At 40.0% G+C, this 284942-nt stretch overlaps 1 protein-coding gene and 1 long non-coding RNA gene across 2 annotated transcripts; both read left to right on the top strand.

Moving 5' to 3' along the window:
• The first annotated feature begins 23917 nt into the window (after positions 1 to 23917).
• On the top strand, positions 23918 to 26967 carry LOC119257407 (uncharacterized). Its single transcript, XR_005128088.2, has 3 exons — positions 23918 to 24087; positions 25047 to 25157; positions 26590 to 26967. It is a non-coding gene; the product is annotated as an uncharacterized LOC119257407 (long non-coding RNA).
• A 14949-nt stretch (positions 26968 to 41916) lies between these two features.
• Positions 41917 to 235004, top strand: SAMD12 (sterile alpha motif domain containing 12). Its single transcript, XM_054692800.1, has 5 exons — positions 41917 to 42037; positions 74763 to 74941; positions 186601 to 186730; positions 234225 to 234453; positions 234947 to 235004. Exons 1-5 carry the CDS (start codon positions 42025 to 42027, stop codon positions 235002 to 235004), a joined length of 609 nt encoding a protein of 202 aa, XP_054548775.1. The 5' UTR covers positions 41917 to 42024.
• The last annotated feature ends 49938 nt before the right edge of the window (positions 235005 to 284942 follow it).

Genomic DNA, 284942 nt, shown 5'->3' on the forward strand with positions numbered 1-284942 from the left:
GGAGGTGTGCTATAGGCATCTAGTGAGCAAAGCCGTTGAAGTGTACAGGACGGCTCAACCCAGGACTGTCCAGAGGCTGAGAAGCCCAGATTAATTCTAAGCAGATGTGCTCTTTGGCTTCTGGATTTCATGATCTAAGCAACCAGGAATAAAACAATGTTATGTAAATTCTATGAGAAACAAAGAAGCAAGCTATGGAAAGAAAAGAGCAAATAAGAAGCTGCAAAGAAACATTGAGAGTCACTTCAAACATGGAGTCATTCTCTAGAGGCAACTTTTGTACCAAATACAAAGACTCTTCCCTCTTGAGATCAGCTGAACTAACTTAACTTCTTATTGCATCCTAAACATGGCGACCGTCATCAATGGAGAATACAAAGTCCTTTTTATTTTCCTTTGATCACACTTATAACCATCCATTTAGACTATCAACACTTAGAAATGCTTGATGAATAGGATTTTTTTTTGTCCTGGGCATGTCTTCCATTTGATAATTTGCCTTCAGATATTTTAGCATTTTATTAATAGTAGTGGCGGAGGAAGAGCCTATATTTATGAAATACTGACAATGTTGAAACCAATTATACTTAATCTTAAAAGAAGCCTCTTCTTTGTGACAACACCTGGACCTTTTCCATGAATGTCTACAGACAGAGACAGCGTCCCACAATGACCGTGCTGTTAGATACACTGATCTAGGTTATGCTGGAATTTTTTTCATGAAAACCCCATTGCAATGGAATCCTCTCAACAAATTATTATGCTGAGTTTCAGAGAAGGTTCACATTCAAAGGGTGCCCCTGGGATGCTGTCATTACTCTTTGAAAGACACTTGACTTTCACTGAACTCTCTGCCTTGCTTTATGTACCCCTGCTGAATGTGGGCACCTGAACTAATATGTTTGCTGACAGGAGCAACTAACAAGAGGCCATCTTGAGAACTCCAGGACCTTTGCCAGTAGGCTAAAAGGCAACTTAGATACTCAAAAGCGTTCCTCTAAAGTCAGTTTTTGGGGGTGCCCTTTAATTGAATATTAATTTAATATTTTCTGAATGGTTACATTCAGTGAAAAGCAACAAAAATTAATGGAAAAACAAAGATTACATATTTATATAACAATGTGAACATTAGTCGTACTAGACTAATGTTCTTACGTGAAACATTCTTATGTGAAACAATACATGGGTGGGCAATGATGGATGATGATGTTTAGGATTTATAAGTATGTTAGGATAACTAACAATAGTATAAAATGTTAATACAGACAGATTTCACTGAATAGATTCTGGTTAACCTACAACATATAATATTAATAAGTCATTAAAAATTAAATTTTCAGGAAAACATTTAAGACACTAATTCAAGATATGATGTATCACTAGACCTTAAAAGTGTCTTGTATATGATATTAAACCCTCTAAATATTTGTCAAATGAAAGAATATAACATTGAATGAAAGAGGGTACAAAATAATTTTTTCAGTATGATTGAAATTATCTTTCAAGTATAATTTAGATAGAGGAGAGAAAATAGCCCACCACCTATGTAAATATCAAAAAGAAATATTCAGAATTATTTACAATGGTTATCTCTGAATGGTGGGGTTGTGCATTATTTTTACATTCTTAATTTCTCCCCTTATTTACAAAGTCTTCTACAATAGTCATCAGTTCTATAATTCCAAAACAGTGACAATTTTAAGTGACAAAAGACATGCCTGCGTTAGAAATGCAAGTCACTGATCCTTTAGGTGGTGTTTCTTGCTGGTCTTTACTCCATTTCCCTGTTGGAGTTCTGAGTGTCTATAGAATCAGTCAATTAAGTTAACAAACATTTGTTGATGACCTGTTAAGTATCTGCCTTGATCAGAGCAAATATAAATGAACAACAATACACTTCCTACTCTGAAAGCTATTATATTAAAATGCACCATATTCATGTTTAATATGAAGGTAACACAGTCAAAGTAAAGAAACCTTGTCATTACCTGCAGCCAGTCTCATAATGGAAGTAAGTGGGCAGAGGCCCCCCTGGGAGCAAAGAACAAGAATGTCTTCACCCACTGGGATAGCACAGAAGGAGAATAGGAGCCAGGAAAGAAAATGAGTAGAGGAGAAGGCCAAGTTGGCCTCCTGCAGAGACAGCAAATAAGACACACCTGGGATGTGAGGGAGCATGGGTAGTTTGGATTTGGGGTTTATGTTCTAGAATACATCTTCATTTTTCCAAAGGAGAAATGATAAATGACACATCTACTGCTTTCTACTACTTTTTCCAGCCTCACGGCCAATGTGCCGTGCCCCTATCTGACTCTTATTTGTGCGTATCTGCAAGCATCTATTTCCTATTCCTCCCACATCCCATATCTTCCAACTCTCCTGCCATCCCATACATTCCTACCACTCCAGAGATACATTCCATCATGCTATCAAAATGTTAAAACTTTTTAAGACAGGGAGAAGCATTTTAAGGCAGTGAATTGATTTAAGCTTCTGAGAGGACCAGTTCCAATGAGAAATAGGTAACTGGCAAGATTGTAACTTTCAAACAAGACCCGTGGTCCTTCCATGCTTGCTGTGGTGTTGGGCACTAACAGTGTTGGTTGGCTTTAATACCAGGCCCTTAGCATTGTAAACACTAGGCCCAAAGGCAATAGCTCCAGAGAAGAGGTAACTCCAGTGAGGGTTCTACAAACATGCACTTTACTCAACAACCACACAAAAATAATAATTGAGTGTGTGCATTGAGATGAAGGGATCTCATCTAATGTGAGTGTGTGCCTTTTGTGATGTAATGTATAGATAAGCAACTAACATGGGTATATCCTTTTTTAAACACAACATTCAGAAACATAGTAACCAAATATTAAGAAGCATACTAATCAATTGTGCTCTAAATGAGGATCCCAGATTAAAACTCTGAGAACTCTAGATTAGACAAGTTTCTTTACCAGTGTCTTTAACCTGCCAAGGTGAAGTGAATATCTTCAAGAATGATAAGAAATGGAAGGCTTCCCAAGTTTATTTCACCACCAACTCTTTTTTGTAGATAATTCTGGAGGTCAAGGCTTTCTTAAGGAAAATAGCTTTAAACTCACAGAACTAGATTCAATTTTTAAATTATAGAATCACATTATGAGAGCTCTTCATCTCAGAAATTATTTCTGGACTTCAGATTATGTCTGCACTTTAAAATCACTTGAGAAACATTTTCAATTCCCAACATCCATACCTTACCCTAAATCAACCTCAGCAGAATTCCCGGGCCAACAACCCAGGTATCAGGATTCTGAAAAGCTCCTAAGGGGGTCCCAATAGGTAGCCAAGTGGCAGGCTCCGGCACTGGTTCTCTACCAATGTAGCAGCTCTTCTTCAGCATCCTCATATCTGTGCTGGTTCTTCAATAATGGGGAACCTCCATGTCCCCATGAGACAGTGAAACATTCCTCTGCTACGTTAAACAAAAGATGAAGCACGTTGTGTCTAAGATAACATTTATCTCAGTAATATCTCATATTGCTAAAACTGTAGGTACATGCTGCATTCCTATCTCCCATCAATAAATGAATGGCCGCGTTTGTTTTTCCCTTTAACAGCTTGAACATAGTGTTCCAGATAAAATGCACACACAGGGAAAAACAAGCTTCAAATTTATTAATAAAGTTCTAACAGCAAATATTGAAGAGCAGGTATCTAGACAGAGAGAGCAGAATATTAACTGTGACATGTAATATTTAAGGGCAGAAATGTTTTATTAATATTTATATGCCTAATATGTACAATCTAGAAATCTAAATACCAGGGATGCTTTCTGCATGATGCAGATATAGTCCCCGTCAATCTAACCAGTCTCCCAGGTGCAGAGTAAGACTGTCTTGGCAGTACACTAACATTGGCCCCTTCACCAATCTTTGCCTTAGGAAGAACTTTAATCTTTTAAATTACTAGTTCTCCCAAGTACCGCTTTGTTCCCTCTCAATGAATCACTTGGACCCAAGTACAGTTGCAAAGCACTGCTTTCAGGTAAAGAGTTAAAATGAAAATAACTGAACTCCAGCAACAGAGCCACACACACTGCCATTCAAAATATGGGACTTGGGCCTCCCCGGTGGCGCAGCGGTTGAGCGCTGGGTTACGAAGCTGCCCGCAGCCTCTGCAGCGCCGGTTCGATCCCCGCTGCTCCTGGCCAATAATGGCGTGCAGACCTCTCCTGCCGCCCGCTGCCCCCTCAGCAGTGTACTCCTTCTGCCTGCTCTGCTCCCCACTCTGGCTCTGGTGAACTCTCACTCCCGCGCTTCTGACTGTACCAGTGCTGTATAAATAAATAATAAATATTTTAAAAAACAAAATATGGGACCTAAAAAGAAATGGTTTTGATTGAATCCACCAAAAACCAGCTTCACAAATGACATCCAAAAAGTTTTGTCACTGATATGGGATGAATGAATATGTTTTAGATCATTCTGTTAAAATGTATAATGTATTTAGATGTATAAATGTATTTAGATCATTCTGTTAAAATGTATATTTAATCCTTTGCTATCCATGAATTTTGTGCAAAATTTGTGTCAAAGGAAACAAAAATACTGTGTTTTATCCTTAAAAATGAAAAGGTTTATGACAAGGTAGTTGCATTATTTATTTGAATAATAAAAAAAGAGTCCTACTTCAACCTGACTTACTAACACTAGTTATCTGATTTTTAGAGTCATAATCTGTATTTCCTTAGTTATCTAATTTCATTTATTATTTGTATTGCTAATGGCTGTTTTGATTAAGGAATTAGGGATAGAAATGATAATGCTGTATAATTAAGCATGTAGATTTAGAGCATTTTGCTTTTAAATAGAGTGTATTCAAAGAGCAGATAATTTGTGAAATCATACATTGCATTAGTAATGTGTTGGAATAGTTAAGGAGTTAAGAATTTCAGGATTATCCCACATCCAATGGCTGGTGGTCCATAAATACATTAAATGAATCTAAGCAGATCTTTAAAAATATATATAATTTATGGAATTAAGTGTAAGTTTTAATAGCCCAATAAAACATCAGTGAAAGATAAATATTGCCAATTATATTGCCTAATTTCAACATCGCAATTCATTGAATTTTCTCTCTCTAGGAAAAAAACAAAAATTAATTATTTTTCAATACAAATTTGTATCTAATTTAAATGATAGTCCTTCATGAATCTTTAAGTTTCTATAATAATGGAGTAAAATTACCTGCTGTTTCCAAAACAGTGTATTAGGTATTCTGAAATTGAAGTATAACGGACCTAAAAGAATATGTAGTACTTATGTTAAAAAAAGAAACAAAGAGGGCTTCCCCGGTGGCGCAGCGGTTGAGCGCTGGGTTGAGAAGCTGCCCGCGGCCTCTGCAGCGCTGGTTCGATCCCCGGCTGCTCCCCAGCCACCGGAGGAGGGTCCCACATGGCGCGCAGACCTCTCCTGCCGCCCGCTGCTCCCCTCAGCAGTGTACTTCGGTCCTTCTGCCTGCTCTGCTCCCTGCTCTGGCTCTGGTGAATTCTCTCACCCTCCCGCGATTCTGACTGTACCCAGTGCTTGTATAAATAAATAAAAATAAATCTTTCAAAAAAAAAAAAAAAGAAACAAAGAAACACAGGGTAACAAGCTAAGAGAATTTACTGCTGTGTTTAATTTTGTGGTTGAGTTACTGTCAACAGAAGAATTAAAAACTTTCTATGATGCTTCTGGGGGCAAGAGACCACACAGAGATGAGGAAATATTTTCAAGCAGTCAACATTATTACAAGAGGGAAAATTCATCCCCCAAAGGAATGGGGGTCTTATTATGAAAGGCTTGATAAATGCAAGCAGAAATAGTGAAGAGGTCAGGTTCAGGAGTAGGAGCCAACTGGATTATTTTAAACTCTGTTCTGACTAAGATCCTAGAATTTTCTGAAGTTAGTTATAGTCAATTGGGGAGAGAATGAAAAATCAAGAAATTAAGTTCAAATTAAGCATTTGAAATATCAGAAATCAGAACCCATCTAAAAATAAAATCCAAGGTATGCATGGTTCTATTTTCTGAAATTCTGTACAAGAATGATCTTTTAAATATATTTCACATGAAAAGCATAGAGCATTCTATATATGTGTGTATATATACATGTACACGTATATATACACACATATATACATGTATATACATATAATATAGTTCTTCCCTCCAGATTGAGAGGTTGAGTGCTATTTGTTTATTGATTGACTGATTGATTAGGTAAATGTATTCATTTTCTTAAAAAGCACATGCTTACTTGGGAAATAAAACATTTTAGTAAAAAGTTACAAGTATGTTTGACCATATATCTATATTCAAAAATAAATATATTGAGTAATTCTTCATGAAAGCCTTCCTTTGATCTCAATTGTATTAATATTGTTTTAAAATGTAAGTACTTAAGTTAAAATTATCTAAATTCACCCTTTAATTGTTCAATGCAGAAACAGCCAATGTATTCCATTATCTGTAAATTCATACAAATTAATAAAATCAGCATTCAGGAAATATTTTACTAAAAGTGAGAGCATTGTCTTAGAATCTGTCATAATAAGACTGTGTGCTAAGGAATATTTCAAATTTTATATTTTACTTAAAAATTAAATCACTATTGATAATTATATGGGGCTATGATCTCAACTATTCCAATTAGGTGGGCAGGAAAAAGTAGCAAGATTTAATTCTGGTAAAATTAAGCATTTTAAACTATTATAAACTATAGTATTATAGTCAAAATGAAGGCAACAACCACATGTCACAAATTCTGGGGAAAATATGTCACTTATTCTACTGCTCCCTGCTAATATTATGCAATAGAACTTATGAAAAAATCTATAATGTTTGCTGTGTATCTACCATCTAGGCACACAATTTAAGCAAGACCCAGGTTTCATATTTTCAAGATTATTTGAAACTTCTGAAAATCATATGTTCCCATTGACAATCACTATGACATCGTTTCTTCATGTACACGAATTACACTGATGTTGGCATGGAACCAACATTCACTTTCATAACTGCAACTTACTCTGTACCCCTGACTTGCCTTCCCTAATGGGTGCCCCTAGCATGGGTAATGGGTATTAATGGGTGCCCCTAGCATGGGTAGCCTCTTTGCAAATCTCTGCTTTCCTAAATACACATTCAGGATGAAATCACATACTAAACAGTAAAATGGCCTTAAGATCTTGACCAGTAGCTACCATTACCATTGAAAAGGATCTATGATAGAAACACACACTCTAACGACACTGGTAGACATTTTAGAGGAATGGACAATCTCAATATACCACCATGTGGTTGGTCCACTCTGGTTCATTTCATAACAGGGAGAACAGGAACAGAACTCAGAATTATTGTTAGTCATCTGTTTTGCTATTTTCTATTAAGTATCTTAGCACTTCAGCAAAAAAAAAAAAAAAATGGAGTTAGCATAAGTAGTGCTTATCTTTACTTTTTAAATTCTTTTTTTTTAAAGATTTATTTATTTATGCATACAAGAACTGGGGTACATACCAGAGGTGCGGGGGCAGAGGTGAGAGGATTCACCCAAGACAGAGTGGGGAACAGAACAGGCAGATTGACTGAAATACACTGCTGAGGGGAGCAGTGGACAAGTCAGGAGAGGTCTGCTGCACCATGTGGGTAGCTCCCTGGCTGGGGATCAAACCCATGCTGCAGAGGCTGCGGGTAGCTTCTTAGTGTTGTGCTTAATACCTTGTGCCACCAGGGAGGTCCACACGTATCTTTAAGTCACTTTTGCAAAAGCATGGGGGCACTGTGCCCTCTGGGGGTGGATGAAAGCAAAACATTTAGGAGATGTCATACCAAGTTGATTAACTGAACCCCTTGAAGAGACCAATTACAAACTTACTTTGCTGCCAACACTTACCAAGACGATTTTACCTACTCTCATGGACTAACTATAGGTTCAGGACCTCTAAATTTAAATCTTCAGCCCACAAGCCCACACTTGCTCTCTGATCTCTAGACTCACTAGCAAATGCTTCCTCCTCTACAGCGTCACATGTGTGGACCGAGCATCTCCCACTGAACATGGCCAAAACACAGGTTATGCTCTTTTTTCTCAGTCTGCTTCTCCTAAAATCTTTCCTATCTCTATAAAATAACACCACCATTCTTCTAGGTATGGAGCTATAAAAATCTTGATTCATCTCTTTCTCACATTTAACCTATTCGCAAATTCTGGCAATGCTTCCTTGTTAACCTGCAGAATCTGATCCTCACTTGCTATCTCCACCAAGATAACCCTAATCATAGCAGCCTCAGCTCTTGCCCAGACTAATGCAGCCTCCTACGTATGATTTCCCTCTTACTTTTTTCCCCTATAGGAATGCCACACAGAGAAGGCAGAAGGAGACTTTGGAGAGGAAGTCAGACCATGTCATTCTTCTACTCAAACCCTTGCAACGGTTTCTCAATCCACAGAGCACAGTATCTAGATTCTTTGCCAAGGCTCATTATAGGAGGCTTGACAGTCTGTACCTCAGCCTTCCTCTTCCCCTTACCTGCATCTTCTTGATGATATCTCCTATCACTCTCTCTGTTTCAGCCACGAGAGCATCTTCTGCTACACGTTAAATACACTCCTATTCTGAGAACTTTGACACGATTGCCTAAACTACTCTTCTGACACTGGCAAGTCGTATTCAATCACTCCCTTAATGTCTCTGCTTAATGCAACCTTGGTCGAGGTGGTGGTGGGGGATGGGGTTTCCAACTCGTTCTATATAAAACAGCCTGTCTTACCCATATTATTCTTTATTTCCTTCTCCTGCTTTACTTTTCCTAATAGAATGCTATTTATTTGTTTGTTTGTTTGTTTATTGCCTGTCTCCTCCCAGAGCTGCAAACACCTGGAGGGTAGTGACTGTGTATTCTCAGCACCTTGAACAGTGCCTGGGACAGAGCAGGCACCCACTGTATATTTTAGTGGTTGATTAACTGAATGAATAATGTACTCATTTGTTCCCAGTCTCCCTTGTAATGGAAGCCTGCATGTTTGTACATCTTTGTGCATTATCTGGAACACATCAGACCTTGATCCAGACATTCACAATGTCCCAAGGATGGGAAATCTGGAGTTAATCACCCTTCTCAAATTGGCACTGCCCCATGGGCATTTTATCATCTTACACCAAGACTGCTGGAAAATCCAGATTGAACGATTACAATGTTCTCCTAAGGAGCCATTAGCTGTTCATAAAACTCTAAAAAATAGCATCTATGGAACAAAGAGGCTGATGCAGTGTAGAGATACATTATCCCGAACAGCTTAAGATGGCTTTCAGGAATAGGATGTGCCATGTAATGGCATAATAACCTGTCCATTTCTCATTAAAAAGAGGCTGAGTGTGCAACAGGCACCACACATTTATTTCTAAAGCTCTCTTGTGAAGTTGTTCTCAAAGACGCGAACTGTGACTGGAAAAATAATACCAGATTCTCAAAGAGAGTTTCTAATAACTGGAAAAATCATCAAAACATCCCGTCCCTTCTAAATGTGAGATTAGAAAATGAGGTAGAAGAAAACGAGGAAGAAACTTCTGCAGAGAATACAGAAAATGAATTTTAGACAAATCTTTTACTCTTTCAGAATTAATGAACTAAGAGTTTAGACTGAGTAAATATCTTGTCCCATTTGTTATGCACTATCTATATAAAGTGCTTGGCTCTGAGGAGGCACTGAGGACTTTGTAGTTATTATTTCTTTTAATCTCTGTGATATTGGTTGAGATCATAGATGTTGATGTGAGATGCACAAGGTTAATTCTCTGCTGCTACTTTAGTTATAGTGCTGGAGTGTCACTTAGCCTCTCTGATCTCCCATTTTCTTATCTAGAAAGTGGAGGCAATAATACCCTTTATAGTGGAAGGGTTAAAGAGAATAACAAATAAAAGAATGCATGTAGTATAGTGCCTAGCATAGAAATGATAACGAGTATATTACAGACAATAGATAAAATAAAAGGCACGGCAAGAAGAGAGAGAGAAGAAACAGGAGTGTGCACATTGTGATTCCTCTTCCAATCTTTCAAGTTTCCACTTGACTGTCTATCACATATGATTTGAAGAATTACAAGCAAAGGAAAAGCTTAGAAGTCTTGTTTCCCATGCAGTATGAAGCAGTTATTTCCCTCTATTTGCCAACTGACTTCCTACCTGACTTCACACTAACTTAACTTCCCTTTCAAGAACATTCCTTCCTTAGGACCTCATATTCAACCTCATACAATTAAGGAAGGGGGGCTCTCTGGTGGCACAGCGGTTGAGTGCCGGGTTGCGAAGCTGCCCGCAGCCTCTGAAGTGCTGGTTCCATCCCCGGCTGCTCCCTGGCCACCAGAGGAGGGTCCCACATGGCGCGCAGACCTCTCCTGCCACCTGCTGCTCCACTCAACAGTGTGCTTCGGTTCTTCTGCCTGCTCTGCTCCCCGCTCTGGCTCTGGTGAATTCTCTCACCCTCCTGCGCTTCTGACTGTAAACAGTGCTTGTATGTCTAAATCAATCAATCAATCAATCTTTAAAAAAAATAAAATAAAATTAAGGAAGGTATATTCTTTTGTACTAAATAAGAGACCAGAGGACTTCCCAGAAATAAGGAGCCAAACAAAAGACCTCATCTTAATAAACTGATAACCAACAAATATCAAAAATTACTGCTTTAAAAAGTTAGATATTAATGATTGCTCCAATCCTAAGAGACTCAGTGCAATTTGAACCATCAAAGTCAAAACTAAAACTGGATCAAATCCACTTATCCATCCCTGATTTAGAGCTTATGAATTTTATTCTTCTAAGGATCTGTAATCCAAATATCTCATTTGGGGGCTCATGGGGGAAGATGCAATAAAGTGTAAATAATGCTAGGAATTCAAATGGGGAAATTCCTAACTCCTTAATTAAAGTTGCAGGGATAATGCTTTCTGCATGATTCAGATTTATAAAAGTATAATAACAACCATAGATTTATAGCTGGACAACGGATATATGTCATGCTCTGAGTTACAGCTCAGAACAGAGTTTGTTAAAGCTGAATTATGGCAAAAGCCTTCAACTGAAAAAAATGCATGCATAAAATATTAGCCATGATACACACTTAGAATACCCTGCAGCATAATAAAGACACTTTCTTTTAAAGGCCATAAATTAAGAATGCTTCCTTTCAAATGAATTACAATTAGCACTTAAAGCAGTTGAGCATGTATCTTCTGCCCACCTCCTATTTAAAGGATATGTCCATAACCTTAATATTTTCCTATGTAACTTTCTCTTGGGCCCTTGGATTAGAGGCACAAAGGTACCGTAAAAATGAAAAAGAAATAGACCTCAGCCATTAAGATCAGTAATTATTATGTTCACTTTGGAGCTACTTCTACAAGTTCTTTGATGCAGTGGGCAGGTTTACAAGTGTTCAGAGAACCTTTTTTTTTCTAGGCAGGCATTGCCTCGGCAGTAAATAATCCTTGGACACCCACCATGAAGACATACTTCTTCCTCCAAGCCAAGAAATGAGAGGAGAAAAATTTTCAAAGCATTTCAAGGTACATTTTCATTAAGAAACTTGGGGAATTGAGCTTATAATTCATACCTGTAGAAAAAGGGTAGAATAAGGGACCCCAGCACTGCATGGGGATTCTGTCACTTAGCTGGCAGATAATGGAGTGAGTTTTAGTATCTTCAGATGTCAGATTTGCAATAATATTTAACCTTTGCAAACTGCTTTACCAACTCCCAAGATCATCAGCCTGTAGCAGTTGTTTTTTTCTCCCTTGAAACTTGGCTTGGTTCCTACTCATCTGCTGACTTGAGTTATTGCTGAGTTTATCCAAAACTCATCACTATTTGCTTCACCACCTTCTGGCCATGGAGTGATTCACCACTTAAGCTTCTCCATTTAAAGAGGGATAGGGAACACACAGAAATAGATATAATTATATAGATATGGATATATAAAATGTTTATTGAAAGGATACTCTCTAGTTAATTAAACCTTAAAATTGCTTCTTGCTTTTAAAGTTGCCATTCCTTGAAGACATTTGAGATTCCCATTCTGTGTGCTTATCTAGCTGCTCAGAAGACAAAATTATGAAATTTAACATTTCAACCACAGCTTTTCCTTTTTATGTGCGTCTTTTTAAATGTGTTTTTCCTGCTTTTTTTCTAAGGATAAAAATAAGTACACACTTGTGGAAATTTTTAAAGCTTTAGAAAAGAGGGGTTGAAATTGTATGGGGAATATAAAAATAAAATTTATTATAAAAAAAAAGAAAAGATAAGAGTTAAGAAAGAAAATCATTAAAACTTTCAGTACCCTGAGACAACCACCTTTGATAATAGCTTGATATTTCTTTCTGGGATTTTTCCTATTTCTTCTAATAGCATTAGGATTATAATGAATATAGACAACACTACATACTGCTTCTAAAGTGTAACATTATATCGAGAAGTCCTCCATTACAGAATTCTTGGAAAATCTAATTTTAATGTTAGTAGAATATTTTTTAATAAAGATATATCTTAGTGAATTTAGCCATTTCCATCTTGTTTTACACTTCAGGACTTAAGGTGTATTTCATTTTTCACATTTATTTATTATTTTTTAAAGATTTATTTATTTATTTATACAAGTACTGGGCACAGTCAGAAGCGCGGAAAGGTGAGAGAATTCACCAGAGCCAGAGCGGGGAACAGAACAGGGAGACTGACGAAGTACACTGCTGAGGGGAGCAGCAGGCGTGGCAGGAGAGGTCTGCGCGCCAAATGGGACCCTCGCCCGGCAGCCGGGGATCAAACCGGTGCTGCAGAGGCTGCGGGCAGCTTTGCAGCCCAGAGCCCAAACACTGCGCCACTGGGGAGGCCCCCATTTCTCACATTTAGACCAGATATCACTTTCATCTCAGATTAGTTCTTAAAAATTTCTGTAAGTACAAATATTATGCCAAAAAGACATTTTAAAAGTCTAGATAGCATCCTTTTTTCCAGGCATTCTTAACTTTAGTAATATTGGCTTATTTTAGCCTTATAAGGAATATGTATTATTGTTATCTTTATTATATAGTTGGGAAAGGTGAGGCACCATGACTTACTAACTTCCCAAAGTCACACTGAGTTCTGTGCAGGAACTAGGATTTGAACCTAAACAAATGATCCTAACCAAAGTTCCATGCTTCATATTGGGAAAAGTTTCAAAGCTTTTAAGTATTGTGAATTTTTACAAAGAAACATATAATATGCAATTACATGTGAGAGTACATAGTACTTCTTAAATCACCAGTCCTCAAGACAGAATTTTCTTTTTCATGGCTTCTGGATTTTTTTAAGCTTATTATTGAGAGGTAACACTGGTTTCCGCACACATTGTGTATGATTTAAAGGTATAGGAGCACAAACTTCAGGTATAGGTATATTACAACACCACACCCACCACCAAGGTACCCATAATCTCACTGTGTCCTCCCCCTATCTTACAGCCTCAATTCCAGAGTCATATTTTCAGAGTTTGTTATTTTTTTTTCTGATGCTTTGTTTTGTTTCTCTGTATTCCATATATAAGCAACATACTCTGGTATTTGCTTTTTCCTTTTGACTTATTTAAATTAGCATAATCTCTTCCTTTTCCATTCATATTGAAGATGGCAAGGGTTTATTTTTTTATATAACTGAGTAGTATTCCATTGCATATATATATGCAATGTATACACCACATTCTTCTTAATCTGTCTGACTGGAATCTGTCTTTGAGAATTTATTTTGTTTTCAAAACTTGGCTATTGTAACTTGTGCTACAAGAAACATAGGAGTGCATATATCCCTTTGAATTAGTGATTTGTATTCTTTGGGTAGATACTTAGGAGTGGAATTGTTGGATCGTATGGTATATCAATTTTTTCATAGTTTGTGAAAACTTGATACTATTCTACAAGGGATGGACCAGTCTACATTCCCACCAAGAGTTCTGTTTTCTTCACATTCTCACCAACAATGTTATTTCTGGTCTTTTCTGTATGGGCCATTATTACAGGTATGAGATGGTATGTCCTTGTGGTTCTAATTTGGATTTATCTGATGATAAGTGATGATGAACATTTTTTCATGTGCTTATTAACCATCTGTATGTCTTCTTTGGACAAATGTCTATTTAACTCTTCTGCCCATTTTTTTGATTGGGTTATTTGTTTTATTTTTGCTAAGTCATATGAGTTCTTTGTATATTTTGGATATCAGCCCCTTGTCAGATAGATGATATACAAATATTTTTGGCCATTCAGTTGGGTGTCTTTATGTTTTAGTGATAATTTCTTTTGCCATGCAGAAGATTTTTAGGTTGATATAGTGCCAACTGTTCTTTTGTTTCTCTTGCTGTTGGAGATGAATCTGCAGATATCACTGAAGTTTCTGTCACAGAATGTTTTTCTATGTTTACTTCTATGCATTTTATGGTTTCATGTCTAACCCAAACTTTTATTCATTTTGAGTTAATTTTTGTGTATGGTGTGAGAAAGTGGTCTAGTTTCATTCTTTTACATGTGGCTGTCCAATTTTCCTAACAGTAGTTGCTAAAGATACTTTCCTTTCTCCAATCTATATGCTTGACTCCTATATTAATGGTGCACATACATGTGGGTTTATTTCTGGGCTCAGTTATATTCCATTGATCTGTGTGTCTGTTTTTGTTTCAGTACCATAGAGTTTTGATTAATATAGCTTTACAATATAGTTTGACGTTTGGGCATGTGATACCATCATTCTTCCTCTCTTTTGTCAGCATTGGTTTGACTATTCAAAGTCTTTGTAGTTATATATGAATGTCAATAATATTTGTTCTACTTCATTGAAGAATGGCATTAAAACTTTGATAGGTATTTCATTGAAGCTATTTTTCCTTTATATAAGATGGCCATTTTTACAATGTTAATTCTTCCAATCCATTAGCAGGGTATATTTTTCTATTTCTTTGTGTCTTCCATTTCTTTTAAAAGCATCTTATAAGTTTGTCATACATGGCCTTTATTATGTTGAAGTATGTCCTATTTATCCCTATTTTTGAGGATTTTTTAAAATCATAAATAGATGTTGAATCTTATCAAAATTTTTCTCTGCATCTATTCATACAGTCATATTTTTCTCTCCTTTTATTGATATGGTGAATAATGTTGACTGGTTTTTGGATGTTGAACCATCACTGAGTCCCAGGAAAAAAATCTCATTTTGTCATGAACACAGATATTTTTGTTTTAATGGCTGTTCCTAAATTTTAGATTTTAAATTTGTATTTATTTATCTCAGTCCCTTTATTTTTAATTATATAGTTAATTTTGCTATATGCAAAAGTAGTATTTTTAATTGGATTTAAACCACTATTTTTTGACTGACTGATTAATGGATGGATTGAGAAGAGAGAAAACTTAATTCAAGACACATCAATAAGAAACAAAAAAAATCAAATATTTGGGAATAAATCTAACAAAAGAGGTAAAGGACCTATACAAAGAAAACTATAAAACACTGTTAAAAGAAATAGAAGAAGACACAAAGAAATGGAGAGACATCCCCTGCTCATGGATTGGAAGAATAAACATTATTAAAATGGCCATCCTACCAAAAGCAATATACAGATTCAATGCTATTCCAATCAAAATTTCAATGTCATTCTTCAAAGAAATAGAACAATTATTGATGAAATTCATATGGAATCACCAAAAACCCCGAATAGCCAAAGCTCTCCTGAAAAAAAAAGAAGGGAATGGAGGCATCAGACTCCCAGACTTCAAACTATACTACAAAGCCATAATCATCAAAACTGCATGGTATTGGAACAAGAACAGACATACAGACCAATGGAATCGAATAGAAAATCCAGAAATAAACCCACAGATTTATGGTCAACTAATCTTTGACAAAGGAGCAAAGAATATGCATTGGAGCAAAGAAAGTTTGTTCAATAAATGGTCCTGGGAAAACTGGGTCGCTACATGCAAAAGAATGAAGCTTGACCACCACCTCACACCATACACAAAAATCAACTCAAAATGGATTAAAGAACTAGACATAAGACCTGAAACCATAAAATATATAGAAGGAAATATAGGCGAAACACTACGTGATTTGCATATCAAAGACATCTTTACAGACACATCACCCAAAGCAGTGATAGTGAAGGCAAAGATAAACAGCTGGGACTACATCAAATTAAAGAGCTTTTGCACAGCAAAAGAGACAATAACAAAAACAAAGAGAAACCCCACCAACTGGGAGAACATTTTTGCACCCAACACTAATGATAAAGGACTGATCACAAAAATATGCAAAGAGCTGATGAGACTCAGCAACAACAAAGAAAATAATCCAGTCAAAAAATGGGCAGAAGAGCTTAAAAGAAACTTCTCTGAAGAGGAAATGCAAATGGCCAACAGGCATATGAAAAAATGTTCAACATCACTTGTCATCAGGGAAATGCAAATCAAAACTACCATGAGATACCATCTTACACCAGTGAGAATGGCACATATTAAAAAAACTAGCAACAACAAATGTTGGCGAGGGTGTGGAGAAAAAGGAACTCTTCTGCACTGTTGGTGGGAGTGCAAACTGGTCCAACCACTGTGGAAAGCTGTATGGAGATTTCTGGACCTACTAAACATAGAGCTTCCATATGATCCAGCAATTCCACTCCTAGGTATTTACCCAAAGGACACAGAAACATCAATTCCAAAGAACACCTGCACCCCTATGTTTATAGCAGCACTGTTTACAATAGCTAAGCTTTGGAAACAACCCAAATGCCCAAAAATAGATGACTGGATCAAGAAGATGTGGTACATATATACCATGGAATATTACTCAGCATTCAAAAAAGATAAACACATGCAATTTGCAGCAACATGGATGGCGCTGGAAGGGATCATGCTCAGCGAAATAAGCCAAAAAGAAAAAGAAAAATACCGGATGGTCTCACTCATAGCAGGAATCTAGAAAACTTAAATAAGGGACCAGGAAAATGAATAACTATAAGAAAGTGAAAATCAAAATCAACAAAAAACTATGAACCAGAGACACTTTTAGGGGGGCGGGGGTGGGAGGGGAGGGATTGGGGTCAGAATGGGGGGGCTGCAATTGTATGGGGAATATAACAATAAAATTTATTAAAAAAAAAAAAGACACATCAATAAGCTCTGATTCAGCCTACATGAATATAGACTAGCAGGTTTGAACTAATAGTATGACCACCCGAGCTATTAAAGACAAGGCAAATGTCTGATAGTGTTTGCAAGAAAACATATGGCATCCATGTTTCTGCTCAGTGGGGTTCCTGTCACAAATCAGACACAGCTGATAGAAGCTCCTTCAAGTTTACTATTCCTATAGGACCAGACAGAAAGCAGTCGGAAAATGATAGAAGATGGTATCCAATCATGAGTTAAGTGAAACATAGATGTTATGGTAGGTATAACGGGACACTGAGCTGAATCCTGAAAGATGTTACAAAAGACATGTCTTTTGTAATTTTAATAATGAATTGATTAACTATGGCCTAAGTAATGGTGAACCACTGGAATTCAGGGAAAATAGAAATATTTCCAAATGGCAATATTTGTAATAATTGCAAACAATTGCCTTTTATTTTTAAGCAGGAACTGTAACGTCTACAATTGTATTCAGTCATTTCCTTCCTATTTCACTATCTTGGAAGTAGCTCATTTTTTGGTTTATGTCAAAAATCTAGATACCACTAAAGGAGGCTGTTTGTACATTGACTTCTAAACACATTTTGAGTTTGAATAAGATATACTGATGCCCACGTAAGTCAGGTAATCGTGAAATGTGGCTTTCCTAGCTGCACATTCTAATAAAACTTTCTCAAAACCGAGAGATCATTTTTTGTTACAGAGGCTATTAACAGTAGTTTTTCAAATATAAAACTACTCATGTTTGTGGAGACATGGGCTTGTGTCTAGATACTTTTCTTTTCTTTTTTTTTAAAAAAGATTTATTTATTTATTTATTTATTTATTTATTTATTTATTTATTTATTTGTACAAGCACTGGGTACAGTCAGAAGCACGGGAGGGTAAGAGAATTCACCAGAGACAGAGCAGAAAGCAGAACAGGCAGACTGACGACGTACACGGCTGAGGGGAGCAGGAGGCGGCAGGAGAGGTCTACATGCCATGTGGGCCCCTCGCTCAGCGGCCAGGGATTGAACCGGTGCTGCAGAAGCTGCAGGCAGCTTCGTAACCCACCGCTCAACTGCTGCGCCACCAGGGAGACCCTAGATACTTTTCTTGAGAGCAAATACTGCAGCAGTTTAAAAACTACTCTACTTCTTAATTATGTTTTGCAATTGTTTAGGAAAAATGGAATTAGAGAATGATTAATTTTTTAAATGATTTGATATAAACACATTCATTTCTTCCACTAGGCATCAAAAAAAGCACAATGCTAAGTCCTATAAAATTTCAAAACCCACAAAAATAATGAAGCAAAAATGTACTGATTCTAAATAAAAGACAGGAATTAATAATAAATGCTACTGTTATATCCATTAAGTGCATCATTTTGTTAACTGATAACAATTAAATCTTGACAGTTACATGAAAAGTTAAAATATACCAATTTCCTTATTAAAATATATTTGAGGGGCCTCCCTGGTAGCGCAAGAGGTTAAGCACTGCACTATGAAGCAATCCACAGCCTCTGCGGTACGAGTTCGATCCCCAACTAGCTAGGGAGAAACCCACATGGCGAAGCAGACCTCTCCTGTCTCGCCTGCTGCTCCCCTCAGCAGTGTATTTCAGTCAATGCATCTGTTCTGTTCCCCACTCTGTCTCTGGTGAATCCTCTCACCCCCCACATCTCTGGCTTGTACTTCAGTTCTTGTATGCATAAATAAATAAATCTTTAAAAAAAAGAAAAAAAAGATAAAATATATTTGATATAATGTGGGTCACCAAAAGTTAGAGAATAAAGACTTGTAAAGATCTTAAATTGTCCCTGAAATTAAGAAGTTACTTCTGTCTGATCCAGCAGTTTTCAAGCACCACTCTATTAAAAGTGGCTTTCATTTCTCCATTAAGTAACACCCTCTACATAATGTACCTAAGATACACTTAAGATATCTACTGGTATTATAAAATGTCTAATTCTGTCTACAGCTTCACAAAATAATGGTCAGACATTTGTTTCTGCTAATTATATTAGAGATGATGCAGTAGGTTTCCTCTATTTTTAGCTGCTGTTTATTCTTCATTAAATATACAGTTTCAACCTACTTTTTTGATCAGACCCTGGAACAAATATGCTCTGCTCCTCCCCAGAGGCAACCCGTTTGTGGTGCCTAATATCTCTAATATTAGGCATCACTGTGAAGTAAGCATGATAATCACATCCCATCGTGGACTGTTGTTGAAATCAATGAGATAATATATGCACAGAAACCAGCAGTACCTCAAAATGGATTAACACACCCCTCCTTTGCTTCATCCCTTATGCCAATGGCTTTTCTGGAACATTCTGCCCTGTTTACCCCTTTAAAAGCCAGCACAGGGATTCAGACTGGCGTAGATGCCATTTACCCAGCAGCCTGTCCCAGGGCCAGGCTCTGATGAAAATTCCTATTATAATGCATAACCATGAGGAGTCCAGAACGAAATTGCTTTGGGAGCCTTTGTGTGATTAACATTTCGGCTGTTTATGGAGTCTGTGCCCTATCATTTCCTGTTTTAAAAAATTAATGTGCCAGTTTCTTTATTATTAAAATCCAAGAAGGGGAAGTTCAGCCTGAGCACAAAGGAATAGTTCTATAAGATCCAAATAAAAGTTTCTGAGTCAGGAGAATATTGGGAAGACCCATTTTTATTCAGTTTTTCTTTTAGTCCCTACAACCTTTTCTTTTGATGTCACTCCTCCCCAGCCCCAGTTCCCTGCCCATCCCCATCCCACCACTGAATTTCTGTGGGATCAAAGGCATTTGAGAGTGAACAGTATATGAGTTTTTATTAATGCCCCTGGGATTGTTTCTGATGGTATTGTGATACCCATTGAATCAAGAGTTTTATTTTTTATATGTATTTTCCATCATTCTCACTCTTTGTACAGTGTATGTTTTAAATGCAAAAGGGACTTTGGAGGCTGTGTACCATGGCTCTCTCAATTTACAGAGGAGAAAACTGAGATTTGTAGGTTTAGTTAACCATGGAGACACAATTAATTCATGATTCAGTTCTTTCTGAATGAAACCAGATCTGACACATATCCCTCAAATTATCTAAATTTATTGCTTTTGTTTAACATGTATAGAAGTTTAAATCCTGCCCCTCCATTTGGGATTATCCATTCTCTTCTCCATGACACAACTCAGTACAGACATTGTGATGGAACCTGCCACTACCCACTGAGCTTCCACAGGGAGGGAGCACAGACTTTCTCAGGCCAGAGAGAAAGCCCTATTCAAAAGAAGGAGAGATTTAGATTAGAATTAAGGGGGAGAAATATCTGAGTCACAAGAACTAACTCTCACGTGGAATTCTGTGATTCTAGAATCAGGAGAAGTTTTGCTGTGCTAACAAATGAACCTCCAAATTGCAATGGCTTAAACCAAAGGTTTACTACTGTATACAATTCATGATCACTAACTGCTTCAAATGTTGGTCCCCTTCCAGACTCAGGCTGATGCAACATCCTCTAATTCAGATATATCTAGTGGTCATCACAACAGAGAGAAGAGATATGGAAATCTGAAAGATTCATTTTGGAAATGATGTGTATTACTTCATCCATATTCCCTTAAGTAAAGCAAGTCCACGCAACTCCTGAGTTCAACAGGACGAAGAGGTTCTTCATGGAAGGAAGTGAAATATTTGATAAAAAGTAATATACAGTAGTTTGCTCCCACTTATGTGCAGTCACTTCCTGCAATTTCAGTTACCCATGGTCAATGCAGTCTCAACCACTCCATACAGTTGGATATTTTGAAAGAAATCACTTTTATACAAATGTTATTACAGTATAATTAAAATTACTCTATTTTATTATTAGCTATTGCTATCAATCTCTTTCTGTTTCTCATTTATAAACTAAACCTCCTCATAGGTATGTATGCAGAGCAAAAGCATGGTCTACAGATACAGGGTTCGGTGCTATCTGCGGTTTCAGGCAGCCATCTGGAGGGACTTGGGACACACCAGCTGTGGAAGAACAGGGACTACTATAATCCACCACACCTGGATTGGCAGGTTGTGAGTCTCTTTTCCGAAATTTTGAATTTCCCTTTTCAGCTGTCAGCAAATTTTACAATACTGCTCTGGAGCTGGGGTAAAGAATACAAAGTAAGTTTGCAGAAGAATGAGAATCAGAATGCTTGGGTTGGAAAGGCCCATAGACACAGCACTATATTTTATGAATGAGAAAACAAGCTCAGAGGAGCTGTGATCTTGGCTAAGGCAACCCTGTACCATGCGAGTGTTAAGATCAAATCCCAAACCACAGGTTTCAGCTCATCCCTCCCTTGTCTACATGAGATAACCCAACTTAAGGTCCACGAATCACACTCAAGGCTTTGCACAGCATGGCTATAGTCCCTGCCCTTCAACTTGATTTATGATCCTGTAGGGAGACCCTCACAGCAATGAGTTACAATGGGCTTTTCTCAAACCTATTCTCCTTGCTCTGTTGAGAAGAGCTGTAATTATGCCCAGTTCTTTGCTTGTTTTACAGCTTGGCACTGACATCGTGAGAACATCTACAATAAAAATGTCTATGGGACTTTGTTTCCTTTTGTATAAATTCATTGTCTGGAATCTAGCAGCCTCATGTCCTGGTGATTTATCAGAATTAGTTCATTTAGGAAGAAGTGCCTTGCTCAATTGAAATCTGCTCTCTTTGTTTTACCCAAACACTGGTATTGTCATGTAGCTTAAACTAAGTTCCAATATCTATTGTAGAGTAAAACAAAAAACAACACAAAATACCTCTCACTAGTTCTCAGTCAATTCTTCTCTTAAAGCCTATCTAGTCTCATCTTTTACATGCTTGGTGATTGTGTAACAAACACTATTTCTCTATCATCATTTTCTTCCCTACTGATTTTACATGAAATTTTTTACATAATCTGGTGGCTACTATCACTTATGAGTTGGTCAAATCGAAGAGATGGCAGAAAATATGACACAAAGAGCTCTTTGTGAAGACTAAAGTGTGGTTTATTTACAATTTTGTCCTCAGCTTTTAATATGTCGTGGATTTTATGTCCTTTAAAATTTCCACGCAAATATAAGGGGTACATACTCCCATAATCTCAAGTTCTTCATAGAACTGAGTAAACAGACATGAAGTTGAAAGATAGAGAGATGGCTATTCTAAGAAATGAAATAAATGCTCATTGCCTGCAGACAGGTTCAAATCTAGATTTTTTTAAAAAGGGTTCCTGACACTTTCAGGATTGGAAATGTAAAAAGTTGTTGTGGGGTCCCTGACCTGCCAATTTAATTTTGACCACCCTCTCCTCATTTTCTGACCCTGGCAAAAGAGGCACAAGAGTACGTCATGTGGTTTACCTTTGAACAGCTCCAAGGCATAGGAATTTGATAAGTGAAAGCACCTTCTAATGATTTGTTGTTCTACAATTTATATCCACACGCACACATATATAACACAGGTAGAGTATTTCCTGGAGGGTTCTCCAACATAAATCAATGAAATGATGTCATGTCAGACAAGGGAAATTCTTCAAAGAAAGACAACTTGGCATACAGAGCTCAGACACTGAAGACACATTTGAACAAACAGGCAGCCTGTGTGCCCAAACTGCCTTGTCTACAATGGGAGAGTTAGGAAAAGCTGAAAAGTTTGGTTGTTTGACAGGACTCCTCTTAGAAAAGATTATCAGTTAATGGACAGATGACCTGGCTAGGATGAGGAAGCCATAATTATGCCCTAGAGGTCTAGGAATTTAATCCATTCTATCACTTCATTTAGTATGATTACCATCTTGGCCATTATAATTATAACTATAATATGTCTCTTTCTTTGCTTACAAATAGCTAATATAACAATAAATCTACTGCTAAACATCACAATGCTAAACCATAAGATCTTTCACATTTTAATTATTCTTTGCATATTAAAGTAACACATGCTTACTGTAGAAATACTGTAAAATGAGAAAAGTATAATGAAGAAAAACTACTTGTAATCCTATTGCTCAGAGATAAACTTCTAAAATACTTGATATAATTTCTTCTAGTCTTTTTGCTAAGATGTTCCCATCTATATTTCCCTATCTCCATTCCTACACCCCCCCAACACACAAACATGCAAACAGGGGGTCGCATCCCCCATCACTTACTAGAAAAAGGCTTACCCTTTTGACCCCTTAATTTTCTTATCATAAAATGCAGATAAGAAGATGTCTGCTTCACTTGACTAGTGTTCAGATTACATGCATTAGTATATGCAATGTCTTCCAATCCCCCAGCCCATATCAGATACTCAGTAAGTATTGGCTGCTATTGTCTCACTGTATATATAGTTCAGTTTTCTTTTTTTAACTTTGTAAAATGCATTCATATTCTGTCCAGCAGTCTCCATTTTCTCTGCTATGACCTTAGTCTAAGAGAGCTCACGAACGGCTGAAATGATCATCTACTCAATGTCCCCTCTATGACTAACAGTCTAGTCTCTATATAGTAGAGAGGGTCAACCTGTTATAAACGTAAATTAGACCATATCACTCTCCTCCTTCAATCCCTCAATGATATACAACTACACATGAGACAGAACAAATTTCTACATATCACTTAGGGACTGGATTCCAATTCACATCATAGAACCCTGGATGGAGGTAGACAAACCAAAGAAGAATTTGAAGGCGGTATTCCAGAATGAATGTCACAAGTGCCTGATACCATCAAGGTCCTACATACCTTTTTATCTTTCCGCTCCAGAATCCTTAACCTCAAGCTCTCAATCTCATGGTTGCAAGGCAGTGCTCCATCTCCAAGACCTTTCCCATGGTCTAGAGAAAAAGAGAAGAGAGGAATTCAAGGTATAAGTCAAAAATTCAAGGAGATAAACTACAGATTCTTTCTCCTTTGCAAGAGTCCTGGAGAAGGCTCCGACACTAATTTCATCATACATCTTTATTAGCATAGACTGTATCACAATCCCCAAACTACTACGGTTATAGCAGACACCAGGAAATCAATATTGTAATTATACATGTTGGTATTCCACACTCCACTGTGGGTGTCTCTGTAAGAAAAGGATGGGGTGATAGAGTGAGCTCCCAGGGCTTAACTGTCCCCTCTCTCTTTGCTCACTGTGCCCAATGTTGGTCTTAGTTCTAAAATGCAAATTTCCTATCCAACTCAAGAAAAGTCATTGCCATTGCTTTCCCTTTTTCATGGAAGTTTCTGCACTCTGGTTCTCACATGGTCAGCTCTTCATTTTCTGTCAGTGGAAATTCCCTCCCTGGGTTCCCTATGTGAGGTCACCCTCATTCTACCCGTTCATTTACTTCATAGCACGTAGCACTACCTTCATTACCCTTCCTATTAATTTGTTAAAATGTTTATTGTCTATCTCTTGCCTGGGACAAAAGATGCCAGAGGGCTAACCCTTCACTCTGGTCTTTTCTCTGGTGCTCAAAATAGGACCTAGACGATAGGTCGTGTTAGACTTAGTGAACAAATCTTCATGCATTATGATAGCTTTGTGTTTTCATTAAATGTTATTCAGTAGATTTAATAAATGCATAATATTTCACTGACTAAATATAACACAATTAACCATTTGCACTGGTTTGACATTCTGGTAAACGAAATAATGTTCCCCCAAATATGTCCACATCCTAATACCTAGAACATGTGCATATCACTTTACATGGTGACACTGCAGATGTGATTGAGCTAAGAATATTAATTTTAAGATTTTAGAATGGAGATATTATCCAGGATTATCTACATGAGCTGATGTATTCACAAAAATCCTATTTAAATTATGCAGAAGTAGTCAAAATGGAGGAGGCAATATGATAACAGAGCAGAGATGGATAGGATGTGCTTTGAAGATGAAGGAAGAGCACCACAAGCCAAAGAAGATGGGCAGTCAACAAAGGTAAAAAATGCAAAGGGTAGAGGGGACCTAATGGGCAGTGGTAGAGGACTATGGGTGCTTTGGTGGTAGGTGTGGTGATGTACCTCTGAAGAGGGGTGAACCTATATCCCTAAATGATATATAGTGTTGTAAAACAGTGTTACCTCAATATAAATAATACAATTTTAAAAAATAAGGTCACTGAAAATGAAGCAAGTTGTTACAGCAGCAACAGGAAACTAATACAGATACTTAGGCATTTTTTTCCCCTAAGTATTGACTATTAGAACAATGTTGAATGCACTTCCTTTTGCAAATGACTACCTTAGAATGGATTTTTAGAAGCAGAATTCTTATAAGCTGGCACCACCTTCCTGCTTCCCTGTGGTGACAGGTAAAATGCCTCAGCAAGTTGGCTGCATAGAAGTGTCTGCTGTCTTGAACAACAGCACAAGACCTGCATAGAATTAAGTCACTTTGTACAACAGTCACACAAACACAAAAGAGATTGCTTCCCACGCAGGGGAAACAAGGCATATAAAACATAAGCAGATCACAAGGATGGTTTATTTTTTCCCATAGCTCTCATTAACACTATAACCTAGAAGTGGTGAGCAGGAAAGAGTTAAACTATAAGGCCAGAAAAAGATCAAGGTCAGCTCCAAGATCTACATACACCTTGAGACCTGCCAGATGGGCCTATGAAGTGCAAAAATAGCATTGATCCTTAAGGGAATTCTGACACACAAGTCCTGACCTGTGAGAGACTCAGAGAAGCCACTGGGTAAGACCCTACAGTGCCAGTATAAGAGGGTGTGATCTGTGTTTGCTGCTGGACCAGGGGTGTCCATGGTCAGAGAGAAAATATTGACTCAAGGGCCAAGTGATAAATATGGGGTCCCTCAGGGCAGAACATGTCAATGACCCTGCCACAGGACATAGGAGAATTGCTGCAAATAATTCAGTATGGAACATTGTGAATGATTAATTTCTGAGTTTTCCAAAATTGTCCCCTCCAACCTAGAACTTTGAAACTCAATGTGTTGTATACCAGCAGCACTGCATGGCAAAGGAACTTGTTAGAAATGCATATCTCAAGCAGCATCCAAACCTGAGAGCATCATTATCTGCATTTTAACAACATCTTCATGTGATTCTTGTGCACATGAAAGTACGAAAGTATAAGCCCTAGAGTCTAAGCTGCACGAAGCAGTCTTTGTTGGTTTTGTTCAGTGTTGGATTTCCAGTACTGCAAAGAGTTCCTGGAGTTACTTGAAGGGGCTCAATAAATATTTGTTTTATGAATGATTAAGTGAATGCAGTGAGGCTTGCATGCTGAGGACAAATTTGAAAAGAGCGCCTTTCGTATTATTCTCTGTATTTTACTCACACACACACATACACACTCTCACTCACACACACATATTTAAATCAGATAATATATTTTTTGCAGCCATTCCAGAGATAAATTAACACAACTTAGATAAGTGGATGCAAGATGAACTCCTTTCCTGGCCACTCTGAAAGCCTAAATAGATGAAGACATTAAGATAAAATATCTAAAAGGATACCAGAGCACTTACTACCAGGACTGAGAAGAGCATGTGGATGTGGGAGTAACCCCAGTGTCATGTGCAATACCAGCTGGCAAGGTGTGGAGAAAAGGAACCACTTGTGCACCATTGGTAGGGATTCTCCATCACTGCTCATCATCATCCAGCCTGAAGAGTTATCAATATATTGCCAAATTGGTTTCATCTATACCTCCCAGCCTCCATTCTCTAATGCTCAATAGCATTACTGAGGAACAAAATACATAAATTTCACCCATCATGAGACTACAAATAAATGATTTTTCAGTAAATTTATACAGATGTGCAAACATCACCACAATCCAGTTTTAAAACTGGATTTATCAACCCAACAAGTTTCTCACCCCATGACCCTCCAGGGCTTCTCCCCACACTTCTGTTCTTGTTCTGTTTACAGTCAATTTCTGTTCCTAGTCTCCGGTAGCTACTGGTCTGCTTTATGCCTCTACATTTGCCTCTTGTGGACATTTCATAAATAGAGAATTACACAATGTGTAAGCTTTTGATTCTGAAGTCCTTCATTTAGCTTGTTGAGGTTCATCCTTGTTGTAGTGCATTTAAGTAGTTCAAATCCTTCTGACAACTGATGAGTATTCCAAAATATAAATATACCATGTTTTGTTTTTGCAATCACAAGTTGATAGACATTTGGATCTAGTTTGGGATCTTTGCATTATAATAGTGCTGGAACATTTAAAAGTCTTGTATAGATATGTTTAGTTTGGATAAATAAATAGGTGTGGAATTGCTTGGTTACCAGGTAGCTTTTTAAGAAACTTAAGTAGTTGCACTATTTTATTATATTTTATTGTTTTTATATTTAGGTAATACTGGTTTACAATACTGAATGTGATTGAGAGGCCCAAGACCACACCTCCTCAAGTGCATGTCACCACACCGCACTCACCACCCAAGGCACCCACCATCCTCCAGCTTAGTCCATTGTGCATTCCTCACTTTATTTTTCTCTTCCCCATCCCCTTTCCCATCAATTTCACAGTCATATTTCTAAGGTTTGCTATTGGTCTAGTTTTGTCTGGCCATTCGTTTTGTTTCTCTATATTCCACATATAAGTAAAATCATCCAGTATTTGTCTTTCCTTTTAAATTCTTTCACTTAGCATTACCCTCTCTAGTTCTTTCCATGTTATCATAAATGACAAGATTTGATCTTGTTTTTACAGTTGAGTATTATTCGATTGTGTATATAAACCAACCGCATTTCTCTAATCCATTCATATGTCCTTGAGTACTCAGATTGTTTCCATAACTTGGTGATGGTAAATGTTGCTGCAATGAACATAGGAGTGCGTATATTCCTTTGAATTAGTGTTGACGCATTTCTCAGGTAGATGCCAAGGAGTGGAATTTCTGGGTCTTACAATAGATCCATTTTTTGAGAAATCTCCATATTGATTTTCATAGGAGCTGGACCAGTTTACTTTCTTCCAAGAGTGTATAAGTTTCCTTTAATTCAATATCCTCACTGACATTTGTGGTTTCTGGTCTTTTCGATAAGAGCAGTCCTCACAGGTGTGAAATGGTATCTCATTTTGGTTACATTAAGTAATGATAAGTGATAATGATAAGCAATGATGACCTTTTTTTTTCATGCACCTGTTGGCCATCTCTATGTCTTCTTAGGCAAGTGTCTTTAAATCTTCTACCCAATTTTTGACTGGGTTATTTGTTTTCTTTATGCAGAGTTGTAGGGATTCTTTATATATCTTGGATGTCAGCCCCTTGTCAGATGTGTGGCGTGCAACAATTTTCTGCCATTCAGTAGAGAGTCCTTTTGCTTTACTGTGCTTCTTTGTGGTTGTACTATTTTCCATCATCACACTTCTCACATGGTGGTGACTATAGTTAATAATGTCGCATTCTATACTCAAAAGCTGCTAAGCTTTTAAATGCTCTCACTACAAAAAAAAAAAAATGGTAATTACCTGATGTGATGGAGGTGTTAGTTAAGCCATGGTGGTAATCATTTTGCAATATAAATATATCAAATCAACACATTGTACACCTCAAAGTTACACAATGTTATATGTCAATTATATCTCAATATAGCTGGGGGGGAAAATCACAAGGTACTTGTGAAGAGACTAATAAATAAACCTGAAAAGTGAGCATCAGTCTACGTGTGTGTTTATATTCACAAAATCTATTTCAAGCTATTCCTTAATCACTGTTAATTACTTCTCTTATTTCTAACCTTCCAGGTAAAGAAACAAGCTCCCTTCTCTTTGTATTTGAAGACCTTACACTGCAAGTACCTATCAAATAAGTATCTATCAAATCCTGTGTGGCCCAGGGCTGCAGCCTGAGGGCAGACATTCACAAAAACCCCTTCCTTGTCCTCATCTTCCCTCCTTAACCCTCCTCTTGTTAAGGGCAGAGTCCTCTGACTCTGGAGGTCACAAAATCTCCCATTTAGGGAGAGGGCTCACTTGGCTACATTTAGTTTACTTGGCTACAAACATGCAATTCAGCTGGTTAGAGGTTTTCAGAGCCTGTAAGTCACAGGAATCTAAATCTGAAGAAACCATGTCCGTCTGGTTCAGTTCCAAGTAACCCAAAGCTTGTCTGATGAGATGAACCATGGTTGTTCCCCAGACTGGCCTGAATGTGGTAAAGCAGCAGGAAAGCTCAGGGGGTAGCACCTTCAGGGGTGATTAGGAGTGTTAGGACTCCCTTGTAACAAGGGACTGGCTACTCCTCTCAGTTTTCCTGCTTCTAAGCAGGTACACAGCCCTACCTCTGCTACAGCCTGCAGAGAAACAGGCCCAGGTTGTTCAAGGAATGAGCATACTGACTTCCTCTCTGTGATGCCTGGCAAAATGCTGGCTGCAGCCTCCAGAAAGAGTACACTGAATGGAAGGAATATTCCAGACTCAGCCACTGGGGAAGTGAAGCCATTTCACTTCCTGAGCCTTCATTTCTGCTTCTGTAGATTAACCACATCATCATCTCTACCTGTAGTGGTATCAATGTGATAAAAAAAAAAAAAAGTTCTAGAATGTCCTTGGTGAGAGTCAAAGCACCACACAAACAGAAACCAAAAAATGGCAGGCTCCATCCATGTTGCTATGTGCAGCTTTGGACTTGATATTTAAGTGGCCAAAAGTATGAGCAACTTTCTCACTGACATTCTTCTAACAAAGGTAATTCAGATTGCAAGAACATACGCACAATAGTCATATAATTACATGTTTTCATTTGAATTTAAAAAAAGCATGTTCATAAACCTTTTTCCCTGAATATGTCCCTGTACAAACATATGTTGTTTATCATGCCTCTAATTGGCTCCCTCGTTCTAGTCTGACTCTCCCAGATCCATCCTTCATACCACTGCCAGTCTGCTCTGGCTCAAAGACAAATCTGAGGTTGACTCCTCTTTTTCCCTAAAGAACCATATCCAATCAGTCAAGTCTTATGGATTCTGTCTCCTTAATAGTTCTCAAATCCATCCATTTTTCTCCATCTCACCTGACATGCCTCCATTTTAAGTCACTATCATTTCTCAAGGAAAGTAATGAACCAGCAGCCTACACAGTCACTCATAGGAGGGCCTGGCTCGCTCTTTTTATCTTGATTCCTTTCTCCATCCTGCAGCCAGAATCATCTTCCAGAAATGTAAATTTTATCACATAACTTCCCATGGAAACCACAATCGGCAGGATAATTGGGATAAAATCCCCCAACTGCTGGATCCAGGTTCAACTTTCAAGACTTTGCTCAGCTCCTGTGCCTCACTTTGCACACGTCTTTTATTGCAGGTTCCCTTCCAGCCATTCCTAACGGTGTAGGGTTCCCCCATCCCACTTTTCACCTTGTCTGCCCTTTGCACATGCTGTTTCCTTCACCAAGAACTCCAGCCATTTCCACACCCATTGCTTCATGTATCTACTTCCTTGATGCAGTCTCATCACTGTCATCACCTCCTTTGGGACTTCTCAGGACCTCTAAGACCAGGCTAGATGGCTTTGCTATGTGTTTTTACAGCACATATCACACTATGGTACTTATCAATTTGTTGCTATGGTTCATTTCATGAATTGCACTATCAATTCCCCAAGAGCATAAATGAATCCTGCCCCTGTTATTTCTCCACAGTGGAGTTGCTGTGTTTTCACACAGATTTCTTCCCATTTGCAACTGTTGATAGTAGTTGCCAGGTACTGCCCTAGGTTGCAAAAGCTGCTACACCCACAATGGGCCCCTCTTGGGGTCACTGGGCCACCAATGACTTGGGCATACAAGTCCTGACTTGGGCATACAAAGGCCTTGCTTCCTTGCCTCTTTGGGAAAACTCTAAAGGGTTAACTCAGCTCAGCACTTCTGGAAGGCCTGGACTGGCCCTCAGCTGCAACCTCATTACACCGCATCCAATTCTCTTCCCATCCAATTGCATTGCCCTCTTTTTCTTTCAGATGTGTCTCCCAATAACATTCTCCAATAAGCCTTCTGCATACAATTGATGATTCTCATTCTCAGAGTCTATTTCCTAGGAACCCAGTCCAAAACAATAGTTCTCAAATCCATTCATTTTTTTTTACCACCAAGCATAGTATCTTGCACATTGTAGGTGCTCAAAATATATTTCATACATGAATGAGTGAATGGGTAAATGCCTTTAAGGACCAATTCTGAGAGCAGGAAACTTATATCATTCATATTTCCATGTCTAGAACCCAGCACAGTGCCTGATGACTTGCTTACTTGAATTGTCCTTTGAATGTTCTCATTATTGTGTGAGCAAGGGAGCAGAAACCACCTTCTGGAGGCCTGTGGTTACCTTCTCTATCCATCAGGTTAAGAGGGAGACAGCTAGACGCATAGGGTCATGGAAGTCATATTACTCAGCATAATAATAACCTTTACTGCTTCAATGGAGGAAAAAGTTATGTAGCAAATTATAAAGCAGTTAGAAAATACTTTGCATTTTGGTAGGGTTTCAAAGGAATTGCTCTCCCTGAGAATTAACTTTAGGGTGAGCTATATGTTATTCTAATATATCTGATAGGATCTTTTTTAAAGTTTATCTCTAAGAAAACCTCAAAAGAGATCTGCCTGAAAGGTTACTGTAAGACTTAAAACATAAGACCCCTCTTCCTGTACGATTTTGAAGCTATTTGGGTTATGATAAGAAATTACTCCCTGTCCAGATAAAAACCCCAGATGTTCCTCTGGACATAATTACCTGGACTAGGGGGATGTCTTAACGAGAGGAATCACAAGGGATGCGGAAATAAGATGCAGCCGGTAGGAATTGCATTTGTTCTAGAACATGAATACAATTTCAATAGGGAAGTCTATAAACTAAGAATCTCTTTGATAAAGGACACAATCCAGGGAGAGCCAAGTCAGATTAGAAACTGGATGTGCTCAAAGCACCCACCTAAATGAAGAGTTGATTTCTTAGTCCTCTCTCTCTCTTTCTCTCTCTCTCTCTCTCTCTTCCAGACACCTAGGAAGTTATATTTAGATTTGGATTTAATATTTTTCTTTTCTTTTTAAAAAAATTTTAACTTTAGAGCAATTTTAGGTTCATAGCAAAATTGAGCCAAAGACTCAGACAATTCCTATGTACCTCCTGCCTCCACACACATAGACTCTCTCATCACCAACATCCCCCACTAGAGCAATACATTTGTTCTAACTGATAATTCATATTAACAGATCATTATCACCCAAGTCCATCATTTATATTAAGGGTCACCACTGGAGTACATTCTCTGGTTTTGGACAAACATATAGTGACATGTATCTACCATTATAGTATCATACATACTACTTTCTATAGCTAACAATCCTCTGTGAGGTAACTGCCTTTTAAAATTACCCTGTCCTTCAGTAGAGGAAATTATTTACATACATATACATGCATGAAAGCTTGTTATTTTGGAGTGGACTCTGGGGAGACTGAGGCTCAGGTATCCCTCTAGCTCAGAAGAGATAGATCGATGGACTGATGAGAGATGCATTCTGGGCTTTGATGTGTTAAGGAGCAGAAACTGGCTCATCACCAGCTGGGCAGTGTCAAGGAAAACACACACACACACACACACACACACACACACACACAGTGTCATGGAAAGCAAAGGGATAAGAAACAGCATTCAAGTAGGGAGCCCAACAGTTTCACCACCTGAAACCTGTGCTTGTCCACTACAAGCCAGGAGAGAAAACCTCCTGGGTTCCTTCTTTCTTTCTCTGGACGATTCACAATGCATATGAGCCTCTCAAAGTCTTCAGGAAAACCATAAATGTACCACCTTAAATGTACCAATATATCACTAATGATAGCTAATCTATTAGCACTTAAAACTGTAAGGCAAAAATTACTTGATAATTTCCCCCCAGCCCCGTGAGATTCACATTTGCAGCTTTCAGGATGCTTGAACAAAACCAGGCCTCACAGAAATATCTTTTAAACGCCAACTTTTTCTCTCACAGTTAGCAAGGGCTGGAAAAGGCGAGTGGGACGTAAAACCTGGGGCTGCTCTATGCTAATGTGCGCTTTATCTCACAAGGCATATCTTGGGTGAGCTGCTTTCTTCCTTCCTTAATTTTTTAAGACTGTTCTTCAAATCTATTGATATGTACTAACAATACCTGCAGCACTCCACATGAAGACTGGATGGCTTCATTTTAATAGCTCATCATCAGGCTAACCTTGGAGATTTACAGTCCACAGGGCAAAAATGGGTTGGAGTAAATAATGAGATGTAGAGCCTGTCAAGACTACTACAATTTTCCACTGCAGGCCTTACCAGGTGTGGAATGAGGACTCTGGCTAAGAGAAGGTTAAGAGAGTAATTGCTAATGGTGAATTGACAGACTTCATCAAAAAATTTCTATAAGGACGGGGAAGGGCGAAGGAGAACTCATGTAATCATGAAAATTTAGGGCAGGACCTGACCTTTAAGATCATCTGGTTTGGTGGTTTTCAAACTTTTATTTAGATTTGAAGGCCTTAGGAGCACCAAAGCTCAGTGTTTCAAGGAGAAGCCTAAAGGGCAGGACAGAAGAAAGTGAAAGGTTGTAGAGTATTTTATCAAATAGTGGAGAAAGCAAGAGTGTGAGGGAGGAATTCCTGTCCTTCACTCTGTGTGATTTTGGCTGAGAATTTTTAGGGCATTCTAGATTGGAGAAATTATATGATTATAAATCTTTATTAACACTTATCTTAAGCCATTAAGTCTTGGGTTACCTTATTAGATAGACAACTTATCCTCATTGCGCTCCTGAGAGGGCTATATTGTTATCCACTTTATGGATGAGAAAACCAAGGCATGCAATGTTAATTATTTTTGTTCACTCAACTGCTAATTAGCGAGAGGCTGATTTCGAGGACATTCTACTTTATCACTGTGCCTCCAAGACATAGTCAACAATGCATACAGCATATTTAATGTTCTATAACATTAAGGAGGCTTTGTGGTTGGGATTGTTTTTTCTTGAGACCAGTTCAGAGGATAAGGATGATATGTCCATAATGGTTCACAGAAGGGCCAGATGAGGCAGGCAGAGATCACCTTAAATGTACCAATATATCACTAATGATAGCTAATCTATTAGCACTTAAAACAGTAAGGCAAAAATTACTTGATAATTTCCCCCAGCCCCGTGAGATTCACATTTGCAGCTTTTAGGGTGCTTGAACAAAACCAGACCTCACAGAAATATCTTTTAAACGCCAACTTTTTCTCTCACAGTTAGCATGGGCTGGAAAAGGCAAGTGGAAGGCATAACCTGGGGCTGCTCTATGCTAATATGCGCCTTATCTCACAAGGCACATCTTGGGTGAGCTGCATTCTTCTTCTCCCAGGTGCCCTCTAAATCATCACCTCTGTCCCATTTTTCTTTAACTTCTTTGAGTTTGGCAGACATTAGGACTGAGCCCTAGATCATGCCTTCAGGTTTATAAGGACAGTAATCTGTCATCAGCACCTGCAGTGCCTTTTATTGGCCCCTGACTGCATGAATCCCACCCCCACCCATATTTTCTGACAACTGATGGACTTTTCTCATCTCTAACCACAAAGGCTCGGCCACTTTCTTTCTTTTTGTAAGAACATAAGATGTTGTTTTATCTGTCTTTGGGAAAATAGAAAGTACATAATTTCCTAAAAAAGAAAAAAAAAAGCCTGCCAGGTTTTAATCCATTTACTTAGCTTTCAAGAAAAGAGGCACAAGGTGGGGATCCTTTGCTCCTTTGCAGTTGGATGTCTCCCGCCATGTTTAGACTTTGCTACCCTCCAAAACTGCATATGACAGAAACACAATATGTAAAAAATTAAAAAGGCAGCATAGCACGGTGGGTAACCACATAGTGTACAAAATCACAATGGCTGGGCATCTGTACAGCATTGAGAAGACCTTCTGACAAATCATCACCACTCCATCAGTGTTTGAGTCATATGGTAGGTTAAATCCATTGCATAAACTCCCATTTCTTTTTTTTTTTTTTTAAGATTTATTTATGCCTACAAGAACTGGCCAGAGGTGTGGGGGGTGAGAGGATTCACCAGAGGCAGAGAGGGGAGCAGAATAGGTGTATTGACTGAAATACACTGCTGAGGGGAGCAGCTGGCGAGATAGGAGAGGTCTGCTGTGCCTTGTGGGTCAGCTCCCTCGCCTGTGGGGGAATTGAACTTGTGCTGCAGCGGCTTCATAGGGCTGTGCTTAACCCCTTGCGCCACCAGGGAGGTCCACAAACTCCCATTTCTTTAGAGACCAACCTCTACTCTAAGGTGGACCTTTCAGTTTTCCCATTTAGTGTACCAAGATATCAGAATTGAGAATTATCTATTCATCCTCCTACCCATAAGACTTTGATCATTATTTTTATTTATTTACTTTTTAAAGATTTATTTATTTATACAATGTAGGGGCCAGGAATGGTCACTGAGCAGGTTTTCTATGATCCAGCAGACTGGGTAAAGGAGGAGTCAGAGTCCTCAGTGGTTTTTGCAGGTCTTTTATTTAGATTTACCATATGGCAGGCAAGGGTGCTGGGGGGCCGGGAGGCTGATACTCCTCACTCTGTCTGGGCTCTCTCTGTCATTCTCTCTGCTTCTCTGCTCTCGGCTTCTGCTGCTGCTGGCATACCCATGACGCTGCCCTTAAAAGGCCAGTCTCTCAACCCAGGTGTACCCACTTCAGGTGCCCGCCATCTGGCATGCATTCAGGACCCCAGGGTTCCCTCATCTATCCTAATGGCAGGAGGGCAGAAAAACCTGATACCTTTTACCTGCCGTACATACAAGAACTGGGGTACAGGTCAGAGGTGCAGGAGGGTGAGAGGATTCACCAGAGACAGAACAGGGAGCAGAACAGGCAGACAGACTGAAGACACTGCTGAGGGGAGCAGTGGGTGAGACAGGAGAGGTCTGCTGCGCCATGTGGTTTGCTCCCTGGCAGGCCTGGAATTGAACCTGTGCTGCAGAGGCTGTGGGTAGATTCACAGCATGGCGCTCAACGCACTGCGCCACCGGGGAGGCCCTGATAATTATTTTTAAAGACTATTTTGAATATATAGACATTTGCATTAAGACCTTCCTGCTTCACTGGGAAAAGCAGAGATTCAATCATGATGAGGCAGTTTCATTCTATACTGCTTCAGTCATTCATAAACAAATTATGTATACATTAAATATTATGAGCCAGATTCAGTAACAGTCACTGCAACGTCAAAAGTGAGCAAAACCCATCTCTGTGCCTGTGGAACCAGAGAGGGCACTGATCATATTTAAATGAAGCCCAGCTTGGACTTTTCCTGCAAGGAAGCAGGGAGTGGAAAGGAAGCCCACATTCGAGAGGTATGTTGCCAGAAGACGAGACAGGACTAGGTGACAGGTTGACAGAGCAGGTAACAAGGCATGTTGAACATGTCTCCTCATCTTACTCAGGCATTTTGGTTTCTATCCCTTTAACAAGATTGTTCAATCGAAGCTATAGATTAGAATTCTAAAATGCTGGGGGTGGGATCCTGCCTCCAGAGCTTCCGATTTACTTTGTCAGCATTGTGTAATTAATATAATTTTTTAACTGTCTCCATCCCCACAAATGTAGGGCCAGGATAGGGATCAACTTTGTACAGGATGTATCCTGTATTTGTTTCTATTGCTTCATAATAAGCTAAAGAGATAAAATATAAATTTAGCAGCTGAAAAACAATACTGTATATTAGTTTGTCGTTCTGTATCTCAGATGTCAAGTGGGATCATCCGGGCTCATCAGAGCTTTAGGACTCAGGTCCCTCTTTTCTTGCTGTCTGCCAGGTGTCACTTCTATCCCTATTCATGTGGTCCCTCTTCATGTGGTCTCTCCATCTTCAGAGGACAAGGGGTACACTGAGTCTTTTTCATACCTAGAATCAGCCTTCCTATATGCTACTATCTGGAGAAATCTTCTTTCTTGTTGTTGGATTAAATTATCCAATTAGCCCTACCTGGATAATCTTGCCTTTTTTTTTTTTTTTTTAAGGTCAACTGTGCATTATAACAGCATAATCACAGAAGGAATGTCTTACTACACTTACAGATTCAAGAGATTATGGTATGAATTTCTAGAAATCCAGTTTACCATATATCACAGAAGTTTAGACAATTGCCTGCACACAGTAAGTCCTCAAAAAAAGACTTGTCAGGACCTCCCCGGTGGCGCAGCGTTTGAGCGCTGGGTTGCGAAGCTGCCCGCAGCCTCTGCAGCGCCAGTTTGATCCCTGGCTGCTCCCCAGCCACCAGAGGAGGGTCCCACATGGCGCGCAGACCTCTTCTGCCGCCCTCTGCTCCCCTCAGCAGGGTACTTCGGTCCTTCTGCCTGGTCTGCTCCCCGCTCTGGCTCTGGTGAATTCTCTCACCCTCCCGCACTTCTGACTGTACCCAGTGCTTGTATAAATAAATAAATAAATCTTAAAAAAAAAAAGACTTGTCAAATGGAATAGGACTGTCACAGTGTCATGGCAAAGACAAAGAGAAGGTAGAGGTAATCAGGCATGGCAAATAAATAGATCATTTATCAGATCAAATTGAATTTAAGCAAATTATCTCTTTAAAACTCTTCAATGACATGTAACATGCACACACAATTTCTACAAATCATGCATATGCAGCTCAAGACATTTCCTAAACCTTATACATATGTGTAAACAGCACGCAGATACTCAGAATAGCTCCAGCACTCCAAGATGCCTTCTGGTAACTAATATTATTCCTCATTCCCCCCACACCACATGCACTAAGGGGGACCACTAATCTGTCAATGCCCTAGATTGGATTTGTCTGTATTTTTTTTTTTAAGATTTATTTATACAAGAACTGGGGTATAGTCAGAGGTGTGGGAGGGTGAGAGAATTCAACAGAGACAGAGCACGGAGCAGAACAGGCAGATGGACGGAAGACACTGCAGAGGGGATCAGCGGGCAAGGCAGGAGAGATCAACTTCTCCATGTGGGTTGCTCTCTGGTCAGCCGGGGATCGAATCCGCACTGCAGAGGCTGTGGACAGCTTCACAGTGCGGCACTTAACCCACTGCACCACCGGGGAGGCCTCTTGTCTGTTTTTTTTTTTAAACTTTATGTAAATGGAAGTACACAGGTATACTTCTTTTTGTCTGGCTGTTTTTTATTCCACATTCTACTTGTGTGTTTTGCTAGGTAGCCTCTAAGATGACCCCATTGATCCCTGCCTCTGGATATTCATGGCCTTGTCTAATCCTTTTCCCTTGAGTAACTTGCATTAACTTATAGAATATGGCATTTCCATGATTAAGTTATAAAAGGTTGTGTCTTCTGTCTTGCTACCAAACTCTTTGCCTTAGTGACTGCATGCTTTGATGGAGCTGGCTGCCATGTTGGAGAGGCCCTTATGACCAAGTATTGAAGAGGGGTTTCCAGCCAACAGCCAGCAAGGGACTGAGGTCCTCTGTCTCAGAGTATATGTGGAACTGAATTCTGTATCAACCACAGATACAGTGGCCAAGGATCCTTCCCTAGCTAAGCCTTCAGGTGACATTCTGGGGTACAGTCAGAGGCGTGGGTGGTACCAATTTGTACAACACCTGCAATTTGTAATCCAGCCAACACCATGATTAACGCCTATAAAAGACGCCGAAAACAGAGGTCCCAGCTAAGTTTTGTCCAAATTTTGTACCCAGAGAAAATGAGATAATGATAATTTTAATCTACTAAGTTTTAGGGAAATATATTACCAAAAATAGGTAACTAAAGCATATGGCTCAATTGTATTGCTATAGGCAGTTGTCCTTTATTCTGTACAGAGACAGATAGCAAATTTCTTAGGTTGTGCAGGCCAAAAACAAAAACTGAAGATCTTACACAATAATTTTCGTATGCTACAAAATATTTAAACCACATAAACATATAAAACCCAACTTAAAATGGCAAAACTACTTTAAAATGACCCCTTATGCTATACAAAGATATAGGCAGGACTCTCATTTGGCCCAGGGATCATAGTTCATTGACACTTGATATATAGGACAGCTTGGTGATACCCACAATTTATTTATCCAATCTATTATTAATGAACATTTGGATTGTTTCCAGTTTGGAAATATTACAAATAATGCAGCTATGAACATTCCTTTATATTTCTTTTGAAGAAGATGTGTATGGCTCTCTGATATATACCTAGTAAGTCTCCTGGTCACAGAATAAGCCTATATTCAGTTTAATATGGTAAATAGTTTTCCAAAGTGGTGGTATCAATTTGTACAACACCTGCAGTAAATGTGAGTCCATACTACTACACAATCTTCCCAAGATTTGGTATTTTCTTCCTTTTTATTTTGGCTATCAGCAGCAACTTTTTTTTTTTTTTTCCAGAGCTTCCGAGATCATTCTAACAATCAGTCAGAACTGAAAATCTCTGTTTAACTGCTGTCATTTTTCCTGTGTTAGGTCAAAATACATGAAACTGCTCTCTATATAAAATTTTAAAAAGAGAAATACTGACTTTTTCACTTGGTTTAAACTACTATTTCCTTCACGCCTTACATCTATACTAAAAATGAAAATCAAACTGGAATGCACATCAGTTAGGAAAGATCTTAAAGATTTGAGCTAAAAAAAAGCTTTCAAATTAAAAATGGGTTTCACTGACTTTTACATTTTAAATATCACCCAGATCTTTAGAAGTTTGAAAATAGACCAATGGTTTCACCTTTGCTGTAGTTCAAATCACCCGTGAGCTTTTAAAATGTTTTTGCCTCAACTCAAGCCTCAGAAATCCTGATTCTGTGAGTCTAAGGTGGGGCTTAGGAATGTATGTCTATAAAAGGCTGATGAACAGTGAATGCTGAGAACAGTTGATATTTCCTGTCCTGTGGTTTTCTTGAACATTCATTCATCTAAGGACTTAACACTTGATTTTATATACTTGATGGAGCAGGAAAGTACCTGGCTTTCAGACCCAGAGTTTAGTATGCTTGGTGGCATACTAGGTTGGAAATATTTTTTTTTTTTAAGATTTATTTATTTATACAAGAACCGAGGTACAGTCAGAGGCACAGGAGGGTGAGAGAATTCACCACAGACAGAGTGGGGAGCAGAACTGGCAGACAGACCCAAGCAGGCGAGGCAGGAGAGGTCTGTCTTGCCATGTGGGTTTCTCCCTGGCCTGCCTGGGATGGAATCGCGCTGCAGAGGCTGTGGACAGCTTCACAGCTCTGCCCTCTACCTGCTGCGCCACCAGGGAGGCCCAAGGTCAGAAATATTCTACCCAGGTCAAATGAGCAGCTCTCCCTCTACTGTACTAAGGAAAGAAGCATTGGGTTTTATTTGCCCATAATTCTATGGACTCATTTAGTGGTTACACACAGGTATTTTTTAAAAGTACCCAAAAACATTCATAATAATGGAAGGACTAGGCACATAGTGACCAGAAAAGCAAGTGTACACATATACACTCAAAATCATTTTTTAAGAAATAAAATGTAGGACATAGAAAATCGTAGTCATTGTGATGGGGAAGAATCAAGTCTCTGCATTTCCTTAGAGTTGTTTTACAGAGTGGTGCTTAAAAAAAAATACAAACGGGGGATGGGCAGAAGTGGCATCATTATACATTTCAGAGTTCAAGGCTTTTAAAAGTCTATATCCTGTTCTGAGCCAGAATTGTTCCAAAGGCCATTTATTGCCTTTCTTCTACCAGCCATAATACATAACTACAAGGTATTTTCACATTTCGGGGTGGGGGGTGGGGAATAAGTTTCTGAACTTAGTGTTTATCAATATTTATCAGCTCTGGAATTCTATTGCTCTCTCTCTTTCTGCTTAGAGCACGCAGGGTAGGTGAAATTAGGACACAGGTCTAGAAGCTGAAAGAACACCAACTCTTGGGTATTGCTCATTACTAGGTCCTATCGCACTCACCACAGGCCTCCCGGGCCAGGCACGCTCCAAGTCTCCTTCTTTGCAAGCCAGACAAGCTTCCAGCACCTGATGTGCCCGGGTGGAGGAATCCAAGTCCCTAGATATTGCTCCTAATAGCCCCTTGGGGAAGATGAATGCTTGAGATTTCTAAGCTACCTCCACCTCTACCCCTATGCTCTGTGCCCAGGCACCAGAACCACCCTAGAGGATCAGAAGACTGAGCAGTATCCCCTGGCAGGATAACCAACCACCACACATCCCAGGGCGCAAAGAAACAAGTTTCCACCGCACCCTGCGCAGCGGCTCTCTGGCCAGGCAGAGCCCCAAAGAGGTCTGGTGGCTCTGCTCCCCTCACTAAATAGGCGGCTCAGGAAGCCAGTGGACAAGCCCAAAAGGTCACAGCCCAAACCGAAAAGCCTCCCGCCTCCCATGACACCCCCACCAGGTGCTTACCCACTTCTAATAGACCGGCAAGGTCTCAATCACGAGTACACTCCTAGCGCCAAAGGCAACCCGGCGCACGGCATCTCGGGAAATGTAGTCCCCGCCGTCTTCCGGGGGGCTCCGGACTGCTCAAGAGACACCCCCGGGAGAGATGGTGCCACCTGGGACAGCTGAAGCCGGGGAAGCTGTCTGACCATCAGGACTGGGCGCGCCCCGCGGAGCCAGGGAGCTCGCTCCCTTGTTGGAGCGAAGGGCGAGAACTACATTTCCCAGGCCGCCCTGCGCCGAGCTGGGAGCCGGCTGGCTGGCTTTGCGTGAACGCGGCAGGTTGGTCCTGGAGCAGATGAGCGCAGACTATTAAGGCGAAAGCGCAAGGAGGGGGGAGCGCGGGGCTGGAGGAGTACCTCGGCCAAGAAAATTATGCATGCGTTAGGGAAGCTCTGAGAGAATGGCTGTGGAAGGTAAGGGACGCTTGGGCATTTTAAGCTCCCTCTAAATCCGCGCACCCCAATACACACATCCCTGAGGAAGCTCGGGCAACGTGGGGAGGAGAGGAAAGGGGTGGTGGCGAGCGGGCCCTTTGCGCCTCCACCTCTTGGCACACACCTGAGCCGCGGATGATCACTAGGCGCTTTATTCACTTGCCTTGAAAAGACAAGTGGGCGGCCTGGACTTAAGACTTGGAGGCACAGTGTCCCCAATGCGAAACGAGGTGCTGGAAATGGGGGGAAAGCCGGGGAGACCGGCCTGAGGTCACAGCCCAGGGGTGCCCCTTTCGCTGCCTCCTCCCACCAGCATGGGCTGGGTGCCAGAAGGCTGGGGGTGCTTGCTTTGCCCCCTACACGTGAGCGAGGACCCTGGACAGGTGCGTCATGGGGGCGCTTGGACTGCGATTGGGTCAAGGGCCCCTGGAGGAGCGCGCGGCTGGTGTACCCAGAGGGCTGGAGGTTCCCGTACACCTGCCTCTGTTTATACAACCCTCCTGGGGTTTGCAAAGTTTGCAGAAACAAAATGGACTCAGCCAGGGAAGAAAGGACAACCGCCTCTTCGATTTGGGAGAATCCTTTCCTTTGAAGACCAGCTTCCTCTCGCCTGCTATAATTTTGGCCTTTGGTTTTGCAGTTTTGACCCTAAAACCCTGCTTCCTTTAAACTTCCTGGAAGAAAGCAGGAACTGGTGGCTTGTGAGGGATTCCCTAGTTTTCCTTCCCTTACCTGGGAGCACAGGCTTTCTCACTGAGGGCATTTGGGGTGGGGGTGGTGAGAGAGGGAGAGGGTGGGTATGTGGACCAGGCGTATTTGTGATAGCCAGTTAGTGGTCAAACTGCCTGAGTGATGAAATGAAATGAAATTTGGTCGTGGGTTTATGTCCATATACAAAATTATGGCTCCTGAGTATGGCTCAAGTCAGAGGGGCACTGGGATAGGAAAAAGAGGGCATGCCTCCCCACTGCCTCAGGCTTCTTGCCAAGGGGAAATGAGCTATTCCTTGTAGGCTAGAAGCAAGAAGGAACTCCAGGAGCTTGCTTGCTTCCCTTTCCACCCCAGGAGAGAGAAACTGAATTAATCTGACTCTTGCTTTCTTTATAATTACTTAACCTGAAGTAGCAACAACCCGACTCCTATTCTCAGCACCCATGAACTCAGCAAACTATTACTGCCTTTGGACTATCTCAGATTCAGGGATTCCCAACTGGCCACTTCTAGTTTCTTTCCTTATTATGTTTATTATATTTTTAATGTCATATCTATGTGAAATCTGCAGATAGCCTTGAAAGAACAAGTAGCCACAGAATTTAAAGTTTTATATGCAAATGTAATAATAGTGTGAGAATCTGACTTTTTGTGCTGAGATAGTTCATCGTTAGTGAGAGTTCAAATTAAAAAAAAAAGATAAGGGTCATTCTGAGCTTGAGGCCAAAGGTATGCGACCTAGTACACCTTCTACTCCCCCTTCAGTGACATTGGTTATCATCCCTTCATCTTCTGAGTCACCAACTGAGGGAAACTCCCCCTGGGATATCAGTCTACAGTGTGCTGTGATACACAATTTCCTGCTCCCTGTAAGAACTATAGTCATATTCCTTGTCTGACGGGCTGTTATACCAGCTAAGTCAGACCTTACAAAAACAAGGGCTTTTTTAGTGACTTGTTTGGTTAAAGTGTGTAGCAAACAAGAGTTCCTGAGTTGCATCATAGTGTCTCAACTTGAAAAATGAGGGAAGTTGTATAACTCAGGAATCATGCAAATAAGATTCCTGTCTGTCTTTGCAAAGGCAGTTTTTTGATCCTGGACTGGATCCTTCCAGTCTCAGTTCTTATTTCAAAGCTGAAGGAAAACTTCACCTCCTTGGGAATTTGCCCTACATCCTCCTCCCTTTTCAAATTCTGCCTTCCCAGTGCTCTCCCATTGTCCATGGGAAGTGCCTTCTGCGCTTAGCAGCCCTGGCACCTGTGCTGACAGTTACCCTAACACTTAGCACAATGAATCTCTCACTAGACCATAGGGCTGTAACTCTGGGGGTTGGGACCATGCCCTCTTCGACTTTATATTCCAGTCAATAGCACAGTACCTGGCTCACGAAAGGTATTTAACAAATTCTCGTGGAATATGTAGGAAACAAATTCAAGGAGATTTTGCAACTGATTCCATAATGATGTATAGGGAGTCCAAATGCCATCAAAGAAGGGACTTTTGAGAGATTTGAAGGTGAGGGAGATGTTTAAGGGCAGTACCCCTCTCTTCAAAGCCTTTTGTCCTGATGGTCAAAGAATCTTCTAGAGCAGTGATCCTCATCTGGGAAGAACATTGTCCTCTTCAGACATGCTTGGAATATGTAGGAACTGCTGCTACTGGGACTGCTGTTGGCACTTTGTGCAGTGATGCTGAATGCTTCTCAGTGCGTGGCCATCCCTGTCTAAGACCAGGTCATGAGCCGCGCTCCCCAGGCCCGTTGAGAAACACTGGTTCAGAGGATTTACACTCTTTGTGGAGAAACTGGAATAAGAAATAGAATACACATTACTTCATGTCTGAACTTTTTTTCATATCTGGAAATAAAATGGGCACACTTTTTAAAAAAAGACAATGGATGGTCCCCGGTATTATCACTTGTACCCCTTCCATCCTTTTCCTTAAAAGAGCTTGACTGGCATGTGTTCTATACCCTGAATGCTCACTTTTTTATGCCAATAGTCTAGTTAGTAACACATTAGGAAGTTTTTACGATGTGCAACCTGTTTCCTTAAATTAGCTTGAACTTGTAAAAGAGGTAAGAGCAAGTAGGAGCTCATTCATTCTGCTGAACCTTTAGCCCTGAGTTGAAGGTGAAAAAGAAGTGCCTTTTGTTTCTTTTTTGGCTACTCCAGGTTATGTTTTCTTCCCTAATCTAATCGCAACATCCTATTTATATTCCCTAACCTAGTGATGACCGATGCTCTGCATTCATGGGCTGCTGAGCAGCTGAGAAGTGTGCTTTCCAACATAGAACAAAGGGCCGCCTTTATGGTCTGCACTCAGATTGGGATTATATTGCCATCCATTGTCTTTTTGTTGTTGTTAAAGTGTGTTGTAATAAACAACTCCCAATAGTTAGAGGACAAGACCGTGTCGCGAGGAGGTAGCAAGCAGAAACTATGTGAATCCATCCTGCAGGGAGAGAGTGTGTAGAGTTGCCTATTGAGGTGTGGCTTCCCACTGGAAACAGGGTGCAGCATTACAGAGGGTGAGAGAAACAGTTTCCCCAGGTCTCTGTATTCCAAGAAGGGTCCCTGGCATTTAGGGGGATTGCTGTAATTGTTTCTTAAGTGAAGTATGATGTCTCAGAGCAAAAGATGAATTTTCTATTCTTTGTACCAATTGCTCTTTTCCATTCTCAGAGTTGTACAAGACAAATGGATTGGATGATCATTATACATCGTGTTTTTATTCCAGATCTAGTAGAATAGCCCCTTTTACATGGCAGGAAAATGATTTCCAAAATTCAGCACCCATTCTCCCACCCCTCCAAGAAAAAGATTTCAAATGGAAGGATGTGTACTCTGAATGTCCTCTGTTGGGGACTCTGAAGTTTCCACCCTAAGTGAGCAAAGTGGCTTCTCATATGCCCTCTGATAAGTCATTCAGTGCTCAGGTTTTTGGCTTTTTCCTGTGAACGAGTAGAAAAGTGCCCCTCACCAAATATTTTGGGACTCAGTAATAATAATAGTGACTGAGAAAAGGGAAAATGCAATAGTCAGAATGCTTGTAGCAAAGAGAAGCAGTTCTAGGAAAACTGCGCTTTGGGGGCCCAGTCCATGATGCTTCTGCACTCTGCTAGACTTCAGAACTGGGTCACAGAAAGGCACAGTGTGAGAGTAAAGTGTCCTTTTTGTTATGAAGTAACTTGGATTATTTTGTCTGACTGTGGGTTGGATGGTGACGCGGAGTTGCCGGAGCCGCTCCCCAGCGGTGACCTTGGCCCTCATTGCAGTGCCTGCCTGTCACCAGGGAGCAGAGAATCTGGGTGGGTGGCGCCCTGAGGGAGAGAGACCTGAGCCAGCTGTGCTGTCCTCCTGTTCACAGACTGGCGTGTCACTGGCTGTCATCCTCTCTGAAGTGAGACGGTGGGGAGAGAGCACACGTGCCATTCTCATGTGTAATGGTGGGAAGGGACAGGGCAGGATCTCTATGATTTGAGCAGACGGGTGAAGGCGAGTCCTGGAGCCCTTGGTGGCTTTTCAGGCTTTTATTGGGATTTTACTAGGTACACAGCAGGCCGGGGTGCTGGGGGGTCAGGAGGCTGACAGGCCTCCCAGCCCCCAGCAAGTCTTCAGTCTTTCTGGGCTCTCTGGTGTTCTCTGGTGACCCCTGCTTCTCTGCTCCCTGCTGTCCCGTTTATTCTGCTGGCGTCCTCGTGATGCCGCCCTTATAAGCCCAGTCTCTCAGCACAGGTGTACCCACCTACGCATGCCCTCACCCTACTCCAGGTGCCCGCCATCAGGCATGCATTCAGGACCGCAGGGATCCATCATCAATCCTGATGGCGGGAGGGCAGAAAAGCCTGATACTTTACTTACCCTACATCATGGGTCTGCTCATAGGAGGTAAGAAGCAGGGTGGAAGATGGCACTCTTGGTGCACGCCCACTGCCCTTTTTCTGACCATATCTCCTGTTGAGAATGCATGTGCGCCTGTGTTTGGTGGACCTCTGAGGGTGGGCACTGTCTCTTAGGCCTGGCCCGTGGTAGACCTTGCATGAGCTTGCTGAACAAATGAATGAGTGAATGAGAAGGTGAAGAAATGAATGGGTAGGGTTACAGGGACTGCTGGTTTCCATAGTCACTCCCTGTGATCCTGAAGGGAAACTTCCCACTGTGTCATCAGTAGAGTATTGTGAAGGCTGCGGGACTGTGAACAGGTTTCCCTGACAGGTGCCTACCTGAGCAGCACCATGGTGTGATTGCTCACTAAGCTGCCCTTGATCCTCTTCCCTGTCATTTATCATCAAGGGCCCTTTTTCTCCCTGATACTTATTTTGTTCTCTAATCCATGAGATCTGCCTTTCCTGTACCAGCTCCTTCTACTAATCACTCTTATATTTCTGGACCTGAGAGTGGCAAATAGCAGCCCATCCTGAAAATTCCTGTCCAGTGACTGTGAGAGAGAAGTGGGCCTCAAACCCTCCTAAACTTGCTGTTCCTGCCACTCCTGTCTCGACTGCAAGTCCTCAGCCAGCTCACACAGGGCTTCAGTCTAACCCTGCTGTTGCCTTGCCTGGCCCAGCCCTTACTAATTCCTTTTGACCCACCTTTTTTTTCTCTGCTGTTTTGCCATGCTCTTTTGCCAAAGGAAATGGGCTGGTATTAATATGGAAAGACCATGCAAAGCCCCTGCCAGTGTAACTGTGTTCTGTAATGCTGAATCACAGCAGGTGCCGTGGTGACATGTCACAGGAGGGGCAGCCAGGAAGCTGAGGACTGTGCCTGAACTCCAGAAGTGAGTGTCCAATGCTGTGCATTCAGCTAGTGGAAGGCAAATGACGAACTCTCTGGCATTTAGGCAGGTTTTGCTACTTCTATTGATAAGCAGCAGAGTGCTTCCCATGTGTAAGAGCTCTACTTAATTTGATGGAGAGCCTGGTACAGAAGAGTTCTTAACCCACTCTGCCCCTTGCCTCCACCTTGAAAGAGAGAAACAGATTAGAGCAAATGACACAAGTGCTAAATAAAAGTACAGGGGACTTAACGTGGGAGGCCCGAGAACTGCAGGGTACTTAGTTGTTGGCACGGGGTGGGGCTAGCCTAACCAGGGAATGGCATTTGATGAGATTTGGAGTAGGATATTGATGGTGCAGAGTGGAGGAAAGGCCTAAAACAGAGTGAGGTATGTTGAATATGTGCTACCTGATGGATACCCGCCTTCCCCCCAAGTCCTGGTTGTGTGGTTGCTTTGCCCTTTATGGGTCAGAAAGGGAACGAGGCTGCTCCTCAGCCATGTCTGCTAAGTTCCTTTTCCTAAGGGCTGTATTATCTGCTTGGCCAAACCTTAGCACTCCCCACAGCCCAGCTGGATCTCACATATGGTCCTTTGGAAACCACAGCAGCAAGCAAGGAGAGTTGCTGTCCTGTAAACCAAGCAGATCCCTCCCCAGTTTCTAAAGTGGAATGTAGCAGCACTACTAGCTCTGAGCTGGTGCATGAGAGCTAACTTGGCTATATTTAGTGTGGTTTTTTAAAGTGTGGGTGCAAGAAGCTGCTGGTACAGCTTGCCTCCCCGAGAGGAGCATGAAGAGGCGGCAGCTGTCGGGTGACAGGGCTGCCACCTCAGTGCCTTCAGCAGCCTTTTCCAAGGGCACCAGGGCTGGGAGGAGATGGCTGGCAAGGTCAGTCCCTTTGCTCCTTGGCTGCCCTTGCCACAAGGAGGTGCTGGGTGCTGTCCTGTCTAGCCAGTCCCAGGTCTTCAAGTGTTTTAACAGGTATTCGTAGAATGGCTATGAGGTATGAACAACAGAGCTGCGACTGATAACCTGGAGACCTGGGTCACAGAATGGGCTCAGGTCTGCTCAGGTCTCACTGTGGAGGCCACAGCGCTCAGGGCTGTTGATAACTGTGCAAGCACTGCGGCCAGAGTGGGTGTGAATCCAGCAGTGCTGTGTAGGACTGGGCAGTGCACACAACAGACCCTGAGGCCCCTCTGTGCATGTGTCCACTGGGAGTATTAATGGTAATGACCTCCTAAGCATATTGAGAGGGTTAATTTGCATGAGTAAAGCCCTTAGGACCCATTTTGGTAATGACTCAATAAACATTCACTAAATGTTAGACTAGATGATGGGGGGTGGGGGTGCTGTCTGTCTGTCCTTGTCTTCCTGCCATGTTTAAGAAAGCATCTCAGGGCCTCCCCTGATGGTGCAGGCAGTTGAGCACCACTCTGTGAAGCTGTCCTCAGTCTCTACAGCACTGGTTCAATCCCGACCAGCGGGCGAGGGTCCCACATGTCGCTGCAGACCTGTACTGTCTTGCCCGCTGCTCCCCTCAGCAGTGTATTTCGCCAGTCTGCCTGCTCTGTTCCCTGCTCTGTCTCTGGTGAATCCTCTCACCCTGCTGTGGATCTGGCCTGTACCGTGGTTCTTGTATAAATAAATAAATAACTTAAAAAAAAAAAGCAAGCATCTCAACCATTGTTATGGCCTCATGGTGATATAGTGATATGTGTACATATAATAGTGGGTGCAGTGGAGAAATAACAGTTCTCAGAGTTAGGATAAGATTAACAACATTGGTAAAATATAAGGTGTCTTTACTCTGATGTATTACTCAATTTAGTCATTATTCAATTCCCTGCAGTTGTGAGTCAAAGGAGGAAAGTAAAAGTTATAACATTCATTGAAGACTCATCACCTAAATAATTTCCTCCCTACCCAAAATTTAGTTGCCACTTAGCACCAGCAATCTTGTAGGATTTAGTCATCTGATAATCACCCAGGTATACAATAGGTATGTAAAATAAATTTATTGCAAAGAAATTTCAGAATCTTCAGAATCTTTATGGACTCTGAAAGTAACATTAGAAAATGGATGGAATCATACCATTGTGACCCAGTTATGTGGCTTAGTTAGGCCACATAATCATTTTTTTTAATTAAAAAAATTTTATTTTTAACATTTATCATTTTTTACATTTTTTAGACAATATTTGCTTCCCTCACCCCCTCAGATTGAGTCCCCATAGAATCTCCTTCCCCAAGGCACCTGTGCACCATCACCTCAGTCCCCTGTGCTGCTCCCTCCCTCCCTCTGATCTCTCACCCTCCTCCTGCCCTGCAGGATGTCTCTGGTTTATAATTGTCTGTTTATGCTTTGTTGTGGTTTGTACTGTTATTTTTTTTTTTACACTGATGTCTTATTGGGTTCTCCTATATTCCTGTTATAAGTAAAACCATCCAATATTTTTCTTTTTCCTTCTGGCTTATTTCACTGAGCATAATTCCTTCTAGCTCCATCCACGTTGCTGTGAATGGCATGAGTTGATCTTTTTTGATTGCTGAATAATATTCCACTGTGTATGTATACCACATCTTCTTGATCCAGTCATCTGTTTTTGGGCATTTGGGTTATTTCCAGGTTTTACCTATTGTAAATACTGCTGCAATAAACATAGGGGTACAGGTGCTCTTTTGAATCACTGTTTTTGTGTCCTTTGGGTAGATCCCTTTGGGAATTGCCGGGTCATATGGTAGCTCCATTTTTAGTAGACTGAGGAACCTCCAGACAGCTTGCCACAGTGGTTGGACCAGTTTGCACTCCCACCAGCAATGTAGGAGAGTTCCTTTTTCACTGCATCCTCTAGGCCAGATAACCATTAAAGAAAAAATTCACCTAAGACACCAAGGAAATGCCTACACAGCCAGCAAAGTATTAGGACTTAATAGTAATGTAATTTGAAAAGTGATGCTTTGCAATATTTTAGGAAAAAATGATCTCCTTTATGAATGGGCCATGAAAAGCCAAGCATAAAATGAAAAATGGTTTGTCCTGCTGATAAAAGGGGATTTTTTTTCTAAGAATTAAAATATTTACAGTTATAATTAAATATGGTTAAATAGGAGAGAAACTCAGTTTCTCTTTACAAGATAAAATATTCAAACAAACTTACTATCAATTTTGAAACTTGAGTCCCTATTTCAGGTCTTTGTCCTCCCTCCCTCCTTCTTTCTTGCATTAATATTTAAGAAACTTTTAAATTGGAGTTATTTAGATATGTGTTGCATGTAGTAATGCTTTCCTTTTGTAGTTCTTTGAGTTTTGCCGAGCATATACTATGTAACCAGGCTTGTAACCACCACCACAATCAAAATATAAACCAATTTTAATGCCTCCCCGCCAGCCCAAATTTCTTTGTGCCCTTTTCTGGTCCCCCCTGACAACCACTGCTCTGAGTCCTTTCCCTACCTTTTTTGCCTTTTGCGGAAGTCACATAGTGATATCATATACAGTATTGCAACTTCAGCCTGGTATCTTAGTGTAATGCATTTGAGATTCCTCTGTGTCGGGGCTTGTATCAATAAGGTGAGTCTGTTTAATTGCTCAGTACCATGCCTTTGAGTGGATATATTGCAGTTTATTCATTCATCAATTGAAGTACATTTGGATTGTTTACAGTTCTTGGTGATTAAGTGGATACAAACAGGTTTTTGTGGCAACATAAATACATTTCTTTTACATAATAGCTGGGTTGGGGTTTTTGAGTCATGTAGCAAGCTGATTCAACTTTATAAGAAACTACCTGTTTCTAGAGTTACTGTATCTCATACATATACACCTGAGTTCTGAGTTTTTAACCTTGTATCAATCATCTGTTGATAGAGAGGACCTTGTAAGAATAAAAATTGCATTAATGGGGACTATGGAGGCAGTTGGGTGGGATTAGAAGGAAGCAGCTGTCCAGAGGTGGCCTCTCCAAATTGCATCACATAAGCACATGCAGTAGAGCTGGGGCAAATATTCACCCCTGGTTTTCAGCTTAGTGCAGACTTCAGGAGTGGCTATAGCTTAGAAACACTGCTGGTTGTGCATGCAAAGAAAAGCTGAATTCCCTTTTATTATAAGAAGTAACACAAGAATTTATCATGTTCTGGATATTGATTTTTAGTTGTTTTGTGGAAAAACAGATAAGGAAAGCAGCTTAGAAGAGGGGGGGCTTACCTCTAGGGGAAACTAGGCAAGAACATGAAGGCAAGCAAGGGAAGACCATATTTGAGACTACAGAAGGTAAGTTTAGCTGGAACAGGGGAAAATGTACCTGTCCCTGAAAGATATTGACCTCCCTGCCAAGGGGAGTTTTGTGAAGCAGAAAAGAGTGCAGAGTCCCTGCTTTTTCTCTGTACTGGGCTACTTTCTGGTTTTGTCCCAATTTGGTATTTTGGTTCTGGTTAACTAGCTGGTTTCATAAACATTGGTCATTGAATAAAAACAACACAATGAAAGCAAAACATTGCTTGTTTGGGCTTACAATAGGGAAAATTCAGGATTTTGAATCAAATTTCTCATGAAGTGTTTTATCTTGATAAGAGCTCTCTGCAATATTGTTTCTCTTTGTAAGGAGGTCCTGATCTTTGGGTTTTTGTTTTTGCTGTTTTCCTATGCAGCCTTCACTCACATGTGTCCCCAGCACAAATTGGTGTAAATTCATATTTTATTTGGATAAGTATTCACTGTGCATCTGCAGTGTAAACAGCCCTGGATGATTTAAAAGAATCTGAGGCCCTAAACCTTCCCCACACAAGGCTGAGTTTCAAGACTCAGCCTTGAATGTATCCCAGTGGACAAGGTGTGGTTGGGGACCCCCAGGGGAGCTACTGTGCCCATGGCAGCCCCTTTCTCTTCCCTTTTCCCCTCCCCCCACCACCCTGGACTTCCATGAGAAGTCATTGTAGATTTTTGGGTTTTTTTTTTTTTTAAGATTTATTTATTTATACAAGCACTGGGTACAGTCAGAAGTTCAGGAGGGTGAGAGAATTCACCAGAGCCAGAGCAGGGAGCAGAGCAGGCAGAAGGACCGAAGTACACTGCTCAGGGGAGCAGTGGGCGCAGCAGGAGAGGTCTGCCACGCCTTGTGGGACCCTAGTCGGTGGCTGGGGATCAAACAGGCATTGCAGAGGCTGTAGGCAGCTTCATAGCCCAGCGCTCAACTGCTGCACCACCAGGGGAGGCCTGATTTTTGGGGTTTTGTAAAGCTTAAATTAAGTGGTGTGGGAAGTTAGGTCATTATTGGAGAGACTGAAAAAACAAGGAAGCTAAAGTAAATCAAGAACAGGAAAAAAGAAAGGACTGGGGAAGCAGCCGTGAAAAAATATTCAGAGGGAGAGAAAATGATGTTTGATTTTTCACTTATAGAACATGGCAGATACATAATTGCCCCAAATTTTTCAGGAACTCTCCACTGATAAAAAATCAAGTTCAAACTCCTTAGCATTCTAGACACTTCCAGAATGTCACTGTCTTCCTGCTCCAGGCTGATTTCCTGCCCTTATCCCTTAGGAATCTTCCCTGATATCCAGGGAACTGTTCTGTAAGCTTACCTTGTACCTTCTTGTTTTTATTTTTGCTCTTCTGCCCACCTTGAAGACCTTTTTTTCCCACATGTTCACACATCGTAGCTTTCGCTTCTGTGTACACATCTGTGGCAAAAGAACAGGTGGGCAAGGGAGGGAGACCTCCTGTGTGAGAAGAACATGACAACAGGGAGTGCAGTGTGTCAGGGACAAGCTGAAGGAGACCGGATGCAGCAGAAGGGCAACCGCTTCAGAATGAGTGTGAGCGTGGCCTGATGCCCAGAGGCAGCTAGCAAGGTGTGTTCTGGGACATCCCCATGGTGTCGGCCAGTGGTCAAATTTATTTTGATGAAATAGGAGGGAAAATCCATATCATAATAGATCAATGATTAAATTGGTGATGAGAAAGCTGTACATTTTTGGTTCAAAGGTATAGAAGCAGAAAGAAGGAGAAATTTTGAAGTAGAAGGAAGGCAGAAATACGGCAAAAGATAAAGGATAAAGGAGCTGGATATGTGATGAGAAGTTGATAGAAGCTCGACAGAGCCTTAGCTAGATGGGAAACAAGTTCTCTTGTTTGTTTTGTTTTTTAAGCCAGAAAATATTTGAATGGTTATAGGCTATGTCGGTCCATTGACTCCGTGGCAAAGGAAATTTTGAAAATACAGAGGATAGAACTATTAAAGCAAAAGCCATCAGGAATTTGGATGTATTATCTTTTGGAGAAGGCATTCTTCTTTCTGAAAGGAATAGGCAGTAGCTAGGGTAGATGCAGAGTTTTGGAACAGTAAAATAAAGACATAGTATTATACCTGGACTATGTGATAGGGCTTGTTTGAATTGCCTATCATATGCTAACTCATTAACCTTCACATCGACCCTGTGAGGTAGGTACCATTATCATCTCTACTTACAAATAGCAAAGGAGGCTTCGAGAGGTGCAGTAATTAGAGCTGGAATTCAATAAAAACAAAAGATTCCCATCCAATTTTCCAGCTGGGATGTTCAGGGGAACACTGAATTAAGACATAATCTTCAGAATTTTCTTCAACTATGTGCATGATCTATTGACAATTTCTTGTGAATGAGTTTGATTTGTAATAACTCCTGTTAGGACAGGGATGGATTGGGAGGACGTCTAATGTTGAAATGTTAGCATCTGGGAGTGGGGTGGGGGGGTGCTTTGCAGAGTAAGAGTGGTTTTGGGAGATTAGCTCGTGGTGTGTGCTCACCTCTGTGGCAGGGGTTGGGTACACAGTCAGCCAGCAGGTACCACAAGGTCACTCTGATCTATAGCTTGGGTTTGGGGTTTCAGGAAAACAAGTAGGGGTAATTTCAGAAAGGAAAGGTGAAAAGGGTGCTGAAAATAAACTCAGCCACCTTCATGATTTTGCCAAGGTAACAACATAGTTTCCATTTCCTACCAACTCTTCACCCCTTCCTGACATAAGGCCTTGAGAGTTAGGTTTCCCGAGCTCTGAGGCCATTGTCCCTGGTCCTAATTCTTTTTTTTTTAGTTTTATTTTTTTTTAATAAATTTTATTTTTCTATTCCCCATACAATTGCAACCCCCTTATTTTGACCCCAATCCCTCCCCTCCCCGCCCCCCCACCCCCCATAGAGTGTCTCTGGTTCATAGTTTTTTGTTGATTTTGATTTTCACTTTCGTTAAGGGAGAATTCATTTGCCCTGGCCAAGGCTCACTCATTGCTTGCCAATGTGCCTCTATACAACCCCATGAAACTCCTGCCACCCCCGACCTGCTTTGCCTGCCTGGGGGTCTTTTTTTTTTAAATAATAAATTGGGGGTCTTAATTGGAACACAATAGCTGGAGGCTTTGGTAGCCTCACCCCAAGGCCATTATCACTGAAGTTTTGTCCCCTGATTTGACACAGCATTCTCTGCTTTCCAAAGTAGTTTCTTATCTGAGTCATGGCTGATCGTTGGATGCTGGAACAGGTGCTGTTGTTCCCATTTCATAAATAAGGATGTAAGGACTCCTTGCCCAAGGTCATGTAACTCATTAGTGGCAGGACTTGACTTTAGAACTTGGTACCTCAAGTCTCTTTATTCTGGCTCCTAGCATTGCTGCTACAGTAGGAAGGGATGGCACAGTGCCGACTGTGAAGGGGTTTGAAAATGGAATGTTCTAAAAAGGATCAAGTATTTTTCTTAAATTATGGATTAAGGCAGCAAGGGTGGGGTCTGAGGTCTCATAGTTCTCAGGAGACACTTCATCCTTGACTCAAATAATGAGGGCTAGAGCTAGATTTGCTTTTTTTTTCCCTCTCCCAGTATTTTTTTTTAAATTCTCCATCACTATCTCTTCTAAACAGTGACACTAAAGTAAAAAAAAAAAAATTTAAAGATTTATTTATTCATCCATACAAGCACTGGGTACAGTCAGAAGTGCGGGAGGGTGAGAGAATTCACCAGAGCCAGGAACAGAACAGGCAGACTGACAAAGAAATACACTGCTGAGGGGAACAGCGGGCAGCAGGAGAGGTCTGCGCACATGTGGGACCCTTGCCCGGTGGCCAGGGATCAAACCAATGCTGCAGAGGCTGCGGGCAGCTTCGCAGCCCAGTGCTCAACTGCTGCGCCACCAGGGGAGGCCCTAAAGTAAAATTTTAAAACATTTTTCTGGGTATGAAAATCCTTCATATTCACCATAGGAAAAAAGTCCTAAGAGCACAAAAGAAACTAAACATAACATATAGCATATGTTAGCATTAGCAGTATGTTATCTATTCTCAATGATTTATCAGCTAGGGTTGCTCCTTGGTCTCTTACTGGTTATTGACAGCCAATGACTATGTCGAAAATGAAAGCTATATCGGTTTTTATCTTGGATACCCTACCTGTTTACCATAACCCTATAAGATGGTTATTAACAGTGACTCCATTTTCTACATGAAAAAAATAATTACAGTCCAGAGATTAAATAATTTCCCCAATGTTACCCACTGGTAATTGATGGAGTAAGAATTCAAGCCCAAGTTCAGATGATGCTGATGCCCACTCTTGTTGCTAAACAAGTAGGTTACAATGATTCTGGACTTTATGTAAGTAACTTGCTGCACCCAGAGTATATAAATCCTTCTAGCAAATCTTAATGGTTGTTTTGATCTTGATAAAATGTTGATATATATATTTTTTTTTTAATTTTTTTTTAATTTTTTTTTAAGAGGCATGTATTTATTTATTTGTTTGTTTGTTTGTTTGTTCTGGGTACAGTCAGAAGCGCGGGAGGGTGAGAGAATTCACCAGAGCCAGAGCGGGGAGCAGAGCAGGCAGAAGGACCGAAGTACACGGCTGAGGGGAGCAGCGGGCGGCAGGAGAGGTCTGCGCGCCATGTGGGACCCTCCTCCGGTGGCCGGGGAGCAGCCGGGGATCGAACCGGCGCCACAGAGGCCGCGGGCAGCCTAGAAACCCAGCGCTCAACCGCTGCACCACTAGGGAGGCCCTATATATATATATTTTTAAGTGCGTGTAAGCACAATGAGCAATCTGATTCTCCTTGTCTGCAGCACTCAGTGTAGAAAAGATGGGAAATCAAGATGGCAACAATTACCTCTAAGTATTAGAAGTATCACCCCGTTCTGTCAGTCCTGCTCCTATAATTTGTTGATGGTCTCTGTTGCCATTAGAATCATTAAAAAAACACCATTTCTGTGCAAGATGAGAGGGTAGAGGCAAGTTAACTGGAGAACTCAAACCTTGTAGCACATTTCTTAAGTTATACACATCAGCCTTTATTACTGCTTATTGGTTTTTCCCATGAACTGCTTTTAATTTCATTATTGCCATGATGTTTTTTATTCTAGTTTTTAATACAGTCTTTTAATAAGGTTTTCTAGTTTTTCTTCTGTAGTTTTGTTTTGGTGTCCTGATCTATCTAGTTATTCCCTAACAGTTCATGGATCTTTTCTTTTTCTTGTCACACTGTGGAGGCTGTTCAGCCACTTTTATTCTTAGTGTTTAAAATTTTTCAAAACCATTCAGAAACACTGCAGTTCTTATATCAGCTGAGTGTCAATGTTTCCTAATTAGGATTTCATTTGTCAGGGGATAAAACATGATCAAATGTTTCTCACACAAGTAGAAACAGGTAAATACTCTTACTATTTGTTTCTTTTATACCAAGGATTGTAACTTATACACATTTTCTCTAGTGCCTGAAACTATGCTTATTACCCTTTTACATATGAAGAAACAGGCTTTTGATAGGTAATGGGTTTGAGGCCACTGGGTAAAAGAATTTGGGATTGAAGCCTTTGTACATTTGGTAGAGTTGAAATAATGGTTATAATAGTGACTAAATGCATTGATTGCTTTATACCAGCAAGTATAGGTACTTTATAAACTTATCTAGATTTTACTTTTAATAAAGTTGTAGGCAAGCATAATTTTAAAAATTGGTCATTTTATATATATATATATATATATATATATATATATATATATATATATATTGCTATCCTGTACACATTTTTTTTTTGAACTGAGGTTATATTAGTTTACAACACTATGTCATTCAGGGCAAAGTATCACATCTCCCCACATGCACGACCTCACTCCACACCCGCCACCAAGGCTCCAATAGTCCTCTGTGCCGCCTTCCCACTGCTTTCTCCCCACCTCCTCTGGCAGCCTCGATTCCATAGTCAGATTTCCAAGGTTTATTATCGGCTTGGTTTTGTTTGACCCTTTGTTTTGTTTCTCTATATTCCACATGTAAATGACACCATCTGGTATTTGTCTTTTTCCTTCTGACATTCCATTTGGCATAATCCCCTCTAGTTCCATCCATGTTCATCAAAATGACAAGAGTTCATCTTTTTTATAGCTGAGTGTTATCCCATTGTGTGTGTGTGTGTGTGTATGTGTGTGTATACACTATGTTTGTTATTCTAATTTACCCCTCTATCCTTGGGCATTTCATTCATTTCCATAGCTTGGCAATTGTAAACATTGTCATCTTTAAGAAATTGTTCAAAAAATTTTGTTGTTTACTTCAAATCTTATAAAGAGCATGAATTCAAACTAAAAGTTTATTAAATCTCCTCCCAGTACATTTATATACAACACTAGGTCTTTTGCCAGTTTCTTCTAATTAAAAACATTTCCCGGGCCTCCCTGGTGGTGCAAGGGGTTAAGACACAACCTATGAAGCTGTCCACAGCCTCTGCAGCATGAGTTTGATCCCCAGCTAGGGAGCTACCCACATGGCACAGCAGACCTCTCCTGACTCATCCACTGCTCCCCTCAGCAGTATACTTCATTCAGTCTGCCTGTTCTGCTCCCTACTCTGTCTTTGGTGAATCCTCTCACTCCCTACACCTCTGGCCTATACCCCAGCTCTTGTATGCATAAATAAATAAATCTTGAAAAAAATAAAATAAATAAAACATTTTCCCCCAAAGAAATCCACTTGTTTCTAACTGTGCTCTGGACTTGATTCAGAGCTGTTTGGATTTTCTCTCACGTTGATCCTTGAGACGCCTTTCTGGGCAACTCTGGGTTAGATTCCCTCTTCCTGGCTCCTGTGTCCTCCTGCTTGGTTTGACATGTCACATCCTTCAGGGATCTTCTGAGAAAAGGAACATGGCAAGCATGCTGTTGAGAATCTCCACATCTCATCAAGTATGTATTCTGCCTTTGTACTTAGTTGAGAACTTGATTCAATTTTTGAAAGCTGATAATCATCTTCCCTCACAATTTTGGAACCTCTAAGAATCTTCTGGTTTCCATTATTGTTTTCGAGGAGACAGAAGTCATTCTGAGTCTTGATCATTAGTATAAAATATCCTTTTTTCTTAAAATTATGGAATCTATCCCCTAGTGTTGAGAAATTGCATAATAATATGCTTTGTTGTGAGTCTATTTTTATATATTGTATTGTGTGGATTTTGTGGATTTTTCTAAAATAGAAACTCATGTCATTCATTTCTGGGTATTACTTTGAATTATTTATTTGATTTCCTTTTATCCCATTTGTTCCACATTTCTCTGGCTGCTATTTTTGAGATGATAAATTTCCTTCACTAGTTCTTATTTTTGTAATCTATTTTTCATTCTTTTCATTCTTTCTTCTAGTACATTAATTTTCTCTTTCAAGCTTTTATAGCACTCATGATTGCTACTACCAATTCAAAGTATTTTCTGAAATTTTTATAGTAACCTAACTTATTTTTTGGATATAATGTCTTTGTATATGTTTTATTGAGGATATTAATGATAATTTTATTTCTCATCTTCCTCTTCATATTTATTTCTTCCAAATTTCCTTTTGTTTGTTCATTCTGGTCTCCTTTTGTGTTAGGTATTTTTTCAAATATCTAGATTTTAGGCTCTTTGCTTATATTTGAGTGATTGGCTTAAGCCAATATGAAAACTCTTCATATATGAATTAGGCCTGTCAATTACGTTTTTTATTATAAGATGTACTAGTTAGAGGTCTTAAGAACCAGGAGGAAAGTCTTGTGTCAGAATAGCCGGTCTTTTTTTTTTTTTTTCCTCAGCCTAGGTAATTACTCAGAAGACACAATATTCAAACTCTAACATCTGATTCCGAAGTCTCTTCCTTATCCACTCATGAACTTCCAGATAAGATTCAATGTTTGGATATATTTTATTATATTATCTCTAACAAAGCTAGAATTCTAACTGTAGATTTTTCTAGGAATTCTCATTTCTGAACGTAATTCTTCTAACCAGAAATTACCTCTCCCCTCGAGTTATAGTCTTGTTTGTTTTTATTTTTGATTTTTTTTCAACAGATGTATTAGAGCATCTGAAAGAATACCTGGTGTCTTGTAGCTGCTCTCAAAATAATTGTGAAATGATCTAATATTCAGCATATCAGGCTTTCTGCACATATATAGTAGAATGGGAAGCCCCCCAAGTTCCCAGCCCTTCAGTAGGGCTGTGATGGATGTAGACTTACTTGTTTATGGAAGGCAGTCATGCAAACCAAAAGTCAAATGAGGTTTCCTGTTTCTGGAACATCTTAGGACAAGAGTGTATTTCCTTATATTCCCACCAGTAGTTATTATTGATGTGGCACCGGCCATAAATTGGCCTGAAAATGGCAAGTGGAAAGAGCTGGCAGCATGCAGAACTGGTTCTCTTAGGAGCTCACATCTACTTGAGCGTTCAGATGGCAGCATTTGAGATCTGGATTTAAACCTATATCCTTCTGACTGCTTCCCAGAGACAGTCCCATCTGCATCTTTCTCTTGACTGGTCTTTTTGAACTTAGAATGGAAAGATGTCCCCAAGGGCCAGCCATTGTTGCCTCCTTCCCTCCTGACTGGCTTTTTCTCCTCTTTTTCTCTGTGTCTACCTACTGGTCTCCTTCATTGGAGGGGGGATGATGGGGAGAGCTTGACAATGCTGAGCCGACCTTTCAGGAAGAATCAACTCTCAAACCAGAGGAATCCACTATTGGCATAACCAGTGCCCTGTGGTGGGGTCTTTGTCCTCCATTTTGACATCTGGTCTCCTGTTCTCAGGGAGGGCTCAGTAGGGTCAAAATTCCCTGAAAGAAGCATGAAGAGAGCAAGAGCACAGCACTAAGAATTCTCCCCAGAATCCAATGAGGCAGACTTGCTTAAAGATAATGATCCAGAAAAAAAACTTATGATACACTTTTAGCCAACAATGTTGAGTTTGTCAGGAGAGGAAATAAAAAGGGAATTGTACAAGAAAACAGGATAGCTGTGAAGAGAGCATGTGTCTGGAAATATTTAAATGAATGCTTCATTTTCTAGGCACAAATAATAAAAATAATTTTCTAGTTATAAAACTATCAGCTACTTAGAACTGAAAGCATAGTGTTGTTTTCTTATAAATCTGAAGTTTTAAAAAATTTTGCACATAATTTAATATGTTCTAGTGTTATCCTAGTGAAAGATACTATTAGAAATTTAGGAATTTAAAAAATGCAACCTCATTTCATTTCCTTTATTTGAAATTTAAATTTTTGTTTTTGTAGAAGAACTGGGGTGTATAGCAGAGGTACGGGGCATGAGAGGATTCAACAGAGACAGAGTGGGAAGCAGAAAAGGTGGATTTACTGAAATATACTGATGAGGGGAGCAGCAGGTGAGACGGGAGAGGTCTGTTGCGCCATGTGGGTCAGCTCCCTGGCCGGGGATCGAACTCAAGTTGTAGTGATAGCACTGAGAATTAACCCCTAGGCTACAAGGGAGGCCCCCTCTTACTTTCAAAACAATTTTACTTATATACTTGGTATGTGTGTGTGTGTGTATATATATATATATATATATATATATATATATATATATGTATGTATGTATGTATTTGGAAAGTAGAAAGAAAAACAATTACTGGTAGACCCACCTTTGAAAGGCAAACCACTGTTAGTATTTGGCTATTTTCTTCTAGTCTTTTTCTCTTTGTGTGGTTGTTGGTTCTGCAAAGTAGTCATGAGGCATTTTGCTTGCCTTTTATTAGGGCTTTTTGGCTTTCAGTTGGAGTTCACTGCGGTTGTGTTCTGATAATGCATGTCTGTGATTTACTCTTTTCTTGTCATGAGGCTGAATAAGCAGTGCTTTAGCTCTTGACTTAAATAAATTCTCTATATGCTTTTAACATAAAACATTGTTCAGATTAGAAAGTGAATAATCCTTAGAGCAAAGAAGTATGATGTTTGTTTTACAACCACTTAAAAAAATCAGATGTAAAAAAAATCAGAAGCAAAAAAATGGCTTGGGGGAAATGTGTATAACAAAGATATGATGGTGAAATTCCTGAGATGGGAGACAGTTTCCCAGTGGTCCTGGAACACATTAAAGATGTCTAGTAATATTTATTAAATATACAATAATTATTATTTGATGTAACAAGGTGGTCTCAAGCCAAAGAGAGAATCTTTTTATATACAGACATGAAAGAACTGATTATAGTGCAGCATGTTGCATTAGAGGCACTCCTGAAATGAGAATTTACTCTGCTCCTGCCCGCCCCAACTGGTCACCACCAGAGGGACCTTCTCTAATATCACCAGTATAACTAGGCAGCCGGACTGTATCATTTGAATGAGTTTCTAACCTCCACTGACTCAATGAATTTATGATTCTCGGATCAAATGCTAAGAATATAAGGATCCAAAAACCTAGAAGTTACCTTGATTCTTTATTTCCCTCCTGGCTCACCACTAGATAACTACCAGGTTTGATACATCTTGTCTTAATCATGGATTGATAACCACCTGTGCTGATAAATCATTTATTGAAATATAGTTATTTTCATTAGTTTATATACTGTCTATGGCTCCTGCTTTACTAAATTGCAAAGTTGGGTACTTGTGAGCAACTGTATGGCCTATGGAAACTGTGTGTGAGTGTTTGTGTGTGTGACTTTATTCCATGGAAATTTTCTTCTTGAGAGTTCAGAACTATTATAGCAGCTCCTCCCTTGGACCCTTCTGGCAGGAAAGAGAAAAAGTCCTCTTGGTAATTCTCATACAATTGCAGAATTTTGATTGGACAGCAAAGGTCACATGATGGGACTAATGTAATGTGCTGATTGGCTGAGGGCCAGGTCACATGCTTAAGCCCTGAATTAGGAGTGAGATCCCACCTCTGCACTGTAAGGGCCGGGAAGGGGGCTATTGCAGAAGCAACGTGAATGGAGGTGGACATGCATGAAACAACCAGATCTACTGAGCGCACGGTGAACCTTGACCACCCGCAACAGCAGGTGCAGTCAGTATGGGGAGGCCAGCAATCAGTACCACAAGGTTGGGGGGGGGGTCCTGGTTACCTTACTCAGTTCTTAATTCCTACTAGTCATTAGAATAATTTCCTGCAGCCTGGACTCTTTGAGGATCAATTAATTTGGGATGATCCCTGGTTGGCCAGATATGCATGATTTTAAAAGTTCTAATGTGCAGCCAAAATGAGCTATTGACTAGGTCTAGGTCCTGACTTCATTTACTAATACAGTGACCTTGGGTAAATAATTTAATCCCTAGGCTTCAACTTCCTCATTTGTGTAATAGGAACAGTGCTCTTCACCCAGCAAGATTGTTGGGAGGACTAAATTAGGTGATATATGTAGGGAATAGTGCTGAGTGCTAGAATAAATATTAGTTTTTTACAGTGCCACAATCAAATACCACAGACTGGGTAACTTAAACAACAGATAGTTATTTTCTCCAAGTTCTGGAGGCTGGAAGTCCAAAATCAAGATCTTAGCAAGTTTGGTTTCTCTTGAGACCTTTCTCCTTGGCTTGTGGGTGGCTTTTTCTCCATGTGTAAACATCCCTGCTGTCTGTTCTTATGTGGAGCACTGGTTATGTTGGATTAGAATCCCTCTTATGACTCTATTTCATCTAAGTACTGCTTCAAAGTCCCCATCTTCAAATATAGCTACTTTGGCATGAAGATTTCAACGTAAAAATCTTAGTCCAAATAGATCTAGAACCTTTGATTCTTTGTTGAGAATTCAGCATTCCATTACCCATAAAAAAACTGACACATACACATTGAACCTTGCATACATTTATAGGATGTCCAAGATACCGGTTAAACATCTGAAGCAGCCTTGCAAAGGAAGACAGATGCCACAAAGCTAGGTAAGGAAGGTGTATGTAAAAGGAGAGGGGCATCCCATGCCTGTTCATGCATTCAACAGTCATTTGCCTTTGTGCCAGGCACTGGCTATAAAAATGAATGTCACGGGCAAAGCCCCTTCTCACATGCCATTAACATCACCCTTCAATATCAGAGTACCGAGTGCCCTATAGTTAAAATAACGGGATGTTGTTTGCCTGGGAAGCTACTTGGGTTATGTGGTCAAGATGAGGAGATGATGTTTAAGTGGAGGCTTGAATAACAGGAGTCAGTCCTGCAAATGGGGGCTGAGGGATTATGGCTGATGAAATGCCTGCTAGTTTGGTTTATTTTAGTATCAGCTGACAGAGCTGCCTCCCCTCATACCAGCTGCTTCTCAGATTTGGTTCTGCTGCCTGCAGAACATGAATTCAGTCCGCTCTGAGATAGGCATGGCTATTGTGGATTGTTTCCCTAGCTTTGGGTGTTTTTCCCTTACCCTCCCGGTTGAATTGTCTCAGTCATGTGTTCAAAGGGGTAAGAGCCATCACTTCAAACATCACCTCTACATTCTTATTAATATTATCATCACTTCAGTCTTTAGCCTGAATTAGAGTAACCATATGGCAGGGGGATCAGCTTTGGTGGTAGAGCAAATGCATGAACAATAATTGTATTATAATACATGCTTCCATAGCAGTATACTGGGTCTCTGAAGATCTAGAAATGTCCCAATGACCTGGATGGGAGAAGACTTCCCCTAGATGCTGTGTCCTAAAGGTCTTTACTTAAGATAAAATGCATAATCCTACTGTGGCTTGCAGGCTCATGCCACCTTCTCTAACTCTACCAGGAGAGGCTGTGTAGTTCTAGAATTTAGGTTGGGTTCAATTCATTCTTGTGTCTTATTCTGGGGTCCAGGTTGAAGGAGTAAAGCCCCTGGGGCCTGCTCTTTTTTGGTTTTCACAAGTACATGAGAGGCCAAACCAAATTATATAAATGTTTAATTCTGATGCTCAAGTCTTAGCTACTCAAAGCATTAACCAAATTAACTCACAAGACCAACACCAACATCATTTTCTAGGAGCACTGTTCTCCTCCAGGGAAAGGGAATGAATACTTACCAAGTAGTAATTTGATTTATCCTAGCGTGTAAAGAACTTAGAATGTGCCCATATTGGTCTGCCAAAAACAATAATGTAATTTTAACAGTCTTACTATAGGGAAGGGGAGAGAAGGAAGTAGGTTAGGTGAGCAACCGAGTTAGGGGAAAACTGTTACAGAGGGCAAGAATTGAGCATATTGTGGGGAGCAAGTGGCTAGTTGAAAATGGGGAGACAGGGAAAAGCTTAAGGATTCATTTCAAATGTGAAACATGAAGTTAGGGTGGCGCCATGTTCCTCGTGTCTTTTGATACCAGCAGCCAAGGAGACAAATGGTTGGATTGATAGGCTTTCTCTGATTTGAACTTTATGTACTTGATTTCTCCTCATCCTTCCTAATCTTAAGGAGACATTCAGCTCTTAACAGTTGGTGTTTACTATGTTTTAATGGCTGTCATATTGAGAACTGACTGGAAGCATCTTTAGAAATAATTTACACCACTATAAAATGAATTGCTAATCTTCCAGAGTGTGTTCTTTAGAATTGTTTTTGTTTTTGTATACCAGCCAAGAAGATCTAGACCAATAAGGAAACTGGTAAAATATTTTAGAAGCATCGTCTGATTTGAAAAGCTAAGTTGGAATATAAATCCTTTCTCAAATATGCAATCACACTGTCTCTGCCATTTGCTTCTAGTTGTGTTTCTTTAGCTGTCTTTTAAGTCAGTATGCATGTGTGTGATTAAGATGTCCACAGGATGCTCGCCCACCGGGGCTCAGCTGTGGGACTCATGTGAGGAACCCAAGGACTGGATATATGTTAGCCTCTACCAGTTTTTATTTAGCCTGTAAATTATGGGCTAAGTATTTAAAGGGACACAGGTAATGATGTGATAATTAACAGCAACAACATGATTTATCAGATGCCTAACTTTGTGATGGCGACTTGGAGAATTAGCATACTGCTCTGGGTGGTACAAATGAAAGCTTTGGAATTTCAGGTTCAGAAATAGAGGAATGGCGTAGAATAGGTCAGTTTTTCATAGGACTTACACTGCATCTTTTGTTTTTTGAAAGATTTATTTATTTATTTATTTATTTATGCATACAAGAGCTGGGGTACAGGCCAGAGATGCGGGAGGTGAGAGGATCCACCAGAGACAGACTGACTGAAATACACTGCTGAGGGAGCAGCTGATGAGAAAGGAAAGGTCTGCCTCGCCATGTGGGTTTCTCCCTGGCCAGCCGGGGATCGAACTCATGCTGCAGAGGCTGTGGATTTCTTTATAGGTTGCATCTTAACCCCTTGCGCCACCAGGGAGGCCCCTATTTTCTTACTTTTTGAAGACCTCTCATCATTACTTTCTCTGCAGCTCTTTACTCCTACACTGTTACCCCCATTTCACCTACAAATAATGATTAGTCTGGTTATTTTAAGTCAGTGGCATAGGAGTACTTAAAATATTAGTTTTCATAGACACACAGGTAAAAGAAACAAGACACTCCAAGTTTCTACAAATTTTTTTCTTTTGCTAACATAGAAACACGTGTGCAGATACACATATACTATTTCTTATCTAACTTCATAGACCGTTGGCATTAGCACTCAAAAATGCAGGGAAGACAATATTAAGATAAAGGGTAGGCCTTTACACTGCGAACATTTGGTCAATGAAAACTCAAGAGGCTCTCTGTTTCTTTCATGTCACTGAGGACCAAGCACATTTTAATCACCTCTCTCTCCTCTCTGGGTGGATGGGTGGAAGCAACTATTTCAGTGGACCGTGAGCTTTGTTGGAGCTGATTTATTTCGGAATCCCAATATATCTCCATCTCCCTCAGAGATAATCGTGGGTCTCTAAAAGCTTATAACAAAAAATAACTGTGATTTGTGACACAGAAGCAACCTGGTGAGGGGAGAGATTATTCAAAGATCTGACAGTTATCTAAAATAACTAAACAGAAGGTGACTTTGGTAAAAGCATATCTAAAATGTATATGGAAGCCAGAGGCTATAAGAACTGTTCTTTCGGAGAGTAAACATTTGATAAAATCCCTAACTATGGAATTATATTTAACTGTTTCTTTAAAATGTAGATAGCTAGAGCACTAAAAACAAGTACAGAAAATAAAATTTCTGGCATCAAATTTGTGGTTCCTTTTCAAGTGACATTTTAACATTGGGAAGAAAGACACTTTTTCAAATTCATGCTGTTATTGTGGACATTTTCAACTACCTGCACTGTCCACTTTGTAATCACTGTCATGTGTGGCTAGTGAGCATTTGAAATGTGGCTAGTGTAAGCGAGGAAATTTCAAGTTGTATTTATAAATTATAATTGTATAATATATACCTTATATATAAAATATATAACACATTAAATATATTTAATATAAATTATATAAATATATAATTAAATATTAAATATATAACATTAAATATATGATATATATTTTTATGTATAACTTATAATTATAAATTATAATTAAAATAAACACAGGTGGGTATTGGTTCCCCTACTGAACTGTGTGGCTTCAAATGATTAAACCAGTTGCTTTGGGGTATTGATCTGAAACTTATGGTGCCAACTTTGATGATACCGTATCAATTTTCTTAGTAAATCTGAGAAATGTGGAACTATTTCTGAAGGGGTCTTTATATAACTGTCAATGACTTCACCGACACTTGCTTGAGCTTTATTTATTCTCACATCACCACAGTGTTAAAATTGCTGATCCTCAATCCACAGATCTGTCCATTTCCTTTGTTACAGCTCTTCTTTAGATAGGAATTGTGAGACACACACACACACATACATACATATTTAGTATAATATGTCTCTATCAGATATGCGTTGTGACAATCAAATGAAACAAGGGGTACAGCCAGTAATATGTTTGTTTGCTGAAATCACATTGGGTTTATTTAATAATTAACAACTTAAATGACAATTATAAAAATTTTTGATCTCTTGACTCATGGTTGCAACCCTACAGTCACAAAATATAAGCAGCTCTAGAGATCACATCTCCATTCAAGACAGTTCATTTAAGAACTGTCTTTTACTCATTAAACTTCTGCTTAGGTCCCTCACCCATCTGTGCACAACCATTTGTAGCTGCAAGTGAGGCTGGGATATTGATTATTGGCTTTGTGACTGTATTGCAGCAGGTGGCAAGTAGGAGAGCATGGAGTGTTTAGAGGACCAGACATGTATGCCACAAAAAGTTAGAAGCCCATGTGATGTGCAGATTACTTCCAGAGAGTACACTTTGCTGAATTTGAATCCAGAATATAATGATTAAGACACCTCTATTAATCAAAGCACTATTTGGAGAGTGTCTGCTACATGTATATTATACATGAGAGAGGTGTGAAACAAGAACAGTGTCCTACAGGAGCACCTCTAGCTAGAAGTAAGCCATATTCAGGAAATTGTGAACAATCCATCTCTATTTTAATAGCTGATAATGGCACTTTGAGTATATTTGCTCTAAGGTTATGCGTTCATTTAACAATACTTATTAGGTGCCAAGTGTGTGTAATTATTTAGTCTTTGCAGGCACACAGATGAATAAGACAACCTCTATTCTGCAGAAGACAACCAAGTAAATCACAAATTTCAGAACAGCTCTATGATCCTATGATTTAACATGCTTTTGGAAAATGTTACAGTTAGGTTGCAAGCAACTTATGTTTACTCTTCTGAAAAACAAAGATGTAAGTTACTCATGAGAAGGGCATGGCAGCAAATAGGATTGAATCAGGATCTTTTCATTACCCTCTATTCATTCCTTGAACAATGATTGAGCACTTGCTGTAGAGTAGTCGCTTGGCTAGGCGCTAAGTTTGTAAAGCTTAATAATACGTAGTTTCCTTCGGAGATCATAATGTAGTATATACAGGTGTTGAAGTAGAATATTGGGCACCCGAAACCTATGCAATGTTATAAGCCACTGTTAATTCAGTTTAAAATGTTGTCACTTACTTCAGAGAACCCCTAGTCATAGATTAGGCAGACATGTTCATAAATATTTGCATGAGAGAGAGAGAGAGAAAGAGAGAGAGAGAGAGAGAGAGAACTTATCATTTAGTAGGAGATGAATTGCCAATACTGCTTAGGAGAATATAATGGGTGTAAAATCAGTTAAAGCTTCATAGTGGAAAGGAGAGCATTTAATATTTCCTGAAGGGTTATTCATGCAAATAAGAGAAGGAGAGCATATTATGTAAAAAGATCAATTCTGACAAAGTGAAGAAAAAAAGTGTCTGAGTAGCTGCAAGCATTTTCTCCTGGATGTTGGGGAGGTACCCTCAGTGAAGGAACCACAGCCACCCAGCAGGCTGTGTGATGTTTACACAGCATCTGTGTTCACAGCAAAGCTCAGCAAAAAAGGAATATTCATCTTGAACGAGGCACCGTCCCTTGTTTCACTGCAGGGAGAGAGAGGTGTGGATGAGAATTGAAAGGACTGGGAAGCAAGCTAGTGACTTCTTTTCAAATAAGATCCATGTGCTCTTGCAAATGAATGTGGCGATGCCAGTGTGTTCCTTGTCTCTTCTTGCGTCGTCTGGAGACACAATGAGGCCTGGCACTTCTAGATAGTCTGTCACTGGGACCTAAGTCACATCATTCCCGGGGTCAAGTGCAGGAGGGCCCAGGCAATTTCCGGCAATTGAAGTACTTCTTCTGTAGGTCAGATGGGGGCCTTTCTGGAGAGCATACCCTTTCCAGGAAATTTCTAAAGTCATCTGATACTCTTGCTATCATGATCTATTTTTTAAAACACATTATAGCTGAAAATCACAATGAAATTATTGAAAAACTCTTGAACCTTTGAATAAAGAAAATATCTTTGGAATATCTCCTTCCACTTACTGGAAGTAGTAGGGGATTGAAGTGAGATGGAGGGGGATTTTGCTTGTATTTAAATGTTATTTTATTGTAAAATATGCATCTTTTACAAAATGTATCACTATTTTTTTTTAGCCTTATTACTCAGGGACATTAAACGTTTCCCCATTGTTGTACCACTGTTGCCCCATCCATCTCCAGAACTACTTCATGCACCCAGCTGCAGCTCTGTAGCAAGCAATAGCGCCACATCGCTTGCCCCCAGCCCCACATAACCACTGTTCTCCTTCTTGTCTGTACGAATCTGACTGCGTGTCTCAGGGAAGTAGGCTCATGTAGGCTTCTTATTTCATTCACCATAGTGTCTTCAAGATTTAGCCCTGACATCTTATGTGTCAGAACTTCATTCCTTTTTAAGACCGGAATAAATATCCCATTATATATGGGTACCACGTTTTCTTCATCCATTATGGCACATTTGGGTTGTTTCCACCTTTTGGTTATCATAAATGATACAGTTCTCAACATGGATGTTCGAATAAGCCCCTGCTTTCAATTGTTTAAGTTGAATTGCTGGATGAATGGCAATGCTGTGTTTAAATTTTTGAGCAGTCACTACGTAGCTGTCCACCATAGCTACCCCCCTCTGCAGTCCCACTAATCATGCACAAGGGTTTCAATTTCCAAGGGAGTGGATTTTTGCAAATGACAAAAAGATGGTGCCTTCAAAATGGCATCTGAAAACAGTGCTAAAATGGGTACATTTGCAGGGAAAAATTTCCCTATTAAAATTTTTAAAACAATATTTATGGAATTTGTTTGGCTTTTAACTCCTCATTTTGAAGAATTTCAGTATTAGCAGCTTTACATGAAAGCGACAGTGACAGCATCAGGTACAGACCACAGGCAGCCTGAGGTGTCAATTCAATAACCAGAAATCTCTAAGGCCTGGGAGCGGCCAGAAAGATGAAGAGGGTCTCAGAGCTGACCTGTGAGCTGCTGAGCCTATTAAATTGAGTAAATAACTTTAGTGAAAATAGGAAAGGGTTGTGATGAGGACAGAAAAGGGAAAGCAAACGGGGGCACCTTTTACATGATAAGCAAAGAAATGGAGGTCACAGCTTGTAACAGGCCATTTGAAAGTTGCTTGATTTGTAAATATTAGAGACATGAAAGAAATTTCAGGAAAAACAAAGCAAAACCTGTCAGAAATGGTTTTAAATAAACACAAGTGCAAAACACAAGCACAAAAACCTAAATCAAACACAGGGCTTGCAGGCGAGGAGGGAACAGCTAGGGAGGATTAAAATATTTGTGTGAAGAAGGAGGCTACGTGGGTGGAAAGTCAAAAAACCCTATTCCACCTCATGTTTATAGATATCTTACACTTTGAATACTAGGTAGTTACTAGCAGAGCAAAGTCTCCTTCTGATTTAAGGCCTGATGCTATAAGGAGAAGAGGTTGCCACTTGACTCAGCAGCTGCAGTCTTTCTTAAATGCTGGTTCTAGGCTGGGAAGTGAAGATCACAGACCAAGAAAAGCAAGGAATGCAGCTGCCCCCAGTAGCTTGCAGAGGTGGTTCGTGAGGCAGACACATCCATTAGGTGGATACTTTTCTACAGGGAGGAAATGAAGCACCAGGTATTGGGAGCAATGAAGTGTAGTCTAGGCTTTCCTGTGTAGCCAGACTCCTGGGAGACTTTCTAGAGGAGAGGGGTGAGCTAACACAAGGGTTTATAGGAGTTTATAAGGGAATGTATATCTGAAGAAATGTTTCCTAAACCAAGACCTGAGGGATAATTAAAGGAGATTGCCTCCCAGAGAAGGAAGTAAGATTGGGAAGAGGGAGAACATATTTCTAGGATGGAACAAAGGTGAAGCCTTTGTGATGTCTACCTTGGGAGGAATAGCAGGTCCTCAAATTATATTGTTTCATTATGTCCATGAGAAAGGAAAGCTTCCAGGCAGACACTGAATGAAACAATGTTATTTGAAGATCTGTTTTCATTATCCTTGAAGTCTCAGATTCCAAGAACCTTTGGGCACCTTAAGTGAGGAAATACTGGTCTGGAAGCTACCCGCAGTTGAGTAGTATTCCTGGGCTATGAGTTCTGGGGCCAGAGGCTTCCAGGGTCTTGCTGGGAAGTATGCATTTTTTTTTCTTTTAATGTGTAGACCTGTTTGTATTATGCCAGCCCCCATTCCACCTCCTTATACCAGCACACCTTGTTTTAACAATCAAATTTCCGATATATTTAATTGAATAATCATTGTAAACAGGCTATTTGGAGATGGCGTTAGCAGTAGTTAGCCTCATGCTCTCTCGGGCTTTGTTCTTTCTGCTACTTCAACTGGACATTGTCTTTGATTCTCCAGCATCTGCTCTGTCCCTGCCTTGTTGAGTAGCAGCAGTGTGGTTTGAGATATTGACCTTAGTAACTGCAGGTCTACGAGTTGAAGGAGAATCTTCTCTTCACTGCCAGGGTTTTAGTTTAGTAATGGGGTGTAGTTTACTTTGGGTCAATGAAAAAAAATGGAGGATTAAGAGAAAGAAAAGCTTTGTCATCGAAGGTCTCTGTTATGAGAACCAGCAGCTTGTAACTCTAAGTACAACAACTGGGCCTAAGAAATGGACATCGGAATAGAGATGAAAAAAATCCAGGGTCCTTGATCACATGACCTGGGAAATCAGCTAATACTAAACTTCCACTATTACTGGGCTTCCTGCTCTGGAGGTTAATGATTTCCCTCGTTCACTCCTATTTGGGTGTGTTCATCTGAGGCTTGAAATCCTGTGCATCTTATATAAGTGACATCTCTGCCCTTCAGCAGACACCTGCATGACCTTTGTGACTATAACCCTTTAAGCCTAATTTCTTTTATCTGTGAAATGAATATTATTAGATTTATTCATGAGGTTATTTAAGATCCAGCAAAAATCCTGAGGGAAGAGGTGTGAATTAATTAATACACGTTGAGTGCCTCCTATGCATTGTGAAATAGGTTGGTTCTTGGTTTCAGGAAGTTTAGAGACTAGAAGAAAAATTCAGATAATTTCCATGGAACGTGGTATAAATAAGGTCACCACATGCATATGGGTCTTTGTATAATCAGTATTTTAGGCTCATTCATTCAACATTTGATCTAACATGAAGTATAGGCAGAGATGGGAATGAGAAAGGAGATAAAGGAATGTGTATCTGAAGAAGTGTTTCCTAAGCCAAAACCTAAAGGATAATTAGAGTTATTTGATGCCTGAGGAAGGATGTTTCAGGCAAAGGGAAAAGGTATGAAATGGTGTGTGTTGGAGGAAGTGAAAAGGAGGTGTGTGGTCAGAGCAGAGTGAACAATGAATAACTTCATGAGATGTGAAGTTGGAAAAAGGCAGTGTTAAAGATTTTTGGATGACCTAAATGTAAAATGAAGCCACTAGAAAGTTTTCAGCAGGAGAATCTCATGATCCATGTACACACGTTTTAATGGGCTTTCAGGCCCAACTGAGGAAGAGCAGTTGTGGATGGATGTGAGGGCCTGGACCCCGTGATGGCAGCAGAGATGAGACCCTGTGATGTGGATGAGATTGCCGCAACATTTTGAGCATAGAACTTACCAGATCTGATGGAAAAAGAGATTGGCAACTTGTAGATGGTGTCGGGATGACTCCTCAGTGTCTGTCAGTCACTGGAAAAGGGATATTTTTGCTGCAAAATCCAAAGTTCAGTTTTGAACCTATTAAATTTGATGCATCACTGATCCATTGAAATTTAGATGCTTATTCTATCTGCAGCTCACTAGAGATCTAGGCTGGAGTTAAATTGTATGTCATTGGCATGTTGATTGTATTAAAAGTCATAGGAATGGGACAAGGGAGTGTGACGAGGACACCTTACCTCACTTCTGAGAAACTGCCCTTTGTCCTTCCAAGGTAGTACATTCCTTCAGAAGCATGGTCAAGATGAGAAAACCCTGGCCTGGAAGGGATGCTGAGTAAAGGGAAGAACTTTAAGAAATTGCAGAAATCAGCTGATACGAAGAATGTTGACAAAGCGGGAAAGTGATGATGCTAAGTAAAAGGACATTATCAGTGGAATCTGAGTGAAATGGATTGGGGTGGGTGGACGGAATTTAAGTTCTGGTCTTCTCTGAGATAAAAGGGAGAAAGGTATAGGAGTTTAAATTTGAAAGGTTGGGTCATAGGGAGATGAGATAATTTATTGCCAGACACCTCAAAATACAGGTGGCTGTGCATGTGCACACACCTGGGCTTCATGGAGTCATCTGAGGAGAATGTCTGGCTTCCCTGTAATCCCTGCTATTTCTGTGATAATACTGTGTACATAGGAGGGGCTTGGTAAATATTTGTTGAATTAATAAAATAACCCTAGAATGTAGCCTTTATATTTTATCTGTTGGGGGTATCCATGAGAGGATATGAGCAGAGTAACAGCTGAAAAATCAGAAAGTGCAGGCTCAACTCTCTTGAATCCTTCACTCTTATCTGCCCTTCTCCATGTAGCAGTAATAACTTTTTTCAAATCACTAGTTCTTTCATCTGCCTCTTCTATCTGATTGTAAGTTCTTTGAAGGTAACATCTTTTATCTCCTGGATCCATGTCTCCAGGTTCTAACCCAGGATGGCACATAGTACATGCTCAATAAATACTTAATGAACAAGTGCAGGAGGGTGCGCTTGAATGGATGCTTGAACACTAGAGAAGATTAGAAAGGGGGAGTGAGTGAGCAAGTTTCTGGATGGAGGCAGAGATACAAGGTAAATCACAGAGATTGAAATAACTGCGTGTTGGGGAGGCTGTAACGAAGCTGCCTAATTTGGTATTCTCATCGTAGTGTGGGAATTAGTAACTTGCTCAAGGTCACACAACTTGGAACTTAAGATTTCTAGATTTGCAGTTAAGTCTTTCTGACTTCAAAGCTCAAGATTTCCCAGGCTAACACCTCACCAAGGTATTTTCCACCTTATGACACCACCTCTCAACTTGAAGATGCCTTATTTCTCCCCCAACCTCCTTAAGCCAGATGAGATATATCACATAGCACCTTCTTTATGTCATTTATTTTCTGAGTAAATATATTTGCTTCTTTTCCTAGCTCTCCATTGTGGTTTGAATCCACGGGGTATTGATCACCCTCCCCATGCCGAAGGTATTAAACTGCAGATTGAAGGTGAAGGTGTTGATACTCAGTCCATTAAAAACAAACATTTCCAGAAGGTGCTTGACCAAAAAGGAACTCCCAAACGACTCCAGGCAGAAGCTGAGACGACTAAGGTATGTGGTGATCCAATAAATTAAAGCGATTCTGATGCAGTGGCTTTGACTATTTTGTAGTCCAGCCACAGAGAAGACTTGATGGTGCTCTCACTAATTACTCTTATATGTTCAGCTAAATGAACACTGCTTCTTGATTACAGATGGTAAATGAAAATACTGAATGTATCTCCTTTGGAATGAAGTTGAAATGTGTGGCCAGTGCTATGTCATGAGGCCCTGAGTGTGCTGTAGTATGAGCTCTAGAGAAGAACTTGGAGTTAATGCTGAAAGATTGCTTTATGTGGCCCAGATTTACCATTGTATGATGTTGGTCAAATCAGGTGACTTTCTGAGCCTCAGAGTCTTCATCCATACAATGGGTACATAGACATTACCTTCCACATTAGGGTGAGCAGGTGAGATAATACCATGCATGTCCAAGTATTTCGTAAAAGATCCAGTGTTGTGGATCCAGTGAAGGACTTTTGTTGACAAAGACTGTTAATAATAATTGAGACTTTATTAAATCTATACGTCTGTCCAGGTGCTGGTTGAAGGACTCTTGCTGTATTTAATGGCTGTTCATGATCCCCTTAATAATTCTATGGCGTAGACTCTAGTAAATAGGACCCTAATTGATATAATTGCTTTTATTTGTTTTGTTTTGTTTTGCTGTAGAAACCTAGTACTTTTTACTCTTTAGCCCAGATGTAGACACAAAATACATGGGTAAACTTAGAGTCTCAAGGCAAGTGATTATTTAATAAGGACAACCTGTTTTAAAGGCTGTCCACAATGGAACTGGCACTCTGGATTTTTTGTCTGAAATCAGTGAAGATGTTTATGTTGGGGGAAGAGTTTTGAAGATGTTCATATTAACTTGGTTTTTGGAAATTGAGAGAACTGGTTTTCATTTGGCATTTGGTTTCCCCCCGTGTGCATTCTCTGTGAGAGAATTTTCTTTCAGATGTTTGTAGAGTGAGAATGAATATATGCATGCCTCAGAGAGCAAATGTTGTAGTCATCCTAGAGAAACCTTAAGTAGAAAGGTAGAAATGTCACTTTGCTGTCATACAATAACCACCTCCCTTCACTAAAAAAAAAAATGCCTTCCAAAATATTTTTTTTTATTTTATATATTTTTACATCATTTTTCATTTTTGCACAATGTATGCATTTTCATCTTGGATGTAGTCCCCATACACTTCCCACACACCTTGTTTTGATCCTACTCCTCGCCTCCCCATAGTGTGTCTCTGGTTTATAGTTGCTTGTTGATTTTGATTTTTACTTTATTATAATTAGTCTTTTTCCTGGTCCCTTATTGAGGTTTTCTAAATTCCTGCTATGAGTGAGACCATCTGGTATTATTCTTTTTCTTTCTGGCTTATTTCACTGAGCATGATCTCTTCCAGCTCCATTCATGTTACTGCAAATTGCATGAGTTTATCTTTTTTGATTGCTGAATAATATTCCATTGTGTATATGTACCACATCTTCTTGATCTAATATAAACTGATACAAAATAAATTTTTTTAATTCATAGAGTTTTGAATAATTACCCTGTGTTACATCTCTTCTTTAATGTAGATAATTAAAAACTGACAGTTTGTATGTAAGTGGGAATGATTCCCAAGGAAAATATAACAGGTACTTTGTACTAGACACTTTAGGTCAGGAATGGTACCTCACAGAAGCTGGATGATGACTTAAGTTTATGGTTGGTGAGCAGAGTTGAAAATAAGTGCCATGTCATAACATCTAGCTCTCCTCAATCTCTGCTGCCACTCTGCATCTTGAGCAAGCAAACTAATGTCTAAGGGTCTTCTTTCTCACAGAAGATAGTTTGTGTCTTATCTTTTCAAGAGAAATATTTAAAAAAAATGAGAAAAAGAAAATTAAAATTATGGATATTTGTCTGATTTTAATTCAACTTGAATTAAGCATTCCAGATGATCTCTTATTTGTAAAACAGACTGATAACTAAAACAAAAAGATTCAATTCTGATATGTGTTTGATTACTTCTGAATTATATGGACTATGTCATATTGTAGTAAATCTGGATTTTTCATGTGGGACCACATGCCTTTGCCTCTAAGATCATTTCGCACATGCTGACAATATACTTCACTGGGAATGAGTAGTCTATAATGAACTTTTCCTCAGGACTAGACTACATATTAACAACCAGATTCACTGAGTTTATTTAGATCATCTACAATGAAATCCCCAAACAAATATTTTGAAAGGGGATTCTTCGCGATTTCACATTGACATCTTATTTAGGACTAGAAAGTTTTGTGAAGTTTGGGTTAATTCATGTTTTCATGAAGGACTTGATAGCGGTGAGCACTGGGGGCACAGAATTTAAAGAAGTAGCACTGTGTGCTCACTGCAGACCCACAGGGTCACCTCCCCTGGAGTTTCTGTGGCACACACAGTATGCGCTTGTTTTGTGCATGTGTATTTAGAGGGTCATTGGAGTTATGAGTTATCTGCTTTCTTGAGCAAATAATTGAATCTCTAGTAACTTGACTTACTTTAAACTTACCTTAAAAAAAAAAAAAAACCTTCTGGCTAGAAATGCATGCATGTAAACTCACTCAGTAATGTAAATTAGTATAGCTTTTCTGGAAGGCCAATCTGATAGTTATCAAAATTTTAATTGTGTGAAATTTTTGTGCCAATAATTTCCCCCGGAATCTTGTCCTAAGGACATAATCTCCAGATGTACAAAGCTGGTTGTTGGAGAATGATCACTGCCACTCTATAATGTTAAAACATTAGAAACAGCCTAAATCTGTCCATTCATAGGACCCTGGGTAAAGAACTGTCATGCATACAATGAAATATAACCTCTCTTTATAGAGGAAGAGAAACCTTGGTACATTTCCTAGTCTGTTCAGGCTGCTATAACAAAATACCATAGACTAGGTGACTTATAAACAACAGAAAATTTTTTTCCTCACAAATCTGGAGGTTGGGAATTCCGAGATCGAGATGCCATGCGATTCATTTTCTGCTGAGGGAATTTTTCCTGGCTCATAGAAGGCTGTATCCTCCCTGGCAGAAAGGGACAAGAGAGCTCATGATCATCTTTAGAAAGACACTAATCTCATTCGTAAGGATTCCCTCCATCCCAAAAGCCCTGCCTCCAAAAATCATCACATCAGGCATTAGGTTTTAAGTTACGAATTTTTGAAAGACCCAGAAGTTCATTCTACATTAGTCTCTATGTGGGATAATGAGGGTGATCATTCAAAGTGTAGAGGGGGTGGGCCTCTGCAGCGCCGGTTCTATCCCCGGCTGCTCCCCGGCCACCGGAGGAGGGTCCCACATGGCGCGCAGACCTCTCCTGCCGCCCGCTGCTCCCCTCAGCAGTGCACTTCGGTCCTTCTGCCTGCTCTGCTCCCCGCTCTGGCTCTGGTGAATTCTCTCACCCTCCCGCGCTTCTGACTGTACCCAGTGCTTGTATAAATAAATAAAAATAAATCTTAAAAAAATAAATAAAGTGTAGAGGGGGAGGGCAGGTTACTGTACAGTGTTTATAACATCCTGTTTATTTAAAAATGTCTTTCTTTGTATAAAGGCATCATGGAGTCTAGAAGATTTTACTCCGTAATTTGAGCAGTAGTTTATGTCTAGAGTTGAGATTTGGGGGGAATCTTTCTTTCTCCACCTATTTATTTTAAAACCCTTTTAGATTGCTCTGTTAACCTCAGTATCTCAACAGTGACTTCTATTAAGCTGGTGTCTTGCCTACTAGGTTGCTGCACTTCCTCCTTTCCAAGACTTTCTAAGTCTTGCTATGTTATATTTGCCAAGGGAGCAAGTGAACTTGGGCACTTTGTTCTTGCATGTGCCTTGGATTGCAGAGGCCATATTAGGAGGTGTTTTGTGTGCTTGTCTCTCTTCCTGAACTTTTTGGCATCTAACAGCTCTGACCGGGTGTTACATTATGTTTCAATTTGACAGTCTATCTCTTTGCTACTGACTGATTACACAAATCAAGTTCCCCATATGTGAGGTCCTGTTTACAGGCCTCCCACAAGAAACCTGGCTGCAGCTCGCTCTCTTGCCTGTGGGCTCTGTCATTTTGAGTCTGGCCACATGGGAAATTGAGACCAGTGCCTCGGCCTGTCACCAGTTCAGATCTCCAAAGGCATGGTGAGCCTCATGCCCCTTCCCTGTGGTGACTTACTGACACCAGGAGAGATGTTCTGTCTTGATTTCCAGCTTGTCCTTAATTATATTTTAAAATGCTTTAAAATTTATATTCTAGTATCTTTGAGTTTCTAGAGACTGGGTTGAGGAATTATAGCATAAGCTTAATGTACCATCTTGCCCCTGAAATTTGTAGGGCTTTTATATTGCTTTTATACTTTAATGAATCAATCTCCCCGTGTCTCTATCTCTATATCTCTTGTACATCTCTACATATTATCCATTCTGGAAAAAGCCATCCTTTTTGCATTTCTTATTATGTGTTTCTTGGAATCCTTGGCCCTAATTCCCCAAAAGACTGGAACCCTAATTCCAGTAGGAGGTTGTCTGTACCATGAATTGCCTATGGTTCTTATAGACAAAGGCTTACTTTTAAACCTTACTGTTGGACAGCATTTAATCTAGTTGAAAAGAAAATAAAAGGATCCAATTTTTTGGTGTATGGATCTCAAAAGATAGTTACCAGTGTATAAGCCAGAAAGAAAAAGGAAAATATCAGATGGTTTCACTTATAGAAGGAATGTAGGAGAACCAAATAAGGGATCAGGAAAAAAAAATAAATATGATAAATTAAAAAAAAAAATTAACAGGCAGCTATGAATCAGAGACACTCTGCAGGGGAGGTGGAGGGAGAAGGATCAAAACAGGGGAGAGACAAGCACATGGGACTATGGTGATGGTGCACAGGTGAATGGGTGGTGGGAATTCTATGGGGACTATACTTGAGAGCAAATATTGTAAAAAAAAAAAAAAGGATGAATGATGTAAAAAAAAATTCTATGTATAAGATATTTACCAATGTAAATAATTACCAATGTCCTAAATGCCCTTGAGCACTTAGGAATCCAGAGAGAAAGCACACACGCTGCACCACAACTGCTGTTGTGAGTTCAAGACAAAAATGATGTTAACTTATCTTTACAGGCAAGATGGCAGGGACAGCATTTTCATTTCATTGGGAGGCCCAGAAGTTAGGGTTTTTTTGCCCTAACAAAAATCCCCTAACAGGGATTTTTGCCTCCTCGCCCACACAGGAGCTGCCACAGGTGAGGGCCAACGTGGGATGAGTCTCCTTGACACCGAGCACACAGCTTGTTTCTTACCTGTCTTTTTTTCTTTACCCTCCCAGTTATGTTGGCCCAAGTAGGGAAACTCACAGCTCCTGGAGGCCAGGTGTAATTCTGCATGGAATTTTCCAAGATAAACAGCTCTGTGAGAAATTGAGGTCTTCCCCAGACAGGCCCAGACCTCATTAATTGACCCATTCCTCACAAAGTAGTAGCGATGGGACTGCCAGAGCAAATATTCCAGAAGAGGCAGAACTTGACCTGTGTGTCAAGTAGGAGTAAAACTCTAACATGTAGCAGTTAGAATAGAAGGAGCCCTTAGTGATGAGGTCTGCCACCCTGAGCCCAGGTGTGGCAGCAGGTGCACAGGTATGCACACAGCAGGCTCTGGATAGTCAGGGTTTCTGCTATAGAAACTGACATTGGAGCAGTAGGTTGGGGCCAAGTTGTATGAGATAGGAATGTTACGGTGAGGAGTGTGGATTTATTTTCTGCATGCGCTATCCAGTATCATAACCCCTAACCATGGGTGTCTATGCAAATTTATTCAAATGGACTAAAATGAACATTTTTTTCTTTGGTCATACCAACCAAATTTCAAGTTGACATGCTCCATTAACACATGTGTCTAGAGGCTACTGTTTTAGATGTCACCAGAACATCATGGGAAGTTCTATTGGATGATGTTGCTCTGATCCGACGAAGTTTTCTGGGTACAGGAAAAAGATGAAAATTGAAAATTAATATTGTCTTTGACCCCTGTCCTTGGCCTGGGGTGGGTGGGGGTGCATATGCATTGGTTACAAGAAAAGTGTGAAATAAGGGTCTGTTTTGAAAGTGATAGCCCTAAGTGTTCTGAAGTTTGGAATTTGTGTTTCCATGGCAACTCTGGCTATGGGGCAAGATCAGCCTATCAGCAGGCAGTGTCTGGGCTCTTCTTGGAATTAGTGGATGTGTCCTCACAAGTGGCCTAAACAATACATTGAGAAATGGGAAACCTTCATTTCTACACTGGATTCTCTAGCTGCTCACAGGGAGCCTTCCTCTTTCCATAGTTTTGATTCTTGCAAAATAGGGTTTTCTCAGGTCCTTATCTTTCCTTGCTAGCTGTACTGATTTGGAGGAGCCTGTAGAGGATCAAGTTGCTTGGTGGTTTCTTGAATGTCCCTGGCATAGGTGTGACTGCTCCATGTCGTTTATAAGTAAGATTTGCCTCTCCATTTTGCAGTTAAGAAAACATAACATTTAAATGACTTGCCAAAACTTAGCTTCTGGCTAACAACCAGAGAAAGACAGAATGCAAATCGAAATCTAATGACTCCAAATCCAGGGTTTTTAATTCCCATAACATTAGATGTACAAATGGTTTATTTATTTGAAAAGAAAATATAATCTGTTAAACTGAGAGTCTGGCCAACTGGGCAAAAGAAGAGGTTAAAATACTGCATGTATTTATTCCTCAGAGAGAAGCACAGCAAATCTTGATTGCTGTATTATGTAAGGGAGATCAATGCCAGCATCTAAAACAGTGAATAATTGCCTGCATTTGGCTTTGGGATGCATTATGTGAATCGTTGGCAGCAGCTAGCCTTTTCTCATTAGGCTAATATTAGATTTAGTTTGTATTTCTTTGGCACAGAATTAAAGGAGCTGGCCTGGAACTTGGTGCATGCTGGAGGCAGGAGGAGGAGGAATTCTGGTGCTTTGGATAAGCCACAGGCAGATAAATGCAAGTTGACTGGAGGGCATCTGATGCACATTTGTATTAGTGAGCAGGAAGCATTAATCTGGTATTAAAACAGAAAGCTAAAAGAAATTTAGTTGGGCTAAAAGATGAAGGGTGGATTGTACTTCACCTTGATCAAATTACATTGCTCAGCTGCCTCTGAGAAGGTCTGTGGCAATTTGGGGATTGAATGATCTAATTCTTGGCTATCTGTATTGCTTGGCTCAAGGAGCAAGAGTGTTTCCAAAAGAAGCTGCCAACCCACTATAATGTCACCAGCAGTATGAAAGGACATAATGCATGGCAAGCATAACGAGCACATATTTAGTTAAGAATTGTCAGAAGGGTCAGCACACAAGAGACAAGCCAGAATGACTTCATGCTAAGTGAGCCCCAGCCCAAGTGCTTATTACATCGGGTACTTGGAAAGATCTCAGAAAAAACTACAGTAAACCTGTATTTGAAAAGGTAAGCATTTATTACTAAAGTGTTGAGCTTTAAAAAGTATGAGAGTAGATAGTGTATTTGTGTCTCCAAAGACATCCCTGCACTGGTGTCTTGGAGTGTTTGGTCCATGTGATGGTTTTGGTGTTAAAACCAAACACGTTGTTGGGGAGGGTGTGAGAGAGTGCCTCTCCAGTTTTTCCAGTACCTTTTGTTGAAAGACAGTACCTCAGAGCATATCTGACCACCTCATTTATTTTAAAGGTAAGGGAACTGAGACTTTCATGAGCTTCCCTAACTTCTCCAAGATTTTAAGACTAACATGGTCCAGTTTGCCTGAAACATTCTTCTACCCCATGGCCTGTGCATCCTACTCTGATGTGCTGACAAATCTGTACAGAATGAATCCTCAGAGCCACTGGTGTTACTTGTCTGGTTGCTGAGACGTCAGTGTGTGCCTTTTGAAGATGCAAAGTGGAAGGTGACCTTCAGGGATGTCACCTAACAGTAGACAGATCAGAAAGTCACAACTGCTTCATTGACCACTTTAATGGGGCTAAGATCACCTTCTGGAAGAGGAGGCATTTGAATGCCAGGGATGCCTTGTCTGGTAGCACTCTGCTCAAATGCTTTTCTTTCCCAGTCCAAAACTCTGACAATCAGTCTGTAAGTTTTCTAACTACTGCAACAGTCAGTCATAACAGAACTGATCAAGATCTCTCACAATTACAGCCATCTCTAAAAAAAGCAAACATACAACTTGTACCTGAGTGGTGAGCTCATTCTGCACTTATGATGAAGACTTCTCATCCTTGTTATTGACATTGGAAAACCCTAATAAGTATCTAAGAACTCTGGCCAAGCCAGCCAAGGGAAGAACTCAAGCATAAAAAGCAGGACCACAATGAGACATGAGGCAGAGGAAGATGGATACCAGAGGTTGGAGGAAGAAAGCAGGGTCCAGATTTGCCTAACCCTGTAGCCAGAGGTGGATGGCATTCTGAATAGGGTGCTGATGCTGACCACATGCTCAAAGCATGTGCCGATTGGCTCCACATGCATACATACTAAAAAATCTGTATAAAGTGCATGTGTTTGTAAACACTATCAAGGTTTTTGAAACATAAATTCTTGGATTCCATTAAACATATAAACAGGCTTTTACTATAAAGGGCCAGAGGGCCCCAACCATACCGCGTCATTTACTAGCCCCATATGAGAAGAGGGTCCATTTCATTGAGATAGTTAAGTGGTGAATCTATGGTTTAGACACTCCTGTGCTGCTCCTTATCACCTGGCTGTGCCCAGTATGCTGTGGGAAGTGCTGACTGTTGAGCTCGGGGGGCTGCACCCCCAGTGTTATGGGAACTCTAGGGCAAGGAGTGGGAGGCAGAAGGTACTTCAAATGATGGTAAACAAACACCATATTCTCTCTCCTTTTCTTTTTAAGTAGGCAAATGGGTATAGCTTATCTTCTATTTGGATGTAAGCTGCCAAAATTTTATAGTTGTAAAGGAAGAAATGCATTGTAACAAATCATTTTCAAGTGCCCTGATATCACTAATCCATGGAGAAAAATTTTGTAATAATGATTGAGTTGGGAAAAATGTTGAGTATTCCATTATGTTAAAAATATAATCAAATGACAGAGGCCGTCCTGTTCAGAGATGGATTACTCATCCCCTGGTCGTGTTCCTTCATCCTCTCCCCACGACATGCTGTGAAATCCAGGCCTGTTCCACCTCCACTGCTATCACGTGGGTCTGCCTCACTATTTCTTTTACCAGGGGCCACATCAGTAACTTTTAACTGGCCTCCACTTCACTCTTGCCCTCCTGTGTGCCCTTCTCCACACAGCAGTCTTGAGTCAGAGGATGCCACTCACCTGCTTGGCATCCTTTCTCTTTTTGTCAAGACACTTAAAATGAAAGAAAATCCAGACTTGCTGATGAGAGAGAAGCCACTAAGACACTTGAAACCTCCTTGCATCCCCAGTGTGCCTCATACCCAGTCTCTTCTGGTTGTCTGAGCTCTGGACTTACTTGCTTACTTGCAATTATTTTGTACTTGCATTCCTTCTGTCTGTAATGTTTTTGCCCTTAATCATTGCATGCCTGGGTGTTTGTCATGTTGTCCTGGCTCAAATGTGCCTCTCCAGAGATATCTGACCACCCTAGCTTAATTAGTCCCCCAGGCACATTTTCTGACATCTTCTGTTTGATGTCCTTCATAGAACTTCTTCTGGTCTGAAGTCCTGTTTATATTCTGTCTCTCCACTAGAACTTAAGGGCGGGGATCCTGGCCGTCTTGCTCAGGCCTGCTACAGTGTGCAACATATAGTGAAGAACACACTTCTGATGATGAACCAATCCATGTTTCACCGAAATTCCTTACCACTTAATCTTTCTTTTTCCTCATATTTCATTGTCTTTAGCCTACAAGCGAGCAGAGGGAAATATTGCTGCGTCCTAAAATGGTTTCCATGTCGGGGACAGGAGGGATGCTTTTCTGGCCTGGTGGAAGCAAGTGTGAGCATTGTCCTAGGGGCCAGCACAGGATGTTTCCATACCCTTCCATTACCCTTCACTCTCAAAGGCTAGGTGGTCCCTAAGAAAAGACAAATATCTGTTTGAAATCTCTGGCAGGCATTCCAAACTTAAAAATGGTCTCCAATTTCCAGATCCAGAGCCCTGTCATTTCTCTGCTACCTCGAGTTGACCAAGATTTCAGATGGCAAGATTCCTCACATACCCATCTCCTCCCTCCTGGTTCCTCAGTGTAAGCATCACCTGTGATTTTTACCCCATCTCCGTGAAGTCAAAAACTTGAAGGAAATGGAAAGCAGCTGTTTTTTTCCTAAATGATTAAGAATTCCAGGCTTGCACCAAACAACACTAGCGACAATGTTTCCATAGCTGTATCAATTAGGAACAGTTTTTAAATGTTACTTTCACAGTAATCTTAAATATATACTGTCATAGTCAGTTTGGGCTACTGTAACAAAATGCTGGAGACTGGGTGGCTAAAACAATAGGCATGTATTGCTCTGGGTTCTGAAGCCTGGGCCATTTTGGTTTCTGGCAAGCGCCCTCTTCTGGCTTCCAGATGGGCGCCTTCTGTTAGTGTCCTCAAGTAGTGGAGAGGGATTGAGCTCTGTCTGGTCTCTAGTTCCCTTCTAAAAAGGACACTAATCCCATCATGGACTCTGTCCTCATGATAGCATCTAAACGTAATCATCTCCCAAAGGTCCCACTTGCAAATATCATCAGATTGGGGAGTTGGACTTCATCATATTTATTTGGGTGTAATCCACTCCGGACATAATGTGTATACCAAATACGTGTTTTAGCCTAATGTCAAATGACTGCATGTTAAACTATTATTTGGGTGAAATTGAGTATCACCTTTATAGAATGAATGTGTGGCATGTGGGCATAAACCTGATAGAAGAATGCCAGTGTATTATAAAAGTCACATTATAGTGCCATGGTGAGAATTTCTCAGTGTTGTCAACTCCTGTGGTTTTCATATTGCTCATTTATGATACTGAAAATATACTCTTTAACCTGAGGTCTGGGAAAGAGTAACACAGGTAGTCGCCAAACTCTGCCACCAGAGGGTCATCATATCCTCTGAATCATTAAGTGATTCATAGTAACTGACAAAAATACTTAAAATCTTAGACTTGCCATCTTTGCTGAAAGTTATAAGGAATTCCAATGAAACAGTCTCATAAACTAATAAAAGCTTTGAGCGATATTCTAAATTTGTTTTTAATTTCTCAAAATTAAGTTTCAGTTTGTTATTCCTTGTGGGTCTTTTTTTTAAGCAATGTTTTCACAATTTTCATTGAAAATCATGGTTCTCAATTCAGAATGATCTTAGTAATATGTGAGGCAGATCAAGTTGTTGTTCTGCTCAAACTCCTTCAATCTCACCCCATTTTCCTCAAATTAAAGTCAAGTCCTCTCAGTGCCCTGCCAGGACCTGTGTGATCTGTTCCTTGGCAACAGATATTGCCAGTAGCGTGTCCTCTACTATGTTTTTTCATGCTGGCGCTGCTCCTGGGTAAAGCCAGGTTTCTACCCACCTCAGAGCCTTTGTACTGGCTGTTTCCTCTGCTGCCTTCCCCCTTCCTCAGTGCACCCCATCACCTTCATATCTTTGCTCCATCATCATTTCAGTGAGGTTGGGCCATTCCATTTCAATAATGACCTCCTTCCCAGTTCCCCTGGTCCTGTGGCTTCTTTCTGTTACTCACACCACCCTAGCATACTCATCATTTTCTAGTAGGTTATCATGTGCTTATTATTACATTATTTTATACCATCATCCTCTGTAGGGGAACCTTTGTCAGGGCAGGGACCTAGGATGTGCAGTGATAAATCCCTACAAGTTCTCAACCATGCCTGGTATGCCATCTGGGCACAACTACTTGTTTAAATTAATTCTCGTAATAATCACTATACATTTATCTTCATCAGGATGATAGATTTTTAGTAAAACAATGTACTCTCTAAGTTGTATCTGGAGTGCCTACTTTTATTAGAGAATTTTCACATAGCACACTAAGCCCAAAGAACATCCCTAATTTGTGTTGCTACAGTTCTTCGATGATCACCTTGGAAAATAACTTATATGGCCACATAATCACTACTTGGAGACAAGCTCAAGATTGCCAAAATACATATAGCTGAAATGGTATTTGGCTGCTTGGCCAGCCATGAAGCAAAGCTGAAGACAAACCCTACCAATAGATTTTTGGCAAAATGCCACAATCAAAGCTGAACATCAGCACCTCCTTATTCTTTATATAATTAAGCCATTTAGCTTTTAAGTGGTCACATGTCTAACTTGCACATTGGGTGATCTGGTATTTGTATATCAGATCTGAATCTAATATAGGATGTTTCTGATATTCTACTAAATAAGGCTTAACCCTACAACAGTCCTGGAGAGGTATCTAGTAACAGGCTAAAACTATAACAGAAGAGAGAAAGGCAACAAAAATTGAATTTGTTATGCAGAATATTTATAGAGGAGATGTGATTTCCTATTTCCTATTTTATCTTCAAATCACAGTAAAGAGCGCAGGGCTGGGGTCTGATCCCTGCCCTGTCCTGCCACTTGCTTGCTGTATCACTTGGGGCCAATTTCTTGACTTCTGCATCCGTGTCTTCATCTTTCCAGTAGGATAATTATAGCGCAGTTAGCCCTCATGTAACATAGTCAATAGGTTCTTAGAAACCGCAACTTTAAGCGAAACATAATGAAAGCAGATCCAAGAATAAAGTCATTTTGTTCCTTAGCTGGGATTGTTTTTTTCTTATCAGTGTTGTAATGAAATGACTTTATTCAAGGACTTAATGTATCTAATTCATTGGGTGGTTGTTCAGATCATAGAGATTTTTAGATAGTATTTCAAGTCTGGCAGATCCAAAGTATCATGTAAGATCACTACTATTGTTTTTAATATCATTATCCTCCCAGAAGATTTTGGCAAGGATTGGAGAATATTCTTTTTTAGCAGAGGTGGTAATTTTGAGCCCATGAACATTTTTTGTTTGCCCCCACAAACTTAAAATTTTAACTTAATTTTCATCCTTGGTAAAGCCTGAAATTCTTTATCTAAAAAAATCTAGATTTCCAAATTCCCTTGAAAAATAAAAAATCTGGAAATGAGAAGCCTGAATTTGTACCAACTTGAGTTGCCAGCATCAAGCCCTTAACAGTACATGGTTTCCTAGTTTGGTTCTGCCAGTGCCTGACTCTGTTCACTCATTACCTTTCCTGCTGGGCAATCTAGTGTTTGACCTCTTGCAGACATTGGCATAGCATGAAATGTATAGTTAACCTTTCATTTAGTGAGACTAGCTCTTATCTCCTTTAAACTATGCATATCATTCTGCATTCAAGGCATATGTTTTAGACCTCTTGTGACACTATATTGAGCAAGACAGAATTGGTAACTGGATCTCAAACATACTGTGATTAAAATTCTGATGTATATTTGGAAGGAAATCAACTGAGGACTGAGAAAATAAGATATAAAATAAAAATGGAGTACATGATAGGGGAGGGAAGGAAAAGTATTTTCTGAAATGAAGTCTAAATGTTTAAAGCACTGCCCTGCCAAAAGATGGGAGCAAGTGCATGCTTGCATCTGAGTCAGCTTGTTCTGGGACCCAGAAGTAGGGAGAATAAACCCTGCTTAGAAACAGAGACTAATGGGGCAGGCTAAAGTGATTCCAGATGATATGGGAGAGGTCATGTGGTTTTGCCTGAATTTTACACATAGTGCAATGGAAAAGTCAAGGAAGGATCTTTTTTTTTAAGACTTTATTTATTTATTTGTTTGTTTATTTATTTGTTTGTTTATTTATTTATACAACAACTGGGGTAAAGACCCAATGCACGGGAGGGTGAGAGGATTCACCAGAGACAGAGCAGGGAACAGAACAGGCCGACTGACGAAATACACTGCTGAAGGGAGCAGCGGGCAAGACAGGAGAGGTCTGCAGTGCCATGTGGGACCCTCACCAGCCAGCTGGGATTGAACCAGCACTGCAGAGGCTTGGACAGCTTCACAGCGCTGTGCTCAACTGCCTGAGCCACCAGGGGAGGTCCAAGGAAGGGTCTTAATAGGGGAGAGGTTCCTAAAGAGAATACTAGATGCTGCACCTTGGTGAGCTGATTAGAAATAAGCAAGAGTAGAGACAGGGAGACTCAGAAGTGACCATTATAGTTTATATAGTTAAGAGATGGTGGTATTCTGGGCTAGAGTGGTGTCGATAGAAATGGAGAGAAGCTATTGAAAGTTATTTTACAGGGCCTCCCCTGATGCTGCAGTGGTTAGCACTGGGCTATGAAGCTGCCTGCAGCCTCTGCAGCACCGGTTTGATCCCTGGCCACAGGCAAGGGTCCTACATGGCGCCCAGACCTCTCCTGCCGCCCGCTGCTCCCCTCAGCAGTGTACTTCATCAGTCTGCCTGTTCTGTTCTCCGCCCTGGCTCTGGTGAATTCTCTCACCCTCCTGTGCTTCTGACTGTACCCAGTGCTTGTATAAATAAATAAATAAATCTTTTTTAAAAAAAGTTATTTTACAGACAGATGGAATTGGTAGACACGAGTAGTTATGAGCTGCAAGCCAAGGATGACCCCTGTGTTTCTGGTTTGAGCATCTCACTGGACAATTGATGTTACTTAGTGAGCTGGGACAAATTGCTAACTGAGGCTGCTACAGGGGAAACTTTGGTGTGGAATCAGAAGATTGATTTTGGCCATGTTAATTTTATGATGTTTGAGAAACATCCAAGAGAAGATGTCAAGTAGGGCATTAAACTTGTGAATCCAAATTTCCAGGGAGGTCTTGGCTACAGATACAGGTCCAAGGTCACATCTGTCACACAGGTGAGGGAGAAGGGGGGAAGGAGTGAAACTAAGGTATTTTGAATTGATTCTTAGCTCTAGGAGCTTGTATCCCTTAGGTTTCTCTGCCTCTGCTGTTTCTGATGCTTTGAATTTTGTTATCTTTGCTCTATCCTCATTGAACTTTGAGCCTAAGGGTTAGAGTGTTCGGTTTGGAGGGTAATGGCACAGCATGAAAGCCTTTGGGTGGGCCACTTAGACTAACCTTTTTCTCTTTAGCCTACTTTCTCCTGTACCTCCTCCCACCATGCGTGTCTTCTGTTAACTGTTGTACAAGGTAAAGAGGCCAGTGCATCTCACAGGCAATCAGAAAAGAAGAGAGCAGAAAATCAGAAAAGTTGAGAGAGCACATAGTTTTTAGTCTTTAAGGCTGATGCATTTCCTGCAGGGATGGGATGTGAGGATGTACTGGTGTTGTCATGGTAGATATCATTTGTGTTCACCAACTTCAACTTCTCCACTCCTGCTGGGCTCACAAATCACTGCCCTTCTGGTTTAAGACAGGGGCTGTGAGAGTCAGGGCTCTGCTACACTCACAGGCTAGGTGAGCAAAACCCTGGGGGGAAAGTTCAACTCATTTTCTCTTGGGGGGTCTGGGGACTCTCATGTTGTGGTGTAGGCCACAGTTAGAGGGACTTGGATGACTGAATCATCACGTGCTGCCAGAAGAACTGGCTTATCTCAGGCTTGTTACAAACAAGATGCACATTTTTACTGGTTTTGAAAGCTTTTTTCATTGATTTTGATTTTCTGTTAAGGTTTTAAGGAATGCTTGTTATTGTAGCATAAACATAGCTACCACATTGCTGGGAGCAGGGGTTTTGCTGCACCTCAGGCCAAGTGCAACACACATCAAAGGTGGGTGTGTTTGGCTCTGCCGGTGAAGCCTGTCTTCATCATGAATTTCCTTTAAAAAAAAAGATTTATTTATGTATATAATAACTGGAACATGGATCAGAGGTGTGGGGTAGGGGTGTGGGGGGGGGGTGAGAGGATTCCCCAGAGACAGAGTGGGAAGTAGAACAGGTGGATCTACTAAAATATACTGCTGAGGGGAGCAGTGGGGGAGACAGGAGAGGCCTGCTATGCCACATGGGTCAGCTCCCTGGCCTGGGACCCAATGTACTGCAGTGGCTGTCAATAGCCTGATAGTGCTGAGACTTTAACCCCTGCACCACCAGGGAGGCCCCCAATTTCCTTTTTACATGTGGAGACTGTGTTCTTTTTACTTTGAGCTACTGAAAACTAAAATTAAATTGCTGGTTGAAGATTTTTTAGGTTTTTCTCCTGAGTTCCTGCAATTGTTACCAATGTCAGGACATTCTGGTTTGTGCATCTCTCTGGTGCCCCATTTTGTGTTTGTCTGTAATTGGCAGCAATTAGCCGCTGTTTCCAACTAATTTTGATGCTGTAATTTCCTTTGCTGTGACTCGTGCTTGTTCGTTGCATGTAGCACTAAGCTTGCCGCCTCTGTAACTGGTCTAAATTGTTGGGCTGAAAAGTTAGAGATGGTTTTCCTCTGTGTGTATGTGTGTGTGTGTGTGTGTGTGTGTGTGTCTCTGTGTGTGTGTATATATGTGGTGTTTAATCTGCTTAAGCCATTATTTTGTTTTGAAGAAGCTGACCTATTTTCCCTCCTGAATGCAAATCGGAGCTGCATCTCTTACCATTTACACAAGGACTTTCTGAGGCACAAGTGCTTCTCCTTGAATGACCTTTTTTCCTCTTGGGCTTACTAGGCTGATATTTATCGGCAACATCTGGGCTTCAGCGCAAGGAAGTTATTTACAGCAGTGCTTATTAGTGCACTTCTGTGAGTCAGGCAGTTGTACCAGGCCCGCATGGTGTTGAGGGTGGCCCCCATGGAGCCTGAGATTTGCAGTTATTTCTCTGGAAGCAGAAGGCTCATGTGCCCTGATGAAAAATCATGGAGAACATAGCGGGAAGGAATGGACATTACAACTGGAACAGATATTAGGAATCATCTGATCCAACCTTCTCATTTACTGGTGAGAAAACTGATGGGCAAAGAAATGAAATGACTTGCAGAAACCTGCAAGAAAAACTTAGAGATACTCAGGGGTTAGCTCTTCTGGTCTCAGTATATTTAACACTCCATCTTGGCCATTGTTGTGTATGGGGAGCTTTATTCCACACTTAATCCCAGATGTTATGGGAAGAAGTTTTCTTTGTTCTTAGACTCATACCTAAGATTTTCTTTCATTCATGGAAGGAAAAATATGAGGAAATTTAAGTGGTTTGCATTGGTTACTTTCAGGATTTAGGGGTTTCTCCTTCCTCCTGAAATTCTTACAGCCATCCTGGGTTAGAGCAGAGCAGGTGGTTGCCTTTAGCTTTGTGCTCTGGGTGTGGATGGTGGTGGCTACAGGTAAGCAGGAATGAAAAGTTACAAGTGATTCCTGGGCTTATGCATGTATTTCTACTCTCTTTAAAGAAAAGTATGTGATATTTTATATATATGCAGTAGCATATAAGTATATGACTAATGCTCAAATTAACACCATTGATCCCACCGCCAAACTTAGGGCATCTGCTCCCTTTTAAACTTAGCCATCCTCTCCTGCATGCTCTGGATGTGGCATATCCTTTTGTATTTCCCTTTCTAGAAAATGTTACTGAATAAGTAGCAAGTGCCCTTTTAGGATAATCACAATTGTAACAATCTTTCTGTTTTGTTTTTTAACTTCATTCCTCAGAAGTGTCTGTGCTCATGGCCCCCAGATCCTTATCAAGGGGCAGCCTTCATTTCCAGCTTCCCTTGGACCTGCTGCTACTAGGCCAAAGGACAACATCAAAAGGAACAGAACAAAGAACAGGCTGTGTCCCTTCTTTAGCAAAACATTTAAGGCAGCCATTGACACAAATAACAAGAAGGAAAATCTAGCATTTATATTATTAGGTAGTCAAGCCCATTTCTTATCCATCATGTAATTCTCAAGGAAGGTATTTCTTTTTAGAAATGCTGCACACCTAAATTACCAGATTCATATTACTTTTGTAAATCATTTTCTTTCATACTTGATTACTGGGTAACAGTTTTTATATTTGTAGTCAGTAGGATTTATTCATGATATCTTATAGCTTTCTGAACAGAATTTATTAATCACATAGTCCCATGAACCATAAACTTTAATACACTAATTTCTTTTACTTCAAGTCAGGTTGAGAGTTGCAATTTAACATTTGGCTTCTTAAGGCAGTTTTAAGATAATGAGGATAACCCCTGAGTTATAAAGTTTATGATAGTTATAAATGGTCTTAATTCCTGTTTTAAATTAACCCTACAGAGGAACAATGTACATACAACTGAAAATATAGAATTTTTTTTAAAAATATGTCCTTGGCAAGTAGATAAAAGGATTTATTTGCTATGCATTATGAAAAAGTTAAATTTTCCTAATATTGGCTCCCTCAAAGTCATTATTTTGTTAAATGAGTTCTTAAATTTTCACATTTACTCTAGTTATTTGTCTTCGGTTTTTTTCTGTAGAGTAGAGCCAGGTATTGTGGGGTCTGAAGCTTAGGTAGCCTTGAAACATTCACTATAAGCTCAAAAATTAGAGCATTGGGCCTCCCCAGTGGCGCAGCGGTTGAGCGCTGGGTTGCGAAGCTGCCCGCGGCCTCTGCGGCCCTGGTTCGATCCCCGGCTGCTCCCCGGCCACTGGAGGAGGGTCCCACATGGCGCGCAGACCTCTCCTGCCGCCCGCTGCTCCCCTCAGCAGTGTACTTCGGTCCTTCTGCCTGCTCTGCTCCCTGCTCTGGCTCTGGTGAATTCTCTCACCCTCCCGCGCTTCTGACTGTACCCAGTTCATGTATAAACAAAACAAACAAACAAATAAATAAATAACATGCCTCTATTTAAAAAAAATTAAAAAAAAATTAGAGCATTATTTTAAAATAAGAGATCATAGAAAATACAAACTTGAAAGAAAAGACAAATATCACATCACAAAATCCAGGAAAAAATTCACTACCTAATGTATTTGATTTTGTGATATTTTTTCTATACCCAAATTAGAAAGATGATTCAATCTTTTCTCTAGTGTGTTTGAACATAATTTCTTGGTGGTACTGCTACCAGGGCTGATATCACGTAATCTCTCATGCAGGCTTACTGGTTGTGGTAATGTTACAGGTTTGAGCCCTAAAACAGGAAGTATGGTAAATTCTATCTTGTAGAATGTCTATAAAAAGAAAAATAATAACATGTTTTATAATTGTTATTCCACATTGTCAAGTCTGTTCGTAGTTCTCTTTGACTTCACTGAGAGCTAGATTTTTTTTTTTTTTTTAATTTATATGAGAGCTGGGGCACAGGCCAGAGGCACAGGAGGGTGAGAGGATTCACCAGAGAGAGAGTGGGGAACAGAACAGGCAGACTGATGAAATAACACTGCTGAGGAAGGCAGCGGGTGAGACAGGATTGGTTTGCTGTGCCATGTGGGTTGCTCCGAGGCCAGCGGGGATCGAACTGGCACTGCAGAGGCTATGGACAGCTTCACAGCACTGCGCTCAACCACCTGTGCCACCAGGGAGGCCCAAGAACTAGATTCTTGACTTTCATCCTCCATGTCTAAAAATTAGCAGAATTTTCCAGAGACTAGCTCTCTACTTTCTTTAATTTTCAAGTGTGCTTCCTCCACTCCACAGGTACTTCCAGTGCCAAATGCTTCTGCCTCATGACTCTGAATAAGTCTACGTAGGTAGAGAAGTGGAGGGTATTTCTACACTCGTAAGCTCACGCTCTAATATCACATGGGCTATAGAAATACAAACCCAAACTAAATGTGGTCCCACCACAACTTCTTAGCTGCATCCCCAAAGTATCTGTGGATATGTAAATGCTACCCATCATTAAGGGGAGGTGTGAGAGAGAGGAGTGAAAGGAGAGAGAATTATCTTAAATGACTGTGGATGAAATACCTTTCCTTTGAATTTCACTTATTTAACCAAACAGATTCTTGGCATGATCCACTGGCTAGGCAACTTTGGCCCTAACAAACGGCAGGGCCTTAAATTTGAGTCATAGTATATTTGCTCCTATTTAGCCTTAAATGTATTTGATGATCCCTAAAAGACACTAGTCTTCTAGACCATTGCAACTTGGGCTCTCAGTTGATGACACGAAATCATTTTTACATCATTTTTTTGACATTTTATTTTTAAATTTGTTTTAAAATAAAAATGTATTTTATTTATTGGCGCCACCCTCACAACAAAGAGCATGCAGTGAATGTAAAATTGAATTTAAAAAGCACTATGTGCTTCCAGAATTTCATTTTAAAAAACGTGGTTTTGTGTAATTGTTCCATAAGTACAACACACTAAAGTGACCATGGTTGTGTAATTTTTACACAAAGAAGGTGAGAGAAGAATGTTTTAATCACAGCCAGCACTTGCATAGCAGTTACCACTGCCAAGTGTGCTCCAAGTGCATTTCTTATGTCACAATTTAGTTCTGGCAGAATCACACTATGGATAAACTGAAAGCTCCTTCCCTCCCCATCTCAAGAAATGCTAGATAAAGTGTAACAAATATCATAATAATGCATGGCAGAGCCTGTAAGGAAGTAAAGAAATCAGCTGCTAGAAACAAGATAGGGACTGAAAATCGGAGGTGAGAGTATGGGGAGGGTGGCACTGCGGTGTTCTTGATAGAACTCCTGTCAGTTAGAAGTGGGGGAATTGCAGTTGCCATCCCTGCATAAAATTCAAACTCTCAAAAGGCAGTACTCTTGGGGATGCAGTGATCTATAGAGTCTCCCCACTAGTGCAGAAGACCAAAAGGAAATTTGTCTTCATCTGGATTCTGAGGGGGAAAACAAGGTCTTAGGAAAACTTAAGTTTGTATCTGGCTTCCTCTAAGTGTGAGATTTATATTTATAATTCCCATGTTTTCCAGGAGCCACAGCTGAGAAATTAATTCCCAAATAAGTTTTGTACGAATAATAGTGTTGGGACAAGTCCCAGAGCCCAAAATCTATTTGGGAGGGAGTCTTATTGAGATATTAGAGAATCAATCAATAAATAAAACTTCTCTTTCTTCTTATGAATGGGGGCTCTACTAAATTATAATCCAGCAGATGTCAGTTGGGACTTCACCTTTATTCTTAACGATTCTAGTTGGACAGTGTGCAGCTACTTCTTCATAGAGTCTTAACTTAGGTTCACAGTTAGAGGTCACCCCCAGGGGACAGACCAGTCAGAACAACCCAGAAAAGAGTGTGCATGATTCAGCAGCAGTCACTGTGTAGTGATAGAAGGAACAATTCACTGTTAGATGTAGCAATTTTGAAGTCATAGGTAGCTAACAAGATAGTTTCAAGATGTATAAAATTGAATGGAGAAATTAACAAATTCACAATCATAGATTTAACTTCATTTTCTTAGTAATTTAGTGAATCATTGTTCAAAAGAGTGTACAGAAATTTTAATTCTAGGATTTTTTATATGAAAAATAAGAATCTGAATATCCATGACTGGAAAACCACATAGATAATTTGTGTTGTGTTCATACAAGAAAAACAAACTTTAGCTAAAGTGACTGCACTAGAGTTAATCTGACTCAAAACAGGTGAGTAACAAGTTTATAATAACATGTGCAACATGACATTTATGTTAAGTTGAAAGTGTATAAATGTAGTAATTGTTGATGAGTCATAGAATAAGTAGACATTTTAAGAACATGCTAGAGTTTATAAGTTATAATTTTATTATTTATAAGGTACAGGGTAAACCTAGAGGAAGCAAGGGAGTAGAGCAGATTTTCCTCTGTTAAGTCACTGTTGTCATAGTTACTGTGTCTATTTCTGTCATTAGATAATGAGTTTGAGGGTGAACTCATCTTTAGCTATTTGATCATCTTTAGCTATTTGATCCCTCTATATTTGTTAGAGTATGAAAAAAAGTTAATGAATTATTTTGACAGTTGTAAGTCAAACCGTCTAAGACCCTAAATTAGTCTTGGTAATAGCCGAAGAGACTTATGTAGACATGTTTTTCACCAGTTGGCAAATAGGTCACTGGAATGCCTAAATATAGGGAATCATGAATGATATTTGCCTAGAAGTCATGGTCATTTCTTCCACATCAGACCTGAAAATGCCACATAGAATTCTGAAAGTTCCCCCCACGTCCTGAGGTTATCAGCAATTCTAGAAGGCCAACTTTAGGGGTATGTGAGTGACATTATCAGCTCTCAAATGTAAAGGAATGAATGTTGGATTTTCAGGAATATTAAAAAAATCATACTTTAAATTGAATTGTTTTCCATTTAAATCTTCTGCATTTTCCCTGTCAGTTGATTAGTAACTAGATTTCTGGTCCTCCCATTTTAAGATGAGAATACAGATGGGACAAAGAATAAGACTCCAAATCTATGTTTTGGTACTTTCATCTCAGTGCTCTGTCCATGCGTATTTTACCCTGACATTTTCTATTTCCCCTCTTTCAGGAGAGGATGTCTTCTTCCTCTTCTTTTCTCTACACTAGCTGTGTAGAATGTTATTAATGACTAGATTACTTACTGTAAAATCATTAAATATCACAGATTGGGAATTGTGTCCAAAACATCATTTAAAAAATATGCGAAATAAGCCAGAAAGAAAAAGAAAAATACCGGATGGTCTCACTCATAGCAGGAATCTAGAAAACTTAAATAAGGGACCAGGAAAATGAATAACTGTAAGAAAGTGAACATCAAAATCAACAAAAAACTATGAACCAGAGACATTCTATGGGGGGCGGGGGGCGGGGAGGGGAGGGATTGGGGTCAAAATAAGGGAGTTGCAATTGTATGGGGAATATAAAAATAAAATTTATTCAAAAAAATTAAATTTTAAAAAGGATATTAAAAAAAAGTTAAAAGGTTAGAATTCTTGTAGGCCTTTTATGATTGATGTAGTCAAGTTTATAAGTCTCCAGATTTTTTTGGAGTTCCTTCAAAATTTTGCTGTGTACAAGTATTACCAAGATTATATAAATAAAATGTTCAATAATTTTATTAAAAATAAATAAATAAATAAATAAATAAAAAGTAACTGTGAGTGAGCTGCCACAATACTCATAGATCCGGTTATACCCATCACCCAATTTCATGTTGTAGTAATAAAGGAGTTTTATTGCTATGTTGGGAGAGTCTGATGTAATAAACTGTGTCTTATGGTTCTTTCTGTGTCTATGAATTGTAATGATAACCACATGAGCAGCCAGGAGCTGGCCTGCACCTCATTGACTCTGTATGTTATGTAGTAGAACATACACTGTGCTGGTTCACAGAGTAGAGGAGACTTCTGACATAAATTTTATGATATTAACATTTTGGAATATTGGTTTGGTTGTCAACACGGACTATAGGATTCATTCAGTTGTTTGATCTATTAGCAAACACCATAACATCTAATGTGTCCCTATGATAGTGCAGAGGAAAACAAGCTTGTTTTGTGTCAATAATGCAGTGATACACTGGAAGAAATATGGCCGGTTTCGTGGGGTGGGTGGGCACATGAATAGGAGGAATGCCGTTTTAGGGAAATGAATTAAGTATATTTTTAGTATAAACAAATTTAGTATATTTTTTTCTGGCATCCCAAAAAAAAAAAAATACCACAAGCCTCCTGTGAAACTTGAGAAAGAGTGTCTTAGTTGTTTTTATTAGTAATTTAAACAAAACAAAGAATGGAAATCAAGTGTGAAGATAAACAACATCAGGAAAGGAAATCTTCAGTATGTGCCTTCCGAAAGTTGTAATGAAAGCTAATTTACAGTTATTTGATTTGTGGAGGTATACTCTGTGGGTTGCTTGTTTTGCTTTATTCTCACATTTTCTGTGTTAACAAACAACAGATGAATGTTAACTTTTGGTTATTGTTGAGTTAATGATTATTTTTTCCCAAATCCCACATCAGCCATCTTTAGGATGAAGCCCTCCCTTCCAGAGAAATATGGGAAAATATGGTGTATAAAATTTCCAAAGAGGGCCTCCCCGGTGGCGCAGTGGTTGAATGCTGGGTTGTGAAGCTGCCCGCAGCCTGTGTGGTGCCGGTTCGATCCCCGGCTGCTCCCCGGCCACCAAAGGAGGGTCCCACATGGTGCGCAGACCTCTCCTGCCGCCCGCTGCTCCCCTCAGCAGTGTATTTCATCAGTATGCCTGTTCTGTTCTCCCCTCTGGCTCTGGTGAATTCTCTCACCCTCCCGTGCTTCAGACTATACCCAGTGCTTGTACAAATAAATAAATCTTTAAAAAAATAAAAAGATTTCCAAAGAAACAGAGCTAATGGGATACGTAAGGAGAAGGAAGTGGCATCTGACTTGAATATGTGTGCCTGGTGTCCTGTTTGCGTCCTTGGGCACCCATGGGTGTGGGAGTAGGTAAGGTGTGTGCATCAAGTGCCTGGTTAAACAATTGGCTCAGGTGATTGTGGGGCCTGGCAAGTCCAAATTGCACAGGGCAGACTAGCAGGCTGGAAACTCAGGCAGGGTTTTTATGTTGCCGTTTTGAGGTACATTTCCTCCCTTTCCAGGAAACCTCAATCTTTACTCATAGAGCCTTCAACTGGTTGGATGAGGCCCACCTACATTATGGCAGGTGTATCAGTCAGGATTCTCAAAGGAACAGAACCACTGTCTCACACAATGAAGAAAGCTGAGAAGTCCCAGGATATCTGCAGTTGGCAGATGAAAGTTGGTCTCTGGAGACCCAGAGAGCTGAACATGTGGGTTCAGTCCAAAAGCCAACAGGTTGCTCAGCTAAAAGGAGTCATTGTTTCAGTTGTCCCATCTCAAAGCATTCATGTGGGAAAAGTTTCCTTGTACACAGAGGGTCAGCTTTTTAATTCTATGGAGTCCTTCCTCTGAATTAGATGAAGCAATGGATTGCCTGCATTCGGGAGGGCTCTCTGCTTCATGCATTCTACTGATTCAGATATTAATCTCATGGAGAAACACCTGGAACAATGTTTGACCAAGTATCTGGACACCCCTGGCTTTGTCAAGTTGACAAATAAAATTAAACATCACAGAGGATAATCAGTTTTACCTAATGTCAGCTGATTGAATATTAAAACTTACCCTCACAAAAGCATCTAGAAGTATATAAGCAGACAACTGGCTGCCATTGCCTAGCCAAAGTGACTCCTAAAACTAGCCATTACAGGGCCTCCCTGGTGGCGCAAGAGGTTAAGCACTACACTGTGAAGCAGTCTGCAGCCTCTGCAGCACAAGTTCTATCCCCAGCTGGCCAGGGAGCAACCTATATGGCGCAGCAGACCTCTCCTGACTTACCCGCTGCTCCCCTCAGCAGTGTAATTCAGTCAATCCGCCTGTTCTGTTCCCCCCTCTGTCTCTGGTGAATTCTCTCACCCCCCACATCTCTGGCCTATGCCCCAGCTCTTGTATGCATAAATAAATAAATCTTAAAAAAAATACTAGCCATTACATATTGATGTTTTTTTTAAAATTATTTTTCATTACAAAAGTGCTATCACACTGTATTACAATTTATAAGGCAAATCAAGAGAAAACAATAATATATTTATTCCTGACAGAGGTGGTTTCTTTAATAAAAGGGTATATTTTAATATACCTTGGAAATGTTTCTCAACTTTGAAAGCTTTCATGCCTTACATTTTTCCCAGCTGTCAAAATAGAAACACCAAAATTCCAAAACACCAAAATTCTGGAGTTTTGGTGGAGGAGTGACCGTGTGCACTTGTTGAAGCGTAAAGTTGTGCTTCCAAAATTATATAATTATGTAAACACCTGGCGAATTACTAAAAAAAAAATTTAAACAGAAACATGAAAAAAAAGTAAATCAAATGGAACCCTGGGTGTGCCCAACCTCTGCCACTCAATAATTTTGTCATTTGAGAAAAATAGATTCCTACTGGGCCTCGTTTTTCATACCTGTTTATGAATAGGCTGGGCTTGCCATTGTCTACCAACCTTTTCAGTTTTAATATTTTATTAACCCAGGATCTCTTTCTCAACTAAAGTGGGGCACGTGTCTCATTCCGTTACCACACACTGGAGAATTGGAGATGATATGCTTATGAACAGTGTCTAGTTTAATAATTCAGTATTTCATTGTATATCTGAACAACCTATAATTAGCACACAAAATCATGGCTTCTTGGCTATTGTTACTGGGGGCAAGGTGAAGACTAGCAAAGGGAATCATTTAAAAGAAAAATATTTAGAAAATACATGTTGTAGACTGATATGGAAAAACTCTAAGACTGGACAGAGCTTAGGAAATATGCTGTGTTAATCCATGGATTTAACTTGATGTGTTCTCGTGGTGTTTTTCAAGGACTCATGAAAAGCACAGTTGTCTGAACAAAGAATAGTGTCGATATTTAGTTATTAACATTTTGCTCAACTTGCATTGAGTACATCCTGCCAAATACTGTGCCAGGTGCAAGGATCCTTGGGTGAATGGGATGGGACTTTGGCCCTTGGAAGTGTGCAGTCCACTGGGGCATCAGAAGTGTAAATGGTTCATTATAATCCAGTTTTATATCTGCAGTAATGGATATATGTAATAGGGACCAGGTTTGGGGTAATGCAGAAGAGAGAGACTAACTCTGCCTCTGGAACACCAGGAGAAACCTTACCACAGTCATTTTTCACCTGGCTGGCAAATTTGAGATGTGCTTTCCAGGAACAGGACCAGGATATCCAGGGCTTTCCACAGACTCTTAGGTGTTTTCAAATACCTATCTTTACATAGAAAGTGCCTGTAGTAGATATTTTCCGGCTCTTTTCCAGTTCCAGGTGGCAAGCCTCAGTTAATCGTGCAGTTTTCATGGATTAAATTCTGGAATATTTGCCATCTCTCTGCTTGCCTGTACCTGGCTTGAGGCTTCTATTTCCTTACTCTGGAACAAGTTTTTTAGCAAAAGTCTGCCTATCCTATAAACATTCTTTTACAATATGGCTTCTGTCATTTAAAAAAATGGGAAAGAGAAGAAAAATGATTTTCAGTGATCTTCAGAGGGAAAACTTTGAATCCCTAATTAAATGCCTGAGTTTGCTTTTGTGTTTGCTGAGTACCTACTGTAAAGCCAACCAATGTGGCCTTCTGTTCTGTTCCAGACTCCAAGAGCTTGTTGGGCTGGTTTCCCACTGAGTCTGTGTCATACATTCCTTCTGTCCCACCCGTATTGCAGGTCTGCTGAGGCTGACATCCTCACCATGGAGAGTAAAGCTTTTCCCAAATGTGTTGCAAGTTGAGCTGCCTGCATGGAGGGACAGAGAGCGGGTGCAGAGGGACTTGGCAATTATTTCAACGCTGTAATTTCATCAGCCTTTTAAAAAGCCCTCTGTATAAATAAGAGATTACACATTTAACATTGAAATATTTTATGGGGCTAATTTATTGCTTCATTGCTGTCTGCCCTGCACACAAATCTGTGCATCTGTTCCCCTGACAGCCCCCTGATTGAAGTTTGCTTTCCCTCCCAGTGGGCCTCATCTGGGCCCTTGGGAGCTGATGGGAATCATGCAAAGTGTGTATGTAGGCGCCCAGAAGAATTGTTTGACTCAGTGTTCTGATCAGAGAAGAAGAATTTGAGGCCCTATCAGGGCTGCGGTTTGTAGAAACCTCCCCCAATCACAACCGTGGCTTTGATGGCTAAATGCTGCCTCACACTGTTCAAGTCTCCTTCTAAACATGACTTAGTCCAGGAGCCTTCCTGACCACGGGGTCGTCCCCGTGCTGGAGTCTGAGGGCAGCCTGTGCTTTCTACCATCACACTTGGTAGCAGCTGCTACTGCGGTCCCTCGCTGCACTGCAGGCTGTGGAGAGGCAGGGATGATGGCTTTTGTCGAAACCTTGCTCTGTGCCAAGTGCCTTTCTTTTTATTTTATTTTATTTTATTTTAGATTATTTATTTATTTATTTATACAAGCACTGGGTACAGTCAGAAGCACGGGAGGGTGAGAGAATTCACCAGAGCCAGAGCGGGGAGCAAAGCAGGCAGAATGACGAAGTACACTGCTGAGGGGAGCAGCGGGCGGCAGGAGAGGTCTGCGCGCCATGTGGGACCCTCCTCCGGTGGCCAGGGAGCAGCTGGGGATCGAACCGGCGCTGCAGAGGCTGCGGGCAGCTTCGCAACACAGCGCTCAACCGCTGCGCCACCGGGGAGGCCCTGTGCCAAGTGCCTTTCTAAACATGTCCCGTGCTTTCCATGGATAGGTAAATAGGAGGTTGAGCTTCAGTTCTGGAGTTGACCATTCATGTAAATTCTGTTGGGTGGTCCTGGGGCTGAGATTGGACTTTGGAGCTAGCAATGATCTTAGTTTGGTCTCTTACCAGCAGTGTAATTTAGAAGACTCAGACAGGTGGCTAGGCATATAACCCAAAGTTAATCCTGGCTTTGTGGGTGCTTGGCACATGTTTACTGTATTTGGTCAATTCTGTGATGCACATTAAAAAAAAATATTCTGAAATTCTGAAAAAAGTTCTGAAATCGGGAGGCATCTTTTAATTGCTTGCATGTCATGGTTTAATCGGCAGTGTTTTTCTTAATGATAAGTAAAATAATAGTGTATCATGGGTACATCAAAATTCATAGAATTATGATATATCTACCCTCTGTAGGACTGAGAGAATAGAATCTTGAGGAAAGGGAAAATATCCTAATTCGGGGGGTGCACAATAAATTGCATGGGATTTAGAACCAAAAATATGTGTGTATGTGTATGTACACGCATGTGGATATTTATGTTTTCTTGGGTCTCATCCTTGGCTTATTGATTTATATAACTACAGCCTAGGCATCTGCATTTTATCATGTGTCCTACGGGACTTTCATAGCTAGCAGGAAACTATGCAAAAAAAAAAAAAGTGTACTCAGTTTGGTTTGGATTGTGGCAATCCCACAGGTAGAGTGATATAAGGTGGACTTGAAATTCGTGAGTGCCTAAGATTTTGAGAGTTGTAAAGAAAGGAAAGGATACAAAAATAGGTTATGAAGGAAGAGTCTTTCTGGTGGAGGGGTGAGCAGTCAAGATCCTGAGGTTTCCATTGATGCACGGAGCAGGGCTTTGGGAAAGGGAACTGGCGGGGGGGTTTTCTTGAATGATATTTGGGTTTGAGATCAAGTAGCTCTTCTCAAGGGAATTATCTGGCTGACAATTACAAACTTGGTGTGAGAGACCAGGAGATGGATCGATGAGATAGAGATTTGGAAGTTGTACATATAGCAGTGCAGTTGGTGGCGTTGTCAGTAAGGAAAGTTGAGCTTAGGACTAAGTGCTTCCACTCCTGGGATGCTCCGGGTGAAAGCTGGGGCTCAGCAGCAAATCCACAGTCCGAGCATAGCCTGTCCAAGGGTCCCTGTTGTTTTGGCATTTTTTTAAACTATATCTACAAGGTTAGCCCTTTTTTCCTTCATTCTTAAGCTAGCTAATTCTTTTCCTTTTTTTCTGTTTACCCTTCTTTTATCTGCCTTCTCTTTTTTTTTTTCCCCAGAAGAATTTCTTACATTTTTTCAGATTTGTTGATAAATGACAGCGTGTAAGTTTAAGGTGTACACATCATGATGATTTGATGTGTGTTTATTGCAAAATGATTACCACTCTCAGGTTGTTTAATATCTCTCTTATCTCACCTTTTCTTGGACAATTAAGATATGTTCTCTTAGCAACTACACCACACATATTTTGTCCCCACCCCTCCATTTTTTCAGCTATAATTGACAGTATAATATTATATAAGTTTAAGGTGTACAGTGTGTTGATTTAATACATTTATATTTTACAGAATGATTACAAGCTTTAGGTTGGCTAACACCTCCTCACACCACATAATTACCATTTATATTTTTGTGGTGAGAACATTTAAGAGCTGTTCTCTGCACAACTTTCAAGTGCCTAAATCAGCACCAGTTCCTGTGATCTCCGAGCCGTGTGCTGGACCCCAGGACTCACTCCCAGCTCTAGTTACTGATCCTTACATTCCCCTTCTCTCTCCTTTTGCCCCTCTCTCATTTCTTCCATTACTTTGTTATTTTCTGTCTTATTTTGGCTTCCATTTCCCTAATTTAGTGCAGAGATGCCTGGGTATTTGGGTATGAGCTAGCGACAGTCTTGGACACAAGAGAGGCGTACAGGCAGAAAGCAAATTGCAGACAATCTCGGGAAATCCACGGTCCTGTCTCATGTTTTACACACAAGACTACCCAGCCTCTCAAGGGAAAATTCTTCCTCAAAATACAAATGAAATGCTTTTTGTTTAATGGTATTTACAGGCAACGTATCATTACCTCAATGTGTGTTGACTTGGAATTTAGAATTCACTTGGATCTTGTTTTAAGTAACCTTATAAAAGTGACTGTCATAAACTTGCCTTTCCTGTTCTCTGCTTCCCTAATTCTGGAAGACTTGAGACACTCTTATTCTTATTTACTGATGCTGGAAGTTGAAAGCTGAGCGTGTCCTCCTCCAAATATCCTTAAACTATATTCCCTTAAAATCAGACTTTTAAAGGTATTTCTAAGATTATATGCTTTCACATGTACAATATTTTTAGCACTAATTCTTATTTGTGTTAAATTCCCTTATGTCATGAATACTGATATGTATATAAAATGCATTTTATTCATGAAGCAATTATTTTTAAGGACAAATACTGTTTAGAAAATTAATGGACTAGATGTTCCTTTTCTCCCACTGAGAATGAGACGATCTATCATCTTTACACTTCTCAAACAAAGAGAGTATCTTTTTGGTATTTCTTACCTTGTTATAGTCGGGAAGCCCCTAACTTACTGTTCATGCAGCCAAAGTTTTCTGTTTTCCATTGGCTTAATAATTCCTTCATCATGCGTGGGATAAAGCTGACTGCTCCTCTTCAAAGGACATATGTGCACCCTCCAGCATTGCCTGCACACCTTGACTCTCTCTGGTTTATTGCCAGTAAAATATTTGGCACACTCATATCCAGAATCAAATGCTCAAAATCATCATGAGTTAACACATTTGCCAGCTTGCTCCATTAGTATTGTTGTATTTTGTGTGTGTGTATCTGGTGGTCAGTTACTGAAATAAGTGTGTCTATATTTACTCATGGATAGATTATAAAGCAATACAAAATACTTAACATATGGATTCTGTTTATATGAAATTTATAATGTTGTTGCAAAGTGAGTGATGACTTAGGACAGCAAACTATTACTTGCTTTCCAAATATTGCACTACATCAAGGCACTAAATTGCCTTTATCTTTGTTGGATCACGCAATTTCACTTGATCCAACCTTTGCATGAATTGCAGGTTGAGAAGAACTTTTAGGGTAAAGCCTCAAGCTCATGTGGCCATTTACTGTACAGTAAATTGCAGTGGCTCCAAATTAAGGAGCAGAAAGGAGCACTTTCTGCAGCATCAGGAGCAGCAACAACAGCATTTTAATGAGCTCTTGAGATGGGTTAAAAATTCTGTGAAAGACAATCTCTGTAATTCTTAATTTTCTACCTTAACAAACAGTTGGACTGATTTTCACATACTGACATAACCCTGTGTACACACCCAGGGTTATGCACAATTCCCTTCATGGTGGCTCTGCCATATTCCTCTTCTAAGAAAGCAAATGGGAATGCAAGTAAGACTGACATGACTACAGCTGACCTTGAATCTGCTGGGGGGGTGGTCAGTGGGGAGGAACAGTCATAAAGTGCTAGCCAACTTTAGCACTTCATTATAATTTAAAAATTACTAATGACGTACCTCGTTACTGATCACAACACACTGGGGACCTGTGTCATGGTAGTTGAGAACAATTACCCTGGAAGAACTTGCAGTCACCTTAAGGTGATGGAAGAGGCTATATAATGAGTCGTGACACAGGGTAGGTAGGTGGCATATGTAATGAATGGAGCTGGCATTGGCAACAGCTGAGAGTGTAAAATACCCCTCACCTAGAAGATTCTTGCATGTGTGGACTTGTATCAGTTATAGGTCTTTGTTTACCAAAAATAGCAACCCCTGCTATTAACTTAAGCAAAATGAATTTATTTAACATTGCAGTATAGCTTCTACTCCTTAGTCATGTATAGTGATATGCATAACATATTATGTGCTCAGTAAATATTTGTTAAGTGAATCATTCCAACTATAAAGTCACTGAAAATCCAGACAGTATTCTGGCTATAGCTCGCTCTGTTTCTCCGTGCATAACACCCCATTTGCCTCCACTTCCCTGCATCTTTTTTCTCTGCTTCCCAGTTCATGTGGCAACCACACATGGCCACCCATAGCTCCCAAGTGTGTGCCATCCAGCTTGAGCCTTGTGATGAGACTGGCTTGATTTCCTTGTTCCTGATTATGAATTTTGGTGGAGGGAATCTGAACAGCTCAGTGTGAGAGGCCAGTACAGGTAAATCACCTGTGACACAGACACGGTGGCTAGCAGCACCTTCCTCAGGATTCTTTGGCTTTGGGTTGGCCTATATTGAGTACTGTCCTAGACACAAAGTCATTATAAACTAGGAAAGCAATCCCTGGGGTGTCTGCTCTGGGTCCCATTGCATGGATGAATTAACTCTCCACAGTTGTAGCAGGACAGGTTTTGCAAAGGATTCGTAGCTGGAGTCATAATGGTTCGGCCTCCTGGTCTGGGGTGGAATGTCAACCCTACCCCTCTACTGGGGTTATTACCACTTGGTTCCATGTCAGCCAAGAGAACACAGAATTGTCTTTTTTTTTTTTAAGATTGATTTGTTTATGCACACAAGAGCTGGGGTACAGGCCAGAGAGGGGGGTGAGAGGATTCAACAGAGACGGTGGGAGCAGAACAGGCAGATCGACCAAAGTACACTGCTGAGGGGAGCAGCAGGCAGAGAGGAGAAGTCTGCCTCGCCATGTGGGTCTCTCTCTGGCTGTCCGGGGGATCAAACTCATGCTGCAGAGCCTGCAGATTGCTTCATGGTGTGGCGCTTAACCCCTTGTGCCACCAGGGAGGCCCAGGATTGTCTTTTGAGAAAATGTCAATTTGAGGCCTCCTCATTTTTGTGATAGCAGCTAGTTGTGCTGAATAATAATGGAATTCTATTCCTGGACTTCGTGATTCCATCTCTGAGCAAATGCAAAGCAGATCTTGGCAGGTATAGCTATCTACGATCAGCCATGCCAAGGCACCCACACTGCCAAAGCAGCACAGCAGACATGAGTGACATTTGGGGACTGTTTGTACTGAATGTAATAATGTTTTAGTGTGGAATGTGCCCTGCATTACTCTTGGGAGATGGCTTGACTTGGCAAAAGGGCCAAATAGGTGTCTTTGCAGGTAGAGCACTTGCTACCTCTGAAGTATCAGGCAAGTTCTTGAACCTTTCTGAGTTTTAGTTTTGTCATTTGCAAAATGGAGATTATGACACTTCAGGAGAAAGAAAGAAAACAGAAAAATAAATTCTAGATGGGTTAAATAGCTAAGATGATAAAACAAAACTTTAAAAGATTCAGAAGGCGGGCCTCCCTGTGGCGCAGGGGTTAAGTCTCAGAGCTATCAATCTATTGCCAACCACTACTGTCTGAGTTTGATCCCTGACCAGGGAGCTAACCCACATGGCACAGCAGACCTCCCCTGTCTCATCCGCTGCTCCCCTCAGCAGTGTATTTCATAGCTCTTCCTGTTATGCTCCCCACACTCTCTCTAGTGAATCCTCTCACCCCCTGCACTTCTGGCCTACACCCCAGTTCTTGTATGCATAAATAAATAAAAATTAAAAAAATCTTTAAATACATATATATAAAAGATTCAGAGGGCAATAAAATCAAATATTTCTAAATACAGTCATTGTAAACACAGTTAAATTTAGGTGCAGCGAGAAGATAATTGTGATATGTAGAACAGACTTTGAATTAATATCCATGGCATGTTCAGTAAAACAAATATCCACAAAAAATCAGTAAAAGGGGCTATCAAAATACAATGAACAGACTAGAGGAATAAATAGGCAATTCAAAGAAGAAATCTTTATATGACAATGAACTTACAGATTCAACTTCATTATTAATCAAAAAATCATCTTGTAAATATGACATTCCCTTGCATAGAATTAGCAAAATGGTAAAAGCAAGTCATATAGAACATACGTTATGGAAGTATTATATTCCATATAAGTATCCCAACATAGATGTTATTATTACATTCTTTTTATTTGCAGTGACATTGGTATGCAGCGCTGTATATGGTTTAGGGTTATAGGTGCACACCTCTCCAAATGTGTGTTACAGCATCTTGCCTGCCACCAAAGCCCTCATCATCCTCCACCATAGACCACTAGCCCTCCTCTCCCCTTTGCATTCCACCCTCTAGTATCATCAGTTCTGCAGTCAGATTTCTAGAGTTTGTTTTGCTTTAGCTTTGTCTGTTCCTTTGCTTTGTTTATTTTCCACAGATGAATGAAATGATCTTGTATTTGTCTTCCTACTTCTGTCTTTCTTCACTTGTATAATACCCAGTGGAAGTATTCTTTAGTAAGGCTGCTGTTTAAGTTATCTTGGCATTATTTACAAGATATAAAGTGGGTATATCCTTTTTAAAAGATTCAGAAGGTGGGCCTCCCTGGTGGTGCAGGGGTTAAGTCTCAGAGCTATCAATCTATTGCCAACCACTGCTGTCTGAGTTTGATCCCTGGCCAGGGAGCTAACCCACATGGCACAGCAGACCTTTGACTCAACAATTTTACTTCCATGAATCCATCAAGAGTTCTTCAATTGTGCACAATAATGTATACGCAATTCTTATTTCAGAATATTTTGCTGTAGAGGAAAAATTAGACATAACCATTTTAATAGACTAGTTAAATTTTGATTTATCAGAGTGAATTTTGGAAACAAACTAATGTTCATCCATAAGGGGTATGCCAAATCATTAACGGCATGTGTTCTGTGGAATGTTAGGCAGAGATTTAGAAGAAGCAGGTGAACCACAAATACTATGGTAATATCTTGCTAAGTTTTAAACTCTCAATAAGTGAAAAACATCATAGAATAACAAATATAGTAGGATCCAATCTATTTGAAAGATATTCATGTACGTATTTGAAAATATATGAAAGTAACTTAAAAAGTACAGAAAGGATCTCACTAAATTTGGCACGAGTAGCCTTTGTGGAATGTTTAGATATAGAGCTGAAGGGTGACAGTCACACTTAAACTTTGTAGGTGAAGTTTTTGTTACTCTATTTTTTCTGAAACATGAAGTAATTACTTCTTAAATGGTAATGCTAAGCATTAAATGCATTAAATGCAAAAGATTAATGCTTGGCATACAGTAGTCCTTGGTAAGTATTAGTGTTTTTTTTTTCCTTGTAATTTTATGCTGAAAATAGATAAGAACTGTTTACATTAAGAAACATTAAATTAGCACCTACTCTGTGTCCTAGGGAAAACTTAAAAGTATGGCCTTTCCAGTCTACCTATGAAGATGAGCCAGATTTACTTGAAATGTGGATTTGCAAAAGGAAACTATAAGCTGTTAAGTGACTATTATACAAATTTAAAAAATGATAGTGTGGACAGTTGACAGGACTGCTCTGTATAGTGGGGATGTGCTGGCATGGGATGTGAACCTTTTAGAATTGTTCTGTTCAATACTTGTCTTTTCAACTCTTCCTTTTCAAAGGAAAACTCATGAGAAAGTGGGAACTTAGATTGATTGGGAAATCAGAAGTGACAAAGAGATAAAGCAGTATGATGTTATTCATCATGGTGGTCGTGGAGACAGGGATTCCGAGGGAGGCTGTGCTCAGTGCTGTGCTCAGCCCTGCCAGCGCAGCCTGGCTTTTATCAGCTGTTTCCATGTGTCTTTGCTTTTGCTCACATCATTCATGCCTTCATTAGTTAATTAATTAGTTAATTAAAATAGTGAAGGCATAATCTTGTCTCAACAAGATTTTGGAAACCTCATATTCTTGGTTCAGGTTCTGGGTTGTTGGTATTTAGTAATCAAGCGTACAAGAAAGTGGTCATGGACCAGAATGCAAAATCATTCATTTACCATAATAGATACTACTGGAACAAGACTGAGTGCCAGATACTGGCCCTGCGAATTGGCGACTGATTAGAAGATGGCCTGGTGAGGACAGTCATAGTGGGAGAGGAATTGGCAATTTTATGAGGTATTTCCAACGGTGATTTGGATTGGTTTAGCTCCTCCAGGAATAAATGGTATATCATACCATCAGACTTGCTTTGTTACTCTATCCTTACACCTTACCCAGGGATTTCTGGTTCCATTAATCCCTTCTGTATGTCCACCCCCTTCTGTGAGTCAGGTCTTATATTTTTACCCCTATTTTATTAAGTTTTCTTTATTGAGGCACCATTGGTTTCTAACACTGTATATGATTTGGGGAGTAGGTTTACACCACCTCAGATATATGTTACCATCCCATCCCCACCATCAAAGCACCCATAGTTACTATACATTATTGCTTTGTTTTCACCCCCTCCCTCAACCTTTAGTACCCTCAATTAGTTCCTCATAGTCCTGGGGTTTGTTTTGGTTTAGTATCATCTGTTCCTTTTTACCCCTCTATATTCCACTCACATATGCATGAAACCATCCAGCATTTGTCTTTCTCTTTCTGACTTATTTCACTGAACATAATCCCCTCCACTTCCATCCGTGGAAGAGTTCATCTTTTTTTATGCTGAGTCGTATTCTATTGTGTAGATAAACAACCTCTTCCTAATCCACACACCTGTCTTGGGCACTGAGGCTGCTTCCATAACTTGGCTGTTGTAAACAGTGCTGCAGTGAACAAAGGGGTGCATTTAACCCTTTGAATTAGTGACTTTTGTATTCTTCTCTTTCACAACTATTTTTAAATTTTTGTGCCTTTTGCTTAAAACTGCCTTGATTCCTTTTTGTTGTTGTTGTTATATAAGCATACAATAAGCGTATTATTGAGTTACCACAAACTTCTATCATTACTACTTAGATTCTGGTTGAACAAGTTGCTATTTTTTTAAAAGATTTATTGATTTATGCATACAAGAATGAGGTTACAGGCCAGAGGTGTGGCAAGGGGAGGGTGAGAGGATTTACCAGAGACAGAGTGGGGGGCAGAACAGGCAGACCTACTGGAATACCCTGCTGAGGGGAGCAGCAGGAGAGTCAGAAGAGGTCTGCTGTGCCATGTGGGTAGTTCCCTGGCTGGGGATCGAACTTGTGCTGCAGTGGCTGCGGTTAGCTTTATAGGTTGTGTCTTAATCCCTTGCACCACCAGGGAGGCCCACAAGTTGCATTTTTTTTTAATTAGGTTGCTACCATTCTGATTCTTCTTATTTTGTGTGTGTGTGGGACCCTCGCCGGAGGCCAGGGAATGAACCGGTGCTGCAGAGACTGCGGGCAGCCCAACAGCCCAGCGCTCAACCACTGCACCACCAGGGGAGGCCCCATTCTCATTATTTTTTTATTCCTCCCCTCCCCAAGCCAAAAGTCCATCCTTTTATAAATGTACTTTCTTTCTTCCAGAATATTTTTTATCATGTCTATTTTACCTGCATAGTTATGATTAGATTCAAAGTTCCAAAGAGATCACGAACCGTGTAGGCTCTTCCATGGGCTAAACACCATGTGAAGGTCCAGGGCTATAAGCTAAATGGTGATTTCACTTATCAAAGGCAGACAGTGCTTAGGACAGACAGGCAGCTGAGAGGAAAGCTGATGGAGTGTGGGAGGGAGCACTGGCGAGGAGAAGTTACAGAGAATAAGAAGACAGTGTTGCTGTGGGAAAACTGAGACCCCATATTCACTTGATGTCAAAAGCCCAAAATGAAATGCATGGAAGGCGAGAGAGATGATGCTGAGATGCAGATAGGAGCCCGATTAGAATGACTTTGTAAACTTTACGTTGGAATTTTCCCGGGGAAATGGTGGCACAGGATCAGGTCCCTGCTGCCCTCCTTCCTAGTTCCAGTCTGATTGTTTTCCATCTGTTCTGAGTGGAGCAATTATGGGTCAGGCGGGAGCACCTGGGGAGTTGAGACTCAAAAAGCCGAGCTTAGGGTGCAGGAATGGAGAGCCCTGGGGGACTAGCAGGACTCCTTGCTTCCTGGAGAGAGCTTCATCTGCTGAGTGCTGTGAACCTTGGGGTCGGCAATCCAAGTACCTCCTGACCCCCAAACAGCTATAACAAGGAATGAGAACACGTAGGTTAAGTCTGTTCTTCCCATGTGAGCAGGAGAATGCCAGCTCTTTCACCTGAGGGATCCAAGGAGAAAATGTTCCTCTTGTCATAGTACATTAGTCCTGGTAGACTTGGTTTAATCTGTGGAAACAAATCTCCCAAACCTCAGTGATAAAAATGCAGCAAACATTTCTTTTCATATTTTATGTCAAATGCCTATCGTTCGGGGTCTGCATTAGGAACTGGGATGATTGAGGCTCCACAATCTAGAAATCAATAGTCAGTGTAGAGGGCAGAGAAAGGGTGAGCAATTGCACACTGATCCTTAAATGTTTTTACCCAGAAGTAAGCTTTATTTCTCATTTTCATTGGATGGAACAAGTATCATGGGTACGTGGAACTTTGGGGGTTGGCAGAGTGGAATCCTTTTTCTGCCTGAGATAGAAGGAAATGTGTCTTGGTGAAGAGTGGAAATCTCTACTACATTTGACAATGGAAAATGGCAGATATAACTGATCCATGGAGGCATTGTGTCTCCTAGCTTTTACCAGATTACTGCTAATTCCTTCTTTCAGGGTCTCAGCTGCTAGGCCTAAAACCCAGGAGTGAATAGGATGGGCAATGAAAAGGACTGAGTGAATGGGGCTAAGGAGGCTGACCTAAAGGGTTGAGAAGGCAGAGAAGAAAACAATAGCACAGCGCCCAGAATGGCAGCCTCCTGCAGGAGGGGAAAGATACAGTGCGGACCAAATCTGGCCCCTGCTTGTGTTGTATGGCCCATAGCTAGGAATGATCTTATAGTTTTAAATGGCCAGGAAGAAATTAAAAGAAAAATAACATGTAACAAATGCTTACAAGGTACCATGAATTCTCTTTGCACTTGTCAGCTCAATTAATCTTTAGGACAATCTTGTCAAAGTACTAGAAGTCATTTCGTAAAAGAGGCAACTGAAGCTTCTAGGGAGGTTAAGTAAATAGGCAGAACTATGAGCCATTCAACAAAATTCAAATCCAGAAAGACTTATACTACAGCCTGTACTCTTAATCTGCTTCTCTAAATGAAAGTCCTTCAACATTATGCGTATAGAACTTAAGGATAAAGGATATAGGCAACACATTCTGGTGAGTTCCCAGGAGGAAGTTCCCTGCATTTCAGAAAAGCTCTGTGGGAAATGAGGCCACATTTCTACCATGATAGGGAACACTGCTTTTGAGCACAAATTGAATAAAATGTTAATTATTCAAAAAAATCATTCTCATTAAACTTAAAAGTTATACTCTATTACTATTGTATGTTGACTTTAGCCAATGAAGAATTCATGGAGATTGACTTATCTCTCTTACTCTATAGGTACCTACATAAATTCTCAATTTTACCTCTTGACCCACAAAGTCTGAAATATTTACTTACCTGGTCTTTTACCAAAAAAAACAAACAAATGAAAAAAACAATGTTGATTCCTGAATTAGTGCTGTGGAAGCTGAGGGGGGAGATTACCTGTCCTGATAGGTGCATGGCAACCAACACATTAGGAGGTGCAGAGACAACATAAGCCTTTGTGTGATTAAAAAAAAAGTAGGGTTTTCCCTTCACTTTTTTAAAATGAAAATTTCAAATATACACAAATCATGTGGAAAGTGGTAAAATGGACTCCCAGATATCCAACACCCAATTTCAAGAAAGATCTGATTTTATATAGTGCCCCAACTCTTTCCCCACAAGACCCTGGGTATCATAAAGTCTACAAGGACATTTTGTCTTTTCATTGTAGAATATCCTGGTACATATCTGTAATACATCAATTTTTTTTTCTAAAAAAATGCAGCACAATACCATTATCATACCTAACAAAATTAATAGCAATACCTTTAGGCTCTCTAATACTAAGTCCATTTCAGTTTTTCTAATTGTCTCAAGAAATGCAGAACTTAGAAATAAACTGGGATGCAGGTAAGGGCTGCAGTGAACCATGATTTGATCAAGCCAAGCAGAACAAGGAAAAGAAATAAAAGGAAATAGTACAGTAAAATAAATGGAAAACAATGGAAGATACAAAGAATAAAATTAAGTATACTTATTGCATACTATTATGAACATAGCACATTCCCTTATTTTATACAGATTCACTTAAAATCTAGCAATATGGTACACTTAAGACAAAGAGATAAAACAAATGGTTAAAATGTAGTAAAATGTAGGAATGTGTAAAAAGAGACCAGGAAAAATAGAGATTATACTTTTAATATTGAACTTAGGAGAACTTAAGGTGAAAAGTACTGAACAGAATAAGTTAATGCACTAATTATAATATGCACAATATAAAAGTAGTCATAAACAACTGTATCAAAGCAAATCAAAAATATAAATCAAAACTCATTAAAATGCAAAAGAAACTTGGTATTGGTAAAATTTTATTTTATTCTATTTTAAGATTATTTATTTTATACAAGAACTGGGGTACCAGAGACAGGGCGGGGAACAGAACAGGCAGACTGAGGAAATACACTGCTGAGGGGAGCAGTGGGCGAGACAGGAGAGGTCTGCCACGCCATGTGGGACCCTCGCCGGCCAGCCGGCTGGGATCGAACCGGCACTGTAGAGGCTGCAGACAGCTTCACAGCACTATGCTCAACCGCCTGCACCACCAGGGGAGGCCCTTAGTAAAATATTAGTATGTAATCTTGCTATGTATTTCTCAGGGTTACTCAGACTTAGGAAAATATGAGTTATAATAAACAACTGAATATATTTAACTTTGAATTTTGGAGGGGGTATGTATATTTTTGTACATCTGTGGTAAAACTCCAATAATTATGTTTTTAGCTCCTGATTTTCATAGATCATGTTCTCTAACCCTAACTTAAAAATTTTTTTAAAAGTACTAATAAGTACTAAAGTCTTAAATATTTGTTAATAAAATTCTTCTAAATTATCCTTGGATCAAAATAGAAGTCAGAATTTGAATTACAAAATATCTAAAAAGCAATTAAAAGAAGAAATTTTTATACCAAAATTTGTGGATCATATCAAAAGCTGAACTCAGGAAAATAGATTGTCTTCACCATTGATATTTAAAAAGACAATAAATTTTAAAATGTATCTTAAGAATTAAGGGTAAAAAACATAAATTTAAAACATAGAAAAGGATAATTAAAAGACTGAAATTGTTGAAGTAGAAAATAATGACTTCTAGAATAGTTCAGTGAGTTCAAAATCTTTCTTTGAAGAGACCAATAAAATTGATAACCTTTTCATGATCGCAGTTGAGAAAAAGAGAGGACAGCAAAAATTTATATAATTAAGAACAAGAAAAGAGATAAAAACCACATACAGAGAACAAATTAAAAGACTTAGAAAGGAATACAACATAAACCTTTGTGACAATAAATTTGAAAGCCCAAAGGAAATGTTTAAGATGCAAATTTAAGTCATTTGTGGTGCTGGTCAAGCCAGAGCCCCAAGCCTCTTTCTCCCACTGACTACAATGAGAGTTCTGGATGGAATGCCAAAAGCAGCAACCCCAGACCTCTGACAGGCAGGCAGTGTTGTAAGATGGGGAGAGAAGCCTGTACTGTGGCTACAGGGGAGAAGGTCCTTGATTTTCCTCTTTCCCTCCTGGTTGGCACCTGAGGGCACCCTAGTCACTGATCTGTGCACTGGACTTGGCAACAAGAGAGAAACCTCCAATTTCTCACCAAAGGCCCATGAAAGGGGATCACCTTGTAAGCTAGAGCGTATGGAAAGAATCCTACTCCCTTTTTTCAGTTTCACCCCAAGGATGGGCCCCCAAGTATTGCCATATGGTGGTCCAAGCAGAGATTGCAGGTTCCCTAAAAACCTGGAGAGGTTTAAAAAGTTTCAAGACATATCCTAAATTAATGGGTATTAATTAAACAAAGTCAGGCTGAAATAGGAGCAGGTAGGGATTTCAAAAACATAATAAAGGCTATTAAAAAACACAAAAGTAAAACAAAAACAAAACTGCAAAGAAGTAAAAAAAAGCAAGTAATACTGTGACTGTTGTCTTAAATAGCAAAACATTCTAATCACCACTTTGTTTTGGAGACTCTAATTAACAAGGAAAGGAAATGTAAAAATTGGTACCAATAAAGGATGTAAGAATATCATCTTTGCTTATTATAAAATTTATGCCAAGGAAACCCAAGATAGGCTGATAAAATACAAGAATTAACAAAGATTTGCTTAGTCTAAGGAATATACAAAAATCATTATTTTCCCCTCTCCGTTAGCAAAAAATGATTTAGAAGCAAATAAGGGAACATTGCTTTCATAGTTGGTGCCTGCAGTTGTGTATGACATGCAGCCTACTGTAAGATGCTCAGCTTGGTAGAAATATGATGGGATTTGCATTAAAAAGGCTTTGGAAACTCTGAATGAGACTTGTCTGAAGCAGGGAGAACAATTTTGAGGCTCCTGGGATGATCCAAGCAGAGATGACATGACCTCAAGGAATGGCCATGGCACTGAGAAAGGAAGGGGGAGGTTCTGAGATATCAATTAGGAAGAATAGAGGATTTATAATCAACTGTTTGGAACAGATGTAGAGGGAAGGGTTAAGATGAATCCCTAGATTCTTGCAGGAGTCTGGGTGGAAGAGGGCGCTGTCATTCTGTAGGAAAGCAGGAGAATGGGCAGGTTCCATGAGTTAGGTTTGGGGAAATGTGTTAAGTGTGGACATGGGATGTCTGTGGGACATACGAGTGTTTAGCAGGTAGAAGATTGTGAGTTTGGAGCTGAGATTGAACTCCAAGTATTCAAGGAAGACACTTGGGTGTTACTAGCAGGTTATTGTGCGATGCAATTACTGGACTCATGTTTCCACTGGAAACTGATTCTCAAATACTGGTATAAAGATGTTTGATCTTCCAGATCAGCATATTTCTCCTTTCTCCACTTTGCTCACACCTCAGAAGGCTTATCTGTGTGGACTGAAGCAAGGCTTTCTTGCCCTCCAGTTTCTGATTGTCTTTGCATTGACTGAAAGTTCAAGCTCCTCCAGGTTGTCTTCTCTTGCAACTGAAGCAACTCCGAAACATTCTGGTAACTTCTCCCTCACCATGTTCTCAATGGCTGAGAGATATTAACTCACATCCAGGAATCTCATCTCCCTTAGGTAGCAGCCCCCTACCTAATCCTATCCTCTTTGTAAGTAGTCCTTTCATTAAATTCAACCTAATTACCCAATGCAATGTGTTCTTTCCTTCTCTCTATACCTGGTCCGTGAATTGGCTATATCAAAATCACCTGGGTATTTATTATACAGACTGATCTTCAAAAATCCATCCAAAACCAGAATTTCTAGGCATGTAACCAAAGACTGCAATTTATCAAGCATCTCATATGACTTTATAGCTAAATTGGGGAATCTTTTCTAGTTGTCTTGGTGACCCATCTGAGACAACTTAATATCATGAACCAGATAGTTCAGATGAAAAGTTCAGTCCCGGGCTCTGCTCATTGCCACTATGGTATGTGACCTTGGGGAAAGTTGTTTTACCTGTCTAATCCTTAGGAGCTCATGGTTCCTACTACATATTGTTGTTTAGAAGTTTAAATGAGGTCATCCATGCAAAACAACAGAATGCTAATAAGCTGCCAATAAGTGTTCTTTGTTGCATGCTGAACAACTATTGGATACATGAGGAAGTCGAATAAGAAATTAAAAAAATACCTGGAGATGAACAAAAATGAAGGCATAACTATCAGAACCCATGGGACACAGAGGAAAGTATGTAGCTATACAGGTCCACATCAAGAAACAAGGGCCAGCACAAATAAACAACCTTACCACTTGCCTCAAGATTCTAGAAAAAGAAGAATAAACAATGCACAACAAAATGAGGTGTGTCTATAAGGTGAAATGGTGATGATTTTTAGTCCACTGAAAGCATTAAAAAGCAAGACAAAGGGGAAAGGATGTCTCATGACCTGGACGACATCTCTGACAAGCTGTCCTGCAGGAAATGCAGGAGCTACCCAGTGCGTGTCTGGGGGAAGGCACTTTTAAAGAGGGACACAGTACAGAGACCTTGATAAGGAGCATGCTTGTTGTGCCAGAGAAACGGCAAAGAACTGGTGTGGCTTGAACAGAAAGATGAGAGGAATGACAGGAGACGAGAACCAAGGACTAGTGCAAACTGGAGCTCTTGTGGAGCCAAGAGGCTATTGTGACCACTTTTTGCTTTTGCCTTGAGTGAGATAGTAATGCCTCATTGGTTTTTATATCCTCTGAATTTTTTTTAAAGAATCATGCTGGCAGCTGTGTTGCAACAGACTGGATGGGAGCAATAGGAAAGTGGGGTATCCCTTAGGAAGATTTTTTAATAATCCAGGGAAGAAAGGGTGCAGACCAGCATGGGGGCCATGGCATTGGAAGAATGGTCATATAATTGTCATGTTTTGAAGGTAGAGTCAGTGTATTTAAACAATGATCATACCAATGTATGTAAGAGATAAGGAACAGTAAAGAATGATTCAGGGTTTTATTGGGTTTTTTTTTTTTTTAGTGCTTTTTTTTAAAGATTTATTTTATTTATACAAGAGCTGGGGTACAAGCCAGATGTGCGGGAGGGTGAGAGGATTCACCAGAGACAGAGTGGGGAACAGAACAGGCAGACTGAAGAAATACACTGCTGAGGGGAGCAGCAGGACAGACAGAAGAGGTCTGCACGCCATGTGGGTTGCTCCGAGGCCGGCAGGGATTGAACCATCGCTGCAGAGGCTGTGGACAGCTCCATAGCACTGCGCTCAACTGCCTGCGGCAGCAGGGAGGCCCCAAGAATGACTCAGTTTTAACCCAAGCAACAGGATGGTTGCAGCTCTTATTAAATACTGGCTCAGAGAACTGCGAGCAGAGCAGGCTGCCTTTGTGAGAATGGAAATCAGGAATTCTCGTAGATACTTTTGTTTGGAGATGTTGAGCAGGCAGCTTAGGTGGATGAGACTGAAGAATAGGGAGAATTCTAGGCTATTGGTATAAATTTGGGAGGCATTAGTAGATAAATGGTATTAAAGCCCTTGGGTAAATACCCTTAATAAGAGAGACTAGCTGGAGAAGATGGACTGAATTCTGGGCATTCTGGATTTAGAAATCAGAGAGGCTTAAGAAGAAACAGAACAGTCAGAAGGAGCTACCAGTGAGATGGGAAGGATGAAGGTGAGTCATGTCCTGGATGCTAAAATAAAGTGTTTCTAGGCAGGGGCAGTAAAATCAAATGGCCCTGACAGATCAGAGCATGCTGATTATGAATTGGCCAAAGGATTTGGCAAGGTAGAGCAATCATACGCCAGAAAGTCATCTGAGTGGAATGTTGTGGTGAAGATCTCTGTTATGAGCAGACTTGGGAGAGAATGGCCCTGAGAATTTGGAGAAAAGAGCAAGGACAACACGTGCAGGCTTTTTATATTAAAGGAGGGGAAGAGAAATGATGTAAGAGCTGGCGGAGGATGTGGAGTGGAGATATAAAAAGATGCTCATATGCTGATGGGAATGATCTAGTGGAGAGTGGGAGGCTGATGAAGTGGGAGGAGAGTGGACATAAGCTGGCATGGCATCCAGAACTATGCAGGGGATGTGAGAGCTGAAGTACAAGTGGATGATTTGACTTCAAGGAGGAACTTCAGAGTTAAAAGAGAAAATAAATGGATCCAGAGACAAGACAGTGGGTAGTAGGATGATAGGGGGAGCATTGGGGAACTCTGTTCTGCTGGCTCCTCCTTTTCCCAGAAATAAGAATTAAGATTTCTTTCAACAGCAAGGATGGAGAGTGGATGTTGGAGGGGAATTGTGTGTGACTGGATTAGGGACACATAATGGGGACACTCGTGGCACTGAGGTCCACATGACTTAAGAGAGACGAGTCACCATATTTACTCATTCTTCTGTATCCTGTTTAATGGGGCACCTTCATATTGAGTAGATAGAGTTGACTTTAAGGTCTGACTTTAACAGGCAGGTGCAACAACCAAATAAGAGGCAAAATATGCCATGCAAGCAGCCTAGCTTTATTCTCCAAGCACCGGGAGTAATCTATGATTACATGCACATTTTATGAAGATGAATCTGATGACAATGAAAAGGGGGGACCCTGCGTACCGGTCTAATAGGTGATGTGAGCTGATTCCTACATTTGAGGCTCCCTAACATGGGTGTCTGCTTTCAATTTGGTGGACCACTTGAAGTCCAGACCTATCCCTAGACATGTCTTTTTGTGCGTAGGCAAATAAGAGCCTGCCTATCCACAGGAGCGGGGGAGCACCCCCTTCCTGCAGCCTTCAGCAGCCATGTGCTGAGTCGGCAAGCTCTGAAAGGTCTGTGGCCCCCAGAGCTGATTTTAAAACTTTTGTACTTCCCAACGCACATATGTTGAGTCTCCCTTTTACTCAACTGGCTGCCTATTTTCAAGTACAAACTACATTTTAGGATATATATATATATATATATATATATATATATATATATCTGAAGAGTACATTTTGTAAAGCTAGATAAAATTGCATTTTCAGCAAGAGAAATATCAAATATCAGAATGACCTCCAAGGACCAAAACAGGCAGGGACACTGTGTGTTTTATTAAATAGAGAGATCTAAGCACAATGTGTATAAAATGTGTTTATCCCAAAATAATTTGTCTCAGGATAGCCCTCTCCCGGCTGCTGGCGCATGCTCTCAGGAGCAATGTGGTGCCCTGATTCTCTCCAATTTGTGTAAGTAAAGAACCTTTAAATACTGTTTATTCCATTAAACCATGCTGGTTTTGTTCAGATTCATTTCATTTCTGAAGATACATTTGTTTCTCTGTATAAGAAAAAAGGAATACCCTGCTGAAGGATTACAATTAAACTGGATATTAAATTTTTGAATTTGGAATTATCACAAGTAGCTTGAGTTCACAGCAACTTTGTGAGAAGTGGCTCTTGAAATGTTCTTGTGATTTTCTCTAATGGAAACTTCATGAAACTTTGCTGACAGAAGGTAATGATTTAGTTCTGACCTTTGCATCTGTCTTTCCCCACGGGCATTCATTTGTGACTTAATTTGGTTACAAAGTTTTTAAGTTACTGTGAACCTGGCAGTGAGCAATAGACCTGGGTTCTGCCTAGCTTTTGCTCTCGTTGCTTTTTCTCTTGTCACCTGCCTTTGGGAGTGTGTGGGCATGGGGGGTAGAGGAGGTTACTAACGTCTCAGGAGCTCATAATTTGGGGACTGCTGAACAAATTTTGGTATGTTGATTATCATATAGGCTATAGGCCTTGTTAGTTAGCCTGTACTTCCTTGGGGAAATGAATTTATACTATGTATATCTATATATTTATATCTATAATATATATAATAGATGGATAGACAGACACACACAAAGAGAGAGAGTGAGTCATTGTAAGATTCCTATTGAGTAATACAAATTGAGTTTGAGAAACTAGGTGAAAATTACACCTACACACACACACACACACACACACAATTAAGGGGGCAAAGCTTCTCTTTTGCATTTGCTCTATAGTTTGAGTCTGGCTGCATGCCACAAAAATGAGATGATGACATTTAATTACCTTGGAAGAAAGAAACCTAATAAATTCTTGGCCTTATCACTTAGCATTATTATTGCCATTAAGGAAAATAAGGGCCTGCAGAGAGACCATCAGCACAGCCCAAAGAGTCTTGGATGAGGCCTAAAGCTGTACATTCAGCATCGAAAATGCTGAAGGTCACGCATCAGTCACTTCAGCCATACGTGTGCATATCTGGTCACATAACACTATCAGCAATAACATTGTCAAATATGCAGGCAGCTGGAGGATAAATATGGAAATAGTGTGAAAGGTAAAAGTGAGAATGGAAGAATAAATGACAGTGAACACTTATCTCTCAATAAGAAATGATTTCAAATGTGCCCTCCTTCAGGCCAGCTCTGACAGCTCTCTAACACAAAATCCCTCACCAAACACAGCTAGCATCTGAGAGTTAGAGACCCTGAGCTCAGCCACCTCTGCTCAGCAAAGGAATGAAGGAAATAGACATGGCAGCTGGTGTTAAAGGAGCTTAGCTTAAAGGGAGGATCAAGGGGAATGTGACAGTGAGTGTTGGGGAGAGATAACAGCTGTGTGATGGATGTTTAGAAATGTGTGAGAAATTGGACAATGCAACAAATAAAATAGAGAGGGGGGACACTACAATTTTTAGATCAGCCTACACAATGATGCTAGTTTACACTAAAAAGAGTCAGTCATCTCATAGAAATGGACTCGAGGACAGGAAGGAAGAGAAATTTATACATACATACTTAATGTAAATTTTAATTATCCATATAGACAGAGTCCCACAAATCTTTAGTGCCTGAGCAAATACAGATTGACGAGACTGATGGTGAATCTGTGCTACCTAATAGATTTACCCTCTTCCTAATTATTTTTTATGGATCACTACCCAGAATGGATATAAAAAAGAATGGCTTTAACCTTTCTCTCAGGCTGATTGGAGTTTTACTATCTTTTTGCTCTTCTCCTTTCTAAATCAATGAAAAAAAGTTTATGTAAGAAACAGTAAATTGAGCCACTCTGACCTTTTGATATTTGGATAAAGCAAAAATGTAAGTGATTGTCTTTAGACATCTTATTGATGAGGATTCCAGAAGTGAAACAAAAGCTACCAGGCTCTCTTACGTCTTTTCCTGGGGATCTAGTCTTTTATCTCTTAATATTTTGTCGTGTGAGCCCATGTCTTCACAAATGGGTTATTTATTTTCAGAAATAGTTCATATACATTTACTGCACCAAATGTGCCAGTGTTTAGAGTCTACTGAGCATTTATATTTTAAAATTACTTTTTTTTGCACCCTCCATCCACATCTTAATAGCGGGGAGTGAAATTGGCTTGTGTTGTGTTCAGATGCTTTTTTTTCCTGGGCAGCACAGCAGTCGTGGTATGTTTTGAAGGGTCTTACCCCTGTGCATCCTGATCTCTTCCCACACCTGCCAGTTCCGGCATTTCAGATGGAAAGCTGTTCAGGTAGGTTTCCAAATGATTTAAATTGACTACTTTTTCTGAAAAGTCAGGAATTTGAAGATGGAAGGATATTTTTCCATCTGACTTTTCTTCTTTGCTAAAAGCTGGTATTGTGTGTCAGCATATGGTTGTCATAGGAGGTAATTAAATCACTAGATTTTAGCAATATATTTATCATAGAGAGTAAATTGAGCAAATTATAGTAAGAAAATTCACCCTCCCTTTCCTTGACTCCCCTCTCAAAGCTGAGGGAGTCTTCCCTAGAGTAATATTTCATGTGGGGCCACAAAAAGCTCTTTCATATTGCTGACAATTACCTGAAATTATCAGTAATCATACAAGAGGCAATTAGAACTCATGGAAGCACCAACATAATTACTGCATCCTTTTCAACACTCTGAACTTAAATGTACTCTAATAGCTTGAGCATGAACGATGTTACTATGGCTTTATTAGTCACTTTACCTAGAATGCACGGACTGGAAGTTACATCACTTCACTTAGTTGTAATCAGTGAAAGCAAGTCCTTACCTTATTTTTATTTATTTTGTTAATTTTTTTATCAAAGTACCATTTGTTTGTATCTGTGTAGTGTTTTGACAGTATGGGATTTCCCCCTCTCCAGTGTAGTCTCTACAGCACTCCAAAATATGCAATGGAATACTACTCAGCAATCAAAAATGATAAACTCATGCCATTAATGTCAACATAGATGGAGTTGGAATGGATTATGCTAAGTGAATTAAGCCAAAACAAGGAAGATAAATACCAGTTGGCACTATATGTGGAATATGGAGAAAGGGTCACACAAAGACAAACATTAAAACCACTCCTTGAAAGCTGACCGTAGATCTAAGGTATCCAAAGCAGGAGGGAGAGGGATAAGAGGTCACAGGACAAAGCAGATCATTTTTAGGCAGAATCGTATTACAAGGGATTCATACCTTATTTTTATCAGCATCCCTCAACTCAGATACAATCACCAAGTATTGTATGACAGTTGAAAGCAATGGTACTGCCACTATACGTCTATAAATCATCAAAAGGAATAAAACTCTGCTTCATATACTTTACAATGGACATAAATATATTACACTACATTGATTAAGAAAATAGCCCTGGAGGACTTTAAATTTCTATGCAGGGAAAAGAACAGAACACTATTCAGCCTTGCATTGAAATTCTTATATAACTTTGGCTCCTGCTTAAACTTTAACCATTTAGATTCTTCTTTATTAATGTTAATATACTTAAGGATGTCAAATGCCTGGTATAGAGTACTTGCTCTGTGCATGATATCTTGTGTTATGTGTAGAGCATTACTGGAGAAGTTACCTAGAATTTGGTGGTGGGGAGATATAATTTAGGGGTGTGTAGAAAAACCACAGATCTGCTATGGTTCAGGTAGCAGGACTCTGGAAAGGTGATTATTATCCAAGAGTCTAATCAAGCAGAAAACATACCAGTGCCATTCTCTCAATCCCACATGATGGAATTGCTTGTCCTTTAATATGGACCAGGCTGGACCTCAATCCCAGAACCTGTTGACTTTTATCCTCTCGGCTGATAACTTCTGCGCCCCCACATCACTGCCTGTTAAATATAGCTCTTTGTGCAAAGCTGCCATCTTAAGCCTCTAGTAGGTACTAAAGTTGTGATTGACCCCAGAGCCCTGACACACCCAGTGTGCAATGACATCTGCCTATCCAAAGGGATTTTGGTTTATACTTCTTTGGACACAATTTAAACAGTCTCTTCCTTTTCTTCCAAGCTACTTTATTCACTCTCGTGATGAGTATACCTAGCACTCTCTTGAGAGGAAGAACCATTCAGAAGTAAGTTGGTTTCTTCCCCACTGATGTTTTGTGGGGAGAGTTATTTGCTCTTAGAAGGAAAAGAAAAGTCCGCTAAAAAGAAGGTTCAAGATTTTCTTAGGAACTGTTTTAAGAATATCAAACTTGGTAAAATATGACTTCTGCACAAACCCTGTTAAAATATCAAGAATTTTGTCTGAAACAAAGAAAAAATGTCAAGAATAGCAAAGAGCCATGCGTTAGCTTTAAGGAGAGATGAGTCAACAGAAAAAAGGTAATTGGAACTAGAATATTTATGGTCCCTTAAAGGAGAAGCAGAAACTTCTGGGCTCTGAAGAATCTGGCTGATATTCCAAGCCAGCATTTAGATATGTTCCTAGAATGCCTAGGGTTGCCAGAACTGAGCAACTGTACATGTTTAATGTGAGAAACACATTGTAAACAGTATAAAACTTGCATCCAAAACATTTATATGAAATTGAGATGTCATTAGAACAGCCAAGACCAACATAAATGAAACAGCTGAAAGCAATTGTGAATTGGTATTTAAACCAGCACATATTACTAGGATATAAACTGTGTAATTAATGTCTACAAAATAGAAGACAAGAACCAATAACTGGCTGGTAGAGATAAGGGAAGAACAGGGAAATCAGTATCCATATAGTGGAGCATGATTCTACCTTACAGAAGGAGATCCTGCTGTATCCAGCAATAGGGATGTGTCTGGAGGATCATTGTATATGTGAAATAAGCCAGCCAGAAAGACAAAATCTGCAAGCTCTCACTTCTATGTGGAATCTTAAAAAGAAAAATCATAGTAACAGTGTAGAATGGTGGTTACCAGAGATTCATATAATTCACAGTTTTGTGTTTAATTATCTTACATTGACTAAATGAGTATTTCATGTAAAAGCACAATGGCTCACGAATAGTCTACAGGCTGAACAATTTGAGTCACTTTAAATACATCATGGACAATGGAGAATGAATATGTCTTTGACAATGTGTTAGTTTTCTTCATCTTATAGCCTTGAAGTGATGGAATGAGAAAGTCTGGTTCATAGATGGCACTTAATAAATGAATGGCAGTAAGGAAGCACCATCTCCAGAACCTGCTGCATCTTTGGTCTGAAAATGGGAATAATACCTTTTTCCATGGTTGGTCTGAGGATGATATATGATATATGATTTTGAAGCTCAGCTTGTACTCCATAAGCCTGCTGACCATTTGCAATCTCTGTATTCTTTCTTTCATCCACTTCTAATAGTTAGTAGATATATTCAAAATTTCTTTTTTTTTTAAGTTTTAGGTCTATTCATCTTTCCTGGATAATTTATTTATCTTATATGTAAAATATCATTTAAATCTCCCTCTCCTTGGTCTAACTGCATATGGGATTGGCAGATTGTTTAAGTTTTATGAGATCTGATTTTGCAATAGACAATCAAATGACTTGTACGTGTCTGAAATGCATGAATACTACTTATTTAGTATTTATTGTGCCAAGACAGTGCTGACTGCCATGCTTGGCACTGTGAAATGAAAAACTCAGTGTTTCTGATAACAGTCTGGTGATTTTATCTCTTTGTTGTGGTCTCATAGTAGATATTGTTTATTGAATATCTGGTTTGGCCCTATTTCAATGAAAGCTTGTTCAAATTCTCTAGGCTTTGTTCATTTGTAAGTGACAGAAAAGTAACTCAAACTATTTGACGCAATCAATCAAATGATGGATCAATATTTATTGACTCATAACTCTGAACAAGATAATCATAGTTCAAGTATGGAGAATCCAGGACTCACACAGAGCCATGAATCTCATCTTTTAGTTCTATTTTATCATTTTTGCTCTGCTTCCCAACAAGATCTCTGCATGTGTCATCCCTAGCTTCAATCCAATAGATAAATGTCTCTTTCCTGCAAATTTCTGCCAGGGTCTTTGAAGCAAAGGAACCAGTCTGATTGTATGGTCAGTCAGAATTGTGCACTTCATTTGACATGTGGGTTTGGGAATAGTAGAGAGGTTAGGGTACCCCAAGGAAATTGTAGATCCTATTCCTAGTTGTAGAGTTAGAAAGAACTGCCCACTGCAGTGCTCCATTCTACTCTCAGAAAAGTCCACATATTGTGTAATTTATGCATTTACTTACTTATTTAGGATCATACGTTCAGATTTCATTGATAAACAGGGAAAATTTGATTTGTCTGTCTCTCATTATAAAAGGAGAAACACTATGCCAAAGGTCAGTGCTTTATTTGGTACCTATATGGATGCACCCTTGTGTGCTTTCACAGAATAATTGGAGACCATGAAAGTCATCACAATGGGGAATGACTTAACTACAACCACATCTTGTCTGTTTAATTTCCTACTATCTGATCTACATGACATTGTAAGCCCAGTGCAAATCTTCATTTTATTATGGATTTGTGTCGCATTGCATTGAGAAATATTTTAAATTGTCTATTTTTCCCCTTTAGTTGAAAGTGTCCTATAGAGCTTGAATGTAGGGTTTTAAGGGAAAAAAAATGCCCCTTTAACCAGAACCATAGAGTTGCTGGGCCCGCCATGATAATTGATGCAGCAGCAGAGCTTCAGCAAACACTGCTCTGAAGTTTGCATTATCAAATCTACCCACAAAACTTCTCTTCAAGCACATTTTTAAACATCGAGAGATATCTAAATTTGTCAATTGACCTGCTAGACACTGCATATTATGTTGCCTAAAATAACACCGTAAACTGGGGGAGAAAAGTGGAATTGTCAAATCACCTGCAGATTTTAATGGTTTTCTCTTTCTTATGAACATTTCAATTTCAATTGCTGTCAGTTCCTCTAAATAAGAATCGATCTTTTTCCCTTTTCCCATTCCCATCACTCTGAGTGCTTTTCAGGGAAGTAACCAAATTAAATTAATCTCTGAAACTTTGAGTTTTTGTATTTATTTATTCTTTCCTAATTTGGTGAATCTATTGCACTAAGTCATCCCTTTTGTTAACAATTCAATTTCCTTTTGCCATTCTAGATGAGTTGTCAATGATAAGCAAAGTAATATTTGAATTCCAGGAGGTTCTTTGTGAAGAAAAATGTAATATTCCAGAGTGTCATAGTCAGTTTACTTTTTAAATGACAGCAGTGTTGTTAATGCCTTTTAACTTGAATTTCCTGAAGAACTCCAAGTTTTAAGAGTTTAAAATAAGTAGAAAAGTAACTACATTCATACTCAGTTTGCTTGAACAACACATATTTTATTTACTGAAAAGTGTGATTAGCCATTGATAATGGCTAAGAACTCTATGAGTATTGCTAAATAAAAAAAATAGTGCTCTCTGGGGGCCTCCCTGGGGTTAAAGACAGCTCTATCAAGCTATTGCCAGCCACTGCAGCGTGAGTTCGATTTTCCAGCCAGGGAGGTGACCCACATTGTACAGCAGATCCCTCCTGCCTCGCCCGCTGCTCCCTTCAGCAGTGTATTTCAGTAGCTCTGCCTGTTCTGCTCCCTACTCTCTCTGGTGAATCCTTTCATACAAACCCCCCCACACACACACACACCCCTCTGGCTTACATCCCAGTTCTTGTATGCACAAATAAATAAAACTAAAAAAAAAATAGTGTTCTCTGCCCAGCTTTGTTGGTGGTGTGATCAGAGATTTGGGCAGTTAGTGCAATAAAGGAGAGGGTACTTTCATTTAATTAATCATATAAACAATTCTTCCTGGAATTGCATTGTCCAATCTCTTACTCAAAGTTCAAGATGGGGTCATACAAATTAATCACCCTGTGGCATAGGTGATAGGGAATATTAGAAACAAAAAAAAACTGCATAAATATGTGTAGGTCCCTTTATTGTTTTTAAAAGCAGTTGTGATGCTCAACAATTCAGTGAAATCCCCCCTTTTTCAGTATGATCTGTGTCTGGGTAATATGGCATGTCTGTCAGTGAAGTTTCCTCCCTCAGTCTACCAGAGCAGAATACTGTGTGTGTGTAGGCAAAGTAGTGATAACCAAGCTTGCCAGAGGATCTTTTGCAAAATCTTGTGGTGGCCTTACACACATCTAGGAGAATGACTTTCCCACTATGTAAAAAGGAAAGAATTATTCTATATTCTCATATGTACATATGTGTGCATTTGTATGTATATGTGTGTATCTATATAGTATGTATATATGTATGTGTCTTTCAGCTCCTATAGCTTTCACAGGCAACTCTCAGCCTCAATGTCATCTTTAGATATCAGCAGCAATAGTATTCATTATTGAAATAATGTGCTACACATTAACACATATAATGTTACCCTTGAGGCTACAATAATGGGCTATTTGCAGCTAGCACCTTTCCATCAAGATTTTTAATCTGAGATTGACAACAGTCACTGTTGTAAGTTTCAGACATATATTAATGACAGAAATAAAGTACACTAAATATTTAAAATACATATGAATTTAAAGTTTTTCCTTATGTTAAATTTTAATTAAAAATTAATAAACAATCTGACAAGGGATTATTGTCCAAAACTTATAAAGAACTCATCAGCACAACAAGAAAACAGATAACCCAATCAAAAAATAGGCAGAAGTCCTCAGCAAACACTTCTCCAAAGAAGACATACAGATGGCACATGGGAAAAAATGCTCATCATCATTTATCAGGAAATGAATATTAAAACCACTATGAGATGCAACTCACACCTGTGAGATTGCCCCATATTAGAACAGTCAGCAACAGGTGTTGGCAAGAATGTGCAGATAAAGAGCTCTCATGCCCTGCTGGTGGGAATGTAGACTGGTCCAACCCATATGGAAAATAATACAGATATTTCTCAAAATATTAAAAATAGATCTGCTATACAATCTAGCAATACCAGTGCTGGCTACCTACCAGAAAAATACAAAATAACTAATCTGAAGGTATATATGCATTCTTCTGTTTATTGCAGTACTATTTATAATAGCCAAGTTATGGCCACAACCTTAGTATCCAATGAGAAAGTCAATGAGTGTGGTGCATATGCACAATGGAATACTACTCAGCTATAAAAAGATGAAACCTCACCACTGTCCACAACATGGATGGGCCTGGAGGAAATTGTGCTAAGTGAAATAAGTCAGAAGGAGAAAGATAAATACTAGATGATTTCACTGATATGCAGAATATAAAGAAACAAAACAAAGAAATAGACAAAAGTAACTTTAGAAAACTGAATTCAGAATTGGAGCTACCAGACAGGGAAGGTGAGAAATGGACAGCAAAAAGGGGCAGGACTCAGTGGATTGTGGTGCAGGACTGTGGGTGCTCTGATTAATAGTAGGCATGGCATGTAACATACACCCAAAGAACTACAAACCTCTACACATAAAACATAAATAGTGCACAAAACATAGTGTTGTAAACCAACACTACTCAATTTAAAAATACAATTTGAAATAAAAATGCTCAGGTTTTAAGTACAAAATGAACTAGCCAAAATCTTCTCTTTATGATACAAAAAATGTCAGCTCTGTGTGTGTGTGTGTGTATGTGTGTGTGTGTATTTGTGTATGTGTGTGTGTGTGAGACATATTCAGTTTTGAGTGTGGGAGGAGTTGAGTCTAGGATGTTTACCAAATAATATCTTCTATATTTCAGAACTAGAGGGAACAGAGTGTACAGATGAGTCCATCCCTGCCCTCAAAGAGTCAAAGACAATTTAGTGAAGGCAAGATGAAATTCCTGTTTTTTGGAGAAGTCATTTCTCAAACCCTCAGGTTACTCTTCTGCAGCTCAGGTCTCATCCTCACTTCTTTCCACAGGCCACTGCTTGGTCTGGCCTGTGGGTTTAATCAGAATAGACAAATTGACTGTTTTGGCTGTGAGTCAATCCTTGGGGGTTAAACATTATTAAACTTTAGCTAGTTGGCCAAATCCATTCACATAAGAATTTAAAAATTTTAACCTAATTACTTGGCAGGTAAAGGATACAGGCTCATAGACTGATATTTCACTAGATTTGTGATCTTTTTTGTACCTTCATTGACGGTCAATTCAAAATCACCCACAAAAGAAACTTTTTCTTTACCAGACAAAATTATTGAACCTTAAGGGAAGAAGGCTAATATTCTTGGTATATATTTTTTGTCATTCTCTTGCCTCCCAAGTGGCAACTCACTGTTAATATTTAGACCAGAGCATTATTAAGAATATGAAATGTTATTACAGAGGAGATTTCATAAGAAATTTGATCCATCACTTCAGTATGATACCAGACTTTCAATCATGTTGTAACATTAAAGTTTCGTTTTTAATGTTGTCTAGATTCAGAATTATGTTCAAAGTTGAAGAATAAAATGAGTTTGGAGAAAATGCATTCATCCTTTTCCTATCTCCACTTCTGTCACGCTCTGCCTACCTCTTTGACTGCTCACAGGAATTCGGTGGAAAATAAGATGGTGTGTATCGATTGAGCCCTCGCTGTGTGCCCAGACTGTCCCCATATTTAACAAGAGGAAAAATAAGCAACCGCCTGCCCCAAATAAGAAAAACTAATACAAATAGGCAGCATTTGTGCAAGTGATGTTGCAGCGAGAACATAAAGTGACATGGAAATATCTTCGGTATCTTTTGCAGGAATCATAGATGACTTGAAATGAATGGCATTGACAAGTCAAAGTTTATTAGTAGTTGTGAAAATGGTGGCTTTTGCACACAGATGGCCAAAAAAAGCACCTTTAGGAGAGGATTGTTTCAGTCTATGATTCATTATTTCTTAAGAAAAGGAAAGAGTTGGTATTGTCTGGGAGTTCAACTACGCAGGCTCCACCTTCCTTTTGAGAGAAAATAAGATCTGGCCGTTGAGAGTACCAGTTTCATCAATTCCAGAGACATTAATTTCCATTTGTTTCTGGGTCTAGGTCTGTATTCCATACAATAGCTAATATATAATTTACTATTGATACTGTAGTACAGAAATCAAATGCCAGTTAGCTCTGGGACTGTGGGCAAATTCTTTAGCTATCTAAGTACAGTTTCTTGATTTACAAATCAGGAATAATAGGAACTAAATGAGGTGATGATCACACCATGCTTGGCATCAGGCTTGCCAAGCCAATTTAAAAATATAATTTGAAATAAAAATGCTCAGGTTTTAAGTACAAAATGAACTAGCCAAAATCTTGTCTTTATGATACCAAAATGTCAGCTGTGTATGTGTGTATTTGTGTATGTGTGTGTGTGTGTGTGTGTGTGTGTGTGAGACATATTCAGTTTTGAGTGTGGGAGGAGTTGAGTCTAGGATGTTTACCAAATAATATCTTCTATATTTCAGAACTAGAGGGAACAGAGTGGGTGTTTTGTGGTAGATGTTGACTTTCAAGGAGTTTATAGTCTAGTAATTAATACGGGGCATGTCTTCATGTTATAATTTAATACAAGGTAGAGTTCAGAGGAGAGAGAGATCAACCCTAATCTTGAAGGCTTAGAGTAGAATGTATCCTTTGACCTGACCCTATAATAAAATGAGTAATATTTGAACAGGTACAGAAGCCTTTCTCTGAGGAGAGAAGCATAAAAGCAGAGCTGGAGAGGTGAGAACATCAAGGTGTCAATGAGGTGTCCCTCTAACTGGGTTGTGGAACTCTGACATGCAGCAGTGTAAGGAAAGACTGGGGGAAATGAAGTTGGCTGTAGCTAGACTGATTACATGGAACCTAGAATGTTATGTGTTCAAAGGTTCCCTAACACAAATGGAAAATGGATTCTCATATTCATCATTTGCACAGGGGTATAACCAAGTCGTTGTAACCACCATCCCCTACCCACAACTATGACAGCCCCACCCAGACAGCTGCCAGCAGGTGGTGTGTGTGTAGCAACAGTTTAGTGGCTGGGGCTTCCTCAGCAGCTCTGGACTTCTGTATGATCCAGTTGAACACACTATCTACCACACCAATATCATCATCAAGGAGTAGAAGTCTTTATTATTTTTTCTTGAATTGGCTATGTTAAAAGTCTCACATTTTCAAAATAGGCCATGTGATTTTTTTGTAAATGGCATCAGCTGGTAAACCATCAGAGGAATGTGGCTCTGATGCCTGTTAAGCCCACGTTGGCGACAATCTCGATTACACATAACTCTTCACACAAATCTTCACCAAGTGCTTTCTTTTCATCCCCTTATTGTTTAAGCAACCCAGATGAAGAGATTGTGAAGCTTTTTTAGTCCATGTAAACATTGTAGACAAAGTGGCAGGGTTGTTTGATCCTAGGTCCCTCTTCCCCCTGGAAAATCGGCAAGTAATGCTGATACCAGGAAGACCTGGGAGGCCGGACATCACAGTGCATGGAGGCCATGGGCCTCCACATGTTCTGTGGGTCTTACCTGAATTTAGTTCAAGGGGTCTGTACTCACTAAAGACCAAAATGAAAGTAGGATCTCAAAGCTCTAAAGTACTGGAGACCAGGGAAATGATTAGGTTATTAGGTTTCATGAATTATCAAGATATTTAAAAAAAATCTGAAGATCAAATAAAGCTATTAACTAGTGGATATATATGTACGTACATATATATGTGTGTGTGTGTATATATGTATGCATGTATAATCAGGAATAGATACAGAGTTAGGAGTTTCGGAATCTCACGGAAAAGCAAAGCATCAACCTTGAAAACTGGGCCTTGGTCTGTTCATTCTTGCAGTACATGAGCCCAGGAAATCTTTCCATTTCTTTGTGTCTAACTTAACCGAGTCTTGTACTTCCAATATGTAGGTCCTTTGCCTCCTTCGTTGTTGATTCCCAGGTATCTCCTGCTTTGGGGCATGATTGTAAATGGGGTTAGTTTTCTTTATTTCTCTTTCTCCTGCTACAGTGTTTGTGTGTAGAAATGCAATGGATCCTTGCGTGTTGCTTTTGTATACTGCCAATTTCCTGTTTTCATTTATTAGTTTTAGTTGTTTCTTTGACAGTGTACACTGACAAATTACAGCAAAAACAAACTTGGTCTTAGTTAAGTTTATTTATTACCAGTGGGGAGGTCATGGGGGAGGTAGGACAAGGGGGGACGGGAAGTAGGTTGGGTATTGGCACAGGTGTGATTTGGTGGAGGGGGAGTGTGCATATGTAACTCCAAAATTATAGTAATTAAAAAGGGAAAATATAAAAATAAAAAATTTGGTCTTTCTCATGTTGGTGCCTCCTCTGAATCCACCCTGCTTCATAGGAACCCATGACCTGTTATCAGGGGAGACCGTAGCTGGGACCATGGTACTGGCATTGTTTTTTTTTTTTAATCTTTTATTTTATATAATTATTACATCATTTTTCATCTTTGCATAATGTATGCATTTTCATTATGGTTATATTCCCCATACAATTGCACCCCCCTTATTTTGACTCTAGTCCTTCCTCTCCCTGCCCCTCCCTCTCCCACCCCCCTAGTGTGTCTCTGGTTTATAGTTGCTTGTTGATTTTTATTTTTACTTTGTATTAATTAGTCTTTTTCCTGGTCTCTTATTTAAGTTTTCTGAATTCTTGCTATGAGTGAGCCCATCCAGTATTTTTCTTTTTCTTTCTGACTTATTTCGCTGAGCATGATCCCTTCTAGCTCCATCCATGTTGCTGCAAGCTGCATGTGTTTATCTTTTTTGATTGCAGAGTAATATTCCATTGTGTATATGTACCATATCTTCTTGATCCGGTCATCTGTTTTTGGGTATTTGGGTTGTTTCCATAGCTTAGCTATTGTAAACAGTGCTGCTATAAACATAGGGATGCAGGTGCCCTTTGGAATTACTGTTTCTGAGTCATTTGGGTAAATACCTAGGAGTGGAATTGCTGGATCATATGGGAGCTCTATGTTTCGAAGGTCAAGAAATCTCCACACAGCTCTCCATAGTGGTTGGACCAGTTTGCACTCCCACCAACAGTGCAGGAGAGTTCCTTTTTCTCCACACCCAACATTTGTTGTTGCTAGTTTTTTTAATATGTGCCATTCTCACTGGTGTAAGATGGTATCTCATGGTAGTTTTGATTTGCATTTCCCTGATTACAAGTGATGTTGAACATTTTTTCATATGGCATTGGGTTTTGTTAGTGACTGGGACATTAAGCAAAAGAGCTAATTTTTACTGAAAGACCCTATTGAGGTATGCCAATGATATTGGAGTGCTGCTGAATCATGCTATGGCCAAAGCTCCAAGGAATGCACAAGTCCTATTCAGGAGTCAAAGGAAGAAGGAAGTCAGTGCCTCTCACTGACTGTAAAATGAGAGGCAAAGAAATGCCTCATTCCGACTGTGACTTCCTCTTACATCCCAGTGTAGAGAGCTCTAGTAATGGAAGGTGTTCACAGAGAACGTTGGTTTTCTGAGTTGGCAGACACATTAGGATTACATCTGGATGGGAGTTATAGAAAGTCCAATTTAACAGTGGCTCACATATATGGTTGACTTCACTTACATGACACAAAGTTCAGGTAGGCAGTGGGGCCTCGCTCACACATGTACAGCGGTTCCTTTCTGCCTTTCTCCTTTGCTTTCTTTAGCCTGGGAATTATTTTCATTTCAGTTCACCTCATCGTAATTTCATGCCAAATAGGAAAGTGGTAAAACCCAAGGGCCAAGTATGAGTGCCAAGAGAGACTGCCCACTTTAAAAATATTTTTTTATGGAGGTTAACCTAACCATTTCCACTTAGCTCTTTAGATTAAAACTCACTCACAGGGCTAGTTGCAAGGGAACCTGGAAAGTATAGTTTGCATATTGCTGTCCTGAAAACATTAGTGTATCTTTACAAGAAAGGAGAGAGCACCTATTGGAGGAGCCAGCGATACCTGTAGTCATGGTGAGTTAAGGCTGAATAACCAAATCAGAGTGTGCCCTGGGACTTGTTCAGCCTGTCACTGCTCATCCATACCCAATCTCGATTTTATCTCTGTGCCATCCTATTTCAAATAGTACCAGATAGGGCAGGAGTTGGAACTGGAAAAAGTCATTCAGAAAGCAAAGCTTTTGTGTACTTTCTGTATTCCTTTTCTGTGCCTACAGTAACAAATGCCTACACATTGGCTACCTGAAGACAGCAGGAATTTATCCTCAAAATTCTCTCCTCTATAGTCTTACATCTCCCTGCACCTTTTTCCTGTAGGGACATTTGCCCTTGAATTTAGAGCCCATCTAGATAATTCAGTCATGTTTAATCTCTAGATCCTTCATGTGATTTGATCTACAAAGATACTTTTTTTCCAAGTAAGGTCATCACAGATTCCAGGGATTAAGTAAGACATGGACATAGCTCTTTAGGGCCACCATTCAGTGTATCCTGCCCTCTGCTAAGCACTCAGTTTTCCCATGTCAACCTAAATCTTTTTAAAAATAGCAAATGAAAGCCACATCCACCATATGGTCTCAGCAGCTGTGTATATGTGGAGGGAATAGAGAGAATGATAAACAGCCAGGTCACCTTTTACTGTGGCTGGACCTTGTTGGGTTGTTTTGAGGATTAGGTGGATTTGACACTAAGTATGTACTTTATAAAGAGAATATGTGTTATTACTGTTGCTACTCCCTGAGCTTTGTCTGCTCTAGGAGAGACAGATCATAGAAAGGAGAGGGTTAAAAGCAGGTTAAAGAGGCTAGTGCAGAACTGCTTGGTAGACACTGTCCTTTCTTTTGCACTCTGCTATGACCTCAGGATATAAGTGAGGGCCCAGTGAATGCAAATATCATAATATGATGACAGGAAATGGTGGGAGAGTAAGGGGCTATGGAATGGCTGGTTTATGTGGGAGCCAAGGGTGGGGGTACTCCAAGGACACTGTGTGCCTCATGACTATGTCTAGGGGATGGTTCACCTAAGAAACTTTTTGAGGACTTGGACTTTGGGATATCCCAAGAGACAGTTAAATAGGAAGGGGTATGATCTCTACCCAGGGTGGCCAGCTTGCAAAAATAGTGTTATTACACCTGCTAGCCTCAATAAAATCACCATTTTGTAATAAAATTAATTTTTCTTTTAGTTCTTGTTTACTCAACCAATTGTTTTTATATTTTTTATTTTTTTAAAGATTTATTTATTTATACAAGCACTGGGTACAGTCTGGGTACAGTCCAAAGTGCGGGAGGGTAAGAGAATTCACCAGCACCAGAGCAGAGAGCAGAACAGGCAGACAGATGAAGTACACTGCTGAGGGGAGCAGCGGGCGCGGCAGGAGGGGTCTGCGCACCAGGTGGGACCCTAGCCCGGTGGCCAGGGATCGAACTGGTGCTGCAGAGGATGTGCACAGCTTCGTAACTCAGTGCTCAACCGCTGCGCCACCAGGGGAGGCCCCTCAACCAATTGTTTTTAATTGTGCTTTACCTGGGGCAGAAAAAAATGTGATTGTGGAGGGGGATGAACTTGAGATTGAAAGGTGGAGGGGGAGAAGGCAGTGTTGTCATTCCTCCTCCGACCACCAGGTGGCGCTTGGCTTCTGACTTAATGTTTTGCTTTAGCTCATTATTCTCTGTTTCCTTAAAAATGGTGAAAGGGAACATCATCTTGAAACAAATAGCCAACTCCCCATGAACTCTTTATATCTTGAGGAGGGCTTGGAGGGATGAACCTCTGAAGTGCTGTCAGCTGGTGGGAAAAGAGGCCAAAGATCAGTTATCCTCATCATAAATGTATGCTAAATGAATAGAGAGCTATAATACCTTTCCATGGAAGAACTCTCCATTAAAGACGCAGTTCCAGTCACAGAAATAATCACTTAAGTTTCTTAATTTCCCTTCATAATGCACTACTAGTAGGAGAGCTTATTTTCTAGTATTAAACCAAACTGCATTGCATGATACATTTCCTTTTACTTGCAAGAAATCCCCACAGACAGCATTAATGGATTTATTTTAAATTGTTGTTTGTAAAATGAAAGCAAACTCCAAATAATTATATAAAATTGTTTTTTAATGTTTGCATAATTTTTTCATCATTAAAAGCCACGGAGCTCTTTAATATTGAGGCAGAACCATCCATTGAACATAAAAAATTGTTACCTTGATGCTTTTAATATCTGTGCCTCACACACACACACACACACACACACAGAGGCATTCTGTGCTCTGCATGGTTATTTATAGGGTTTGTCACATTAGTGGCTTATTCTGGCAAATGTGTTGTTTTGGCATTAACTTCAATAAGGAGAAAAAAAGTCCTTATCCTGGAACTTCCTGGAAACCAAGCCTGTATACTCAGCTAGCAGTGGAAAATTGGACAAAGGTGCTACTCTTACTTTATCATTTGACAGATCCTTAAGTGATGCTATTCTCAGCCTTTTCTCTGTTTTCAACATGTTCCTCTGCGTAGGCCAGTGCTCGATGCTGGTAAAGCCTATAGCGTCTGCTCATTAGGATCAAAATGTGTGGTTTTTAAGATGTCTTCCTCAAAATTGCAGAGCTGCTGAGAAGCACAACAGATAATTGCTTTGAATATAATTTTACATACAATTTTACTTACTGAAAACTGTAATGAAAATGTGCCCTTAAATGTATTCCAGATTCCTATTCCAGATTTGGTGGCCATTAGTGCTTTAACTCACCCTGATGTTTACACAGGTACTAGAGAATAGATTTTCCTGTCATTTCTGTTTCATTGTAAGGCAAACTATTAAATAATCATAAATGAATATTTTGTGTGTGTCTTTGAATCAGGGTGTTCATCAGTAAGACATGCAAAAAACAGACCAAGTATTAATGCTAATCAATGAATCTGTCTTACGTCTCCTATGATTTCAAATTTTGTATTTATCAAGAGAGCCTTGCTGGCCTTTTAAATTGACTTTATAATATGTAGATGTCACAAATTTGAACTTATATGTATATATTCAAGCTAATAATGTTTTTGTCTGTTCAAATGGGGTCCCCCTAAGATACTGTTCTAAAATAATCTCCTAATAAGTATGCTAACAAAAGTATAAGCTTAACTACTCTGGGTGGTCTGCACACCTAGACCTGGGGGATTGTTAGAAGTGCATAAACTTGGATCCCACCCCAGATGTACTGAATTGAATCTGAATTTTAAGATCCCCAGATGTTAGTTTTAGAGGCACTGCACTGGACTAAACAGCAAAAGTGTCTGATAATAAACTTGTAGTCTGGAAGCATTGCCCCTTATCACCCAGGAATATATATTGTAAAGGTGCTTTCCAGTATCACTCAGAGAGCTGATGTCCAAGCTGGATGCATTCCCTGGCCACATCCACAAAATGATGCTTTAATAAGTTCCATGGGAGTGAGAAATCTGTATATATATTTTAAAAGCTTCCCAGGAAATTTTATATAAAACTGGCAGGTTTTTTTTTTTTTTAAGTTTGGATGAAGAGAGAATGGGTAAAGGTAAGACTTGCGCTTAGGAAAAGAGTTCATGCCGGTTGGCTAGATGGTACCAAATTCTAATCAGTTGGGCCATTTGAGAAGGACAGGAAAGGATGAAAATGACAGAAAAGAATTGGCTTAGAGAGGTACTCCATCCATCTATCCATCCCCATCGCTGGGGTCTGTTCTGTACAGGCCATTGTACTGCACACTGATGGACAGTGAGATGAGTGGTCAGACTCTGCTCTGCACCTCTCTCCAACCTAGTGGGGGAGACAAGGATGTCAGTAATTCTAATCCAAATGAGAAGGAAATAAATAAGAAAACAAGGTAAATCATCATATTTTTACCTTAAAGGGAGGTGCAATTGATTTTAGCTGAAAGAATCTGGAATGGATTTGCAGAAAGGAACCCACACACATGTATTGCAGGCATTGTCCTGATCACATTTGAAAAGGTTGTTATGGAAGGAAAAGCCAGAGGAGAGGGGTCCAGGACAAGAACAAAACTTAAGGGCAGGAAAGATGTCTTGGATCCAGATCAGCACCCTCTCTGATGAGGCTCGGGAGAGCATGTGCTAAGAGGTGGCAGCAAGGAGGACCATGCAGTCATATTAAAAATTCTGCTCTAGATGCAGGCTACACCTGAAACCTTGTTTCTCTAGAGGACTCTCAGAGGTCAAGGAGGTCAGCACCCTTAGTTTTATTCATTACCTAAGGGAGACACTGCTTGAAGCTCATGATTCATAAACTATTTGTACTGGTCTCCACACTGGAAGTCCAACTGTTGGACTTCAGCTCTTTCTCTGGCCCTGACCAACTGTCCTCAAATGCATGTAACTTACATTCAACACTATGTAACAATGCCCTCCAAGCATTTCCAAGCATCTGCTTCAGGGAAGTTGCACACACATGAGGGGTAATCAGGAGACGCTTGACTGCTCATAACTTTGACTTCGGAAGGTTAAATACTTTGTGGCTAATAAATGTGGCATGTGACCAATAAGTCTTAGAGTTGGGAATAGTTCCTGTCAATTGTCTTATGATAAGCCTCTCTGGTCTTCATTAGTTCTAGTTAGCTGATGGTCCTCTTCTCTGGACACAGGGAAGACTGAGCTTTCTGGTCTCCACCCTGTTTTGTTTGTTTTTTCCCTGGCTAAGGAGATGTTAGTGGGAATGGTGAATATTACTTTCAGGCTGGAGACCAAGTGGTTCCTTCCTCTGTGTTCATTATGGAACCCACACACAACCTGGGTCCCTGAGTAACTGATGAGTTGAGCCCCTTTACTGGACATGTAGTGTGGGCAGGAAATAACCTTTTGTCATTAAGTCATTCAGATTTAGGAATTGCTACTATAGCATGACCTAGCCTATACTGACTGTTACAGCCTCATTCACGTTCTTATGCATGTCAGCCATGTAGTCACTGGGAAAAGAGGGTGTAAAATGAACTTGGCAGGGCGATAATGCATATACTTAAAACACCTCATTGTACAAGACTGTACTTTCTGAGGTGCAGTGTCTACCTCTCCCCTAATTACATTGACGGTTTCTACCATGTCCCTCATACCTCTTAGGGTCTCTATTTGTCGATTGAATGACTAAACCTATACTTCTATTTGATGCACTCTCAGTACGTTTTTTTCCTATCAAGACATGTTTTAGCAATATCGTTTCTATTTCTGTTTTCCTATTTTCCATATTAATACCATAAGTCGTGGAACTTCTAGACATAAACACTGACCTTTTCCCAGGAATTTAGAATATCTGTATTTCCACTAAACAGATAGCATAATAGGTTTTTGAGGAAGAAGAGTATGAGATAGCAATGTTACTAGAAATTCAGAGCAGAGATTCCCCAGATTGATTGGGTGAGTGTCGGGGGCCACATGTTCCTCTGTGTGTGTGGTGAGGTGTGTGACAGCTATAACATGCCGATCAGCAGATCTTACATTAAACACTTTAGCAGTAAGGTTCTTATTTTATATTTCACTGAACACACTCTCTTACTCTCCATCTTTCTGTACCACACAAATGAGTCGATCATCAAGGGAACAGTACGTAGCTATGTAAACAGGGTTCTTCGCCAGAGTTACGGTGCTGGCTCATCATTGAGTCATTCAGCGAATCGTGAAACACCTTTCTTTAAAGGCGAAGGCCTCCATGTGTCTCTGGAGAATAGGCCCACACGCACTCTGCTGTGGCCATTCCCCACTTTCTGTCAGTTTGTTGATAATTTGCTTCTCGTTCTTATTTAGTCTTATATTGTTTCACTCTTCCTCTTCCTGACTTTCTTCTGTCTTTCATATTGTCCATCTGTTTCTGTCTTCAAGAGCTTCATTTTTGCCTTTCTGTTTAATTTCTCTGTCTTCTAACAGTGCCTACTTCATTAGCATTTCTTACCAGATTTCTTACATTCAACTTAGTTTATTTTTTACATGTCTAAAGGCTGTTAAACTCTTGATTAAATATATAAACCCTTAAAAAAGTATTCTCCTTTTAAATACATGTTTCCAAATGCTTGTGAGGCTGCAGCATTTTTATTTCCTTTTACGTCCCAAGTAGATGGTCTATAGAAAATGTTAGTAAGAGCTCACCTCTATGAACTCCTAGTGCCAGGCACTTTCCAAGTGCTTCATAAGTACTAGCTCATGCAATCCTTCTAACTCCCTACAAGGTAAGAGAACTATTGTTATCCCCCTTTACAGATGAGGACACTGATGCACAAAGTATCAGCAATTGCGGTCACCCAGGCAGCTGGGACCAAGTCCCATTCTTTTAACCATTGTAATGCGACAGAGGTGAGATCAATTACTTCTTAGAAACACATGTCTTTGTGGTTTAAACAGCTTCTTAGGGATGTCAAAAGTTATTAGTTATTCAACTGATCATTACATATTAGTTGAAGTGATCACGTAAAAATCACACCCTGCTGAAGTTGGGAGAAGTGTTTCTGAGTCAGCCTTTTGGGGGCATGCTATAGACTGCAAGGAGAACATAAATGTCTTGATAATCATTTGCTGAAAGCTCTGGAATTTGGGCTGCTGAGACTCATGTACTGTGACCTGCTTTCTACCCAAGAAGCAAGTCTACCCTATATCAATAAGGGCACACACACACCATGACGATCTGATAATCCCACTTGACACACTGGGTTCTCTTCCCATGTCATTCAGTGTTGCCCTAAGCTCACCCCATATTTCTTAGCATCTTCTGATGACAGTAGTGACGATGACTGACATTTACTTTTAGCTTACTGTGCTTCAGGCATTTGTGCTGTGTGCTTTCTGGGCATTTTCTCGTGTTTTTTGTAATAACCCCTTCATGTACGGTCTAACTCCATATTGTACGTGCTGTCACATCCCTGGTCCATAGCTAGGGTAACTGAGCTGCAGGAAGTTCATGTAAATTGCTTATTGATGTTGAAGATGGGAGATGAAAGAACCTTGGTCTCACCATACATCATTTCGGGTATACAGAGGGCATTCATCAGTCACTGATGACACTGTGCTTTGTAAGAGGCATGTGCCTGAGCTCTCACAGGAAGGAGATGGGTTTGCCCTCACAAACATGTACTTGGATGTGCACACAAATAATTACGAAAGAGATGAATGGTACCAGAAAAATGCTATAGAAAGAACAGCCAGTTCCTTGGAGACAACTCAGAGCAGAGTCAATACATTTGATGACAATAGGAGTTGCCCAGGTGAATATAGAAAGAGAAAGGCAGGTACGACCTAGCAAGATCATGTACAGAGGCCTGAAGTCCTTCATTGATCCATTGAACAAATACTTTTTATCACATACATGCAGTGCAGGCACTGGGAACCCCCTCCTGAACCTTATTCTGCAAACATGCCACACCATTGAAGGCAATTCATGAGAGTATGTGACACACCTAACATATGGTTGAGGCTGGGGTTTATGTGAAGGCAGACAGAGTTATTACTGTATTAAGTTCTTGCTGCTGTGGTAACTAATTACCACAAATATAGTGACTTATCTAAAGTATAAATTACATGGTATGGGCTAAAATCCAGATCATTCCTGGACTTTGAGTATAGATCAAAAAATAAAGTAAAATAGAAAATAAAATCACTGTCTCTAAAGGACATCCTCTCTCTTGTTCACTGCAGCATTATTCACAGTAGCCAAGATGAGAACAACCTAAGTGTCTTATCAACTAATGAATGGATAAAGAAAATGTGTGTGTGTATGTACATAGACACAACTATGTACACACATGTCTTGGAATATTATTCAACCTTTTAAAAGGAAACCCTGCCATTTGTGACATGAATGAACCTGGAGTCTATTGTGCTATGTGAAAGCAACCAGGTGGCTAAGTTCTGGCCAAGGGAGTTCAAGAGGACATGTTCTTTGGCAGTGTTTGGAGGCTTTCCCTAGGACAGAGCTTCAGTGTGGTCACTTTCTTCACCTGCTGTACCTTCCTGCTTCCAGGAACTTGGTCTTCCCAAGGATAGGAGCCACACCTGTGGGTAAGATCCTGAGAACTTCATTGGGAAGAGCCTATACAGCAGTCCTGAGTTGCAAATCTTCATAACTGTGGGAAAGCAAATTAAAAAGAGACAGAAAGAAGGAAGAATAAGTGCCTGGAATTTTTTGTTTCTGCAGGTGAACCAAGTCTTAACCAGCACAGTCAGGTTTACGGTTTCCAAAGGTCATCTGGCTACATTGTGATCCCTGCACGTACAGTTTCATTGACTTCCATCTGATACTTTGTTTTCTCTTTGTTTCCTTGTCCCTTAGGGATGAAGATGATGAAGTGGAGCAATCCTTTAACACAAAGAACATTTTGTGGTTCTTTCTTTCAATTTCTGCCAGGTTAAGGTATAGGAAAATGATAGACACGATCCACAATTACAAACTAATTCCCAAGGACATGAGAACCAAAACTCAATGAACCAAAACTCAATGAATTCTCTCCTTCCAGTACATATCAGGCAAAGCTGATTAGCATCTTAAATAGGAAAGTTACATGACTCTCATAACTGAGTAGCTACAAAATGTTAACATATGATAATGATTTGCTACATTAACAATATAATATCTCTGAAATTTTCCAGTTACTAAGAACTTAACACATTTTACACAATAAAGACTTCCTATCAGCACAAAAGAAAACAGACCATTCTTTGCCCTCCATTTTGATCTGAGAACTGTCCCCTTTCCTTCACAGCCCCTTAGTCCATTGTCCACTGAAACCTCAGTATCCTAATAATAATCTATGAATTGCTTAGTTGTTTTGAACAATTAAATTATGTTACTTCCTTTCAGTGTATCAAACAAAAGGAAAAGCTAACGTAAAACATACACACACACACACATACATACACACAAAACAAAAGCTATTACAACTGCAAAACTGCAAATAGAACAGAAGGACATTATGAGCTAAAAATGTTTTAAATTACTTTTTAATGTGAAAACTAAAGGCATTGTAAAGTCATCACATGAACAGGATTGTAATTTCCAGTCAATATAAAGACGAAAACTTTCTCGTTGGAAGGGCATTAAAGCACCAGAACAGATTACTGAAGGAGACTTGTCAGGGTGGTTTCTCTAGAGATCTTTCAAGGGGAAGAAGCTGATCTGTCTTTGTGGGTTTAGACAAAACTTGGTAGGTGACAGGAGGCTGAAATGATGGCATTTGAAGGTCTCTTCTGAAGTGCTTTAAAAATCCTATGCAAAAGGAGTGTCTTCAGGACCTTGGCACAAATATTTGATGAACAGCACTAAAAACTATTAGAAAAAATGATAAACTGATGTCATCAAATTAAAAACTTCTGATCAAAAGTCATGGCAGGATGAAAAGGTAAGCCACAGATTAGGTAAAGGTTTTTGTAATACATAAATCCAGCCAAAGACTTATATCCAAATTCTGTTAAAAATACTGTTCTATATATTAGGGCCTCCCTGGTGGCACAAGGGGTTAAGATGCAGCACTGTGACACTATCCACAGCCACTGCAGCATGAGTTCGATCCCTGGCCAGGGAGTGATCCACATGGCGCAGCAGACCTCTCCTGTCTCACCCACTGCTCCCCTCAGCAGTGTATTTCAGCCAATCCACCTGTTCTGTTCCCCACTCTGTCTCTGATGAATCCTCTTAACTGCCCCCCCCCCCCCACGCACACACACACCTCTGGCCTGTGTCCCAGTTCTTGTATGCATAAATAAATCTTAAAAAAAAAAAATAGTGTTCTATAAATTAGTAAAAAAAAAAAAAAAAAGACGAAGATCCAATGAAAATGGTCAAGATTTGAACAGACATTTCACAAAAGGGATATTGAAATGGCAATAAACACACGAAAAACTTCATCATTATTAACCAGCAATGCAAATTTAAAACAGCCTGAGACACTGTGACAGAGCTGAGCAGGGCGCTGAACCACTGGGACTGCAGGAATTGGTGCTAAAGTGTAAGGCCAACCGCTTCACAAAACTGTTCAACGGTTTCAAAACAGTTTTTGTTTTAAGTTAAACAACTTCCCTGTAACTCTGTAATTTCACTCCTAGGAATTTGCCCAAGAGAAATTTAGGTATGTCCAAACAAAGACTGGTCCAAGAATGACATTCCAAATTTATTAAAAAAATGCTACAAACTATAAGCAACCTAGGTGTCCACCAATAGGAGAAGGGGGAAAAAAACTAAAACCAACAATGGTACAATTTGTAAACTTTAGTAAAGAAGATTGTAACCGTGTGGGTAATTCTCACTGCCTTTGTGCAGAGCCACAGAAACGAGGCACAAAAGAACAGACTGCATCTTATTTGTGTGTCCTGCAAGACAAGGCAGAACTGAGAGATGGAGCTGGACAACAGAGTAGCAGTTATCCAGGGCTGGGGGTGGGGTGGAGCGTGGAAGGAATTGTATGGCAGGTTGGGGGCTGTATAAGGGACATGAGAAGAAATCTTTTGGGGCTGGTGGAAATTTCCAGGGTCTTGATCGAGCATGTGATTATGTGATGTGTACCTATGTGCAAAAATCATTGCAGTGTACACTTAAGATCGCTGTCTTGTGCTGTTTGGATCGCTCAATAAAACAGCTTAAAAATAATGAATTCCAGGGCCTCCCCAGTGGCGCAGCAGTTGAGCGCTGGGTTGCGAAGCTGCCCGTGGCCTCTGCGGAGCCAGTTCAATCCCCGGCTGCTCCCCGGCCACCGGAGGAGGGTCCCACATGGCGCGCAGACCTCTCCTGCCGCCCGCTGCTCCCCTCAGCAGTGTACTTCGCTCCTTCTGCCTGCTCTGCTCCCCGCTCTGGCCCTGGTGAATTCTCTCACCCTCCTGCACTTCTGACTGTACCCAGTGCTTGTATAAATAAATAAAAATCTTAAAAAAAAAGTTGAACAAGTGAATAGAGCATGCATACAATACATACCTTATATTAGAATAAAGAACAAAATGGAACATGGAAAGTGTACATGGAGCAAAGTGTATTTGAGCCTCGGGTTATGATTGACAGTTGTAAACCCACATTTGATAAGTCGTCCTGATATTTTTTATTTCTGTGCTGATGAGGTCTTTGATGAGATAGCCACTCTCACTTATGGAAATAAGCATGTTTCCCTTTTAGTTCACCAGCATCACTGCACTTCATACTGGATTTCTTGGTGTGGAAGGGTAGCAATGGATTGTATAAAGTATTGTCCATAGGTAAAGCTATACAGATTGCAAGAATAAAAGCCCTTCTATATTTAGTGGATCTGTCTCTCAAGTCACGATGCCATGATTTGGACCCATGCTGGACCATCCTGGAATGGGGAGAAAACTGGATTTTGGATAGGAAAGACGGTCCAATCCCAGTTTTGTCAGCCACTCCTTCTGACCAAGTTATTTTTCATCTCTGAGTTTTATTTTCCTCTTTTTGAAAGGGACACCAATAACACCTACCCAGAAAGGTCATTTGGGAAACTAGAATAAAATGTGTGTGAAAAGCTTAGCCTAATGCATAAGATATGAGGTTAAAGCCCAATAAAACTGCAGTCCTCCTAGGAACCACACAAGCTCCTAGATGTGTAGATTTTCCTTTTACTAAGCCACCGGGCTCTTGGCCACTCTCAGTCTGAGTAGTTGGAACCCCGCTGCCTGAAGCCTCACATATCTCAGGGAGCTCTGCATGCGGGGCTGTGACATGGATTGTCATTCATCCACTCCTTGCCCTGGTCTCTGCTTATTCATTAACCTTACTATGTCTTCCCCTAGACATTTCACAAAGCTTGTAGTCTTTCCCATGGTACACATTCCCCAAAGCATATTAGCTGCCGAGTTTTGTAATCTGTGCTGCAACAAGGTTGTGTAAGCAGTGGACAACATCAAAAAGCCCCAAGGTGGTGAAATGGGCAGTATAGGTGGGAAAACCCCTATGTACAGTCCACCTGGTTATTCTGTTTGTGCCTCCTGACCCCTCTGGCTCAAGGCAAAATTATTTGGTTTACAGCACATATATATCAAGTACACATGCATGTTTGTACATTGCTGGTGGACTTCCGTGACACAAAGATCATACATGCCCCAGAATAAAGTATTAAAAAAAAAAAAAGAGAAAAGAAAACTTGTATCATGGAATAAGGTAAACTTTGTTCTGGTTCCTTTGTTCTCTCTGATTCCTTCCTCGTCCAATCAGTAAACTGAGTTTCTTCTTCCTTCTCCATGCGACCCCCCCCACACACACACACACTCACACACACAGACCTCTGTTATTTGCAAATGAAAAGTGCAATTAATAAGTCATTGCAGTGTAGATGCGAATTGGTTTTATGTGCTCTCTCTCTCCAGAGTATGTGTGTGGTGAAAGAGGAGACTCTGGGGCAAGGAGGTATTTCCAAACCAGGCTACCTCGTTTAGTTAATGTTAGCAAATGTCGTGGGTCTGGGGATCTTTCAGTCCTAACTGATAAGGAGCCACTTCATCCATCTACTCACTGCTGAGCCTGTGTGTTAGTTTAGCCAATGGGATGTGGAACTCATGACGGAAAACAGCACAGTCCATGCAAGAAGCCAGGACTCAGGTCTACAGACCCTGGTGGGGCAAATACAGACCAGGAGCAAGTTCCAGCGAGGGAAACCAGAACCCCACAAACATCGTTGACTAGATCCATTTATGAATATCATATAGGAATAGGGATCATTGTCTGGATTCCTTGATATCCAAATCACCCATGCCTAGAGAAGAGTCCTATGAGCATGTGTTAATGTAGGACTCGGAGAAAGAGGGAAAGAAATGTGGCATTTTATGGTTTGTAACTACCTCTCCTAAGACAAGGACTGACAGTTTTCCTCTAGCCATTCTTTATGCACCTGAGAATAAAACCCTCTGGACTGACAAACATATCTTGAGATGAAAATCACCTCAAGAAATATTAGTTGTCAATTTTGCCAGGAACCTCAACTAATGTATTTAGTTGCTTTATAATGGAACAGTATTATTGAACCATAAAGCTGTATCAGTAATACATAAAAAATTATTTACAGTAGAATATCATAGATCAAGATATAAATGAATCAGATCAACATACTGTATACCTTAAACTTATACCATGTTATATGTCAATTATATCTTTGTCAAAAAAAAAAAAAACACCAAAAATATTTAGCAAGTCCACTATGCTATTTAAAACAGCAAACAGAATGTGAAAGCTCCTGGCACACCATCTGACTCTCAGTAGTTTCTCAAATATGTGAGGAATTTAAAATATCTATTTTAATTGTGTATGTCCTTCAGGAATATATGTTTTCTTTGACTGACAAATAGGTAGGTAGGTAGATATTATAGGCATTTAGGAGACTTGTTAATATTAATGATCTATATATGAGTTGTAGTAATCAAATTTCTTTTTTGAGACAGAAAATCAAAGTTTGCCACTGACCATTAAATAAAATATAATGAAATTCACTAGATGGCAATCTTGGTCTCAGTATGGCAAGAGTTGAGTGATTGACAGAAGTTCTTACTCGTTAAAGCAAATTGTAAATGACCACATTAGATGACACAAGCAGAGCAATAAATGTAGAAAGTGATTTAAGACTAGGTTCTTATAATGTCAGTCTTTTTCGATTTACAAATCTAAGTGGTATGTTTCCCCATAAAAAGTACATGTTAATGCAAAATAGTGTCTCCTTAAAATGTCAAGTGCAGTGAATTACTAAGATGTTGCTGATGGTTTGTGTTTTAACCTCAAACACTCCCAGTTATTGTCTTGATTATTACAAATAGCAGATATGCTTCTGACATGATTATTACTTTATTAAATAATTTTGTTTAATGCCCTTATACCTCTTTCATGTCTCTCTAATAATTTATTCATGAGGCTCATCGTATTCTGCATAAAGCTAGCATGATTATATTTGCACCTGAAAAATTTTTAGATTGAGATGGATGGCAAAGATCAGATACTTTAAAAATACTTTGCTGCACTGCCCTCTAATTGCCAATTTTACTGAATGTGAAATGTATTTACTTTCTCTTCATTGTGGCTTCCCTGGGAATAATACTCAAAAGGCTAATGAAAATACTCCTGTTCACTACAGAGTAGATTTTCAAGTATGTCTTTCTTGGCTCCTTTCTGGAAGAGTTTTGCTGCAAAAATGTCAGAATGTACTCAGTAGAGGGTGAGGTGACCTCTGTGCATGTCCTGAATTACTGATCCTTGGACAGCTTTAAAGGAAGCAATAAAACATTTATCTGTTTTCCTTATCTTTCATTTGGTAGCCATTCAATAAAAGTAGGAGTTAAAATATATGAAGTGAAGTGAGTTGTAACAAGTTGAAATGATCTTTCCCTCAAAACGTCTCCATCATACTAGGGAGAAGGTTGAAGTGAATGACAATGCTTGTGGGGGTGAGTCTCTCTTGTATATCACGGGTCTGACTTGCTGCATTAAATGCTCCTTTCAAACCTTTGCACCTGTGGTATTCTGCACCTATGGAATTAAGAAGATGCTCTACTCATTATCATTTTGGGGGAATGACATTAACTGACATTTAACATATGTTATTAGGTTTCCTTCTTTGAGGGCACTGGGGTGAAATCTCAGGGATAGAGGGGGATGGTCACACAAACCTGAACTTAAAACTTCTTCTCTTCAGTAATTACCATGTGATCGTGCCTCGTTTGCAAAGTAGAGATAACTTGTTATCTTCCTCATAGGGTCTCTGGGGGGAATTAAATAAGTTTATATGTAGAAGGTTGACTGGGGCATTGCCTTCAAAGTTTCCTCTGTGGAACCTTCTCTGTCTGTCCTCCTTCTGGCTGCCGATGTGATATATTGTCTGGGCCATCTATTTTGTACTTCTGTTATGTTTAATGTGCCCCTGTATTGTGTCTAAATCATGTAGTTAAGGAATGCTGCTCTGAGGAAGTGATCGTTAAACTAAGATTGAAAAGGTGTGAAGATATTGCAGTGCCTGGATTGATGGGGAAGAAAGGAGGCAAGCAAGGCGATGACAGGTAGAGGAAACTATTTATCCTCACAGCACTCTCACAGCAGGACATTATATTACGCAATAACATTTGTTTGTCAGCTTGTCCCCACCAGAATGGACTTCCCAGCAGTTAGGCCCTCTGTTGAGTTGCCTGTTAGGTGTCCAGTATTGAGAACAGAACATGACGCAGTAGACATCAGGGAGCTATGAAGATGAGGGAGTCATACAGATTCCTTCATGGACCTGAAGCAGGCAAGTGTAATTGCAGCTCGGTGAGCTTGCAGGGGGATATTGGGAGTGAGACATAAGTGATAGGTGGAAGCAATCACAGGGAGACTGACAGGCCATGCCAAAGGTATAGACCAACGAGTAATGGAAGTTGGAGGGTTACCTTTTCTGACTTCAATTTTTAAATCATTCTTGTTGCTTCTGTGGCTATTGCTTCTGAGGGGTCCAAGCCAACATGGGGGGACCCGGAGGCCATTGCAACAGTTTATTTCTCTGTTATCATATTTATCACTTTGGTTTATTTTCATGAGTAGTTAAACTGACTCCTCATGTATGCATCGCTGGGCCCTAGCTTACTGCTTGATGTGCGAGATGTCTGGAGTGTAGAGAGCATGAAGGCCTGAATTAAAGACTGTCCGTAGTGTAGTCCAGGGGTTTTGCTTTCAATTTGCTCACAGTGCTGTGGTCATCACTGATGCCTGTGTCATGCAGGCTGCTGAGCCCCGCAGACTTTGGCATTCAAATACAACATCCCTCCTACTAATGAGTGCCAGTGTGAGAAAACGACTGCTTCTCCTTGCTAGAGAACTTGCATCAAATTCCTTGACACTGAAGTTTTCAAAAGTATAACCTAATTTTTTCTTTAAGTTTTCATTTGTGTGTGTGTGTTTGGGTGTACATGTATGTTATTCATGTTCTTCAAAGACCTTGCCTGTTGAGTGTAAATGTGATTCTGGTATTTGGTCTATACCTCCTTTATACTACCTTCTATTTTATACTTTTTTCAAGAGATAAATTGTGCAACTACATAGTAAGAGGTGTTGTGGTAATGTGTGAAGATTCGGCAGTGAATATAAATGAAAATAGAGCTTCCCTTGCAGAGCTTACTCTCTAGGAGCGATTATATAAGAAAATGGCACTTATTTAGGGGGGAATCAATAAAGGGAGTATCGCTAATAGGTGGGCTCATGGCAGAGAAGGCTTCACTGAACAAGCAACTATCATGTGAGCAAACATATGAATAGTGAGCCATTAGGCTTTTGGGGAAGAGTGTACCTGCTGAGAAGTGTGGCAGGTACAAAGGTCCTGAGGTACAAAGTGGCTGGCAAGTTAGAGGAAGGGCAGGGAGGTCAGTGTGGTAGAGCGGAGTGAGCCAGGCAATTGGTAAGTGTGATCAATGAGATTATAAAGGAAAGCACATGTCAAAAGAACTGTGATCCACTGTTGAGGACTTTACTTTTACTTTGAGGCAAGTGGGGGACCAGTACACAGTATTGACCAAAGGAATTTTAGGTGTATTGTTAACTGCTCACAAAGTTATGATAGACTGAAAACAGTCTACCAAAGCCATTTGTCTTTAACTACTGTGCCACATGGGGCTGGTGTCAGGATTTCTAACACTGGCCTTTAGTAAGTAGGACATGTTGTCATTGCTTGGGCAGCTTAATATTAAATAATGGAGTGTTGCTTTTCTCTAATGAGGTCCTGGAGCTCCTACTCACTGCTGGGAGAGACAGTCATGATCAGGAGAAGTGGGTTCATGCAGCGGAGAGGGGTGATGACAGACACTGCCCGTGCAGCTGGTCATTAGGAAGAGCCACACATATCACCCACATGGAGGCAGCTCAGGGCCCTGGTTTGCACCAGGGCTTCGTGGCCCAGGCCACAGGGGTCAGAATCTAGTTCTACCCTTTGCCAGCATATGATGTTAGGTAAGTCAGCTGCTTTTTGCCTCCGTTGCCACAACTATGAATTGGAAATAATTGCGTCACCTCGTAGAGCTGGCCATGAAGATTAGTCGGTACTTACGAAGTATTTTACAAATGCTTTTCTAAACTTGCAAGGTGACCATAGATCTGGGGTATACAGCGGTGAGGGTAAGGGAAAGGGGTCAAAACAGGGGGAGAGAAGACCCCAAGGGGCTGTGGTGGTGGGACAACACCTGAGGGGAGAAACCTGAGGGGAGAAACCAAATACTGACCAATAATTAACAATGATGCAAGAAAATAAATAAATAAATTTAATTTAAAAAGTGCTTTTTAAAAAAATCCACAAAGTTCTCATTTTTTGCATAAACAAACTGGGGTGGAGGCCAAAGGTTTTGCGGGATGAGAAGATTCAAAGCGGGGAGCTGGGGCTCCAACTCAGGCCATAGTGGTGACCATGCTGAGACTGACCCCCTAGGCCACCATATGGATGTCATCTCTTTTGTTGTGATTGACATCTACAAAGCCCTGTGGACCTTCCCCTGGGTCCCGTGCTCTTCTCTGACTTTGGATGGTTGACGGCTGTGCGGGGAAGCCTGGCGGTTCGGGCTGTTCTCCAGTTCTGACTGAGAAGGGAACCAGAGCTTTCCTTTCCAGGAACCTGCTACTGGGAGAAAATATGTTGCCCAGGTCATCTTGCTAATTATCTAAAGCTCAAAGGAATTAATTTTCTGGTAGTCATTGAGCTTACTGATTTAAAAAGAAAAATATCTTGTTAAATTAATGTAATATAAAGGGATTTATACCTAAGTAATGGGATGGTGACTGGAATAAGAATAAAAACATATTAAGACCTGCAGTGGAAGGTTAGGCAGGCAGTATTATTGAACATATATTAATTCTTCATTTTTTTTTTTTTTTTTTCATTTTGAGGAATTGGTGTGCTGTACTTAAAAAACAAGGTCTAGTTCTTTCTTCTCTAGAATTGGATAATTATTGAAAGGAGTCTGACCAAGTGCTGAGTGTTATCCTAGTCCAGGTTTGTTTTTTTTTTTTTTTGAAAAAAAAAAATAACTTTTATTTTAGTCTCACAATTGGAGCAAACTGCAGTTAAGAGGCCATATAGCTGCAAGCAGTGGAGCAAGTGTTCGAACTTTCCATGTCTGCTCCCCACAACACATTCTTTCCTCTGTAGTCTCCACCTCTCTTAGTGGGTCACTGCTGAGCATTATGATCAAAGGTCTGGACCTCTTCTATCCTAGTAGGTGACAGTCATGCGTCCCTGTCAAAGTTTTAGATCCTTGGAGCCAATTATAAACTTATTATAGAATCGGCCTGGGAATGAGTCTCTCTGTGCACCCTGTTGATTATAGGCATTCAACTGGTATTCAAAGCGTGGGATCATATTAGTCTTTCCAACAGAGGCAGAAGAATAGGAAAAATGAAAAAGACACTATCTCAAAATAGGGAAATCGGAGTTATATAATCCGGGTTGTGTCACAGCAAAGAATCTTTTCATCAGAGGCTAACTGGAAAGAGCCATGTCTCAGAGAAAAGGCAGGAGTTGCTGCTTGAGAATTACGAAGATGAAGCAGCTGTCATGCACTGGGGCTCAAACACCTGCAGCATCCGTCATTGCGCCACCTCAGGACTGTCACTCCTCCCTGATGACTGTCACTCCTCCCTGCTGACTGCAGGGACTGGAAGGGACATGCCTGGGGAGGAGCTCTTGGGGACCGGTTCACAAGCCCTGCCTTGGCACGGTTGCCAGCAGTTGGGAAGAAGCACTGAGCATCGCTCTAGACCTGGCGGAGAAACCCAAGAGCTAGAAGAACAAACGCTGTTTTCTAAGGACTAGGGTTTCTTGGCAGAAATCTTTGATATTTGAAGCTGGCAGGATGTGAATAAGGGCATGAAATAAATTTAGCATTTATTTTTAGTAACTTTAAGAACAATAAGTGTTGTCTTGTTCGATACTAGTTATCTTTAGTCTCTTTTCCTGACACGTGGAAGCCTCTCCACTGGATGCATTCTGGAAACTCTGTCTCTGTTGGCAGATCTGGTAGAATAAAAGATGCCCAGCCTTTCTGGGCTCCACTCTCCTCAGATTCTTTATCACTGTAGGATGAATATTTCAAGCACCAAGAATCAGAAAACATCCAAAATGTATTTATTCTCCTCTATTCCCTAAAAAGGCCCGGCGAAACCTAGAAATTACCCTTACTGCCCCTGCCCTTTGCATGCAGGTGAGAATCTTCCCTTATCTGCCTAGTCCAGGTGTGGAAACTGGGCAGTTCATCTGGACCCTGAGGCGAACAGCAGCATGCAGACTGCATCCCACACTAGGGTCGTAGCAGTGTGGGGAGGTGTTCGGACACCTCACACGCCTGAGGCCAGGACAGTGGACCCGTGATGATTAGTCAGGGAAGTAGGTGTAATCACAACACCCTGAAACAGGCTAAGGTGATGCTGTGGAAGCAGGTTTAATTTTGATATCAGGTATGCCTTTGCATGCTATTTTGGATATCAAGGTCCTATAAGTTTTATACTTATAGGAAAGATTTCTATGAAGGGAAAGTACTTTTTACAGGAAATCTGCAAACATTGCATTGCCCCTGCCACCTTGTTGCTACTCAGTTCATCCACTGGGAAGGGACTGCTAGGAAGGGAAGATTCTAGCAATGCTTTGCTAGAGCACATTGAATAATTTGTTGATTTGCAATTCCATCTGCTCCTCATGTGAAGGGGAAGAAATCACATGGTGATGTTAATGGATCTTAAGCTTAAATGGGATTTTCCCAAAAGTCTTATATGTAACCACACTTGGTCACATTCTTTCTTTTTTGCTCCCTTACTAGGTGACATCTAGGAAGCCCACTAGCATTTATTAATAATCCAACAAATTTTAATTAAGTGCCCCTGAGAGGTAGTAGAGCAAGTAGGGTCAGGGTAGAGATTCCTGATCACAGCTGCCTGGATTTCAGTCCTGGCTCTGCAACTTACTAGTTTTATGATCCAATCAGTTAATCATCCTGTGCCTCAGTTTCCACATCTGTGAGGTAGGGGTGAAATTAGCATCTGTATCATAAGATTGATGGCCCAATAGGTGAAATACTGTATCAGAAGCACTAAGCAATGTCTAGCACACAGTAAGTGTGGTTTAGAAGTTTGCTGGATGTTGAGGATGACTAAGATCATGACACCAATGTTGTTGAAGATTTTTGTTAGGTTAAGAATAGAAACACAGTTTTCCTATCAAGTGGCCAGTAACCTTAGGTGGAGACAGAGCCGTGGCAGTCAACATTTCCTTCACAAATGAGTGTTGTGCTGGATAGAAATGTGCAGTAGTGTGTGTGTTATGGAGGAGCCTTCATGGAAGGCTTCAGGTACAAGAACCGGCATGCATGAAGGTTTGTGTGTAAAAGTAGGTGACAAATTTAAGAGGCACAGTGAATGGCATGGCTAGTTAGCAGGTAGGGTGCAGGTGAGGTAGGAGGAAGGGGTGCAGTTGGAGAAACGAGTCAGACCCCGATCCCAAAGCGTCTCATATGCCTTGATCAAGATCTTGAAGTTTATTGGGAAGGTCTGAAGGGAATGACAGAGCTGGGGAGGTAGCAAATTTGAGAAGTGAAGACATCAGTGACCCTTAAAACATCTTGAGTTCTCCATGTATAAAGTCAGGAGTTGTGAGACTATAGTGGGTCGTGTGCCCACTGAGCTTGTAAGTACAGAATGAATGGACAGAACGTTCTCGGATTCTCAGTTAACAAGGGAGAAAACAGATGGTGCCCTTGAGAAGGATGTTTGTAAAATTAATATTAAGGAAGGGACCACTCAGAGGAATGAGATGAGGTGGGGGGTTTAGGAAACCAACAGGATGTGGTGAGGGACTGAAAGGATACCTATAGAAGGGAACATGAGGGCTCACGAGCAGGACATGGAGTGACAGGCTCATAGAAGGCAGAGGGGAGGGCGGGGATCTGCTTAGAAGCAGGGGCAGGGGGAGCAGCCTGTCTGTCCCCTTTCTCCAGCCTGATCTCCAGCCTCTCCTCTGCATCACTGACACCTGCTGGAAGCAAGGTAGCAATATGCAAAGGTGGGGGAAATAGGAAATAACCAAAAATCCTCTCAAGAACAGGCCATTTTGAGACTTTTTAAGACCTTTTTTTTTTCTCGGTCTGTTAAAATCCACAGTAAGACAAGAGCTGTGGATAAGATGGGCATTCGTGAAATTTTTCAAATCATCCTATTCTGAGTCAGAAAGTTAGGCCAGACTTTTATTTATTTATTTATTTACTTTTACGCTAATCAGCTACTTTCTTCTACTAGGGCTTTCTCATGTAAGATAACAGAATAAATACAATTAATTCTCCTCTTTCCAACTGTTGAAAAGCACCTGAGCGGCAAGCTGTTGAGATTGATCGCCAACCCTTATAACAGTCTGCGAGGTGCTTTGTATTATTCACATATTATGGGTGATGACATTGAGGCAGTGGTTTTCTAATGATACTACAGCTGTCAGCAATGAAATTGGGATTCAGACTATTTTGGTGGTTTGTCTAAACCTCACTGCCGTTCCTTGAGGTCACCCTGGTTTGGGAAATATGCCAAAGAACTTGGAGCTCCACTGTGGCTACCACCATTGTCTGCACTGTCACTATCACTGCCATTGCCATCACCATCCACAAAGCATCAAATAGATATGCTGGACACTATCCCTGAACTTGTTAAGGAGGGATTATTTTTGCTTACCTCTAGTTTTACTTTTTAACGACAAGCTTCAATTTAGGCTTTGTAAGGAGATTTTTATCAGTTTTATTTTTGCACATTTTTCAGCAGTGACATGTTGGCTGTAATTTGGTGCTTGAAGCATTTTACTGGAATTATTGGTTGGCCACTGCTTTGGCACTATTTTGAGGCAACTAAAATTTCTGCAACATGGTACATGATGAAATGGCTTCATGCTCAGGTCTGTCTTGCTCTTACCCAGAGTGGTGACTGCTACAAGTCCTTATAACAGCAGATGAGGTGATTGAACAATTTGTATATCAAATTAAGTTCCAAATGGTGCTTTTAATAGCATAATTACTCATAATAAAGAAAAGGTCAGCATTCACTAGTAATTATCTATTCTCTATAATTTTTAAAACATGAAAAAAGTATGCTGTGACCAGTACCTCCAAAGGGGAACAGGCATTATAAAACAACACTGATATGAGAGAACTATGCCTCTTTTTTTATTATTAAATTACTAATTTCATTTGAGAGACACAATGTATAATTGATCAGCTAATTCGCTTGAGGCTTTTTATTTAAATACTGTATTTTGTAGATCCTTAAATGTACATTTTCTTCTACATTTTCACATTTCCAAAATCAGGCAGCATGTGACATAGTTTATTTAGTATCTTTCTTTTTTTTTTTTTGTCTCAGTGGCACATACAATAAATGCATGTCTTAAAATCAGTGACTTCTTAGATTAAGTAGGGATTCAGGTCTTTTTATTTTTCCCAGTGAGATATCCCTGAAAGAGTAAAAGAACATGTTAGAAGGAGCAAATACTGAAGACTCAATTCATGTATTTTAATACAGTCATTCATTTTTCTAATTTATATTATGTGCTTTGTTATGTGTGAGACACTGTGCTAGTACTTCATGGGAGCAGTAATCACAATGATAAATAGTATGTGGAAAGTTCTTTATTGTTTTGAAGGAGTTATTATATGCATCATCTTATTTATTCCAAGAATCACCTTGGAAGATAGCCACTATTCCTAGATGGTTGCTAACGAAACAGCGCATACCTTCTGAAGGTTGGGTGACTCAGCTAAGTTGCCTAAGACAATATTGACAGAAGCAGAGCCAGAACCTTCCCAACTCCACATCCACTCTTTCCATTACAAAAAGAAGGAAACACCTAAGAGAGAAAGGAGGAGCTTTCAAAGACCTGGACCTTCTATCCAGCTCCTACTTTGCAACAACATGTAGACAGCATATTTTGTCCCACAATAATTTTTTTAATTGTATAAGTAATACTTGAACATAAAGCCTTGGTAAAGTGGTAGAATATGTAGTAAAAACTAATTCACACACCACTACCCCTTTTTTAGTATCTACTGTATGTATATGTGAATTGCTTTTTAGCATAAATGGAGTCATATATAATGTTTTATTTTCCTCAGGGATATATTCATTTTTAAACAAATATTTACTGGTCTCAGCAATGAAAAATCCTCATCAGTATAATAGGTAGTTTTATTTCTTTTTAACCATAGAGTATTCCATTCTATGTATATTCCACAATTTATTAAAATATTTTCCTGGCATTGGACAATGGCTTGTGTCCAGTGAAATTGCAATTACAACTAACACTACAATAAACCTATAAAAATCACAACATATGCCTGAAAGTGTCGGCTAGTTCCCTGCATGGGGAGTTAAAGAATGGCCATACTTTTTTAGTTGCTTTTGCCTAAATGTCCACAAAGGAAGCTAAACCAATGAGTGTCAGAGCAAGCAAACTGAATCTCCATGAATTTTTTTCCATTTTATTAAAAGGAGGAAAAACACATATACCGTGTAGAGCCCTATTGAAAATTCTGCAGCCTCAGAGTTGGAACAAAGCCATGGCAGCTCCCTGCAGGATTGCACCCCCTCGCATTGATCCATAACAAGGCAGTAAACGCCTGGGGATATTGCATGGCACCCTCAGTTTTAAAAGGTGACAGGAAGACAAGTGGACTTGTGGCTGCTATGTGCTGGGAGGACAGAAGAGTGAGTCTTGGCCTGCCTAGTAGGTGGGCAAAAAAGTCCTGAGCTGTGACATCCAGGCAGAAAGAATAGTGTGGACACAGGCAGATGGAGATGAGTGTGATGGAAAACTCCTGAAATCCAGCATGATCCTGTATAGTGTAACAGAACCAGCCTCCCACCATTTAGACTTAAACTCGCACTGTGCGGCTCCTCAGGCATGCAGCAAGAATAGACACGTGACTCCTTTTTCTCCTCAGAATGGCCATTGCTTTTTTTTTTTTCCCTTGGTACCTCACTTCTCTGCCCAGTGACAGGAATTATATTCCCAAAGATAGAGCTACTAGACATCCTCATAGTCATATAGGTGCACAGTCACAATAGCATATATGCAAAGTTTGGTACAGAGATGGAACTGGACTAAAAACCTCTTCTGACCTGCCACTGCTGAGTGCCCAGGATTCCGTCAGGCACTTTGAGAGGTGTAAAGGGGACACAAAAGTCATGAAACCAGTTCTCAACCCCATAATGTTCTATTGGAAGTGGAGTATTGTTTCTTAACAATTAAGCCTTCTGAAATGGCGTTTCCTTCCATCTCCCTTGGCAGCATTTTGTTGTTGTTGTTGTTGTTCTAAAGACATTTCTGAACCAATGAGAATAACAAACAGTAGCTGAAAGACATTCAGGTGTGTTTAAGGAGGATGCTACTACCAACGCAGGGGGGCCTTGTGAAGAGGAATTGATTATCATGGCAGTTGGCAGCCACCCATCCTTCCTTGCTCATTCATGTCGCTGCCTGGTGACACTGCCCAAGGTCGGATGCACACGCTGTGGCCTGTTGGCTTCAGCTGTTCCCACACCATCCTCTCCCATTTCCTACTGTTAGGCGCCAGGGCCAGGGGGTGTGTATGTGTGGGTTTACAATCCCTGGACCAGACTATTCTGTGCACATTGTTCACTGATTTCCACACTGGTGCTGTTAACACTGTCTTGTTACCTGTGACAAATTAAGACTTGTGGTTTAAAGGGCGAGAACAAAGTAGTAGACTGTAGCAGGCCTCTAGCTCCCACTTTATGGAGCTAGAAGTCTAGAGCAAGGTGTCACACTGGCCTCCATGCTTAGCCCCAGGGGGTTTAGACAGGCTGGGGTCTTGGGACCCCCTCATTGTCTTTTGGGCCCTTGAGTTGGAATGGTGTCTTGGTGATTTGAATGTTGCAACCCTGAGCCATAAATAGATCAACAAAAACAATAATAAACCTTCATATGACAGACGCTACTCCAAACATTGTATATGGGTTTTTTTTTACATTTAATTCTTGCATTTAATTCTTTACATTTAATTCTTCCTTCAAGGACTATAGTTATTTCCACTTTACAGATGATGAGGCAGAGGCATACAAAGATGATTTGCCCTGTGTCATGTAGTTATTGAGTGGTGGTTTGAGCCCAGCCAGCAATCTGAGTTGAGAGTTCCCAGACTACGTAATTGGTTCCTGGGGTTCAAAGGGGCCAGTAGAAGTCATCTGGACAAGGATAGATGAACAGGGAATGGAAGCCGTTGAGAATTGTTCTACCGCTTCTGACTAGATGACTGAAGAAAATGCAGTCCTGTCATTTTCTGGTCCCTGCAGCCTGGTATCTTCTTTTGTGATTCCTACTAGGAATCATTGATTACCGAAAATGACTTGTGAAGCAATCCAATTAAGTGAACCAAGAATTACATGTCAAGTGTTACCATCTTTATTTGCTTATGTCAAGTGGAGTCAGAGACCTTCTGTGATCAGCAAAACAAGTATAAAGTGATTGATTAATTTCCTTTAAGTTTTGTCAAAATTTGTGGGCAGGGAGTCTAATTTTCAGTTTAATTTTCCTTCCTAACTGCCCCCTGCCCCGCATTACTGCTAGCCAAAACACATCATTTGTAGTTTTACTTTACTTAAGTGTTGGATTGGTAATATTAATCTGAATCTTTCTCTTTAATGTGTAAAGGATGATCAATTATAGAACTTCTTAAATAGATGCTAGCCATTTTGCAAAACACCTGAAGAAGCAAAAGATGTTTATTAAATTTACTTTTAAAATACTTCCCACACTGAAACTCTTTTGTAGTTAGTATTTTTGTAATAGCATTTTTCTGTGGTGTATCAGGTGCCTACTATTGGCCAGACATGGAAGAAATTCAAGAGAGAATAAAATCCTTACCTATAGCTTAACTTCAGTTTCCTTATACATATTTAACAGCTATGATAAAATTATATAATCCTTGCAAATATCATTTTTAATTTTTTTAATTTACTTTTTACATCATTGTTCATTTTTTTCCTCTTTTTAAAGATTTATTTTTATTTATTTATTTATACAAGCACTGGGTACAGTCAGAAGCGCAGGAGGGTGAGAGAATTCACCTGAGCCAGAGCAGGGAGCAGAGCAGGCAGAAGGACAGAAGTACACTGCTGGGGGGAGCAGCGGGCGGCAGGAGAGGTCTGCACACCATGTGGGACCCTCCTCGGGTGGCGGGGAGCAGCCGGGGATGGAACCGGTGCTGGAGAGGCTGCGGGCAGCTTTGCAACCCGGCGCTCAACCGCTGCGCCACCGGGGAGGCCCATCATTGTTCATTTTTAAACAATGTTCACCCCCCCCGACTCTGGTGAGGTCCCCATAGAATTTCCTTCACCAGTGTACCCCTGCACCATCTCCACAGTCCCCTGTGCTCCTCCATCCCTCCTTCCCTCTGATCACTGATCCCTCTCCCTCCTCCTCCTCCCCTGCAGGATGTCTCTGATTGATAATCGTCTGTTTTTGCTTTGTTGTGTTTTGTATTGTTATTTTTTTTTTACACTGATGTCTTATTTGGTTCTCCTGTATTCCTGCTATAAGTGAAATCATCTGATATTTTCCTTTTTCCTTCTGACTTATTTTACTGAGCATAACTCCTTCTCGCTCCCTCCACATTGCTGCAAATGGCATGAGTTTATCTTTTTTGATTTAATCCTTGCAAATATCTTCCTCTAAATACTCAACAAATATTAGCTACAGCTAACAAGGTTACCCATGTGGCCATGTGGCGTCAAGGTTGTCTGGACTGCTGATCCTGTGACCTGGAATGAGCTAAGCACCCTGGATGTGAGATCCCCCTGGCTCCCCACCCCGTAGATCTGAGTTGAGGCTCCTGTTTACTATTTTCTCATTGCCAGCGCCTGAATTGTGACTATTTTCAAGTCTGTACTGAGATTCCACCCATAGAAAGACTGTGCTAGGTGTTAACTCTAGACTGCAATAGAGTGCTGCTTTTTCAGTCTTAGTGTTGAGAATTGAGAAATGAGATTGAGACTATCTCATTTTTTAATTGTATCTTTTATTGAAACAATGTTGGTTTATAACAGTGTATGTGATTTAGGGGTATAGGGTCACACGCACCACTTAAAATCCAATAATCTTCCACCACAGTCTATTGTGCCCTCTCTCCCATCCCTAGTCCTGAATCCCCCTCCCCATAATTCCCCTCTGATAGCTTCAGTTCTGCAGTCTGACTTCTAGGGTCTATTTTGGTTTAATTTGCCTGTTCATTTATTTTGTTTCTCTATATTCCACATATGAGTGAAATGATGTGGTACTTATTTTTCTCCTTCTGTCTTATTTTGCTTAATACAACCCCTCTGGTTCCATTCATGTTGTTGCAAATGGCAAGATTTCATTTTTTAAAGGTGAATAGTATTCCATTATGTATCTATACCACATTTTCTTTATCCATTCATCTGTCATTGGGCACTTATGCCACCTCTAATATGCTTGTTTCCATTTACCTGCCACCAGGTGATTCACACCTGGTGATTCACAGAACCTCTTTTATACTGTGGATCCCTCTAGGAAACTGGAGGTGAGCATGGGCATGGGATAACCAACTCATCTCAGATGAAGCATTGAAAGTCTTGAGTCCCAGGCACCTTCTATGGCATGGGTTCTGCTGGATTGTCTGAATTTTAAAACTGAAAATCGCATGTTCCAGGAACTTCCTTGGTCCCAGGCCAAGAGGGATATTGGTCACTTAAATGTAGGGACCAAGGTAGTCAAGGATGTACCTCATGTCTTGTTTGTGTGTAACAATTTTACAATTATTGTTGTAAATAATAAATTTGCAATACAGGAAAATAAAAATTATTCCCTCTGAAATATACTAACTGCCTTAAAATTCTACTAAACAAATGAAACCACTGGCTGTCCTGTGGACAGCACCTGAGCGTCTTGAGAGACCCAGGTCTTATCCTTAGCTTTTGATGCATCTGAAGCCTTGCATATCTCTTCTCTCAGTGAAACAGATTCTAAAGTAAAAATTTTCAGAATAATGAAAATACAATTGGAAAATGATAAGTACCTTTTATTAATTTCAAATTTGAACTGTACCTGGCAAGCAGGCAAATGCTTTGGGTCAGCTGACCACCTGTTAGGAACTAAGGAAGGAGTCATCTAGAAAATCAAATAACCTCAAGAACATTGCTCTTTAGTCATGGCACCAGAGCAAAGGCGATTGAGTAATAACATTAGAAAGCCATCAAGTTCTATGATTTGCACACACCCTTCTGAGGATGTATACTAGTTCTCAACCCTGACTGGGAAGTATAATCCTTGCTTCCGAGGTCTGCCTTCCCCCGAGAATCAATTTAATTTAATCTGGAGCAGACCTCAAACATGGTTCTTTTTTTTAACTCTTTTTTTTTTAACTCTCCAGGTTATCCCAATTTTCATATGGGGTTGCAACTATGATGTAAGGAAACCTCTTTCCTGCTGGCATCGGGAGCCCTTTCAAATTGTACCACACACTCTGAAAACCATGCACTTGGCTTCTACTTTGACTTCATAAGACCAAACCATTCTGTTTAAGTCAACACAGCAAATCATAATATTCATTACTTTCCATTTATAATTTTTTTGGGAATACCCCCAAATTATCTCAATAAGATTTGGAGTGTTTCCAAGCTGTTTCTTATGTTGGGATGAATCTTTTAAGTGACTTCTACCCACCATTTATAATGAATTCTTATTGGCTTTGGTTTAAGGTCAGGACATTTGCAAATCTTGACCCAAAGTGTGTATGAGCGACCCACAAGGAGACTTTAACAGGCACTGCATTAGCTCAAAACAAAGGAGCCAAATAATACCAGATAGAATTGTTTCTGTGTATCCTTTGCCCTACTTTCAAAAGACCTACTTTATATCTTCTTGACTTGCCTTTGGAAAATTGTAGGAAAAGCCTTTATTATTAGCTAAACAGTCATTGTTCCACAGTTAGATTCCAAATTAATACCATTTTCCCAAATATAAACATCTCTCTTTACTTAATCTGATCCTTCCTTGGTTTTAACTATGGTCAACCTTGAATACCCTTTTTCTGGAGGCCTGCTTTCTCTGAAGTGTTCACTGCAGTGGTTTCTGACCCAACTTTCATGGGCCAGTGAAAATACAAAGTCGCTTTGACCCTGCTATTTCTTGTTTGCTGGTTTCTTTCAGGTTAACGGCTCAGTCATATTATACCATTTTACAACACAACCAATTTAGGTTCAGTGAAGTTAATTCCATCACCTATTAGAAAGCACAAGTGCTTTTCTTTGCAATGGTTGAGGGGAGTTTTTCTTGCTCTCCTTTATTTTTTGCAAAGCCAGAGGGTAAAGGGCAATATATAATTTAAAGATCAGCTGAAATACTAATCCTTTTAGCAACACTGTTACTGTTTAGGGCTTCTCCTGTAAACTGCCTTTGAAATATTATTTTCATTTTTTCAGACATGAAAACTCAGACATACTCTCCCATAGAGATTAAACGACTTCCCCAAGGACATTCATTTTGCTAGTCAGTGGTTGATCCAGTAATCTACTTAAGGCTAAGTTATAATTCCAATGTGTTGCTCAAAACATACATTTCTCTCCTCCTCCTGCCAACCCCAGTAATTGAGTATGATGACTTGCCTGGGCCCCTGCCCCGGAAACCCCTCTGATGCCCACAGTTGAAGCCATTTGCCCTCTTGAGGGTTGTACCCAAGGCCAATAGGTGTGGGGTGGTTTATGGTCTTTAGTCAGAGGGAATTTGAGGAACCCTCCTCAGAAGTCAGCTCTTGTGACTGGGACTCCTTTGGGCTTGACCTTTGTGGCCCTGACACTGACCCACATTGTAACCTAGTACTAGTAATGAATGGAATTGCTACCAGTTCCCCTTTGTCAGATTCTTCATTTGCCCTCCAGTTCCTACAAAAACTGGGGTGCCCTGTCTTCCCAGAGTCCATGTTGTTTTCTGAGATAGTGCCAGACATGGGAAGCTGCTTCTCCTCCTAACCACCACATGCTCATCTTCCCAAGGGTTACTGCCTTTCCTATATTGCATTGCTCCCTGTGAACCCCGATAAACTCTTACCTTTATTCTCAGTCTCCTGATCCATTAATGCCTGCCTGAGCTACTACTTCTCACATCTAGCAGATGCAGAGCCCCTGCCTGCCCGGGCTTCTTGTCATCATCTATAGCTGGGTCTGCCTTGCTTCTGAGAGTCTGTCTAGGCTCAAGGTTCTATGCAGTCCCAACACATGTGAAGCTCCAGTTTCTTGGTCTGGAAAGGAGCCATCCATTCCTCTACTCACTGAAGATTCTATTGGGACTCAGCACTTTCCTCCATTTTCATTTATTTCTCATAGAACTTAACCATTTATCCTGACATCTGGGGCTAACCAGCAATTGGTTTTTGTCTTTTCAAGTGATGTTTCACCTCTATTCTCTTTTGATCTTGTAAATTGCCCCCATTTCTCATTGTCCTTATATTCGGCCATGTTGTCTGGTTTGGTGCTCCCTCCATCCCTCCTTCCCTCATACCCAACTACCTGCTTACCTGCCTACCTACTGTCTTTGATTTTGTAGAATGTTCTGTTTGATCCCTCTTTCATGGCATCGGTCTAGCCAGTGGACAGATGGGTAGTGGATGAACGAACAAACATACATATAAACATTCTGCTTATTTCCTTTTTAATGATCTATGGTTGCCATGGTGTGTATGCCATCTGGTGTGTATGAAACTAAGTGGTGTATCTGTTTTTTATCACTGTCCCTTCTGCAGTCCCTTAAATGTGGTTAATACCCACCACATGCCTGTTAATAATAAAGCAAAAACAGTTGTCAAATTCAGGTTTGAAGCTGGATTGAAGGAAAGGCTTATACACATTTATCACAATAACTATATTTTTCACTTTGTATAGGAAGAGAAAGAAGACAAGGTTTAGAAGCCAAGTAATGTGTCTAAAGGAGTCCCATTATCATATGTACACATAGTCCTGAATTGCATTATTTGAAAATATTAAAAACAATAGAGGAATGTCCACTCTCACTACTACTGTTAAACATACCATTGGAAGTCCTCGATAGAGCAATTAGATAAGAAAAAGATATTAAAGGAATCCAAATGGGAAAAGAAGTAACACTATCACTATTTGCAGAATACATGATAATATATGTAGGAAATCCTAAAGATTACACTAAAAAAACTATAACAAAAAATTAGTATATTAATGTGGCAGGCTACAATGTCAATATCCAGAAGTTTGTTTCCTACATGCAAATAATGAACTAGAAGAGACAGGAACCAAGAAAATAATCCCATTTATGGTAGCATCAAAAAATATTAAATACTTAAGAATAAGCAGAACAAAGAAGATAAAAGATCTATTCAATGAAAAGTATGACATTGCTAAAAGAGATAGAAGCAAGCACAAAGAAATGGAAGGATATTCCATGCTCATGGTTTGGAAGAATTAACATTGTTAAAATGTCAATCTTTCCCAAAACAATCCTTATTAAAGTTTTCATGGAATTCTTCAAAGAAACAGAATATTAGTAAAATTTATGTGGAATCACAAAAGACTGCAAATCCCCAAAACAATCTTAACCCAAAAAAAAAAAAAAAAGGAAGAAAAATAGAGGTATCACACTGTCATGCTTAAAACTATACTACAAGGCTTTAGTAATCAAAACAGTGTGATATTATAATAAAAATAGGCACACAGTCCAAATGAAACAGAATTGAGAGCTCAGAAATAAACTCACTTTTATATGGATAAGCAAGCCAAGATATACAATGGAGAAAGGAAAGTTTCTTCATAATGGTGCTGGGAAAACTGGATAGCCACATGCAGAAAAATGAAATTAGACCACTACCTTATACAATATACACAAATTAACTAAAATTGGAATAAAATGCATAGTGAAAAAATAGGCACAAAAGAAAACAAATAACGCAGTCAAAAATAAAATAGGCAAAAGAGCTATATAGACACTTCTCCAAAGAAGACATACAAATGGCCAACAGACACATGAAAAAATGTTCAGCATCACTTATTGTCAGGGAAATGCAAGTCAATATCACAATGAGATACCACCATACTCCCTTGCAAATGGCGCATATATAGTTTTAAAAAATGTTGGCAAGGATATAGAGGACAAAGATCCCATGTACACTGTTAGAGGGAATGTATACTGGTTCAGCCATGATGGAAAACAGTATCAATCTTCCTCAAAATATTAAAAATACATATACCATAATATCCAGCAATTCCTCTCATAGGTATCTATCCAAAGTATGCCAAAACACTGATTAAAAGGGATATATGCACTCCTATGTTCATTGCAGCACCGATTACAATTGCCAAGTTACAGAAATAACCTAAGAACACAACAGAGGAATAGATTAAGAAGATGTGGTACATATTCATAATGGAATACTACTCAGCTACAAAAGATAAACTCTTGCCATTTGTGACAATGTCGATGGACATGGAGGAGATTATGCTAAGTAAAATAAATCAGGAGAAAGGCAAATACCAGATGATGTCACTCATATATGGAATATGGAGAAACAAAACAAAGGAACTACAAAAACAAAAACAAAACTGCAGAATTGAGGCTACCAGTGGCTGGAGGGGCAGTAGGGATGGTAACAAAGGGGGAGACCCAGTGGTCCATAATAGTGGACTGCAGGTACTTTGATGATGGGTGTGGTATTGTGACATACATCTGAGAAAGTGGGAACCTATTCCTCTAAATCATACACGGTGTTGTAAACCAGTGTTACCTTAACCAAAAAAAATTAAGAGAAATTTAGCTCATACTATACCCATAAAAATGAATAAAAATGGGAGACATTTCAAGTCAATTTTAGAAATAAAAGAAGACATAGGGTTGGCATAAAGTTAGATTCATTTAATACCACATACCAAAGACTGACTATTGGCTTATTTAGCGTCTATCACTTTCTCCTGAGTTAAACCATAGCCAAGTATGAACAGGTGTCTTTTCATCATTTCTTACTAGGGTGTCCCAAAGTGGCTTGCATGTAGTAAATACTTGATTAAATATTTCACAAATGAATGAATTGTCTAATTATTCTACTGAAAAAATATAACTTTTCCCTCATTAAAAATTCATCATATTTAATTTTCTCTTTGGAAACTTTCTTGCCTGGATTGTTTATTTTGTTGATCCAGGTGAGTTCTTTGTATATCTTGTGTTCAGTCCCTTATCAGTTGAACGGAGTGCAAAGATTTTTTTCCCAATCAGTGGGGTGTCTCTCTGTTTTAGTTAATGTCTCTTTTATTGCACAGAAGCTTTTCAGTTTGATGTAATCCCAGGTGTTTAACTTTGCCTTCACTATCACTGCTTTGGGTGATGAGTCTTTAGAGATGTTTCTGAGATGTATGTCTTGTAGGGTTTTACCTATATTTTCTTCTATATATTTTATGGTTTCAGGTCTTATGTCCAGTTCTTTTATCCATTTTGAGTTGATTTTTGTGCATGGTGAGAGGTAGAGGAAATGAAAATGGCCAACAGCATATGAAAAAATGTTCAGCATCCCTTATAATCAGGGAAATGCAAATCAAAACCACACTGAGATACCACCTTACACCAGTCAGAATGGCACATATCAAGAAAACAAGCAACAACAAATGTTGGCGAGGATGTGGTGAAAAAAGGTACTCTCCTACATTTCTGGTGTGCAAACTGGTCCAACCACTAGGAAAAGCTGTCTGGAGGTTCCTCAGTCTACTAAAAATGGAGCTACCATAAAACCCAGCAATTCCACTCCTAGGGATCTACCCAAAGGACCCAAAAACATTGATTCAAAAGAACAGCTGTACACCTATGTTTATTGCAGCTCTACTTACAATAGGTAAAACCTGGAAACAATGCAAATGCCCCAAAATAGATGACTGGATCAAAAAAATGTGGCATATATACACAATGGAATATTATTCAGCAATCAAAAGATAAACTCATGCCATTCGCAGCAACGTGGATGGAGCTAGAAAGATTTATGCTCAGTGAAGTAAGCCAGAAGGAAAAGGAAAAATATCGGTTGGTTTCACTTATAACAGGAATATAGGGGAACCAAATAAGACATCAGTGTAAAAAAAATAACAACAGTACAAAACACAACAAAGACAATTATAAATCAGAGACATCCTGCAGGGGAGGAGGAGGGAGAGGGATCAGAGGGAGGGAGGGAGGAGCACAGGAGACTGTGGTGATGGTGCACAGGTGCTTTGGGGAAGGAAATTCTATGGGGATTACACCTACAGGGGTGGGGGGAAGGAAATATTGTTTACAAAATTAAAAAATAAAATTAAAGGGCCTCCCCGGTGGCGCAGCGGTTGAGCGCTGAGTTGCGAAGCTGCCCGCAGCCTCTGCGGCGCCGGTTCGATTCCCAGCTGCTCCCCGGCCACCAGAGGAGGGTCCCACATGGCGCGCAGACCTCTCCTGCCACCCGCTGCTCCCCTCAGCAGTGTACTTCAGTCCTTCTGCCTGTTCTGCTCCCTGCTCTGGCTCTGGTGAATTCTCTCACCCTCCCGCACTTCTGACTGTACCCAGTGCGTGTATAAATTAATTAATTAATTAATTAAAAAAAAAAGTTTCACTTTAAAAAAATTAAAAAATTTAAAAAATTTAAAAAGTGGACAAAAAATTCATCATATTTAAGTTTTCTCCTTTTAAACTTCTAGAGTTAGTAGAGGCTACTTATTTTGTACACTTAAAAACCTTGACATGCACCTGACATAAAATAGTCATCCATAGTGAGTAATAATTGTCTGCTTATTTTAAGTGACTTTGATATAATTTGAATTATAATATAGAGGGGCATTTTCCTGCTTTTAGTACTGCCCTGTACTATCCTTTGTCATCTGGATGTGCAGTTGACTTGTTTAAAGTAGAAAATAAAAACATAGAAGTGCTACTGAATATGTTAACCAAAGAAATCAGGACACTTTGCAAATAGGACTGCAAAGCTAATGTGATAGATTATAAATTATTATTTGACACATTTTTTGTGTAGCAGATTTTTTTAAAAGCAATATATTAATATTGTAAAAACAGGAGTCATGAACTGAATACACACACACACCACACAAAACTGGAGACTTAACTAGTATTTGCGTTGAATCTTGGGGCAAACAGAGCATGAAATTAAGTGTTGGGCATATTAAATCTACAGATTTAAAACTTTTTATATGGTCACTTTTCAATGAGTAGTAGTAACTTGAAAGCTAGTTTGACTCTAAGGAGAATGATGGAATAAAATACATTTGATGGGTAGAAATAATGTGATTGAAAGGGTAGCTAGGAGAGAGGCTACCATCACCCTGCTTGCAGTATGAAAGATTTTGCTGCTTCATAATCAATAATCCCAAATGATTCTGAAAGGCTCCACTGATGTATAAAAGGTACAGAAAAATAATGTAATGGAGGAACAGAGAATCAATGGAAAATTAGTTTGGAATCCTTTCGTGAGCTTTTCTTTAAAGGATCAGAAAAATGTCCTGCACTCAATTCTCTCTGGTCTGTATAGCAAATGTGTAGCCCAGATATTTTAATATTAAGGTAACGTGTTCTCAAATCAAAGGGGTCAGGAAATGCAGAAGATACCTTTGAACCTCCAGCTTCTTTTTGCACCTGCTCAGAATGCCAAGCGGCTAAAAAAATCTGAATTAGGCTCCAGAATGGAAATGAAAAATAATGTGCATGCAAAGGTAGAAGAGGAAGATATTTTTAATTTAACAACCTGTGTAAATTCAAGGAAAAAATGAAAATGGAATAAAAAATGAAAAAGGGGAGCTTATTAAAAAGAAAAGACAGGAGATGGAAAAAAAATGAAAGCATGAAAAGAGTTTTGATGATGATTTGTGGAGAAATGCAATTTTAGCAAAGTCAGGAAAGCATTTGTGGGTCTCTTTTAGTGACTTTAAGCATTCCCAAAAATCCTGGATAATGTTTGTTGAGTGGGAGAGTTGTTTTGGATTTTTCAGCAATTCCCTAGAACCCCAGATTTCATTACCACAAAGAACATTCATAACTGAGTTAGCATTGTTCAGTGAGATTCCAGACTTCTATTTATGGTCCCTGGATCCTCCCTAGAGATGGTCAGATGACCATACAGACCAGAAAGACAAGGAGTGTTGGAAGAAAATCTATGCAAATAAAGAGGCTTCTTGCTGAAGGACTGCATATGCTGACTGGGAGCTGGGAGTCATGTTAGACTCTATATTCCTGACCAATCAGAAAGAATGCTGAAGTTTCTCTTGTGGATAATTAGTGGCAAGTCATACATGGATCTAAGAAATGGCCAGGACATAATGGCATATTTCTTATCTTTTCATATTTCCTGAAGAGAGCTATAAAATGGCAACCTTTAAAGGCCTTATGTATTTGTCCTCCTGTGGTTCTGGATAAATCATGCTTCTGGGAAATAATGAATCTGGCTAATTACATAGTTGTCAATGAATGTTTCAAAAAACATGCTTTAACCCTGATTTCCATCTGACTTACACTTTTTTGATAACTGTTAGTAGCAGTGGTAGCAGCATAATGATAAAATAAAAATGGCAGAGACTACCATTTATTAATTACCATTAGTACTAGGGAGTAAATGACATGTTTTGAGTTTATTAACAAATCAAACTCTGAGATAAATATCTATCACCCTTTGTAGTGAAGCAGCAGCATGATGAAATTAAATCACCTGCTTATAGTTAACTAGCTAATAAAAGGAAAACCCAAGTTGCAAACCAGGTGCCTGGAATTCCATTTGACAGTCAGGGCCGGTGTCCAATCACAATGTCATGATCTCCCTTCTTTAGCTCTCTTGGTCTGTTGAACTCATACTTGTGAATGAAAAGCATATAATGCAGAAAAGAACATGTCTGTATCACTCAGTGATGAATACCACGCATCTAATATACTATTAGCTATTGAATCCAGTGAATATGTTTGAATGAATGAATGAATGAATGAATGAATGAATGAGACAGGGAAAACTCATTGTTTTCAAAATTAAATATATAGGACTACTCTTGGGTTTTGCATTATTGCTTCTTGTTGGCTTAACACTAAAACCTTGCTCTATTGTAAAAATTGGAACAGGTAAAGACAGATGGAGGACTTCTGGTTTCTGGTCCAACATATAAGAAGTTAGAAGTCACCCTTTTTCCTTAGCAAGTAAAAAACTGAAATATCAATAACTTCTTCTTGGATCTAAAAGCGAAGTGCAGTTACTGCTGCCCCCCGCCCCCATACCACCCCATCCACCCACACCAGACTGGAGAGATCCATGTGAATGTGGACATATATTCTTTTGTATGAATAAAATATACCACTATAGCAATTTAAAAAAATAAATAAATGTGGAGATTGTGCATGCAAAATGGCAAACCAAGCACAGATGTCTACTTCCTCCTCCCGCTGAATAGCATCTGAAAATAATAGCAAAGGAATATAAACATCAGATGGCAATAACAGTGGAGGGTAGGGGAGGACCCCAGTGGGTTTGACTGTAAATCTCAAAGAGGCTGTAGATTTGGGGAAGTGAGAAATAGGACATCAAATCAGGAATAAGTAATGTTTACCAAACAGTTTTTTTTTTTTCTTACCCACTTCTGCTGTACAAAGGAAGCCTGGTGTCAGATGATTATGCCTGAACCAAAATGAAACAGTATTCTGTATCTTAAAAGTTGGGGTTTTTAAGTGTCTGGGATAAATTGGAGCATATTGGGTATGTGTGAGCACACCAGAGTGATGCCCCCTTCATGGTGACATTTGGAAAGCCCACTCAGGCAACAAGCCCTGTGCAAACTCACATAAATCCAATCTGGTCTCCACTGATTCACTTTTTTTAATTAAAAAATAGAGATATAAATCATATATTTCCAAGAAATGTACATATACAGTTAATTTTGCTCAAAAATAACTCTTGAAAAATACCAACGTTCCCTTCAAAATCTTGAATTAATAACCTGAAAGAAATTCCAGAAAAGTAGTGCATCCATTTAAAAATGTAGCCATTAAAAGTAAGTCCTAAATGCCTTGAAAAAGGAACTCATCAGAGAATAACAAATTGGAAATTAAAATGCAAGTTTCAAAATAAATTTGAAGATTTAGTAGATGATTTGGCAGGTGCAGCTGAGAAAGATCTCCCGTCATGTAGAAGAGGGGTTGGCAAACTTTTTCTGTAAAGATCCAAATCGTAAATTTTTTTGGCTTTCCAAGCCTTATGGTCTCTGTCACAATTATTCATTCTGGTTTTGTAGCATGAAGCAAATGATCGTGAATGTGTTCCAATAAAACTTTATGAAAACTGAAATGTTTTAAAAATCATAAATTTGGGGCTCCCTGGTGGTGCAGCAGGTTGAGCGCAGCACAGTGAAACTGTCCATAGCCTCTGCAGCACGGGTTCAAATCCCGGCCGGGCAGGGGGATACCCACATGGCGTGGCAGACCTCTGCTGTCTTGCCCACTGCTCCTCTCAGCAGTGTTTTCAATTGTCTACCTGTTCTGCTCCCTGCCCTGTCTCTGGTGAATTCTCTTACTCTCCCATGCCTCAGGCCTATACCTCAGTTGTTGTATAAATAAATAAACCTTTTAAAAAAATCATAAATTTATTTTCCTATCACTTAAAATATAAGAATCATTACGAGTATGTTTGTGGGTAGGTAAAGCAGGCAGGGGTCAGAGTTGGCCTTACAGCCAAAATTCACTGACCCCTAAAGTAGAAAAAAGGTAATGTGATGGTAGAATAGTAAACTACACTATAACATGAATTTAAGCAACTTCTGGCTTATAGAAAAAAAAAATCTGATTTTCTTGTTGGGAAACTTCTTTGAGATTCTCTGCAGATATGACATTGTAATGTTCAGAAAAAATAATCCAAACCACTTAATTGACACAGCACTGGAACAGTATTTACACAGCTTATTGATTTGGTTACTTTGAATCAAGCCACAGGCTAACATAGCAGATCAGATAGAGGATAGAGGACTGAGAACAAATGTCGTTAACCTTGACAACATTAAAAGAATAATACTGTAGAGACATGGGAGGAGATGAACAAATATAGAAAATATTAAAGATGAGGAAATGAACAAGTTCAAAAAAAAACAAAGACTCTTTACTTGGAAAATCATATAGATTTAAAATATTATCTAAGGCTACAAAAAATATTTAAGAACTAAAATTCATATTATTAAATGCAAACTATGGTGAGGGGAGAATGAAGCTAGCATAGTTGTGCTCATTCCAGATTATTCTTCTTGGGGTAGGCACAGAAATTCTCTTGGTAAGGAGATTGAGGAGAGATACCAGTAAGAGGTGGCCCTGGAAGTTGCACTGGGGTTGGAGGGACACATTTTCACTGGGCTGTATTCAAAAAAATAAGAGTTTCCCTTGAGAGAAGATGGGACAGAAGACTGGTATTTTTCACTGTATGCCCTTGTTTATATATTTATCCTTTAAAATTATGTGCTTGCTTGCTTTGATAGCAGCAAGAAGATTAAAAACAAACAGGATGATATCAGAAGCATAAAAATCTCTTAATTTGTTAAATAAAACAAGGGTACATATTATTTTGTTCAGAGGGGTGTGGCCTTAATTATATATATGTATGAACATAGGTTCTAGAAAAATAGTTCATGAAATAATGATAATGATGCTAATGTGATAAATCTGGGTAAGATTGTCTCTAATTACATAAAAGTCAGCATTTAAAGAGTAAATTTTCTGAGGAAAGTATGTTGCTTTCTGTTGTCATCTCCCCTCCATTTTATTCTCTTCCCCATTACATATACACAGTGAGATTTTCAAAACTCTGTGAATCTAAGATTGCAGACTGTTTTGCCTGAATAAAACAGCCTATCTGAGTTAGAGTTTGCCCCTGTGTTAGCCAGTTGAGGATGCCATAATAAAATACTCTAAATTGAGTGGCTTACACAGGATACATTTATTTTCCCATAGCTCTGGGGGCTGCATGTTAAGAGACAAGGTATGCCTGGTCAGATGCTGGTGAGTGCTGTCCTCCTGGCCAGCTGACATCTGCTTTCTTGCTGGCGTCCCATATGGTAGGGAGAGACAAGGTGTCTTCTTATATAACTACATTAATTCTATTGGATCAAGATCTCATCTCATGACCTCATTTAACCATAGTTACTTCCACAGAAACCCTGTCTCCCAATATAGATAGCCACACTGGGCATTAGGGCTTAAACATGTATTTGGAAAGGAAGTGAAAATTCAGTCCATTGCAGTCCCCACTGAATTAAGTTGTCATTTGACTGAATTGAACATATGGACATATTGTTTTGCCATTAAGAAGTCTTGTAACTCGGGAGTGGCTATGCTTGGTGTAGACTTAACTTTTAAAGCAGAAGCACACTAACTATGAGAAGCTTTGCACAGACTGGCCCCTGTCCCAACAGATTCTAGAGTTTTTTAAGCTCTCAAGCCCCAGAGTCCCCACCCTCCCTTGCCAAATGCAATTGCAGAATTTTCTTAGTGCCTTTGTTTCCTCCCAAGTAACAGCAGCGGAATGGACACGTCAGTCCTCTCTTTTCTATAAATCATCCAGGTTAAACACAGCCTTTTATTATTTCATTTGTTCATAACAGCTTTATAAGATGGCCAGAAAAGTATTTTCATTCTTTTTATTGGTGTTATAATTGAGAGGCAGAGATTAGCACTGCCCAATACTACAGTGTAGAAAAATATTTCTTCCACAGAATGGAAAGTGGAAAGAGTCCTGGACTCAGGCACAATGAAGCTGGTCCTAGCTGTACCCTTGCATACTCAAGTTAGCACAAAAGCCGGGCTGTTTTTGATCATTTCTGTTCATAGAGTCAAACAAGGAATCTAGCCTTAGAAACCTCTGTTAAGACAGCTCACGTCTTTTCTCCTCCTGTCTATCAAGCGAGAGTGCTGTCATAAAGTATGCATGGAGTTTGGAATCATTATGGGCCTGGATTGAATGCATTTCTGATACTCACTAGCATTGTGACCTTGGATGAATTACTTTACTAAGCGAAGCCTTGTTCTCTGTGAACTGCAAGACATAGCTACTTTGCAGGGTGTTGGGGAGATTAAAGCTGATTTATCTGAAATACTTAGGGCAATTCTTTCTATAGGCTCTGTTACCAAATTCTATCTGATATGTCTGGAATAGCATTAATATCCTCTTCTTCCACATTCCCAAACCTGATTTAGTCACTTGTTCAGGCATCTTCTCATTATTTTAGAGAAGGAAGAGAACCCAGTTCAGACCAGCTACCATCCCCTCTGCCTTGCTCTTTGCTCAGTGAAGCCACAAGAGACCCCTTCCCTCTACCTCACCCGCCAGACTGCAGATGGAGAAATAGACCCCACATTGTGATCCAAGAACCCTAGTCACATTGCAGTGCAAACTTGCATTTTTGTTAGCAGTCTACCATATTGTTATTCCAAAGGGATTGTTGTAGAACTATGAAATGATGATAATCAATAACGATTTTTATGGTTCTTATTTGTTTTCATTTTTTGCTTTTGTTGTGCTTTCATTCATCCCACATGCACACGGGCTTGCCCCCAGGTACATGCTCAGAATCTGTGTGCCTTTGTGCCTTGCAGGCCAGCGTCTTCCGCATCATGTGCTCATCTGGGCACATGAGTGATGGGTTTTCCTGCTGCAGTGAGACAGACCAGACACAAAGTACAGTGTGATTCTCTCTCTCCATATTTCTCTTGACAGGCACAACAATCTGGGTTGATAGCAAGAGCAGGCTGTGATAACCAGCGCCATCCTGGATGCCAGAGACATCTTGTTTCCTGTTGACTGCCTGTGCATATCTGTTATTTCCTCTGTACTGTTTTATTGTTAGAAACCCTGATGCCCAGCAGGATGCTCCGGAAGGCAGCAGATCTCCCCAGCACTGCATGCAAGCATCCACTTCACAGCCAGTGAGCAGTAGCGCCTGCACATCTGGATGATGTGCCTTTATAAACAGCTCCATCAGGTGCCTGGGGACTCCAGGCTGTCTTTGGCCTGGGATTAGGACATTTTGCGCATGACTGTCCCTGGAGAGAAGGAAGCGCTGACTCTGAGTCTGAGAGAAACCACTTAAAACCAACCCAAAGAAAAAAGATGTTAATTTTGTAGTTGTAGCAAAGCTGTCCAGAATTAGAAGGACTGTCTATTTGCTTCTCCTAATTTGGTAACTTTATCCTTTTTTCTATACTTTTTCAATTTCTTGTTGTTCACATGCCCACCTTTTAATCCTCCTCCTTTATTATCAACTGTTTTTGTTTGGGCCTTTGCTCTCCATACTAGCACACCTCCCAAGGCCTACAAGTCAACTCGAGTTGGCTAGACACAGAAGATGGCCTGTGTCTGCGGTGCTGCCCCAGTGCTTCCGCAAATCAGGCTTCAGAATCAAACAGGGGAACATCTTTTGCCATTCAAGAGAGATGACCATGTGCTCTCCTGACATGTGACATGTGGCAGGCACCTTCAAAGTGTTTTTAATAAACCATTGCTAGCATATCCACAGACAAGCTCCATATAATTCCCGTGGACTGAGAGTCAGGTGTAGCAAGGTTCAGCAGTCAGCCCCAGGTCACAGTGCTGTGAATGCCAGAGCTGACCTTAGTTCAGGTCTGTACAACTCTAAGGCCATGCTGGTTGCATTACATCTCTGTGTGTCAAAAGAAAAATAAGAAACCAAGGATCAGAAATGAGAGGTAACTGGCAAAGAATTGTAGCCCTAGAATGTCTCTGCATTTCTGGATGAATGTAAGAGAAATCTAATCAAAGGAAAGACTGTTTTAGTCCCAGTCTGGAAATGTCAAGAGCATAACTGGAACCTGAACCAGTTGTGTGATGCTCAAGGACATAGGAACTATGATACGTGATGACAGACCAGGTAGTTCTCGCATTTATTCCATAGATAATTAGTGAGTGCCTGCTGTGTGCCAGGTACTGTTCCAAAGTGTTGCCAGCTACTGTTCCAAAGTGTGGACTTCTTCATGAAGTAAAGACCCCTACTCTGTGCAGACTGCAAGCCAGTGGGAAGAGGCAGATAATTGACAGCAGGCAACATAAGTGAACCATGTAACATGCTCCATAACACTTGCTTGGAAGAAAGAAACAGTGAGCAAGGTGGTGGATTGGCAGCACGAGATGGAGGAGTGCTACATTTTTAAGTGGGGAAGTCTGTCGTATGGAGGAGGCAGTAGCTGAGCACAGGCTTAGAGGAAGTGAGGGAATTAGCCACATAGGCACCTGAAAAAAGTGTTGTAGGAAAATGTATGAGCACATATAGGTGGCATTTGTGACCAACAGCAAGGAGGCTGGTCTATTGTGGCAGCAGGGTGTATTATGGAAAGAACAGTAAAAAGACATCAGATATATTAGGAGCCAGGTGCTTGAGGCTTGACAGGTCATTTTAAAGATTTAAAACAAGGACAAGGGAGGAAGAGGATGAAGTGTTGGTCATAGTAGGTACCTAGATGAAGCCATCTAGGTGGCTTGGGAGTTTCTCATAGATTGTAGCAATGTTGGTGATGCAAAGAGGCTGGAGTGTGCACATATTTGCAGAGAGAGCCCTCAGATTTTCCCAATGGACTAGATGTGGGATACAGGACAAAGGCAGGAATCTATGATGAATCCCCAGATTTGGGGCTTCAGCAACAGGCAGTAGAGAGTTACTCTCAGATAAGAAGTAGGAGGCAGTTTTGAAGAGAGGAACAGGTGATCATTTTTGGACATGTTAACATGAAATGGAGCTGTGAAGTCATCAGTCATAATTATGATTCTGTAATTTGGGGAGAAGACTGTGCTAGAGATATAATTCAAAATGTATTATATATACACCATGGTTTCTATAAAAAAGAAAAAGGCATGCTACGCACTGTGGTGTGCGAAATGGAAACCAGTGCAGTGGGTGGTGAGATTTGTCTTGTGTTGCTCCAAAGGCAGGACTTACCAGCAAGAGGAGAGATGGAAATCTCACTGTGGCTTTAATGCAAAAGACCATTTTAAACCTCAAATGTTTATTAGCAATGGAGTAGCCTGTCTCACAGGATGCTTTTTGTGATGTTGATAAATTTTCAGGGAGAGTCTTGAAACTAAATCAGCAGTTTTCCCAAATTTTGTGTAGCTCCCGTTCTCAGAGAGAGAGAGAGAGAGAGAGAGAGAGAGAGAAGAAAGAAAATAAATAATTAGCATTTATCTTGAACTAGGAGGTGGATATTTGGCCTTTATCCAAGAAGAGGTGTTTACACACTGTCCATACTTCAATATATTTATCAAATATATAGTCCAGGTTTTTTTTTTACGCCCCCCCACACACCATTCTTACCTTCCCCTGTTCTCCACTTCTCTTTGTCCTTCTAGTCCTCTGCACAACCTGCCCTTCCTCTTTATCCAGTCTCAGTCACACTAATGGAAGCTGGTGAAAGAAGTGGGAACTAAGGAAGACACTGCAGGGTGGTAAGGGAAGAGAAAGGCAATTCTCAGAACTTGCATATACTTATTTTGTAAGGAGATGCTGCAGACATGTTTACCATTGTTTGCTATTTGGTCATAAAGCTCACTTCATCCTGCTGGTAATGTAAACAGTCTATGTGTTTTCCATTTTTCCATAGTCAGTGAACTGGGCCTCATGTAAGCTTCCCTAGTTAAGAGGTTGTACAGCCACGGGGAGCTTAAAATTGCAGTGTGCTCTTATAACTCAAACCCCAGTAAATTAAAAGAGACTTTCTATTGCCAAACAGATAAGGGGTAATTGAATTACAAAATAAACTTCAGTTTCAACAGCATCTTGTAATGTGTTCTTTCAATATCAGACTTGGTTAATGTATTTAATTATTTTATTACTTAGCAGATAAGTTTACCTGAGAGAACTTAAAATTGGAAGTTTGCATTCTTTCCAGTTAAACACAAATCAGAAATCACTATAAATACAGTTGAAGTGATTGTATAGGGTAGATTAAATAAGAATCATTTGCAAAAAAAAAAAAAATTGTAAACAACCTTTCCCTCTGAATCTGTCTTTCATATCTAGTGAGGTCTCTCTGTGGAAACAGAAAGGAAAGGCATCTGAAATGTTCTTGCAGTTTATCTATAGAAAGGCAGGATCAAATCAGAAAGGAAATGCCTGGAATTCTGCTTGGTATCCCAATCCACAGGGGTTAAGATAACAGTAGCTTCAGGCTGCTACCAGGGCAGCAACACAAACCAAAATTATCTCTGGATTATACATCCAGAGCAGTCAGTGGACCTGAAACTAGAGAAAGAGATGGGACAAATGTTTCCTTAATGCTTGTCTTTGGGCAGATGTTTTTCTTCATCATCACCATCATCATCATTCATTTGTTTACTGTACTAATAAATAGGAAACACTATATCTTTGCTAATTTGCTTTATGAATGATTATTATTTGGGGTTAAGCTCCTACTCTGAAATAATCAATAGCATAGTCAAGAGAAAATGATCATCTAGAGTTGGATGCAAAGAGGTTTGTGAAAGTTGGGTAGCAGAGGAAAGAGGGGCCTGGTTGAAATCACACTTTGGAATTACTGCACTTGACAGGGCTGCCCCTCCCAGTGGGACAGCGCGATGAATAGATTGATGTGAGTGTAATGCATTGTTCCAACTTGCACATAGAAATATATTTTAAGTTCTTTTTAAAAAATCAGGTTTTGGAATTCATTGCAAATGAATTCCATTCATTTGAGGATGGGCGAGATTCCTGCCAGCCGAAGCAGCAAGGGTGGACCTGGGCAACTACACAAAGTTCAGAGAAAACAGATGAAAGTGCCTGGAGGATCCCAAATGCAGCAGCAGACTAGGGGAACTAGAGTTTTGTGGCTTTTAACATGTGACAATTTCATCATAAATCCAAGCTAATTATCAGCTAATAAATGGTGCTACTACTTGTGTCACTATCTGATTAAGAAAAGACAAACAGTGCTTACTGAATGGTAAAAATCTTTATCCTCTCCATTTTGTTATACCAGTTCACAGGAGGCATATCCCTGTAGGTTCATATGATTCTTTAAAATCTATGCTTAATACTTCACTGCTGTCCAAGTGATACCAAATTAACGTTTGTAAGAGTATATTACAAAGGAAAAGTGTTACCCTCAGAACACCTAGATTTATGATAAAAGGAGAATTTATAATGAAAGCATACAAGTGGCCTGGTGAGGTGGTTTCTGAGTTGAGTTGGTGCGCTTGGGTTCATCTTCAAGTGAATCTCCAGGTGAACGGAGCTTGTCTTGTGTGAGAGTCCTTGGTTTCCTAGGAAATTAGCAAGTTGCAAATCACCTTCCAGGGAGTTTAGTATATGGATGTACAAGCAACTTCATCCTCTTGCCTTTCCCTTCCTAATTTGCAGCCTTCTGTGACTTGGTTTCTAGGAGTTTCAAAAGATGCGATTAGCTTGACTTGCAAAAAAACTTGCAAGGGGTTTCAGGGTAATGATGTGTCAGCTATGAACTCACAGCTAATCTGAAGGAAAATTTTTAGAGCAGGAAGGAGCCAGATTCAGAGGTGCTGACTTGTGAAACATGGTGGAAAGTGCATTTCTAGCTAAAAGAGCCAAAATTCTAATTTCTTAATCATGCGAAGAAAGGGAGAGATGACAAACAAAAAGGAAAAACAAACTAAACAGCAAATTGTTTACTCATTGGACCCATCCTTGCCAGAGTTCCTCACATCAACATTGGGAAAGCATTTGTACACAGTGTTAGAGGGAAGTGACTGGCAGCCTGGACTCTGTGACTCAGCTCCAGGACAAAAGGTAGAAAGAAGGTCAATGACCAGGAGCACAGGCATACAAGACACAGTGGGAGGGGGAGAGAGCAGCTAGGGCTGAAGTTGAAATTCACTGCTGACTAAAGAGCAAGGCTGGCCTATGAGCACAGGCTCAGTGAGAACTGCTACATTTCATCAGTTCACCCTCATGCTCACTGTGGCTCACTGTGGCTCTATAAAGCATCTATCAAGTGGGGACACAGTGATAACAGCCCCACCCTCACTGAGCATATACCTTAGCCTCTGGGTCACTAGGGCTGCAAAAAATGTTACTCCACGGGCCTCCCCGGTGGTGCAGCGGTTGAGGGCTGGGCTGCGAAGCTGCCCGCCTCCTCTGCAGCGCCGGTTCGATCCCCGGCCACCAGGCGAGGGTCTCACATGGCAGGCAGACCTCTCCTGCTGCCCACTGCTCCCCTCAGCAGTGTACTTTGTCAGTCTGCCTGCTCTGCTCCCTGCTCTGGCTCTGGTGAATTCTCTCACCCTCCTGCAATTGTGACTGTACCCAGTGCTTGTGTAAATAAATAAATTTTTTTTAAGAAAGTGTTACTCCAAAACTTACCAGTGGGTGACACCTGTTGATGATGCTCTTGGACTGTGTAATCAGGACTTCACCAAGGGCATGGCAGGAACGTGGGTCTCTGCACCGTGGTATCTAGGGACCTCACCTAGAAGGGTCAGAGGTCCCCGTTGGAATCATCTGAAGCATGTTACTCTGTCTGAGCTTAGTAGGGGCTCTCAGCTGATACCTTAGTTGGGACATTGGTCAAAATTCCTACACATGGTCTCTTCATGTGGTCTGGGCTTTCTAATAGCATGGTGGCTGGGTTCCAAAGGTGAGTAGCCTGAAACAGTGAGCCACATTGAAGCTATATCTCTTCCATGACCTCGCTCAGAAAGTCTGCTAGTTCTATACTGCTCATTGTCTCAGACCAGAAGTCAAGAGGAGGGAAGCATCAGCCCCAAACATGAGTGGGGAGGTCCTGTCACAGTAATTAAACAGTAGTATGTATGTATGTATGTATGTATGTATGTATATATGTATGTATGTATGTATGTCTAAAATCATCTTTAGAAAAAATACAATCTATCACACTAAGAGGGGAAAAATATGACAGCAAAGTAAAATCTGATAACTATTGTTTGTAATTATTTTATGATGACCCAAAGAATATACAGTTGGAGCATAATAATAAAGATAACATCTGATATGGAGACAGAATAACTGTCCAATGATAGATGAAAGAGTAAAGATAAATGTAGAATATGTGTGTGCACACACATATGCACAATAAAACACTAAACTATTTTAAAAAGTTAAATTTGTCATTTTCAGCAACATGAATGGACTTGCAGGATATTATTCTAAGTGAAATCAGATGGAGGGAAAAAACATATGATTTCATTCATATGCTAAATAAGAAGAAACAAAGCGAATGAACAAGCAAAACAAAAGTTAATTCTTCACTACAGGAAATAGATTGGTGGTCTCCAGAGAGGAAGGGGTTTGGGGGCCAGTTGAATGATGGTGGGTGGTCTTGGTGTAGTGTATGCAGATGTTGGATGACAATGCCGTACACCTGAAACTTGTATGATCTTATAAACCAATTGAAGTCAGTACAAAACTATTTTAAAAATAGCATCTGAGCACTATTTACTAAACCTGAATCACATGGTTGTCAGATTCACTATTTTACTGTTGTTATCTGTACAATTGTTCTCTTAAAGTTGAGAGGCTCAACTTTTTGCCATAATTTACATGCCACACTATAATGTAACTTCTAATATAATAAAAGTAAAGTAGCAGTTATTAGATGCTAATATATTACTTTTTTTTTTAATAGAGGCATGTTTTATTTATTTATTTATTTATTTGTTCTGTTTATACATGCACTGGGTACAGTCAGAAGCGCGGGAGGGTGAGAGAATTCACCAGAGCCAGAGCGGGGAGAAGAGTAGGCAGAAGGACCAAAGTACACTGCTGAGGGGAGCAGCGGGCGGCAGGAGAGGTCTGCGTGCCGCTAATAAATTACTTTGCAGTGAAGGTTCAGAGGCGAAAGGCAAGCTCTGTCAAAAAATCATGTTAGTAGGTGTTAGATGTTAAATCATACTCACACAAAATTGAGCCTCTCTCCTTGCCTTAATCTGAAGGATTGAACAAGAATGATCTCTGGTGAGAAATCCAGTGAAATTTATGGCCATATTCTTTAAAGAACTATCAGTATTAGAATCCTACATTGGGTGAATTTGAATATTTAGCAAAGAACTGAATATAGTATGTACATGATTCTCTGTGATGCACACCTAAAATTCACATAATGGTATATTGCAATATAATCCCAATTAAAAAAATTGATGATAATACGGAGGGGGGTAGATTCCAACTTTACTGGCAAACACTAATCCAGAATAATAAAAATTAATAATAGTTAAGCTTTACTATAGCCTCAAACAAATTCCAAGGATCCATGCAAAAGACCAGCATTGGTTACTAAATGTATTTTTTTTCACCTGTCATTTATCAAAGGCTGGGTCGTCTGCTCATCTAAGTTTGGATTTTTATAAAAACCTCTTGGAAAGAGCCGGTGAACAATTAAAAGCTTTGGCTCATTGGCTTCTACATAAAGTCCAGCTACCCCATTATCTTATTACCATTTCCCACATGTTAGTAGAATTGGCTTTTTGCTTCCCCACTGTGGCATAACTAATTCCTAGACGTTACAGGACCGCCCCAAGTCTAGAGCCCCCATGCTGACTTGCATTTTTAGTATGCAAGTATCAGTCCTTCCTAAAATAATTGTAAGCACTTGCAGGGCCAGTGCTGAACAAGACCCCAGAGATTTCAGAGGACAAAAGATGACACTTTCTTGAAATACAGAGAAAAGCCTCTTGGGGACCACTATGTCACCCCCCAAATTTAATCAATTGCTAAGCAACCCCAGTGTGTTGTTATTCATGAGGAAACACTTTTTCCCAGGGAGTGTTCCCAGTAGGAATAGCTTGAGAACAGGTGTCATTTTCATGGGCTTCTCCACCTGCACCTTTTCTGTTTTCGAAAGCTTGGAACGGTCTTTGGAGGTTACGAGGAGTACAGGAGCCAGGTACTTCTCTTCAGGGAAGCCTTTCCCACCCTCTAGGATTTCTATCAGCAGTGCCTTTCTAGGCATGAGGCTGGCATTCACAGGCCTTCTTTTCCTTCTTTATTTATAGTCCACTACGGTGAAGCTGTCAAAACCAGTGGCTCTGTGGACTCAGCAGGATGTCTGCAAGTGGTTGAAGAAACATTGTCCGAATCAGTATCAGATCTACAGTGAGTCATTCAAACAGCATGACATAACTGGTAAAGTATGCCGTGTCCAAAACCTTTCACTCCCTCTCCCTCTCCCCAGCGATGGCCTTTTTCATGCCCTTACAATGAAACAGCATCTTCCTGCAGAAGTTTTCTGGCATGGGTTTACATTAAAAGAGGAGATAAATTCCAGACCCATGTGAGCTATGCTACTTAATGAGCATAAGAGATTATTTATGGCGAACTGTGGATTCCGTGTGTCTAGTATGAAGGTGCATGGGAGTTGGGGGAAGAGGAGGGCAGGAGATTCTGGGCACATCCTAGAGAAAATAAAAGAAGAGTTTTGAATGAACTTGGTGACAGGATCTGTAAGTAGATGTTCTAAGTAGCAAAGGTATCTAAATAAATTCTGACATGAATATAATACTAACCCACTGCCTCTGAGAGAATTACCTTCAGAGCACAAATCGGGACTCCATTTGGATGAAGGGGATTGGAGCGTTATATGTGGAGGTCAGGAAGCACTTAGAGGCAGGAAATGTGACTGTGCAGTGAATTATAAAAGCCCTGAGGATCAAGTCTCTCAATTAGAGAATGGAGTGCACAAGGGGGAGTGAATGTGCTCACTGTGGGAGCCCCTCAGAGTCAGAGCGTCTTTGCAGACCTGCCCTGCCCTGCCCTGGGAGTCTGCTGATTGGGGCAACAACACCACCTGCCTCCTTGGCAAACATTTCAATGAAACAGGTCTGAGGATCACCCCCCCTGTTCCCCAAAACTGGGCTTCATGGGGAAAAAAATGTCAAGAACTCTGATCCTAGACCAGATTCTTCCTTTTTTTTTAAGATTTATTTATTTTTATACAAGAGCTGGGGTACAGGCCAGAGACACAGGAGGGTGAGAGGATTCACCAGAGATAGAGCAGGGAGCAGAACAGGCAGACGAGAGAAATACACTGCTGAGGGGAGCAGTGGGCGCGACAGGGAAGGTCTGCCACACCATGTGGGATTCTTCAGCCGGCCAGGATCAAACCTGCACTGCAGAGGCTGTGGACAGCTTCACAGCATGGCGCTCAACCTGCTGCTCCACCGGGGAGGCCCCCCAGATTCTTCCTTTTATCTAAGAGATAACTCTCGATGCCAAAGCATTTCTCTCTAGGTAAGTTCTAACCATCATATTCTATTCACTCCTGCTTTGGAAAGCGATGTATTAAGCAGAAATATTTGTTTTTTGCAGTTCAATTCTTAGCCTGTAGCTTTGAGGTGAGGAGCAGATAATTCCTCCCAGAGTCCACTCCATGGGTGGTTTTCAAGGTGTGTTCTTTGGAACCCTTGGGTATGCTAGAGGCTGCCATGTGCTAACTCGAGAATGTGCTTTGGGTAGAGATGGGTGTGTCAACCCAAGCAGTTCCTCTTATATCTGCTTCACAAATTCGAATTGTACAGAAAATGTGAGTAAGACAAAAACACTGTTTCTTAAAACACTAACACTAAAAACTATTTTCAAGCTGAGTTAGATGATTAAGTTGTTAATGTTTAAATATATAAGGAAGACATCAAGATGTAGTTCAAGCTAGCGTAACAGAGTGCAATAGTCCTAACTCAAGTTTAAAACTGTCTTTTATGCATCTTCCCTCTCCCCCTAACTAGAGGTAATGGTCCTTTTAGATGAAATTGCTGACAATTTGAAGGCAGTGTCAGAACTTAGATTCCAAGTATCTAGATTTTATTTCTTAAGCCCTCTCTTAAGAATATAAGATTTTCTGAAAAAACTGGGGTGGAGAAGGGAGAAGTTGAAATAATCCCATAAAGGCTGAGTTACTCTACCCCTGAAAGCAATAGTAAGTGTTTGCCTGACTGGGCAACCTCCATCAGATAATGCTGTTTCATGCTTCTTAAAGCCTCTGTGATAGTCATGGCAAAGCCTTTCTCATGATCTTGGTTGAAAGTATGTTATCTTTTATTAGGGGTGAGAATTATGAGATACACCCAAGGGAAGGGTAAGGATTTATGGTGATTTGAAATGGAGGAGCAAGACACACCTCAGAAATGAAGATCTGATGACTCAATGTTTGTGGAGTGAATGGTGCCCTTTCTTGTGATGGCAGCTAAGTGACATAAGGAAAGAGGCGTGGAAATGAGACACCTGTGTCAAACAGCTGTCTTAATGCTCTGGGTAGTGCACTTGGTCTTCATGAAATATCACTGGTGTTGATGAATTTCAACCTTCCCATGAGTTTGGGCAAGCTGCTTAAACTGGGCAAGTGATTTAACCTTCTTGCCTTACCCCCAAATTAAAAGTCTTAACAGTACCTGACTCAGAGAATGCTTGTGACAACAAAATGAATATACAGGTAAACCACTAAGTCACCATTTATCGACACCTTCTGCATACGAGGACTGTACTGTTTTTCATGTCAAGACTCACTTGGAGGTGTCTGAAAACACACTATGATTTCATTCTAAGGGCAGCCTGTTCTCTGGCAAGAAAAGAAAGCAGAGAATTAGTTGGGGACTTAGGGAACAGAAGAATGATTTCAGATTAACATTTGGTCCACATCTTTTGGACTTTCACCTATTTTTAGGTCTCAGAAGACCACCCTCTTCCCCTGTTTTTTTGACCCAAAAGTGAATTTAAAGTACTCAAATGATCACAAATGCCAAGAGGTCAGAAAATAACTTTTAGGTCCTAAGTCCGCCTGCAGTGACCAGCTCTGTGATGCTGGGAATCCTAGTACATCTGGAGGCAATGATAAATAGATCTAGAAGTTTATAAAAACAAAACAAAACAAAAACCACAAAGACGTAAGGATGGAGCAAATCTCCAGAGGCTGAGCACACAGTGGAGTGACGCAGGGAGAGGAGAGAGGACTGTAGTTATGTGTGCAAGTCAAACCCAGAGCTGCAGCTTAGCAGGGTGATTTTGTAAAGGCTATTGGGTGTCCCTCAGCTTTCTTTACCTATAAGGAAGAGGTAATAATGGACCCAGCTCATCGTGTTGCTATGAAAGTAGATCATAGTAAGCATGCAATGTTAGCTGCTGCTGTTTTCTTAAATACTGTCCTAATTTCTGTGAAAACAAATAACACATGTAAACAGTGTTGAATTTGCCTATATTATCTGGAACACTGGAGAAAGAGCACTTAAGCAAGTGGAGGCAGATGGGGAAGTCTGGGCTGCTCACTGTTCATCGATTTTTCTTAAAGGCAGGATCTCTAATGTTTTGTTGGTCCAGGAATCATGTTGGGTCTGCGTTATAACACTCTTGTTGTAACTTTGCTTGGTTTAGAGACAAATGATACAGTGATGGTAAGTGGAAAGAAAGAACAAAAATGGGCTTTTCTGACCACAGACCTGAGTGAAATCTCTGCCTTGGTCCTCTCCCTCCAACCTTTGATGTATGATAGCTGTACAGTGTCACACAAATTACTTTCTCATCAGTGAAATGAAAACAAGATTTATTTTCTTTGATTATTTGCAGAGTTTTTTTCCCACCACCACCATTCCTTGTATCCCTCCAGCCATAACCTCAGAGCACTCAGGATATCAATTGTTGTCCACTGGTTCTTGAAAGTGTTTTGTTATCAGATTGTCTGCTATGTAAATATCCAATATTTGTTTTCCTCATTCTGACTTACTTTGCTGCACGTAGTTCTTTCACATTTTCTCCATTTTGTCGAAAATGACTGCATCTCATCCTTTCTTGTGGCTATATAATACTCCATGGTGAGGAGATAACACATCTTCTTGATCCAATCAAGCTCTCCTTAATATTGATATTTAGACTGCTTCCATGTCCTCACTGTATATATATAAAACTGCTATAAAGGAAGATATGGAGTTTTTTATTGATGGTTTCATATTCTGTGGATTTTTGCCCAACAGTGGAATTGGGTTGTGTGATATTTTTATTTTTAGTTATTTAAGTTGGATGCAGGTCATTTTCCATAATGGTGACAGCAGTTTACATTCCCACCAACAATGTAATAGGGTTCTTTTTTCTCCACATCCTCTCCAACACTGTTTTTTGGGGTCTTTTTAATATGTGCCATTCTCATGAGTGTGAAATGGTATCTCTCTGTAGTTTTAATATACATGTCACTTATTAGCAATGACAGTGAATAGGTTTCTGTCTTTTGGCTTTCTGGATGTCCTCTTTGTGAACTGTCTATTCATATCAACTGTCTTATTTTAGTTTATTAGTTGGATTATTTGTTTTTTACTATTGAATTGTATGAGTTTTTTATGTCTTAACTATTAACCCTTATCAATTATATATTGTGCAACTATTTTCTTTTGCTATATAGAACTTTTTAACTTGAGGTAATCCCGCTTGTTCATTGTTGTTTTTAATTCCCTTGCCAGAAGGGTCAAGTCACCAAAAATAACTTTATCATTGATGTCATGGAACATATTACCAGTGTTTTCTTCTGTATATTTTATTGTTGCAGGTCTTACATATAAATCTTTAATCCATTTGGAGTTTATTTTTGTGTGTGGTGTTAGCAAGTAATCCAACTTCTTTTATGTGTGGCTTTCCATGTCCCCAGCACCATTTATTAAAGAGACTGTCTTTCCCCATTTTATGGTCATACCTGTTATATCATAGATTAGTGCTGCTGTGTATGTGGACTTACTTCTGGCCTTTCCATTCTATTCCATTGATCCATGTATTTTTGTGCCCATATCACATTGTTTTTAATACTGTTGCTTTATAGTAATATTTGAAGTCAAGTAACATGATACATCCATTCACTCCTTTTAACTCAGGGTTACTTTTGTCATTCAAGGCCTTTTGTGGAGAACACTTCTTTTAAAGTGATGTTGGGTGTACAGGTGTTCTTTTGAATCAGTGTTTTTGTGTCCTTTGAATAAATCCCTAGTAGTGGACTTGCCAGGTTGTATGGTAGCTCCATTTTTAGTAGACTGAGGAACCTCCAGACAGCTTTCCATAGTGGTTGGACCAGTTTGCATTCCTACCAGCAATGTAGGAGAGTTCCTTTTTCACCACATCCTCGCCAACATTTGTTGTTTCTAGCTTTTTTTTAATATCTGCCATTCTCACTGGTGTAAGATGGTATCTCACTGTAGTTTTGATTTGCATTTCCCAGATTACAAGTGATGCTGAACATTTTTTCATATGCCTGTTGGCCATTTGCATTTCCTCTTTGGGGAAAGGTCTTTTAAGTTCTTCTGCCCATTTCTTGACTGGATGGTTTATTTTGTTTTTGTTGAGTTATGTAAGTTCTTTGTATATCTTTGTGATCAGTCCCTTATCAGTTGACTGGAGTCTTATGTTTATTGCAGTACTATTTACAATAAATAAAACGTGGAAACAACCCAAATACCCAAAAATAGATGACTGGATCAAGAAGATGTGGCATATGTACACAATGGAATATTATTCAGCAATGAAAAAAGATAAACACATGCCATTCACAGCAACGTGGATGGAGCTAGAAGGAATTATGCTCATTGAAATAAGCCAGAAGAAAAAAGAAAAGTATTGGGTGGTTTCACTTATAGCAGGAATATAGGGGAACCAAATAAGACATCAGTGTATAAAAAAATAACAGTACAAAATATAACAAGGGAAAAATATAACAGGGGAAATGTGTGTGCTGTGGAAAATGGTGCATGATCAAAATCTCACCATCGTGGGTTATCAAATTCCAATTCTTAGAACTTTTTACAACTCTGTAAGTTATAGGTAACAGATAGCAATACAAAAAAAAGAAAAAGAAAAAGAAAAGTCTTCTTGTATGCATGCAAATTCTGTCCCACAGAGTTTCAATTGACTTCCCTAGCTAGGCACTTTGAAAAAGGTGAATTTTGACTCCCCATTTATTTTTTGATTTCACTCTTCTTGATCTATAAATGTTTGTTGTTTGGAGTCTACTTTGTGCCAGTTGTAACACTGTAACAGTTTCCTCACTGAGTTAAACAAAAATCTTAACTGTGCTAATTTTTATATCTGCATTTTGTCCTGAAATCTTGGCATTTTGTATTTGCATAAATGTTCATTTTTCATTTTAGCTTTTTTAAAAATTGCTCTTTAGCCTTGGTAGTTAATTTTTTTGTTATGTCTTATTCTTATTAGTGGTAATTCCACTATCTTCATATTTTTGATGCCTTTGAAGGAGACATTCTAAATAAATTTTCTCTGAAGTCTAAAAATACTGAAAATCTGTTTTAACCCACCAATATTCAAAACCTCCTGCCAAGTTAATTTCTTTGAATTTCATTGTGTCCAGAAAGGACCTGCTATTTTGTGGCAGGCAGATGGGTTTAGTCAGAAAAGAAGCTACTAGTGTTAACTCCCTGCAGAAACGCTTTTTAAAAGGCATAAGATGGTTAGAACACATGAGAGGCATTAGGGTAGATAGATTTAAATCATCAGATTAGGCTTGAAGGAGAGAAATTTGTCTGTTTTCCTTTGCTTGCAAGATTCTTGCCCAGCTTTCTGAGGCTGGGCTTGGAATGCTGATGAGGAAGCTCTTCTGGGGCCAGGTGTAAGCTCATAGGCAACTTTCGGATTTTCTTTTATGCACAGTTAAAAATCTTTTCAGGTTTGAGGCTATTTCAGCCCCTGGCTGTGCTTGGTATTCTTCCTGCAATGGTTGCAAAAGTCAACTCACCTCCTTCAGCTTCAAATCCTCCACCTGTAAAGGGTTCTTTCCCCTGCCAACTTTAAAGAATTATTTTCATGGGTGAAGCACTCAGAGTGCCCCAGAATATAAAATATTTTGAAAAGCTACTTTGAATGTGTGAAAGGTTACTGTAGAGTCTGCTTCATGGACCAACCACTGGAACCTTTGGATGTCTAGAGGTTGGCGGGAATAAATAGTTGCCATGTTAGCCTCCCCTCCAAGTGGCGGAGTTGGTTTGTCATATTTGTCACCGGTCTCCTACCAAATAAATTAACTTCTGCTTCCCTTTATGCTTCAGCCACTGCCCATTTGTCCCTCTTTCCCCCTTTCAAATTATTCCACTGAGATGTTGCAGCCAGAAAATGATCAGTTCTGCTTATGCTGTAGCATAACAGGGAAACCGCTTTGTCTTTCTCAGACCTCTGGTTGGTGGCTTTGCGCATTTGCTAACATTCCTTTCCGTGCTGGTTTCTATGAGCGGTTGCACCCCTTCATCCTTCTGCTTTTGTCTTCCTAGTCTTTTATTATAGTGAGCGTTACCCACGGAGACCAATAGGTGTGAAGTTAACAAGTGTCAAAGAAGTGGAATAATTACTTCATGTGCTACACCTATGAGAACCCAGTATAGACAAGAACAGTGTGGGCAGAGTTAATGACCACAGCCTCTCCTCTGCACATTTTCTGTATTGGTTTTCCCCTCTAGATACTGTATTTCCTTTTATCTATTTTGTTACAATTCTCTTTTGTAAGAACTGTTCTACATTTTTTTTAACTGAGTCATGAGCAGCATTTGATATCTGCACATTAAAGTTTCTCATATCACAAAGTCATAAATTGTTTCCTGTAAGTCAGTGTTTCAATAACAGCATTTATTCTTCCCTTTAAAATACTTTTGATGAAAAGCTTACTAATGTCACCTTTATACTCATCAGCAGTCTTCATAACGATGGCACTCTTCTGAATGTTGGAAAGGATGTTGTATGTCATCCAAGGTTTGGGGGGAGTCAACAAAAAAATACTTTTAGTGAAAAGTGTGAATGGAGATCAAATGAAGATCAGAATATCAGCTTAATTCATACTTAAGCCTTTGGGAGAATGTCATTGAGATCTTCAAACAAACTGATGGCTAAGAACATTTTCCCTCTATATTAGGCAGCCCAGCCCCTGGCACAATTGGCCTCAGCTCCCCTCATAGGTTTTATACATATGTGGGTTTTCTACTTTGGGAAATGTAGGTTGAAGGGGAAAGTTTGCCTAAAACCCATGGCCAGGAGATGGAGAGCTGGGGCCAGGAAATGACTTTCTGGTTTCTTATCCAGTTCTGTTCTCACCAGAAACATTGCTGCCTTTCCTCAGTGAGCACTAGATAGCATACTCAAGATAAAGGCTTCTGAGACCTGAGAAATGCCCACGCCAGCCAGAAGGAATATTCTTATCAAGGTGTAACTATGGAGGAGTCCTGCTTAGAAAACCTGACATCTTCTGTAATGCCTGGTGTTTCTTGGAGACTTTCAATGTGCTAGAGGCTCTGCTGAGCACTGTCCAAGCTGTACATTATGAGAGGATGCTAGTCAAGTACCTAGAATTGTGCCTAGAATTGTTCAATGTTAGCAGATGAGCAGTTCTCAATAATTTTGCAAGTATGTTCAGGAAGCAAGTTAAGTGCAGGAGCTGAGCACTTAACACCTGGGGACCCACACACACTTCTTGGTAAATGGGAGGAGTTAGAACCTGGGAAATACTTAAAATAGTGTCAGGCATGTTTGGGGGCCTCAACAAGTATTTCCTATTGTAGTTACTGGCCTATATTGGTCATTCAATGACTACCCCATGGGCTGTGCTGTGCTCTGATTGCAGAGAGTTAGAAAAGGAAGACACTATAGATTCCTTGATGTCAGACAAGAAAGGGGTCCCCCTTTTCTCATATCATTCATGTGATTAAACAGAAGCCCGATCAAAATGGATTTGTGCAAGGGCACACAACTCTTTGATTACAGAAAATGTTCAAAGCTAGGTCACCTTGCTGTGGGCGAACAGGAGACCTATTCTTACAAAGATTCCAGCAGGTCGCCTTGCTTGCACAGAAGTAATTGGAGTGGGGGCCTGAAATGGGCAAGATGCCCTTTCACGGAGTGTGTTTTTGCACTCCAAACTCCAGCAGAATGAAGGTTTGTCCACTCCAAAATCTGAGCAGAATAAAGGTTTTGTCCCCACAAACTCAATCACGGGCTTTCTTACTTTTGACCAGATCCAGAGCTTCCTTCTTTCTCCCTCTTTATTCCACCTTTGCAGTCCCCAGAGACATGATATTAAATCAAATATGACCAACGGTCTAACTTCTTTTGTTGCTTGCTTTGAACACTGGGTTTTTTACGCTAGCAGAGTAGCTAATCAATTTAGTATGAGATGGTTTGGTTAAGTGCCCATTTGCTATTTTGCTTCTGTATCCATTTGATTTGCCTTTTTTGCTCATGACTTTAATTTTTCTGTCAGTTTGTTTTGCTTTTTGTTTTGTGTACTTTTGGAAAATATTGAAGTCAGATTGCAAAATTGGAGCTTTGCTGCCAATCCCTGTTTAAAAATTAATATGCCACGTACTCTCTTGTTGTCAAATCAGTCCCCACCCTTACAGGCCCAGGATGCAGAGCAGAAACTGTGTCACTGCATCCTGTTGGAGGACTGGAAGTGATACCCTCTTAGAGTCGATAAGCTAAGGGTCCCCTTGTTTACAGTGATGCGCCTGATGCCACGTTAGTGATGGAGGAAATTGAAACTCACTTGTATGGGGGTGACTGTATTTTAGATCCTCGGGCTCTGTTTTGATGAGATACAACTATCTTCAAGAGGTCCTGGCCAGGTTCATTTAAGGATGTTTGTGTTTTGACTCTGTTGTTCCTTATTCAGCATCTCAGACATTATTTTTCAATTCCCCTATTTACATTAGGGTGACATGCCTGTTGAGTGTTTCAACGCTCTTGACAAACTGCCTGTCTTGGATCGTCATACATGGACTGCGGAAACCTGGGCTGGAGTCCCCTCTACCTGTTATTCACCCTGTGTGACCTTGGCCATTTAACTTCTCTGAGCCTCAGTTTCTCTTATATCTAAAATATCTGAAAATATTTCAGTTTACTTCTAAAATATGATAATGTGTCCCTTGTAAAATTGGTTTAGTAATTGTTATTATTGAATTGTCATTGTGTGGACTTCATCAAAGGCCATGAAAAACAAGAGAACATAGAAATTTCTTTGCAAATGATAAATACTTATATAACTATATATAGAGATGTATAGTTGTATATACATGTATATATGTGAGATATATGCATATCAGTTTATAGTTTTTTGTTTGTATTTTCTTCTTTTTGAACTTTTTCATTACAGAACTATGCTTTTACAAAATATCTACATTAGTACCTGTTTTAACTAACTGAAAGAAATTGGAAGAGGATTTTTCTCTTTTCTGACAAAATCAAAACAAACATTCATTATTTATTTTGCAGCAGCCATTGTAGAAGTAGCCAGTGGCCCCACCAAACTTCTTCCCCAGAAATGACTTCCTATGGACTGTGTGTGTGTCATAGCATTTCTAATTTTTCTATAGGCTAGTGTTATTTTAGGTTTATATATTAATTTGGCATATGGTAGGTTATTTTGGGGATCTAACAACTATCAACATTTTTTTCATATAAGTTAATGGTAATTGCTTCTTCACTTTATGCCATTTTGGCTTAGAAAAGGTTTCATTAAGAATGCTTTATTATTTGCATAGCAGGGAAGCCTGTATCAGTTCTCTAATTAGGTCTTAAAACCTACTGTCAGCTTCAATTTCCCTGGCCCACCAGAGTTTTGCTCTGTGCAATGCATTTTTGAGTAGTAATGATTATTATATATAAAAAAAAAAATCAACTTGTGTCCCAAACATGTACTTAGCATTGAATACTCCCAAGACATTTCTATAATAACAGGGTATAAAGAATTCAGAATATGTGTTTCTTACCCTTAAGGAAATTATAATCATGTTGGGGGAAACCCATATATATGTTTAAATATTTATTGAGTGTTTACATGCCAAGCACTCCAGTTAAGTACTTTGTATATATTATTTAATTTTATCTTCACAATAGCCCCATAAGGTAATAATGTTATTCTCCATTCTGCAAACAACAAAAATGAGACTCAAAAAGCTAGCTTTCTTGTCTTATGTCATACAGATCTAAAATTGCAAAGGCAGAATTTTAATCCAGAACTGTCTGAATCCAAAACTCCTGTTTCGACCTCAGTGTTATGAAAGATAGCATCAAAATTTAATTAAGAGGTACAGAAAATAACATTGGAATATCCCAAATATTTGAGAAGAAATTCATGCCATTGAACCTGGCTGACTGGGAAGTATCCTTGGAGGACGCTGATTTTATCTTGTGTAAAATTTTAAAAGAACAAGTCCCTAAAATATCAAGTTGTATTTGTATATTTTCCTTGACCTTCAAGGAATGTAAAAACTGTAAACAACTTTTGAGTCATGGACCATACTACCCCCTCTTACTTCAGACTCTGTGTCTTCTCTTGCTTGCGTTATATGTCTGAGCCCTAAAAGCATTTGGATTTTGAATCCTAAGGAGGGAACAGTGATGGAGATGGAGATAGACCAGAAGACTAGATTGAGAGCTACCTGAGATAAGGCTGAAGAAATTAGTTTCCTCTCTTGGGTGTCATTCAACCCTCATTAATGATATTGCATTATTAACAATGAGTAGTCAGCGCAGAGCACTCAAAATAAAAAAAAGATATGAAAATAAGAGATGTCACTAATGTATGAGAAGTTGGCCCAAATAGATACTGAGATTATTCTGTAGTTCTTTTACCTGATTTCTTCTCTTTCCTGGTCACCATAGGTGGTTTTACACCTAGCTCCCCTTTCTACAAATCCCCCATTTCTCTCCCCATTCATTATTCTGAGAGTAAACAATGGTGATGAATTTCCTTAACATCCCTCCCTGCAATTTTATCTTCATTGTTACCCCTCCTTAGCTGCTTCCACTGTCTCTGAAAGAAGGACAGTGTCTCTCTGAAGGCCAATACCTGAACCTGCACTCTCTTGTCTACCTGACTATCTCTCACTTCAAGATTTTGTTCATCTGTTTTCCCTTCTTCTGAGTCTTCAGACTTCCTGCTTCCATGTTTGCATTTCAGTTCAAAAAGTGAAAACTGTACCCTGAATACATCTCCTCCTTCCTTATCTTGCTTTCATCATTCTGGTCTAGATTTTCATAACCTCTCTCTGAGCAATCTTTTATGATCCTACTTCACTTTATGCCATATTTTTATGACTGCCTTGCAAAAACACTTACTCATTTTGTCTTTTTAAACCAGGCTTAACCAGGTCACTTCCAGCTTAAAAGGATATAATGCCTACTGGCTAAAGTCTAAATTCTTAAACTTAGCATAGGAGGCCCTTCGTAATCATTCCTTGGCTTCATGTTCAGACATTCCTCTCATCCATCCTATCCTGAAATTGCAGCAGGCTGCCCTCATTCCTGCCCCAGGAGCCACTGCGTGAACTTTTAGTAATTTCCAAGGCCCATGTTAAAGTATTCTTCCCTGCCCTCCCTGAGCCTTTCTGAGGAAGATTAATTTCTCCATTCATTGTAGTCTTAATTTTTTGCAGCAGCAGCAGCAGTGAATGAATGACAGCTATTATCGTTAATATTATAATATTTATCACATTATATTAACTTTATTTGGTTACATGTTTATCTCCTTTCCACTAGTCCTAGATTTCCTCTAGGGTAGAAATAATGTCTGATTTATTATATTATTTCTAGCTCTGCTAACCCAGTGTCTGGCATGAAATAGGCATTAAAAAAGTGTTGACTGGATTAAATTGAGTTTATTCTTTCTATGATAGGCTTAGCACTGAACTTGAAGTCTTTCTTCATTTCCGTTGATAAGAATACTTTGATTAGTTCTTCAGTTTCCTGATTTACTTCCTTTTCATGAAGCTCATTCTATACAATCCTATCTGTAGCTTCTTATAATTACATTCCATTGATGTTCAACTCTGTTTTCCTGTCTCATTCTTGGAGAAGCCCCATTTTACTTTTTTAAAGGACCCTTGTTTTGAATTTGTACTAAGCCCCAAAGTGTCATTTTTAAGTGTGCTTGAATGAGAGACTCTTGAAATTTTGTGGGGTATAGAATTACATATTCCTGTTGGGTAGGTCTTCCCAGAGTTGTGTTGGAGCTGTGACTGATCTCTTCCTCACAGTGTGAGGGAGCTGGGAGGGAGGCTGAAATTCAAGGGACAGGTGTTTTTTGTAGGGTGGAAGGAATATCCTTTATCTGAAAAACTTCTGTGTCAGGCAACAGGACAGAAACACTGAATCTGTCACCCCCTTGCTGCATTTAGTGCTGATTTGCCTCTGTTTCACAAGTAACAAAGCATTATACAAACATAGCATTATGTTTCAGGCTTCCAGATGTCTTGATTTAGCACCAGCAATGCAGGATTTTGAGTTCCCAGTCCTTCATGGCATATTAGCTTATCCAAAACTACCTAAATGACATTGGTACTCCCTCAGAGTTTAAAATTTACACTGAAGAAACGAGAACCGTGAGGCTGAGGTATAAAATTGCTAATATTGAACAATTTTGACCAGCAAAAATGTCAATTTTGTTTTGTTTGATATAGTGGAAAATGTACCTTGTATGAAGGAGTAGATAATAAATAGAATGATGTTTTTAAGAGTTTGCTAATGTGTGAGGCGCTGCGTTAAACACTTTCTATGCATTAACAACCCTAAGATGAGTTATCCTTCTCTTCATGCATGGGGAGGCTGAAATGCAGGGGTTATGATTTCCCCAAGTTCACAAAGCTAGGAAGGTCCAATGGATATCCAATATCAGTGGAAGGAATCTTCTGTCCTGGGAGTTGGCAATTTTTTTTTTTAAGATTTATTTATTTATGTGTACAAGCACTGGGTACAGTCAGAAGCGCGGGAGGGTGAGAGAATTCACCAGAGCCAGAGCAGGGAACAGAACTGGCAGACTGACAACATACACTGCTGAGGGGAGCAGCGGGTGGCAGGAGAGGTCTGCGCACCATGTGGGACCCTCACTGGTGGCCGGAGATCAAACCGGCACTGCAGAGGAGGCCGGCAGCTTCGCAGCCCAGCGCTGAACCGCTGCGCCACCAGGGGAGGCCCGGCAAACTATTTTTGAAAAGGATAAGATAGGCCCATTTGGCTTTACAGATCATATGATCTTTGATACAGCACTGAACTCTGCCTGTGGAGCAATCACATGAATGAGTTGTCTATGTTCCAGTAAAACTTGATTGACAAAAACAGGTCACCAGTCAGATTTGACAGATAACAGTTTTGACAACTCCTATGTCAACCCCTTCCTCCCTCTGCCCAGTATGTTTCTCAGTTATGATTATGAGAGATACTTGTAAGTCATAGTTTTCAAAAACATATATTTTCTCTTTTTTCTACAGTCAATGTAGAAAAATTAGAAAATATAATACACAAAAAGGAAAATATGTAAAATTTCCCCCCTACTTCCAACATTCAGAAATAATCACTGAGACAAACGTTTTGATGTGCATCCTTCCTTATTCATATTTATAAGAACAGCATCTCTAAGAACCAGAGAGAGTGGTATAGCTTCTTTTCCACTTAGAAATTTATGGTGAATACATTTCTATGTCAGCTGTTGAATGCAACATATTTTCTTTTTGCTTTAGCAGTTATTCTTTGGATGTTGTGTGTATTTCCACTTTCCAGATAAATTGTATGTCTGATCCCATGTGCTTCTCCATTCAGTACCTACCCTCCTTCCTGACTATGCCCTTCCTTTATTCTTAGTTGTATTTTGAATTCTCTCACACACACACACCTGCACACACACCGGCATGTGTGAAGCATAGCACCTCCAGGCCCCTTAATCTCCATGTCAGTAGTCTTTATTTGGGAGAGTTACAATTTTCTTTCTCTAGAATCTGTACCTCTGGTAATGATCAGGTTCCTTCACCTTTGCCCTGTTTTGTGAAGGGCATGAAACCAGCACCACAGGGATCAGGAGTCAGAATGATCTGCCTCCAAGTCACTATCCTTGTCCTCTGCCAGTGCCAGCCTAGGGGCAGTGCAAGTGCCTAGAATGTTTTCTGTTTTCTTCTTCCCTTTTCCCCAAGGCTTCTCCAAAAAAGAAGTGTGCACACCTTTTCTTAAATTCAGTAAATTTTCATAATCTTTTCTCAGCGGTTGGTACATGGCAGGTACTGCACAGCAGGACAATGGAATTCCTTCCAGGGAGAACCTACTGTGAGTACTGTGGAAAGGTTACATGTTTGGCCACAGTGTCCTTCTTTATGACTCTTTCAGAGGATGTTGTTGTCTGTCTGGAGGAAGGAAAGATAGGACTGCTATGGTCATTCCAGAAGACTCTTAACCCAGAATCTGCCTTTTAGTGGTAAATTTGCAATGATGATCAGATGAACAGATAGAAAAAGGGAACATTACCTCTGTTTTTGCAAAATATGCTCCCACTAAGTTCAAGTCAAAGACTAGCCTCTCTCCCAGCAAATGTAGACAGCTGCGAAGTGCAGAATGTGGTAATAGATGAGTACAGCCAAAGGCTCCACTGAAGAATACAAAAGTAGAATATAATGTGGAATATAAATCGTGCTCTAAACAGTTTCCTGAATATGTTCAGTTAACTATCCTGAGGATGTCCCTAGAAACTTAAAATTTTGTTATTCATAAGAGATTTCCCACCACACTTGATGTTTATAAAGTGATATTTCACATACATTATCCAACTTCAGAACCTTGTTGATTGAATGTTAGTGTCAATACCCTTTCTGACGAAGAAGCTAAAGTTGAGAACATTGGCCCAGACCACATAGCCAGTAGGTGGCAGTACTCAGCCCCTCTGACCCCTAAGGCTTCATTTCTGCTCCAGCCCAAGGCAACTTCTGCCTGACCCATTATTTTGCACTTGGTAATTAAAAGCTCAGCAAAGTCACATTTGAAAATCTGTTATAGAACACGCTATATATGACAAAGTCTGTTATAGAACACGCTATACTGGTCATTGTTAACAGTACATGCAAAGCTATAGGGGAAGGTTCTTAGGAGATGCAGAACACCAGAGTGATTTATTTCCCAAGCACAGCCCCTCGGGATCATTTAATGCTGAAGCTATTATTCAACGAGAGATATTGTTACCTTTAATTAGAAATAGAAGGAAAGGAAAATTATACTGAAGCCCTTTCTTGAGCTAATTAGCAAAATGTCAGGGACAGATGAACTAGCAACTATGGAAAAACTCGTGTTCTACTGAAGTCTCTTTGATCATAAACTGGATGCTATTGTAGTAAAAGCTTGTTTCCTGGTTAGGAAACTATCTTGTCATGTTTTCTGCTTTATTTTTTTAAAGATTTATTTATCTATGCATATAAGAACTGGGGTACAGGCCAGAGGTGTGGGGGTGGTGAGAGGATTCATCAGAGACAGGGAGCAGAACAGGCAGATGGACTGAAATACACTGCTGAGGGGAGCGGTGGGCGAGGCAGGAGAGGTCTGATGAGCCATGTGGGTAGCAACCTGGCCGGAGATGGAACTCAAGCTGCAGTGGCTGCGGATAGCTTCATAGGTTGCATCTTAACCCCTTGTGCCACAAAGGAGGCCCCGTTTTCTGCTTTCTATATAGGAAACCGGCCTGCTTGCTTTTGGAGGTTGTGGTCTATGTCACCCCTTCTATATCACCTTAGGCTGCATACATTTGAGTTGGATTTTCTTAACACATTTTAAAAACAACACTAGGAAATAAATCAAATCCACAAACAGGTCTACCTTCTTGGAAGCAGTATCAATAGAAACAATGGCTGCACACACCACTAGAGGTAAAACCAGGTCAGGTCTAGAAGTAATGGATAGCATAGTGTCTGTCTCTGAAACTACTTAGGAGGTTAAAAGTATAAGTGTTACAGTACACCCTCATTTTCGTGGGACCCACTACCACTTAATTTACAAAATTTGGCCTTGTGCATCGAAGTAAGGCTTGGTAGGCACTGATGATAAAGTATCTACTCAATAATTCAAATAGAAACTGAGTTCATGGCAGGCAAAGGGATAGAAGACAAAGAAGGAAAGAAGCAGCTGGACAGACGGCCAGCTAGGCACCAGTCAGGTAAACCTGGACAGGTCAGACTTCTGAAATGGGCCTTTATTCCTTATCTGCAAACAGTGAAGTATGAATAGAAAACCTCTCGCATAAGTTTTAACAGTAAGATTCTGAAGTAGGTATTTATTTATCAGTTGAATATTAAGAAATCTTTGTTAATGATAGGTTATTATGCAAGATATCATAGTGAATTGCACTGCTCACAAATTTATCTAATTGTATTTCAGCACCCATTATGTCTTCAGGTGTTTGAGAATAACATTTCTTTCCATTGCAAATATTATGTAGTTTGGACCTTTAATTTTTAGCTGGGTCTCTTTTATCCTAGTAATTTGTTTACTTACTGAATATTTCATTGTTATCTTTATTGAAGTTTAATTATTTACTGATTAGCTAAATATTTTGTAATTTATTATAAATTACTAATTTACAAATCATTCATTACCTACTAATTGCTCAATTATCTTTAAATTAGTGCTCATTAATTTCCTCAATAAACATTTGCTGAGCAATTACTACATGGCCAGCACTAGCAGAATGGAGACACAAGGACACTGAAGGAGGAGGGACCGGATCCTTTAAAGAAGGAATTGACAATCACGTCTGGGAAACTGGATCTTCAGTGCATACACATTTGTTCACCACATCTCTTTCTTAATCTAATTCCACTTAGCTCTTTTAGAAAAAAAAAATCCCCAAATGATGATATTTAGAAACTTTCATCTGCTGCAGTTTTTCCCAGTTCGGTCAAATGAAGAAAAACAACACCACCCCTTTTACATAATCTGGGAACATTGAAAATTCAAAATGCACAAATTTGATGGGATCATCAAAATCAGATTTTTGGAGCCTCCCCGGTGGCGCAGCGGTTGAGCGCTGGGTTGCGAAGCTGCCCGCGGCCTCTGCGGCACCGGTTCGATCCCCAGCTGCTCCCCGGCCACCGGAGGAGGGTCCCACATGGCGCGCAGACCTCTCCTGCCGCCCGCTGCTCCCCTCAGTGTACTTCGGTCCTTCTGCCTGTTCTGCTCCCCTCTCGGCTCTGGTGAATTCTCTCACCCTCCTGCGCTTCTGACTGTACCCAGTGCATGTATAAACAACAACAACAACAACAACAAAATAAATAAATAAATAAATAAATAAAACATGCCTCTATTAAAAAAAAAAATCAGATTTTTGTATTCTATAACCACAGACAATATACATAGTTAACTTTTCTAATATTTATAGATGTTAAGTTATTTGTGATGTGAAAGAAGAGAGACGGATGGAGATTTGTCTGGAAAAAACAAGTTTGGCAGTGATAAGTGGGGTGAAATGGGGCTCAGGGGTCATCCCGGGATCCCGTAGTGCTGATTATCACAGGTAGCTCTGGCAAGGCTCTAATCAAACCCATGCGAATGAAAGCACACACCACTACCTGGTTTGATTTTCACATAGAACAATTCCTTCAACCTGGACTTTTGGCAGCTGCAACATTTAGTTCAACAGCTAAATGTTATTTTAGATGAAACCTCATCTTTGTTATTTGATTCTCGCCAACTTTAAAGATTTCCTTCATCCAGCTGACTCCCTAGGGCACTTTGGAGATATAAGTAAAAGTATAGTATCTCTGATTTTCCTTTGCCAGAATTTGTGTAACTTGCCCTGAAAAAGACATATCTGAGTGAAGTGCCTTTTGGCCACAATTTTTTCCCATGTTGATTAATGTATTATAATTATGGTTAACAGTAATAGTTAATCTAATTAATAATAGCAGAATTATGACGCTCTTCATGAACCTTTTCCCTTTTTTTCCCAACCTGCAGCATTTAATGCCACCTTGCTGCTCACTGCCTCCCTGATTTCATATCAGCAGGAACTATTAGACTATTGGAACCGAGCTTCCCTAATCTGATGGAAAGAAAAGCTTATTCTCCTTTTATAACATTGAGCATTGATGTCCGCTCTTCATTGTGCTGGGAGAAATAGCTCCAAAAACTTTAAAGGAAAAGCAGGAAAGCCACACGAGATGAATGAGAATACCAAGACCGAGTTAATGGCTGATCCGTTTGAGTCATCGGAGGCCCCAGGCTCCACTAGATGGATGAAGCCCTCTCTATAAAGTCCTAGTGCAAAGCAGGCAGATCTCAACTTGTGAGTTGCCACTTCTGCGTGTGGAATGTGCCCCGGAGGTTTGCTTATTTGACTTATGTGGGTAGATTGGATAACTCATCCTTACAACACACTCAGAAAAGGAGCCTGTTTATCCTAGAGGAGAGTGATGACTGGCCACAGACGAAAACGAAATCTCCTAAATCTTTCTAATTCTTACAAAACCTAAGAGTCAGCTTTATGATATGCTCTTCTTGAACAAAAAGTAGACTCTCCAAATTCCCATTCAGCCAAGTGTATTTTTTTCAATTAATTATAGGCTTTTGTCAAGAAGTGTCTTTTTTCCCACATGTCATTCTCAGAGCATAAACCACCTAATTAATGGTAACAGTCAACACACACACACACACACACACACACACACACACACACACAAAAAACGCTATCTCAGAACAGGGTTCTCTTTTTTTATAGTGATTTTTCTGGGATTGGATGATGGAGAGGCGTCCTGACTGGAGAGAGTGCTAGCATGGCGGATGTGGTTGTTTAGTTCTGTCTTATTTCCTGTTAGTGGTAGCAGTTAAATAATAAACTATCTCAGGTGGAAACACACAAAAAAAATTGTAAAGTAATCTTTGGCAGAAATATTTGTGAAGGACGTTTTCTTGCGTCCCAATGGAAACCTTAGCCTTTCCTTCTGAAGGGTAAGAGCTAGCCATGCATATTTTCAGTTGACTTTGGCAATTGTTTTGAGCTCCTCAAGGGGGAGCTATCACACAAGCAAACTGCAGTCAATTCAATGCTCAGGCTGCACTTGGACCTCCTTGGCCATCCATTTAGTCCTGGTAGACTTCTTCCTTTGATGTGCAAGATTTACTATTTTAATTGGCATGAAGGGTCAATCTTTTTTAAAAAAAGTTCTATGAAGCTGTTCTTGGGTGTAAATTAATCAGCCTCAGCACTGTATGTCCCACTGAAAGGGGAGTGGTAAGGTCTGATCTGTGTCCCCATTAGGTCAAGAAAGCAATGGTATCTGGGCTCAGACTTGTCCTTTTAATTACAGCATTCTTTGTATATGGGGTTATTCAGACCTGCCATTTTATACCACTGCACTAGCAATGCCAGGTTTTGGTTACTTTTTATCGTTAATATGAAAGGAATAACTCTCATCCCTTTAATAGGCCCTTGGGAGGTTTTCCCACCCCACTTCCAAACCCTACCCCTTTAGTACTAAACTGTCTCAGTGTGGAATACACATTTATCCTCATTTTTAATATCTGGATATAAAGATTGGCTAAGTCGTTATATCCAGATATAAAAGTCCTGTACAAAGACTCCTTTTTAAAAAGAGGATAAATAACTATGCTTACCTTTCTTTGCAGATGAAATTGAAGTAGATTGGGTATGAGGAAGACTTTATTTTTTCTCAACAGATGCTGGAAAAAAGTTATTTCCTCTTGTTCCTTTAAAATATCAGATATGAAACATTATCACTGAGATATGATTTTTGCAGTTGATTATTTGCTGTAATTCAGCCTTCAGCTTCCTCAGAGATAATTTCCTGGAAGGGGGGGGGGGAATTAAGACAAAGAGAAAATGCACAGTAAAACTTCTCTTTATGATTCTTGGAAATAGAATGCCCTTTCATCAGAAACAATCTTTTAAAAGAAAACGACTCTTCTATTTTAACTCTAAATACAGTGGGAGGATTTCTGTGGAATATAAATATTTGCAACCTCTTTATGTAAGCATGTTTTAACCAAACACCTGGTAAATGTTGCACAGTTTATTAATGACTTGCAAAACCTCCAAGTTGGGAAATACAAATATGCCATTATGATCAGTCATTTGGCAGATAGTCAAGCCTGACAGCAATTGTTTAATACCTTTCTACCCATAAAAACTGTGATTCACTGAAAACAATCAAGATTTCAGCAGATTTCCCTCCCACCCCCTGACCCTGAACCAAATTGCTCAATTATCATCCATAAAGAGCTCTATTATTCTTTCAAATTTGAGATGATAGAAAACGACTAAGCAATGTTATAAAATGTATATTCCATTGCTTCTCTCTCTCTAAGACCCTTTCAAAAGCTTTGAGTTGTTCTTTGCTTCTTTCTTATACTTACTTAACACCTATTATTTGTGTGAAACTGGGCTGCATGTTTAGGGGTCAAGATGAAGGGTGAGAAACAGTATGACACAAGACCATTCTTCCGAGATCTGAAAATACAGGTAGGGAGTAATGAAACACTGAGTAAGTTAAGTAGTTTCTCAAAGCAACATGCAATCAATTGGCAAGAGATTGTATGAAAAGTGAATTCTGTTAGAGTCAGAGGCAAGGTTACTGTGGCATGGAGTGATCTAAGTTGATTCTAGGGTTGCAGAATTTAAGCTAGGCTGTTAGGAATCTATAAGATTGGGAAAAGCAGAAAGAATACAAAGAACATTCTCCAAGGAAAGTGCATCATAAGAAACAATTAGTGGACTGAATCTGCCACATGTTTTTGGGACAATGCACAAAACTGTATGGTAGAAACAGTGTGTTCTTTTATTTTTGTGCCCTGAAATAAAAATTTTCATTGTACTGATTATCAATTGCTATTAAACATGGCACAAAACACATGCCACCCCCACCCTCCAAAATGAATGGTTTAAAATGATAAATATTTGATTCATTCACAAGTTCACATTTCACAGCCTAACAATTTTTGCTGGATTTGGTGAACGGTCCTTCCAGTCTTGTCTGGGATCACTCACTTGCCTGTTTGCCCACTGACTATCCATTATATAGGAGGCTTGACCTCCATGACAGGAACAAGTGGGACCTCTGTTTGCTGCCTTGTCTCTCACCTGCCAGTCAGCTGACCCAGGAATATATTTTCATAGTGAGGACAGAGTTGTAAGAGAGGAGAATGCCAGTCTTGCAAGTGCTAATCAGCCTTCTGTGTGTGTCACATTTGCTAACATCCCAAGGACCAAAGAAATATTCCCAACCAGAGTATGTCCTACATATACATAGTTCACTGTCCCGGTTATCTATTGCTGCTGAGCCAAATACTGAAATAGTTGCTTAAAACAACAGGTTATACCTCACAAGTTCTGTGGGTCATGAATTCAGGCAGGGTTTGGCTGAGTGATTCTATGGCTCCTTGTGATATCCTGGGTAATTCAGCTGGTGGGTGGATGGGTTTGGATGGACCAACAAACTTCAGTGATTATCTGGAGTCTTGGCAAAAAGTGTGGGTTCAGAGAAAGTCAGGAAGAGTGACTGCATTCCTCTTCAGCTTGGTGGGGACTTAAGTCAATCAAAATCCTTACTGGCAATCTATTTTTAAGAGTCAGCCTCCCGAGGACCTCCCTGGTGGTGCAGCGGTTGAGCGCTGGGTTGCGAAGCTGCCTGCAGCCTCTGCAGCGCCGGTTCGATCCCTGGCTACTCCCTGGCGCGCAGAGCTCTCCTGCTGCCCGCTGCTCCCCTCAGCAGTGTACTTCGGTCCTTCTGCCTGTTCTGCTCCCCTCTCTGGCTCTGGTGAATTCCAAGAAGGAGGACAAAATGCCCTTCTCTCTGTAGAAGGAGTATAAAATAGTTTGCAAACATGTTTTGAAATTACCATGGTCATTCTTCGGGCAACGAATTATTTACATTTTTCCTATGTGAGAATCATATGCAACCCCTCATCATACCTCCAATCCAAAGACCCATCCCATTATTATCAGGCTCAGTTGCATAGGTCCAGGATCTTGTTGTTTAAGCATGTGCAGAGGAAACACCTACCTCAGGTGTGTCATTCTTTGGGTAAGGTTGCTTTTGAAATGAAGATCAATGAGCAAAAATTTTCTGTACTCCAACATAAAATGGTGATGTAGGCGGAAATTAACCTTAGTAGGCACAAGTCCATACCAATTCTGAACCATAATACAAGTTCCATGATAACACCCATTATTGCTCGCTGGAAATAATCCCCCATGTTTGTGGCCTTTACCCTCTAGATAAAGGTCACTGAACCTTTTGTATAAAGTAAGTATTTCATATAGTAAATATTTAGTATTTGCTTGTCATATATAAACTCTGTTGAGGTTTTCTTAATAGTCCATTAAAAATGTAAAAATGTTCTTAGCTCGCTGGATGTATAAGATCAGGTCACCACCCCAATTTGGCTCACAGGCTGTGGTTTGCCAACCCCTGCTGTATACTTGTGACATTACCCTTTGTATCACTTTCTTTATTCACAGAAATAGCTGATGTATACACCTGAGATGTTATTTCAGTGTATTTCCAGTTCACAGAAATTTGGAGAGTGCAAAGTTCTCTTCTTATCTGATCTTTTTTAGTCAAGTTGGCTGTGTAGTCTGCCAATATAATTCTCTCAGACTTTGTGGGTTTTCTATAAATCTCATTGAAATTTACTATATTTGATGTTACATGCATAAAAGTTTTGAGTTATGCCCTGTTCTATTGTTCTATTGTTTGTATCTTTTTAAGACTGCTTTGGGACAATGCCCTTGAGATTTTTCAGGAGCTATATTTAGCAGAGAGAATCTTTAAAATACACTCTTAAGATCTTTGATGCTATTTTTTTAACTAAATGATCCACAATACACTACATAAAATTTTCTGATATGTTAAAAAATTATTTATAGCCACATGCTGGGTTCACATTTACCATGAGGCCACATCCTCGTTACAATATCCAGGATTTGGGCCTCCCCGGTGGCGCAACAGTTGAGTGCTGGGTTGCAAAGCTGCCCGAAGCCTCTGCAGTGCCTGTTCGATCCCCGGCTGCTCCCCGGCCACCAGAGGAGGGTCCCACATGGCGCGCAGACCTCTCCTGCCGCCCGCTGCTCCCCTGAGCAGTGTGCCTCAGTCCTTCTACCTGCTCTGCTCCCCGCTCTGGCTCTGGTGAATTCTCTCACCCTCCCGCACTTCTGACTGTACCCAGTGCTTGTATAAATAAAATAAATAAATCTTAAAAAAAAATATCCAGGAATTGATTTTTACCTTGTTGTAATTTTTAATAATGTCCTGCTACAGATACTGGAGTTGAGAAATAGTTTTATTTTTTGAACTGAGAAAGTACTGTCTCCTCTAAATTCTGTCTGAAATAATATATTTCCTTTTTTTAAGCTCATCTCCCTTTACCTATATCTTATGAAACACAGTTAAGAGAATCCAAGTGAACCTTTCTTATTCTATTGGAAATTTCCTTAGCCAGGTGCTCCAATTCATTAGTACAGATTATAATTTCCAAAACACTGGAATTTTCTAAAATCTCACCACTATATAGTATGGATCTCCTTTCCTTTGTTTTTCAATAATGTTTTCCTCACATTCCAATAACATTTTTCTCACTGTTTTACTGAAAGCCTCCTCAAGGTGTTCCCACTCTGTGCCTATCACCTGGTCTCAAAGTCAATGTCACAAGCTTAGTTTCTTGTTATATTAACACCTTGCTTTTGTTAACAGGTTCTATTATGTTATTTGCTGCATAACAAAGAAACTTCAAATGTTTTGACCTTAGAAAAAGAGTTATTTTATCATATTTCAGATATTTTATGTTGAAGGATTTGGGGCATGGCTCTGCTAGGACTTTCTTCCATAACTTTTAATGTCAATGGAGAGCTTTCACTGGACTTCATTTGGGTGATACTGATCTAGAAGGTTCATATGGTACCATTTACATGTTTATTTAGAAGATTTGGCGCAGTCTAACTCATTTACTTACATGTGGACTTTCCAACATGACTGTCTTAAGGCATTTGAATGCCTTAACATGACAAGTAGCTTCCTCCACAGAATAGAAACACCACAAGGGTAAGGAAAAAGATGAGTGGCTTTTATTACAGCAAAGTGTATTGGCTAAAACAGACACAAATCTAACTAGATGCAAGAGGAGAAGAGATAGTCCTCATTTCTCAGAAGAATATTAAAATATTCAAGTCCCTATTGTAATACCAAATGGACCATAAATGTAAGTTTAATATTCCATATGAGAAATTTTTATAGCTGTTTGTATAAAGATTTAGACTTAAACTTGGTTTGTCCATACACCTTTGTATTCAATTAGACAGACTACATCTCTCTCTTTTGATCTTTATTTTCTAAAGATTAGCTTTCAGGCATTTCCAATTTTTCAATCATACACCGCAATGTAAAATACTTTTGAATATGTAGACTCAATATGTGTAAATACTCTTTTTTATATATATACTCTACAAATAAATAACCTCATGATTGTGCTTAACTTATTATGAAATAGAAAATATGATCCAGTAAAGACAAGTATAAAATATTCTTAAATACCATGCTAATTGGGATGATTTCATTTGTTGTTATTATTAGCTAACATTTTCAAGGCAAAAAAAAGATATACTTAAGATGACATTCATAGCTAATAATAGAGATACAAATACATATTTGAATTAGTCTTGATAATTTTGAATTCAAGGGCCATTTCTTGTCAGAATGGTATATTATTCTTGCTTTTACCTCCTAGTGCAGCTAATTAAATGTTTTTCATTGGAGTAAAAAGTGTCATTTTCATTTTATTGGTTTTCAAGAACTGTTTTAATGTGTCTATTTTATATTAGTCAGTTTAGTTGAAACTAAATGTTATAACCCACAAATCTGTTTAACCAGGCATGTGAAATTAGTGTGTGTCCCAGTAAACTGATCAAGAACCAGTGTGAGCAACACTGCTATCGAATTTTCACTTTTCTCTTGGTAATACTTCAGATATACCAAAACCTCCCAGATAATGAATTATCATTTTTAGATTAAAAAATATGAATATTGGCAGGATACAAAATCAACACGCAAAAGTCAGTAGCCTTCCTATACACAAACAATAAATCTGAAGAAGAAGAAATAAAAAAAAACACCCCTTTTATTATTGAAACAAAAAAAATCAAATATTTGGGAATAAATCTAACAAAAGAGGTAAAGGACCTATACAAAGAAAACTATAAAACACTGTTAAAAGAAATAGAAGAAGACACAAAGAAATGGAAAGACATCCCCTGCTCATGGATTGGAAGAATAAACATTATTAAAATGGCCATCCTACCAAAAGCAATATACAGATTCAATGCTATTCCAATCAAAATCTCAATGGCATTCTTCAAAGAAATAGAACAATTATTGATGAAATTCATATGGAATCACCAAAAACCCCGAATAGCCAAAGCTCTACTGAAAAAAAAAGAAGGAAATGGAGGCATCAAACTCCCAGACTTCAAACTATACTACAAAGCCATAATCATCAAAACTGCATGGTATTGGAACAAGAACAGACATACAGACCAATGGAATCGAATAGAAAATCCAGAAATAAACCCACAGATTTATGGTCAACTAATCTTTGACAAAGGAGCAAAGACTATGCATTGGAGCAAAGAAAGTTTGTTCAATAAATGGTGCTGGGAAAACTGGGTCGCTACATGCAAAAGAATGAAGCTTGACCACTACCTCACACCATACACAAAAATCAACTCAAAATGGATTAAAGAACTAGACATAAGACCTGAAACCATAAAATACATAGAAGGAAATATAGGCGAAACACTACGGGATTTGCACATCAAAGACATCTTTACAGACACATCACCCAAAGCAGTGATAGTGAAGACAAAGATAAACAGTTGGGACTACATCAAATTAAAGAGCTTCTGCACAGCAAAAGAGACAATAACAAAAACAAAGAGAAACCCCACCAACTGGGAGAACATTTTTGCACCCAACACTAATGATAAAGGACTGATCACAAAAATCTGCAAAGAGCTGATGAGACTCAGCAACAACAAAGAAAATAATCCAGTCAAAAAATGGGCAGAAGAGCTAAAAAGAAACTTCTCTGAAGAGGAAATGCAAATGGCCAACAGACATATGAAAAAATGTTCAACATCACTTGCAATCAGGGAAATGCAAATCAAAACTACCATGAGATACCATCTCACACCAGTGAGAATGGCACATATTAAAAAAACTAGCAACAACAAATGTTGGCGAGGATGTGGAGAAAAAGGAACTCTTGTGCACTGTTGGTGGGAGTGCAAACTGGTCCAACCACTATGGAGAGCTGTGTGGAGATTTCTGGACCTACTAAACATAGAGCTTCCATATGATCCAGCAATTCCACTCCTAGGTATTTACCCAAAGGACACAGAAACATCAATTCCAAAGAGCACCTGCACCCCTATGTTTATAGCAGCACTGTTTACAATAGCTAAGCTTTGGAAACAACCCAAATGCCCAAAAGTAGATGACTGGATCAAGAAGATGTGGTACATATATACCATGGAATATTACTCAGCATTCAAAAAAGATAAACACATGCAATTTGCAGCAACATGGATGGCGCTGGAAGGGATCATGCTCAGCGAAATAAGCCAAAAAGAAAAAGAAAAATACCGGATGGTCTCACTCATAGCAGGAATCTAGAAAACTTAAATAAGGGACCAGGAAAATGAATATAAGAAAGTGAAAATCAAAATCAACAAAAAACTATGAACCAGAGACACTTTTTGGGGGGTGGGGGGCGGGAGGGGAAGGATTGGGGTCAGAATGGGGCGTTTGCAATTGTATGGGGGAATATAAAAATGAAATTTAAGATTAAAAAAAAATAAAAAAAAAATAAAAATGAAAAAAAAAATATGAATATATAGTCTAATATTTTACTGTGGCCTCATGAGTCATCTGACAGACCACGGGGTGCAAACACACCATAATGAAAGCAATTGACACATAAGATACTCAATAAATATACATTACACTAATAAAGAAAAAAACTCTGACACAAAGTAGGCATTTGATTATTTGTTTAAAGAAGAATGAAATTGCTGTATCTGCAACAGAGAGAAAATTGCAAGAATCTCCATCATTTTCAACAGCTCATCTACTCAATGATCTAGTCAAAATATTCTGGAAGATTAGAACTTATTTTCCAATGAAAATCATTCCTACTGGAAGCTGATTTAGAAAATTAAGTTTCTGTATCAGTGAAGTTTAACAATTTTCTTCCCCTTCACACCTTCCCATTTGTAAGTTCAGCATGTTATCTTGGATTTTATGTTTTGTAACAGCCTCATAAATCATTTAATTTCCTTCAGTGATTAACTGAGTTGAGTTAGCAGTATTAATATCCTTTTTGTTCTTTTTAATGAGAGAACTAAGGCACATTGAGTTGAAATTTCTTGCTAAAGGCCACGTAGAGAACCAGTAGCCATGCTGGGAGTAAATTTTTTAAAAAATTTCTCACTCAGAGGCTTTACCTATGTTCCTTTGAGCCACTGTGACATTTGAATAAAATAGTAGAATTATTAAGATGAAATAAATGGACTTTGTTTTAAATTAGCAAATAATGGAGTTTTCAAAATTGAAAGTAGCATAGCGAATTCAGCAAAATTATATTTTCTGGACTAGAGTTGCTACAGAACACTCTATTAAGTTGGAAGTTATTAATTTTATTATCTTGGAAAAAGCAAGATAGCAACCTATTCTGATTCTTCCAGAATCCTTTTTAGGAAAGTGGAAGGTAAAAATTTGACTACCCTATCTAACCCTACCCCCATGCAGATCTATAGGTTGGAATTAGAAGAGAAAATTAAGAGCATTCTCTTCTACCAGCCTCCAGTTTTTTCTGCCAAACAGAAACCTTTTCTTTACTGGTGATGCACATAGTGATTAGGTCAAGAGGTAAAGATAATGGAAAATTTTGAATAGCAGTGGTGAAAAATTGAGAAACAGTCACAGAAAGAATCACTGGGCAGGTTTGAAGGTCCAGCTGAGGATGGAGACCATGACTCAGCTTTTAGTGCCACAGCAGTCCACACTGTGGTGATTTCTCTCAGTAATATGTAAGTTGAGAAAGTAGATGGTTGTTGTGATCTTTGATTGAAAGTTAGCATAAGTATAAAGGACACTGAATTTGAGGATATTGCCATGGGCTTTCAGGATACAACTGAGTATGGGATTGGAGTGATGCTGTGAAGTCTTGTCGGAATTTATGGATGTGGTGAAAGGGATGGTGAAAGGCACTTGAGGGTGCACAGGGTTGAAGGAGAGGAGAGTAGCTGGAGTAAGAACAGTTGGACAGAGAGGCTTGTGATGAAGTTCAAACATCAAGAGCTTGAATCACAGTCATGAGAAAGTCTAGAGCGCAGCTGTGAGAGTGGGTGGTTGGAGTAGAATTATATTAAAATAGTAGATTATTTTGTATGATAGAAAGTAGGATTTGAGGTCAAAATGTGTCTGGGATCCAGGTGCCATATTCTTTAAAATATGTGGGTGAATGACTGAATGTCGAGAGGTAAAGATGAAATAAAAGAATGACTTATAAATTGAAGATGAAGAATCTCTTTTCTGAAAATAGAGCAATAATCTGAGAGCAGCAATAGGAAGCTTTTGGTGGACAGTCACTCTGACCCACCTGACTGTTTGATCTCTGGGGACATTTGTCAAGAAGGACATTCCTAGTTAGTTATTTAAAATTTTGGGGAAAAAATGCATTCTTTATCCATTCAATGGCCTTTCTACTTTAATAAATGTAGAAATATAAGACTGCTTTCCTGTCCTACCTTCAACATTTTCCCCCCTGAATTCCCCTCCGAATTCATTTATCATTTTGTGATATATTTAATTTTAAGACTGTGAGGTATTTATTATAATCAAATTGTCCTATAAGAAATATTGGAACCACGCATACCAAGTGAGACTTGTGTATTTTTCTCTTTAAGGCTATTTTCTGGATAGAGGGAAATACTTAAATCTGGTTGAAGCCAACTTATGTATACTAGTTAAGCCACCATTCCCCAGCCTCCTGAAATCATTGGACCTTGTATTTATTCATGGAAAATATTTTTTGTGACTGACAAAAGAGAGAGAACCAAAAAGAAGTCAACAAGATTTTCCTTTTTATCTATTTGCACATCTGATATCCATCGATGTTTATATTTATTAACGGGAAGTATCTTTTCCATTGAGACTGTCTTTATAGCCTTGGAATTTGATGGGTAACAATGAACATAATAAAATCTGTGAAGTCATTAATGGCAAAGACGGAAGAGCTTTAAAACTTGTTTTCCAGATTCTCAAATTTAGAACAATGTGGCTTAACTTTCTTTATCCTGCCCTTCCTCCCTCTCTGCCTCCCTCCTTTTTCTACTTTCTTTTGTTATTTCTGGTGTGACTTATACACTGCAAAGAATGCACATGTTAAATTTACAGCTCAGTACATTTTTACATATGTGCATATACCTCACTTTGCTCATGATGTAGAATGACATTTCTATCATTCCAGCAGGGTCCCTAGTGCCTGCTCCCAGCTGATTTATCTTCAAACTGAGCCACAATTCTGATATCTACCACCATAGTATTGGATTTATTCATTTTTTATTTGTGTGTGTGTGTGTCTGGCTTTCTTCCCTCAGTATTTTTGCTCTGAAATTCATTGTGTTGTGGAGTATAACTGTGTTGTATAGTTTTTCATTGTTGAGCAATATTTCCTTATGTGATATCTCCTAGTTTCTCTAGTCCATTACTGAGGAATATTGGATGATTTGTCATTTGGGGCTATTTTGGATAAAGCTGCAATGAACATTCTTGCACATTTCTTTTAGTGGAAAGAAGGCTGCTAGCATGTGTTTACTGAATGGATATTCCAGAGTTTTCAAAAGTAGTTATTCCAGTTTGCACTTTAGCCAGCAGTTTATGATAGCTCAGATTCATCCTCATCCTTGCCAGCACTTGATATTGTCAGTGCTTTTAATTTTAGCCATTCTCGGAGAATTGTAAGGACAGTTCATTCTTGAACAAAAATAAAACAATTTTGAGATGAGGGAAAGAAAGTGCAGGTTTGGGCACTAATCTTACAGAATCTTATTTGAGTGCTGCAAGTAGAAAATAGTAAGGGATTTATTGAGCTGACATTTATCTCAATATAATTCCCAGATTACCTGCCTCAGCCTCATACAGTATGCTTTGTATGTATACAGACTCTTAGCCACACCCTTGATTCACTTGATACACTGAGTTGAATTTTCATCCATAAAATCTGTATATATACCAAGCTCCCTTGAAAACTTTTATGGGGAATAAATGCTGTATATATCTCAATACATACACATATACTTGAATGACAGAAACCTCAAATGAAAACTAAGAAATGTCGAGTTAAATCTGTTTGTTACAGGGCAAGGTAATCCCCAGGGGCATCCAGAATCCCCAAACCTGCCCACTTCAAATAGGTTCTGCCATCTGCTACAACAAGACAAAACTTTTTATAGTGCATAAGACCTTTAATGGAAAGAAACTTTAACACAGTTAGTGTGCAATACAGAAAAAGGAAAGAATACAGTTCCAAATCAAGCACCCAAAGTTATCCATCCCCTCATGGGTAAATTGCCCAACCAAACAGGGTTGGCCCAAAGCAGGGCCACTGAGGCCCAAAAGGCTGCCACAATTCTAAGGTACCTCCTGGTGGGGACCCATAGAAAAGGGTCATAAATGGCCAGTAAAGTCTGGAAGGAAAAGAGCAAGATCATAATCAAGATAACCACTGCCTTTGTTAACCACCCCAGGGGTCTCTCACCCACATCTGTTGCAACCAGTCTAAGACAAGAAGCAAGTGCAGCTTCTTCACATGTCTCTCTGCTCCATGTACCTCCTCCAGGTCTCCTGGCTCCTCATCCTTTTTCCTTCCTTCTCCAGTTTCTCCTCCAGCTTCTCCTGTCCCTGCTGTGTTCCACTCTTTCTTGGTTGGGGCAGGGAATCTGGAACCTCCCCTTTTCCTGGGGACTACCCTGTTACATGTTGACTGTAGATCCAGGCTAATAATTGAGGTATTTTGAATCAACAGCCTCAGAAAATCCAGGCAGCTTGATACCAGAGGTATAACATTGGGGTAATGAGAATTCCAGAAAGAAAAGTAAGAGAGAATAAGGCCAAGGAAATATCTGCATTTTTTTCTCAGGAGGTCAAGAATATTTCAAAATTAGCACAGGCTCCAAATTCCAGGTCCAGAAAGCCCAGAGAACAGGAAGCATAAATACCAAAATTAGTTAACCAAAGAAACTAATCCTATCTCACCAAGACCTATTGTATTAGTGAAAATCAATTACAGTACTTCTCTTTTCTAAAGGCACGGAAACATTTTTGTCATAAAGACAACTGTGGCCTTTCAAATTCAAGTTGCTATTTCTTCTTTATAATGAGATGACACTGCTGCTTACCTATGTCCCCAGAGCCTCCCTACTTTGATTTCTTTCTCCTGGTACACTTTATCATACTAAGCCCTGTAGGGCTGTCCAATGACTGACTTTTAAGTTGACTCATTAAGGTCATTCTCTCCAAATAGTCACAACTTATTTTTAAAACTACATAGTGTTGTTTTTAATGAAATAATGACTGCTTCCTCCTGTGTGGCAGATGTTAAATGTACAAGTATATCATCCCATTTAATCCTTATTCTCATGTCAATCTCATTAAATAAATATTACTACTACCCTCTTTTTGAAAAAAAAAATTCAGAAAGTGAGAAGAAAGACACTTAAGAGACATTCAGATTTATCAAGTAAATCTGTAAACTAGTAAAACATTTAGAATTTAAACCCAGACAATCTTTTCTCCCCCACTGCATCTCTCATCATGTTAAAGGTGGAATTGGAAAATAAAAATTATATATAGTTGATTGATGTTTTGATAGGTGTATGTGTTGTGAGAAGAATATAATTCCTACTATTACCCATTCTGCTATACAGTCTCTCAATTAAAAAAAAACAGACACATACAAATATTAAGCATCATATATAAAATTTATGAAAGAACAGCAGGCTATTCCACACTGCCATGGAGAATTATGCCCAATATGCTCAACAAGCCAGGACACATTTTATCTCTTTACCTTTGTTTCATTGGCAGTTGCAACAGGAACCTGGTTGAAATGAACAAATCCTCTTGAATTCTTAGAGTTCCTGTAAAGGAACTGACAAGCTGATGTGAAGATGCAGCATCCCCCAAACGGCAGGTGCTGGTTAGTGTGTGTGGAGAGACTCAATAAATCACCAGAGCAGATTTGTACCTTATTGCAAGTGCAGAGCATGTGGGTTGACTCTTGATGGGTATTTTGATAAGTTTCAGAGATTGTTCACCAGCAAGTTCTTTTTACACCATTCCCCTGTGTATTTTGGCAGGCTTCTCTCTAAGTGGCTTGTAGCAACTAGTTACTTGTGTCAGATTTTTTTTAATCTCTTTAAAAACAGTAAAAGATGAAGACCATACCTTACAAAATATTTGCATTATCAAAGGTCATATGATAAAATCTGAAGATGCTTCAAGTTTTGGGATTTCTGCTCTGATGATCTGATCTTTATAACCTCAGAGTCCCTTTCCTGTTTCACCTCCTTCCCCAACCTACACACCCAGGAGACTGTTTACTAGTGATCATTGCTCTTTGCTAGAAGGAAAAGAAAGCAGGAGGTTTCTAAGGGTTAAGTTATTTTCCATGAAGATGAAAGGTTGGGGTTTTATACTGATAATATCCTTTAACCTTTGGCCCCTTGTCTTTTCAACTGCAACAGTTCCCTTATGGTTGTAATCCATGAGTGTTGTGTTCGTGCGCCTCTCAGACATGATTTGCTTCTCTAAAACTCAAAGTTTTATCTCCTTGATGTTTCCGTGTTATTTCTCCATTTGTCTCTCTGCATCTTATATATTTCTTTCTGATATTTTGATCAACGAGGACTTGCCTTTGATTAAGAGCTCCTTATATGTGCTTTTTTAGTTTCTCCACCTTTTCAAAAGATTGGAGACACCTCAGGTGACCAGCATCTCTGGCACATTACAACTGGGTGTCACAGGCATGTACTTTCTTTGATAGATGAGTTAGTAAGACTTTTCCATGTCTAATTTCAGTGATTTTGTAGTACTGAATTATTTCTTTTTGTAGGCATATGATTTCCTTCTTTTCCTTGAACTTCCTGGTATTAGTAGGTTTTCATAATTAAATGTAGTGTCTTGTTTTGAATCTAATCTTGGAAGCATGTGTTTTTCTTTTTATCGAAAAACAAGGAATCGGAGCTTCATAAATCAGACTAGTGAGCTAAAAATATTTTATAAAGAACAAATAAAGGAAATGTAAATCATGTTCAAGAAAGGCTTACTTTCATCTTAAAAGTTGAATTGAAAAATCATGTGGCTCTATCTTTGATGAAAAAATATTCTGAAAATAAAATCACAAGGTTAAATGTTAGAAGCACACTTAGTAGATATCTACTTGTGTGTGTTGGTACATATGATGCCAGCAATTAATCTCATGAGTTGATTCATTTAAAATGACTTATATCTCTTCATGACTTTTTTAATGTTTTAGTATTTTAAATAAAGCCAAGAGCTGTAGTAACCCAATACAGAAAATATATAGAACCTAAGGCAAAAAGAAAACAGGAAAATGATTGCCTTTACTCTCAAAATTATTTTATTAATAATTATTTTATTAATAATAAGATTATTTTATTACTATTGTTTTATTAATATTATTGATATTGTTAATATTATTTTATTAATGATTTATTAATTTATTGTTACTAACGTATCATTATTCATCATCCTTGGCAGTGTTTTGACCATGTGGGGTTTCCCCTTTCAGGGGTGCCCACTGTAGCTCTCCTACCACTGAGCACCACAGCCCTGCACCATCATCCCTGTGGTTTCCTCTCTTTCCCTTTTTAAAAGAAATCTTGTAAATTCAAAATGTTCCCTTGTGTCCAGTTTCCATAGCACTCTGTGACTACAGGAAGACTCGAGGTAAACACCCACTACAAAAACTTGTGTTCTTTTTGTTAGAAGCAAGATACAAAAATAATCTGGATGGTTTGAATTGGAATGTTGAGGCAAAGGAAAATGCAACCTAAACCAATAGAAATTTGATGTTCAAATGGAGATTTAGAGCTCTTAGCCCTAACAAGTTTGTAAAGTCATTTCTAAGGATGGTATCATATAATTCTTCAGCTTAGGCACATTTTGAAGCTATTCTTCACTGTAACAGTGGAGTTGTAACATTTGACATTTTTATGTAGATGACTTAATTTAACCAATATAGCTTTCATTGAACTCAAGCTGGTTGATGTTATGATAGCAATCCATTTATCAGTTGTAAGATGTTTCTTCAATCTCAGTTTTGTTTTAGTGGCTGATCAGTATTCATTGGAATCTGCCCTTCCTTTGACAGAGACTGTGTCCTGGCTGGTAAGAGTATATGTTCTACACTCACAACATGGTGGGATGTGTGTTGGGTTACAGATTTTTGTAACTGAAGGCATGTAAACTGCATATCTCATTAGTCTCCATTAGAAGGAAAACATTTTGGTTGTAAAAAGGAAGCTCATTTCAATTGCTGAGAAGATGCAACCTTCCAGGGGCAAAGGGTAAGCCCACATTTCCCTGTGGCTTTGTTTGTGACTTTGACATACACACACACATGGATTTAAGAAACCCATTATACAAATTTACAAAATGAGGCATTAGTAAGTCTCACTTTGTTTTTGTTATTCTCTTGCCACAGTCACAGCTTTTTATAAGAAGTGTGCTCAAATTAATGTTCAATGTGGCATCCTGATTAAAAGTACAGTGTGTGAAATTTGGTGGTCACAGTTTGACCCAAGGCGTCAACTCATCCAGCTGGGAAGTCTTTCGTGGGGGCCTTAGTCTCTCTGGGTTTCAGTTTTCTCCTCTGGAAAATGAGAGCAGTCTTCATGCCTACCTGTGAGAAATCCAGTGAGCTCATCCATGGCAAGCATTTATCACAGTGCCTAGTATATAACCAGTCCTCAACAAAATAGCTTAGACAGAGATATTTATGTGTATATAAAATATGTGTATGTGTATGCATATATACATATGTATTTGTGATTTACATATTTTTACATAGTACTCAAGTATATAGTATGCTATAATTACACAGTGTTCAGTGTTTTATGGAAAATGAGACACAAAATCAATAGATGATGTACACATAGAATTTGCAGCAGCAGATTTATCTTATAATTATGTATTGCAGAAGTCACTATTAAAATTCATTTTCATTCCCCACACACACCTACTTACTGTGGAGGTAGGTGACCCAGAAGCATGCTGGAGTTACGGTCAAGCCACCTGGGCTGTTTTCAAACCACCAAGACAATAGGTAAAGTGTATGCCAGAGTCAGCCAGTCACCCTTTGCCCAGAGAAATTGGGTCAGAGTTTGGGTTCCCCGGAAAGCAAAAGCAGAGAAGGCAATCTGGATGTTGGAAGTTTATTGGGTGGTGTCCTCATGTTCAACACCTGTAGTGGAAATTGGGCAGGATAGGGTGGAAGGAGATTCACTCGTGACAAACCCTGGACTCATTGCTGCTTGGGAGCTAGGATTCACCTGTGGATCTAAGCTAGAGCCTCTGTACCTGGGGTCTGGATCCCCATGCCTTCTCCCACATCCCCAGCCAGCAGTCACTGGATGCCAGCTGTTCTCAGAAAGGGGGCCATGTGTGACCTTGGGAAATGTGAACCTTTTAATCCTGGGCATTTCCCAAAATGGCCAACAGTTGAGAGACTTTGGCAGGCAACACTCCCTCAAAGCATCTGGGGACTGCTTTAGCCTTGGGGGTCTAAATCCCACAGCACAAAGTCTATACCAATTGTTAGAATTTTTGGAAAGTGATGTGGCATAAGTTATGTGGTTTTTACTTTTTACTGGTCTTTCTCTGTTTTTTTTTTTTCTTCTCTCCCACCCTTCCAAGAACCATTTATTGATGGCTGATGATATAAAGATTCTAACAAAAACTAGAAATGTTAAAATAAATAGTCGCTTCCTTTTCAAAGACTCCCTTATGCAGAGAAAGTTCAGGCAAAGAATGCTTAGAGAAAATGAGCTTTGCAGTTAGAAAAATAATAATTCAGAATTCTATGTGTCTTGCTCTCTATGTGATCATTCAAATTCTCAATTTTCTCCTTCCCCCTTTTTAAATGGGAATAATAGATCAGTAACTGAGCCCCAGATATAACACAAGATGGACTGTGATGAGCGCCAGCTAAACAGCAAACTACAGTTCAAAGAGAAGCTGGCCCAGCACTGCTGTCAACCAAATGCCTACGTTTGCAACAACTGCATATGGGGACCATGTCGGTGACCCAGAAAAGTCCCTTGGCACCATTGCTGAGTTCAGTTCACCTGGTTGCATTTTAAAACATCTCTCTGATGAAAATTAAATAAAGTGGGAGTAATAATTGAACCTATCCAGAGACTGGTGCTGAAGCATAAAAGAATCAGAAATTGTTCAGTTATGTTCAGTCCATCATAATTCTCAAATTAATTGTTGATGATTTTTTTGTTGATAATAATAGTGACAATATCAGAGATTTACGGATGCTTTCCCATGTACCTTCTTTACAATTGTTGGGTCAAACAAAAGATGTCTAAGCTAGAAGAAAAGCTCAGTAATCGAGTGACCTAGATGTGCTGGACTCTTCATCATTCACACCATCTGCACACTCAGGAGCCTCTAAGATCTCACATTGCAGAGTCTGTTCTTGTGACCCCACTTTACTGGGCTTCTCCGCATTTACCTCCTCTCTATCTTGACTCCATGGACATATCCTTAACAATCATAGTGCCATCTGTCTGTGCTCTCAGGGCCATCGGTGCCCCCTTTTCCTGTGTTGCCAGTCTTTGGGACAGATCTAACTCCACAGCATGAGCCACCTCTTCTAACTTTGTTCCTCCTACACCTTCCTCCTATTCTAGCACTATAATCTCTGAGATGAGACATTCAAGAGGATGAAGTGTCATCCATCTGTGTGTTGAGTCTGACAATCAGTAGCACCTTTGCTAGCCTGTCCTACGAGGTTGTTACAAGCCTGTGTGTCATTTTGCCAAGTCAGGATATTGACAGCACAGACAAGGTATGGCCAGTCGATTCAAAGGTACCTAAAAAGGCAACATGGGATGGACTGTTACCTTAGGATCTGCCACATTCTCTAATTTGGTTTCCCTTAACTAAGTTCATCTTGAAACTGTCTAAATGCTGCTTGTAAGCACTATCCTGGATGCTGGCCATATGTAAAGAAGAAGAAGTACCTTTGCTTTAAGGGCTTTAGTTTAAATAGGGAAATAGACTTTTTACGAAAGCATGAACCCTTTTTAAACCTTGAAGCCTCCTCAGAAGAGAAGAGAGGAAGAGCCTTAGAAGTAGGCGTGTTGGAGGATTCCTTCAAATTTGTGTCACTTATCAAAGGGAAATTTTAGTCACCCCTCATTACTCTTTTATTCACAAGGTTTCTTAAGTCAAATCACACCTGAAATTGCAGGGACATAGGCTTTGAGCTATTTCAAGATCAAATGTGTGGACTTTTTCACGTGTAGAAAGGAGCTAGAATCCCTGTTCTGCTCCTTGTGTGCTTTGTTACTTTATCACCATGAACATCAACTTGTTCTTCTTTAAAATGGAAATGAGATTACTTTCCAGGTGATTTGTGAATTAAATGCAACAGTGGACATGGGAAGAAGTCTCACACAGGAGGTGCTTTTAGCAAAAGGATGTGTGTGTGTATGTGTGTGTGTCCCCGTCTGTCCATCCCACCTGAGTCCCATGAACCTCTCATGCTGAGCATTAGTTTGTCTCTTGAATGAACAAGAGTTTGAGAATCACTGGTTGAAAGCCAACATCTAGGTCAGTGGTTCTCAACGAGGTGACTTTGCCTTCCCATGGACATTTAGCAAAAATCTGGAGACATTTTTGATTGATATCACTGGGGGAGACTGACTACTGGCATCTGGATGGTAGAGGCCAGCAGTGCTACAAAACTACAATGCACAGGACAGCATTAGCCAGCCTCAAGTGTCAGTAGTGCCAAAATCAATGACGTTAAATAGATAATTTCCATGGTACTTACATATCATGTTAATGACTTCTGAAATTTGGTGTGTAATAAATAGGATTTTGCTTTCCTTTCTGCCCATCCCTCCTGAGAAAAATTTGCACCATCATCACCAGGACACCATCCTTTCATGAGTGAGCTCCCCCATAGTGTCTTGTGTGAGCCCCCTCAACTTATTTTAGGTCTGTGTCCTAATCGTGGCAACTACTTCCCATTCTCTTTGGGTGTGTGAGGACTTAGTCAACACCAACTGGGAGACAGATGTCATATCAACCCCAGTTTATAAGTAAGTTGAAGCCTGGAGCCATGAATTGCCCCAACAGTATCCACATAGCCAGTGCTGGTTAATCCAGCCCTGACTTTCACTCCAAGCCCAAGACCTCTTTCTTTTCACCAAAACTCCCCTAATGCCCCCATAGTCCTCAAGGCCATGACTTCAGTTTCATCACATCATTGCTGTCAGGCAGGTGAATGCTTGCTGCTCTTGCATCTCCAAGGACTGTTTCAGCTCCCCAATGGCAGAAGCTGTTTCCATCTCTGCATACTGAATAGATCTGGAGCTAGGACAATACTCTTCATCAATGTTTCTGCTAAAGAAACCCCTAATACTATAAAAGTTAAACATTTAAAAGTTTTAGGGGACACAAATCCCTTGGTATGAGGAAGAGAAGTCGAAGTAGCTGTAAAACTGTTTTTGACGTTCCTTTGGCCACGGGTCGCCAGTGCAAGTTAATTCTTGCGTGACGCTGCAAGCCTGTGGCTGTGTCTTAGGGCAGGGATGCTGGGCGTGTTTGCTACTCTGGCCATAACTAGAACAGAGAGAGGGAGGAGGCTTGTCAATAAGCATCTCACATGCGCCTCGGTAATTAATTTTAAAAGATGCCTAATGCATGGTGGATTGCTCACCTGGTGACACTCGATTAACAAAGAATCCCAAAACAATGCATACAAATGCTGACAAATAAAAGTAAATGTACCAAGAGGTTTTGTCTACCTATCAAAACCAGAAAAGACCTTGAAGGCTGTTTATGATATCATAAATCTTCAGTGATAGTCTCTGTTATGTTGGTACTAGACTTCTTTGCTTGAAAAATCTGCTCTGAGGTACAAAGGAAGTAATTACTAAGTCTTCCCAGGGACAAAAACAGAATCCCCAAACAAAATGTTTTAAGGTTTTTTTAAATTAATTTTTGGCAGGGAGTTGGTAACTATGTACTACCAACAACATAGAGGAATTTAACCTTTAATTTGCTGCTTGCAAGCTGTGTATTCTTCTTAGAAGACTGAAAAATAGTTCCGGGCCACATTTTCACTCTGTTTGAAAAGCAACTATTATATAATTTCTTTTTTAAATAATTTTTTAAAGATTTATTTATTCAAACAAGAACTGGGGGACAGGCCAGAGGTGTGGGGAGTGAGAGTCTCCACCGGAGACAGAATGGGGAACAGAACAGGCAGACTGAGTGAAACACACTGCTGAGGGGAGCAGCTGGTGAGTCAGGAGAGGTCTGCTGTGCCATGTAAGTCAGCTCCCTGGCGGGGGATCGAACTCATGCTGCAGTGGTTGCGGACAACTTCATAGGTTGCATCTTAACCCCTTGAGCCACCAGGGACCCCTAATATAATTTCTTTCAGAATTTCTATTTCAGGTGGGAATCACCATTATTCTACTTCTCTCCTATTAACATCTTCAGCACCTGAATGTAGTCAACCAAATATTTAGATTGACTAAAACAGTTTTTACCCAAGACTGGAAAAAAAAATCTAAACATAGTTCCTACCAGTATGGCAAACTACCTACAGGAACTGCAGTGCTGGTACCCATTCACCCTTTGTTCCTTTGTTCAGAGAAGGACCTTCAGTTAACTGCTAATCTTTCTAAATGTAGCCTAGTAAGTACAGCATGACTGGATTGTGCTCAGAGGTAGAAATGAGAGGAGACTTCATCTTGGAAGGTTTTGTGCACATTCTTGCCAGGAAATAAGGCAACAGGTTGGCCAACCTTGAAGTCCTTGTGTTGGTGATTCCCAGGCACATTTCAGAAATCAGTCACTGGACTGGGGGTTACTTAAAAGATGGATTTGCATTGCACATCTCGGTTATAAAAAACAGCTGACAAGTTCAGGCTAGTCTTCCCAACTACCCTTGGTCTAGGTTGGCTATTTAGAATATACTGGAAAGAATGGGAATACAGACCTGGAGTCCATCCCTAAAGTCAGGTGAAACCCCAAAGCAAGGTTGCCTGAGTCCCTTTATGTTGGGTCTGGGAATGACTTAGGGAGGGAGGGTGAAAAGGCAGATGTTAAAAGTGCAACTTGTGAGTCAACCATGACCCACAGACATGGTTCTAGTAATATAAGAGCAAGTGGGCAGATTTTAAATGGGAGATTCATAAAACTTCTGCATTTTCAATTGTTCTTAACTTCTAAATAGAAGCAGCAACACATGGCCTGTGTATTCTAGCACCAAAAAAAAGGGTTGGAATGTCTCATTTTCAAAAACTAAACTCTGCAGCCTGCCCTGTCCCAGGCATCCCCACCGTGGTGCCCTTCACCTTCTATATTATCCTCACAGTGTCTGCAGCAATGATGTCTGGTGCAGTTGGAGAGGAGCTCGCATCAAATACAGTGTGCCGTCGGATTTAGGTGAATTCCAAATAATTTGTAAGAAATTAAACTACTAAAATTTGCAAATGATTAATTTTTGTAAACACATTACTGTAGATTCATATTATTTGTACTTCCCTACACCATGATGGGTTTTCTTGAAATGGAGATACACTCAGCATCTCAACCGAGAATTGCCCATAAGCTTGGCTCAAACGGTACAAATGAGCCCATCTTAGTGACTGACATCACTGAGAAGCCGGGGGGGGGGGGGGATCTGATTTCAGACAAAACTCTATCCAGGAAATCAAATAAAGTTATCTTTCCTTTCTCCCCCTTCTTGCCCCCCCACCTCACCCCCTTTTCTCTTTCTGTTTCTCAGCTCTGCTTTCTCCTCCAAATTGTCTCCTTATGGCGGCAAAGTCAGCCCCTGACAGCAAGTCTGGGCTTACACTGCGCCTTGGGACATGACATAAGAATGAATGAGAACTTCCCTCTTAGAAACTATCTTTAGTTAATGCTCCTATTGAGTCTGGGTCCAGCCCCGTGTTTAGAATCATCAAAGCCCTGGTCTCATGAAACTGACAGTGTTAGGGGAGGTGGGAGGGAATGAGAACATTTGAAAATAGACATAAGCAGGAAAATTATAGGGCACTTGAAAAGTGAAAGCCACTAGGGCATTTCTCTCTACATATCTAAAGCCCCACCAGGTGGGGTCAGGGGTGCAGCTCCCAAAAGACAAAACACATTCTTTGGCCACCAATGGAAAGGGGTGCACTGTAGGCAAAAATGAGGTCTTCATAGAAGTTGTACATAGGGGAGGATTTTACAACTGTGAACATATTCTGTTGTGTCTCATGTGCTGCTTTGTTCAGCAGAGAAAGAAAGAAAAGAGCAAGGCTGGCTTACCTGTAAGATAGACTTCACGAAATGACCCATAATACCTTACATTAAGTGCCCCCGCCTCAGGCTTCATGGTCAGTGGCTGCAAGTTTCTTCAAGTTCCCTAAATATACCATTGGGTTCTTCTATTTGTCTTAGCCTGTGCTGTTCCCTGTGTCTTGAATGTCCTTCCCTCCCCCCTTACCTTCTTGACTTTGGTTTTTGTTCAAGGACCCAGCTTTGTTAGGTGTCTGTAAAGGGCAGGAATGGACCAGTGTGCAGGTTTTCTGATTCCATGCAGACTGGGTAAAGGAGGAGTCAGAGTCCTCAGCGGTTTTTTACAGGTCTTTTATTGGGGTTCACCAGGCATATGGCAGGCAGGGTCTTCACTCTATCTGGGCTCTCTGGCGTTCGTTCTGCTGCTTCTCGGCTTCTCTTTCGGCTGCTACTGCTGTTGGCGTCCCCGTGATGCCGCCCTTAAAAAGCACAGTCTCAGCCCAGGTGAATCCCATCTACCTATGCCCACACCCTACTCCAGGTGCCCGCCATCAGGCATGCATTCAGGACTGCAAGGATCCATCATCTATCCTGATGGCGGGAGGGCAGAAAAGCCTGACATTTTTCCTTACCCTACAGTGTCTCTCCTCTGGACTCTCAAGGAACCTGTGTTTTGCCTCCAGCAGGGAAATTATCTTATTTTTCTCTTCCTAGTTCCTAGTCATGTGCTCTGTTTAGCCCATGGTACAGACTCAGACATCCTGTGACAGCTGCTCTCAGAGACCTTCCATGCCCGCCATTCTCCACTGCGGCAAGACTCAGATTAAAGGCCATCATGGCCTGTGCTTTAGGAAGTCTTGCTAGTGTTCAACTGCTTGCCTTCGAGTTCTCAGTGATGGTGTCCTTCCCCTGACCTTCAGCCTCACTCACCTACGGTTTGCTGCTCCCTATCAAGAGTTGCAGAGAAAACCTAAGATATGTCTAAAGAATCCCTGAGTGGCAGTTTAGAGAGGTGGTTATTAGGGCATGGCCTGTCAGCATATTGTTTCTCAGATCTGCAGCTTATTGTGACTGACCTTCAGCTGTGTTTGGTAGCTCTTAATTGATTATAGATAATAATGGGACCTTCAGAGAATGTTGAAAATGAGCTCATCCATGTAAAGTTCTTAGGTCAGTGTTTAACATTTAGTAACTGCTCAATATATGTTTGCTAAATTGTCATCCTTGTGATGATGATGATGATGTTGGGGTGGGGTGGAAGGAGGAGGGGTCCTCAGCCAAGAACTGTACTACCCAGATTGAATCATTGTGATGGTTGCATTTTGCAAAGGGCATGTGTGCAACTACTGCGTCATGTTATCTCAGAGCTGTTCTATGAATTGTGCTATTTTCATACCCATTGTAGAGATGAGGGTATTAATACTCAGATGTGCTTTTGTGAGAATGTATACCTGTTTCTCAGTAATGATCTTACCTGTTATTTCAACTAATCCCATGCTTTTGTGCTTACACTTTATCTGATCCTTCCAGAAATTCTGATTTTGGAGTGATGGTGAGTTTGGGGGAATTGCAGGCTCATAGTGGAGTGCTACGGTTGTATGCTCAGACCTGTCATGCTGGTGCTTGGGTGACAGGAGGGGGTTAGATAGAGTCAGGGATATACACCTGGTGCATGAGGCAGATTTTTACCTGAGAGCAGGTTTGGAGCTAACCCAGTGCACAAATGGCCCTTTGTTGGGGAACTGTATAGTGACTTCTTTTTTGATGTGAACAATGATTACTTCTCACTTCCTGGATACCTGTTTCAAAAGCATCACCACGCTTATTTAGATACTATTTTATGGCCAACAGGAGGTGGTTAAATAGAAGACTGAAAGGACATTTGCTCTTGGAAATGATCTAATTACTGCAGAGGGTTTTCAGAACCACAAATCTTGGGGGAGCTGTAGAAACCAAGGATGATAGTGAACCAAATTTTGTCCATAACATCCTCATTGTGCAGATCTTGATCTTTCCTAGAAGTTGTTTGATCAAGAAGTTCTTCAGTACAATCTGCCCTTAATCTTTCTGTCATCTAAGCCTTTTATTTGCCTCCAAAGATACAGCACAACTAAACGCCAGAAGAGTCAGGAAAAGCTCTCATGTTTTAAACACTTAATTTCTCAGTTTTTCCTTCTACAAAATGGAAATATCACAATATCTAAATCTAAATAGCTCAGGATTTGGCTAAAACTGTTTAATCATCTGAGGTTAAAGGGAACCTTTGATTAGATTGGACCCATCTGAGTGTTTAACATGTAAAGAGTTTATAGAATCAATTGTGTATAACACATGGTCCAAAAGACACAGAGTTGTGTGACTTGGATGTTCAGGCCTGATCCTATTACTCCACCCAAGTAGGAGATAACCTTCTGGCAGGGCTTATGTGCCCACACTTTAACAGTCAGACACACTGATGGAAAAGCTGAGGCTAGAAGTCTCCAGGGAGCCATTAAACAAGGAACTCAAGCCATGCACCTTGAAGCAAAACCCCAGTTGACCATCAGTGTTGTGCTGGGCTGACCAGCCCGCCACCTGCCCGGGACCAAGCCCCCAGGTGTTTTACCGACACATCAGCAGTTTCGACTGACTGTCACAATTTCTGAAACTGCAGCCAAAATAATGGGGAGCAGAAAGGAGAGAAGGGGGCCCACATTTTGGTGTAGGGAGTGTTTTAAATCATCTGAACCTCAGGGAAATTTTTATGCAGTATTGTAAGTTGAGGCCATGTATAAAGAGCTATAGGTCTGTTGTTTGGGGCCAATTCTCCCCGTAAAGGATATCTGTGCCCCTCCCCTCCGTGGGATAAAGCTGCAGGACAAGGGCCTGACAGTGAATGGAACCTTTGACGTCAGGGCTGTCCTGGAAACCTGGGCCTCAGGCTTGCCACTCCTTAACCCTTGCAGAATGTCACCGCTCAGGAATTGGTAAAGATACTTGAATGGAAATCTAAAATCATTCATTGATTTGACTTCCTGAAAACTTGTAAGTTCTGCTCACAAGCCAGTTGCTGCAGTAACAAATTACCACAAACTTAGAAGTTGAAAACCACCCAAGTTTATTTTATTATTTTGTACAGCTGGGGAGATCAGAATTCCAAATGAGTCAGATGGGGCTAAGATCAAGATGTTAGAGCCGCATTCCTTCTGCAATTAGAATTGCTTCCTTGTCTTTTCCAGGTTCTAAAAGCCTGAATTCCTTGGCTCATGGCCATATTACTCCAACTTCTGTTTCTATTGTCTCATCTTCTATCTGTCTCTCTTGTCTCCCTCTATTCACTAATAAGGAACCTTTGATTAGATTGAACCCATCTGAGAATGCCAGGTAATATCTCATGTCAAGATCCTTAACTTGATCACATTTGCAAGGTTCCTTTTGTCATGTAAGGTAGCGAATCCTCTGATTCCAGAGATGAGGACTTGTACATCAAGGTGGGGAATGGAGGGCATTATTCTGCCTATTATGGAAGATGAATAGAACTCAGTGAGTCTGCATTTTTCCTTCCCTTTCTTTCTCATGACACCATGACCTGACTGGTGTTTGCCAAGACTGAGCTGGAGCTATCTGGAATTCCCCTTCGCCTCCTCCTACCTCTCCTTCTCTTTCAGATGCAAATTGTACTGAAACTCAAGACCACCACCACAAACATCACACACCCCCTTTTTACGGTCCAGGCACTGATCCAAAGCCAAGTCTGTGTTGGTAAAATGCTCATCAGTGCTGCCCATCAAGTCCTTTCTTCCCACTGTCTTCCTGGCACATGGTCAAGTGCAGTCCACCTATGGTGCCTTTGCAAGATTCTTGTGATTTAGTTTCAGCCAATGATTTATAAAGGATTTATAAATAGATGGCATGAGGCCTTCTAGCATCTTCTCTTATCCCTCTGCTACCACGTTCAGCAATATTCAAGATGGAGGTATTTGTAGTTAACAAGTAGAATAAGGAGATAAACCTTGTAGCCATTGATATTTTAGCCAGTGTTTGTTACTACAGCATGTAGCTGGATTTTTCCTGACAGAGCAACAAAGGGAGGTCAAGGGCAAGGGAAGAACAGCACAGATTGTTACCAGCTGGTCCTCTCCACTCACCTGTTTCTTTTCCTCTGATGAAAATGCCCCTTAAACTTACCTTCTGATTGTTGGGTTTCTTTTCTAAGAAAGTAGAGCCTTTATTTACTGAAGTGTTTGTGATAATATACTCAAATTCTTACCTTTGATCATACATAGTTGTCTGTATTCTCTATCCATTGAAAGAGGAGAGACCTCCATGTCTGCTAATAGGAATATGGGAGGAATACAAGGGAGTGTTGGGGGCAATGGTCAGTCTCTTTATTTCTTATGCTAAGTTCCAAAAGAGCTTTTGCTATTCCATCTCAATGAAAATTTGCACTGAAACATGAGAATTGGAGAATCTGATAAAAACCACTGTAGCAAGGGAATCATGCAGACCTTCTGGGGAAGGAAAAGGGCCTCTTTCCAAGGAAGCTGCGCCTGGCTGCCCATGGCTCAGTGTGTCTGCACATTACAGACATGTACACCCCAAGGCTCCAAGTTTTGCAATATTTAGATGCCCTCATTCACTCTCCTCTCTCCCCCTCAGCCCTACTGGAGCTGGTGCCCTTGGGATTGTGATTAAGGCACAGCCCCACTCTTTGGAGATGGAACTCTAGCCAGGCCAAGGGTGCGACAGGGGAGTTGGAAGCATGCACATTAAAACTGAAACTTTAAATGCAGTTTTTGCAGACATGTTATTGTAACCCGGGGTAAGCGTTCCTGGAGTTTCTTTATTAACCAAAGTGAGAGCCTGCAGTCTGGCAGCTGTTGTCAGTGGCATGAGCTCCTCTGGGCCAGCCTCAGAACCCATCACCCCAAGACAAGCAGTGTTTCTATGGAAACCTGCAATCTGTGACCCAAATACCCAGGTTAACATTTTGTGATTTTATCTAACTCTATGTGTGGATCAGTTGGGGATTGCTAATAGTAGATTTTTTTAAAGTGGGGTTCTTTTTAAAATTCATAGATTTCTTCATCCAGATTATCCATTCCTGTCAACAAGAATAAGAGAAAACTCTCTATTCTGAGCATCTGTGTTTAGATGGAAACTTCCTTTATGGCAGGATTAGCCAAGACTGAGATGGAAATACTTCTCCAGTCATTGTTCATTTGCTTTTCTTTTTATGTCTTGAAACCCTGCAGGGCGAGCCCTGCTGAGACTTACTGACAAAAAGCTTGAGAGAATGGGGATCGCACAGGAGAACCTCCGGCAGCACATCTTACAACAGGTGCTCCAGCTGAAGGTGCGAGAAGAAGTCAGAAACCTACAGTTACTCACACAAGGTACCCTGCTGTTTGCTGGGGTGGACGGAAGGGGAAGCGGGAGGAAAGAAAACCTTATCGTCATGACAATGGGGAACCGGGGCAAACTGTTAGTCTTTCTTGGCACACTTTCCTTAGTTAAAAAAAAAGGTATACAGATTTACAGGCCACTATCATTACGAAACTTCTCATTGTGAAGATTACTAGAAGGGAGGAAGCACAAATATGTAATGGATGAACAAACAGAAATTTCGAAATTATCTTTAAGGTCATCACCTACTGTTACAGAGATGTTGCGCACTATACAACCCTGGGGAGTACCGCTCACATAGGTCAGGATACAATTGCACCCCCTAGAGTTGCACAGTGTACAGTCTGCACAACTGTACAGTGCACACCCAAGCTACTTCACTATCTCTGTGTGACCACTAGTTCTGAGGGGGCTTGGGAATTTGAGTATTTGAATGATTGCATGCTTCATAAGATCAATTAATTAAATAGGGATTTTCTTTTGTTTTACTATATTTTCACTAACCAATGAGGGGGAAAAAAAACATTTTAGATGTCTGTTTTTGTCTATATGTGTATGTATTCTCCCTCAGTTGTGAGAACCTCATTAGGCGCCTTGAAAGTAGAACCATTTTTAAGGTTAGACTGTAGAAATTTAACACTGGAATATCAAGACAATATAGTTCTAGTTAGGAATCATTAATAGCCTCAAAACATTGATTGCATTTAAGGACTCCATAACTGGACATAGCAGACTAAAGCTGGAATTTGAAGAAATTCTTAAGTTGAATTAAATGTAACTCATATGATTGGGTTGCTATCACCTTCCATTGCTATAATGCTTTATTTATTTTGTTTGAATGTTCACTGTACATTGTTTTAAATGAAAGATTGATGAGATATGTATTTTTGAGAGCCTTGGATACTGTAATTGCATGCATGCTGAGATGGGAGAAATCTGTGTCAGTCAAGCTTCATGTTATTGGATTTAGATTAAGCCAGTAAAAGTAGTCCATTTGCCTAGAGAAGGTAATGTGCTACCTGAAAGATGATGGATCTGGAAGGGCAAATATAGACCTTGAATGATAGGGAAATAGTACAGTTTATTTGATATGCATTATTTGCATTTTGTCTCCAGAGATTTCAATGGTAAATTTAGAGGCATGGGCATACCGACTGATTTATATTTGAATCTGGCATTCTGGTACATTTTTAAGTTTCTTTTGAGAAGCAAATAAAGATTCAAAGATTTATCACAGGAAAGTTCATGTCAGTAGTATTCAGAAAACTGAATAATTAGAAACAACCTAGAGATCCCACAGTTTGGAAAGAAATAATTCTGCTTTAATTTGTGAAATATAGGAGAGTGCAGTCATTAAAATCACATCTTCAAAAAACATATGACAACATGTGAAATTACTCAGGAAGTAATAGGAAGTGTGGTCAAAGGGCCATGTGTAAAATTTTGTTTGTAAGTCCAGTTTTGTTAAAAACCAAAACTTTTATATACATTTATAAGGACTACAGATGAATATGCCAATATTTGATAATTGTTTTCTTTGGATACTAGGGTTGTGAGTGATTTTAACTGTTTTCTATTTTTCCATATTTTCCAAATTTTTAGCATAAATCTGTATTACAGTTATGACCAGAAAATGTACTTTTTAAGCTTCAACCACAGGGCTATTTCTGCTAGGTTCTATTTAGAGTCTGAGGTTTCCTGAGCTCTTTTGTTTTCCTTTTGTGGTGACATATAGAAAGAGACCTAAACTCGGCACGTGTGCCTTAGACTCTCTTTCCTCTGCTACTGTCAGCCTGCAGTGTGTTTGCTTTGGAGAATCATTTTATACAACTTTCATTGCCCTAGATGCATAATATATAAGATTTTTTCTGAGATAATACTCCAGTCTATTAAGCTAAATATATGTTTGTGTTCTGAGAAGGTAATATGAAGTTTAGCCTTTTCAATTCAGTAGTTGTCACTTTCTTTTGCCTTGGAAAGCTGTGTATTTTGAATTCTTCCTATTTCCTTTAGAAGAGATCACATTCTCTAGCTATTGAATATTTTTTTCTGCACTGACAGTGCCTTTTTTATTGTTTGTCCTTTACATGTTAATGTTCAGACTCATTTCATGTCAGACAGTCTTTAGAAAATCCATAGTCTTATTGAAATGATGGTTTCTTTAGAAAAAATTGGGTAAGTTATTTTTCTTGGCTGATAATAGAAGTTCTAAAAACAGCTAGGGTTGCCTTAAAATATTTTGGGTCTAAGTTTGCTATAATAGGAATTGGAATTCCATTCCACCCAAGTCAACCGGCCTGATATATATATATATATATATATATATATATATATATATATATATATATATATACCTTATAGAAATTCATCATAGTGGTGATTTATGATTCAATATTGAGTATTTGATTTCTTATCTTTGCAAATATTAATCAGTAGAAAAACATGTAGAGTAAGTACAAACAACGGCTTTAGAATGTTAGTTTTTGAAAATCCCTGAGCTTCCTTCCTAAAGAGTATAATTCACATTGTGACTCTGATCTAATACAGTTAATTTTGTTTGTTTTTAAGAAAGATTTCCCAACTGACACATTAAAATGGGGGCTGTTGCCTTCAAAGTAGCCACTTTTTGAGGAAAGGGATTTATTTTAAAAATGATTAAACTTTTTATAAGTTTCCTTCTTGCCTTTGAAGGAAATTTTGAAACATGAGCTTTGATTGTTTCGGAAGAACCTAAGTGTCCATATTTAGGAGAACAGCTAAGTCTGGTATGTACAAGCAGGCATGGGAGTGCTCTGAAGATGCAAACACAAGAAGGAAGAACAGTGATGTGGAAGGATCTTGGAGATGCCATGAGAAGTGAACAGAGCAAGGTGGATAATGAGGCATAGAATATGCTAGATTTGTGAATGATAAAGGGAGAAATAATAACATATATCCCTCTGTGCTTTGTATAAGTAAAAACTGAATGATGCACCAGAAGCTAATAGATGGTGCATTGTGGGGCAGGGAAAACAGTGGTTGGAGAGAGAATGAATGCCTTCTGTGTCACTTTTTGATTTTTGAACTGTGTGAGTGTATCAACTATTTAAAGACTAAGACTTTGGTTGTTTTTTTTTTAAAGGTATAGTTATTTATTTATACAAGAACCAGTGTACAGACCAGAGGTGCGGGAGGGTGAGCGGATTCACCAGAGACAGAGCGGGGAACAGAACAGGCAGACTGACTGAAATACACTGCTGAGAGGAGCAGTAGGCGAGACAGAAGAGGTCTGCCGTGCCACGTGGGACCCTTGCCAGCTGGCCAGATTCGAACCAGTGCTGCAGAGGCTGTGGACAGCTTCACAGCGCTGTGCTCAACCTCCTGCACCACCTGGGGAGGCCCCTAAAGAATAAAACTTTGAAATATAAACTTGGAGAAAGAGTGAGTTTTAGTGTCTGTCAGGGTGGCATTTTAAACCATAGTTCTAACACTTAGTGCCTGATTCTGTGAACTTACTCGATCTCTCTGTTTTCTAATTTCCTGATCTCTGCAAGGGAAATCAGTAAATCTACTCACCTCACAGGGATTTTATGATAATTAAATGAGTTGAAATATATAAATTACTCAGTACCAAGTGATAGTAAGTACAGAGTATAGTTAGCCATCAGTCATGGAAGCCACAAAATTAAATCAACCTCTTTAATTTATAACAAAATCTTGCTTTTAATGTCTTTCTCAAGGTATAATTCATATACTATACAATTTAACCACTTAAAAGTATATAGTTCAATGACTTTTAGTAATTACATGGTTGTGTAACCAGAACCATGATTAATATTACAACATTTTCATCACCCCAAAAAGAAATCCAGTACCCCTTAACAGTCACTCCACACCTCCTCCTAATACCACAATCACCATCGGTCCTTGGAAACAACACATCTACTTTTTGCCTATTTGCCGATTTTGGACAGTTCCTATAAATAGATTTATACAATATGTGGTCTTTTCAGTTGACTTATTTCATTTGGATAATATTTTAATATATTTTATATATATTTTAAACATGTGGCAGCATTTAATTTCTATTTACATTGCCAAGTAATATTCCATTGTGCGAATATACCACATTTTATTTATCCATTTAACGGTTAATGGGCATTTAGATTATTTCTCAGTCTTGGCTATGATCTGTTACATCAGTACTATTTTAAATATGCATGTACAAGCTTTTGTGTTGACCCCTTTTTATTTCTCTTGGGTGTATACCTAGGGGTGGAACTGCTGTGTTAGGTGCTGCCAGACTGTTTTCCAAAGCATATGTACCCTTTTATTTTCCCGCACCATTTTATATTAACTTGAGCAATATAAGTGGGTTCCAGCTTCACATCCTGTTGGATACTAGGTAGCATCTGTCTTTGGTTACAACTATCCTAACATGCATGAAATGGTATTGCGTGGTTTTGCTTTGCAATTTGCATTTCCCTAATTGCTTATGATAGTGAGCACTTTTTTGTATTTAGAGGCCATTTATGTATATTCTTTAGAAATTCAGATAGTTCACTCATTTTTGAAATAGGGTTGTTTTTTCCAAGCTTTATTTTTGATGCACCTTGTTTCACCATGCTTGATTACCCACTTTATTTACAAGATCTAGAGCTGATTACGTGACTGAGATTTCCAAAGCAAAACCCCCCTCTCAAAGACTTAGGTCTTTTCCCCACTGAAAGTATTCAGAAGAACTTGCCACAAACTTGGAAATCAATTGCAAAATCTAACGAATGAACAATAAAGGTTTTTTTTCCCCCTCAAGCAAACAACTTTCTTTTGTATGTGGAAATCACAAATACATCCAATCTGTTTCAGATTATAACCAGACCTCCAAAATAGACACACCCATCGAAAGGGTCATTCTGCTGTTACTAGAGGAAATAAAATAATAAATAATTAAGCCACTTTTCCAACTTTCAGTTGTTTTATAGCCCATCTTAAGCTTTTGATTCAACACCGCTGTGTCCACACAGCTGGTCAAGTCTTACGACGGCAATGGGGTGTGATGGTCACACACAGGCCAGGAGTGCCTATCCTGAACTCTGGTTTTAACAAAAACACAGAAATCTTTATTCTTTCTATTCCCACTCTTCTCCTTCTGATTGCTGACCAAAAGTCAAAAACTGTAAGTAAGGTATTTTTAAAATGTGCCTGTTGGATGCAGGAAAGCATATCAGTTTCTATGCACTATCAGTGAATCGTGGCAAAATTTCCTAAAAAAATCTCACCATCTAAAGTCAGAACAGGGCCTCCCCGGTGGCGCAGCGGTTGAGCGCTGGGTTGCGAAGCTGCCCGCATCCTCTGCAGCACCGGTTCGATCCCCGGCTGCTCCCTCGGCCACCGGAGGAGGGTCCCGCATGGCGCGCAGACCTCTCCTGCCGCCCGCTGCTCCCTCAGCAGTGTCCTTCGGTCCTTCTGCCTGCTCTGCTCCCCGCTCTGGCTCTGGTGAATTCTCTCACCCTCCCGCGCTTCTGACTGTACCCAGTGCTTGTATAAATAAATAAATAAATAAATCTTAAAAAAAAAAAAAATTTCAGAAAATCTTTAAAAAAAAAAAAATAAATAAAGTCAGAACAGTCCTTCAGCCAAATTCCTGGCCTCTTATTTCCCTGCCTTTATTCACTGTGGCCCTGTAACTCCTGACATTTGAAAGCAACACAATCAATGTTTGACTTGCTTTAATATCCTCTCCTTTGGTGCCTTGACATGGTTCCTTCCTCCATGCAGCCTTTGGTCTTCTGTGTCCTGCCCATGGGATGGCTGGGATGCCAATCTGGTGGACTTGCTGGCTTGTACCTCCCTGCAGGAAACAGCCACGCGGGGCTCCTGCAGTTGTCTCTTAGGAAATGCAGTACAGAGCTGGAAACATCATTATTATGCTCTCCTTCTGCATGATTCATAAGAGACAGGGGAGTGGTATCTCACGTAACACACAGCAGTGGTGCAAACTATTTTGGGGTCCTTCAAATAAATCTATAGTCAATGATATGAGAGGTATCTTTAGCTTTTTAATATGGCACAATAGTTGTAGGAAGAAAAATACCCCAGGGATACTGAAAGCTGTTTTTCATGTAGCTAATGAGTATTAAATGTTTGCTGTACAAAGCACTGCCCTTATTGTCACATGAACTCCTCACCCTTACCCTATTGTGATCAGCATTATTGCTAGTCCCAATTTACATGTGGGGAGACTGAGGACAGATAATTTAAGTAACAGACCCAAAGTCAGAAAAACACGGTGCAGATCAGCCTGATTCCATAGCAGATTCTATTATTAAGTTCACCTCTAAAATTCTAATTCCACCCATACAGTTGAGCCTTTCTTACCTGATTTACCCTCCACTTCTTCCTTCCCTTCTGGTAACCACTGATCTGGTCTTATGGTCTAAAAGTGTGCTTTTGTATTATTTAGTCCATTCATTTTGCTTCTTTATGTACCACAGATGAGTGAAATCATAGCCAACTTTATCCATCACACTTCACCATGTCTGATCTGTAAAGGGGGGATAATAATTCCTATCCCATAATAGTACTATGATCATTCAATGACACTTTATGGGAAAACACTGTCGTTCACAGCATAGTCTATGATAGTGGCTTAGCAAGATTTGTTTCTGTAAAGAGCCAGTTAATAAATATTTTAGCATTCATGTGCCATACAGTGTCTATTAGAAACTTCCCTCCATGCAAAAGCAACCACAGTTTTTAATGAACTAAGTACAGCAGTGCAATAAAAGTATATTTATAAGCACAATTTCTGGGTCATAGTTTGTGAACCCCTGCTTTCAAAAATCAAAAAGATAAACATTTGACATCATCATCAGATTACTGTTTTATTCTTGGTGTCTTCCCTTTTGAGCTGTAAATTCTCCCCTCTACCTCAGGAACACCATGGTATGATGTCACTCTTGGGAACAACATTTTCGATGTCATTCCTGTCACCAAATAAATTTATTGTCTAAAAAATATACCATCAGCAGTGAGGGGTGGGTAAATTCAGATAGTAGAAAGCAATGCCCCAAGTGAGGATAAGGCAGTGATGATAGTAAATGCCACCATCTTCAAATACCTTTGAAATTAATGCCTACAAAGTGAAAAAAGAAGAATATAATCATTTGCTGGGGCCAGTTATATTTCACTCGACATTAGTGTTTCCCTCAGATTTTTTCCACATTGTCCAAATATATGTGTCACATTTTAGTTGAAAATTGCATGACCAGATGGACTTTCCAAAGCTCCATCTTTTGGAATGACACAAACTGGAAAACACAAATTTCTAATCCAATAAGACTTTTCCTAACCACGTGTACAGACTGGGTATTTTAGACTGGTCACCCCTGCGATGATGCTTCTGCAACTGAAGTAGACCATCTGAATTAAAATGGGCCATCTGGTCCACCACCTTGCTTAAAGAAGGAAGTCGTTGTAGAACACAGCAATAGACTCTTTGAGAAATTTTCCAATTTCATTTTACAGATTTGGGCACCAGACTCAAAGAAGATTAGAAAACTGTCCATGGTTACAAAATGAGTGAACAACATGACTGTAACTAGATCCCATTTCTCCCCAGACCCCTGCTCTTTTTCCCTCATTGTTTTCAATCATAATATAATTTGTATACAGTAAATGTCATCATTTTAGTGTACTGTTCAGCAAGTTTTGACATGCATACAGTTGTGTAACCATCACAGTCAAGATATGAAATGTCTTAACTCCAGAAAGTACTCTCTGCTTCCCCTCTCATTACCCCAAACTTTGGCAGCCACTGCTGATTTCTGTCCCCTTAGTTTTGACTTTCTAGACAATCATATAAACGGAACCAGAGTCTGGCTTCTTTCGTTTGTGAAAATGCATTGAGACTTTCTGAAACTTAGCGTGTATCACTATTCACTTTCATTGCTTAGCATTCCGTTGGATGAATACCACAGTTTGCATATCCTTTCCCAACTGAGGGACAGCTCAGTTGTTTCAAGTTTTCACAAATACTAATAAAGTCACTGCAAGCATCCACATTCAGGTTTTTGTATAAATATCAGTTTTCATTTCACCGGATAAGTATCTAGAAGTGGGATTTCTGGTTTGTATCATAAGTATATGTTTCATTTCTTAAGAAATTTTCAGGTCCTAAGATAAAAAAGCAGAATAATCATTTTAGAGAGTAGCTATAATACATATAAAATATTGGAGATTTTCTGAAAAGCATTTCATCGTTGTAGAAGCCCTACTTTGGCCTCCCTTGAGCCTCTGCCATTTTAAAAGGTTCTTGCTTTTCTGAGTGTTTCTGGTAAATGGTCTCTAAATAAGTTCGGGTGAAACATGTTTGCAGTTCACTCATTTGTTTGACAAACAACTTTTGTCATTGAGAAATGCTTTCTTCGTTTCCTTATGAAGAAGACTATGATATTTCCAGCTCCAGGGAAAGAAAATATGAGCCAATCAGATTCCCTTTTATGCATATGTGATGAAGTATATCTCATGGCTGTTTCTATTATCTCTCTCAAATTACATTATCTGGAATTGCAGCTCCTCCATGTCTTTCATTTAGCTGTGCCACTGATGTTACAAATCTGGTCTTCACATATCTCTTCCCTTCATGTAGCTCCTCTGCCTTATCATTGGGCAACACTGAGCTTTCCCTCCCAGGTGCTCATCTATTTTCCTGGGCATCTTAATGGTTCTCCTGTTCCCTTTGTAATGTCTCCTCCTCAATGTTGATGAGCCCTGGGGTGAACCCTCCTAGCTCTTGTCCTTTGCCTTTTTCTCTAGAGAGTCTTATGGACTCCCATTGTTCTAACCATTCCCTACTTCACAGTGACTCTCAAATCCATCATAGACCTCTCTGAAACTTCAGATCTTCATTTTGATTTCCCTAAAAGATATGAACCACTGAATAATCCAATGACATCTCAAATTTAAAAATCTTCCTGTCTCCCCAAATCTGTTCTTCCCCTTTCTTTCTTCTCAAAGTGAATAATGCCACAATTCCCTCACCCAGCGCAAATGCTCAGTCTCATCTTTGATCACTCCTTTGCCCTCAGCTATGTGAAGTCAGTGCCCACATCCTCCAAACTCTGCTCTGAAGTAGGTCTCCAGTCTTTCCATGCTTCATCACCACCTTTGCTACTGTTCAGCTTTCCCATTTTAGCTCCATCCGAGGCCAGTACAACAACCTGAGGGTTGTTATTTGATCTCGTCTCTATCCTGTCCCATTCATTTTCCTTTAATTAACTTCCTAATTCTCTTGCTAGCATTCATTTAAATATATTTCCAATGATTTTATTTCCCTCCTTAAAACATTTGATGATGCCCAGGTGTCTACAGAATAAAATCCACACTCCTTAGCATCCTAAGGAAAGCCATCTATTAATGTTGGGCGAGTTACTTGTCAGAGATTAGGAATCCTCTGAAAATGGAGATAAGATCTGTTTCATAAGGTTGTTATGAATATGGTCTAATAAAACTCATGAAAATGACCTAACCTTTATAAGGGATCCACTCTTCTGAGAAAGCTTATTTTCTCTCAGGCAGAACCAATCATTTCTTCCTCTACATCACTAAGTACTTTGCTCATGCTAATAATGGTCTGTTCATTACACAACATTCATTCATTCTTCCATGCAGTAAGCACTGGGCTCTGTGGCAGGTATCATGGATAAAAGAGGAGCACCCATTCTAGCAATGAGGATAGACTATGCAGGCCATTATGGAGCTCTATAGTGATGGCACAGAACTGGAACTTAGCCTCTCCTAGGGATATGGAATAAAGGAGGACTTGCCAGAGTTCTAAATTGTGAATCAGATCTCAAAGGTCAGATGGTCAGGGCTGGCATGAGATAGAAGGAGGAGATTTGGAGAGATGTGGTGACATGGTGTGTCTGTCTCCCACATAGAGCACGGATGACCTCTGTTGTCTTCTGATTTGCTTTGCTCTCCTACCTCTTACTACAGTGCCCAGAGAGTGGATCCTCTGTTTATTTGTTCTTATTTAAGTGCGATTATTGGCCTTTTCTCTACTTACTAACTCTATTTCATTTAAACTTAACTTGAGTGCAATACCAATTTTTATGGATTCATAATACAAAACCAGAATAGCAACAGTCATTTGCATCATCCATAAGCAAAATTTCCCAGTCTCTTTATTCCCTTGTGGTCTTTTTGTGCTTCCTTGATTAAATATATGTCACTAGCCTGCCTTTAGTTGTTTTATCTGATCTTATCAATTCTTATATGTTCTTCCAGGTGCCACTATCAAGTGACTGTAAAGTGAATTCTTTCTCCTAAAACCCAGTTAATTGCTCAGGGCTCATTTTTTTTCTAATTTTAACATGTTCTATCAGGAATTATCCTTGCAGTTACTTCCACAGAACTCAATGTTTTGTAGCATTTTGGGACATGGTAGTAACCTTCAGGGAACACCAAGGATGCTAACTGCTTTCTGTCTCCTCAGTAGAAACCACCAACTCTGAATCCTTTACTACTGATCCATTTTCATTTGAATGTTGTAGGTAAAATACATAATAGATCTCATGTCTCTTGCTTGAACAATTGAAGACAGTTAAGAAAGCCATGGAATTGAATGGTTATGTCACTTTGACCTTGTAGTTTGGTTGTAGAATTGTAGCATCTTGAATGACTAATACTGCATTGAAAAAGGTGATATCAGCCAAGATTTAAAAGTTCTGTTCATCTCTGAAATAATACCTCCACTTTGTGTCCCCTTTTTTTGTTTGCCCTCAGTAGTAGTAATTCCTCAATCATTCATTGAATAATTCGTCCCTAAAATATTTATTAGGATCCTACTGTCTATACAGCACTATATATTAGGTGTTAGGGGTACAAAGATGAATATGATAGTCCTTGACACTGAAATCAAGTGAAAGACACATGAGGCATGAGAGAGGTAAATGACAGGTTCTAGGAACCAGAAGGAAGGGCATTTCATCCAGAAGGAATGTGTTGGGAAACTTGCAAGATTAAGTGACCTCCGAACTGGACAAGGTATTAGAATTACAAGGTGTATTTAATTTTTTTCTTTAGTATCAAACAAATATAAAATTACCAAGATAATAAGAAGTGTGAAGACTTAGACCTTTCCATAAAAGTATATTTATTTTAAAGTGTTGGTTTACTTAGTGCCTGCTGTATGTCAGTCCTTTACTGGGCGTTGGTGAAATTCAGCAAGATAGATGTAGTTCTCAGATACATGGATTTTACATTTTAATGGGGAAGGCACTTAACAAACAAGAAATCATAGTAATGAAGTGAGTGATGTGAAAAGAGATGTTAATTAATCTTTGGAGAAGGAAGAAGCAGTGGGATTTTCTCTGACTCCGAGGATCAGGGAAATTTCCCTCAGGAAGCTAAAAGAGGAAGAGGCATTAACTGGTGCAGGAAGTTGGGACTTTAGAAAGAAAAATGTTCCAGTTGGAGGGAACAGTCTGTTCTGTGGCTGAAGATGAAGTGTGGTGCATTCAAGAAGGTGAGGAAGGCAGAATATTTAGAGAAGGGGGCATAAGTGGCAGTAAGCGAGGTGGGAGAGTAGGAGGACCGAGTGTGAAGCAAGCACTTTGTTCTCCTTCAGGAACGTAGAGTATATTGGTGAGGGGAGAGAATTGGGTTACCAGAGACTCTCCTGATGAGTCTGGTGTAAGAGAAGATGAGAAGATGCCCTGGAGGAGAAGTCAGGAGGCCAAACATCCAGTCAGGAAGCTGCCACATTAATCTCTGCTGGAAATGATGACGTTCTGGGTGAGGGTGTGGACAAATGAACATGGAGAGAAGTTAACTGGGAGATGCAAAGCAGCCTGTGGCAATAACTGAGAAGCAGTAGATGAGCAAGTTGTAAAGTATCATCCTTCACTCATCTGCACCACATTCTCCACCCCAAATCCATGACATGCCTGCACCAGAATTTTTTGGCGGTTGCTTCTTCTTCAAAAAGCAGATTTCTGGACCTTCTCCTAACCTTTCAAATTAGACTCTCCAGTCAAGGTGTTGGCAGATGAAGGTATCGCATCTTAAATCCCAAATTGGAATGGCACCTATGTAACACTTCCCCTTACCACAGATGATGTATCTAATATCTAAGGAAGGGAATCACCCTTCCAAAATTCTAGTAGACAGTGTTTCTGAAAATTAATAAATTAAACTTTACTAAATTTAAAAACCTTTCCTCTTCCACAGACATATACAGCGGGAAAAAAACATCTCAGGGCACACATTTGAGAAAGTACTTATATCCATAATATATAAAGTGTATTCAACGTTCAGTAACAGGAAAATACCTCTGCCATTTGGCCAGGCAAAGTGAAACAGTTTTCCTGGGCAGTCCCATAAGGCAATAAAGAAGATACTTGACACAGAGACCTCACCATTCCTTGTGCACAGTAGGATAAACACAAAGCTGTTGTGGGAGGATCTCCTATAGAGATAAATAAGAAGAGAAAGAAAAAGAGTTGCTTAAGATGCATATATTTGAAACCATAAAGATTTCATAAAGTTTGGCAGCCATTTTTAGAATCACTGGTTCCTAATGTGAGCATTGGATCTGTTTTTTTCCTTACAAAGGCACAGGCTGCTACATGGTCACAAGAAGGAATTCTGAAGCTAATACTGACTGTGCATCTATTGACATGTTTGGTATTTTATTTTTTTATTTCTTTTTCTTCCATCTAACTTAGTTGTTAATAGACTAGTGCTTCCTTTTAGCCTACCTGCCTGAGAAAAAAATCTCTTTTCTTTTAAAGATTTTTTTCTTTTACAAAAAACTCTTGTGTTGATACATTTCTAAAACTTGATGCTTGAGATTGTTCAAATGAAAGATTTCTCATAATATCTTGCTTATCATAAATACTTATCACTGCCCAACCTCCGTGTTCCATTATTTTGGGCTGCTAGAAATGTTTAGTACTGCCTGGTGCATAACCCAACTTATTGGGGCTCTAAGAAATCAAATTGCTTATCACCCAACTTGACAAAGTGAAGTAGAGATGCCAGCCTAGCATTCCAGATGCCCCCAAATATCCTGAGTAATCTTAATCTTGTTAGATCAATGACCTGAAATTTTGCTAGTTGCTATTTTAATTGATTTAATTGAAATTGATCCAGCATAAATGTGGGCACAGAAAATTATTAACAGTGACCTCAAAGGTTTCATGTGTCTGCTATGTAAGAAGTGATGTGGCTTTGCTTTATACATCTAAAGGATCATACTTTCCAAGTTATGTTATAGAAATGAAAGGTATGTTTAATGTTAAAAACTCTTAAACATTGATGAGGGTTGTATATGGAGATTCTGAAAATACATAGAGAGCATTTAAGTGCTCTTTCAGTCCATCTTGATTTTATCATCTTGGTTGGCATGATTCATGTTTCCTATAAGCTGTGGGTATTTATCCTTCTAAGTAGAGGAATTTTGATTTCCTTTACTGGCTCCTGAAAATTCAGACCATACCATGGAAAGGGGAAGAGATGAAATAAGAACAAAATAAGTTTCATTGACCCAAAATATGTCATACTTTAAAAAAATGGATTGATCCTCTTCTAAGGCTTGGATATTTATTTAGTCATACAAAGAGTTTTACCCTACTATTGTGGTCTAACAGGATTTGACATGCATTTTGGCATAAATAAGTGATCTTTCTATGTCTAAATGTTTAAACATGTTACTCTTTTGTGCTTCCTCTATCCCTTCCCCTCTCCTTTTCGCCCTCACTTCCTCACCACCACCTCCCTCCTCCTCCCTGATATACTCTTTAACTGAATACTCCTCTCAGCCCAGAGAACTATTAGAATTATTAATTAAGGACAAGTTTCTGCTCTTTTGTCAGGGATAATCATTTGTTTTAGAGCCAATTTTCTGCTTTAATTAAATGAAAATGTCACTCAGTCAAATGAATTCATTTATATTTATTTATCCAGTTCTCTGGGCTTGAATTTCTTAGTAGGGACTTAGGCTCATCATTTGCTCACCATGAAAAATATCTCTCCAAGCAGTTTTAAAATGCTCAGAAATGATTATTCCTTTCTGTCAAAGTACTGTATAAACAAAACTTCGACTAACAAATGTGCAAGGGATTGTTTTCTTGTGTAGATGTGATCTAGGCTCATGTAGAGATACATATTTGAGTTTCTCTGTGCACAGCATAGATTTAAATTCTCCCCAATTTTTTTTCAGGTTTTTGAAGGCTTACTTAACTGAGTATGGTCTGTTTATCTAACATAATCACTACTTTAGAATATTACAATATTGTATAAATATACTTATTTACTCATTGAACAACTTTTATTGAGTGCATACTATGTGTCAGGCTGGGTATGGGAACACAGTGATAAAGAAGGAATGAGCCCGTTCTCTTATGGAGTGTTTAGTGCTTGGCACATAGTGAGTCCTTGGCAAATTGAATTAGCAAGTCAATGAATGAGTTAATCTTACAAGAGAGATGGACAGTAAACTATCAGTTATTTAGTTGTTCAATGCATTAAGTCATCAAAGGAGAATGTAGGGAGTTAAGAGATTAGATAATGGGAATTTAGCAAAGTCAGGAATTGGAGAGCTGAGGTCAAGGACAGTGTCCTCAGGGAAGGAACATTGATGCTAAGATATTTTGCAAATAGAAGTTTGGCAGGTTGTCAATGTGAGGTGGCTAGAGAATAATACCACAGCTAGTCCACCAGAACCTTTTAGGCCATAATAAACAGGTGTAACTTAACCCTAAAAATTGTAGATGGAGTCTTGAGACATAGCATGATAAGGTTTCATTTTGATTTAACTCAGACTACTCAGTGGAAATACAACTGTATTGGAGTGGAAGAATCATGTCTTTGTTTTCTGTGCCTGCAGTAGCAAATCACTGCAGACCTAGTAACTTAAAAATAACACAAATGTACTATCAGACAGTTCTGAAGATCAGAGTGCAAATGCACTAAAATCAAGGTGACAGTAGGCCTGTTTTCCTTTTTAGGGAATGACCTGCTTCAATGTCCTCTCCAGTTTCTAGAGGCCACCTACATTCTCTGCCTAGTGGCCTTCTTCCTCCAATTACGATTGGACCAGCAAGGTCGAGCAGTAGTTTTTATCACATTGCCATCTTCCCTCATACTCCTTCTTCTTCCTTTTTCTTCCATTTCTAAAGACCCTTGCCATTATCTTGGGCTTATCTAGATAAAGTAAGATAATCTCCCACCTCTAGATCAAGTGAATAGTAACCTTACTAATATCTGCAACCTTAACTCCTCTTTGCCGCATAATGTAAACACCGGTTCTGGGGATTAAAATATGGGCATCTTTGAAAGACTGTTATTAACATAACCACAGCCAGGGCATGTCAGTATGGGCATCTATCCACAAAAAACTTCCATTACATAAGACTGTTTTCTTTAGCTATGTAATAAAAATGGGTTTGAACTATAATTATTTGGTTTTAATATAAATAATATAAGCTTCAATTAAAACTGACTTCAAAAAGTCAAACATGGAGACATAGAGTTAGCATTTGACTCCAACAATTCCACTTCTGGAGATATACCTAAGGGAAATGAAAGTACAAATCCACAGGAAAACTTGTGTATATATGTTCATAACGGTTATTATTCATAATAACCAAAAAAATAGAGACAACCCAAATGTCCATCCACTGATAAATACATAAACAAAAGTGTATGTACTTTTGAAGATGGCATATTATACAAACATAAAAAGGATTGACGTACTATATAGATGAACCATAAAACATTATGCTAAATGGAACAAGCCAAACATGAAAGGTCACATGCTGTATAATTTCACTTGTATGAAATGTCTGAAACAGACAAATCCCCTGAAAACAGACAAATTTTCAGGGGTTGAGAATAGTGGGGAGTAGGGAGGTAGTGGATTTCTTTTTGTGATAATGAAAATGTTCTGGAAATAGCTAGTTGTGGTAGTTGCACATCCAGTGAATCTATTTAAATCTACCAATGCGTACTCTTTAAATGGGTGTCAATAATGCAGCCTCAAGACATGGAAGCTTCTGGTAACCTCCAGATGTGGAAATAATTCCCTTTGCAGAAGGTTGACACACAGCTTCTTAGGAACTCTGCACTGCTTTTCCAGAACACATACCAAAAAGGATAAATATTGCCTTGAATTATTTTCAGGAAATAACAAGTCTTGCTCATTGAAAGGGTAGAAGTGGACATCATGCCTACCTGATGAGTGGACTTTAATTCAGTCTTTCTGATCATCTGACAGTCACAGGTGAGAAAACCTTAATTATCCATATTTATAACAAAATCCCCCTGGGAACAAAGCAGGTCTGAGATACACCCTGAAACCACTGGTTTCTCTACAGCTTGTCATTTTCCCTCCTGAAGTACAAGCAGACTTTGACGCCACCTGTTTTGGGTTTTACTTTTTAATCTTAATTAATCTGAAGATAAAACCAGTTCTAAAGCATTTGAAAGTTGAATTTCCAACAGCTTAACGAGTTGCCCTATAAAATAGGTACAGTTTTAATCTCTAAATAGTCATCCTTTTGTTTTTCTATGTCATAATAAGAGCTAAAAATCATGATGTGTTGGCAGTTTCTATTGTTAGAGACACTTGCACTAGGAGTCAGCGGGTCCTTTGGTTAACCAGGCCCTGGACTCAGGAACTGCCAATACTAGAGTTTCCTCATCCTTAAAATAGCTCCTAGTAGATACTAAGTGCTGGAATGATAAAGATAATTGAAATAATCATTACGTTGACTCCAGGGAACCTGTCCTATTCAAGCCCTGGCTTGGAAAGGAAGGCTGAGAAGTAGTGAACTTCCTTGTCTTCCAATACAGATGTTGAATGTTGACTCTGGCTGGACACCCACTGCCTAGTAGAGAAGAGAAGGTGATTGGATGTCTCCAGGGGTAGAAGGACTTTAATCTAGGGCTCCATCCCAGACCCTGTAAGTGCAGTTTACTAAGTATTCAACTAGAAAAACATCTGTTGGGCACTTATTATATGCTGCATACTGTACTAGGACCAAGAGAGTCCCTGCCTTTACGGATCCTCAATCCAGTGTGTATTCCAATAATGCATTACACTTTAACTTCTCTAAATCTTATAGTAATTGTGCTATAGACCCTGGATGCTTAGCCCCACATGAGCCAAGGTAAATGACAACCACAGTAATCACTATCACTTATTGTATGCATATTATGTATCATATGCATATTTTATTTTAAGCACCCTATTTGTGTTGTCATTCTAGCCTTACAATAACCCTATGAAATGCGAGCTATTGCGGTCCCTATGTAGCAGATCAAAAAAAAAATGAGATTGGAGAATTTAAGCAGTCACCTTTGTCCACTGCTAGGGAAGTGTCTGCAGAGGCTATACAGCACTGTCCCCCATAGCTTTGTTCAGTTAGCACATCCATTTGTGGGGTTCTACCCACAGGAAATAAGATGTGTATGTATATATGCTCTTATGTTAAGAACAGCAGAAAAAAGATACAGAATGTGGGAAGAGGCTCGCATTTAAACTGGAGAATAACAGTGACAATTAAGTGGTAAAGAGAAGGAGAATGAAGCTGGGGGGGGGGAGTCAGGGAAAAGCAAACAGGCAGATGGAAAAGCATGTGTTAAACTCTGAGCACAAAGGATTTTAGCACTTTCTAGGAATTGAACAAGAACCATACAATGGACCACTGAGCTTGTGAGAGAGTTGTATATGATTCACACACACCGCAGGCCTCAAGCCACATTAAGGATCTGAAGCAGGGTCTCCAAAAGTGCAGTGAGAGACTTAACAGATTTTAAGCAGAGGAGCGATGAGATCTCACTTCATTCTTAAAAGACCACACTGGCAGCTATGGGGAGAATGGCTTGCATGAGAGCAGGCATGGAACCAGGGAGGCCAGGCAGAGACTTTTCCAGAAATACATGTGAAAACAGGTAATAACTAGAACTAGGGTAATGGCCCCTAAGTGAATTGGGGACAATTTGTATTGTAGGCAGGATCAGTAGAACTTGGCAGTGGATTAGATGTGACTGGAAGAGGGACAATCAAGAGTGAGTCCAGATCTTGACCCAAGCTGCTACATAGATGAGGCACCTATGCTGAGGAAGAGCCTGGAAGGGGAGCATGAGATGAGAAAGTGGCCTGGCTGGGAAATGAAGAGATTGCTGTGTAATATGCTACATTTGGAGTCCCTTTGACACAAGCAGTTACATGTTGAGTATGGAGGTCCCACAAGCATGTCAGTTTCAGAGTAGTCAGAACATATGTATCAAGGATGTAGGGGTTTGGTACAGTTGCTTGTCTACTGAGTACTCCCAGCCCTTGCTCTCATTAGGCCTTGTTTTATGTCAATTAGGAGAACTAGAGGGGCAGGCTCTGATTGTCTTGACTGCTACCTTCCTGAGCACACGGAGCTTGTGTGCATGCCAAGAGTCCTTCTCATGTGGGTGTGTTCAAACAAATATGAGAGGAGGTCAAGAGAGGGACAAGAAACGGGATGGAGATTATATTATTGTGAGGATATATCTTGCCCTGCCCTGCCCTGCCCCTGCCCTGGACATTCCTTTTGTCCGTATTAGTATAACTACAACCAAGTGACTCAAAGTATGGTCTTGGACATTGAAGATTCTAAGCTACTGTCCCAGCTCTGTCCCTCTCTACTGTCTAACCTTAGGCAAGTGATACATCGTCTCTGAAAGTAAGTTTTCTCTGCTGTAAAATGAGAAGAAAAGTACCTAGCTCACAGAGCTTCTAAGATTAAAAGTCTTTTCCAAAATGATTATTAGCACAGATATGGATAAATGGTAAATAGGAAGTGGAGCCACATTTAAGAACACAGTTTTTTCCAGAGATTAAATGCATAAGGTTGAAATATGTATTTTGTAAGCTAGCCAATAAGTCAAACGCTGATTTTTTGTTAAAACGCTGCCATCATCTCAAGTCGCTGAGATGAGAGAGGGCATTGTATAGGAGATACAGCTTTATCACTTCCATTAAATTGCTTCTGACACAGGCCGGTTTCTTTGTCAACGAGAATCACAGTCAAAAGTGTACCAATATCTAAAGACAGTTTTTCATTGTCTGTGAACAAGTCTAGAGAATGGTATAGAATCTTCTATATATAGCTGTGCATGTGGATCCTTTTGATGATTTCATTTGGTCAGGATATGCAGTTTGTTAAACATTTCTCATGTTTCACATAGGTTCTTTATGAGTATATGAAGAAAACCTTTTCTAGCACACAGGGGTTTTGCCTATATTATTGTGCTACACTACCTCCAAATTGTCCTATCTATACCCTTGCTATACTCTTGCTTCAATTATCAGTAATTTCTTGTGTTTTAATATGAAACTGGTAAATATTTGTGGTCATTTACCCAAGTCAGCAAGTATATCCACTAAATATATCCACTATCCACTAAGGATCTCCTGGGTGCCTCACATTATTTGCATTTCGAAGGAAATAGACAGACTTGTCCTTGTTATTCCTCAACTCTCCAGTAGCTCTTTCTAAAATGGAGGATATATTCAAGATCTGTGCATCATAGCCACAAATGACATCTGTCTACAGAGCTCTTGAAATGTGGCTAGTGTGACTAAGGAACTGAATTTATAATGTAATTTTAATTTGCATTAGCTATATGTGGCTACTGGCTGCCATGTTGATCACCACAGTTCCAGTAATTCTAAAAAGAGATGCTTGTGGGCTCCATGAACTCAGGAAGCAAGTCAGTCTTCAGCAAAGCTGAGCTAGAAGTATGCAGGAAATCAGGACCCACTCCATCTAGGATAGCACGGCATGAGCAAAGGCCACAAGAAGGAAAGTATGTAATTTGGTGAGCATGACACCAGAAAGGGAATTAAGGGAAATTAGATGCACAAGACTTTCTGAAAATGTCAGGGAAGAAGCTTCTAGAATCTAGATTATTCCTCTATTTCATGTGTTTGGGATGAATATTTTACCTACATTAATCCTCCTATAATTTGAAACAGAGATTACACAGTCTTGTGTTTTTTTCTGCTTCTTATAAATAAATGCTTTCCAAAGAAGTACATTATATAACATACAAGTTGTTCGTTGAAACTTTCCATAACAGTCAGATGGGCATCTAAAGATAATTTGAAGAAGCATTTACTTAGCAGAGTTTAAAGGAATCCATTGAGTTGTTGAGTCACCTAAGGACTTGCAACAGCAAAAGCCAGGGATGCACAGGGAAGGACTGTGTTACCTGGATTTGGGGAAAGCTGGGGCCCTGGAAGAGGGATCAGCTGTTCAGAGGAACTTTGCATACATGGTACAGCCAACACCACAATTGTCAGGTCCAAGCAGGGAAGGAATGACTAAAGAAACAGAAAAACAGCCTATCTCTCTCCTACTGCCTCTTTCCAGTGCCCTTCACTTGCTAAATACAACCTTTGCTGGAAGGCAAGGAATCACAGGTCATGCAGTCAGCAGGGGTCAGCTTCCCATTGCAAAGCTGACCAGAAAAGGTGAGAATCATCCTAGGGCAAGGAGGTGGAAATAAACAGCGCACTCACTCACTCTCTCTCTCTCTCTTTTTTAAAGATTTATTTATTTATATACAAGCGCTGGGTACAGTCAGAGGTGCAGGAGGGTGAGAGAATTCACCAGAACCAGAGCGGGGAACAGAACAGGCAGACTGATGAAATGCACTGCTGAGGGGAGCAGCGGGCATGGCAGGAGAGGTCTGCGCGCCATGGGGGACCCTTGCCTGGCAGCCGGCTGGGGATTGAACTGGTGCTGCAGAGGCTGCAGGCAGCTTCACAACCTAGCGCTCAACCGCTGCGCCACCGGGGAGGCCCTCTGTCTCTCTCTTTTGATGTAATATGTTTTAATACAGAATGTTGATTCTCAGTTGACACATACCTGAAACTTATATATTGTTATAATGCAATGTTACTTTAATGAAAAATTAAATTAAAAAATAAAATAGCATCTTAGTTCAGGCTGGTATAACAAAATACCATGGGAGGAGTGGTTTAAACAATAGAAATGTATTTCTTGTAATTCTGGAGGCTGGAAAGTCCGAAATCAAATTGCAAGTCTGGTGAGGACATTCTTCCTAGCTTGAAGGTGGTTGCTCAATTGTTATATCCTCATATGGGGTACTCCCCAAGATGCCATTTCCTGATATCATCACATTGGGTTTTAGAGTTATCGCATATGAATTTTGGGAAGACATTTGGTTCATAGCAAATAGTAAAATGGAAATCTAATATAAATATCTATCGTATTGGTTAAATTATTACAAATGATTCAATAAAATGTGTGCAGCATTATGATTATATGTAATGACAAGAAAAAATCCTCACTAGATATTAAATGAAGGCTATGGAAACAGCACTGACAGGAAAATCAAAATGTTACTTTAAATGGTACATTATAGCAGAATAGGGCTATATTGCACAGAATAAAAAGAAACTGGAGAGGAATGCATGGAAATCTCACAGTGGAGTCTGGATGGTGGTTCAAGAGTGATTTTTATTTTCTTTTTTGCACTCTCTTGGTTTCCCAAGCTTTCTACAACAACATAATTACTGTGTTTTTCTGATCTGAAACAATGTTTCTATTGTTTTATATCTGAAGAGCAATACTGAGTAGGGAGAAGTATGTGACCAAGTTCTTTCTATCAGTCATTCCCTAGCTCTGCAGTCAGCCTAAGTCTCATTGTATACCCATTTCTGCAGTGAAGACAGGCACCTGAGCTGCATTTCTTAGTGCATTAAAAATGGGATGAATCAATAAAATGCTCTATTTAAAAATATTCTACTGAGAAAACCTTATGTCCTGGAGAATGGCTTGCTTTTCTATTGATCTTTTTATTGCCTCAATTATTTCCTCAAACACAGTTAATTCAAATCCCCACCAACCATCTTTCCCCATTGTCTATTACATTTGGTCTCTGTAAAATATGAATCTTTGGTGGCACTTCCATTATTAAATTGACAGTTGCATAATGCTTTATTGGCATCTGTAAGAATGGAGCATATTTCTTTGGAACCATGGAGACAGTAGTCATTTTTTTTTTCTTGAACCACCTAAGCATAACCAGTTTTTGTACTCTTATCACCTTAATCTTAAAAGAGCAATCCATCTGTTTCATTGTTTCTTTCTTTCCAGACAGAAAAACATTTCCCCCTACTATCTACTGATCTATGGTCATCCAACCTTGATGGACACTTGCAACGGGAATTATCACCAGTGATTTCATAATAGCTATCATTTCAGTAAATCCACTCCCTCTCCCTGATTTGTTCTTTAATACCCACCTGTTAGCCAATTATTAGTTCTTGGATGGCTGCTTCCACAGCATTACTTGAGCACTTACTCGTAGATATTAATAATAATAAGCAGTATGAAAATGTGCAGTCTTAAATGCATATAAGGATTATTGTTGATAACCCTACTTGTCATTCATACTTTGCCATTGAGTAAGTTAGGATTCTTGCGGTTGCAAGGAACAAATATGAAAGTGGTAACAGGAAAACAGCGGGGCTATTGCTAATAGATATGTAGAATTTTAGAAGTTTTTGATCGGCATTCAGGGCAAAAAGGCAAGCAAGACCTCAGGAAGACTCAGAAATGTGAACTTAAAAACCAGCAAGAATCCATAAAACTGCTCATTTTTCCTTTTCTGCCTATTACTTCATTATTTTTCAAAACTGTATTAAGTTTTCTTTTTTTATTGAGGTAACATTGGCTTATATCAGTATTTGTGTTTTAGAGGTATTGGATCGCCCTACTCAGGTGGTGTTACTACATCTCATCCACCACCAAAGTGCTCACAATCCATCCCCACAGTCCATTGTGCTCCCTCCTCACTTTTCTTTTGACCCTCCCCACCCCTCTGGCAGTAGCCCTATAGTCACATTTCTAGTATCTATTGTTAGTTTGGCTTTATCTGACTCTTTGTTTGGTTTCTCTATATTCCACACAAAAGTGGCACCATCCAGTAATTGTCTTTTACATTATGACTTATTTCACTTAGCAAAATCACCTTCTTTACCATCAGTGTTGTCACAAATGGCAAGTTTGTCCTTTTTGACTGCTGAATAGTATTCCATTGTGTACATATACCACATCTTCCTCATTCACTCGTTTCTGTGTGGGCATGTAGGTTGATTCCATAGCTTGGCTGTTGTAAGTAGCGCTGTTGGGAGCAGAGGCGTGCATGTTTCCTGTTAAATTTTACTTCATTCTTTAAACATGCTATCTCTGAGACTCAAGTCTCATAGCAGAAGATGGCTTCCCACCTCTTCAAGCTTCCTGGGCATAGTTAGAGGCCTTAGATGCCCTCAAGTGCTCTCTCAATTTCTGATCTTTCTGCTCCCAACTATTTTCTGTCCCTCTCTGTCCCAGTCCCATATTCCTTGGACAGGAACTCTGATTGACCCATCTTTAATGCATTGAGTGTTCTGATGTATCTCCCTCACTGTCCAGAGATCTCCCCAGTGGCCATTATGAGGCTGATAGAAACCCTAAAAGGTGTTGACCCTAGTTATGTAGTTGATTTCTTTGTTGTACTCACTAAATGACAGAGATATAAACTTAACAAACCTTTTCACATTAATATTTAGAGAGAAAAGAGCAGATAGGTCAGAGAGGTGCAGCCAAGGAAAAAGCGAGTTTTGAAGACTTCTTTCCTACTTGGCAATAAAGAGCAGTTTTGTGTTCTTGACTTTGTCAGAGTGATGATGGGAGATGATCAAAGGAAGTGAAACTATCAGAACTAGGATGACCTCAAGAAATGTAAAACAGGGATAATTGTTTAGAAAGAGGCAGGCAGGTTTCCCATAGTGAAGAAGAATGTTTCAGAACCCCGTTTTAGAGTCTACCATGCTGTGGTCTAGACACTGACCTGTGCATATTTCATGAAGCTTGCATCCTGGAAATGAGACCCATTTGAGGCAACCAAAATACCATTAGCCTTTCTATAAGGGCCTTACTGCATTTGATCCCCAAACTGAGATGTATTACGTATTCATTCATCTAATAAACATTTTTGAGCACCCACCAAACCTCTGGCAAATCTTAGGCACTATGAATCTCATGAATATTAGAATAATTAAGCCCACTGCTCGGTTCTTGAGTAAATAAGCACTTCTTGTTCTTTAACTCATTTCCTTCTCACAATAAAGACCATGATGTAGGTTCTGTTATTCCCACTTTATGGCCAGGAAACCAAAGCTTGGAGAGACTGAGATGGAATGGCCAAGGTCGCGAAATTAGGCTGAGCTCAACCTAGATCTGTCTGACCATGAAAGCCTACCTTTTATTCTTCAGCAGTTAGTAATGCTATCATGTGTTATTCAGTCTGTTCTGTTGGTTGTCTGAGGAAGTCTATGAGGAACACTCCTGCCCCAGCACTGCTCCCAGGCAAGCACTGACTGGGGCTTGTGAATAGTGAAACCATGATAAGCCACAACAAGGTGTGGTAAATACCATGATCCAATGGTTGATGCAGCTAGAGAAGAGGCATCTGCCACTTCCTAGCTGTGCACCCTCAGGAGCATCCCAGGTGTAATGTGAACCCCCTCCCCCAAGCTGGGAGCTGGGAGAGTCCAAAGAAAGAAGCAAGTCACTCCAGCTTGATGGCAGCAATAAGGGAATAGGGGAACTTATGAGGTTTAGTCACGATGAATATTCTGCACCCCACACCAAATCTGAAAAGTTTTGATGGAGGCATGTTGTCTGGATAGTCTCAAAAGTACATTATGCTAATTTACAGCACATTTTCTCAAGGCTGCATCCTGAAGCAGCTCCTGGGAACCTGCTTTCTAAGAGGCAAGACTACGCACACTCCAAAAGGAGGGAGAAGCCACTGATGGCCAGGTCCGCTCCAGCTCACTGTCAGAGGTGCTCATGGTCAGACATGCTCCCACTGCAGTTCATGGCCAACAGGTGGTTACATTCTTTTGATTACTTTCCTCAACAGCACCTTCCTTTCTGCACTGGGCTTCATTGTCCTGCACCTATGAAAGTGAGGCACCAGAGGTGACTGTGTAGTGTAAAAGGGTCAGTTCATTGTGAAGTCCCTAGATCAGTGACTGAAACAAGGAAGGTCCCCCACAACGGGAAGGAGTCAGACAGGATTCAGAGAGGAAGTGGGCTCTGAGTATATGTTGCTAGGTAAGGAGACAAACGATGGCTATTTAAAGCAGAAGGATCTGTGAACAAAACCTTTATTCGCTCTGTTAAGCACCTAGCTCGAAATTAATTAGGAGTACATAGGCATGACACTATGAAAGTATATGCAATGTTCTAGATTGTTACTACAAGAAAGAGATGAATCCTAGCAAATTGGCCACAAAGCAATTGGGGAAATAATTATGGACATGACACCCTTAGGATTGTCTCAAGAAGTGATAAAAAGATTTTGCCCTTTCAAAATTCTTCATTCAAGAAATTGTCTGGGTACACCTTAGGGTAAGGAGGGGTCTTCACCTTATTTTATACACCCGCCTGTATCTGCACATTATAAAATATATCACTGTCCTTCCTTTTCCAGAATGACACTGCTGACTCTTCATATATCTCAGTGAAGGATTATTCAGTTATATAGAACATTCCTCAACCAGAGATAGCTTGAGAGGGGAGAAAGAAAAAATGTTAAGGCATATTAAAAATTGGCTTTTTCCTGGTGGCACTTTGTCATTTTTCAATTTGGCATCTTTCCCTGTGCTTTTCTCTACCATGTAGATCTGCAAGAGTTCTGATTTAGTGGGGATTTTCTTGTGAGGTGCCTGTCTTCAGGTATATGGATAAAATTGCCAGGTTTAATTGGAGACTATTTAAAGACTTGCTCTACTTACAGTCAAAAGCAGATAACTTCTATTCCTGACCTCAGCCCTCAACTCCCGGAAAATTAATAGTACTTCTTGGTCTGTGTCAGTCTGTATTTACCTGCTGGAGTGGACCCTCATTTTGACTGTTCTTGGGTGTCACGGCTTCCTGATACCTCAAATTTCACCTGGTAACACTCTGCTACCCTTGGGCCTCCCTCTTCTTGGATAATGATGAACCGTTTAATCCAAATTAGAGGCAAAGTTCATCCACATCCCCACTCTGGATTTTTTGGTGAAAAATATTAAAATTGTTAAGATTTTCCTCCTGTCTAGAACACCTAGACTAAATGTATACTGACAGCAGAACTACTTCTTTTAGAACATTTGGGTAGTATTGCTAAGGATTGAACCAGTAACCTCAAGAAAGAGCCGTCTTTAATCTTATTCCATCTTTACACTTAGTTCTTTAACCCACGGTAAATTACTTTTATAAATATAAATATATTAAATTTTGTGAAATTTTACAAAAGCATTTATTTTCATACATTTATATTCCTGTATTATTTTCATATAAATTCTTATCTATATTCTATATGAAATTATACGTATGTGTGAAATTTTTAATACTAAAAATACTTAATGGGTATTTGAACCGCATGGCCAAGCCTATGACTTGTCCCTTCATGAAGATGATTTCCTTGAGTACATTTTACAGAATAAACAGATGCGTGAAGGACCTCCTGAGAGCAGGTGGGCTGCTATGGTGCTTGAAAAGCCAAATAAAAAGAGAGGTCAGCCCCAACATGTGTTCCTCCAAGCACCTTTCCTGGCATCTCCTCCGCCTTTTTCTTCATGGCTGACTCGTCCTCCTTGTAGTTTTTCACAGCTGCCAAAAGCTATATTTGCATATCCTCTGCCCTTGATGGGGAGCTATGCTTCCTGCCAACCAGCCTGCTCCCGTTTACCTCTCTACATTGTGTATCTAGACCTGCCTGCTCTGTTTCCCTTTGACCTTGTCCTCACAGCCCTTGTCGACCTATTTCTGGATAACAGTCTTATACAAAGAACCACCAGTCCTTTGTTGGTTTAAGAGGCTCCTTGCCAAGATAACTTGTGGACACATAATTCTCTAAGCACTATGTCCGCCCCAAGTCTCCATGCCCATGTTTATGCCACTGCACTATGCCTCTATTTATATGTATCTTCTACCTTCTTTGCTCTTTTCAACCTCTCAAGTCCTGCTTAGCAACACTGTCCTCTATGAAGCTGACATTCTCCAATGTACCCCCATGTACCTACTTGGGCCTTAAATTCCCATCAGTACATCTCTCTGTAGCCTTATTTTATTTGCTTTCACATTGAATCTTAGAACAGCATGGAATTGAATGTGTGAATCCATGCATAATGAGTTTCCCTGCCTGCAGGTTCTATGTTCACAGATTCAAACTATCCTGGACACTGGTTGATTGAATCTACAGTTACAGAACCTGTGAATATGAAGGGCCAACCATAACGGATTTTAGTGTCTGTGGATTTGGGTACAGGGTCCTAAAATCACACCCCCTTGATACCAAGGGATGACTGGAGTTAAATTTGAGGATAGTCAAAATTTATACAAAGACTTTCAACTATGTGGGATTTGGTGCCCCACCCCACCTACTCACATTGTTTAAGGGTCAGCTTTATATCTAATACATAGTGACTGAGCTCCTGCTAGGAGTCATTTATTGTACTAAAAATAGAGATTTTAAAAAGAATGAAAGGCCTGTCCCCAGCGAGTCTAGTGGAGCTCCCCCACAGCATGTCACACTGTTCTTTTTCACGTGCTAGTGCTGATTCTCCTCTTTATCTCTAAAAATTCTGAAAACCATGTACACTTCAGTGCCTTGCTTTGCAGAGTAACTGCAATTCAGTAGTAAATAGTACTTAAGAACTTGGCAAAAGATCAGGTCCCTGCCTCACATCTACTGTATTAGCCTCTATTTCCTCATCTGTAAACTGGGAACTCATAGTTACTGCTTAAAATGTTGGAAGGGCTGATTTAAATAATGCTTGCACATGCCTAATTCTGGGCCAAACATGCACTAATCACTTAGGTAAATGGTAGCTGTAATTCTTACTCAGCAGGCCTATGACACTCGAGTTTGTAATACATTTTCCTGGAACTCAGGCCTCAGAGCAGATTGGGAGACTTTTTTCCGGGAGACTTTTTTCCTGTTGGGCAGGATGCTGGCATTGTACCGTCAACCTTCACGCCTTAGGTCCAATCTGAGCAGGATGGGAGGGGCCAGAGAGAAAGCAGCTGTGAGTCACTGCGGCAACAATGCCTGTGAAGACCTGCGCCTTCCTCTGTAGAGTGGATGTCCACGTCCGTATTTGGATGAAGGTTGCTGCCGCTCACTTGCTTCATTTCCTGACAGCCACTCAAGGCAGAATGGAATCTGGAAAGAAGAAAAGAATGTCCATGTAATGACCATATACTGTGCGCCAGTGTCCATATTTAGTTGACCCTTGAACAGTATGTGGTTAGGATTGCCAACCTCCATGCTGTTGTAAATCCCTGCTATGACCTGTGTGTAAACCTTTGACTCTCCAGAAACTTAACTACTAATAATTTGCTAATAATGAGAAGCCTTGATGGTAAATAGTCAACCCTTATTTTGTATATTATATGTATATATAGTATAATCTTATAGTAATGTAAGCTAGAGAAAAGAAAATGTTACTAAGAAAAGTATGAGAATGAGAAAATACATTTGTAGTACTGTACTGCATTTACAGGCACTGTGAGTTTACAGGGTCTGTTGACAAGAAAATCCAAATACAAGAGAACCACACAGTTCAAGACCAGAAGATGTTAAGAAACTTAACCACAGTCACACAGCAGATCTGAATCCTTTGTCTCTTACACTGAATGCCTTTCAGAAAATCAGATCCAGGGACGTCCTGGCCTACATTTTCCCCATTTGTCTGCATTTCCCCTTCTACATAAACCACTCCAGCTCTGCCAAAGGGTCTGTGGTGAGAGTGACAACTTTCCAACAAGTTGACCTCTCCATTGTTCTAATGTCCCTCTTCAGGACTGGGCCTGGGGTGAGCCACACAGGGTACCAGGTGCAAAATATAAGGAAGTACTCACTCCCAGGTTCACGTGGGTGCCAATGCATTATTTTACTGCCCCTAATCCCAGTCCACCCCACCGGCTGACTGCCTTGGGATATGGCTGCTGGAATTTACTGGAAGCATCTATACCAGGAAGACCAAAACTTGGCTGGCTGACTGTTTGACAGAAGGGGTGGAGATGCAGCAGATGCAGCAGATCCACACCCGTCTCGAATTGCAATTTGTTTGAATAGCTCCTGCCTCCAAAACTCTTTTCTACTCTCCAGAACTACCTTTCATGATTTCTTTTCACCCGACTTTCCCTCCAAAACAATAGTATGCCACAAAGATGATAATATACCCACAAGCAGAAAGTGAGAACAGAGATTCTCCACCAGAACTATAAAATTAGTCTCAATGTTAACACCATTGCATCAGTAATGGTTGAGTAGAGAACTGTGAGGTTAGGCCAGGACTTTACCCAAAAGCATGGTGTTCTGGGTGAACAGGATCTTCCCCAGACATGGGACGTGCAAACAGTTGTACCTTCCACTGTCAGATCCCAAGCCAACTCTCTTCATCTTCCAGAAGAGAAAACTGACAAAGAAATGACTTCCCTGAGCGCAGTCAACTACTAATGTCAACTCGGGGCTAGAAATCCTATCTCTTACTCCACCCTAAGTCAGAGAATTGGAACCTAGTGAATACATTCTTCTGGCTACCTCAGCCATCACCAATTCATAAAGGAGGCACCCTCTCTACTGCAGCTGTGCCCAGTTTGCTGTCTCTCAAACACCGGTTCCTGTAATTAATTGACTGTCAGTTATGTGCTTCACAGACCACCTATTATAGAATCATCTAGACTATTGAGTCAAGATACTGAGTCTTGGAACATTCCCCAGTTCTTTTGAGTCAGAAGGGGATTTGATCACTAAAGTTGAAGTACTAAGGTGGAGTCTGAACTAGGCACTAAGTGCAAGGATGGAGTTTTATATCAGTGACTTCTTATTTAGTTTCTGGGCCTCCTTTTGTTTTTCTTCCCTTTGGGAAATTTGGCCAGTACCTCTATTATCATCTTGTATTTCTATTCCTCAGTCAAATTCAACAAGAAATGAAAATCACTATACTTTTCATCAAACTGTGATTTGGCTAGGATAGAAATGGAAGAAGAGGAGACATTCAATTTTCTCTTGTGGGTCATGATAGAGTTATATGGAAAGATCCCTCTTTTAGCTACAGATTTTCAATAAAACCCTGTTGTCAAAGATCATGAAAAGCTCTTAAGATCTTCTTTTTCAGTTGTAGGCAAAATATTTCCATATACATCTCAATATTTTCTTAAAACTCCTTTATAAGAATTTACTGGGTATTTGAAGCAAAGGGTAGATACTGATGGGATTGGAGAATGTCTGAAAATATGATCCTGGTACAGAGATTTTCAGAAAATTTTAATTAGTTGTCAAAATTTGAAAATCAGATTTCACATTTTTAAAGATTTATTTATTTATGCATACAAGAACTGGAGTATAGGCCAGAGGTGTGCGGGCTGAGAGGATTCACCAGAGAAGAGTAGGGAACAGAAATTGACTGAAATACGCTGCTGAGGGGAGCAGCGGGTGAGTCAGGAGAGGTCTGCTGTGCCATGTTGGTAGCTCCCTGGCCGGGGATCGAACTTGTGCTACAGTGGCTGCGGATAGCTTCATAGGTTGCATCTTAACCCCTTGCGCCACCATGGAGGCCCAGATTTCACATTTTTAAATGTAAGTTTTCATCTTCTGTTTAAAAAATTCAAAATATGACATACTGAACCACAGTCCCATAATGTAACAACCTGGCACATAGTAGCTGGTCTATGAACAGACTGTGGCAAGTTAAAGATTTCACAGTGTCTTTAACAACCCTCCTATTGAGAAGTAGGGCCTAGGTTCGCTCCCTTTGAATCTGGAAGGCTCGGTGACTGCTCTGAGTTACAAAACATGGGAGCAGCAATGCTATCTTAATTTCTGTACCCAGGTCTTACAAAACTGGCAGATCCACTTCCTGTCTTATAGGATACTTTGTTCAGGATATTATGTTCACCATCTAATAAATGCAAGTACCCTGTGAGACGCCCAAGCCACATGGAAATGCCCTAGTGGAAGAGAAACCATGTAGAAGAAGATAGATCCAGGGGCACCAATATGCCAGACGTGTGACAGAGGACCCGCCTTGGAAATGCACCCTCCATCCGCATGAAAGAACATCACATGGATCAGAGCTGAGCCACCCAGCCAGCCCTTTGACTTCCTAAACCACGACAGCACAAGCAAGCTAAACTAAGTTCTTGCATTAACGCACAAATCTGGAATAGATCACTGAATCACAGCATATATTTCCAATCTGATGTGCTCTGATGCCCTGACCTTACAATTTATAATATTTGACATCTTAACTCCTGTAGGAAATTGGGTTTGCAATCTTTATTTAAAGCATGGTCTGGTGGGCCTCCCGGTGGCGCAGCGGTTGAGCGCTGGGTTGAGAAGCTGCCCGCAGCCTCTGCGGCGCCGGTTCGATCCCCCGCTGCTCCCCGGCCACCAGAGGAGGGTCCCACATGGCACGCAGACCTCTCCTGCCGCCCGCTGCTCCCTCAGCAGTGTACTTCGGTCCTTCTGCCTGGTCTGCTCCCCGTTCTGGCTCTGGTGAATTCTCTCACCCTCCCGCGCTTCTGACTGTACCCAGTGCATGTATAAACAAATAAACAAACAAATAAATAAATAAAATACGTGCCTCTTTAAAAAAAAAATTAAAAAATAAAAAAATAAAAAATAAAGCATGGTCTGGAGTTCCTTGAATTCTGTAAATTTTTGGAAATTAAAATATTAAAATAGAGTTATATATAGAGATGGCAAAATTGGGTTATGAGGGCAGGAGGGATACAGAGAGCAATGGAAATTTCTACTTGAAGTGCTTTATCTTCCAGGGAGCAGCTTGCTCAAGGTGAAGTGCTCCCGATCAGAACTGGGCAGCCGTTTCTGAGGGCTGGTTTCGTTTATCTAGAAGGGTAACAGGCCCTATTCATCTTTGACAGATGAGTCTATGAGTAAGCTCGCTTCACTTTTGTATTGTTTATGTGGAGTGCGTTTTTGGGTATCTTGTAATGCATTAGAAAGTTTATTTATTCCATGGCAAGCCAGCCTGTGGGGCAAAAGAAATGTTTAATTCTTTGTTGAAAACCTATGTGTTTCTCATCTTGTACCTCCAGCTCTCTGTAAATATTTGTTGAATAAATGAATGAACAAATGAATATGTGTTAGTCACCGAGGATACAAAGACAAATAAGACATGGTCCCTGCCCGTGCGGAGCTCACAGTCTATTGAACACAGGCAGCAAATTAAATACTGGTTATGCCTCCTGGGTAGCACATTCTTCTATTCAGAAACACCGTTTCATCTGTGTCTCACCACTTTTCACACCCATACCCAGATGAAGGGACGAACTACGTGAAAACATGCCTCGGAGCAGAATTGGGCAGGGGGTGCCAACCCCCCTCTTCTGAGCGGCAGCCCCTCTGTGGTGCAGGAGGTTGGCGCAGGAGCAGGAGGAAGGGAGGAGCACCTCATCAGAGCTGTGGGAGGCAGGCACAATTACTCAGAAGCACCCTCAGGGACCCATCAGCAAAGCAAGAACAGGATCCCTGACGCTTGGCCCCATCAAGCTCTGCTTGCACCGGCTGCAGAAAAGGCAGCAGGGCCCTCCATCACCACGCTCCTCCATGCTGCAGCCAGAGTGGAAACATCAGGGCAGAACCAGTGTTTGGTTTTTCTCTTTTTTTAAGAGAGATGTAAAGAAGGTTCTGACTTTAATCAGCCTGCCCTATATGGGTTTCCAGGTTTATCTATTTTTCCATCCCAAGTTTTGCTGGCAAAGTGTTAGCTTTGTGCATTTTCCCTACTTTCTTTATAGTGGAGGACTGTGAAGTCAGACAGAGGGGGAGCAGAGACTTTTGTTTAATCTTAGGGATAAGTGGCTACTCATTTTATTCTCCCAGTGAAATTGCGTGTCGGTGCCGATAGAGTGAAACAACACTGTACAGAATGTTGATTAAAATGCACTTGGGTTTGGAAAGATTTCTTTTAGTTTATGTTAAATAGCAAGACCAAGAGGATGTCAGAAAATTGTGAGGGAGCGCTAGGGGCTGTCTTGGCAATTTCTAAGCAGCAGGCAGTGCTATGTTCAGCTGAGGGGAAGGAGAAGCTCACAGGTGGACTTTCTGTTTGTACAGTAGAACCTGGTGACATGATTAGCCAGCGGCCAGGCTGTCTTTGTTCAGTAGACTGAGTTCCTTCAAGAATACATATGACGGCATCTCCGGCGGTGCAGTGGGTTGAGCGCAGCGCTGTGGAGCTGTCCGCAGCCTCTGCAGTACCGGTTCGATTCCCGGCCGGCCAGGGAGATACCCACATGTCTCACCCACTGCTCCCCTCAGCAGTGTATATCAGTCCTTCTGCCTGTTCTGCTCCCTGATCTGTCTCTGGTGAATTCTCTCACCTTCCGTGCCTCTGACTTGGACCCCAGTGCTCATATAAATATCTTTTTTAAAAAAGTATACATGTGAGTTATATATACATATATATACACACATATGTGTATGTATACATATGTGCCCCTTGTCAGATGTATGTTGTGTGAATATTTACTCCCATTCAGTGTTTTTTGGTTTTGATTACAGTTTTTTTTTTCTTGTGCAAAAGCATTTCCATTTGATATAACCCCAATTGTTTACCTTTCTTTTGTTTTCCTTACTGTTGAAGACAAATATACAACTACATCACTGAAGCCTATGTCATGAAGGGTTTTGTCTCTGTTGTCTTCTATGTATTTTATTGGTTTAGGTTTTACATCCCAGTCTTTTATCACCACTTTTTTTTTTTTTTATCTTTAAGTTGCTTTTTCCATGCTCTTAGCTGTTTAGAATGTTTCCTGTGATCTGCTACCCCTAATGACTTCAGTACATTTAAATCTTGCTTCTCCTGGCCCAAGACTCATATCTTTCTATAGGCAGTGCATTATTTCTTTTTTTAGTAGTAGAAAGAGATTTATTATAAGGTACTAGTTTGTGCAATTGTGATGTTTGAGATGCCCCATGATATACCATCTGCAAGCTGGAGACACAGGAGAGCCCAGGGGATTAATTCCCAGGCCAGGGAGGAGAGTAGATCATAGTTTCCTGTCTGGGTCTGAAGGCCTGAGAACGAGCAGTACCAAGGGCAGATGAAAATCAATGTCCCAGTTCAAACAGGCTGGCAGAGATGGGAAAGTCCAAAATTTCTCTCTGTTCTATTCAGGTCCTCAATGGATTGAGTGTTGCCCATCCCCATTGGGGAAGGCCTGCTGCTTTACCAGATCCACTGACTCAAATGCCAATCTCTTCCAGAAACACTGTAGTATAGGGTTCCTTTTTCTCCATATCCTTGCCAACATTTCTTGTTCCTGGCCTTTAGAGATGGGCCATTTGAGGGAGTGAAGTGGTATCTCATTGTGGTTTTGATTTGCATTTCCCTGATGGCAAGTGATGTTGAATACTTTTTCAAGTGTACAGCAGTGCACCATTAAGTGAGCAAGTTTTATTGCCTAACCTACAGGAGATGTCAAGAAGGTTAAGAAAGCATGTCAGGACAGCATACTTGGTCTTCCTGCTTCTAAGGATTCCGAAATCTCTCAATACCTGGTCATGAAAGAGAGAGACACTGGTGTGTCAAGGCAGAATTGGTACATGGCAGGACCTCTGGCCCCAGTTCAGCAGCACTAGGGACCACATGGCTGCATAGCCTTGTCCCTTAAACTAGTGAACCAAATACTTCAAGTGAGGGCTACATGAATAAAATTCCTGAAGCATAAGTCTCTTTCTTCCTTAGTTCATGAAGACTATTCTATAATCATAAAAACCATAGACCTGAAAGGAACTTTGAAAGATTGTATGGTCCATGCTCCTGACTTCAGGTAAAGCCATGCATCACCTACCCATGACAGATAACAGTGTGCCTGTTTTTAAGCTTTCTAAAAAATGACTGTAGCCAGCTTTATTTACTAATCTACCTTGGTTCCTTAGAAGGAAAGTTCTGGTATAGCTTCTGAGTCAGACAGAGTTGGATTCAAATATCTGGGCTGTTACTCTCTGGCTGTGCAATTATCAGCGGATTACTGATCTTGCTAAATCTTGACTAATTTGTAATATTCAAGCAAACAACAGTCTACTTACACTGGGAGGTGGGTTTCAGGAGTAAGGAGACACATTTGTGGTAGTTGCACAAAGAAAACGTGCTGCTTCTCTATTCCTTTTACTTAACCTGATACCCTCCTATCACATTCTCAGTGCAGAGGGACAGTATCAAATGTCTGATCGTTCCCTGAGGCAGTAGAAGCATGATGTAACTGGAAAGCCTGGTATGAACTTGAAAGGGAAGCTGGCTTGCCACCTTTCAGAATAGCAAGGTGAAGTGAGAAAGCTTTTTTTTTAATTTAAATTTTATTTTTATATTCCCCATACAATTACAACTCCCTTATTTTGACCCCAAGCCCAGCTTTTAGTCTTCCATACCATCTACTAGTTTACTAGGATGCCTAACAAAGTATCATCAACTGGGTAGCCTGGAATAATGGAAATTTATTGTCTTGCTATTCTAGAGGCCAAGGTCAAGGTGTCAACACATGATGCTATAGATGTCAAAGCATGAGGGGAGGGTCAGTTCCACATCTCTCTATGAGCTTCCAGTAGTTCTTTGTAAGGCAGCATAACTCCAGTCAGCAATAATCTGCTTTTCCCTATGTGGATGTTTGTGCCCAAATTTTCCCTGGTCATAAAGACACCAGTGATGTGTTAAAGACATAAAGACACCCAGATATTGAATTAGGGGCCCATGCTCTTCCAGTAGCACTCACCTTAACTAATTGCATCTGTAGTAGCAAATAAAGTCACATGATTTGCTGGGAATTGGGACTTCATATATGACTATGTTGGAGGGAGATATTTCAACTCACAACACATTAGGTTATGGGATAGTTTGTAGTCCCTGAGAATCTTTTGCCACATACTCTTTGACAGTATACTCAGAGCACAGGAAAAAGTAGCATTATGGCCAGTCCCCCAAGTAGTGCAGGATCAATTCTTGGAAAACCAATCTCAAATCCCTTACATAGTTGGAGAGTGTGGGCACCCTGGCTAGTGGGGAGGCAAAAAGCCATGTCTCATGAAGAAGGGGAGGTAGAGTCTAAACATATGGGCCAGATGATAGCAGGGATCCGAGCTGAGACACAACAGGGATGTTTCACAAGAGGCCAACACTCTCTGAGGCCATGGCCATGTATTCTTCTCACATATGAGAAGTTTCTCTTCCTTTAATCACAACTGTGCCTTCCCCAGGGCCAGGGAGCCCCCATTCTACAACTGTAGCTTGAGGCAAAGGTCTCCAGTCTTCCACTGCAGAAAATATTTTAAACAGAGATCTAGACTCAAAAACTGGCCTCTATGAGAAGAATAAAGCTAATTGAGACTCTCAATACTACATTTTTTTAGAAGTTGGGACTAAGAAATTTTTGGAATAATTTTCAAATATAAAAAGAGTGATGAAAAGTAACATGTTGTAATTTCTATGCACGGGAAAATCAAGAGGAAGCTTGAATTATGAGAGATGTGTTTCAGATTAAATTGGAGAAGAACTTCCTGACAGTAAGAGATCTATTTAAAAGAAAAAAAAAGAAAATGTGGTTTTTTCCCAACCTAGCTTAAATGCAGAGAAGCCATCTCTCTACTGTAAAGTAGTCATTCCTGAATATCAAAGTGCTAGGCTTTACCCATCTTTTCCATTATCTTCTCATGTATCAAGGAGGTACTGTGTGCATCACCTGTGCCAGGTACAGTGGTGAGCTCTCAGGTCAAAGGGATGATGGACATAGACCAGGTCCTAAGCCCTCAAAGAGCTCACCAACTCAGCTTTAGGCTTGTTATCTAGGATAAATACATAAATGGAGATGTATGAATAGATAAATTCTAATACAATGGCATAACACTAATAGCTGCCCCCAGAACTATGTTTATATTTCTATCTATGGGTGAAGTAATTAGGCAGAGCTTTGCAGCAGAGTTGGCATTTGGTCAACACCTTGAAAGTGGATTATTGTTTTACAGGTTGCATATGAGGGACGGGACACATGCATTGAGGGATACAAGGCTGGGCTGTTTGGGCACTGACTGCATTGTGATAGGAGTGGAGGTTTATAGCAGAAGTTGAGAGAGTCTCTGAGTGGTCAGAGAGCAGGCTGAGAAGAACAAAGTCCGTCACACCAATTCATCAGCATTCACTTGAACTACTGGTGACCCAAAGGCCTTATTTACAATATATAAAGTCTTAGGAGCATTTAATGCTCTCCTAAAATAAGGCATTCTTTTTCAGTTGCACTTGTAAATTTTTTATTGCAAAAAATCATAGCTTCATATTCTAAACAATAGGCTAAGTGAGGTCATCCTTCAATCTGGGAATATTCGTCACAGACATCAGGTATCTGTGGGCACCCTTTCAGTAGAGATGCACTGAGATGATGAGACCTAAAGCCGAACACACTTGGTGTCAGCTTCTTTCCAGAGAGTGGTGGGAATTCATGTAGAAGGTACATGAGAAGGAAGCTAGAATTTTCTATGAGATTAGAGCCATAGAGCACAGCAAATGTGCCATGGAGCCCTCCTTGCCAACTTTTTTGTTCCATGAATGTCTTCATGCGCAGGGAAAGAGTGGCTCTGTGGGGACCTCCCCGGTGGTGAAGCGGTTGAGCGCTGGGTTGCGAAGCTGCCCGCAGCCTCTGCAGCGCCGGTTCGATCCCCGGCTGCTCCCCGGCCACTGGAGGAGGGTCCCGCATGGCGCACAGACCTCTCCTGCCGCCCGCTGCTCCCCTCAGCAGTGTACTTCGGTCCTTCTGCCTGCTCTGCTCCCCGCTCTGGCTCTGGTGAATTCTCTCACCCTCCCGCGCTTCTGACTGTACCCAGTGCTTGTATAAATAATAAATAAGTAAATCTTTAAAAAAAAAAAAAGTGGCTTTGTGGAACACAGAATGTCCAAGGATATTGAAGCCAAGGAGCTCTCCCATAAAGAAAAGAGATGTGAGCAAGGGAAGGGTAGGAGTGAAGCCCTCTATTAGAGGGCTTAGAGAAGCCCTCTATGCAGAACCATCTGTTCATTGCCTTCTACTTTGAGGCTCTGTGCTAACACTGGAAGGCAAATACTATGCATTCCTTGAGAGGAAGAATCCTAGGTTTTCCTTGGCAAGACAGGTATTTCCTCAAAGAAACAAATTACCAAGCAGTCACAGTACAGCATAAGATAAACAAGGGGATAGGCAGAGGGTGCCATGCATAGTAGAAAGGACCCTTAACTCCCCCTGGAAGGAAGAGGGTCAAACATCAGAGAACTCCAGAGACCGAACAAGACAAGAGACTGAACAAGACAGAGATTCCATGCATGGCAGTAAGAACCAAGATGTACCTTGTTCACCATCGCTAGATTTGGGGGTTGTGATGGGGTCAACTATGAGTGCTGAACCAAGATGTGCTTTGTTCACCATTGCTAGATTTGGGGGTTGTGATAGGGTTAAGTATGAGGGCTGAGACTGAAGTATAGATAAAAGTTCTTGATGTTGTGGAACTGAAATGTCACCAGTAAGCCCTCTGGTACTACCCCCAGGCAAAGGACCCAGGCTCATTTGGCTCTAAGCCTAGGCCCCACACCTCTGCACACAAGCAATCACCCAAGGGCCCTTTCCAACCACTGCTGTGTTTTTTTGAGAAAACCCAGGAAAAACACAATTGTAAAGAGTAATTAGTGTTGTGACTAAATAAATGAACACCACCTGTGCATCCTGTTTTGGGAAATGAGTCAAATTAGTGAAACAAGTTGAATAATCACAGCCAACACCAATCTCAGCCATTGCAATGATGCTCTGGTCATTTCTACTTTTAATGAGCAGCTTCATGATCAGCATTCATTCAGATGAATAAATAGGAGTTTTAGGTTCATGTTTTATTTTTAATCACATACATAATATGTAATCATTGCCAGAAAATAAATTTTACTTATGCAAAAATAAACCAGTTAAAGTTACCCTAAACCTACCAGCCAGAGACAAGGACTGTAACGTTTTGTCGAATATACTTTTAGAGTTCATAAATAGGTGTATTTACAAAAATGGATTTTTTTTTGTTATTTCTTCTGTTCTCTCAGTTTACGTTTGATATCTCAATTTTTTTTTCTTTCTTTCTTGCCCCTTTTTTGAAATGGTGGGTCTATTTTTGCTCTATTATCTGAGTTTTTCTTTGGTTCCTTCCCTTCTCCCCATCGCACGCCAGGAATTTGGAGAGTATGGGATTTTATTTCAGTTCCTCTGACAGTTACTATCAATTTTCAAAATAGTATTGATACATACTCTGTTTTAAACCCATCAAATTGTTGGGGGCCTCCTTGGTGGCACAGGGGTTAAAGACAGCCTTATCAAGCTACCTGTAGCCTCTGAAGCACAAATTTGATTCCCCCGCCAACCAGGGAGCTACCCACATGGTGTGGCAGACCTCTCCTGTTTCCCCACTGCTCCCCTCAGCAGTGTATTTCAGTGGATCCTCCTGTTCTGCTCCCCACTCTGTCTCTGGTAAGTCCTCTCACTCCCTGCACCTCTGGCCTGTACTCCAGCTCTTGTATGCGTAAATAAGTAAATCTTTTTTAAAAATGGGGCCTCCCCTGGTGGCACAGGCAGTTGAGCACAGTGCTATGAAGCTGTCCGCAGCCTTTGTAGCACCAGTTCGATCCCAGCCAGTCGGTGAGAGTCCCACATGGTGCAGCAGACCTCTCCTGCCCCATCCCGCTGCTCCCCTCAGCAGTGTATTTCAGTCAGTCTGCCTGTTCTGTTTCCCACTCTGCCTCTGGTGAATCCTCTCACCCTCCTGTGCATCTGTCCTATACCCTGGTTCTTGTATGCATGAATAAATAAATAAATCTTAAAATAATAAAAAATAAATCTTAAATTTTTTTTTCAAAAAATGAAAAAAATAAAGAAAACCATCAAATTTTTGATGTCAAGAATGAAACAATATTGACTCACCTCTGTGTACAAATGAAAAGTCATCAGCCTGCCCTTCCTCTTGCGTCCCATGCATTCCACCCTCAGAGTTTTTGTTATTCAACATGGAGATTTTTGTCCCAGTCTGTAATAGTTAAATTGTTGATCCTTATAGAATTGGATCTGTTGTTTCAAGAATATTATTTAGTCTTCTTAGAAACAATACTATTTAACAATATTTGCCTTCCTCATTCCTCAATTTTCTTCTGTCGAATAATCTCATTTACCAGAGAGAACATCAGTATTCTATTCTGGAACTCTTTCCTGTAAAAACTGTCTCCTCATTGTCTTCACTTATTATTGACAGCTTGGGCAGCTAACAGAATTTAGAAATCATAGCATAATCATTTGCCCTAAAAGCCATGAGGACAAATCCTGATACCATCTTTTGCTTTAATACGGGACCCATTTCTTTTTCCTGGATATTGGGACTTAATATTCAGGGGTCTACATATTTAACAGTTTTCACTATGTTCACAGTAAAACCTTTTAAACTAGAGATTTTATTTCACTTTTTGAAATTTTCTTCAATATGCATATTTGAAATTGGGCCTCGTTGCTTCCTCCTTTGCTCTCATGATACAAATGCTGCATAGACAGTGTCCTTGTTCTAGTCCACTTTTTTCTCTTTAATCATTTTTATTCATCTTTTTTCTCCCTCTGAACTCAGTCGGAATGCCTCAAGTTTGTACTCAGCTTAACAGTTTCCAAATCAGATTAATTTTCAGAGTCACTCAGAGAATTTTTGTAAATACAGATTTCTTAGCTTCACCCAAATCCCAGTGAATTCAATTCTCTTGTACTGGATGCTAGGAATGTATACTTTAAGCATCCCTCCCTACCCCCACATCTCTGACAATCTTCTAGTTTTGGGAACCACTGTCTTGTTTCACTGTCTAATTCCATTTAATGCAGGGGTGATATTATTCTTCTTGCTGCTTCTCGTGCAGTTCTAAATTCTGCAAGAGAATTATTCGCTTGCTTGTATTCTTTTCATAAAATCCCTTTTTATCTCTGTCTGTTGCCTCATTACCTCTCTTTTAGCAAGTTTGTGTTTTGAGCAATTACCTTGAGAATCCAAATTAGTTACTCTCTTCAACTTTCATCTATCTCTTGTGGCAAATTTTTCCCAAAGTTTGTTGCTCTTTTCTCTTCTGGATGTTATGCTCACTTCTTGTGTTTAGAGTAAGTTTGTTTCTTTGTATTGAGGAACTTCTCTTATCCTGTGTGGGGAGCCTATTTGATGATCCAGTCTTCAATTGTGCCTCAGGTGACTTCTCTGCATTCCCAGGCACTTGTAATTTGAGGACTGGGCAGCGTGCATTGGCTCAGTGTCATTCCGCAGCCATGAAGAGGAGCCAACCTGATGGGCATACCCAATGCTACAACTTACTCAGCGTTTTATACATATCTGATTATTTTTGCATCAAGACCCATATGGAGACATATCCTTGGTACATTTCACCCTCCCCACTATTCTGTGTGCTTAGTGTGGCTACATCAGTGTCTCACATGAACTGCTTCTCTGTGTGAGCAGGAGACAATGCTGACATGAACTGACTATCCTGTCTACTTCCTCAATGTCCTATTTCTTTAGGGATGGACACACTGGTGACAACTGAGCTAGAAGACCCACTTTCACATGAGTTTTGTGTCATTGGCCCCTGTGCATTTCCTCCTCATACTTCATGTTCTATATTGTTTCAATGAAGTGAGTATCTCTAACTCCTTTGGATGGTACTTACTGCCAGTCCCCAACACTGCATGGTAAGAACCATCCATTAGATAACAAATTAGTCCAAAAAAATGGTGAGTAATAGCCTGTGTGTCTATGGGAATGAATATGTCCCACCAAACTGAGAAGGTAATTCAAGTCCAAAGAATGAAGCAGTCATGTTCATAATAACACTTAAGCCAACTTATGTACTGGGGTCCTTGACTCCAGAGCCAGTAGACCGGACTTTGGTTGGAGGCAGGACCCAGGGATCCACACCACCCAAACTGAAGTTTTGCTTATACCTTGCTTTGTTAATGTGATCATTTTTGTATAAGACTAATGACAAGAGATATTCAGGGTGGGGCAAGATGCCCCACTCATTTTTGTTCTACTGAGATGAATAGAATTGTGCATGGATCATGCGTACAAGTTAATAAACATTAAGGAAACAATGGAAAGTTCTCTGCCATCCCAGAGGAGGACAGTTATTGGTCATGCGCCTAAGATGGCATCACACAGCATGGACCCTTTGGTTTTCCTGCATAGCCAAAAAATGGAAATATCCACCTGCTGTTTTGGTTAATAAGTTATGGTATATTTGGACAGTGGAGTGCAAACCCTAGTTAGCTGCTTGTATCAGTATGAACAAATGTCAAAAACAGGGAAAACTAAACGGATGACACCAAACAATTGTGCTCTACTCTCAGGATGAGAACTTACATGTCTTCACTCAATTTGAGGCCATTGCATAGTAGCTAATGCAGGTTTCTAGATGCTTGTAAGAAAGCTTTGTTGGGCAACCCTGAAGAGAGACATTACCCTATTCCTTCTGCTCTTTGGATCTCTAAAAGAAGAAGCTAATTTTCCTCTTGGAAGCTAATTTTCATGTGAGACTTTCCCCCCAAAATAAAAGAAAAAAATGTCTAGAATCATACATGAGGCTATTACAAGTGGAACTCTTGAACAGTACAACACTTTGTTTCCAAGCAGCAATGTGTGCATATGTTATCTCCAGAGAGAGGGTCAGTGCCATTTTGCTTACAGCTGGAGATAGCCACACTCAATGAGTTGAACTGGCTTGCACCTCCTGTCAAGGACAGAAACTGCATTCAAACACAGTTGGAAGTCCACCCACTGTCTTCTGTATCATACTACCTGATTCTTCAACTCTGTTGTCAACTCATGTTGAAGGATACACATAGTCAATCAACAAGTATTTATTTAGCTCCAACTAAGTGGCTCAGTGGAGGAAATGCTGAGGATAGAAAGAAGACATACCTTTATACTGCAGTCATGACATATATAAGATGAAACATCAGCATAAAAGAGTTGCATAAATAATTACTAAATGACAGTTTTGAAGAAATTACCATGTATATAATGGGGGAAGGAAGAGAGAAGCCTAGACTAGGCTATCTTAAGGAAGTGGCCAATAATCTGAACCCCAAATGATAAACAAGCAAGGAAGCAGGAGAACACCTATGGCATAGAGATACAGCATGAAGGAAGAGAACAGAAGCTGGAAAAAAATATAGTTACTAAGACAGCAAAGGGCCAAGTAAGAAAGTAGACAAAGATGGAGCAATGCACTTTGCAGAGTCATCTAGGTTGTGATCAGGATTTTGGTTTTATCCTCAAATAAGGGTGAGTCTCTCCAGGATTTAAAGAAAAGGGGAGGCATGGTCATATTCATGAAAAAAGTAGGCCAGCTTATTCCTGGAGCCAAAATATAACCAGGAATGATTAATATATATACTGCCTACCTGTTACAACATATTTATAAATGAATAAGAAGTAATCTGTCTATAAGACTCTTTACATGTCACACTCAGTCTTCATATTGAAGATTGAAAATAGATCTGGCAAACCTTAAAAGACATCATCCTGGCAAGTTAAAGATTCAACTTCTGAGTAGGAGATCCCCCTTGGATCTCACCACCTCCCTGCCCTCCTGCCAGTAACAAGTTGGGGCCACAAACCCTGAAGACAGCTTCAGCTCTTCAAGGAGCCAAAGAAACACTCCCCATGGCGAAATGAATGGGCCTTTATCTCAAGTCAGCATTTTCCTTTTATAAATTCTCATTCAGTGCCTACTAAGGGACTATTCAGTCATTCTTTCTTAATATCAGAGAATTAATTTCACTATAATTTTACTTGATTGCCTGCCATCTCCCCCTGCTCCCCCCCCCCAATCACACCACCACTTCCATTATCCATTCTTCCATATACTGGGAAAGAATTGATTCCTGCCTGGAATAACGCCATCCAGAGTGATGAATGGACCAATTCATACCTGCTTATTGAGTGCCTGTGCATGGAGATACTCTGTTGTATGTCTTTGGAAATGAAGATAAAGGTGAATGAATTTTACTGCCCTCAGAAGCCGCCAGTCTTCTGAGAGGAGGTCAGAAGATCACAAGAGACCTCGGTATCACTGCCACCAAAATGGCAAACTTACACTGGCTTTTCAGAAGCAAGAGAGAATCCAGAAGCACTTTCAGTTGCTTGGATCTCTGGCAGAAGGAGTTATTTTGTAGGAGATTGTTAATATTGAAAGCCCACGCTCCTGAAAAATTGATTACATCAAATTCTGAGCAGTCCGTTCATGAATCCCCTACATCATTCCCTGCACTGAGCCCATCTCGAGAAGCCATCCCTGAACTCACGCTGCATCTTTGGGTGACTCATAGGCATGTTTGCAGGCCAGCGCATGCATCCCGTATGGCGGGGAACAGAATAGCTCTTGTCTGGTGGTTTTTGTTCTTGAGGCATGCATGCTGGGTACAGTCATGATGTACACTGCTGTCTGTTGGGAAGTTGTTCGCAACCCAGCGCTCAACCGCTTTTTTGTTCTTGATTGGCTTCACTGTAGATGTGATGTAAAGCTGGCTCTGTTAAACTAATTGTACATAAGCTTTTATTTTCTGCTGAAAATGAAATCACGAAGAGGACATATCCCCACTCCAGAAAATGAGAACATTAAACCACAATGACCATTTTTTAATATATTTATTAAATCATCCTTTGTTTTTGTATAACGTATGATTGCCCCGTGAAATTCCCACTACCAGTTCACTTGTGCATCATCACCTTAGTCCCTTGTGCTTTTCCCACCCTGTCCTGATTCCTCTCCCTCCTCGCCTACAGAATGTCTCTGATCTATGTCTATGTCTATGTCTATGTCTATGTCTATGTCTATGTCTATGTCTATGTCTATGTCTCTAGTTGCCTGTTGCTATTGGCTTTGCTTATTTGGTTCCTTTACATTCCTCCTATAAGTGAAACCACCCTATATTTTCCTTTTTCTTTCTGGCTTATTTCACTGAGCATAACCCCTTCCAGCTCCATCCATGTTGCTGCAAATGGCATGAGTTTATCCTTTTTTATTGCTGAGTAACATTCCATTGTGTATATATACCACATCCTCTTGATCCATAATGACCATTTTTACATTATATGAAGCACCTAGTGCTATCCTTTAGGACATTATTGATACAGAGTATCTGACCAGCTAGGGAAATTCTGCATGTCCTGCAGAATTAAGTTAGGTTGAGCCTCAGTATAAAACCCAGATGCCATAAAGTAGCAGCTTCTTAGTGAGGGGGCAAGTGGAGGAGTGATAGCCACTAAGTAGCAATTCCAATACAGATTTACAATTTTTTAAATTTCTCACAAGCACACTTTTCTAAATAGGTTGAAATGATTCTTCATCCCTCTGCCTTGTACCTATTATTGTCCCAGAAATCTGCAGCAACATAAATCACATATTCAGTTATCAGTACTGAAGTATTGTTTGACCTAGAATATACTATGGGTATTAAAATACATAATCTTCCCACAAGTCATACCCTAAACTTGGATCCTGAGTGTTTGACCTCCTTTAGGAAGTGATATTTTACTGCCTCCCCCTTACTATAGTAATATTATGCCAAATCAATTCCAAGGATTATTGTCCCTAAGTTCTTTATGACAAAATTCAATTCTGTAGACCCGAAACTAATATGATGTTATGTCAATTATACCTCAATTTATGTGATTGTATTAAAAAATAACACTCCATTGTCATTTGCATTTTAGATTCCTGCATTGGATTGGTAGGCATTAGAGAGTTAATGTATCCTCTAGCTATAATTCATATATATATCTCCAATTTGACACAGTGGAGCAGGGTGCTGTTATTGAGAAATTGAAGCACCAGGTGTGATTAAATAAGATCACACATTCCATTCTCTCTTTAATTTCACATCACTCTTCAGCAGCTGAAGCCATGTGCTCCCCCCATGGAGTCAGCCGGCACCACGCATTTTTAGTATACCCAGCAGGCTGGTGGCAAAATGTTTCCAAAGTAAGCCACCCTGCTGGGCTCTGGTGAGTCAGATCTGTTTTTGCTTCCAAATTATTCAGTATTGCTCGATCTACTTTATTAATCCATTCAGTTCCCTAGAGAGTGAGACTTCTGGTACCTTTACAACATTAATGCTCGGAGTCATTTCAAAAAATAAGGAAGTCTAGAATCAAGGATACAGAAACAGTGGGAGAAGTCTTCACCGCCTTCTTTCTCAGCCCCTCCCTTTTGTGTCTTCAGCAATCCAGCCACACCTCTCCCCACCTGGCTCGATTTTCTACCACAGTTCAGGCTGGGTGATGGGAATGGCATTAGTACATTTCCTTTGCAAGCATGTCCAATGGAGCTATATTTGTGGCACTCGATGCCACTAAAAAAGTGAAATTGAGATAAGGGAGCATTTCTCAGATTAGGGCTCGGTGTGCCTGACCCTTTGGCAGCAGGCAGTGCAGGACCAACAGGAATGAAGCAGTGTCCCTGGAATGAGATTTGAGCTGAGATCACTGGAGTGCCCAGGTGGCAGTGGACACCATACTGCATGCAGACTCCACAGGAAATGAGTAGCTTTCTCTTTCCAGCTGCATGTGTTCTTCCTTTGCAACTAGTGGCCAATCACTGTGGCCAGTAGTGAATGAAGTGCATAGTGTGGTGTGGGTCCATTCATGCCATCAATAGAGACTGAATGCCTGCATGCCAGGTGCAGCCTGGACGGTGCTGAACCAACACCATAACAGCTCTGATGGTGCTTATCTACCCTCCATCATGTGAAATCTGCTCACTTCACCTTCTCATCCACTGCCCCACCCTACACGCACCAGTGCACTCTTACTAACATGGGCCAGGCAGAGTAACTTGCAGTCCTCTAAGCATCAGGCTCTTTCTGGCTTCTATTGGTTCTGGTCCCCATGCCTGGAGAACCTGGACCTCCTCCACCCCTTTACCCACCTACCTTTCAACGAAACTTCAGGTCTTATTTCCTCTAGTTCCCACCCTGCCTTCCCCCTCCTCTGAGCTCACCAAAATGTGCCTTCTTGCCTTAATCCCCACTTTCACTTTTTCAGGGGTAGAGGCTTCATTTTTCTCACTATGACCCACTTTCTGCCTGACACATAGTGGGCACTTTATAAATATTTGTTAATGATTAATTTGAATTAATCACTGGATTCTTTTATATCCTTGAATAAGATCTATAGGCACTCATTTGCCCTTCACATATTTTTTACATGACCCACAAAATAGCTTGGAAATAGAAAGCAGAGAGATTGTGATATTTGTAACCTTGATCACCCTAATTGCAGTGAGAATTAACACCCCCATGTACTTTCTTATGAAAATCACCTCATCTCCCTGGTATGCTTTTTAATAAGAATGGAACCCCTTGGCAAAATTAAATTAGAACTTTTAGAAATATTAGGTGGTTCTTTGTTGGAATCACTTCTGGAAAATTACCAAGCCTGTGCTTTCCTTACCAAGTCTAAATTAAAACTTATTTAAAAAAAATAAGAAGAAAAAGATATACAATCATGAAAAATAGACAAGCATGTAGATAAGATTTAGAAGACAATGGATAAACGTAAAAGAACTCTGGGTTGTGAGAATAGGATATATTTTCATTTTCCCAGAATATCCGTTAACATTTCATAACTCATGTTTGACGGAAAAATTATTAAAAGGTGCTTCTTTCAAGAAGCACCTATTCAAGAGGTTTTGCTTCTCAAGCGAATCAATTAAAGGTTCTTTCCTGAGCAAACAAGTGTCTTTTCATGACTGTGGTGTTGTATAGAATTTTTTAAATCTCACACTTTTTATCAGCAAGATGTTCCTCATTTATTCAGCAAATAAATATTATGTATCTACTAGGTGTCAAGCACGCTAATATGTACTGCGTTCTCTGTATTAATAATGATGATTTGCAATATGTATGTGCATCAAATTACCACCTTAAACACGCACAATGTTATGTCAGCTATACCTCAATAAAGCTGGAGAGAAAGTGATGATAAACTTTTATAGTAACTGCTACTTCACCAAGTCCTTTCCTATGTATTAGAACTTCTGTCTAACAGTTCTATAAACTAGATAGGGCAGCAATGTGTATTAGAGAAACGTTAGCCTCGGAAACACTGTAATAAATATATTCCATAAAATTAGTAGCCTAGGGCCTCCCCTGGTGGTGCAGCGGTTGAGCCCTGGGCTGCGAAGCTGCCCGCAGCCTCTGCAGTGCCGGTTGAAGCCCCAGCCACCGGTGAGGGTCCCACATGGAGCGCAGACCTCTCCTGCTGCCCGCTGCTCCCCTCAGCAGTGTATTTCGTCAGTCTGCCTGTTCTGTTCCCCGCTCTGGCTCTGCTCTCCCCTCTGGCTCTCACCCTCCCGCGCTTCTGACTGTATGCAGTGCTTGTATAAATAAATAAATAAATAAATAAATAAATAAATAAATATTTAAAAAAAAAATTAGTAGCCTAGTTCTGCTTATTTAACATCTCAGCTTAAGTTTGCAAGTCAGTAGGTAACTTGTTATATCCACAATCATTTAGGCATCCAGACTGGACACTCTGTCACCTTTAATATACCAGTTTTGAGTGGTCCAGTCGTTGGCTGGATCTGAAGGGCCTCGAACAAGTAAACTTTGTAAACATCACTTTCATTCTGTTGGCAAGAGTTTAATGATATAACCACATCAGCTACAAAAGAAGCTTGGAATTGTAGTCTGGTATTACAACCAGGGAGAAGGGAAGAATATGCTGTGGTGAATAAATAGCAACTTCTGCCACAGTAGATACTTTTATATTGGTATTTGTAAGATGAAAAAACTAAGACTCAAAGAGGTTAACCTACTTAAGATCACCCAGTTAAACATGAACAGTCAGAACTGGAGGTCTGACACCTGAATGCTAGTATCTCTTACATATATTTGAGTTGCCTAGAAACGGAGTGAGACCAAAACACTTACTTGGGAGAAGCATTACCAGGGATAACCTGAGCACTGCCATTTGAACATGAAGACCATAGCACAGCCCAGAATTTGGGATCGTTGTCTTACTTTATTTGGTTAAACCTCAACCAGAGAGGGTCTCCTCCCCGGGTTTGAAGGAAGGTTAGTGCCACCTTGTAAACATTTCGATGTAAGGAGAGGTCTTGGTTTTCCACCAGCTCCAGAACAAGACTGTGAATAGATGAGTAATAGTTGATGCACTATGGACAGCCATGAATATTGCCAGATCACCTCTACCCAGGTCCTTGAATAAGACTATTTCAGTCAAGTTCATTTTGTTATAACATTTATGAGGAAAAAACTTCCCACTTGGGGCCACTATCTCTGTGGAGTTGGCACATTCTCCCACTGTCTGCGTGAGTGAAGACGTGTATGTGAAGGTCATTGGTATAAGTCATTTGTTGCAGTGAGAAAGAGAGAGAGAGAGAGAGAGAGAGAGAGAGAGAGGAGCCCTACTCTGGAAGGGTGTCCTGTCCAGAGTTTTCACCTGACCCTGAGCTACCAGGATACACTCTGGCCACCACATCCCTGAACTGCAAAAAAATGAGTAGGAAAACAAATAAATGAATGAATACAAATGATTATTTAATATTAGAGGTATTTGGGGTCTGTATTTAGAATTTTGGTGATGTCTTTGTGACCAGAACTTAACATATGCCATGAACTTAACTCTTGTTTATATCAATTAGCTTATGGTAAAATTGGTTTTGTTGTATGTCATTTTGCTAAAAGTCACAGTGTCCAAGGCCTTACCAATGACATTAAGTGAGGGCTTAATGTAGCTTCAGCTTGTCCTCTGTCCAACAGCTCATTTAATGATATGGGGAGTTTATTATGTGGTAGACACAGGGCTACAGAGAAGATTAGACAGATACTACCCCAGCCATTATGGAACTCATCAGAGACAACAAGAAGTAATAAAACTATTACAAATTGGGAAGAAGGAAACTGAGAGATAGAGCGTAATGGTGGGAGACCAAATTCAAAGATGGGACCACCCTAGTTGCCTAGGGGTTAAGTCTCAGCGCTAACACCGCCACAGCCAACCGCAGCGGCCTGAGTTGGATCCCCGGCCACGGAGCTAACCCACATGGTGCAACAGACCTCTCCTGTCTCACATGCTGCTCCCGTTAGCAGTTAATTTTAGTAGATCTGCCTGTTCTGCTCCCCACTCTGTCTCTGGTGAATCCTCAGGTTCTTCGGTGCAAAAAAAAAAAAAAAAAAAAAAAGCTCAAATTCAGAGATGGCTCTGGGGAGTAATTCCAGAAGGAATTAGTCTTGCAAAGAGTGGAGAAAGCCTTTCAAACCAAAATAGGCAGTGTTCTGAGTGAGGAAGAATGTGGCACAGTCAAGGAACTGAAACTGCCCTTGTGGCTAAGGAACTGAGTGAGTAGGAAGTGGTCAAGGTAATAATGGGTGAAATATTCATATTTTGCCCTCAAAGTTACCAATGAGTGGGTT

Source organism: Talpa occidentalis, unplaced genomic scaffold, assembly GCF_014898055.3.
Source record: "Talpa occidentalis isolate TD23 unplaced genomic scaffold, MPIMG_talOcc4v2.1, whole genome shotgun sequence".
In the NCBI taxonomy this organism is placed as follows: Eukaryota; Metazoa; Chordata; class Mammalia; order Eulipotyphla; family Talpidae; genus Talpa; species Talpa occidentalis.

Excerpts from the sequence above, each read along its gene's own strand:
- SAMD12 (XM_054692800.1), top strand. Across the intron at positions 74,942-186,600 it reads CAGAAGCTGAGACGACTAAG|TCCACTACGGTGAAGCTGTC; the intron begins GTATGTGGTGAT and ends CTTTATTTATAG. Across the intron at positions 234,454-234,946 it reads ATGGGGAACCGGGGCAAACT|TTGTGAGAACCTCATTAGGC; the intron begins GTTAGTCTTTCT and ends ATTCTCCCTCAG.